General features: G+C 39.7%; 17 protein-coding genes and 3 long non-coding RNA genes across 34 annotated transcripts; 12 read left to right on the forward strand and 8 right to left on the reverse strand.

The window, feature by feature from the left end:
- Window positions 1-9732: 9732 nt before the first annotated feature.
- On the forward strand, window positions 9733-10619 carry LOC129768607 (ER membrane protein complex subunit 4). Its single transcript, XM_055770362.1, has 2 exons — window positions 9733-9919; window positions 9981-10619. The coding sequence occupies exons 1-2, from the start codon at window positions 9864-9866 to the stop codon at window positions 10432-10434; spliced, it is 510 nt and encodes a 169-aa protein (XP_055626337.1). The 5' UTR covers window positions 9733-9863; the 3' UTR covers window positions 10435-10619.
- LOC129768608 (uncharacterized) lies at window positions 10459-11219 on the reverse strand. The gene is made up of 3 exons (XM_055770363.1): window positions 11068-11219; window positions 10791-10844; window positions 10459-10729 (listed from the first exon to the last, which is right to left on the reverse strand). The coding sequence occupies exons 1-3, from the start codon at window positions 11080-11082 to the stop codon at window positions 10643-10645; spliced, it is 156 nt and encodes a 51-aa protein (XP_055626338.1). The 5' UTR covers window positions 11083-11219; the 3' UTR covers window positions 10459-10642.
- Window positions 11220-19616: 8397 nt separating this feature from the next.
- Window positions 19617-33945, forward strand: LOC129768167 (calcium channel flower). 5 transcript variants are annotated; one of them, XR_008741640.1, is made up of 6 exons: window positions 19617-19950; window positions 20116-20236; window positions 25824-26031; window positions 26095-26202; window positions 26424-27287; window positions 32261-32401. XR_008741640.1 is itself a non-coding variant. In XM_055769626.1 (6 exons), the coding sequence occupies exons 1-6, from the start codon at window positions 19948-19950 to the stop codon at window positions 32318-32320; spliced, it is 606 nt and encodes a 201-aa protein (XP_055625601.1). In that variant the 5' UTR covers window positions 19617-19947; the 3' UTR covers window positions 32321-32463. The 5 variants fall into 5 exon arrangements, 2 of the variants coding, with proteins under 2 accessions (XP_055625601.1, XP_055625600.1); XR_008741642.1 differs by having other exon boundaries at window positions 26424-26918; XR_008741641.1 differs by having other exon boundaries at window positions 26424-27291; window positions 32261-32399.
- On the reverse strand, window positions 24099-24737 carry LOC129768169 (uncharacterized). Its single transcript, XR_008741643.1, has 2 exons — window positions 24491-24737; window positions 24099-24428 (listed from the first exon to the last, which is right to left on the reverse strand). It is a non-coding gene; the product is annotated as an uncharacterized LOC129768169 (long non-coding RNA).
- A 19488-nt stretch (window positions 33946-53433) lies between the features above and the next one.
- Window positions 53434-69596, forward strand: LOC129770758 (uncharacterized). The gene is made up of 2 exons (XM_055773808.1): window positions 53434-56350; window positions 69425-69596. Exon 1 carries the CDS (start codon window positions 54054-54056, stop codon window positions 55182-55184), a length of 1131 nt encoding a protein of 376 aa, XP_055629783.1. The 5' UTR covers window positions 53434-54053; the 3' UTR covers window positions 55185-56350; window positions 69425-69596.
- LOC129770759 (ubiquitin-like-conjugating enzyme ATG3) lies at window positions 56787-58562 on the reverse strand. Its single transcript, XM_055773809.1, has 5 exons — window positions 58194-58562; window positions 57990-58125; window positions 57590-57930; window positions 57247-57524; window positions 56787-57188 (listed from the first exon to the last, which is right to left on the reverse strand). Exons 1-5 carry the CDS (start codon window positions 58263-58265, stop codon window positions 57029-57031), a joined length of 987 nt encoding a protein of 328 aa, XP_055629784.1. The 5' UTR covers window positions 58266-58562; the 3' UTR covers window positions 56787-57028.
- A 726-nt stretch (window positions 69597-70322) lies between the features above and the next one.
- LOC129771449 (transcription factor GAGA) lies at window positions 70323-102832 on the forward strand. 6 transcript variants are annotated; one of them, XM_055775086.1, is made up of 7 exons: window positions 70323-70451; window positions 73808-74203; window positions 79412-79717; window positions 93443-93818; window positions 93882-94034; window positions 94104-94396; window positions 94467-102832. In XM_055775086.1, the coding sequence occupies exons 2-7, from the start codon at window positions 74012-74014 to the stop codon at window positions 94617-94619; spliced, it is 1473 nt and encodes a 490-aa protein (XP_055631061.1). In that variant the 5' UTR covers window positions 70323-70451; window positions 73808-74011; the 3' UTR covers window positions 94620-102832. The 6 variants fall into 6 exon arrangements, with proteins under 6 accessions (XP_055631061.1, XP_055631064.1, XP_055631059.1 ...); XM_055775089.1 differs by lacking the exon at window positions 70323-70451 and adding an exon at window positions 70468-71184 and having other exon boundaries at window positions 79412-79696; XM_055775084.1 differs by lacking the exon at window positions 70323-70451 and adding an exon at window positions 70469-71237.
- A 42-nt stretch (window positions 102833-102874) lies between these two features.
- Window positions 102875-141732, reverse strand: LOC129771448 (uncharacterized). The gene is made up of 11 exons (XM_055775082.1): window positions 141203-141732; window positions 139914-140083; window positions 139111-139854; window positions 132448-134538; window positions 128388-128937; window positions 127922-128328; window positions 127696-127862; window positions 112967-113070; window positions 112240-112908; window positions 111990-112184; window positions 102875-103865 (listed from the first exon to the last, which is right to left on the reverse strand). The coding sequence occupies exons 1-11, from the start codon at window positions 141567-141569 to the stop codon at window positions 102955-102957; spliced, it is 6375 nt and encodes a 2124-aa protein (XP_055631057.1). The 5' UTR covers window positions 141570-141732; the 3' UTR covers window positions 102875-102954.
- Window positions 127384-141118, forward strand: LOC129771451 (RWD domain-containing protein 2A). 2 transcript variants are annotated; one of them, XM_055775091.1, is made up of 3 exons: window positions 127384-127574; window positions 127628-129306; window positions 140132-141118. In XM_055775091.1, the coding sequence occupies exon 3, from the start codon at window positions 140144-140146 to the stop codon at window positions 141062-141064; it is 921 nt and encodes a 306-aa protein (XP_055631066.1). In that variant the 5' UTR covers window positions 127384-127574; window positions 127628-129306; window positions 140132-140143; the 3' UTR covers window positions 141065-141118. The 2 variants fall into 2 exon arrangements, with proteins under 2 accessions (XP_055631066.1, XP_055631065.1); XM_055775090.1 differs by lacking the exon at window positions 127628-129306 and having other exon boundaries at window positions 127385-127574.
- A 9301-nt stretch (window positions 141733-151033) lies between the features above and the next one.
- Window positions 151034-152574, forward strand: LOC129770593 (uncharacterized). The gene is made up of 3 exons (XR_008742145.1): window positions 151034-151200; window positions 151272-151744; window positions 151826-152574. It is a non-coding gene; the product is annotated as an uncharacterized LOC129770593 (long non-coding RNA).
- Window positions 152524-156001, reverse strand: LOC129770592 (uncharacterized). 2 transcript variants are annotated; one of them, XM_055773527.1, is made up of 3 exons: window positions 155626-156001; window positions 155291-155571; window positions 152524-155229 (listed from the first exon to the last, which is right to left on the reverse strand). In XM_055773527.1, the coding sequence occupies exons 1-3, from the start codon at window positions 155785-155787 to the stop codon at window positions 154863-154865; spliced, it is 810 nt and encodes a 269-aa protein (XP_055629502.1). In that variant the 5' UTR covers window positions 155788-156001; the 3' UTR covers window positions 152524-154862. The 2 variants fall into 2 exon arrangements, with proteins under 2 accessions (XP_055629502.1, XP_055629501.1); XM_055773526.1 differs by having other exon boundaries at window positions 152528-153572; window positions 154023-155229; window positions 155291-156001.
- Window positions 156002-165650: 9649 nt separating this feature from the next.
- Window positions 165651-174848, forward strand: LOC129770610 (Bardet-Biedl syndrome 7 protein-like). The gene is made up of 4 exons (XM_055773557.1): window positions 165651-166675; window positions 166732-167586; window positions 167655-168141; window positions 168199-174848. Exons 1-4 carry the CDS (start codon window positions 166166-166168, stop codon window positions 168582-168584), a joined length of 2238 nt encoding a protein of 745 aa, XP_055629532.1. The 5' UTR covers window positions 165651-166165; the 3' UTR covers window positions 168585-174848.
- Window positions 174849-175018: 170 nt separating this feature from the next.
- Window positions 175019-177030, reverse strand: LOC129767929 (alkylated DNA repair protein alkB homolog 8). The gene is made up of 2 exons (XM_055769223.1): window positions 176786-177030; window positions 175019-176730 (listed from the first exon to the last, which is right to left on the reverse strand). Exons 1-2 carry the CDS (start codon window positions 176891-176893, stop codon window positions 175027-175029), a joined length of 1812 nt encoding a protein of 603 aa, XP_055625198.1. The 5' UTR covers window positions 176894-177030; the 3' UTR covers window positions 175019-175026.
- An 8206-nt stretch (window positions 177031-185236) lies between these two features.
- LOC129765658 (uncharacterized) lies at window positions 185237-190639 on the reverse strand. Its single transcript, XM_055766068.1, has 2 exons — window positions 190012-190639; window positions 185237-189114 (listed from the first exon to the last, which is right to left on the reverse strand). Exons 1-2 carry the CDS (start codon window positions 190637-190639, stop codon window positions 185237-185239), a joined length of 4506 nt encoding a protein of 1501 aa, XP_055622043.1.
- A 5449-nt stretch (window positions 190640-196088) lies between these two features.
- On the forward strand, window positions 196089-214714 carry LOC129767927 (putative helicase mov-10-B.1). 3 transcript variants are annotated; one of them, XM_055769219.1, is made up of 5 exons: window positions 196089-196185; window positions 211590-212304; window positions 212481-212772; window positions 212828-213129; window positions 213190-214714. In XM_055769219.1, exons 2-5 carry the CDS (start codon window positions 211661-211663, stop codon window positions 214637-214639), a joined length of 2688 nt encoding a protein of 895 aa, XP_055625194.1. In that variant the 5' UTR covers window positions 196089-196185; window positions 211590-211660; the 3' UTR covers window positions 214640-214714. The 3 variants fall into 3 exon arrangements, with proteins under 3 accessions (XP_055625194.1, XP_055625196.1, XP_055625195.1); XM_055769221.1 differs by having other exon boundaries at window positions 196101-196185; window positions 211941-212304; XM_055769220.1 differs by lacking the exon at window positions 196089-196185 and adding an exon at window positions 196418-196524.
- Window positions 214715-219726: 5012 nt separating this feature from the next.
- Window positions 219727-221724, forward strand: LOC129765659 (uncharacterized). The gene has a single exon (XM_055766069.1). The coding sequence runs from the start codon at window positions 219727-219729 to the stop codon at window positions 221722-221724; it is 1998 nt and encodes a 665-aa protein (XP_055622044.1).
- A 1962-nt stretch (window positions 221725-223686) lies between these two features.
- LOC129765660 (uncharacterized) lies at window positions 223687-228933 on the forward strand. Its single transcript, XM_055766070.1, has one exon. The coding sequence runs from the start codon at window positions 223687-223689 to the stop codon at window positions 228931-228933; it is 5247 nt and encodes a 1748-aa protein (XP_055622045.1).
- Window positions 228934-259255: 30322 nt separating this feature from the next.
- Window positions 259256-263681, forward strand: LOC129769186 (putative helicase MOV-10). Of its 2 annotated transcripts, none has more exons than XM_055771283.1 (6): window positions 259256-259400; window positions 260407-260989; window positions 261053-261181; window positions 261244-261732; window positions 261789-262824; window positions 262881-263681. In XM_055771283.1, exons 1-6 carry the CDS (start codon window positions 259379-259381, stop codon window positions 263244-263246), a joined length of 2625 nt encoding a protein of 874 aa, XP_055627258.1. In that variant the 5' UTR covers window positions 259256-259378; the 3' UTR covers window positions 263247-263681. The 2 variants fall into 2 exon arrangements, with proteins under 2 accessions (XP_055627258.1, XP_055627257.1); XM_055771282.1 differs by having other exon boundaries at window positions 260404-260989; window positions 262881-263680.
- A 6004-nt stretch (window positions 263682-269685) lies between these two features.
- Window positions 269686-271798, reverse strand: LOC129765661 (uncharacterized). Its single transcript, XM_055766072.1, has 3 exons — window positions 270483-271798; window positions 270031-270224; window positions 269686-269707 (listed from the first exon to the last, which is right to left on the reverse strand). Exons 1-3 carry the CDS (start codon window positions 271686-271688, stop codon window positions 269686-269688), a joined length of 1422 nt encoding a protein of 473 aa, XP_055622047.1. The 5' UTR covers window positions 271689-271798.
- A 3673-nt stretch (window positions 271799-275471) lies between these two features.
- Window positions 275472-277836, forward strand: LOC129769494 (uncharacterized). Its single transcript, XR_008741893.1, has 3 exons — window positions 275472-275673; window positions 275745-276854; window positions 276911-277836. It is a non-coding gene; the product is annotated as an uncharacterized LOC129769494 (long non-coding RNA).
- The last annotated feature ends 10522 nt before the right edge of the window (window positions 277837-288358 follow it).

Here is a 288358-nt window from a genome sequence, read left to right on the forward strand (position 1 = left end):
TGACAGAGTTACATAACTTTTTTTTTGTTTCGGACTCTGTTGCTTTAAACTGGCTCTACATTAAAAAGTACGCTACGGAAGACGATTCTGATGCTTTCATTTGAAAGATGAGAAAATTTAGTACAGGATATAGTAGTGGAACAACTAAATTAGTAAATTTTAATAACATTTTGGAAGTGAAACACTTAAAAGTTAATAATTTTTAATGTGTTATTATTAATTTTATCCTAAAAATTTATATTAAACTATATTGTTTCTATCAATTAAAATGAAGTTCTTTAACCGCTCCACAATTTGTTCTTTGACGCACAACTCCTATCTTTCTTAATTTGGCTGCAATATCGATATAAACAATTCCTGGTGAAAATTCAAGCAAAATCTTCAAAAATCACGATTTTTACCCCACTGTACATGTAATAGCCACTAAAACTTCACCTTAACGTTGGACGGTTACATTTCTTCATGAAATAAGTCATATTTGAAATATAAAAAAAAATTATTTTCCAAACTGAATATAATCGAGTCCAAAATTGTATATAATCGAATCACATATAATCGAGTTCGACCTGTACTGTATTCTATTAGTCAAATCATTTCATTTGATATTGATGGGATTGCAAAAAATACATAGTCGACCATTTTGTGGCGGCAACCTTTTCGAATTTATGTTGTTCATAGTGTAGTGTATTCTCCAAATCAAGCCATTCAGCCATTTTTTTTGCGGCGGCAAAATCGAATGTTTCAAGATCATGGAATACGCAGTTTTATAATGACAGTGGAATTAAATGTATGTTCCAAATTTCATATCAATCATTCAACAGGAACGGGGTCTATGTTCTATTAATGTGGGACAACTCAACAAACATTCAAACATACATAGAAACAGGTCAAGCTAAATGAAACCATTCAAAAAGTAATTAGTTGTTTGAGCACTACGGCCATCTTGAAATTGAATTTTTCATTATCTGCTATGTTCTACTAGTCGAGAACTTTCTTTTGATACATTTTTGGGCCTTTTTCATAAATAACTGTGTTCTACTAGGCAAGCCTTTTCATTCGATACCCATATTGATGGGGTTCTGAGAAAATATGTAATCCGCCATTTTGTAGTGGCCGCCATCTTGGATTTGCATTTTTCATAAATAACTGTAATATAACTGTAAAATAACTGTAAATACCCATATTGATGGGGGTTTGAGAAAATATGTAATCCGCCATTTTGTAGTGTCCGTCATGTTGGATTTGCATTTTTCATAAATAACTGCATTCTACTAGTCAAGCCCTTTCTTTTGATACCCATATTAGCTATTCAATATAGAATTCCTATACAAATTATTCAAAATTTCCGAAAATCAAAAATAAAATACTCCGGATAATCGAGTCTAAAATTCCGGATAATCGAGTCTCCGGATAATCGAATCTCCGGATAATCGAATCTCCGGATAATCGAGTCCGACTTGTATAACTATTGACTGTTGGCACCGTATGGATCTTATGATTGAAGAATTCCATGACTTTTAAGTCATCCTGTACTACAGAGGAGCTATCGCATGTCAAGTTTTTTAAAGCTTAACGCTCTCTCGGTAGCCATTCGGCCGTAGTTTTTGTGCGTTTCGAATCAAAGGAATTTCTAGTGTAATTTGGTTTATTTGACCTGATATTTACTGTTTAGAGTTTGGACGACTGTTCACTAGGGTGCCAATGAAAATGGTCATCTCTAATTTCAAAAAGTTACCCCATAAAAAATGTTCACCACCTCTAAAAACACCATATGCCAAATATCAGCTCAATCGGACTGAAGGGAGAGTGGCGCAAAGCGGTCAAAGTTTGAGTTTGAGTTTGAGCAAAAACAAGCTATAGTATGACTCGATACAATGAATACAACTAGAACTACGCGCTTACAACGACACCTCGCGGAAATACCGCAGGACTTTTTTGACAGCCTAATATACGTTAGGCGTGGTGCACATATTACGTAACGGTAAAAATCTGGACTTTGGACCACATTTTTATCACTAACAATTTCTATCACTTACGCACAGTAAGTAACGCAACCTGGATCGCCTCTCTCCCACCCCCTCCTTCACGCGTTACGTAATTTTTACACGACGCCTTAAGCTACAAAGCAACCCATAGACGTTCAATATTATTGTTCAATAATATTGAATATTTTGGTTTGTGTAATATAATACAGGAGTACCAGCAAGTTTCTTCGTTTTTTTTCAAAAATTAATGCTTTATTCTGCAAAAATGGTCAACAAATTTAATATTCAAAGTAGTGCCCATCGCTATACTTTTTCCTTTTTTATACTTTTTTTTTGGCAATTCACGGATCCTTTTGCGGAAATAATCGGCCGGTTTGTCGGCTAAACACGAATCGATCCATGTTTTTACTTCATCAAAATTGGAGAAGTGCTGGTCAACCAGGCCATGTTGCATCGATCGTAAAAGATAATAATCGGACGGAGCAATGTCTTGAGAATACGGCGGGTGGGATAGGACCTCCCATTTCAGTGTTTCCAAATATGTTTTGACCGGTTTCGCGACATGCGGCCGAGCATTGTCGTGCTGCAAAATAACTTGATCGTGTCTCTGCTAGTATTGTGGCCGTTTTTCCTTCAGTGCACGGCTCAAATGCATCAATTGTCGTCGGTCGGTAGAGGTTCCCTGTAATGATTTTAGCAGCTAATAGTACACCAAACCCAGCTGGCCCCACCAAATAGACAGCATAACCTTCTGGCCGTGAATATTCCGCGCGGCCGTCGATGTTGATGAATGGCCGGGGTATCCAAACGTTGCCCGACGTTTAGGATTGTCGTAATGGATCCACTTTTCATCGCCAGTAACGATTCGATGCAAAAAAAACCCTTTCTTTTATGCCGTTGGAGCAGTTGTTCGCACGTAAAAAACGGCGTTCGACATCTCGTGGCTTCAATTCATACGGCACCCAATGTTCTATCTTCATCTTCAACCTTTTTTTGGCTTCGTCTTCCAAGTTAAAATTACCACTTTCAAGCCGTGCAAACCACGTCTGACACGTTCGCTCAGGTGAAGCATGTTGCACCATAAAAATTCCACCAAAATGCGATGACTTTCCGCAGCTTTTTTGAAGTTATGAAGTAACACTCCCCGCAAAAACACTCTCGTTGGTACGAAATTAGACATATTCGAAGTGGAAAAAAATGTTGTAAAACCGAAGAAACTTACCGGTGAACGGCCCAAAGACGTTCAATATTATTCGCAATATTTTGGTTTGTGCTGGGGTTTGTACCAATATTGACTTTGATAATGCTCCTAGACGAACAATTATATTGCGCAAACCTAAATGAGGCGCAATAATATTGAACGTCTATGGGCCGCTTTAGTCCTTACCACATTAATAGGCCTGAATGCAATTTTATACTGTTGAAATTTGAATAAAATGTATTACTTGATGTTATTGAAATACTTTGAACTCGTAGTTCTCACCCTTACCTAACTATTTTTTTAATTTTCCTAGCACTTTCACTCGAACTTGACCAATAATATAAAATAATTATCAGATACTTTTCTGTTTCGCATTTGGATTCCAGTAAAGGGGCGTATACGAAACTTGTCAAAATATGGGCGATAAGTTGCTCTTCAACCAACACGCCGTGTTGCTAGCGGCATGTGTTGCTCTGTAAAGGCGACAGCGATATCGTATTGCGTCGATGTGCGAGATCAACAAAAATTAAATGAAAAAATCCATTGGCGATAATATTGCTTATTGCATGTTAACAGTTGCTAGTTGCTTATTGCTCCGGTGTGCGAGCCGTCTAATAGAACCGACACCAAATTCCATTAAACTGTTTTCGACACGTGACCGATTATTTGTTGAGAAAATATAAGGCTAGGCGCAAATTGAGAAGCGTATAGCGCTCGTGAGCCAACGCGAAACGACTAACACGACTCGTATGTGACACACACGTCGCATATTGAGACGCAGTTTTGATGTAAATAACTTGCATCATTACGTTTGTTTGTAATGTTCCTTTCACGCGATCCTGATAACATACAATTGTCCAGAAATGACATTTGCTTCTGAAATATCAATGGTTTCATAGTCTCATCGAATGCACAACTTTCCATACATTTCATCTGCCTTCGTCGTGCAGCACGATAGCGATCTCTCAGTTCAAGCCACATAATTCAAGTTTGTCTAACTGCAATAATATTACCATGAAACACAAAAAGAAACATTAATCATACGGAATAAATATTTACCATCATTCGAATTCGATTCCTTCGCAAATTCTTCCCAAATCCAATTGTAAGAAATCGAAAGAATTTGTTAGGCAAACGCAGGTCAGAGTCAAAACAAATCACGGTCAAGATTAGAATCACGTGTTTTTCCCTATTTCCATTCATTGCTTTTTATAGCTTCCAGAACAGTCAGCGCGAAGTTTAGAATTTAGCAAGGCGCGCGGGCGCACGCTGAACTCCAATCAAAACAATCCATAAACAGACGAGCGCGCGAGCGATCGTAAAACCAACGGCCGGTTGTGGCTGAAATAGAAACAAAAGAATCATTCATATCGATAGTCGTTCTGATTCTTGACCTAGTGACGCGTAGAATCTCGGCTATATGAAACTAGCCATACTCACTTTCTCCTTCACTCCCAGTGTTTGACTTAGGATTAGAAAATATCATATATCAGCACAAAATCTGTATAAAAACCCAACCAAACTTAAATAAAGTAAGTAGTCTTAGGCTGCCTTCTGCAGCCAGAAGTAATCCCAAGTGTTGTTCCTTGAATATCACAGTCTGAAATCAGCTAACGAGAGATCAGCAGCTATCCAGACTTCCAACGTTCGATGCAATAATGTTTACAATTAGCGCTCGGAGTTCGGTAAGATCTTGTTCTCGTTGATCCTCCCGCTTAGCAGATATTGACAAACTGTTCAAACTCCTGTTCGTCACGCGTTCCGTAGGGAATTAGTGCGAAGGCAGTTTAATCAACTTGTTGAGAGAATAACTTCGAAAGATTGATCGACTTAGTTCGTTACGCGTTCCGTAGGGAATCAGTGCGAAGGCTGTTGGTTCAGTTTATTGATAAAGAATACTTCGAATACACTTCCGTTCGTTACGCGTTCCGTAGGGAACAAGTGCGAAGGCGGTCTATTCCGTTTATTCTTGACCCAAGTTCATACAACACTCTACTTCAATGTCTGTAACGTGCAAGCCAGACTCATTACGGTTGATTCCTTCGGGCAACCGAGTTTGCTGCTTCGTTCGCACGTTTACACCAATACAGTCAAAGCTCTTTATAACGACAATCTTTATAGCGACAAATCTCCCTATAACGACATGTCCACAGGTCCCTTCAGAATCGCATGGAAACTCGTTTCTTTATTGCGACATATCTCCATAACGACCTTTCCCTATAACGACACATTATCGCTTATATTTACTAAAACATAACATTCTCTATTACGACTATTTTCAATTTCACTCCATACATCTGCCGTTCTACGCATAGTTGTCCCATGTTACTTTTTGAAGATTTTCACTTTTGTTTATAAAACGTTGTTTTTATGCATAATCTTACGGAAAACATAAAAAAACATATAGTTTATTTCCAACTTTTGGAAAAAACAACATCAAGTTCAATTGTCCCATGTTGATATTCTATTCATAACTGTCCCACCATGTATTTTTTGTAGATCCATATCGAATAAGTCGGTTCAAGTACAAGAATTTCATATCACACTTTCAGCAGGCCTAATGCACTCTTTTCTGGTTGGGAAGAACGAACTAATTCTCAAACAAATAAGAAAAAGTTTTACAGAACACGTGTACACCTTGTTAGCGAATGCCTAATAACAATGAGATTTATATTATTGTTGCAAATCACTCATTTCTTCATAAAACGATGTTTCTATCAATTTATTATGTACGAAAAACATAATCTTTCGAAAAAACACAAAAAAATCATTGTTTGTTCCCAGTATATCAAAAAACAACATCAAGCTCAATTGTCCCATGTTGATATTCTAGGCATAACATTCCCACCATGAATTTTTAAACCCGTAATCAAGCTTGATTGATTCAGTGAGGAGATCTCATCACATTTCATTGAACAATAGTATAGTGCTTATAAAAACCCCGGTGTATTGCTAAATTGAAATGCTTAAAGCTTTTGGTAGACAATTATGCGAGAAAACTTTGATTGCGTTTTTCTCAGTTGTTGATTTTGGAACATGGGACAACTATGCGTAGAACGGCAGTCATAGTGTGTGTCAACGTCAATGACTACGTAGATACGTAAATAGTCTACGTTGTGTATTATAAGGTTAAATCAACGGTGAACATCTGTTCACGCCCAACTGATTTAAATTTTCGGATACTTACAAAAACAGAAATTAAAACCTTAAATAATTTGGGAATGCTTATTGAAACAAATTCATCGAAGAATTGTTGTATAAGAATCCCGTTCTAGAGCGAAAGAATAAATTTGCCAAAATGAATGTATTGTTTGCGCAATTGTTATATGGATACAGCTTTTGATATCGAATTCAGGTAATAACTTGAAGTATCGTTTGTTTCACTTCGAAAACATTCATTGCCCAAAATGACTTGAAATACATGAAAATCTATAACGCTCAAAATAAATTGCACGAAAAACATTGTCTAATGAATTCAATGAGCCGCACAACGCGAATTCATTCATCATCAAAAATATAGACTAGAGTCGTGAAAAGGGTAAGAATAATGGCTTCAATGATGTTCAATTGATATATTTTGTCTGGCGATGAAATGAAAAATCAATCATTTATTAAATCAGAGCCTGGCGGTGCATTCAACAATAAAACTATAAGCCCATCCTCTCAGAATCAGCAATAGGTGCTTTCCAGATTATCTATGCTGGTTTATTACCAAAAAAAAAACAATTAACAATTTACTATTTTTGTTGCGGTGAAACATTCCGCCCAAAGACCCCTTGTACAGCCATAAAGTAAATCCGGCAGAATAGGTGGAGATAGATAACGTATGAGGAGAATTGTCAGTAGATAGCGATGAGATCAACAAATCAAAATATAGAATTGTTATCATTTGATGAAAAGCGTGAATTTGAATCATTTAAGGCGAATTAAATTGTATTTCCTGATTATTAGAACACTAAACTTACAGCTGATTTCAGACAAAAACAGCTAAAGTTTATATTGAATTTGGGAACCGTATGAGATGTATGATCTATGAATTAGACTAATTGTGAGTAGTTTATTGATATAACCTGAATTGTATTCTACATTGAAAATAAATATTTCAACTTTGAGCTATTTCCACCTAAAAAGAAACGAGAAGCTTCAAGGAACTTGAAAACAAGAGTTCAAACAACAATTTTTTTTTGTCTATCTAGAGAAAAATTTGTATCGGACGAATGAGTTGAATTCATTGTTTAATGTTTTCTTGTTTCAAGATGGTTAGCCACCAATTGCTTTTGTTTCTAATATAATTTGATTGTTTTGCGAGAGCTTGGGCGTTTTTCTCCTTATAGCGACATCTAAGCTCTCTATAACGACAATCTTTTATAGCGACAATTCTCTATAACGACGGTCCCTTGCGAAGTCGCTATAGAGAGCTTTCACTGTACTTCAATTTTAGCTCGCATCACTGGTATCATTAACTTACGCCTTCTCACCATTTCATTTTTTTCTCCATCGTCGATTTAGACGAACAGAACATAGAAATATAGAAATATAAGTCGACTTACTGAACATTATTCATGGTGAATTGCCAAAATACACTTGTTATGAAACGCACTGCCAATATTATTTGACGACATGTCTCACTCACAAATAGTTGCGCAATAATAATTCACCAACACATCCACCAATGCCGGCACGGCCAGCACGAGAAACTGTGGTTCAGCCACAGCGTAACGCGAGCCGTGTATCACGAGAGCTGAGCCATCTCACGTCATCTGGTCAATTTGCGCCGTTCCATCTGTTTTCGTTAAACACAGAAACAGGCGCTTTGTCGCGTCGAACTACACGCGCTGTACGCGTCTCAATTTGCACCTAGCCTAACAGTTTTTTTTTTCCGTTCCATATTTATTTATTTCGTTTTTCTACAATTTGTGTAATATTAATATTACATCACTCACATGTCTCTCATAGGAAACAGTCGTTACAATATAATGCAAATATTTTTAAACATATCTACAATTCTGCTCTGAATAAACTTCTATAATAGTAAGCTAGCGACTAATAATACTTAATCTACTAATCATTCTTATGTTACAATAATTTATCTTATGCAACATATATTTCCATCAACCTCTTCGAAAATACACAAAGAAGAAAAATCATCCTATTGAGAATTTTTGCACCTCAGTTTTTACATGTAATTTATCTACTTTGCCTTCTTTGTTTCTTGCAGTTACGTTTTTTCTCGACGGTGACCCATTTCCGTTGACCAGCGGTCGCCAATGTTTTGCTATCCTGCTTATTATCTGATGCGCTACGGTCGTCGTCGCTGCCTGATTCTGCTTTTGCACGCTTCAGGGACGTTTGCCGATCCGTCTCGACAATATTATCGTCTATGTGTTCATTCGGTTGTTGTGTTGATGGCATTCGGAAGTTGTGTTGATTACTTTAGCATTGTGATCGTTCTTAGCATCGGTTACGTCTATCTGCGTTGGTGCGACGGGGTGAATACGGGAGGTTGACGAGGTGGCCGCGATAGATAACATGGACGATTGAGATGGTGGTGGTGAGCCTGACCTTGACGACACTGTGCTGCTTTCAGCCATTGTACTGCTTCGATTCTTTTCAATAATCAATCGGTTTATCCGATTTTCTCAGTAACACACCAGTAGGTTGATTTTCGTCAGGTTTTACACTGTCTTTCGAAATGGCCACCAGTTTTGGACATTTAGATTTGACATGACCTTCATCTTTGCAGAAAAAACATTTATTCTTTAGTCCGTCGTAGAAAATACGGGCTCGAAAGTGACCAATGTAAATGTGTGCTGGAATTTTCTTCGACACCTCCATATGGACTCCTCTGATCCCCGTGTAGATACTGACTTTCATTTCATTGGGAAACTTTTCTCGAACATGTTGTCGAATTGTTCCATATTGCCCCAGTACGTACTGTATCTCACAATCGTCAATCTCCGGTGGAAGATTGAATACTCGCACGTACCTGACAATCCGCGAAGCCTGATCAATTGTAACGTGTACCGTAGTTTTGTCCTCATACTGAAAAACGTAGTATTCTTCCTTTTCGGCCATGAACTTAGTGAACGTAGTTTCATCGGCGAACTTGATGTAAAACTTGCCCCCATTTTCATCTTTGTAGATGCTGTGAATACTCGCTGCCAAAATTTGCAGATTTTCCATGGAAAATTTCAGTACTTCCATGTACGAAGGTGTCCGGTTTCCTAGTCCAAAAATTAATTTCACCGTATTCTTTCGCACGCTATTTGCCATTTTTGCTTTTCCTTGATAAGAAGATTCCGTTTGAAAACAAAAGAAAATCTATCACTATCGAAAACAATAGCCACATAGGGCTATTGTTTGAAGTCAATACCGATTGTTGGACACAATGTACAGATACGTCTATATCGCACGAGCTCAGGTCCGAGAATGCTGGTAATATGCAATCGTGCGTGTGTGTGAAATCAAACAGTTCAATAAGGCAGAACTAACACGCTCTCTGATAACGTTCAGTGTCACCCTGTTCGTAACGCAGTTCTGTCACATCGAATCAATATTATTTCATAAGTCAGAAGCAGGCAGTGAAGATTGTTCTATGATTTACCAAATTTGTTGAAAATATCTCTAGTTTTGCTTACAAGTTCAGCGAAATACACCACGAAGTAATACTTTAAATAATGACAACCAAAAGCCAGACGAAAAAGTTTAAATGGCAGCTAGATTTTGCCTACAGGTGAGCATTCTGTTGATAATCCGATGTTCACCAACTCAGCCTTTGCTTTACTTTCGAACAGATCCCGTGCAGAAATAGCTTCCCCTCCAGGATTCAACCCATCGGCCGGACAGCTGCACAGTGAAGTAGCCCGAGACAATGACCAAAGCCATCTGATACTGAAGAAATCCTGGGACATAGCCCTCGGCCCAATCAAACAGTTTCCAATGAATCTACTGATTATGTATATGTCCGGAAACTCAATCAGTATTTTTCCCATCATGATGGTGGTGATGATGTTCATCCGGCCAATTAAAGCAATGCTATCAACCGGAGCTACATTCAAAGTGATCGAAGGGGTTCAAGCAACGGGACAGAAGTTTGTGTACTTTTTGGGCAATTTAGTGAACATCGGATTGGCTCTGTACAAATGCCACAGCATGGGTCTTCTTCCGACGCACGCTTCGGATTGGTTGGCTTTCGTGGAACCACAAGCTCGGCTCGAATATTCCGGTGGTGGTATGTCGCTGTTGTAAAATCGAAATAAGCAGAGACCGTACTCTCATTTTTTAAAAAAAAATAATTTATTTCATGTCCCGAAGTAACAAATAACAATAGTAAAAACGAACAGTTTACGGTAAACAATGGGGTTGAACTGTTTGTTTATAGGACAAACAAAAGAAAAACTCCTGTCTTCATTAGAAAAAGTTTGTATTTCGAATTTGCTATTGATGAGGTTGTCCTTTAGGGCTTTTTGTGATCATCTAAAAAGTCCTTTATTGTATCCGAGGTTTTCTGCCATAGTTTCGTTGGCTCATCCACTCGAGGAACCTAGGAAGATATAACAGTAAATGTTTACATGTGATTATTCTAGCGCTCCGTTCATATTCACCTCGAAATTTTGTGTGACATATATGCCCACATAAATCCCGGCACCGAAGGTGAGCTGAAATCAATGATAAGATTACGAAATGAGAATCCCAAGATTTGTTGACATAAAATCAGATACGTAATCATGAGGATACAACTCTTGGTATAGGTTTTTTGGCATTCAACTTATGTAATGCATTTACTTTGTTTCTTTTCTTGTTTCGTTTGAAAGCAAGGCACAAATTACATCGGCTAAAATGGTATAAAAACTCCTAAAAACAAGAAAATTTCGCACTCACCAGAAATTTGATCATGTCTGAGATGCCTAAAGGATCCACTTTGACAGATTTGGAAATGCTGGAACGCTAGGAAAATAGGCCGCTTGCTGATTCTTTGTTATGGAACGATTTGTTCCTTTTTTGGTTGTTTTTTCCAAGGCGCTTATATCAATGTATAACAGGTGAAGCAACATCATCACTTCAATAAGAAGGGGATTACGGTTTGTGGAGCGGGGGTTGTTTGTTTTGTTATTGCTAGGATACGCCATTTTTGCATTTTCACATGCGAGAGTAGTGGAAATGAGGATGAAATTCTTCAAAACATCCCTTCTTTTTCACATAAATTCGCGAAAGCCGAACATAGTAGGCATCGTTCGAATAAGCGTCGCAGCAGTTTGTAGAGAGCCGCCTGTAGCGTTCTGATGCTGTTTGTAAGGGTGGGGTTAGACTAGGGATATATTCATGTGAAGAAATATGAGATTTATAGAAATCGCATCAATCGTTTACACTAGCGTGAACTTCTATAATGAATATATTCATATTTTCGGTGAATTTATTCACCTGAAGTAGAACTGCATCCAACTTTAGTGATTTCTCACCAGTGAGAAATTCACAAGCGTTTACATATGCTGAATTTATTCAAGTTATATATACCTCGAATAAGTGTATCATATTTATTCTCACCCGTTTACACCTATTTTCAGGTGAATAAATCCATCTATAGCTATAGATCTCCCTAGTGTAAACCCGCCATAAATAATACCGACAGCAATTCCAATATGGCTGAAAATGCATTTCATATGATTGTTTCACCTGGTATATATAGAGGCGCCTTGGTTTTTTCCTTCGAAACCGAAAGCGTTACGCCGGAGACCGAGATTTTGAGCGTTAATAGCTCCCGAACAACTGAACGAAATGGTATGATAAACACTTCATTCGAAAGATAAAATGTCTACGTGTTATATACTTGTTACTTTTTGATCCAAAAACTTGTTTCAATAGCCTTAAAATTGTTCTCGAAACAGGCTATTGAAATCACCAATCGGTATATAAGCGAGCGCCGCTTGGAAATCCACTCAGTTCTAATTGAACAGCGATTGGAGCATGTTGTCACTGTTGTGGTGAAGCTCTTCGTTTATCATGAAAGCGCGGATGAACGGTGTCACCAAGAGCCTTTTTGTGCACCTTAGGCCAGAAGGGAATCCATCAGGAGGAGAGTGATGCCACAAACGGTTCCCCGGGAAGACATCGCTACACACACATATACGCGCGGAATTCTTTCCGTTTGGATGCCATTCAGCATCGAGAAAGTTCCAGAAAGATCTAATCATTTCTGGAAAATAATCTGCCAGTTCCTCTGGGAATTTAAAAATACATTCATTTGAAAGAGTTTATTTTAATGTTTTCTAACCATGTAACACAGCGATCAAATTCATTTGATTTTGTAATTTTTCAACCAAGTGTAATTAGCAGGAAAGCTTCTGAAGATTATTCTTCCCCATCAGTAGGATATTTCCGTATCCAATATTGTATGCGTACGCAATCGATTACTGCTCAGTCGCCGAAAGTTTCGAGCTCAGAGAGTTCATTCCCCTCTAGTTTGCCTTCCAAATTGCCATCGTAAACAACACCTTCTCTCGATTCAATCACACACAAAAAGCATACTTAAGCGATATTCTGGTGGTGAGACGCATTCATTTTTCGTGAGGACATCGACAAGACAACACCGTTGCCTAACGTGCTGGAGGAAGTGGACGGCGAAGGATCGACACATACACGCGCAGAATTCTTTCCGTTTGGATGCCATTCAGCATCGAGAAAGTTCCGGAAAGATCTAATCATTGCTGGAAAATAATCTGCCAGTTCCTCTGGGAATTTAAAAATACATTCATGTGAAAGAGTTTATTTTAATGTGTTCTATCCATGTAACACTGTGACCAAATATTTTTCAATCAAGTGCTATTAACAGGTGGTTATCGAGTTAGTATTAACCACTGGTGGGCTTCCAGTATCGAGGAAAATGTGGAAATATCTAATCGTTGCTGGAAAATAATCTGCCAGTTCCCCTTGGAATTGAAAATTACATTCCAACGAAAGAGTTTATTTTAATGTTTTCTATCCATAAAATATCCATATAATACATTTGGTTTTGTGATTTGTCAATCAAGTGCAGTTAGCAGGAAAGCGTCTGAAGATTATTCTTCAGAACAAGGTTTTTCGTATCCTATATTGGATGCATAAAACCTTGTGCCTCCGACGTAACGCTCTTTTCGAAGTCCCCCAATATTCATTTATTCATTCATTCAGAATGGATTTTGATTCAACTTCAAACAAATGATCTCTAAATCAACGATAGTCCTACGTCACCCTTGCGGTTATACCATAGATATAACCCACTTCCTGTTTTTTGTATGGAACTCGAGTGTAATGTGCTGTTCGAGAGGCTGGTAAAGATGGTGAATTTTGTAGCTCACAAAGAAAATCATAAGCACCGGCGATGATAGACGTACAGTGTCGAGGTCTGGTGGCGATATCCGTTTAGGGAGGCAAATAATTCTCTATCAGATTAGGTCCGAAAATGCCACTGGAGTGGCCTTCATACGTTCCCGAAAATCCCAAATACACAGTTTCGTGGCAATAAAAATAACAACACTAACAAAATAAAAGATAACTGAGTGCCTGTGTAAAAAATTAAATTGCTATCTATTGAATTTCGGCTCCGGTGACGCTAATACGTAAGTACCGAAAATCCATTATTGTCATTGTCGCTTCACAAATTCGGAAAACATTGTTGGTTTTCTACATTGCGTAACAAACGAAAGAAACTTGACAGCTCGACTGAAATGACAGCTTGAGCCCGGTGTTTGCTGGGATAGAGATCCCAGGCCTTGATATTGTTTGGGGTTGGGCGATCTTGGATCGATATCTAGAATATTGATCTTTTCTTCTTCGATATCCGATCTTTTGTATCGATTTTTTGTACTCAAGAGAAACGCGAAAATCGATCTTTTCTTATTGACCTTCACGATCTTTTCAATCGTAGATTTTTTTCTAAATTTGTTTTTTAACCCTTCAACGGGCCGTGAGAACTAGGCATGTAAGCAATGCAAATTCCAATACAACGAAATCGTAGCATCCCTACTCACATTTCATCTTTCCTAGAATTAAGTGCGATTCACATACAACATACACGTCACGTTCACGTTCCGTCACGTCACGATACATCAATGATTCTACCATGCAATTCTCATGAAAACATTCATATACACCAGCAACGTAACGACCCGTCAGCATACGTTCAACGAAAACGATCGGCAGAATTTGTAGAAAAGAATAATTGACGGAGACAGACGGCTCGTTTGGTTTTTGTCTGGGCTTTGTGTCTCGGCTTTTGTTTTGATTTGGTTGTACAGTAATTTACATCTAAATCGACATTAAACTAATTGAACAGATCTGTGATACAACACGTTTAATTAGACATTTTTACCTCTAGTTGGGCATTTTTGTAAACATTGAGTTCGGGGCTCAAATTATGGCCCCACATTGAAAGTCGCCACCAGTCGCGAATATTCAATTACTGGTCAAAATAGACTCCAATGCGACACTGAGTGGTGCCTCAGCATATCGCATTATAAGTAACTTACTGTACTTTTTATGCCAACATATCTCTAACCTCCAAATTTCGGAGTGAAAATCATTCGCGACTAGTTGAGAGAATTATTCTATTTATTATTATTGTTGAATAAGGGTCGGACTACGGGGTTTAAGCATTTCAATAATTGAATTCAATGATTCTCATTGAATTTTTCAAAATTTAGAACTGTATCTAGGCATGCTGATTTGAAAGAGGGCATTGCAATTGAAAATTGTTGTAGGTGTCGACACCATGAATAAAATTAAATAAATCATTCGTTTGGCATTTGACATGACGGTGCTGGTGGAAGCATTGACTGCATGTGTGAATTGGTGGAGACGTTGACGGAACGTAGACGTTCTTCTCCGTAATCGCACATTACGTGCACTCAGGTAATTCATGCACATCCAAAATTACTGCTTAACAGACAATCTTCATTAGGCCATAAAACACAAGGTCGAAGCCTATCCGATAGCCTTTCCGTATTTACATAATTATACGCAAACAGCATGCGCATTATGTTCATGATCCAATCCATATTTTCGGCTTGGCCATAGATTTACTCACGCCGCGGAACACATTTGATATTTATGACCCACTTCCTACTTTCGACATGAGTATAACCTTGGTCACGCTGCAACACACATTTGTTTGTCAAACACATGGTTGACATTAACTTATTTTGAAAACATCGTTGGTGGCTTGAGTTTGGGAAATTGGAAACATTGAAACATACACTTAAATTAGTTGCTAAGCCAAGAGAGAATATTAAATCAGTCTTACGATAACCTAAACGCGGTACAGTCAGTTATGCCGAAAACGTCCCTAAGTTCCCACAAACATGACTACATGTTTAGACGCTAAAATACACAAAATATTTTTCAATCAAAAACATTAAAAAAATTGGTGGCATTATAGTTGCCACTGCCCGGTTAGCGCAAAATGTTGGCGACAATATAGATGCCACCTGCCCGGCTAGCGTAAAATGTTGGTGGCAATATAGATGCTACCTGGCCGGTTAGCGTAAAATGTTGGTGGCAATATAGCTGCCACCTGCCCGTAAAAGGGCTAGTGTTAGATGTTGGTGGCAATATAGCTGCCACCTGCCCGTAAAAGGGCTAGTGTTAGAGAAAATCGGGCATGTTACTAGACATCAGAACAAGTTACCACATAAGGTTAGAAGTGATAATTTATTGTTAAAGAAGAGAAAAAAATAAAATCGTTGGTGGCAATATAGATGACGGTACCCGTTAAAGGGTTAAGTGAACATTGAATTTAATCTCACAACAGCCGCCTGACAAATTGGATCCTTTTAAAGATTGTCAAATTAATGGTCGTAAAGAGGAAGAAGTTTTGTAAGTTTGGTCATTACAGTACAAGGGTCACAAATTATATTTACACCATCATTCACTAGGTTGACATTGAAAATTGTTACGAAATTGGATGGTGACATCAGGACCAGCCAAAGCGTTCTTTTCTATAACTGGCACTACTAACAAGATTTCGACTAAATGCTTGACGTATGGCACTGTTTGATTTTATGGGATTATTGTCAGCAAAGTTCTGGATGAATATCAATTGTAGAGTTTACAATAATAATTTTTAATTGTAAATTAAAAGAAAAATCGATCCAACAAGATCGATCTTTTTCTAAAGATCGCCCTATCCTAGTACTGTTAGAATGCAAAAAATTCCAATGTTCGTTAATTTTGATTGTTCGTTGTCAGAATACCATCACACACTGTCCTTATCGAATTCATTTTGAAGGCGATCTGACGTAGTGGTAACATTCATATCTCTCACGCTAGGAGTCACGAGATCAATTCTCACTCCCGACATTATTCCAAAAATTGAAGTAAAAGTGACGAACCAGCCAAAATGTGTTGAAAGTCACTATAATAGAGGAAAAAAAAAACCATTTTCTTCAGTAAATGATGTCATTATTTGAAAAAAGACGGAGTGATTCAAAATCAATCCTCTGCTTTTGTTTGTTTCGGAGTTAAAAACTAATGAAAATTAAGTATAAATAATTTCTTACAATAACTGAACATGAAATTTTAGGAAAAAAAACATGATGGTTGCATGCGGAGCGTTTATTGAGTAGTGGAAGCAAGGCGGAGCACAGTCTTGCAGCCTACGTAAGGGATGCATACGTTAGCACGGATGCGATACGGTCACCTAGTGGTCTGCGTAAGAGAAGTAAACGATAGTGTACATCAAGGCTGCATGCGATGCACTCATCGAATGTTGGAACACAAGGTGGAGCACAGTCTTGTCAGCCTGCATGAAGGGTGCATGCATAACGGTCACCGAATGGCCTGCGTAAGAGAGGTACACGATAGCGAGCATGAAGGCTGCATGTAATGTGCTAACCGAGTGATGGAGGCTAAGCGGAGCAACGCCAGTCTGCGTATGGAACTTGCTTTCGCAGATAATCCAAACCGCGAATCATCCGCTCACGGAAAATCAATGTTTTACTGTATATGATATATGGCAGTATAAACCCGTTATTTCAACAAGAATTGCATAAAATGGATTTATAAATAAGAAAAAAAAATATAGGAGGTTGCGTCCAAGACACGACCATTTTGTTGGCGTAGAACTACGGTGTTATTTTGTTCAAATCGTTTGTTAATAAATTCGGATATTTTTTTACACACCACATATCTCCGCTTCGAACTCTTCTCAACAGAAGCTCTTTCTGTTAATATTTCTGGTCTCGATTAGCTTAGCTGTCATCCTTGATGGAGATAGTTTTGCTACTGTCATGCGAAATCGAATGACACTCGAAATTCCACAAACAATCCGCCTGTTGTCAACGATTAAATAACTAAATAAATAATTAAATAAATAAATAACATTATTTTCTTGGTGAGCCGATGATAGCCTAGTTTGATGATACCCCACACAATTGTGTAGTTCAGAACCTTAATGCAATGGCGTCAGTTTGATGTAATGATTGTAATGCCAGAGACATCAGCGAGTAAGTAATTTGTTCGCGTCCAAAGATCGCAAAACAAGGACGAACAAGCGATGTTCATTGCTTCGTATCTAGAACGATACTGAAAGTTTTCCTCAGCGAAATCCACTGTTTATACTTCAGGCAAATATTCCCCTTCGTTATTCTACTTCTTCTTTTATTTGTTCACGTTGACTTTAAGTGATTCCCCTTCGTTGATCGCCAATAAGTTGCTGCTTATTAACGGCATGGGTAGGGAAGCTCGCAAACATATCTAAACTTTATGCACAGGTATTATTTGGTAGATATTTTTAATAAATTAGTTCAATATGCTTTCAAGCTTTCTACTTTGGTACCTATTTGATTGAAAACATAATAAAATCATCGAATAAAATGCTTTTCAAATGAAGCAAATCAGAATCAAACTTCGGACACTAAATCAAATTTCGGACAGATTGAATTCAAATTTCGGACACTTTATTTTGTAATTTTATGGACGAAAATTACATTACACTTGCTTACATTTTATAGTCAACACTTACCAAGCAATCACAGTAAACTGTTAACGATGATGAGAACTGATGAAACACGGTAGAAATTTAAATATTTATGAACGGGTAAATTCTACGTGCCCACGCAAAACAACCGTCAAACACAAACGATAATGAGTGGTGCTGTTGAATTTTTGCCTGCTATGTGATAATTCAAATGTTATTCTCAAATGGAGTGATAGTGAAACCAAGGAATCACTCTGAATAAGCAATTGTGATATTAAATTTATATTTATATCATCAGTGCATGGAGCATTTCAAGATATTAGAACAAAGTGTCCGAAATATGATTCAGAACGGTATAGCAGATAAAACGAATCCTACGGAATTTTCGATTCGTTTGGTATGTAAATCGTTGAAATCCGTTTGCAGCAAAAATAGTTATTCACGTTAACTTTATTTCATAAAAACGTGACATATTTTCTGATTTGGCACCCTTAATGAAAGACGTAGTTCTACGTCAAAAGTACTATACGAATAAAACAATACACAATGTCACAAGTCTAAAGAAACAACGTCAAAATTCTACTTCGAATCACTCCGTCATCCACAGCATTCTCCAGATTCCGTTCCCAGCGGGTCGTCAAAAAAAATAATTCAATGAAAAAGGCATTACCGAAACTATAAAGTCCCAACTAAAAGTACGAGACCAAAAAAGAAGCGGTCGCGTAAGACTATGAGATTATTCGCCTATTTATCACTTCCGTCATTATCTCAAAAAAAAATTAACTTGCAATAAAAAATTGGTGACCTGATGCGTGATTTTCACATAATTCTCTTCAAACGAAGTAGATTCAAAAGTAGTTTTAATAATTTTCAAATTAAGCTTGTTTTTCAACCCAATAAAGAAAGAGGCAGTTTGAAAATTTTCAAATCAACTCTTAGCTTTATCATATTGGCTGCTTGCTGCCTAGAGCGGAACTGGAAGAGAAATTATTATCATTGAAGGCTAGTTTAGTGAATTACCTGCTACTTTTTGAAATAAATACTTTTTTGTTTGTCGTTCTTCAGTTATCAACAGTGGCAAACAAAGTCAAACACAACTTTGGTCAAATAGTGTATGAATACCTTCAAAACAAGATCGACAACAAGATTTTGAAATGACATTTCTTATTTCGACAGGTTTTTCTTCAACTGTTTAGCTGATCAAAATCTTTGTAAATCGTCATATAAGGAATCTCTCATGCGTAACGCAGAATTGAATTGTGAATTCTTCTTCTTCTTCTTCTTTTTGGCTTTAAGAGGGTTTAAACTTTTCAGTTCATTCGCCTCTAGTATTGTGAATTCTTCTCCTAGCATGAGCTATCGTTAGTCCATGAATTCCAATATATGTGGCAACTCTGCCCGGACTTGTCAAACTACACTCTTTTTTTCTAACTCCATCTACCAACCTTATGGCAACAAAACATAAGTGCTCTCGTCGGTCGCAAGATCATCGCCAATATTCGCGGAACCGTGAGCGAGATAGCGTATACTGGTGCGGTTTGTATGTGCAGCAGCAGCTTTCATCGATTGCCGTGAAACACAACGGAGAAAACTGATTACTTGTCATCATCAGTGTCCACTTGAGGAGAAGTTACATTCGATTCCTCTCAGGGACTAAATGTAACGGATTAGGTGACTAAGTGAAAGTGTCAAGAAATTATCCGGTCGCTGGTCGAAGCTTGAATCCCATTGCTATCCCGTCGTCGTCTTCAAACTTCTCGCCAGCCTAACTACTATTTTCACCCTCTTTCATATCAGCGCAAGAAGGAAGAATGGTAAGAGCCGATCGATTTCTGCTTCCACTAGGCTTCACCAGTGAAAGGTGGTGATGGAAGGGGATTTGTGGTACAAAATTCTCGCTTTTTACACTTTTTTTTTGTACACAGAGCTGGCGAATGTGGATATTATATTGAATTTTTATCATTCTCTATTACATGTAGTCTTTCGCGGAGCGATTGGCCGGATTGATGGCTCGGCCCGGCCAGGATAATGTGCCCCGAGATGATGTACCATGGCATCTGAAATACGGCGGACGAGCCGTGGGAATAGTGGGAGGATTCTGTAAGTGTACAAAACATCCCTTGCCGAAGTCTGTGGGGTGGAGGAGAAATATGTATTAAGTAGCTGGTGTTTGAATCGAATATAGAACTCCGTTTTTTGTGTTCCTCGAAGTGCTAGGACACGCACATGTGTATATGTGGCAGTGCGATCGGTGGAATTGGGGGTATGGCAATGTAATGTGATTAGTAAAATTTTGGTGAGAGGAAGGTTGAGTGAAAAGATTATTCGGCGAATTATGTGATGTTTCGGTTCTCAATATGCTAGAGTTTGAGCAATAAGCCATGGAGTCCTACTACGGTTTATATGAAGGTTTAAAGCCCCGAAAAGGGCGGCGAAACGCAGTATATTAGGATTCATTATCGACCAGAGGCATAAACTGTTGCAATCGTCGTTTCAACCTAATACGAATGCGACCGCATCGATAATGGACAAATGGGGCGTATCGAATACTATCGATTTTCGGGTCAAATCTCCCTTGCCTTGATTTAAAACAAATCACGTGCTGTATGTAGTAGCCGATGTGTTTCTCATTTTCGTCCTTTTTGCTTCTCTTGAAGGGTCAATGCAGATAAAATAGGAATTATATAATGAGATCGTAAGCATGATTCGACCTGAACTGTTCGCAAGATATTTCAAATTTTGATGAACTTCCATGAAGGTCACAGTAAAGTCATGAAAAGTATAATGTTCCAAAAAATTCAGAATATAATATACAATTTCTTTCAGCTAGTACGCGAAGGAAGAAATTTGCGACAAACTTGTGACGTTTAGCTGTGTCTCGGGAAGCAGCAATTGATGTTGTCCTTTTCCCATTCTTTGCTGATAAGATAAGACTCGAACAAGCGCGCGAGAATAACTGAATGCGTTCCAATACAATGTGAGTCATCTTAATTAGAATGGTGAAGAGATGAACAGACAAATTATTTTAAAACAACGAGTCCGGAATTTCGCGAGGTTCAAAATGAGTTGTTACCTTTCGAACCATCTAAATGAAGTTAGCTTTCATTGAATTTTCTATTTAACATATCGATGTAATTAGTACTAATCCTAATTCAATCGCGTACTTTTAAACAGTAACATGATAACAATTAATGCTGCCAGCAGGGAGCATGCTTCACATTGCGCGTGACCTCGATTTGATGGACTCTACTGATTGATGTTTCCCTACTATATAGGCGTCGAATTTATACAGCTTTTAGCCTTTACATGGTAATGGAGGATCTTGAGGTTGGGCTTACAATAGAATATGATGAAGTAAATTTTCACAATAAGATGGGTTTTCCAAGTTTAAAATATCCGTTCCTTGTTTCGTGAGGTAAAATTGTGCACCTGAGAGAATTTGTAGTACAGCTTTACAAACATTTCATCATTCATCATAATGCACATTTTCTATTTGTTCTAAAAATAAAAAAAAACGAAATCCTATAAATATCTTGGATTCCGACCCCTCACCGGGATGCGCCACTTCGACATTAAGACGGAGCTGCGAGACAAGTTCTTGAGTTGAGTGAACTATGTCCCAAGGACTTTCCTTAGCGCGGGAAACAAGGTACGCGTGATCAACTGCTGACTTTCAGTTTTGGTGTAGTCAAGTGGAGCAAAACTGACCGAGAAGACCTTGAGAGAAAAGCATTCAAAGAGACCCGAATGCACCATCCTCAAACCGCACTGCAAAGAATGTCCGGACAGGGTAATGCCGACAAGAAACTGCAGGCGGTACGTCTGGCATCAAGACGTTGTGCCATCAACCCGGAGAAAACATAGAGCACATTATGGGAGGCTGTCCCGTTTTGGCAAACGCAGCCTACACCGAGCACCATAACAACGCATTATTCATCGACAACTGGCGCTCCAATGTGGTCTATTACAAGACAATGTATCCAACTACCGGTGCCTGGCTGCATCTGTCCTGGAAAATAACATGCTGTACTGGGATCGCACTGTTCTGACCGACCTCTCGATCCACCACAACCGCCCAGATATAATGATATACGACAAGAGCCACCGCAAAGTCACCATCATCGATGTCGCTATTCCGCTGAACCAAACTCTGAAGGAGATCTACCGTCGCAAAATTTGTAAGTATCGTCCATTGGCCGTGGAATTCAAGGAACTATGGGGGCTAAGAGAGGTTCCAAGAATTATTCCAGTCGTTCGCTCTGAAACTGGAACTGTCCCGAAGACTCTTCTGGAAGCGCTAAAGGTGTTGAACATGGAGAAGGAATTGGCTGGCATCCAAAAGTCAGTCATCCGTAGCACCTACGCTATTATCCGACAATTCCTCGATCAGGACAAAAAGCACGATCATGCAGATACGTGCATTCCGCAGAGCCTAGTCCCCCTTTGGCAATCAAAAGCTCAAGGGCAGGTGAATATTCTGGCTAGGTTCGCCTAGTTAAAAAGTGAGATAAGTCTGCAAAAAAAGCGTTTAAGTGGAATTCCAATGCTTCGGTCAGGGATGTGGGCAAAAAGTTGAATCTATCCTAGTCTTTCGTCCAGAGAGCAAATACAAAATACGGTAGGAAACTCAAGGGTCCGGAAACTGTACACACCGATGGTGACGAAACCTCATCTCATCATGATTTAGACTTACGTCGAGGCGGACTTCCGACAGCTCCCGGGGCTACTGTTCTTCACCGCCCAGCTCAAATTTGATGATCCGGAGTTTGCCAAGAAATACATGATTTGAGAAGCGATCTGCTCATGTGGCAAACGGAGTGCTCGGTTCGTGACTACCGGGACTGTAAACGGGCAGATCTATCTTAAGGAGTGTCTACAGAAGCGTCTGCTTTCTCTGTTTAATCAACACGAGAGTTCTATGATCGTCTGGCTGGATCTCGCTTCGTGCAAAGGATGTCCTGGAGTGGTACGAAGTAACGAAGTGATCTCGTTACTTGAGTATCCAAGGACATGAACCCTCCAACGCACCGGATCTAAGGCCCATCGAAAAATACTGGGCTATCATGAAGCAGGCACTACGGAGGCACCCCAAGGAGGTCAAATCTGAAGAACACATGAACAAAAAGTGGGCTTCCAAACCAATGAAGCTGCAGCCAGACGTTGAACAGAACTTTATGAGTGGAGTTAAGCTGTCTGAATGTTTGAAAAAGGGGAACGATTCTGAGAGAGCAGAGTCGGTGATAGATTATTAGCAAGTCAGATGATATTCCTCTGAATGGAATTTTGTCTTCCACTTCTTCCATGTTCATTCTCAGGGAGACAGTAAAACGAATGAGTGTGGGGAATAATGCAAAAACCAAATGTTCCACGTGACGGAGTGTCGATTGCATGTAATTGAATTCGGTTCATTTGTCATGAACTGCAGGGGCATTGGTGATTGAATTTGATGTTGTCTCAATATCTTGCGCTGTCAGTAAAATTAGTGTGAGATGAGTAAAAATATCGGAAATGTATAGACAAATAGTTAAATAAGAATCAGGAACACGTGTTTCTATTTAATAACATGGTGTGGAGAATTTCATTTAAATTTTCACATTTTAAAATAGGCTTCGTGTCTTCTAATCTGAGATTACATAAAGGAGAGCAATTTTAGATGAGCTGAGCTGTTTGTTTTTATGATATGATTTGTATTTATTCTGAGAACTTTGTTATCACGACGAACACAAATCGTGCCACATGAGTTCCATCGCAAAATGTAGTGTAATTATGAATTCAATTCTCGTTTAGATTGGAAAATAATTCAGTTAAAATATTCCAATGGATTCGTACTTTTCACTTAAGAGGGGACCCCTGTCTGGTTGGTCGAATAAAAACCCCATGCGGGGCAATATGACCACGTTGGTTGATCCAATTTTTCTAAGCATGTTTTTGCTAGGAAATAACGTAACAAGTTCATAAAAGGAAAATTTATTCTAACTATAACAATAACGTATATTTCATTGGATTTCATTCAGTTTGCATGTACAAAGAATAACAATGTGATCAAAGTGATTGGACTACAATTTTACGTTACTTAAAGCAGGAACAGAGAATATCTGTGCAGTCAGTGGCATTGATAGCATTGGTTCCATCCATCGCCGTCCATAGAGAAGCTGAATTGTGTCCCACAGTAGCAACATAGGGTGTCCTGTGGAAGATTCTATAATCGTTATGCCGTGCTCAGCACCCAGCCTTCTGCCTTTCATCTGCCTTTTCCCCGCATTGCTAGGATTTTGGAATTTTTAGTCTGCACCTGTTGAATGAAGATAATAATTTTTAGTTTACTTCTCTCTCCTATCGATAAAAGATAGTTACTGGATTCACTGGAATGTTGTATTTCTGCTGTACGTCCTCCAGTAAATCGTATAATTTCCCGACTGCAAAGCGATTGAATCCTTGTGCCCTGGCGGCGGATGTTTTTTTTTTAAATGTATTATAGTATTATAGGACTTTCAACTCATTTGGCTGGTTCGTCACTTTTGCTTCCATTTTTGGAAGAATGTCGGGAGTGAGAATTGAACTCGTGACCCTTAGCGTGAGAGGCATGGATGTTACCACTACGCCAGATCGCCTCCAAGTGAGAGTTGTGGATAGCGCTTTCCAAAACCAGCCAACTAATCTATGATGAAGTACCATTTCTTTCGGTCAAATCATACGCCAGCTTCCGGATTTCTTTCGTCGTAACACCGCAGAACCATTGTTCCTTAGAGAGAATATAATATACAAGCTCATTCTCTTGCTCCGTCGTAAAAAACATTACTAAATAATCCGAACAGCTGGAGCTGCAAAATGATTAACGTTTAAGGGTTTCTCGCGGAACACAATGGTCTAAGGCTGCATGTCGCACTGACGTGTCACTCTTCACTGCTACGATTGCCGCGTTTAAACTGGTCTGTGATCTCTCTTTAAGATCGGATGGTATAATTCCGTATGATTTCACATCTAGCTATTTACAAATTTTGACAGCTGTATTTACTGGTTATGTTGAAAAAATAACTTGTCATACTGCCCTAAGCAGGTATGACCATTCCGCCCCGTACATTTACGCTCAATAAAAAAGAGCTGATCTTTTACATGAAACGACAAAGCAGCGCAATAAACCAGTGGAAATGTTCAGATTTAATACCACTACGAATTGATATTAAGAGCAGAGTCATATATTTCAGTATGAAGCATACATAGTTTATTTTGTTGACCGCTTTTCTTATATGGATTTTGTGATAATCAGTCAGTGTGAGATTTCTTTCAATATCTTTTTGAAACAATTGAAGTTGAATACGGTTTTCACGGAGATACTTAATAAGAGTATTTCTAACAAAATTGTTGGAAAATAAGTGTTATTGGTTCAAAAACAAGTCCAAACGAAGGGTGGCCCATTTCGCCCCGCCTGTTCATATTGCTCCTATCTACCCTCTACATAATGAGTTCTGACAATGTGGTAGATGTAAATGCATTAGAGTTCCACCTAAGAGTTGGATTTTAATAATACAATATACTATGTAAATAGCTTTGACGAAACAATGAAATAAACCAAATTTTGAAAATAAAAAAATTGTTATACATCAGATCAAGCATAGTGAATCTCACATACGAAGAATAAGAATAGGCGGTATAAGACATTTACTCATTGTATTTTTCTTTTTTTCAGTTGCCGTTCTCTTCGGACTATACAACTGTCTTGGAATCCTGCTCGGTAGCATTAGCTGCCTAGTAGGTGGAATTCTCGAGATTCTGGCCGGTTTCGTGGTATTAGCAATAGAAGCGCCATGTTGCTTCATGTTTGTGGACTTCGTCCAACAAGTGGCAGAGAAGGCCGATGAACGGCCGTATTGGTATCGGGCTGCCTTCTATTGCGTGTAAGTATGACAAGAAACTGCCGTCCAAACAGAAGTCTTATGATGAACCGTTTCGTTCCACAGCATCGCGATTCCACCCGTGATTCTGTGCTTTGGATTGGGCAGTTTGTTTGGCTGTGGTCTCATCTTCTGCACAGGAATGATCTATGGAATGATGGCCCTCGGTAAAAAGTACGTACGAATGTTTACCTTCCATCCGCCTATCAAGCCGTTCTTCATGTGATACTCAAAACTCTACAAGCTTTGTGCCACAGACGACAGTTGCTGGCGCTGGCTGTCGTTTACTAACCTTTTTCTAATATTACGATTTTCACTTTCACCTCATGTCTAACACGTTGGTTTTTTGAAAAACTAACACCATTTTCGCTTCGGATCGACACAAATAAACGCAGGGGCACGCGCGAGGATATGGCAGCAATGGCCTCACCTAACGCAATGTCGCCAGTACAAGGCGTGCCGTCAACGGATCAACACTCGACTCTAATGGAGGATCCCGACGTATGGCGTCCAACATAAATCATTCGCTAAACTCTCTAACCCAAAACCAAAAACTAATCATTAGAAAGCATCGCATTGTTGCGTTATTGCTCGAATTTTTGAATCTCACTAAACATCTCACACTCAACAAACCGATAGTACCATCCACCTTTAGCGTATTCCTCGCCCCACTCGATTACAAAGTTAGCCCTCTCTCGTGAAAGTGGAACACCGCACTGTAGGAAACGAGAAATTGTTTTTCCGCGGGATAGCGCAGACTGTGAACAATCATAGTGTATTGAAAACATGTAGAAATGGACGATGGAAATCAACACACACCCCGACCGACCTTCCCAGAACCATCTCACTACAGCATTAGCCACATTGGATAAAAAAGTGAACGTTTAAAAGTAAGATACTATCAAAGCATTCAATATTGAAATTGGAAACGCAATTAACTGTACAATAGCAAAGTTGTTACGAAATCAAGACGATGAAGATAGTCTAGTAGACAAAAAAATAACATAACGACGAGTCGATTAAGTAGACTACAGTAATGAAGTAATAAGACAAACATAGCACAATTCGTTCGCAAGAGGAGATGTGACTCGGACATAAGCGACCAGCAACACAAACTTACACAAAAAAACACACACAACACACGAGAATGATGGTTTGAAACCACCAAAAATTAGCTATACAATTGGGGACAAAAACAGAAGAAAAAAAATATATAAGTCGAGTTTTGGTCAAACTACCTGTTTAGGAATAACGTACATGTAGGTGAATCGAGTTTTTGATCCTGTAGTGTATTTTTGCATTAGATTTTTGTAGTATTTTGTATAACTTTTTTTTTGCAATCATGAAAGTAATGCATTTTTCCTGTATATTTTCTATTTTCTTTGTATAGTTGATTAGAAAATCACAAGCAACCCATCCTTTTTTTGCAATATTTGTATGTGATTTATTTCTCATTGGGCCTGATTAGGAACGTCACTTCACGGTGAAAACGGAATGAAATGCATACAATTCATTTCGTTTTCACCGTGAAGTGACGTTCGTGATCAGGCCCATTTTCTTAACATTATGACTTTGTATGAAGAATCATTGAATGACGATTTCATTATACAGAGATACTTTCGCATTTTTCAAATCAATGAAAGAATATTAGAATCATCTCGCAGTTGCAGAAAACAATATGGCATTTTCTTGTTGAATGTATACAGATTAGGAGGGAGTCTTGCGCAACATCCTCCTAATCGATGCAGATAATGTGTATTTCTTGATTTCCTTCAAGCGACAACGTGATACAGTACATCTAGCATTAAGATTTAAATGAAGCTGGATTCACTTAGAACCGGAATCATAAAACCAGTTGTATCTCGGGATTGGTTGAAGGTACAAAAAATGTTTTGCAGATAATGTATTGTTCTTTTCAGAAAAAAAAATATTGGAAAAATTATTCCTTCACAGTTTTGATGAATTTTCGTACTTTTCTTCAGATACCCTTCATCAAAGTTTGGACTCTCCGTTGGTTAACCTCAACGGCCATTTTATTCCACGATCTCTTCATGTATGCAGCATCCCGAGACACTTTGGCACCCTTCTCCAATTTCCGCTTGATAATTGCCCAATATTCTTCGATTGGGCGGAGTTGAGGGCTATCGGGAGGATTGAGATCTTTTTCAATGTAAACGATCCCGTGTTAACGGTACCACTGAAGCACCTCTCTACTGAAGTGGCAACTTTCCAAATCTGGCATAAACCTCAACGGACCTTTGTGAGGCTAAATAAACTGAAGGAGATGTTTCTGAAGACGTTCTTCCCGTTTTTCGAAATCGTTTTCTTGTTTGTGACGAAAAGCTTAGTTTTCTGTCCACAGCAACAAATCCCTTGCCAAATCTTGAACTTCCAGGCAAATTTAGCATCGAAAACGAACCTCAATTAAAATAGGAAAATATTTTTTTTAAATTCAAAAATTATAATTTCATAAATCCTCTAGCCGCTAGGCCTGAGAGATGTCCAAAGCCCATCTTCACGTACGTTTCGTCCTCCATCAGCATGCAACCTTCGTACTTCGTCAAAGCCTTATTGTACAACCTTCAAGTGCGTCTTTTGGCCACCAGATTTAGTTTCTGTGTCCTGTTTGGTTGTTTACAAGCACGGAAACTACGATAACCTTGTCGCATATGAATTCTCCGGATAGTAAGGTAAATTATGTTGGTTTGTCTGATTTAGGGTGTTTTCATGCAACTAGTAATTACAAATCGATTTTTCTTCATGAAAATCACATATAATCAAGACAAGTTTGGTTTTGTTGAAAAGCCACTAGTTGCTAATAATACCATAAGGCGTCCAAATTACCCAAAATTTTATGTTTTCTAACGACTTTCCTCAAAGAGAAACTATGATCACGGATGGTCCACCTCTGATCATAGTTTGTTCGAAAAATGATATTTGTTTTTTTTAGAAATCACTATTTTTGAATGAAATTTCGAATTTCCAAATAAATGTTACATTTCTCATTGCTTCAGTTTACTGTCATCACATTAATCCATTCATAATTTAGGCTTTCTTACCTTTTCTTGTGCATTTTAAAAATGGCACTCAACACAGACAAACTTTATTTCCGCTACACACATGGGACAACATAAACAAACTACAGCGCGATTGTTATAGTAATCATGTGGATAAATCAGCATCACCGAATTTGATAAACGATAATCAGAATTGAGGTCATCGAGATGCATTAATTACATGATTTAGATATATAAATCTGATACAAGTGGTGTGCAAGCATGGTGTTCACAATATTTGTTATAAGTGTTATAATCCAGAAAATGACTGAATACGTACCGAATAATTTAATTAAAAGAAAGCTCAAATGAGGGTCGCATTGCCACCAATAGAAAGTGGATTTTATAATTCTTTCAAACATGTGAATCCGTAAAAATATCCTATAAAACTACTGTAAATCATGAAAAAGACTAGACTTTCATATTTTCGACTGGACAAACTAACATCATTTACCTTACTTTTATTGGAGTTGGTTTTTGGCGATATCGTAGTCCGAAAGACACGGGTTTGCTTAATTGTTCTTAATACCTTAAACCTCTAACCAAACCTACGACGCGTCCTCTGATCCACCCGGAAAACCTTTATACGTTCACGGGAACGTTTCCACACATCATACGTAGTCGATTTAGCCACTTTCAGCCATTTCGCGATACCTCACCAGGTCGGATTTTTAATGTGGATGTCCAAAATCAAATTTCTTCTCTCGTCTTCTATAGTGTACAACTTTCTCAAAACAATAGTTTAGAGGTAAACGTGACTGGTATGTTCTTTTATGCCTTTTTAACAGTTCGGCTGAAAAGATCATAAGGTTGACGTCTAGATGGCGCCTCTTGCAAAAATCTACTTGACTATCACAAAGCACCATCTTTCAATGGATACGTGTCAAAATTTGATAGCAATCGGTCGATTGGTTCGTGAGTTACAGCATTGAGGGTGAAGCAACTTTTGTTATTGTGAAAAAAAAAATTGAAAAAACCAATTTCGTGTATTGATGGCAAAATTGTATGAATTGGGATTCGAATTGCTTCCCCATCCACCGTTTTCTCATGATCTGGCCCCCAGCAAGTATTTTATGTTCGCAGACCTGAAGAAAATGCTCGCTGGCAAGATATTTAAGACCGATGATGAAGTGATTACCGAAACTGAGGCCTATTTTGACAAAAAATCGAAACACAGTAAAACTATTTTTTTGCAAAGTTAAATTTTGTTATTCAACATAACTGGCTTAGAGGGCGATACAGCGATTTTGTAACTTTTGGATACCATTTTTATAGTACTATTTCGATTTTTCGTCAAAATAGGCCTCTGTTTGGGTAATCACTTCATCATCGGTCTTAAATTTCTTGCCAGCGAGCATTTTCTTCAGGTCTGCGATTCGAAGTCCAATTCATGCAATTTTGCCATCAATACACGAAATTCTGTTTTTTTTTCACAATAACAAAAGTTTCACTCTCAATACTGTAACTCACGAACCAATCGACCGATTGCTGTCAAATTTTGACACGTATCCATTGAAAGATGGTGCTTTGTGATAGTCAAGTAGATTTTTACAAGAGGACCCATCTAGAAGTCAACCTTATAAACTTTTCAGCCGAACTGTTAATACCATTTCTATAGGAAAACTGTCCAAGTCTGTTCATTTAGTCCAGTGGTACTCAACCTTTTATTTCATTGGGGCCACAAACATGTGCTAGTCATGGTGTCGCGGGCCACAAAAAAATAAATAAAGAAGGGTGGTGTCCAAGACACGACCGCAATGTTAGCGTAGGAATACGAACTAATCGCATCCAACTCAATTACCAATTCCGATAGTAACTTAGGAAGGTATGAAATTTCATAATAAATTATTAATTAAATTTTTATGTAAGGAGTTGGCCTCAGCATACAGCGTTGGCTGATCGCTGGCCTTTTTTATGGCTAGAGGCGAATGAATTACGATAGTCTGAGAGTTTGAGAAAACCTCTGTGATTAAATACATCATCATCATCACACCAATAAATTCGAACACGTTTCTAAATTCACAGAAGCTCTTTTCCGAAAAAGTTTGGTGACCTTCAAAAGCACGGATGGGTTTGCAAGCTTTTGTAGAAACAGTTGAAAATGAATGCTTCATAATTCATTCTTGTTCACATAACGCTCTTGTTTTCGAAATTTTAATCTTAAATCCCAGTACAGATATAGAAATGATGTTATACAAAAATACAGAAGCCCTCTCCACCAGACCGCATGAAAATCGACTCGGTGGCTCCATCGAACAAAATTGCACCACTGTGTGCGGTATTTATCTTCCATTCTTCTATTTTTCCTCTGTATCGAGCAGAACAGGGTTGTGTGTGACATCAGGCATTGAGAAAGATTGGTGTCTGCTAGCTGTTTTCTAAAAATTACACCTGATTTCTGATTTGGTGACATTACTGAAAGACATAGTCCTACGCCAAAAAATAGGTAATTATTTTTTGTTGTGGTTACATGCACTAAATAATTTAAAATGAAGTAACGCCAGGTGGCCCAACCTTTATTCAGAGAGGCCACAAACACATGATAGTCATGGTGTCGCGGGCCGCAAAAAATAAGGTTGATGTCTAAAACACGACCACATGGTTAAACTAGGAATTATAAACGTCGAAAAAAACGGTATAATAATTCAACAATGAAAATATTTCGTGGCTCTGACAAGGGCAGATGAATGAATGCCTTTTCTTTATCTCAATGATATTAATTTTTACGTAAAGTGTCACAAACTTGCATACGCGGACGATTATAATTTGTTTTGCACAGTCAATAGTGACGATGATGCGATATTCCTTCAGCAACAACTCGATATTTTCTCTGAATGGTGCGAAACAAATAAAATGGTTTTGAATCCAGCAAATTGTATACTATACAATATTTGCCATACAGCTGGTGATTTGGTTTGGGGGCACTTTTTGCTTCTTACCCGGCCAGACCCTTTAAAAATAATCATTTTTAGGTTAGTAATTAAGTTATTTTCAAAGTATCTATAAGGGCACTCGTAATTTTTTTTAATTTTTTTTTTTCATTTTACCATGCATGAACATTGTTGTTTTCGGAGCATTAACATCAAGTATACATTCGTTTAGCATTAGCCCCTGTGGCAACGGACAGCAAACCCAGTTTGAGAACTAATTCCAACTCTCTCCCATCCCACAAATAGAGCGTCATTCGCGGAAATGCGAGCGGCGGCGGCAGCGGCAACAGCGGCCTCGTCCACTGAACAGGGTCGAAGTGGGGGCAGCGGTTTGGCCCCGTCTCAAGGTGGCAGCGCACCTAACAGCAAGCAGAGCACGACCCTGGTGAACAACGTGCAGCCGATCGCGTACAGCATGCCACCACCGTACGATAGTGTAGCCTAAGACGAAAGATTTCACCAGAATATCTAGGATATATGCCCAGAACAACGCTCCCCCCATCCGCGTCCTTCCTCCCAGCATAATTTTTAGTGCTCTAGCAAGTAACGAATATCAATATTTATATATATCTTCAAGTGTTGTCTCCTCCGTCGAGTAGGAGTTATCTGGCCAATTTTATTTTTTACTTTCGGTTTTTAAGATGATTATGCGATGTTTCGTCACAACTATTAAAGACACAAAGTTTACGGATGAAAAAAGTAAAATTACTTACTGATAGCCTAAATGGAGTGACTAGACTCACGGAGAAGAACAAAACATAAGTTTACTGTTGTGAAATATATCAAATTTAGTTAGCTGAACCGTATTTATTGCACTTGATTTTACAGTCGTCCGAGCGATAATGGAAGGCGTGTTGGGTTGGATAAACTTGAGCAAGTTCCAGCAATTCAAATACACCAACCGAATACGCCCGATTAATTGTTATTCGGAAATATCTTTGGGATATGCAAATGATAAAACGAATGTACCTTTGTTACGCTCGTAATCAAAGCGATGGAGAAGCAGTAGAGATTTATCCCGGCACTATTGCAATAAGTATCATCTACATTATATTGAAACCAAGACTGGAAACGAAAAAAAAGTCAAAGTAAACAAATTAACTTAAAACGGATCGCTTGTTTTAATGATTATATTTTTATGTTAATGTTTTCTACATTCCAAAGTTATCGTTATTATTCTTATTCTTCTTCTTTTCGAAATTGGAACTGATTATTTGGGATTTGTTTCCTTTCGTTTTGTCGTTCCGATTCGCTTTCAATTACATCAAAACCGAGATTCATTTCCAAACACGGGGGATATTACACATCATTAGCTAGAGTTGTTTATATAAAAAAAAAATGTTTGTCCATAGATGAAACGAAATTCGTTGAAGAATGAAAACGCCAAATAGAAGGTGTGCTCCAGTTATCTTTGATCATAGGCCAACAACAACCAAAAAAACAATATCAATTTGTCGACATTTGATGATTAGTCACAAATCAATCCAACCGAGTGGGATCTCGTTTTATCACCTACCATAGTCACCAACCAAACGAAACTCCAAGCCAACCAGTTAGTTAATGTTGTGTAACAGAAGCATGAACAAGAAAAGGTAAACCATGTTGCAAGACGAGAAACAATGGTAGTGGATAGGTTACAAGCGCACGATAGAACAAGTAATAAGTTGTTCCCCCATCTGGCTATCAGAACACGAATAATCGGAAGCAAATGAAAACAAAACGAACTCAAACTACAAGCAAATAAAAAATGAAAGTCTAAAGCAAAACAAATGTAAAAATAGAAGACGATTAAATCATTGCATTATATACATATGTGTGTGTAAAGTTCAATAAGTGAAGCAAACAAAAAAAACAAACATAGAGAATCATGGAAAAGCAAAGCAAACGGCAGAATAAATCATTATGTAAAGATATTATATTTACATAATATATTTATTATGTATATTATTTGAAGGATTAATAAACACGATAACCGGAACAGAGAGAGAGCGCTCGAGGAAAGAGTAACAAACTGCTTTTTACAAGTGGTACTACAGCAGATAGATATGCCAGAGACACACTATTGGCACCCGCCCTTATCTAACCAAGTATACAATATTCCGCACTCAGACAAATTCGGCAATGCTGTGTAACCCGACACGCCTTCAAGGCGTGTGAGTCCTATCTAACCGGGACTCTGCGCAGTCAAGCAGTTGGCTTAAGCGCCACTCCCGTAAGGGAGGCCAACCGCCGTGTTTTTGGTTGCCCGGCCAATGAGAATCGAACTCCCAGGGCGGGTTTTTCTTTCTTCCCCCAAAACCCGGTTTGTTTCTCAATTTGAGCTGCGATGTAAAGTGAACCCGAACACCGCTTGTCCAGAGGACAAGATTAAAGCCCGAGAGTTCGTGGGCCGATCCCCAGACCACAAATTTCAGCAATTTTTTCCTCACTGGACCAATTAGCGAAAATATTGTCCACAACGAAGCTCGCTTCGGAGCGTAGGAGTGGATGTTCAACTAACAACTAACAACAAAAATGAGTCTCTTTGCAGACTCAAGACCTTTACAACTACAAAAAAATTATAGGAGATGGTGTCCAAGATACGATCGCATTGTTGACGTAGAACTACGCTGTTATTTTATATAAGTCGCTTGTTTATACCTTCGGATATTATTCTATAATGCTGTGAAATTTTAGAAACAAATGCTTTAGTAGAATAATATCTGAGATGGTTTTATCATTGTAGAATCAGTTGACGATAATTGATTGATGATTCATTCTTGCTCTCGCAAAACAATACACTGATTGTATGTCGCAATGTCAATGCATTGAAAATTTACCTCGAACGCTATTTCGGTGGCCTTTTTCGCAATAGACATAGACGCGACTACAGTCGATTATATACATGCACCATTATTCCACATCTCTTAATTAAATCGATATATCTTTGGCACCGCATGGAAACAACAACAATAACAACACTTGCAAGAATCAAATATCATGCTACATGTTATTTAGTATTGCCTCAGTGGAATCGCACCTCTAAACATCGTTCGTACAACGTAAACCAAGTGCCAAACAAGCGTTCGCCATAACATACATACAAAGCCATTACATTGGTGGCTTGAAACTACTAGGAATATAAACACATCTTCTCATCATTTTGCGCTATTCTCAAAAGAAATGCTTCCGTTAATATTACTGACCTGGAAAAAAGTTGCATTACACCTCATGCTCGAGAGAAGCGCAGCCCTTAGTGGAGGAAGTTTTGCTACTGGTAAGCGAAACCTAATCACATACAAAATTCCAGACATTCCAGTAAGACATTCAAAATGCTTGGTTTTCCCCAAAAATTTTTTGGCACACAATCTTAACGCCTGCTTCGCCATAAAGTCAGTTTAATGCATTGATGCATTCTCAAAGACACCAACGAAGCCCTTATGATGACGGAAAACAAACAGTGTTAACTGCTTGGAAAAAGACTGAATTATGCAACACAGTTGATGAGTTTGTCAAGAGCGACCGCCTTAACCACCAGCAGGGGGAGCTTGATTTTGGCTGCTGCCTGGGTAATGGTGCTTACATTTCAACCGACGCGCCGAAATCGCCTACTTCGCTGTTGTTCGATACGGTGTCGCACTCGCGAAGACTCGGCTCAGGGCAAGCGTTTTTCACTGCACCAACATCGCGTGCATCATTAGATGACGCTTGCCTCGAAATTTTATTGCCCCTGGCAATGCGTTCATTTTTTGCAGGGCTCGAGCCTGCCTTCCTCTTCTTGCTCATCACACACTACGCGAGGCGTCAAATTTATGACGCGGAAAGAAGAAAAACACACGATACGAATAACGCGAAAAACGAGTAGCTAAAACCACACGACGATATCCAAGTTGGATTACCACTGGTGGGGTCCAATCTTAGATCGAAGCGCAGCGAAAGCAAAATGAACTGGATTGCCCAACAGTCCGATGCCGAATGAAAGTTTCCTTCAGCGAGATCCACTGTTTATACTCGAGGCAAGTATTCCCCTTCATTCTTCTACGTTTCCTTTGTTCACGAAGACTTTAAATCCTACGATTTCCCCTTCGTTGGTCGTCGATAAGTTGCTCGTTATTGACAGCTATGTTCGGGAAAGCACACAAATGGACAGAACAAATGTATGAGAAAATGGAAACGCTTAAAGTTTTCATGAATTTTCACCATTTGCAAACCAGGGGGTTCTAATGTATAGCAAATTGAACAAATCTTAGGGAATTTCCGATTCGTTTGGTATGTAAATCGCCAAAATCCGTTCGCGGCAAAAATAGTTATTAACGGTAACTTTATTTCATAAGAACGTGACCTGTTTTCTGATTTGGCACCCTTAATGAAAGACGTAGTTCTACGTCAAAAAAATCAGTTACCGGTACTTAAGCCACACCGCTAGCCAGTAAATAACTCAGACTATAAAATATTCAACTCAACATTTATTACAGGAAAACAGCGTGACGACAATAAACTAATTCAACTCATTTACACATAACAGAAAAATTTAATCTAACTCCAGACTCGAACATCAAATCATTGGATTTGCAGACATAGCAATTAGCTCACTACACTAAAGGCACATTCAAATAGATTTGATAATGGCGGTTGACTTTCTAGTCATACTGCTATGGCTTCTCCATTCACTTTTCAATGGCTATTGTGTGTGTACTTTTGTGTGGTGTTGCTTCTGTTCTTGCGCTCTATAGCGCACCTCTCATTTATTAGAGTGTTGTGTATTATTTCCCTACATGCGCATGTTAAATGGAAAATAAAAATGGGTACTCACTACCATGGATTTACATGATACGGCGGCGAAGAGCGATGAACATCCGCTGATGACGAGCCGCCGGGAGCGCGAGAATTTTGCTGGGGCCCTCGTGTTGACGGAGAGGGCCAATTCCAACGTAGCCGTGGGGTCAGAAGTGGTGCCACCTAGAAACAACACATAAAAAAGCGCACACACAAGCCATTTACCATAAAGCCACATTTTGCAAAAAAAATACCAATGCTTACCTCCAATTGAATTTGAACTTTACGCACTGGAGGGGTAATTTTTGAATTTAAAATTGAGCTAACTGCGCTCACTAAAAAAACAAAAGAAAAAAAAAACAAATGAGCTACACTAACTATGGCGTGGAAAAGTACCAACTACCTTTTGAACTACTCGCGATTTTACAAACGGAACTGCACACTGCTGCCTCTTCCACGGGCCAAGTTGAAATGGAAGAATATTTCTTCTAAGTCCTCAGATCAGCGCAATGATCAAAAGGACCGGAACTACGCAATTATTAACGATATTAATAATACGTAGTCTAAACTGACCAGACGTCCGTTACGTTACGTTACGCGGGACAGTCCCGCATTTCAACAAAATGTCCCGCGTAAGATTCCGTCCCGCGAAACGTCCCGCATTTGGCAAAAGAAACGAAAATGTCCCGCGATATCAATATATTTCAATATCACAATTTGATCATGTTGATTTTCTTAAATGGATGAACCTCAAAAAAAACTTTTATTTGGGAGACTGTTCAAGAGCGCTTCTAATGCATCCGAAGATTAATACGTTGAGCTGGTTTTATCGCACCGACATTGGGCTTTTTGTTTAGAGAGTGTCAACTGGAAGTCCCCTATTGATCCGCAGGGACCAACGTGAGTCAGACGAAAAGTTCAACTTTGGTCCCCTAGCTTGGTCAGGGTTTAATGTTTTAAATAAGTTGGAAGAACTAGTGTATACTCGACAGGAAGAGGTAGTGTTGCTTGATGAAGCATCGTAAATGAAGCGCTGGGCGGTCTTACGGATGTTGGCCGGAACTTGAACCATGGTCGATGAAAAGATGTATATCGGCGTGTTATTTTACCTTTTCGACGGCCACCAACTGTCTCTCTATTTTGACCATTCGTCTGAAAGTTTTCTATTGGTCGCAGCTGGGGAATGTTGGGAAGGTTGATGGTCTTCGCGACACTGTTTATCTCTAGCCGACCCATCCTCCAGTGATTTTTGGCATAATGGACTGATCCCAGGTTCGGCATAAAGAACACATCACCTTCCCAACTCCGGCAAGTACTTCGTACTATATATCACCCCGTTCACCATATGACTCGAGAGAAGAGCGGCTTGGACATTCCCTTCACGTCTGTCAGAGAAGGACCTTCTTCGAGAACTTGATGTGGATGATATATTCAACGTCATCGCTTACCTGGGGAACGTAAAGTACCCGGTCCCCTGCCATTCGTTGAATTCTAGCATCAAGTACGTCAGGTCTTTCATAATGAGTACGAAATGAAGTTTTTCACTTCTTTCGCCGGAAAGAAATTTTTCACCATCACCTCAAGCTACTCCTTCTGGGTGATTGCCTGCTGCTAAGATACGGCCGGTCTCGTCTGACGCTTCCGCATAAAAATATCCATTTTGGCCAGATTCTTCTCCACCGTTTGGCCGGTTGCTTCGATCTCCCGGCTTAAGGAGCGGCAAAGAGATGATATTGTAAATACCAGATCGGCTATATCTGGCGGACACAAAGTGCCTCAGGATGTCCAACTTCTTCGCTGTGGGATGGAGCTTACAGTATGGAAAAATGATCAAGTTGCTTGACAGTGCTGCTGCTGTGAATCAACAGCCTTGAATCATTTTTGTTGTAGACTTAATAAACGCAAGATTTAAGGAAAATTTGTTCCCATAAATTATCTTTCATCGCCATCCGAAATTAGTCCATTTTTTGAATGCATACATTAACATTAAAATCGATGAAAAATGAATTGGAATTTTCGAGCATTCCATTCGGTAATTTGAAGAAAATTGTAGAATTTGAATCGTGCTTGCCAAGCGTAAATGCTCTGATTGAGCGAGTGATTTTCGGGCGTAAACAAAATATAAACCACCGAATAATCACAACTGAGTGCCGATACTCAGAAAAATATAATACTGATCAGTTTAGACTCGTTAAACTATGGTTTATGTTCACATAACGTATATACATAACGTTTTGTTTTTTGTGTCCCGCGTTAGGCCTCTGACCATCTGGTCACTTTAACGTAGTCTTACCCTCAACCCCCTTGCTTACATCTGTCCTCTTTTCCAACATTTTCGGGCGATTATCTTTAATCTTCCGAGCGCAGCTTAAATCGAGTCGCTCGCCGGATTCCGAATTCAAATACCAAGAAAACCCGCCAAAAACTCTCCCGGTTAAGGAAACGTGAATTTCTTAGAAAAAAAACTCACACGAGTGTCTAAGACATTTTCTGATACGTGTCTTGGCTAAATTGAGCCGTCGAGTTACATCTGGCACTCAACTAGAGCTAGCAGTGAAATCGGAAAGGGGAAAAGCACTCGCTTTGCAGTTCATCCGAAACATACACATATGAAAAGACACTCAGATTCCACACACGGGAGTTGTGTTGAAACTGACGTTCATACTCATAGAAACGAGGGGCTCAACAATACTAAAATCAGTGCAGCGCTGCAGCTGTTGGAGCAAAGCTAGAAATGGTCGGTGTTAAGTCAGAGGGGACCAAGTCGCAAAATTAAAAATTTCGAGTTATTGATTGCATTAGGTTAAACATTTCGTAAGCTACATTCTCCATTTATCAGATTGGAGAAAATCACGCGTACAACGCGAATAATTTATCGAAATTGTTTTGAACGCTCAATGAAAACCCCTTACAAGCTCGTTTTTCTCGAAATCATAAAAATGTCACATGGTCCGGTCTGACTTTTAATTTTTTTTAATTACAAGAAGATTTTTGTTGGGGGTCTCCGTAGCCACATTGGTTGTGCGTTCGCTTAGTAAGCGATCGATCGTGAGTTCAAAACTCAGGGCCCTCATTGACCATCTTTGTGTTGTTACAGAATAGCTACGTCCACGCAACAATCATCAGCGATGGAGATCGATCCACGGTCGAAATAAGATCGATTCATCCATACAACTGCTCTGCTCTGCCAGACACATCGGGCTACTGTTCTATAAATAACTCAACAATGATCAATCAACTGTCTCCGCTGTCCGGTGGTCCAACTGGATAATGGAAGAACATAAAGAATACCCTTACGCCTAAATGGCTACTGTGTGAATGTACCATATGTAATGGTATAGAAGGAATACTGGCGAATGACAATTGTGTAATGTGCTAATTATAGATATGATAACCATGTGACATGTACACGATTAAAATTCGGCTCTGTTACAGCTAAAATGCTAATAAGCCTTAAATAAATATATGGGATAAAAAAAAAAGATTTTTGTTCCAACTCGCACGTTCACTTGTTGCCGATTACAATACGTTCACTGAAAATTATTCCACAAATAAATCATTTTCGTGGCATCGACGGACCGGAAAACACTTATATTCGCAACAACGGGGTCTATTCCGAGAGTCGCTTCACGACGTGACAGTCAATTTGCGCACGTGTTTGTATTCTGAGAATCGGCGTAAATGCCAGGTGCAATGAACTCTTTTCATTAACCATTGTACTTCCGAGTCACTCGACTCTTATAATTGGGTGAGAATTGTCGTATCCGTCACTCCGAAGGGAAAAATGTCACTTATACCGACTTGACTCTCAGAATAACCCCCAACATGTCGTAAAGTCATATAAATGCCATTGGATTTTTGGTACCACCTATAATCGAAAAATACTCGATGTATCCAAGCAACCCTTACCAAACAAAGTGTCATTCCATAAGGTTATTTAGTAAAAAAAACTCAATCGCTAGAAATAATAAACAAATGGAGTTGTAGAGAACTACTGCTATCGTGAAATAATTATAGTATCTGGCATCTGGTATCTCAAGCTATCTTTTAAACATGTGAAACCAAGACCAAGAAATGCCAAGATTTTTGGATGAAGGGGTGAGAAGATAGATAGGTACGTGAGCATCACATTCACTAATTGACCCTTTAGCGCTACGTTGACTTAATTATTTTTTTTCCGTAACTCCGTAAGTTCTGCTGCGGAGACAAATGTTTCAAAGCATGATTCCGCTTAAGATGCTACGGAAGTCTATGTACTGTTCAGCCATTTTTTTATCTTTTCATGGTTATTCATATTGCACAGTTCGATCGATTTTGTCTGCGAAAAAGTACAAAAATGTGCACTTGTCCAAGTAAACTCGGAGTGCAAATGCGAGATTGTTTCCAAAGATATCACACCATGATGAATCAAAAAATTTAAAATATATCATTCATTTGCAAGAAGAAAGTGCAAAATAAAATAAAAAATAAAAACATTCACAATCTTCTCATTCAAAATAAAATTTCTTCTTCTCACTCGTCATCGTGCAATAATTTGCCTGGGTTGCTGTCAGCCAGTGCACAATGGTCCAGGAAGTGCATTTAAGTGGAAATTAGCATCTAGAGCTCGACAGTTATTCTCTAGACAAAAACTGTCTTCGACAAAATTGTTACATATGATAAAGTGCTCATTTTAATGTTGTCAAAATAGGGCTACCAAAATTTTCGATGAAATAAAAAATCTACCTTTCTTATCTTTATAGATAGAGGTAAACTTAGTTCGACAATGTTGTAGCCTCAGTTATTTTAAGCAAATTTGTAGAACAAAGTTTTTTTCTATCTCTTGAAATAACTGATATAGCGCTTTTTTCTAAGTTGCGTTAGGGTCACCATAAAAAACGGTTTTTTGCTCGGTTTGCATTAGGGTCTATTGTCTAGAGAATAACTGTCGAGCTTTAGATGCTAATTTCCACTTAAATGCACCTCCTGGACCATTGTGAAGTGGTACAAGAACGTCCCGAGCGCTATGAGTTAAATCAAATATTACAAGTAATGGCAGTATACATTAGGGTGGCAATGGATGCATGGGAAAAATTTCATCATCGAATTTGAAAAACCGACCATGTACATTTTGTTTATTGGCCCAACAAAATTATCTGTGCAAAGTTTCAGCTCGATCGGACATGATTTAGGGGTGCCTCAAAGCGCTCAAAGTTTTGATTTTTTGATCCTCGAAAATCTAATTTCCAAAATTTTTTTTCGAGATGACACCAGATCTCGACGTTTCATGCATTTTCAAATCATTTGGCATTGAAAAAAAAATCGATTTTTCAAATTTCCTTTACTCCCCCTTTGAAAGATTTTCGAGGATCAAAAAATCAAAACTTTGAGCGCTTTGAGGCACCTCAAAATCATGTCCGACCGAGCTGAAAGTTTGCACAGATCATTTTTTTGGCCAATAAACAAAATGTACATGATCGATTATTGCAATTTGACATGACCATTTTCGCTGCCACCCTAGTATACATAAACTTTATATAAAAAAAAATCTATTCCACAGTTCAAGTTGATATCTAATTTTTTCGATTTTTTTTTGAGCTTCTAAACGGCTATTTTTCATGAAAAATAACTCATTTTTATCAAAAACGGCTACCATTTTTGCAATTTTTCGAATTTTAAAAAACGCTTTAGGTATTGTCCTAAAGTATCAATATATTCTTTGGGATTCGTTCTGCGACTCACCGTTGCTCCAGAACCGATACCGCCAGCTAGGTACAATTTTTCAGACAGCATCTACACATCCAGCTGTCAACAGCGTAATAATCATTATTCGTGCACGCAAAAAATGGGAATTACATCTTCGAATATACCTTAAACAATAACCAAAATACCCATACACTTCACTTTATTCCTAAGATCCGAAAAAAAATCACGAAAGTTAATTATTTTTCGACAGAGGTCCCCCCTTAAATTAATTATAAATCTGCCAGGTTTGAACTCTTCGGGCCTTGATTGAAGCAAAATTTAATCACCAGAACACGAAGTTCGACACCGTCATTGAAGCACTGTTGGTTTACAATGACACAAAGCTGCAAGATCATCCCCTGGTCTTATTGAAGTTGGACAGAGTGTATATGCTAAGTGTTAAGTCAGAGAAGACCTAGTCGCAAAATTGGAAATTTTCGAGTTATTGATTACATTATGTTAAGCATTTCGTAAGCTACATACCAAATTCATGATATTTGAAAAATCACGAGTGCAGCACCAATAACGTATCGAAATTGTTTTGAAAGCTCAGCAAAAACCCCTTATAACACCAAACTTGAAGCTCGTTTTTCTCGAAATCATAAGAATGTCACATGGTCCAGTCTGACTTAACACTGACCAATTGTGATCGCAAGCTGGCTTGTTGAGTTTACGAGTCGTGTGGGACGATATTCAACTCCAGATTTTTGCTAATCAAGCACAGCAAACAGTGTTTAACCTATTCGGGAAGATTTTTCAATAGTTGTATTTAATTTTGTCCGACACAAAGTCGAATTATAATATTAGAGGGGGGAAACTGATATTTTTTGATAGAGGATTATTTTCCAATGGTTTGCCTCGAGCACTCCTTTTCCCATTGAAATGAAAGCTTTGATATGTAGTACTTCAAGCTTCAAGCTTCAAGCTCGAAACAATGTGTACCTACGTTTCTACTAAGCTTCAGTTCAGTTTGAGTTTCGAAATTCATTCATAAATCTCATACAATATCATCATCAAAAATTGATGGAGAAAATGACGGCAATGACTCGATATCAGTAATCTGACTGCGACCTAGTATAGTTTTGGTAGGAATCAATGGGCCCTATTATAGAAATCGAGTCGATAAGATTTTTGCTCGTTAGCTCTATTTTACTTTTATAGATACCGAGCAAGTCTATAGCATCGACCGAATGATAGCTATCGGTGTCAGGATTTTCGAGTTGGTTGGTTTGCTTGTTGCATATCTTCAGAGAATTATTTTGTTTTAGTTTGCGTCCCTAATATTTTCCTTTGGGAAACATTTCAGAAGCGCTTAAATATATGCAGTTACAACACATGAAATTCGAGCTCGGTTAGAGATTGTATCGATTTACAAAATACGAAATTTTGCTAGATGTGATAGTGATTGCCTCGACCTCTCGAATCGATTTATATAATAGGGCACAACACATGGCAGTACAAAAGTCTTCGTAATTGATTTGTCTGAAAAACACATGAAAATTTCGACAAGACAAAATCCAATGAATTCTCTTGAAGATAGCAAATACTACACCTGAAGCGCTATGGTGGACCAACGCATCGTTCGTTACAGTGTCGTTGAACATGCACAATAGTTATTGAAGTTAGAAAAAAATAATGTTAGGTTGGGGTAAAAATAATCCATTATTTTTGTGTGAAATTCTGAAATGTGAAATGTGTGAAAATATGCTTCGGATTGTCCAATTTGGCTCCGTTTTGTTGTAAAATTCGTTGCCATTCTAAAAGTAGCTTCATAATGCCTCTTTCATAGAAGTCTAGGTCCTTATTGACGAAAAACTCTAGCAATGGATTTTTACAATTTTTTTTCTTGATTCCAATTTCTTATCACTTAGGAAGTTTTGCAACGTGATAAAAGGATGGTAATCGCTTGGTGCCGCACTGAGAGAAATAATTAGTAAATATAACGAATTTTTTGGTAAATACTACCAATCTATAGTCATTTTCGACCGTACTAATAAACACATATGTCAAACAGAACCATGATTCGGAAGCCCACTATCGGCTACATTTTCTCGCCGAAAATGCACGTATCAGAATTATATCCTTATTATACCTCCGTATTGCCTTATGGGAACAATGAAAATGGTTAATGCGCTCTTTTCTCACCAATTTTCAGATATGACAATATCCAAGCTTACTAATGTTATCGAGTAAAATATACGGGTTTGTTGACAATATGTACAAAAAATTTGTACATTCTACTAATTTTGCATTACCAAATGTATTTAGTAGTTTTCGACCGAGGATTTTTCTAAGGGCGGGTCCGGACTATATGGTGGATGCATAAAAACATTCCAATCAAGCTCCCGGAGCATTGTGGCCTTGCGTTATCCTGATGGAACAGAACACCTCTTCTGTTGGCCTGTGACGACAACACCCCTCGTCGCAGCAACGCCGTAATGAACTCGGGTGCGTACTGTCATGCGTGACAGAAAGAAACGTCAAACAGGCGGAACAATAGGGGCAAAAGAGCATTGTGGCTTATCATTGTGCTGACTTTCATTTTGGTTCTCCTCGATAACTTAGAGTTTCATTGTTTACCTCAAATTTACCTTAAATTATATCCTAAAATTACCTGTTTTGCTAAAATTATTAGATTGGGCACACTCAAAACGTGGACAGTTAGGATTCTTCCATTCCAAACCTATATGTACACTAAAATTCTTGAAGCATAAACCAACAGAAAAACTGAGTTTTTCTTGCTGTCGAGATTAGTGTTACAATAACTCCTCCCTCCAACAAAATCTTCAAGAATTTTACTACGGGGATCGAGATGGAAGGACAACAAAGATCCGCAGGAACAAGCTGCCAGTCTTGCACCCGGCCAGACAATCACAATGAGAAATGGGTCGCCTGCGACCAATGTAATCTATGGGAACATTACGGTTGCGCGGGGGTAGACGATTCTGTGAAGGACAGACCATACGTTTGTAAACGGTGCCGTTCCAAGCAAGCCGTAGCTGGAGCATCGTCTACTCAGAAACCAGACGAACCGCTTTCAAACACCAGATTTCTTCATTCAACAACGGTTAAATCCGGATCTAAAAATGCGAAGCAAGGATCTAATACAGCGCGATCGACTACTCCGAGTACGACTTCTAGTACACGGGCTCTTCGTTTGCAGAATGAGCTGAAACTGGCCGAATAAGAACAGATCCTGAAAGAGAAGGAACTGGCAGGGCAACAAGCAATGAAGAAGAAGGAAATGGATGAAGAACTACGTCGTCTGGAGGAAAGGAAAGCACTCATGGAAGAAGAAGCGAAGCTGCGTCAGAGGAAATTACAAGACGAGAAATCGTTTCAGGAGAAGCAGCAGATGGTTAAAAAGGAGTCTCTAGAAAAGAGATCAGATCATAATTCGACAGTTGAGCGAGTGTGGCAGTCGGAACAGATCGATTCTCGACTCCGAACAACGGGTTTCCAATTGGTTGGAACATTGTTCTCCTGAACCACGCGAAGATCAAAATCCTACTTCGATGGTTGTATCCGCAGGTGCAACGCCGTTAGTCAGTCAGAACCCACCAACGCCAAGCGATGGCCAACGTCAAACTGCAGTTCTTCAGAAACCCTCGAGCTACGTTCCTGCCTAAGCTATTCCCGCGATGACACACAGCATCCCGATGTATCAGCCATCTATGTCTGGCCAACTGAATTGGAATTCTAACCCAATCATTCCGAGCCAGGTATTTACCCATCACTGTGGGGATTCCAGACAGCAGTTCCAGAGCTTCGCGGTTCCAGCATACCAGCAATACGATCCGGCCTTTCAGCCAATTCCATGTGGCAGTCAAATGCAGCCACAATTGACGAGTAACCGGGAACCAGTAGCGCCCTCTGTAGACCCAAGCGAGCAACAACGTATGCAGAATACGAATGCGACGCAATACACTTACGGAGGACCGATTCCCAGCGTCGCTCCTGGTATTCCTCCGAACCAAACACGGAATGTACGGCAAAGACCAACTGGTTCATTCCCTACGGCACTAGATGCACACCAGGTGGCAGCAAGGCAGGTGATGGGGAAAGAATTGCCATCCTTTTCCGGCAATCCCGAGGATTGGCCAATCTTCATCTGCAGCTTCGAGCAATCGACTGCAGCCTGTGGCTATACTGACGCCGAAAACTTGATTCGATTACAAAGATGCTTGAAAGGGCATGCGCTTGAATCAGTGCGTAGTCGACTTCTGCTTCCTTCGAGCATTCCTCAAGTAGTAAACACATTGAGAACCTTGTACGGCAGACCCGAACTCCTGATCCGATCGCTACTTAAAAAGGTCCATCGAGCTCCAGCACCCCGACACGATCGTCTCGAAACGGTTATCGAATTTGGTCTAACCGTTCAAAATCTAGCCGATCACCTAAAGGCAGCAAACCAGTTTACGCACTTGGCCAATCCGGTGCTCATGCAGGAACTTGTCGAGAAGCTCCCCGGTTCTCTAAAAATGGAGTGGGAGGTCTACAAAAGTAGGCAGCCATACGCGACGCTGGCAACATTCAGCGACTTCATGTCTGGATTAATGACTGCAGCAAGCCAGGTATCCTTCGAACTACCATGTTCCAGCCGGGACTACAAGAAAGATCCACGAAAGCCCAAGGAGAAAGGTATATTACATGCCCATTCCGCGATGCCAGCTGCGTCGTCGTCTTCAAACGCATCGGCAAACCGATAGAAATCAGGTAAGCCATGCGCAACATGTGATCGAGAAGGGCATCGAGTATCCGACTGTCATCAGTTCAAATCGTTAAGCATCGATGAGCGGTGGAAAATTGTCCATCAAAAGAGTTTGTGTCGTACATGCTTGACTAGTCATGGTAAATGGCCATGTAAATCCTGGTTAGGGTGTGGGGTTGACGGTTGTCGCCTAAAACACCATACACTCCTCCACTCCCTTCAATCCCCTCCGAATGTCTCTGCCAGTAATCTCACTACGAGCTACAATCTTTGTCCCATGTTTCGGGTGCTCCCAGTAGTTTTGTATGCGGGGGCGCGTACGGAGGTTGTATTCGGTTTCATTGACGAAGAGTCGTCAATAACACTTCTAGAGGAAACAGTCGCCGATCGTCTGGGTATTTCCGGACCTGTAGAACCTTTAACCCTACAGTGGACGGGTAAGATAACGCGGAAAGAATCACACTCGCAGCCACTACAACTTGAAATTTCGGGAGAGGGTAATGCGAATCGTCTTAAGCTCAGTGAAGTTAGAACAGTTAGTTGTTTGGTATTGCCTTCCCAATCGATAAGGTATAGGGAACTCTGCGAACGATATCCACATTTGCGTGGACTCCCTGTGAAAGATTATGATTTGATCCGACCTAAGTTATTAATCGGATTGGACAATCTTCGTCTCTGTGTTCCCTTAAAGTTACGTGAAGGGGCACCAATGGATCCGATAGCTGCAAAGTGTAGATTGGGTTGGATCATCTACGGGTGTGTTTCCGGTACACCAGAACAGCAGGGTGTTGTTCATTTTCATGCGGCGCCATCTGCCGATCCGGACCAGCAGTTGAACAATCAACTTAGAGACTACTTCACACTAGAAGACGTCGGTGCAATTGGGCCGTGTGAACTTCTGGAGTCGAACGAAGAAATGCGTGCGAGAAAGATTTTGGAGGAAACAACACGTCGCACTGATCACGGTTTTGAAACTGGACTCTTGTGGCGCACCGATGATCCGGATTTCCCGGACAGCTACCCTATGGCAGTTCGACGTCTAATGTCTCTGGAAAAGAAGCTGGCAAGCAATCCTTCCTTGCAAGAGCGGGTCCGTGAGCAGATAATGGAATACGTACAGAAGGGCTACGCACACAAAGCAACCACATCAGCAACCGCAAACGTACGTGGTTCCTGCCATTGGGTGTCGTGGTTCATCCCAAAAAACCGAACAAAGTGAGGCTAGTTTGGGACGCTGCTGCGACAGTAAACGGGGTCTCCTTTAATTCAAGACTTCTCAAGGGACCCGACCTTCAAAACCTCTTCCAGCGGTCCTCAGCCGTTTTCGTCAGTTTCCGGTGGCCGTTTGCGGTGACATCAGGGAAATGTTTCACCAACTCCTAATTCGTATCCAGGATCGCATGGCACAATGCTTCCTCTGGCGAGACACTCCAGCGAATCCAATAGAAATCTACGTCATGGACGTTGCTACCTTTGGTGCGACCTGTTCACCCGCCTCCGCGCAGTACACCAAGATCATCAATGCACAGGAATTCGCTGAAGTATACCCGTGTGCTGCCACAGCAATCATGAAGAACCATTATGTGGACGATAGTTATTAGTTAGATAGTTACTTGACCGTTGAGGAAGCTGCTGAGGTCGTGAAGGAGGTTATTCATGTCCATTCGATGGGAGGCTTCGAGATTTGTCGCTTCCGTTCGAACTCGGCGGAACTTCTTCGAGAAATAGGGGAAACTTCTGCTGGAGAGCCAAAGCAACTAACCCTGGTGTGTGATTTTAGCCACCAAAAGTCCAGCCATTTCGGAGATGTTTTATCCTTTGTCCGCAGAGCACACGTCTTGCCTTTACCGCTGCCAGAATCCCGAGCGAGACGAGATCTCGTGCTGCGTAATTAGATTGGGCGATGCAGGGTTGGAGCAAACCTTATAGCCGGCGAAATATGAGCGGCAGGGCTGCATCGCATAGGCACGGTATGTATAAAAGGGACAACGCAACTCATTGCAAGTGAAATACATTGGATGTAATAGGAGGATCACATTCACGTCCCACACATCACCCCTCTTCCGAAAAAAAAACCGAAACTCAGGAATAAATAGTTCATTGTGTTGTCGAATACATGATCAAATATATACTTTAAACATGCTAGATTTTAAAATGCTTTATTTCCAACTACTGTTATGAAATTTTTCGAGAGTTCAGGTGTTCTCTTCGTTCGTTTTGGGCGTTCAACAACTATAGGCTGTGAAATTTCATACTGGGGTGGCTGTAGAGCAGTGTGATCGTTTCTTCTGCTTTCCTAATGTTCTGTCGGGATAGCTCCTTCGGAGTGCCTCCCATTGTATGCTTTATTTGTCTGCGACACATGTTTTTTCAAGAACTGACCGCTTTCATCGCTCAAAACCAGCATGCCATTCCGTTTTTCCATCGCGATATACTTATGATGGTCGAAACGTGATTCCCCTTTTGCACGAGTTTGACGTTCAACAACGACTGTCTCACCTAATTTAATACGATATTGACGAGCTCCCCACGCAGCAGAGTTATATGCATGAACTGTTGCGTTCAATTCCTCTCGGTAGCTTATTCCATTTGCAAACTGTGATCATGTCTTTTTTTTCACCGGCTTCATGCAGTTCTCTGGTGATTGCGCAAAAATGAAAGACTTCAACTATCCCTCCGCCTTTTTCGTCATACTGGTTCGCCAAACTCGCTCTCTCAAAATATTTTCAAACCCCATTACGTTTCTCACGTAGTAATCTAGATCAACCATCGTATATAATTACCAAATCTATTAATCTCAATCCGGTCGTCTCAATCCGCTATCATTCGTTCTAAGTATCGCGGTCGCATCTATTCGCTAATTGAATTAAAACGCAGCCGTCTCGACCCACTAAAAACACTCAAAGCGCGGTCGTCTCGATCCGCTACAAATGTTCAAAGCACAGTCGTCTCGTTCCGTTACAAATACGGAAGTCGTCTTGATTCGCTATAAGCGCGTTCGTCACGATCCGCTTTTAATAACACCAAGTGCGGTCGTCGCGATCCGCTTTTAATAACAACAAGCGCGATCGTCGCGATCCGCTTTTAATTACATCTAGTGCAGTCGTCACGATCCGCTTTTAATAATACCATGCGCGGTCGTCGCGATCCGCTTTCAATTACACCAAGCGCGGTCGTCACGATCCGCTTTTCATTACATCTAGCGCGGTCGTCGCGATCCGCTTTTAATAACACCAAGCGCGGTCGTCACGATCCGCTTTTAATTACATCTAGCGCGGTCGTCGCGATCCGCTTTGAATAACAGCTAGCGCGGTCGTCACGATCCGCTTTCAATAACACCAAGTGCGGTCGTCACGATCCGCTTTTAATTACACTTAGCGCGGTCGTCACGATCCGCTTTTAATGACACCAAGTGCGGTCGTCGCGATCCGCTTTTAATTACCACGATTCCGATCCCTTCCATCCACAATGTACATCACTACACATTTCAAACAAAAAATGTACATCACTACCCATTTAATAAAAAAAAATACATCACTACACATTTCAAACAAAAAATGTACATCACTACCCATTTTTAACAAAAAATGTACATCACTACACATTTTTTCTCATTTAACAAACAAACAACATGTGAGAAAAAAGACGGGTGGGTAATGTCGGGGACATAACCGGAGTGACGTAGGACTATACAAAGGGGACAGCTTTTGTTAAATATATATTTTGAAATATATTGTTTTATTTTCTTCTCCTACGTGAATACCTACATATCTACCTGAAAAATGGATTAGTTTACTGTTTACTCTTTATGAATATGTTGATGGTTCTGAAAAGAACCTTTGGTGTTGTGATTTTGTTATCACTCGATATTCCCATCTTGTTCGGTTAAACCTTCCTGTTTAGCTATTGCGTTTGCCACTCGCCACAGCTTTCACAGTTGGAAAATTTCTTCCCATCCAGCTTGTGACATGTTGTTCAGTAAATTACATTTGATGCAACGTGCCGGAGAAACACTTTGTCACTCACTAAAACTAATTGTTGCCTTGATGAGCGCCGAACCGAAGCTGCTCTGTTCTTGATGCGGGTTTTCTGATTGTCGTGAGCAGCTTTGCAAGCCAACTCGAGCACTCCGACGGCCGAAACTCTATAATCGCTGTTAGGTATACTGGTGCTCCGGCACCAATCCGTTCGGCATAGTTACCCTTGCGGAGCAATCAGTGAATGCGACCAACAGGGAACTGGAGATCTGCAAGGTTCGAGTGAGACTTTGCCTTTCCCTTAACTTGTCCTCCTTTGTTACGTCCACGATGTCGATGCCGTACAACCACACGGGTTTACGGTTTGAAAGAAAATAAGATATTTTTTTGGGGTCCGCGTGTTTTATACTCTAGCGGTACACACTCACAGGATAGAGACAAATCGGCAGACTCAGCCAGAGGGGCGAGTCCAACGAGACGAAGAATGAGCGTTAAAAGGGAGCGATGGCAAAAAAATACATTCATTACGATTTGTTCGCTCGTTGGATTCACATGCAGGCTAAAAAGGGTTCTTTTCAGGATCACAAAATTATCTTCAATCTAAAGAGTTTATTGTTTTGTTATCACTCGATATCCCCATCTTGTTCGGCTAAACCTTCCTGTTTAGCGATTTGTTGCCACTCGCCACAGCTTTCACAGTTGCAAAATTTCTTCCCATCCAGCTTTGTGACATGTTGTACAGTAAATTATATTTAATGCGACGTGCCGAAGCACCACTCAGTGTCGCATTGGAGGTGATTTTAACCTGTAATTGAACATTTGCGATGACAGTGGTACAGTGTCGACTTTCAATGTGGGGTCATAATTTGGATCTCTATGTTTACAAAAATGTCCAACTAAATAAGTCGCATTACATGTCCATCCAATTAGCTAAATGTCGAACTAATTGTAAATTACTGTACTTTCAATCTGGAAACAATTTAAGAATTGGTGAAAATTGAATAATCAGGAAAGTCCCCAACTATCAATAAGCTCAGAACAACTTTCAAATTCACATACTCATCAGATCCTGGCAAACAAATTATGAAAAAATCAATTTGTGTTTTATTATTATTTTGGATAATGTTTTAGAAAGCATTGAACTGTATTTCCTAAACTCTTTTTTGGAAGGTTTAATGGCCCTGAAAAGCGCCTTGTTTTATGGAATGGTTTCAATTTAGAAAACTTAGTACTCGTGGTTTTGAAAAAAACCATTTCGAACGCCCTCGATACCGCCTTGTTCTGGATTTGCCACCAAAGCAGTTTGTATAAAGAACAAACTTTTTTCTTCTGCTACCTGATGCCGTTTTGCGATTGCGTTTGCCACTCGCCACTCGCTGCAACTGCCTGTTGTCTTGATGTCCACCGAACCGAATGTGTTCTGTTCTGAATGCGGGTTTTCTTATCGTCGCGAGCAGCTTTGCCAGCTAACTCGATCACTTCGGCGGCCGAAACTATATAACGCCGGCTAGGTGGACTGGTACTAACGCGCTCGGCCTAGCTACCCTTGCGGGGAACTCCAGATCAACACGGTTCGAGCGGGATTTTGCCTTTCCCTTCACTTTTCCTCCTTTTTTGGTTTGTTGATGTGTTGTGATGCGAACCGATGTGGTGTACGGTTTGAATGAGAATGATCGTTACGGAAGGAAGGAAGGTATTGTATTATAGAGACTTTAAACTTTTGCAGTTCATTCGTCTCTAGCCTTGAGAAAGGCCCTTTGAAAACTCTACTCTACTCTATTACTCTACTCCAGCGCTACCACTCGATCCCTCGCCGTCCAGCTCGTCCAGCAACGATGTTGTCCAGTCGGTGTCCACACAAAGAATGATCGTTACGGCAGCGAAGCGGGGATTTTTAAGCTGACTGGCTGGCTCGAGAATTACGCATGTGTGAGACTGCGACCAATGTTTCGTTCATTTTTTTCTTTTTCCTTTCCAATCGTGCTTCATTCTATTTCACTGCTGCTCTGGTTGCCCGTTTTGGTCGGTACGATTTGAGGAGCACAAAATGGACCAATCAAAAATGGGCACATAGGGCATTTTAACAATGCTTGATATTTCACAATTATTCAATTATTTATCCCATGAAAAATGAAATGATATTCGTTATGATAGATGCGTAGATATATTTCCTATCAATTGATGCAAAAACCTTTGCGATCTATTGAGAAATGCTCGAGTTATAAGCGTTCCAAATCTTGCATTTTTTCCTACTTGTTCAGTGCCTAGATTTCCATTTCACACCCTATATCTTCCGGTTAGACGTAGTCCTACGTCAAAAAACACTCGTGTTCAACCATCTTTCCAGCTACCGGCGATATTACAACAATCACAATAACTAAGCCGGGATGACAGCCATGTTTTTTCTCACTTCCGCGTATTTGTTTTTCCGATTTTTTCTTGCGATTTCGCTCCACACCACGCTAAAATAATCGGCCAAACGGTTAATTACCCGCGACGAACACAAGTAGCCGTACTGCAAAAAATTCCAGCTCCTGGCAGGATCGCCAATGTGTGATTTTAGCCACCAAAAGTCCAGCCATTTCGGAGATGTTTTATCCTTTGTCCGCAGAGCACACGGCTTGCCTTTACCGCTGCCAGAATCCCGAGCGAGACGAGATCTCGTGCTGCGTAATTAGGTTGGGCGATGCAGGGTTGGAGCAAACCTTATAGCCGGCGAAATATGAGCGGCAGGGCTGCATCGCATAGGCACGGTATGTATAAAAGGGACAACGCAACTCATTGCAAGTGAAATACATTGGATGTAATAGGAGGATCACATTCACGTCCCACACACCTGGGAGGACTCGGTGTACCAGAATCCGTGCTTGGTATGAACTGGACCCCTTCAGATGACAGCTTCTCTTACAACTTCACGCTACGAGATGATCTGCGTGGAATTCTGAATGATGCTCACGTACCCACTAAACGAGAAGTCCTCAAAGTCGTAATGAGTCTTTTCGACCCACTCGGGCTTATTTCGCACTCCCTGGTCCACGGGAAAGTAATCATTCAAGGGACGTGGGCTGCAGGGACGGGTTGGGATGTACCAATTAGCGAGAGTCTTTTCCAAAAATGGCGACAATGGGTGGCCCTATTTCCAGAACTTGGTAAACTGAAGATTCCTCGTTGTTATTTCTCACCATTTCCGGCAAATTTCCACGATATGCATGTTCATTGCTTCGTGGATGCAAGTGATGTCGCCTACTCGTGTGCTGTATACTTCCGGCTAGTGCATAACGACAGCGTTCAGGTGGTACTTGTTGGAGCCAAGAGTAAAGTAGCGCCCTTGAAGACATTGTCTACTCCAAGGCTTGAGCTTAAAGCTGCCGTTCTGGGAGTACGCTTTCTGGCGGCTATTCTCGAATATCACACGTTATCTGTATCTCAGCGATTCTTCTGGAGCGACTCTACTACGGTGTTGGCATGGATCCGATCGGATCACCGAAGATTTCACAAGTTTGTGTCAGTGCGAGTTGGAGAAATACTAACCTTGAGTGATCCGCAAGAATGGAGATGGGTGAAGTCTAAGCTTAATGTGTCTGATGACGCCACAAAGTGGAAGAAAGGTCCAACTCTTGAATCGAACTGTCCTTGGTTCGAAGGACCAGACTTTCTACGCGACATCGAGGAATCATGGCCTAAACAATCAATCGTGACTACGACCCACGAAGAAGTTCGAAGCGTTCAGGTACACTGCAATCCCGAACCCCTCATCGATTATTCCAGGTTCAGCCACTGGTCAAAACTCCAACGGACGACAACGTATGTCATTCGCTTCATCGATGGATTATGTCGGAGTAATGTTGGACGGAGTCTGCAGAAGGGGATTCTTACTCAAGCCGAACTCTCGCGTGCAGAGATTGTGCTGTGGAAACTGGCACAGATGGAATCTTTTCCAGAAGAGAGAACCATACTCGAGAAAACAAAGGGCTTCCCGGAAGCAAAGCATTCTGTCGCCTAAAATCCAGTCCTAAATCCAGCTGTATCTACAAAACGTGGCCGTTTATGGACGGGCAAGGTATCCTGCGGATGCGAGGTCGCGCTTCAACAGCATGGTTCTTATCATTCGAAGCAAAATACCCTGTTTTACTTCCCAAGCAACACATGGTGACAATTTTGATCACGAATTGGTATCATCATTGGTATCAGAGTCGTTAACCCCCAACCACTTCCTGCTGAGCAGTTCAACGGGCAATAAAATCCATCCAACAGTCGACGTGGATGTTCATGCTACACTCCGTAGCAGTTGGAAGATGGCACAGCATATCGGCACCGTATTTTGGAACAGGTGGATAAAAGAATATCTTCCGGTCATAACACGTCGTTGCAAATGGTTCGACGAGGTCAAGGAGTTGCAGCCGGGTGATCTTGTGCTTGTCCTGAACGGTACAGGCCGTAACCAATGGATCAGAGGACGGATAGAGGAAACCATCAACGGCCGTGATGGAAGAGTCCGCCAGGCACTAGTGCGGACAGCTAACGGCGTCCTTTGGCGACCTGCAATCAAGCTGGCGGTGTTGGACGTCAGAGAGGTATGTGAACCTCTAGAAACTACCGGAGATCCAGAACATCACTAGGTTTAAGGGCGGGGGTATGTGACGACAACACCCCTCGTCGCAGCAACGCCGTAATGAACTCGGGTGCGTACTGTCATGCGTGACAGAAAGAAACGTCAAACAGGCGGAACAATAGGGGCAAAAGAGCATTGTGGCTTATCATTGTGCTGACTTTCATTTTGGTTCTCCTCGATAACTTAGAGTTTCATTGTTTACCTCAAATTTACCTTAAATTATATCCTAAAATTACCTGTTTTGCTAAAATTATTGGATTGGGCACACTCAAAACGTGGACAGTTAGGATTCTTCCATTCCAAACCTATATGTACACTAAAATTCTTGAAGCATAAACCAACAGAAAAACTGCGTTTTTCTTGCTGTCGAGATTAGTGTTACAATAACTCCTCCCCCCAACAGCCAATGTTGGACGTTTCTGGTCAATCGCTAGCTTCAAACTGTCCATCTGTTGACAGTAGAGATCTGAATTAAGTGTATTGCACTAAAAAAAAATTAAAAATAAATTTCAGAAAAAACAAAAATTTAGAAAAAAATAGAATAAAAAAATTAAATGGTACGTATTTTACTGTTACAGAATCAGCACCATAAACACCTTTCACAATTTCATCGGCCTGGCTTACATTTTCGCCTTTATAAATAAAAAAGTGTAAAATGTACCGAATTTTCTCTTTGTTGACTTCCATTAACACCCTGTAACTCACAACTGAATGAAACGAACAAAAAACAGCGAACAATTTTTTTAGCCTGAAATGTCACCTTTACAACGATCCTAAACTTGAAATTGTATGATCGATAATACGTGAGATATTGATCACTAAAGCCAGTTACCGAGAAAATGATGGATTATTTTTTCCCCAACCTTATATTTGTTGCTCTGAATTTTGAACAATCATATTTCACGAACAATTATAATTTGCACATATCAATATGGATACAGATCGCCATGGATCGCTTGCCTGTAGAACAGATTGAATGAAACCCAAATCAGCTACATCATTGCAGTACTAAAATATATTTCATTTGTAATTTAGTGAATTTTACATCGATCCAATTTAAACAAGAAATATACTGGTGTTCGAAACTCACGTGAAACTGCGTTCTGCTCGAAGCACACCTTTTTTATTGCTGCGACTTAAGCAACTACATGTCTTTCAACGTAAAGCTAGCTAGCAGAAGCTTTTTATCATAATAATATCATAGTGTCTAGCTTGTTCCTCATCGTAGCGATGATTTACTTGTTGGTGATGTTGAAATTTTGAGTAAAGTCGTACTCAATCGTTGGTATCACTGTCTGTACAAACTTGAGGAATATGATGAGATACATATGAACCCCCAGTTCACCGCCCCCTTCCTCAACAGTTTGGATAATCTTTTTCATTATGTCAGCGTGTCTGAAATGAAAGGCAAAGGTAGAAGAAATCTCAACCATCGAAAGAAGAGTGTACATACTTGCAAGGATGGACGGATGCCATGTTAGGACCCGGCAAATGCGGGTGGGTTTCCATTGTCACAGTCTTTTTGGCGTGATCCTGACTAACATCCTCGTACATCTGTTCCACGGTTAATGGCTTGCGATTCTCGTCGTAGCCTACAACCCACAATCGCGGGGTTTGGTAGTACTTATCGTACGTGATATGCAGATCATAGGTGCGAGTGTGGACCACTGAGTCACCTTCCGCTTCCGTTGCTTTCTTCTTGACGCTCTCGATCGGCACCGTTGCCAAAGACTGAATTCAACCACAAACTCGTGTTAATATCTTCGGGTTACAAGAAACCAACAGAGTTTACTTACCGGGTCAACTTGGTCCAGCAAGCCACTTTCCTCGAATTCGTCCATATCGATAGCTGCTTCTTCGTCATCCTCATCCCCCTCATCACCACCGTTTCCTTCTAGATTTTTCGGATCGTCCATATCAAGCGCAGCTTCATCATCCATCTTCGCTCCGTCCAATGTCATTTCGCAAATCTTATCCTCTAAACCTGATTCGTTAGCCCCATCCGGATTGAAGTGATGTGTTTCTACCCAACCACCATCCTGGTCATTTTCTTCGACCAGTGTTTCCTCCCCGACATATTCCATTTGCTTGCATCGTCGGTAGCATGGCACATTTCGTGTTATCAGAAACTGCTTGTCTGAAGAGAACACGTTATGTTAATTGTAAGAAAAAAGAAAATTGCCAAATTCACAATACTTTTCGGGAGATATGGTTTTATCCTAGCTTCATCTCCAACCGCCCAGGCCCAGGTAGGGCAATGGTGCGTCAGATGTTCACCCGCTGCTACAAACTCTTCCGGCGTAAGCACTCCCGTCTCCCGAAATTTGGATTCCTACAAAACCAAGGGCCAAAAAATCAATAACAGTGTGAATCATAACAATTTGAATCCGGAAAACTTACCTTCAACACCGGCGTCAAATATTCGGCCACACCGAGGGCTGTTCCTTTGACTGAATTGATCACGTTCTGCATAGTAGCAAGAATTTACGCCTGATTGAACAACAGTGAACAGCTTCTTTGTAAAACACTTAAGAAATCAGCAAGCATCCACGACATACAATGCACGAGAAGTGAACAACAGACGAGAAAATTAAAATTTCCTGATTTTTTCCTCTGCCCTCGCCGATTCGAGGCAAACGATGACAAACAACTACGGGTAGGAAGATTGACAAGACTCTGGAATCAAAGCGGTGACGGATGCAGAATATCTCCAATCGAGTTTCTATCAAATTGCGGGGATGCACGCACAGGCAAACAATACAGCTGATAAAATCATGTACACGATTAACTGAAATTAGTAATATGCACACGGAAAATTGCTTTTGATTTTTTTAAGCTCAAAATAAAATACAAATATAAATTCAATCGGTGACTGTCTAGTGCTGAAGAAACGACAAAAAAAATACTTTATTTATTATATGGCGATTAAAAATCGCCATTTCGGTTCATTTGATTGATTTATTATTTCTATTATTTATTATTTCTCAATTGAACAAACATTCACAACGATTCCTTTTTGCTTCATTGGGGTGCATTGTATGGTTTTCAATCTGTTAATACTACACTGAGAGAAATAATTAGTAAATATAACGAATTTTTTGGTAAATACTACCAATCTATAGTCATTTTCGACCGTACTAATAAATATATGTCAAGCAGAACCATGATTCGGAAGCCCAATATCGGCTACATTTTCTCGCCGAAAATGCACGTATCAGAATTATATCCTTATTATACCTCCGTATTGCCTTATGGGAACAATGAAAATGGTTAATACGCGCTTTTCTCACCAATTTTCAGATATGACAATATCCAAGCTTACTAATGTTATCGAGTAAAATATACTAATCTCTGGTAGGGATGCGGGTTTGTTGACAATATGTACAAAAAAATTGTACATTCTACCAATTTTGCATTTCCAAATGTATTTAGTAGTTTTCGACCGAGGATTTTTCTAAGGGTAAAATGAAATTGGTACTTACGTATTAACGCCACCGCATCGCAATTTAAATTATGAATTTATTTTGACGTAGGACTAATCGATCCAGCACACGAAATGAGGACAAAACTTTCGACATTGTGAGAACAAAAAAATGAATCCATTAGCACTTTTCAGAAAAGATCTCAAACCTTCCACAAAAGAGCTATTGGAAGTTATTACACTATGATGCATTTTAAAGTGATATCCGAATAATATAATAGGTGAACTGATTTTTGTTTGTTTAGGGAGAGCCTGTGTTAATTTAGAGGTGTTTATGAGCTAAATAGTGATTGGGGACTTTGTGATCAATCATTCAGCTTTTACGAATTCGTGCATGGCTTCCAAATTGAAAGTGATTTCAAAGTACAACACATTGCAAATCGGATGGAAACCCAGCAAACATTAAATTGAAAAAGTCTTATAGCCTTATTATAGCCTCATGAACCGCAATTTTTATATATGAGTATTTATGTTTGTAGAAATAATAATTGTTTGATTGACTTGTGTTGGGAGTGGAATATGTATGTTTGAAATGGCACAGATTGATGTTTGGTGAAAACTGCTCCGATGTGGGTTCGAACTCCGGTCGTCTGTATTATCATCCACCAGCAATCTCGTGCGACTATCTTAAATTTAATTCAACAGCGGTTAAAACTTTCAAGTGCATCAGCATTTCATTGACATTTCAATATGATGTAATATGTTCTTTATTAGGATCTAATATGATTTACTGTTTCATGATTTTCTTCAGCATGCAACACGATTTACTACAATACTTAATCGATTTAAATTATACGCTTATACAACACACTAACTGCATCAGCGTAATATACGCATATGCTGCGGATTAAATATATTTTACGACAATGTACATCATAAAATTGATGTTTATTATACCGAATTGCGACTTAATTTGATAATGGTATATAAAATCGAGTTTTTACATTTTATGCGATTTCAAATATACACGATATATATGTAGCATCACCATCGTCGCATCACCGGTACGACAAACAATCATCGACCGTGCGAACGAGTCATCATCATCTCACGCATTCGATCGGGGCCAACAATTAAACAAATAATCCTTTGTTGTGCCTTTTGCACCCAATTTCTAAACGGGATTGTTTTCCCTGACTTGACCGGTCAAATAACATTGACCGTACTCTGTATATATAGCGCGTAGATGGACTTTGAATAGATAGTTTTTTGTATACACTCGAAGTGAACACAGTCTTTTTATGGCCCTTGTGCCAAATATACTTTGATTGATATTATATGCGATTATGATTTATTCGGATTTCTTGTAAGACTTGGTACGTGCAACATTATACGATTTAATGTTTGCTGGGAAGTTTTCCAAAAAGCGAGAGCTGGTCCAGCAAACATTAAATCGCATAATAAGCGTATATATAACATCATATGCCCTAACATTTGGTTGGCATATAATGCGCCTAACTGGCATATGCATGCAAAAGTGGAGGCTATATACATACATGGCAAATGCTTACCGAATGTTGAATTAAATTGCGATCTAATGTGAATATATCCATGAATTGTCAAAGCACCAAATACGACTTTTGCCATACTCATATAGGATTTATTACAGACATAGAAAAAAACAAATGGCGCAAAATATTTTCGTGAAATGTTTATTATAGCTTCACGAATCGCCATTTTTATATATGAGTATTTATGTTTGTAGAAATAATAATTGTTTGATTGACTTGTGTTGGGAGTGGAATATGAATGTTTAAAATGGCACAGATTAATGTTTGGTGAAAACTGCTCCGATGTGGGTTCAAACTCCGGTCGTCTGGATTATCATCTACCAGCTATCTTGCGCGGCTATCTGAAATTTAATTCAATAGCAGTTAAAACTTTCTAGTGCATCAGCATTTCATTGACATTTCAATATGATGTAATATGTTCTTTATTAGGATCTAATATGATTTACTGTTTCATGATTTTCTTCAGCAAACAACACGATTTACTACAGTACTGAATCGATTTAAATTATACGCTTATACGACACACAAACTGCATCAGCGTAATATACGCATATGATGCGGATTAAATATATTTTACGACAATGTACATCATAAAATTGATGTTTATTATACCGAATTGCGACTTAATTTGATAATGGTATATAAAATCGAGTTTTTACATTTTATGCGATTTCAAATATACACGATATATACTTTGATTGATATTATATGCGATTATGATTTATTCGGATTTCTTGTAAGACTTGGCACGTGCAAAATTATACGATTTAATGTTTGCTGGGGTGTTCATGGCTATAGTTATCATCAACACAACCGATTTTGTTCTTTTTTTGTTTCCGTTTTACGAAAGATGCCGATCAGTATAGTTTGTGAATTATTTGTTTTGTTTTTGGGAGTATTAGAGATGTAATTTTGCTAATAGGTACAGAAAATCTACTCGAATATTCAATAAGTTATATAAATTTACAGCCCTTGTTGTAGTTCTACGTCTCTTCGGTTATGCCCCAGACATTACCTACGCATTTGTTGTTGTTCCTTTTATTTTTTGTATACACAGCATGTGTCTCACACGGTTGCACCAAAGCAACGCCAAACCTCATGTCTTGTTGAAAGCCCCGATTTTTTTTTGACGTAGGACTACGTCTTTCATTTCTATACCGGGGTGTAAAATCAAAGTTTCGAAAACGAAAGCGTTACGCCGGAGACCGAGATTTTGAGCGTTAATAGCTCCTAAACAACTGAACGAAATGGTATGATAAACACTTCATTCGAAAGATAAAATGTCTACGCGTTATATACTTGTTACTTTTTGATCCAAAAACTTGTTTCAATAGTCTTAAAATTGCTTTCAAAACAGGCTATTGAAATCACCAATCGGTATATAAGCGAGCGGCGCTCGGAAATCCACTCAGTTCTAATTGAACAGCGATTGGAGCATGTTGTCGCTGTTGCGGTGAAGCTCTTTATTTATCATGAAAGCGCGGATGAACGGTGTCACCAAGAGCCTGTTTGTGCACCCTAGGCCAGAAGGGAATCTATCAGGAGGAGAGTGATGCCACAAACGGTTCCCTGGGAAGACATCGCTACACACACATACACGCGCGGCTATTAACAGGTGGTTATCGAGTTGGCATTAACCACTGGTGGGCTTCCAGTATCGAGGAAAATGTGGAAATATCTAATTGTTACTGAAAATAATCTGCCAGTTCCTCTGGGAATTTTCAAAATATATTCATGTGAAAGAGTTTAATTGAATGTTTTCTATCCATGTAACACTGTGACCAAATACATTTGGTTTTGTGGTTTTTCAATCAATCGCAATTAACAGGATAGTTTCAGAAGATTATTCTTCCCCATCAGTAGGATATTTCCGTATCCAATATTGTATGCGCCCGCAATCGATTATTACTCAGTCGCCGAAAGTTCCGAGCTCAGAGAGTTCATTCCCCTCTAGTTTGCCTTCCAAATTGCCATCGTAAACCACACCTTCTCTCGATTCAATCACACACAAAAAGCATACTTAAGCGATATTCTGGTGGTGAGACACATTCATTTTTCGTGAGGACATCGACAAGACAACATCGTTGCCTAACGTGCTGGAGGAGGTGGACGGCAAAGGATCGACACATACACGCGCAGAACTCTTTCCGTTAGGATGCCATTCAGCATCGAGAAAGGTCCGGAAAGATCTAATCATTGCTGGAAAATAATCTGCCAGTTCCTTTGGGAATTTTCAAAATATATTCATGTGAAAGAGTTTAATTGAATGTTTTCTATCCATGTAACACTGTGACCAAATATGTTTCAATCAAGTGCTATTAACAGGTGGTTATCGAGTTGGTATTAACCACTGGTGGGCTTCCAGTATCGAGGAAAATGTGGAAATAACTAATCGTTACTGAAAATAATCTGCCAGTTCCTCTGGGAATTTTCAAAATATATTCATGTGAAAGAGTTTAATTGAATGTTTTCTATCCATGTAACACTGTGACCAAATACATTTGGTTTTGTGGTTTTTCAATCAATCGCAATTAACAGGATAGCTTCAGAAGATTATTCTTCCCCATCAGTAGGATATTTCCGTATCCAATATTGTATGCGCCCGCAATCGATTATTGCTCAGTCGCCGAAAGTTCCGAGCTCAGAGAGTTCATTCCCCTCTAGTTTGCCTTCCAAATTGCCATCGTAAACCACACCTTCTCTCGATTCAATCACACACAAAAAGCATACTTAAGCGATATTCTGGTGGTGAGACACATTCATTTTTCGTGAGGACATCGACAAGACAACATCGTTGCCTAACGTGCTGGAGGAGGTGGACGGCGAAGGATCGACACATACACGCGCAGAACTCTTTCCGTTAGGATGCCATTCAGCATCGAGAAAGTTCCGGAAAGATCTAATCAATGCTGGAAAATAATCTGCCAGTTCCTTTGGGAATTTTCAAAATATATTCATGTGAAAGAGTTTAATTGAATGTTTTCTATCCATGTAACACTGTGACCAAATATGTTTCAATCAAGTGCTATTAACAGGTGGTTATCGAGTTGGCATTAACCACTGGTGGGCTTCCAGTATCGAGGAAAATGTGGAAATAACTAATCGTTACTGAAAATAATCTGCCAGTTCCTCTGGGAATTTTCAAAATATATTCATGTGAAAGAGTTTAATTGAATGTTTTCTATCCATGTAACACTGTGACCAAATACATTTGGTTTTGTGGTTTTTCAATCAATCGCAATTAACAGGATAGCTTCAGAAGATTATTCTTCCCCATCAGTAGGATATTTCCGTATCCAATATTGTATGCGCCCGCAATCGATTATTGCTCAGTCGCCGAAAGTTCCGAGCTCAGAGAGTTCATTCCCCTCTAGTTTGCCTTCCAAATTGCCATCGTAAACCACACCTTCTCTCGATTCAATCACACACAAAAAGCATACTTAAGCGATATTCTGGTGGTGAGACACATTCATTTTTCGTGAGGACATCGACAAGACAACATCGTTGCCTAACGTGCTGGAGGAGGTGGACGGCGAAGGATCGACACATACACGCGCAGAACTCTTTCCGTTAGGATGCCATTCAGCATCGAGAAAGTTCCGGAAAGATCTAATCAATGCTGGAAAATAATCTGCCAGTTCCTTTGGGAATTTTCAAAATATATTCATGTGAAAGAGTTTAATTGAATGTTTTCTATCCATGTAACACTGTGACCAAATATGTTTCAATCAAGTGCTATTAACAGGTGGTTATCGAGTTGGCATTAACCACTGGTGGGCTTCCAGTATCGAGGAAAATGTGGAAATAACTAATCGTTACTGAAAATAATCTGCCAGTTCCTCTGGGAATTTTCAAAATATATTCATGTGAAAGAGTTTAATTGAATGTTTTCTATCCATGTAACACTGTGACCAAATACATTTGGTTTTGTGGTTTTTCAATCAATCGCAATTAACAGGATAGCTTCAGAAGATTATTCTTCCCCATCAGTAGGATATTTCCGTATCCAATATTGTATGCGCCCGCAATCGATTATTGCTCAGTCGCCGAAAGTTCCGAGCTCAGAGAGTTCATTCCCCTCTAGTTTGCCTTCCAAATTGCCATCGTAAACCACACCTTCTCTCGATTCAATCACACACAAAAAGCATACTTAAGCGATATTCTGGTGGTGAGACACATTCATTTTTCGTGAGGACATCGACAAGACAACATCGTTGCCTAACGTGCTGGAGGAGGTGGACGGCGAAGGATCGACACATACACGCGCAGAACTCTTTTCGTTAGGATGCCATTCAGCATCGAGAAAGTTCCGGAAAGATCTAATCATTGCTGGAAAATAATCTGCCAGTTCCTTTGGGAATTTTCAAAATATATTCATGTGAAAGAGTTTAATTGAATGTTTTCTATCCATGTAACACTGTGACCAAATATGTTTCAATCAAGTGCTATTAACAGGTGGTTATCGAGTTGGCATTAACCACTGGTGGGCTTCCAGTATCGAGGAAAATGTGGAAATAACTAATCGTTACTGAAAATAATCTGCCAGTTCCTTTGGGAATTTTCAAAATATATTCATGTGAAAGAGTTTAATTGAATGTTTTCTATCCATGTAACACTGTGACCAAATATGTTTCAATCAAGTGCTATTAACAGGTGGTTATCGAGTTGGCATTAACCACTGGTGGGCTTCCAGTATCGAGGAAAATGTGGAAATAACTAATCGTTACTGAAAATAATCTGCCAGTTCCTCTGGGAATTTTCAAAATATATTCATGTGAAAGAGTTTAATTGAATGTTTTCTATCCATGTAACACTGTGACCAAATACATTTGGTTTTGTGGTTTTTCAATCAATCGCAATCAACAGGATAGCTTCTGAAGATTATTCTTCCCCATCAGTAGGATATTTCCGTATCCAATATTGGATGCATAAAACCTTGTGCCTCCAACGTAACGCTCTCGTTTTCGAAGTTTTCCAAATATTCATTCATTCAGAATGAATTCAGATTCAACTTCATACAAATGATCTCTAAATCAACGATAGTCCTACGTCACCCTTGCGGTTATACCATAGATATAACCCACTTCCTGTTTTTCAATTTCGAAAGTGATGTGTTATTGAGTGCTCCCGAATTTCTTCTGAATTGTACTGTTCCAACGTATTCTAGAACAGAATGCATTCAAGGCGTGTTATTTCGTATAAGAAATTTCAACTGAGTACCACTAACAAAAATGACATATGTAGTTAAAACAACAGTTCAGCGGCGGCTGGTGAAGCAGTGGCTAGGCGGTAAAAGCCCCTCAGAAGGTTCTGATGCTGACGTCGAATCATCTGAAGGTACGGTTGAAGTTCGCCGGATGAGACGAAGGCTCCTCATCGGCTCGGACGGAAAAACCTTGGGTCCATCGCCCAATAGGGTGCGCTTACATGCCACAGTATACCACGAAGACATTCAAGCATGGAAAAGGGGACATTATGGTGAGCAGCAACTGTGGGATAGGATCCAAATTTGTTGATACGCCATCTCGGTCACCACGTGCCAAAAGCTGGTGATGCGAAACAAAGGTCACACGACCAAGTACTAACCCTAGAAGCTTTTTACGGTATGAATGTTCTTGTTTTTACTTTTTACCACGAATTTTAAAACCGGTCTTAATTTTTGTTGCGTCATTTTAGTTGTTAAGTATGTTTAAAACGCGTTTTTCAATGAATGACTATTGTTTTAGCTACATTTGTTGTTGGAGACTAACAGAACACCCTTTACGTCTGCAACTTGCGGTTAATGACCCACGCTGAACCTCATCAGCTGATCATGTACAAGAGGAGATTTGTAAACAAACCCGATGATAGTAATGGCGGGTTCACATTAGGGAGATCTATAGCTATAGATGGATTTATTCACGAGAAAATAGGTGTAAGCGGGTGAGAGTAAATATGATACACTTATTCGAGGTTTACATAACTTGAATAAATTCAGCATATGTAAACGCTTATGAATTTCTCACTGGTGAGAAATCACTAAAGTTGGATGCAGTTTTACTTCAGGTGAATAAATTCACCGAAAATATGAATATATTCACTATAGAAGTTCACGCTAGTGTAAACGGTTGATGCGATTTCTATAAATATCATCATATTTCTTCACATGAATATATCACTAGTCTAAACCCACCCTAACGGTACAGCTAACAGTTTTCGGTACGGAAATTACACCAGCGGAAGCGAGAACGCAATCACTATTGGGTGATTGCCGTTCAAATTGTTCTTTCCTTTGTGAGCCGACCGACGATCACAATGTAGGATAGAAACAAAACGGTGGTGAATTATTCACCACAGCAACCGAAGATCGGATATCGGAAAACATCGCACATGGGAAGGATCAATAACAACAACAGCGCGGAGCAAAATTGCAAATAGCGGAGCGATTGTAGTTCCAATCGGTCCACCAAAGGAACCATAACTTGGTCATAAAGCAGTTTGTCGGTCTGCCACGGAAATGTATTTATTTACTTCGGTCGAAATCAATGTTATTTGTTATGTACTGTGAAATATGAAACCTGTGAAATTATAATAGAAAATCTGTCGAGATTGCGCTTCAATTGACAAATTACCAGGGAAGTTCTTCCGTATCACAAAAACTCCAGAGCTACAATAACTACGCTAAGCTCTTTATTTGGGAGAATTAATAATTTCCTATATATATATAGATATGTAAATAGTAACGATAAGTTTGTATTAGGTTATGTATAAGTTCACGTTTCGAGTTCAATCTCACTTACGTTTAGTTTCCCTAGTTCGGATTCAGCGGGTGATACAGTTTCCTTAGTATAATGGCAAGAGCTATAACAATATTCAGTTATCGGCTATGTTCGAAGAAAATATATTGTTTTTCCTGGCTTACCAATTCAATTTAGCATTAGAAATAGATTACGTTCAATTAGGTTAAATTAGGTGTCTAAACTTTGAATATAATTATAGGATCTAGGAAGTAGTTATCAATTAGTTTTAAGTTATTACATATTAAATAGAAATTCACCTCGCTTTTTAAGAATCCTATTAATTAAGTAGCAAGTAAGAATATATAATAAATTAAGCAGCAAATATTTCTAGGAATTCACAATCGAATTATGTTTTCTTGAATCACTTTTCTCCTTTTTTTCTTTGTTTTGTTTTGTTTACTCACAACTAGTGACAGCCGGCAGCTCTGTCATTCCGGACCAGTGGCTGCGTCGATGACATTCTAAGAGGGCGCGTGCTGTCCAATAGGACAGTCAACAAAACCTGTAAATAGAAGAAGTGTAACCAAGAATAAAATCGTATAAATTCTGTAATATTGTGAACTCAACTGCACTGTTATGGATTTTGTGTGAAAGGAAAAGTTGGTTGTGCATTTTGTTGCACTAATGTTTTGTGCGTTGTTTGTTTGCCGTCGATATTTTATGTGGATGTATTTGTTGTGGCCGACGGCAAAATCCTTGGTGTTTTGTGTGGGGGAAAGGGAGTTTTTCCTTCGATGTTGGGGACCTGGAAACTGAGCTATCACGGATCTGGAATTTTGACGGCCAGGCTCCCCAACAGATGTTGTAAATTCCTTCGAAACTTGCAAATAAATTATTATAAATGGATTAAAGCACTGGATTGGATTATTGTTTCTCAAAGTTTTGTCACTTTATTTTTTTGCTTGAGCAGTGCTCTTAATGTTTTGTCCAACACTGTAGATCATCACTCGTCTAGTTTTATACAAAAATTTCTAAAAAGCAAAAATTTCGACCGTGGGCAGTATAAAAAACCTTGATCTGTTTTTCGACGAGAACCTAAAACAGTTTCGGAAGAATGAACTATGCAAGCCGCACGGAAGATGTCGGATACTCCTGATTTTTTTTCAAAAAGTCGACGCTACTCATTATATGCAAGATAAGAGCCGTGTGGTATCGTAAAGGAGTTCAGCTAGTCATTTAAAACGAATTTAAACATACATCTTGAATGCCCCGAATTTCCTTACTCAGACAATACTTTTCTATTTGTGATATCGATGAAACATACACCCAGAAAAGCCATTACGAAAACAAACTACCAAATCTTTAGTAATGCAAACATTGGTAGAATGCACATATTTTCTGTACATATTACTAACCGTATGTAAAATGAATGTCAGATGCAATACACATCACTACCAATGATTGGTACAATTTACTACACGTTGTTCGTAACTTTGACGATTGTTAATCTGGCAACCGCGAAAAAATGAAGTGTCATCATTTCTAATTTCACCGTACGGATAGCAACAACATGAAGGAATTAATGGAAGATTCATTACAGGAATCATATGAACATTCATTTTGTTACAATCACATATTGCTAGTAGTCAACGATGTACAGCAGTTTGGACGGCTGATGGGGATCATATGCAAGTATCGATCAAAATGTCGCTGTCGGTAGCTGGAATCAACTTTTGTGGTGCTGATGTTGAAGGATTCTTCAGCAATCCTTACTCATAACCTTTCTACCGCTGGTATCAAATAGCCGCCTTTTGACCGTTCCTTCGGTCCCAAAGTTAATCTTTATTTCCGAACAAATTAACACGGCGAGTCATACTACTGACATGATTCAGATGATAATATCGAACATTTTTTTCACAGAAAAATCAACGGAACTGTATGTTTATGCCATCCATAGCCAACCATAATCAGCAGAATGAGCGGAATGTGCGAAAAGCAAAGCGAAGCCTGCGAATCGACAACATGCAACATCAGCTACCGGACGGCATTATTTCATTTAATTTAATTTAGCTAGGGAACATAAGTTTTTATCGAGGCCTCTGTAATTCACTTTTTATTTTGATTTGTTGTGCAACGTAAAAACTTCACGACATTCACTAAGACGCGACGCGAGACAAGACAAACACTTATTGTTTTTACTAGTAATGTAATAGTAAAAACAATAAGTGTTTGTCTTGTCTCGCATCGCGTCTTAGTGAATGCCTCTGTAATTGGAACAGAAATAAATATTTTCAAGTATCTTTTGGCTCTTCAAGCTAACCACAAGTGTTTTAAAAAGCCAACCCGAAGTCCCAGAACTGTAACTTATGTTAAACCAACGTTGAACCGACGGCTTATACTGGGTTATACTGGCTTTGACATTTGTTTACCATTGTTATCGCGTAATATGGACATATAATTCGTATTGCAAAAATTTACTAATCATTGGTAATATTTACCAAAAAATTCGTTATATATACCAATGTTTCCTGAGAGTGTATATTTCCCAGTCCCATTTACTACTTATCTTGTTTTGGTGGTGACTCTTTTCCCACCACTTTACTTCTTTGAACATGCTGTGTTTCCGACGGGCCTCACTTTATTTTGGCCACCAAGCAAATGTATGTGCTTCTCTCGCTCCGGTGGAGAAACTCGCGCATTGAGCTCTCTCTCCTTCTCTCTTCCACATTCGACATTCTAGCCCATCGTTCTACGCACACTCTCTTCAAATGTTAACGACACTGAGCAAATAGCGTGCTCTCCCTCTTGCACTGAAATCGATTTTTTCTCGCAAGCGCTCTTTCGGCCATCGCACTGAAAAAGAAGTCGCAGCGCTTTCTCGAAGTATCGCTCACGAGCATAGGCCAATATCAGCGCAAGAGCAAAGCTGAGTTGAAAGATCATAGTGGTAACCAACTCCCGTGGACTCTTTTTATCCCTTGTTTCAATCAAACTGGAAGAGAAAATTTTTACCTTCAGCGCGAGCAAACGCGAGTCACAATACGAGTGTTGTTTGTTGGTGGTGCCCTCAGAGAAAAAAGTAGAAATCTGTCATCCTACGGGGAATTTCGCTTCCAATTCCCTTTTAAATCGGCTACATCCGGTGACAATACGGGCTACGTTTGCGGAATCCACCCCGGGGTGTCGTTTTCTAGCGGTTCTGTGAAGTTTCCCGTACGTTCCAGTGGATAGAAGTCGGGTGGAACTTTTTTTTCCTCGTTTGCTGCTGCTTGGTGGCTAGTAGCTGACGTTGTTGGAGAGACATTTTGGGAAAGTGTGGAAAAAGAAGCAGAATTAAGTGCAGAGTTGGAAGAGTTACGAAGAGCGAGTAGTTTCTGCAGGAATACTTCGCTCCCAGAGACCCCCGGAGCAGCGAAGGAAATCCTCCCGTAGGTGGAAAATCGGGCCTACTTCGAAATTCATGTTGAAATTGTGCGAGAAGATTGGTATCGAAAAAAAACTTTGGCAGTGAAGAAGAAAAAGCTTGAGTTTCATACTTTTTTCATCGCCCGAACGATAGTGAGAGGTGTGAGCGTCGTCATTCATCGTGGTCGTAGTGTGAGCGTAGAGCTATTGTCGAATGAGCAAATAAAACGCTCAAACGCGCAGTGTGGAAGTGGAGAGGAGGCGATCATTTTAAGGTGCAGTGCTGCCAGAGATCGGGGATGATTGGTTTTGTTTACAAGAGTTGAATGTAGGTCTTTCTCTCCTCTCCGGTGTAAACGCGTGTGTAGTCAAAGTAGCGAGTCCCGTAAGACAACTATTATGCAAATTATGTTGGCAGGTTATTCGTGAAATATTCGCGGGCTTTTGTACAGCTCAAAAAAAAGTTCGCAACTTCCGTTTCGAAATAAAAATTTAACGATTTTTTCACTGATTTTGTTTGTACACTTTCCTGTTTGAATTGCAATTCTTATAAGAGCGAGTCACAATACGAATGTTGTTTGTTTTCCTGTTAATAGCTGAATAATCATGACTGAACAATTTTTATAGAACAATCTGTTTATATTTAACAAATATTAACTTGCGGAGGGCTTACATTATGTTTGTTATATTAATTCAATTTTTGGTGCTTACGTCACCCATGTATATTTGGGCAGTTCAGTATTTTTTTGCCCAACAAGATTGTCTTCCGTTAATATTCCTTTCTTAGGTAGTTATGTTTTTATCTAAATTGTTTCAATGAATGATGAATCTAAAAATGGTTAAACACACAGGAACTAAATATTATGTATTATAATATTATGAAATATTATGTCCATAGTCCATTATTGCGTGAAATTAAAAACTTTATTTAAGATTTTTCGGATTACCTGATTTGGGACAAATACGCACCGTTTTGTTGCGTAATTTGATACCATTTTGAAGGTAGCCTTATAATGCCTCTCTCATAGGAGTCTCGATCCTTAATGGCAAATATACCGGTTTCGCAATCTTCTATTAATCCCAATTTCCTACCACTTATAGCACCAAACTTCAAACTCGTTTTTCTCGAAATCATAAAAACGTCACATGGTCAAGTCTGACTTAACACCGGAGTTTCTAGCGAGTTACTACAGATGTGTGTGGATTTGCGTTGACCTCTTCTGTTGATCAATTCTAGTCGTTTCTGGTCATCGCTAGCTTCAAACGATCCAGTTGTTGACGGTAGGGATCTGAAACTAATGTTGGGCCTCGCTGAACCGACTCATAAATCCTTTCAAGTCCCGCCAAATACACAGTAGAGCCTTTCTGGCCGTTAGTATTGGTTTGGCCATCATTTGGGCTGCTTCACTTACATCGAATCCAGTTTTACGCAAATGGTTTAAAACTGGCTTATTGTCGATCTTTAGTTCCTGGGCGATGCTACGACTACTAGCATGCCTGTCAACTTAGAATATTTCTGTGATTTTATCGACATTCAAAATAATGGATTTCCTTTTTCTCAACCTTATATATGCTTTTCGTATTTTGTGCCGAATATATATGAACTATACCACCGATACACGTTGATTAAAGTTTGATCTGCCAAAAAGTGTCAAATTTTCAGCTTCGGTCAAACAGTGTGTGAGCTCGTTTAGAACTATTCTACGCGATATCATTTGCATATTGCTCTCATGCTGTGCACGGTGTCGGATAATAATCTCGGAATCTTTCAGAAGGGAAGGAGGACAAACAGGTTTATAATAAAAATTAAATAAAAATTAAAAAAAGAAACACTAACTTTAAAGATACCTAATTTTTCAAAGTATCCAGTAGTAAATTTTCTAATCTTCAAATTGAAACAGTAAAATCGTTCTAAGTAGCGTACTAGAGAAGTTAACTCAAAGTTCAAAAGGATTTTTTCATCAAATATAAACCTTTATCGCCTCCTGAAAAGTTCCGGCTCAACTGCCTGACATTCCGTATAGTTTAAGTGCGTTGTTTAACAGCTTCACATTTTGCAAACCATCGTACTTTTTGAGTTAGAATGAACTTAAGACTTAGGGCTGTGCTCATGAGGAAATATTAATTGATAACACGTTTTTATACCTTTCGTTTATTTGAATTAGGTTGATTAGCATTTCCAAAGCCAAATTGAATAGTGTACAGATTTTTCCCACTGATACATATGGTAGTACACACTCGCCTTTTTAACTTGAGAGAATTTATTTTTTTCAGTGTTCAGTTGGACCACACAGGGGAACAGTTGATACGAGGTTTCTAACTTTGTGTTACAAATAGTCGAATGATCATTGCTACAAGCAGCAGAACGTTTGTGAACGCGGAGATGCTTGAACTGCGTCACTTGGTGATTGTTGCGTGGGTGTAGTTTTTCTGTAGCAATTATGGGCAAAATTCCAAAGATTCCATGTTTAGTAAATATAGTGGTTGAGATTGAAAATGCTAATTTATTCCACGTGGCGAATGATGCGAGATGATTCGATTCACTTGTGCTACTCTATTCTGTAAGACAAGTTCAGATAATGAGCTATCATAAGATATTCTCATGCTGTAAATCATTTTCGACCTATCAAGAAAGTCTCGTTTTTATTTGCATTGGCACATAAATCATATTAACAGTTAATCATAGTATAAATTCAAACTGGTAACGAAGAAGTTTCATGTTTAGGCAAAAGTTCGTTGATGCTGACGGAGGACAGTCCATTACTTTTATCATTTCTATAGCTATTGTAATTAAACCAATCACAGGAGTGGAAGTGTTTCTCAAACATTCATTATTGTTTCACCGATATCTGGCAACACTGACGGTCCCGTATATGTGTCTTTATTTTTTTTCGAAAGGTGGTGAACACGAAGCAAGTGAGTTGTGAAGCAAGCAAGTAAAGTAGGGGAAAAACGGAGCATATTTTAAGTATAGAGTGAAAAAGCCGAAGGCGGCGTGTGTGCAGCGTGGACTAATAATAATAAAAATAATATCACTACCAGCAGTGTTTAAGTAAAAAATAAAAAAAGTGTGGTATTGTGCAGTAAAAAAGAGCAACGAAAATGTCGCTTCCTATAAACTCATTATATTCGTTAACGTGGGGAGACTACGGAACCTCGTTGGTGTCCGCCGTCCAGTTGCTTCGGTGCCATGGAGATCTAGTAGATGTGACTTTGGCCGCCGGCGGACGGAGCTTCCCGGCTCACAAGATAGTGCTGTGTGCTGCTAGTCCATTTTTGCTCGATCTATTGAAGGTGAGACCGCGAAACCGCGTTTTCAGTTGTGTTTCTTCCTCTCCGTTGGGTGTTAGACAACGGAGGTTTGTTTCTTAGGGCCACTTACAGGTAGACAACGAAAGGTGGAAAGACACACTAAGGTTTGACCGACTGAGCTCGGGTCGATTGTGTGTATGTTTCGTGATTTTGACGATGAAATATGAAATGCACGGCGTTTGAAAAGTACGCGATGTCTAAAATGTCTAAATATAGTGAGCGTATGCAGGTTCTGAATAATACCGAGAATGATTGATAGAGTTTTTACTTTTCATTTGTATCGTAGCGTGTACTATTCAGATTCAAGTGTTCAGGTTTACTCAGAGATATGAGATTTCCACCTCGATTCTACATTTCGATCGACTTGATAAAATTCCATTCTGCATTCCGTTCGAGATATTTTTGCATTTCGCTCGATCTGCTTCTCTTTGAACATTAAATGGGCAAAATGTTCGAAATAGGGAATGCGAAATCATAACTCGAACGAAATGCAAATTCGGCAGAATGCGGAATCGGGGTATTCCTCACCCGATCTTTCTTTTTAAATGTTGTTACGCAAGTAATCGGTCCAACCTTACTAAACGTGAAACCTATACAGGTAGGACTCGAATATATGTGATTCGATTATATACAGTTTGATCTTTTTTTATATTTCAAATGACTTATTTCATGAAAAAAATGCAACCTTTGAACGTTAAGGTGGAATTTAAGTGGCTATTATATGTACAGTGGGGTAAAAATCGTGATTTTTGTAGATTTTGCTTGAATTTGCACCGGGAATTGTTTATATCGATATTGCAGCGAAATTCAAAAGATAGAAGTTGAGTGTCAAGGAACAAATTGGTTTGAGAACATTAATTTGATCGATAGAAACAATCAACTTCAATATGATTTTTTGGAATAAAATTAATAATCACACATTGAAAATTACTAGCTTTGAGATTTTCACTTCAAAAACAGTTATTAAAATCAACTAATTTAGGTGTTGCACTGCTATATTCTGTACTAAATTTTCTCATCCTTCAAATTGGTTGGCTTACGCAGCGTACTTTTTATTGTAGAGCCAGTTTTTGGCAACATATTTCGAAAGCAAAAAGGTCTATAACTCTGTCATTGTTGAAATTCGAACATATGCGTAGAAGGATTTTCATTATCAAATGAGGGGCTTAGAATGAAAGGGGTGTAAGTGATTTGATCGATTTCTCTACATCGACTCTCTCTTTGGGTCATAACTTAGCTGCAAATACATTCCCAGCTGTATTTACCAATGTGGAAAATAGGTCGGAACCACATCTATCGGATTCTATAGCAAACTTAAATTGAAAAGTTTTTGCAGTTGAGTTATTAACTAAATAAAAAGTTGATGAAGAGAAATTCATCAAGTCATTTACACTCCTTGCATTCTAAGCCCCTCAAATATAATCATCTATCACGTTCTGAGAGATTCTGGAAAAATAAAATTTTTTTCATGTAAGAAAGGTGTTTTCTGACTTTAAGGGGATGAATCAAAAATTTAATTCTTTTATAATTAAAAAAAAACGAAAAATATATGCATGAAAAACGAGTAATAAAAAAAATGTTCGACTCGATTATATACAGGATTCGATTATATATGTACAGTGAAAAGAAGCCGGAGACTGTAAATAATCGAGGGCCGAGGGTTCGGGTTCGATTCCCGTTCTAGCCGGGGGATTTTTCGACAAAGAAAATTCTTCCGGCTTGCACTGTGGTCACGCGTATTCTAGAGCTTGCCACTCCAGAGTGCATTCAAGGCGTGTTATTTGGCATACAAATCTCAACCATGTACTACTAATAAAAATGACGCAAGTAATGTTACGTTGAGAAGGCTAAAGTTCCACTGGAACGTTAGTGCCATCCAAGTAAGTATGTAATATAATCGAGTCCGCGCTGTAATACCATTGTGAACCAACAAACAAAATGATCAACTTTGTGTAGCTATTTGCAACTGAATCTCACTAATAAATGGATTGTAAATTGAATTTGAACAGCGTCTGGCGTCGGGGAATTTCGTCATTAATCAAAAAAAATTTGCAATTCTTTTTCGGATTACAGTATAATTCGATTAGAATTTCAATTATTGCGGTGATTGTAAAGATAATCACCCCGATTCTGTAGAAAAGACGAGTGCGTGTTGTTTTTAAATTCGAATATCTTTTTGTTCGAGCTATTTTGTTTTCGAACTTCTTACGAGCAAAACGATCGGAGTAGAGAATGGAAAATTTGCACTGAATCGAAATACATACTTCGAACAAAATGTAAATCCAAAAGCGGAATACCTCGAGGTGAAACTAAAAGCTTTCTATGTTTTTAAACTATTATTGAAAAACAAAACTCTAATTAAAAAACTTCACGTCAAATTCGAGCTTTTCATAAAAATACAGCTTCTAAGAATTTGGCAAAAGAGCGATGAGGGACTTCAGGACTGGCATTTCCAACCAACCATGAAACATCTCGGTAAAATATTATGGTTTGAGGATTTTTCTCGTGATTTGCTATTGAAGATTTAACCCAAATCAATGGTGTTTGTCGGCAAAAGGTTATATTGGTATATGCCAGTGTTTTTAGGAGATTGTAGGATTATTTTCATTTTTACGATTCCAGAGTAACCTAAGAAAGCAAACGTTAGAACTTTTCTACGGTAAGCCGAACCAGCGATTTGTTTCGTAATTCTGCGTGCATAGAAATTTCCAACAGATGGTATATTTTACATATTCAGGCGAACCTGAAATTACTGCGTTTTTTATTGGTGCGACTCAAATTGAAGTCAATTTAGAATTCAAATTCAAATAAAATCGAACAAACGAGGAATTATACGAAAAAGGATCGCACAAGGTCTACCTTTTTTAATTAATTTAATTTAATTAGCATAATTTGGTGATAGGATCTCTGATGCGTCGAGCGCGGCACCGGGATCATGAGCAACAAAAAAGTAATCCTGAATCCAAAAGTTTAAAATCTTGATTTGAGACTATTGACTCTTAACTCTAAAATCGACAAATTTTGTGTTTGGATTCCAAATTTGTCGATTTTAGAGTCAAATTCAACAAAATGGAAGACCGGATATCCGGCAAGCTTCAAGGCCAGAAGGCCGAATATCCGAGATTTTCGTGAATGTATTGAAATAATTCTGATACTGATCGAGTAATTTCAATAACCAAAGAACACCATTCAATTATTTTCATTAGAACTTCGAACTGTCTTCAGGGATGATAATCTGAGAGAGGGTACACTTACTTTGGTGGAAAAGCAAAACTATCATAGGAAGAAGACACTCACTGATTTAACGACACAACGCACAGCTCTTAATTAGGCTTTTGAATCCGTTTGAAGAAATAACAAAAATTACATGTTTCTCTTCTGTATATCCGCTATAATTTCGCATGTTGCTACATAAAAAAGTATTTGGACAAGGACGAGACTGCATGTAGAACACCGAACTCATCTTGTATAAGAGCACTTTTAAATGCTGGATTGGGATGTCATTTCAACTACTTAGGAGAAGATCCAACTTACCTAATTGCAACCTTTTTGGACCCGAAGTTCAAGTCTTACTATTTAGAAGTTCTTGAAACGGAAACAACATGGAGTAAAATCTTTTTGGAGTATTCACAATATTCTACTACGAATCTACTGAGAGTAACAGCTCATCGCCATCTTCAACACCTGTGAAACGTGCTAAAGTTTATCTTTCAGCTCCTCGCAGTAGTGTTTATAGCCAAAGCAAAGCGTAACCAGTTGTCACCATCAAATGCTGAAAATTTGTTATTTTTTAATTATCTATGAATGACATTAATGAGCTATTTTGTTATGATTTATCTTGTATTAATGAGACATTCGGTACCTGGCCGGATACCGGATATCCGTTCAATTTTTAATTTTTGTTTACCACGAGACTGTAATTGAATAAACCTTACCGCAAACCAAATATTCAATAGAAATAAAATATTTACTCCACAATTATTTGGTTGTGTGTCAGGTTCATACCATTATACATACTCACATTTTTTGGGTATTCGTCAATGCATATAGACGGTTCCCCACACTGAATGCAAATGTTCCAAACTATGTGATTTTTTCCAAATAAACCAACGCTCCTGGTGAAATCTAATTCATTCACAGCGCATATAATTGTTCATTCCAGCTGGTTGGACAGTGCAACATTAGTTAAACGGAATCATAAACACTCACTTTTACATCGTTCAAAGTAATTGCCAATGCAGTTGCGTTGAAAACAATCATTCGCAATACATTTTGATTAATGCAAGACGCACGGCATTCGTTTATCACGACTACGATTTAGCGCCAAGAAACAAAAACTCTATCACCTTTACCTGTTTTTTTTTTCTTGAGGTCATAGTGTCCGTATTTATATTTCCCATTTACTTAGGTTCCAATTGGCCCGAACGGCGGGTGTATGTTTGATGATATGTCATCTGTGTATGTATACACAAACGTCGTATATCTCCGAGCAGAGGAGCCAACACAGCATTCGGAACGAGCTGCGCAGCAACGCATAGACAAACGGTACTCAGCGTGTGGATAGTGCGAAGGAACTGAAAACTCAAAAATGATGCGAATAGAGTGAATGGCATAGTCTACTTTAATTTTATCACTTTTCCGGGAGCGCGCGTTAAGCGTTCGAACTCCGATATTTCGTGTGTGACGAGAATGCTCCTCGGCGCTCCGCTCGCTCATCTCTCCTGTGTTCTGGGATTGATGTGTTCAGGAGATGCATGCACCGTTGTTTTGGATCGCATATCATCACAATCGGTCAGAGAAAAAGAGCATTACTACTGAAATGCATGCCCACAGGGTTTCTCGAGCAAGACCAAGTGCGGAGAGTCGGGGAGAAGTGTGAGCATAAGATAAGTGCGAGCGTAAGAAGAGGCTGTCTGCTTTTGCTGCGCTCTGTATATTTTGATTTTGTTGCTGCTGGAATCACAAGGCTCTCGTGGTAGGGGTGGGTGGTATTATTGGGGGAGTAGAATGCACGGAAATCCTATTGCATTGCGTCGGATTTTGCTGAGAAGAGCGTGCGGAGCTTTATTTTGTGAAATCGCTGATGATGATGTGTTTTGGTTATTTTTTCATTCTCTGTTTTCATCTTTTTTCTCTCTTCAACACGCGCGCCTCTTCTCTTAACCTGGACCGAACGACGGGGATGAATAGAACACACCATGCAAGCACCCAGTCGTCATGCTGGCCGGTGTCAATGCAAACGATCTGGAAGCGCTGCTAGAGTTCGTCTACCGTGGAGAGGTTAGTGTGGACCACTCGCAGCTTCCCTCGCTTCTTCAGGCGGCACACTGTCTTAACATCCAGGGATTGGCACCTCAGACCGTGTCTCACAAGGATGACAATACGACGTACACCACATCGATCCAGCTACATCCGACGTTGGTACCGCAAAATCATGCAGTGAAAGCGGTCATCGACGTTGGAAACAATGTTTGCGTGAGTAACTCTGACTTCCAAGTGAGTAAAAAAAAACCTGAACAAATTATGGGGGCAGCCCTTTTTCCGTTACCCTATGTAGGCAAAGTTTGGGATGAACTGCTTGTTTTATTATTTTTTTTAAAGTTAATCTATTATTGCATTGAATTTACGGTTTTCAAAACGAAGCTTAACCTTTTCTCTACCAGCGTCGTCTATAGACGACATCAGGGTGCACATCGATCACACCAGCGCGATATGCATACTTTTCGGCGCAGTGCTCCGTTCAGCGGTAGCACACCGACGGAGCATACTGCCGTAGAGAAAGGGTCAAAGGTCGATTTTAAAATTGTCACGGATTCAAATCAATTGTTTTTAAACTAAACTGAAACATATGTCTTATATTAGTATATGAGCGTAAATTCAAGGTCGATTATTGTTAAAATTACGTTCACTTCGTAAATCAGAAGTAGTAGGTTGAATAATACATAAGACATTAATTTTCATTTTTTAAGTAAACAATTTAGGCTATAAACGGGTTTTAGTAACAGCCGATTTTGGGGATTTCAAAGTGGTTAGACATCTGAAATATCCAGATATACTACCTTGATCAAAAAGTTATCGGAATCACCGTGTTGCGCTCTCAGTCATCCGTTTTTATTTTTAATTTTTGTAGATTAACACATGTGTCATTGACATTCTATAAAATATGTCGGCGAAGATGCCAATACCATGATACCAATAAATTCTAATTACAACTGACATTTTATGTAGACGATGGAATGCCTTTTTTTCATTTGAACTAGAAGCACGCCATCCTACGAGAATATTCTTGAATTGACCCTTCTGATCATAGAAACCATTTGAAATTTTAAAACATTTTCGAAATGGTCTCATATTTTTTCGTATTCTTTTATAGAATTTGATAAGATTTTACAATAAAACTTTACAATAAAACAATATTTTTGGCGCTTGCATCACTTTGCGAGATTACGGCAGTAATGGGAAGACTCGTGTGTCTAATTCAAATGAAAAAATGTCATTCCATCGGCTACAAAAAATAGTTGCCATAGGACTTGACCATTTTCGTGTTTTTTTTTTTTGAAATTTCAAATGATTTCTATGATTAGATGGGTCAATTCCAATACTCCACCACCTCAGAATAATCTCGTAGAATGGCGTGCTTCTAATTCAAATGAAAAAATTTTCAATCCATCGGCTCCAAAAAATATTTGCCATAGAACTTGACCATTTTCGTAAATTTCTTGAAATTTCAAAGGAGGCGATCTGGCGTAGTGGTAACATTCATGCCTCTCATGCTAAAGATCGCGAGTTCGATTCTCGCTCCCGACAGTCTTCCAAAAATGGAAGGTAAAAGTGACGAACCAGCCTAAAGTATTGAAAATCACTATAATACAGACAAAAAAAAGTTGAAATTTCAAATGCTTCCTATGACCAAATGGATCGATTCCAAAACTCCACCACCTCAGAATATTCTCGTAGGATGGTGTGCTTCTAGTTCAAATGAAAAAAATTTCATTCCATCGGCTAGGAAAATGTCAGTTGTAATTAGAAACTATTGGTATGCTTTTGTGCGTGCCTCGATTTTACACAATTTGCAAAATTTGAAAAATCAATCGTGACTCGTGAACATTTAATTAAAAACGAAACAAATACAATTCAGCAACCATCTGCTCCCTGCGACTTTTTCCTATTCGAACGACTCAAAAAACCACACATCAAATTGCATCACGGAAAAAACGCTGTAGAAATTCGCCCAGTAAACCGATCCTTTTGAAAATTTTAGACAGTAAAATAAAAACTAGTAAACAACTTTTGGCATTTTCTTTTTATTCATACTTCGAGCCCAAGCCCGTATGCTCGCACCTTCCTCTTTACCCCGTCCATAAGGTTCTGTACAACGTCAGGTTGTAGTTTTTTTTTGAACAGAAATCCATTTTCTCTTGAAGTCCGCCTCCGATTTGACAACTTTTGGGTTCTTCCGGAGGGCCTGCTTCATAATCGCCCAATATTTCTCTATTGGGCGAAGCTCCGGCGCGTTGGGCGGGTTCATTTCCTTTGGCACGAAGGTGACCCCGTTGGCTTCGTATCACTCCAACACGTCCTTTGAATAGTGGCACGAAGCGAGATCCGGCCAGAAGATGGTCGGACCCTCGTGCTGCTTCAGCGCTTCTGTAGGCACTCCTTAAGGTAAACCTGCCCGTTTACCGTGCCGGTCATCACGAAGGGGGCGCTACGCTTTCCGCAAGAGCAGATCGCTTGCCACACCATGTACTTTTTGGCAAACTTGGATAGTTTCTGCTTGCGAATCTCCTCCGGAACGATGAATTTGTCCTCTGCGGAGAAGAACAACAGGCCCGGCAGCTGACGAAAGTCCGCTTTGACGTAGGTTTCGTCGTCCATTACCAGGCAATGCGACTTCGTCAGCATTTCGGTGTACAGCTTCCGGGCTCGCGTCTTCCCCACCATGTTTTGCCTTCCGTCGCGGTTAGGAGCCTTCTGAACCTTGTATGTACGCAGGCCCTCCCGCTGCTTGGTCCGCTGGACGAATGAACTTGACAAATTCAGCCTATTGGCGACATCCCGGACCGAACTTCTCGGATCACGTCTAAACTGCTTAACTACGCGCTTGTGATCTTTTTCACTGACGGAGCATCCATTATTGCCGTTTTTCACCTTCCGGTCGATGGTTAGGTTCTCGAAGTATCGTTTTAGTACTCTGCTGACCGTGGATTGGACGATTCCCAGCATCTTACCGATGTCCCGATGTGACAACTCCGGATTCTCGAAATGAGTGCACAGGATTAATTCACGACGCTCTCTTTCGTTCGACGACATTTTTCCAAATTTACGAAAAATTGACAGTGAAGCATGGCCAACGTGATCTATACACTCTTATCTGATTATAAGCGAAAGCTGAAGTTATAATTCCTAAAAATTAAATTTCTACAGCGTTTTTTCCGTGATGCAATTTGATGTGACACACCCTTTATTACAAGTGTTCTCGTAATTGGGATGTTGCTGTCTCCAATGCTCTGTACGTGTGCCCGACACGGGATACTTCCTATTGGGATGCAGCTGACCATTAATCAGCAACGCCCCCCTAGTATGTACCCCACATCTAGCGTGGTGCGTCTTCTCGACTCGAGGAATCCAGGATAGAATGGTCGCTAGCCGGTGCAATCATCAGCTCGTGTAGAGTTGTCATGAGCGGTACAACCTTTGGCTCTTGTTGAATCATCAGTGGACTGCACAACCTTTGGCCCGTGCATCTGTAAAGAGTGTGTGTATGTATTGCCGCGACTAAGTAAAAGTTTATCGATCGGATAGGAGGGATATGAAACGGGGACACAACGAAGGAAACATCATTAAACGTTGACATCGGCGTTTCTGAGGAACAGGTATAGATGAAGCAGAAGATCAGGATCACGGCTACCTAAGATATCCCGGACGGGGATATCCGATTGTCTGCCTTGTGCTCTCAGTGCTCTAGAGAGCTGAGAGCGAGCAGCATGGAACCGGATACACGACCAGACAACATGCTCGATTTCGTGGTAGCCATCGCCACAATCACAAAGATTGTTTGCTGCGAGCCCAATGCGATAGAGATGCGCGTTTAGGTTGTAGTGATTGGACATGAGCCGAGATATCACGCGAATGAAATCACGACCTACATTCAATCCCTTAAACCAAGCACTCGTCGAAACCTTAGGGATAATCGTGTGTAACCAACGACCGAACTCATCTTCACTCCACATGCGCTGCCAACTAACGAGTGTGTCCTGACGAGGAATGTGAAAAAAATCATTATAGGCAATTTGCCTTTCAAAAAGTGTGCCTTCTGAAGCGCCCACCTTAGCTAGCGAGTCCACTTTCTCATTCCCCGGAATCGAGCAATGAGAGGGAACCCATGCTAAGGTAATCTTGAATAATTTTTCGACCAAAACACTCAATAGATGTCTTATTCTTGTTAGGAAATAAGATGAGCGTTTATCAACTTTCATTGAGCGGATTGCCTCTATTGAGCTGAGACTGTCTGAAAAAATAAAATAATGGCCGATGGGCAGTGTTTCAATGATCCCTAGAGCATAGTATATCGCACCCATTTCTGCGACATACACGGAACACGGATCTTTGAGTTTGAAAGAGGCACTGGAATTTTCATTGAAGATGCCGAAGCCAGTGGACCCGTTTATGTATGAACCGTCAGTAAAGAACATTTTATCAGATCCAACTTTCCCATATTTTTCCGAAAATATCGACGGAATAACATTGGAGCGTAGGTGATCTGGTATTCCATGGATTTTTTGTCGCATGGACAGATCAAAAATGACAGAGGAATTGCAAAAGTATGGGAAGCAAACTTGGTTGGAGATGCCTGGTGAAGGGTGCACGTCGTGAGTAAGGTACTCATGGTATAAAGACATAAAACTTGACTGAGGAGTCAGTTGTAGTAGCTTTTCGAAGTTATCAATCACCAATGGATTCATGATCTTGCAACGGATAAGAAATCTGTAGGATAATTCTGTGAACCGAAGAGTAAGCGGGGGTACTCCTGCCAAAACTTCGAGACTCATCGTATGTGTCGAATGCAAACACCCCATGGCTATACGCAAGCAACGATATTGTATTCTTTCCAGCTTGAGAATATGAATCCTGGCAGCTGATCGGAAGCAAAAATTGCCATATTATAACACTTATAATATCGTTGTTTTGTACAACTGAATGAGGTCTCCTGGATGGGCATCCCACCATGTTCCGGTAATTGTTTGGAGAAAATTGATTCTTTGTTGGCATTTCTGTTTCAAATACGCAATGTGTCTCCCCCAGGTACACTTAAATAGAATCAAAATATACATCCAGGTATTTGAAAAACATAGAGTGTTGGATCGTTTTGCCGGATAGGTAAAGCTGGAATTGGGCGGGTTCGTACTTCCTAGAAAAAACGACCATTTCAGTCTTCTCCGTAGAGAATTCGATACCCAGCTTGAGGGCCCACGTGAACAGATTGTTCATGGTATCTTGCAACGACTTTTGCAGAGCGACGGGATTAGTATCCGTGATGGAAATAACTCCATCGTCTGCAAGTTGTCTCAGCGTGCAGTCTCTAGTTAGACAATCATCCATATCATTGACGTAAAAACTGTACAAGAGGGGGCACCTGTTGGAAGGGTAGGATTTCGGATTTCTCTTGAGCGAATCCACCTTTATTTAAATTTAACCGTTAACTACAAAATTACTTACATCTAGTTTAACCTGCAACAAATGCAACAAAATCTAGTTCCCTATTCAACAAATGATTGTAGATGTTCCTAGAACCTACCAATTCAATAATTTATAATCGATTTCATTTGCAAATTCAGTGCCACTTACGATTCCAATGAATATTTTACGAGAACTTATGACTTTTACAGTTGGGGAATAAAATAATAGAAACTAGATTGTATATTTTGGCTTCAATTTGATTTTTAAACGATGGCCGATAAGTACTTAGCTATTTCATCGGCAATGGTATTGTTGGGGTCAACTGTGGCAACAAGGGGCGTTGCGAGGGTACTCGTAACCGTCGTAACACAGCACCCGAGATGAGATAATGGAAAAATCGAAGATGGCGCTGATGGCCATACCGCAAATCGAATATAATAAATGTTTCGAAGATTGGATCAAGCGCTGGCATAAGTGCTTTGCAGTCGATGGAGAGTACTATGAAGGAGACAATATCGATATTGATGTACAGGCAAACCTTTTTTTTTTGTGCGGGGGATAGGGACCGCACAAAAAAGTCGCATAAAAAATCGTTCAAAACTTCACTAGCAGCTTTAAAAAATCGTGTTCGGTACATATTTTGAAAAAAACTTCTTTTGTGCGGTAGATAGGGACCGCATAAACAAAGTTTTCCCCAAGAAAATAACTGAAATCCACGCCATTCACCGTTCAACTTCCTTTTGTTTCCCTGCTTTGCGATGGAACAGTTTGCCTCTTCGGTTGCGCGTGGCCGTTTTGTGTTTTTAGTTGCATGTCGAAAAGTGTTGCTGTTAGAAATCATGTCATGCTAAAACTTAGAAAAACTTAGAGCATTTGATGAGAGGAGGGGAATGATGAGATCTGAGTTGAGTGATGACGCAGATCAGGCTTGCTCGTTTGCGCTCCGTTTTTTTCTTCTATAATGTCGGTGTTTTATTTGTTGTTTCGGTCTAAAATGCGTTAATCACATGGTTAAGTGTGCTTCTTGCCTCAGTCATTGGAATTGAGTGTAGTTTGCTCAAATTTCCTGAATAGTTTTCGAAATGCTGAAATCATAAAAAGATTTGTTCGGCGGAAAAATTTTGTTCCCGTGCTAAGTGCGGTTGTGAGTGTTGCTCGGTTGCTTTCGTATAAGGACTTGTTTCTCGTTCCATCGTGACTTATCTTTTATGTGTTTGTGCAAGAAACTAGGTTTTTGCACCTAATCGAGTCCGCATCTTCAAATTCAATAGCAGTAGTAATTAGAGATGGGCAAACCGTTCACGAACGGTACGAACGAACTAGTTCGCCGAAAAGAGTGAACGAACGGTCGTTCTTTTTCAAAGAACGGTAGTTCTCCCCACGAACTGATTCCGAAAGAACGGTTTGCGAGTGAACTATTTGAGAGTGAACTGATGGAAGGTGAACTGCATGTGAACGAACTGGTTCAGAACGAACTGTTTGCGAGTGAACTGTATGGGAAAGAACTGATTGAGAGTGAACTGTTTGGGAACGAACTGTTTGAGAACGAAGTGTTTGCGGGCGAACTGTTTGCGAACGAACTAGTGCAGCTGAACTGATTTGCGCTGAACGGAATGAACAAATATAACGAGAACGCTTATAAGGAAAATAAAACGATATTGTCATGATGAGCAAAATGCATCTAACGCAGGGTTTATTTTGTTAATGTATACTCAATTTTGTGTTAAAAATTAAATTAGATTTTCGTAGTTTTAAAAGCAAAAATATATATTTTCAATTACATGTATTCTTTCAATTCCGCCTAACATTCATATATTTCGTGATTAGCAGAAAAAAATCTGGGGGAAGCTGGGGCGATTCATGGATTAGGTAAACATAAAATTTTATAGTGAGGGCATGTTGAGAAAAAAGTTTTTTCGTGGCTTTCAATTCATTGATTGGCCTATTGCGTGTACGTGTTATTGTGATTGTTTGTATGATTGATTGTTAGTGAAAATCGCTGTTGATTTTTTTCCCTGAATGAACATTATGAAATATGTAATCTTACATGGAACCAGTGTGTTGTCCAAAAAGAGAATATGAAAAATTGCACATATTTTGTGCGGATCAAATTATTACATAAATACCATACGTACACTATCCAATCCAACGATATCAATTAATAGCTGTCTATTGATGTTGGGTTCCAGCCAACATTCTATGTTGTTCTTAATACCGCTGAACGAAAGAACGGTTCAAAAGAACTGATTCACGTAGATGAACGGTTAGTGAGTGAACCGTTCATCAAAGTGAACTGTTTTGCCCATATCTAGTAGTAATTAAAAGAAAATGGCTGCGTTCATATGCAAATCGCCAGAAAAAAGAAGTTGTGATTTTTGTGTGTTTGCTGTATCTTGTGTGGAAGTGAGAGGAAGATACATAGTGAGAATGACGCATTATTCTTGGGCTGTGACAGCTAAAAATACAGTAGCTTGTGGTGTAAGCAATGTTACCAGAACATATTTGTTTAGTTTTAATGAGAATGGCTAGCGATTGTGTTAAAAAGTGTTACTTTCTCGTTGGAAGATGATCACGAGACTGAATAGAACGTAGGAAATATCCAAAAATTTTAATGACAGATTAATCGATTCGTTGGCATTTTTGCTTCCGCTAAGGTAGCATAAGGATACCTTCGGCCGTGTGTTGCAATACAGAATAGGTCAAAGAATTTTACGTGTAACGAGTTATGAATTGTATCGCCGGTTCAGTTTATTCCAGTGGTGCTCTTTTCAGATTACCCAGGGACAACTTGCACTGTCGTGTGAACATACGATAGATGAGTGAGTTTTCGCGCGTCGTGTAATAAATCATATCGTCGGTTTATTTTTTCCCAGACCTATTGTAGTCTATCATAAAGTAATAGTTATATAGTGTAATAATGTGTCCCCGAGCGAAATTTATTTCGGTTTCTTCTTCCACTCTCTCTTTCACATGTATACGAATGTATTTGTGTTGAGTGCATGATGTAACCTGTTAGAGGGAGAAAGGACTGGCAGCTTTCCCGGAAAGAATATGAGAAAGAGAACAAGATGTGTCAGAAAAATCAAGATAAGTACTAATCATAAAAATTGAAATTATACGTTTAAAATCCCATATCATATGGCTTTGACATTGATATTAATCACATCACTTACCGCAGTGAATCCTGATTCTTACCTTTCCCCACTAACAACTATCCTTTCCATGATAATCGCTGGGGAACCACGCTATAGAGGCGACCCTTCTGGCCTTCGGGCGGCGATTATCATACTAACATTCCTTCCCTTCCCCTGGTGACTGTAAGGACGTGGCCGGCGTCGTTATTGACTATTTAAAGCTTTAATTTAATTGAGACGCAAATATGCTTTTTTCGCAATGAAATGCATATAAACCACCGAAAAAAACTAAATGGACGATAACTTCGTCAAATATGCTTCTTTTCATACACCGCACATGAAGAGAAAACCGCACAAAAAAAATCACACCAAAAAAATCGTAAAAAACAGGTTTTACTGTATAATCTTGTATTTTTCATTTCCTGAATAAATTCCGGGAACTTTTTAATCATGGTTACCACCATGATTCGGCGAATTTTAAAAAGATTAATTTTAACAATGATTTCCATATGGTTAAGATGTTTTTCACAATTGGGTTTCCCAAAAAGTGGCTCCCGTGGCCGAGTGTCACACTTAATATGCCGGGGGTTCGGGTTCGATTCTCGTTCTGGTCTGGGGTATTTCTCGTCAAAAAAAAATTTTCCCACCGAATTGCACTGTGGTCACGCGTATTCTAGAGCTTGTCACTTAGAATACATTTAAGGCGTGTTATTTGGCATAGAAATCTTAACTAAGTACAAACAAAAAATACGCAAGTAATACTACGTTGAGACGATGAAGTTCCTCTAGGAACGTTAGTGTCATTTAAGAAAAAGAAGAACAAGAAGTTTCCCAGAAAGAGCCATTGAATGTAAAATTATAATGAAATGCTAAAAAGGAGTGCGAATTAATTTCATTTGATGCCATTTATGATCTGAAAAAAAAATGTAATTCAAATAACCACTTCAATTGATTTGGTGTATATGCGCGTGCTCCAATTTACGATGCACTCGGTGCATCATTTATGCTTGGAATGCTAAAAATGGCATAATTTTTCTAGGAACTGGCATAACCCGGCGATCCTGATCAGTCGGAAGTAGACAGAAAGGCCAAAGAATGGATTCCCTTGGTGTTCGGGCTCGGGCAATATACAGTGGACTGTATTTGGGATGTATGGGATTCCATAGACCTTTTGTCGAATGTAGGTGTCCACACAGAATTACTACGGGTGGGGTTCGTGTGTGGATCTACAATCTTGGTCGGAAATGAATGACACTGTTCGGACTTGTTTTAATTATTTATTTAATTGTTGTTGCCTTGGAATAAAACTATTACGTCTGTACTAACTTGCTTATATAGCTGTCGCAACCTATTCGATATGCTACCATCGGTTAATGAGGAAAGCAATGTTGCCACGTTTGCGCTACAAATGTTACCGAGGAACCTTACTGCTAAAACCTTACAATGTACATTTTAATTCTTCCGTTTAGAACGGAACACTTGGTTCTGTAGTTAATCAACAGCAAAAACCAGGGGTGTTCTTAAAATTACGAAAAGCGCTACAATTGGAAGAAACTACAGTCGGAGAATATATTATTATATTTTCTCCCTTCTTCCGATGTATGAGTGAATTGTTGGTTATTGTATGGACTATTCATATGTTTTTTTCTGAATTTCAAAAAATAAATTTTTACTTTCAAAATAATTTTTGTTCAGTGTATTTTTTAAAATATTATTAGGAAATTCTTGAAACAAAATTTTAACAATTTCCTACATTTCATTCTGTGGCTATCTTTTTTAAGGTCTTATAATTTTCGAGTTATAATGAAATAAATTTAAAAAAAATTACCTATACAATACATTAAAAAAATATCAGAGAATGAAATGTACAGAATTCAAATGTTTTCATTAAAATTATCAAACGAAATGTTATAAAAAATTGACAATAAAAAAACTATTTCAAAAATTCAAATTTCTTCACCTCAAAAAAGTATTTTTTTAATTCTTAAAAAAATGCTCATACACTTACAAAAAAATCATCCATACATCGGAAACAGGGAACTTCTACAGGAAAAGAGTTTTGCCAAACAAATGAAACACAAATTTCTACATTACTCGGGAACTAATCAAGCAACTGAAACGAAATTTGGCATATGGAGGTTTTAGGGTGCAATTAATGTTTCTATGGTGGTTAGACTCTCCACCACCCTCTCTAAGGGGAGGGGGGGGGGGTCTGCCATACAAATGAAAGACAAATTTCATAATTCGAAAACTAATCAAGCAAATGGAGCCAAATTTGTCAATCGAATGTTTTAGGGGACACGAAACGTTTCCATGGTGAATAGACACTCCTCTCCTCTCTCTCAGGGGGAGACTGCCATGCAAATGAAAAAATTAAGCAAACTGAACCAAATTTGGCATGGTGAGGTTTTAGGGGGCAAGAAACATTTCTAAAGTGGTTCAACACTCCTCCCACCTTTTTGAGGGGGGTGTCTGTCATAGAAATGAAACACAAATTCTTGCATAACTCGAGAACTAATCAAGCAAATGGAAACAAATTAGGCATATGGAGGTTTTAGAGTACAATAAATGTTTATTTGGTGGTTAAACACTCCACACCCCTCTCTAAGGGGGGGGGGGGGGGGCTGCCATACAAATGAAACACAAATTACAGGGGGCACACACACGCAAACTTTTGCATAACTCGAGAACTAATCAAGCACAATTTGGGATGTAAGGTTTTTGGGTATGAGGAAAATTTCTATTATGTTATGACAACCCTCCCTCTTCTGGAATGGAAAGGGGGACCCATAAAAATATTACACATATAGGGTTGGGGAAAAAGAAATGTTGTATTTCTGATCGAAATTTGACGCTTATTTAACATACTTATAATTATCCAATTTAAGGGTGGGTTTAGACTAGGGATATATTCATGTGAAGAAATATGATGAGATTTATATAAATCGCATCAACCGTTTACACTAGCGTGAATTTCTATAATGAATATATTCATATCTTCGGTGAATTTATTCCCTTGAAGTAGAACTGCATCTAGCTTTAGTGATTTCTCACCAGTGAGAAATTCACAAGCGTTTACATATGCTGAATTTATTCAAGTTATATATACCTCGAATAAGTGTATCATATTTATTCTCACCCGTTTACACCTATTTTCACGTGAATAAATCCATCTATAGCTATAGATCTCCCTAATGTAAACCCGCCATAAGTCAAATATGCGCCGTTTTGTTCGCAAACTTGTTGCCATTCAGAAGGCAACTTCATTATCCCCCTTGTATACCCCCCATCCTTATTTGCAAAACACTCCACAGCCAGTTTTCGCAAGCCTCTTTTGAGGCCAAAATGGGTCGAGTTCGTTCCGTTTCAGCAGTGCATCGCAGGCGTTGATTCGGTCTAAAAGATTTTTTTGCGTCAACTCGTGAGGCATCTTCTGCAAATGGTTCCAAACGGTTTTATTGTGTATACCCAGCTCCTGGCCAATCGAGCGAGTGCTCATATGCCAGTCTACTTGGATGATTTCAACGATTTTATCGGTTTCCACGATGATTGGCCTACCAGTACGGGGTGTATCTTCGACAGCCACTACACCAGAACGAAATCGATCAAACCAACGCTGTGCTGTGCGAATTGTTACATTATCGGGTCCATAAACTACACGAATTTTTTCGACCGCCTTCGTTGCAGTTTTACCTCGCAGGTGAAAACGTAACGTAACGTAACGTAACGTAAAATATGGCGAATTTCTTGCTTGGTGGGAAGGGAAAATTCGGAAAATTAAATTCCCATATGTTTTACAATTACATAGTTACAAGTGCTGTTAGTCCATGTTTGCGCTAGCGAAATTGATCTTTGTTCGAAACTGGAAATGGATTTTAATGTGATTAAACGCGCTCCTATATTTTCTTCTATCTATACCAATAAAAAAGTATCGCCGAATGTGTTGATAAGAGCAGAACTCGAGGAAGGAATTGTCCGATTTAGGGCTGTCTTTATTCTATCATATTTTCTGTAAAAAAACATTTATTCCATGTAACGGAGAAACATGTTATTTGCAAGTGGTTGAAAAATCTTGAACGAGAATTGTGTCTGAAAATAATCTGATGTTATAATGATGAGTTTTGGTAAAAGTACAAAGATTTTATAGTAAAAGGTAAATTCAACTGGGTCGATTAGAAGATCAATCAATGAACAGTTCTGCGATTGGATCTATGAACTTGCTCATAGTAAGAAAACGTGAATGTTTGAAGGTATTGATAACAAAAAACAAATTTTGGGCGGGACGAAGTTTGCCGGGTCAACTAGTTGAATATAAAAACAAATATCGGGGCACGATTTGGAATGTAGTACTGATTCGATTATACTGGGCGGACTCGATTATATACAGTACTAGCTGACCCGGCAAACTCCGTCCCGCCCAAAATTGATTTCAAACATTCGCGTTTTCTTACTAAGCGAACGATCAGGATTCCAATCGATTGATCTACTAATTGACCCTTTACAATTTCCTTTTAATATAAATTTCCTAGTACTTCTACTAAAACTTATCATCATAAAATCAAATTCTTTTCAGACACAATTCTCACATGCAAATAACATTTTTCTCCGTTACATGGAATACATATTTCTTCTAAAAATTATAATAAATTGAAAACATCTCAAATTCTTCCATATACATTCCATATTGAATGCAAATTAATTACGATATGATATTTTGCTTGCCAATACAGATACACTTTGCCTACAGCTCAACCTATATATGTACCTCATTGCGGTAAACCCATGAAAAATTTGCAATTTTTGTCCATTTTTTAATGCAAACGTCACAGAGGAGGGAGGAATGTGGAACCACTGTTTCAAAAGAGAAATGAGAAAGGTTGGATTCACCTTCCAGTTGGTTTTACCACCATGATTTCCACACCTCACCTAAGCAGCAACAAAATAAAGCCATTTGAGCTATATTTCTGAGTTTTTTTTTTATGTTTCAATATAATGTACCATTCTGAAAGTTCGAAGTTCTACAGTATTGCCTGGCTGGGGAATGATTACAGTCTAACAAAGGAACGCAGAACGAGTGACTGAAGGCTTCACACTTTGGTTCTTCTATACATAATGTTTGTCCATCAAAGATGCCATTCTTTAAGATTTTCTCAAATTAGCGGGCAGTAGTAGCATCAGCCCATATTTGAATTTATTCTTTTTCTTTGTAAAATAAAGACCAACGCTTGCATTTGTAGTCAAATGAATTATCTAACTTCTAAGACAATAAATCATCAGTGAATACTCTTTCTTTTTTTCACAAACCTACATTCAAGTTCATCACCTTTCTCTTTGGGTAGCCTATCATTCCAACGGAATTGGCCTTCATAAACATTCATTTGAGTAATACTTTGATTGTCGTTTGCAGACGGAAGACCTCATCACGACCCTGACCCCAACCCAAACCGTCCAGGCCCAAGTAATTGAAACAATCACCCCCGATCAGATGAGTGACGAGGTCACCAAGGATGTTATCAGTCAGTTTTTGCCAACCCGCAAACGTAAACAACGCACGAAGAAAATCTCCCAATCAGGTGGACAGAATGCAACCGGCGTACAGACAACTGCAACCGTTTCGGCAAGTGGTGCAACTGCGGCTAAGGTTATGAAGGCGGACGAGGAAGGAACTATCCAGACCATCATCGTGAACAGCGCGGAAGAGGCAGCAAACGTTGTGAAGGACATCAAGAAGGAAGCAAGCGCGGACGGTGCCTCGGTTATCGACTCTAAGGACGGAATCATTAGTAAGTAGAGGTTTTATCGGCAATTTAACAAATATTTAAACGCATCGTATGTGTAAATTGCAGAAATCAAGAACAAATCCCAGTCAGAACAGCCAGCCACTTGTCCCATTTGTCAGGCTGTTATCCGTCAGTCCCGTAACTTGCGTCGTCACTTAGAGCTCAGGCATTTCAAGAAACCAGGCATGAAGAAGGAGCGCGTTAAGAAGAACAAGCAAGGTATCCTTGTTGCTGAAACTTCAAATGAAACCGACCAGGTAATTATCAAGCTTTCTAACATAATTGAAGGTAACGCAAACGGAGGACAGGCAAACACTAGCGGAACTGGCAACGGAACTGTCGCAACGACGGCCGATCAGCAACAGGCACAACAGGTCCAGCAACAGAACAACATTGAGACGGCAGGAACGATATCAGTGACAGTCTCCCAGGCACAGGCACAGCAACTCGAACAGGCAGCGGCAAACGGACAGCAACATGTAGTCACACAGCATGAAAACGCCGACGGAACGACTTCACTCTCGATTGCTCAGGTGCAAACACTGGATGGACATCAGCTAGCGATTGGAAATTTGAATCAGGTAAAGGATGATTTGCCTCCAACAAAAGATTTTCGATATTCTAAAACAAAGATTGCAAACACATTTTCAGGCTACCCTAATCCGAACCGGCGAATCGATTGAAGCAGGCATTATTGCGACGCACGAACCTACGCTACGCCCACATACCGAACTGTTCCGTGTTGGTAACACCGTTTACACGATAGAGGAACGTCGACCGGATCAAACAAATCGTTTGACTTAGAACGATGACGAGGACGTCGACAACGGAGGCGACGTGTATGAAATAGTTGAGGGTGTCGATTACGATTGCATCATCGATAGTGGCGTTGACGTAGAGATCGAAGAGGAAACAGGCGAGGGTATCGTGGTGGAAGAGGAGGAGGAGGTCGTGATAGATACTGGTGCGAGCGCCGGCGTTGAAGCCGGTGCAGTGATTATCGATGCCACAAACGATGATGAAGAAGATGATGATGATGATGACGGAAATACTGAACACCACCACCACCGGCAACAGCACCAGTTGCAGCAGCATCATCAGGTGGGAACACAAACGAGAGAAGCAACAGTGGTTGCTGTGACTACTACTGCCGGAGGTTCAGTAGTTGGTGCAGCGACCACCCGGAGCACGACCAATAGCAATCGTAACGCGATCACCATCAACAGAAGCAACAACAGCAGCAGCAGCCACAACCACCGAGGTAATACTACAGTCGAGGGTGATTTGGCGTCGTCCTACAAGCACTTCTTCATTCTATAATTCAATGATTCACGCTGATTGAATGGGTTGCTCTGAAGCCTAGCTCTGCACCAGAGTTGGGAAGACTATATTTTTCACACGTGTGTAAAGAATGTTTCATTTAAAGTGATGTCTTCAAACGGTACCCAATGGGAGAAGGTACGGTTTAGGTTTTTATTTGTTAAAGATCATTTAGGGAAAGTTTTGTTTGAAAGAGTAGGGCGCGATATGATTCAGTACCCTAAGAAGAAAATTTGAAGTCAAATTGAGTAACATATTTCACAACGGGTTGAAACACAATTGCGGAGAAATGCGTTTTAGTAAAATTTTAGCGAATCGGCAAGAATAAAGTTATTCAATTTCCCACGATTACATTTAGGGTTTTTCATAATTATCTTCAGTTTTTAAAACAAAACAAATAGATGAAGGATTCATATTTCGTAAACACATACATATAAATATATACATATATATTTTATCGCTTTGTACATAGCTGCATATTGAACAGAAAGTTACAATTATCGATATTGATAACAATAAATAGACCGTTTAAACTAGTGTCACATAGGATCATTCACGCAAAGAAACAGATCGGAGCGCAAAAGAGCAGGAATGAATAGGAAATTAGAAGAAAAAAAGGTCCTGTGACCATTCAGAAGCATGAGTGCATTACACATATGGGACCGCTGTATGTTGAGGCAAGCGATAATTATTGATGACGAAGAACAGGAATGCGAAAAATGGGAAAATATGGAAATAATTGCATTTATGGCGCAGTTTTTGTTGTGGTTGCTCCTCGAAAAATTCATTTTTTTTTTAAATTCACGGGTAACTCAAGGCCGTCATTCAGATATCATGATTTCATGATTTCAATTAATTTTTTCATAGAAAAAAAATCTTTGGCGATGAAACTTTTACTGTGAAATCTTAACTTAATTTTATAGTCTAATCGTCTAATCCTTTTTGAAAATAGTTCTACAGGCTGTTTAATGTTCAACATTCATATATACATCAACATGCACTTACACAGAGGGAACCCAAGAATTGACTCTACAGTTATTCGATCTTGTTAAAAAGAAAAAAGATAAGTATGATACTGGAAGGCCGGAATCGTTTTGTTTTAGGTTAAAGCGAAGAGATTCAGACCTACAATATTTCTCTATTCTGTTCCAATTCGACATTATTGAAAAGCCTTCTTGATAGATTGAGTCATTTAAGTCATTTCAGTACATAACATTTGACGAATTTCATGCCAACTCGACTGGCCGTTGGCACCATCTCACTGTTTCACTGCTAAAACGTTGTCGATGTAAACACATGAGTCTTTTAAGCAACTTTGAAATATTCCATAAAGTATTAGACTACTTTTGAAAAGGGCCAACATTTTTTTCTTGATTTTTTACAAAAAAATATAACTCGGAAACTATAATACCTACATAATTTTGATCAAAGGATGAAATGTAGAAAATCATTTGAATTCCACAAAAAATACCAATTTTTTTTTTGAAAAACTCGATTTTCGGTAATTTTACGTTTTTCAAAAAAAAAACACAAATTTTAACGGTTGTGACACCAGTAAATGAAGTCCGAATGAGCTAATATTTTGCATTAGGGTGTATTATCATGCAAATCAACATTTCGTAGCAAGTTCCGAATGAAAAATCGAGATAACTAATTTTATTGGCACCCTAAACCATACTTTTCGTTTCGTATTCCGAAAAAAAAACTAAGTACCAGAGTGTCGATTTTTGATGAAATATTTTTGTTTTCGAGATGAAAGTAGATCTCGACGTTTCGTGCAATTTTAAGACATTTGGCTTGAAATTTTGTTTTTCGAAAACTCCGATTTCCTTTAAAATTGAAAAATCACCCAAGAGGGGAGGATTTTCTGATTTTCAAAAAAACTCAAACTTTCACCGCTAGGCGCACTCTCCCTTAAGTCGAATTGAGCTGATATTTTGCACGGTTGTTTTTTCGAGGTGGTGAACATTTTTTATGGGTTAACTTTTTGAAAATCGAAATGACCATTTTCATTGGCACCCATTTTTCAATGAAGGCGCTATTTCTTCAATTATATTTCCTTCCGTTTCGGAGTGAAATAACGCAATAATATTAAATTGGTTGAAAATGATTTTTTGTGTTTAAGAATATGAAGTTCACGAATGATGAATTTGATGCCAACTCGACTAACCATTGGCAGCATCATCTCAGACTGTAGGGAAACGTTGTGGGTGTAAAGACATTTAACCAACTTTGCATACTCGAAATTTTCAAGTTAGAATCACACTATTTTTTGAGAAGGGCTAAAGTTTTTTTTTCTTGATTTTTTTTCAAAAATTTCTAATTTAGATTTATAACACCTACAAAATTCTGAACAAAGAATGAAATGTAGGGAATAGTTTAAATTTTCATGAAAAAAATACCAAAATGATTAAAAAAAACACTGAAAAAATAATATTTTGATAATTATAATTAATTTCAAACAATCACCAAAACGACATTTATACATCGAAAGACGGGCACTTTTACAGGAAAAAAGTTTTTCTAACAACTTTTCCATGTTGTCTTAGAAAAAGATACAACTAATTCTAATTTTGTTTAAAGTAAAGATAGCAATATAAAGTATTGGACAAAGTTTTAGATCTTATTGAGATATAAACTTTTGTCGAAGATGTTCAGCCCTATTCTGTATTCCGGCGGATTTATATTTCGTTCGAAACCGTTATTTCGTTCCAGTTATAATTTCGCATTCTATATTTCAAACGCTTTGCCCATTTAATGTTCGAAGAAAAACAGATCGAACGAAATGCAAAAAACACTCGAACGGAATACAGAATGGAATTTTCTCAAGCCGTTCGGAATATTTCGAATCGATCGAAAAACAGAATAGGGGTGGTTGTATAATTTCTGGAATATATAACCTATTTTCATTTTATGGGAAATGATATATTAGTAATTTTTTTTCCCAGTAACAGTGCCCTTCTTAATTTTTGTTCAGAATTTTAAATAAACACGTTTTTGAGAAAATAGAATTCTAATTGGCAAAATAATTTTGTTTCAATATATTTATTAATGACAACTTAAATAATTTCCTACATTTTATTCTTTAACCAACATTTTTTAATTCAAAAACTATAAGACCTACATCATAGTTTTTAAGTTGAAACTTTTCGGAAAAAAACGTTGAAAAAAAATCTTATCTAATAACTATAATAACTACTAAATTTGAATTAAAGAGAATAAATGGTTCAAATTGCATTGCAAAAATGCATTTTTTTTAAATTACACTGAAAAAAATATGAATAGCCCATACAATTACTAGCCATACATCGGAAGAAGAGCACTGCTATAGGGAAAAAGTTTTTCTAGCAGCTTTTTCATGTTTTGTTTGGAAAAATACAACATGTTATTTTTGAGAATTGGAAAAAATGAGATTTGCAAAAAAAACCATTATGAGAAAAATGTATTTTAATTTTTAAAATATATTTTTCTCAGAATTATTTAAAAAACGCTGCTATTTTTTACGAAAATCTAAACAATTTAATTCTTTGACCAAAACTTTGTAGGTATTGGTAGGTTCGGCACTCATTTGTGAACCAACGAAAACACCCTAAAATATATCGATTTTGCTGTCTCCAAGAACATGTCCATATGTAGCAACTTTCGTTTTAATCGACCGTCGGCACTTCTCGGATATCATCGACGTCAGAACCTATCGTGGCGCTAACATCGATTTAGATCACTACCTGGTGATGGTCAAACTGCGTTCTAAACTATCTCTCGTCAATAACTTAGGACATCAGCGCTCACTACGGTACCACCTACGACGATTGCGACGGCATCTCTTTCGCGGGGAAAAAAGCGCCGCTGGGCAGAAAAAGAGTGTGAGGAGATCGAACTGCTTCATAGTTCTCGAGAATCGCGGAAGTTCTTCAAGAAACTAATCGCCTTGCACAAAGGCTTTGTGCCGCAGGCCGAAATGTGCAGGAACAAGAAAGGAGGCATCGTGACGAACGAACGCGAGTTGATCGACAGGTGGAGGCAGCACTACGATAAACACCTGAACAGTGCGCAGACAGGAGACCAAGACGGCGTTGAGGATGACTTTACCAGTGCAGTGAACAACGACGTCGTACCACTCCCGACGAAGGGTGAAATTAAGGAGGCCATTAATCAGCTAAAGAACCACAAAGTAGCTGGTAAGGATGGCCTCGCAGCGGAGTTCTTCAAGGGAGGTCCGGGAAAACTTGTAGAATGTATGCACCGGTTGATATTCTGGACCTGGGACACAAAACAGCTACCGGAGGAGTGAAAGGACGGGGTAATCTGCCCTACATTTAAAAAAGGTGACAAGCTGGATCGTGGGAACTACCGTGCAATCACGATCCTGGAAGGTGCCTACAAAATTCTGTTTCATATCCTCTTACGCCGTCTATTATCATTCCGGATGCGTGTCCGGTTGCTCGACGACGGACCAGTTTTTTACACTGCGTCAGATCCTCCAAAAGTGCCGCGAGTACCAGGTCCTTATGCACCACATCTTCATTGACTTCAAGGCCGCATATGATACAATCAACTGACGATAGCTATGGAGAATCATGGACGAACATGGCTTTCCCCGAAAGCTTACCAGACTGATTCAGGCAACGATGAAAGGTGTGCGGATCTCAGGCGATCCGTCGGATTCGATTGAGACTCACAGGGGACTTCGACAAGGCGATGGATTCTACTGTCTGCTCTTCAACGTGGCGCTGAAAGGTGTTTTGCGGAGAGCGGATTTCAACATGCGAGGCATGATTTTCAACAAATCTAGTCAGTTTATCTGCTTCGCCGATTGGGCTTGGGATCAATGCGTCTAAGGCTATATACATGCCAGCAGGAAGGGCTGATCGTAACAGATTCCTTCTTAGTAGTAGCGTTGTGATCGAGGCGTTGTAGTAGCTCGAGGTGGTCGAGGAATCTGTCTACCGACAACAACAACAGCCGTAAAATTCGAAGACGCATAGTCAACGGAAGTTGTACCTACTATGGGCTCTACCAGTTTTCAGAAAACATACGCTGCGCTGTGCTACAGTTCAATTTTCATCAGCGCGCGTTCAAAACAAATACGTATTTTCTCTTGGTACGAAGAGCACCAAACTCAGGAACAAGTGGACGTTAAATAAAACACGGTGCAGAATTCAGATACTAAACATCGCTTCTCACTTGTGTGATGCCCGCCTCATTTTATACACACACAGACTCACACATAAAATTCTAGCCCCTTTTGTCTTCGATCGTTCTACAGCGCGCCTCCATACCAATGCGCTTGTGTGAAGAAAAATAACTCAACAGTGAAAGCGAAGCAGACAAACCAGATTCGAGTGCGGTTTAAAACTCGGTATATAAACCGGTGTAAGGATACGGTGCAGTAAAGATGTAATGAACCTTAAAACGAACGGTGTTGAGAACAAAACTTTTCAACTATGTCTCGGTGCGCGTTGATTCGACCGAGCGCATGTGTATACAAAGAGTACGAGTTCAACTGAGTGCAAAAAAAGTTATATGCAACGCGGTGCTGATTGCATTCCAAAGTCCGGGCTCCGCAAATCTCTAAGGTCAAAGAAACTCATATCCGGTACGGATTGTACCATCAGCAATTCTTTGATTCGATCGGTTGTCCTCTATGCGCCCGATGCATGAATTATGCTCGATGAGGACTCACGAGCACTTGGTGTTTTCGAACACCGAGTGCTCAGAACGGCGGTGTACAGGAAAATGGAGGAAGAGAATGAACCACAAACTGGTGCAACTCTACTGCGAACACAGCATCCAGAAAGTCGTCAAAGCTGGATGATTGCTATGGACATGGCATGGTGCAAGATGGTGTTTGCATCGAATCCGGTGGGAACAAAAAGAAGAGGGGAGCAGTGAATGAGATGGTTAGACCTCAGTCATTTAATTCTTATTTGAAGATTTAAAGTATGCGAAGTTGCTTAGATGATCAATGCTTTACACTCACAACGCGCCACTGTAATCTGAGATGGTGCTGCCAACTCCTAAGACGAGTTGGCATGGAATTCTTGGATTGCTTCTCATGTTCCGTCCTCAAGCAGTAGAGTGTTATATCACTGATAAATCAAAACCACTGGACTTCATTCAAATGAAATGATTTACTTACATCGAATCTTGGAAACAGGTTGAACATGCCTAATTCCACCATATGAAAACTCCACAGTCATGTTTTTTCACTTGTAACAATTCTTTCAGAAATAAATGCTTAGACGGTCGTTCACTGACATAAGGGTTTGCTTGAGATCATAACATTTTTTACTCGTAATTTGTAATCTTTAGTAGCATGATGATTTGTTACATCGGAAAGCTTCGTTAAAAAAAAATCAATTCCAATTGTTTAGTTACTGGAAATATTTTATTTCCATCACTAAATACATCAGCCGGGCATCCGCGTACATGAATGTGTTGAGTTAAGACGTGTAGAAAACACAAAACGCAAAAGAAGTTAAGTGATCTAAAATCATCGATGGACGTAGATTATGTGTGAATGACTCATATTATAGGATGTAAGCAAATTTACTGAGAAACCCATAAATGAAATACAAGAAAATAACCGTAACTATAGAATTTTAACATTTATAAGTGAAGGTAAAACGAAACAAAAAAATCAACAAATCAATGTAGCTGATAAGAGGATCTGTTTCTTTTTAACGAACTTATTCAAGCGAAGATCGAACCGAATGTATTTCTCTTACCCAGGCAGACAGAAAGCGCAAAGGCAGTGATGAATGTGTAAGGCTCTACTTTTTACAAAGAGCACCGTGTGATGAGTTTCATGTGGGGAAGTGTTTAGTGGAAGCGAATAGGAATACAACAAAACGTTTGGAACCCGAAATTTGAACAACAAAAGTACAACAAAACAAAAAAAGTGTAAAGAAAAATTTCATACATTAGACTATAATGAACCTGTTGGAGCAAGACGAATGAAGAAAAACAAACACTTAAATTGTAATAATTGTTTATAGCGAGATAAGTTCTGTCATTGTGGCATGTAAAATTGTGTGTGCGTGTTGAGTAGTAGGACCCCATAGTTTTCTCCTTCGTTCTCATTCTTGACTCGAAACAAGAATGTGCATTTATGGCGCGAACCCATCAAACACGAGCGAATATCTGCAGCATCGTCAAACAAAAACTTGTATTGAATATTTTCAGCAGGAACCGATTGCCGGTTACTACGGTGTGAATAATGAAAAGAAGAATTAGCCAATTAGTGGAGATAAATCCAATCCATCTACATCGTACCAACAACTTCACACCATTGTTAAGACGTACTCAAACTGAATTAAAAGTTCATATATTAGATTTTATAAGTCACTCAAATTCTGAATTTGATCTAATCGTAGCAAAATGAGTATCGCAGATTTAAAGAAGCACTCTCCTCCCCAAACCCTGGCCCTGAGCATCCCACGATTCAATTCGTATCCTAGACATGAAGTAGAATACTAAAGATAAAGATTCCACGAGTCAAAAACGAAATATATACAATCGATAAAACAATAGGATACCCAAAAGGAAAAGGATTGGCGGGCCGAGAGAAGCAACAGAAACATCTTCCGTTCACAATGGTAACAAGAAGTTTCGAAACACGGGAGATAATGTAAAAGAAACAAAACAAGTATAAATGTGTGTACATACAGAGATAAATAAAGTGAAAATCATGTAAATGTGGTGGGGCGATCACTCAAATAGAATGAATCAGAACGGCCTACTTTCAAATATTGTATATTATCGTACAAAAAAAGGTAACTGCTTCAATTTAACGTTTAACAGAAAACTCATGCATCCTTCACTTTATCACAGCTTCGATGAAAACAATTTCCTTGTTGGGAGCAACGAGTGCCACCAATTCACGCTGACCGCCATTCAGCTTCAGAACACTTAGTCGATTAACGCCCGGATCTAAACGGAGCACATTACTGGTGAGATACTCGCGAAAGCCGGACACTCCCTCGTATCGATATACCACGAACGGATGGAATGGGTTCGCGTTCAACGTGTACAGCATCATCTCGACGACCGATGGAATGACGGAAAATTGAATCTGCTTCGGTACCTTCGTCAGTATCGTCTGGAACGGGACAAAGGTGCTGTTGCGATGGAGCGGTCGCGCGTCGCGCCAAATTTCGATCGAACCATGGTGGACCTGATCCGCTAGATCGTGCACCGAGTTGACGGCAATGAAAAGTTGGTGCTCGAATTTGGCCACACTAATGGAGCTGGGATGGAGCACTTCGATGCGCTGGTAGAGCGTGAGTTTGTAATCGGGATTCGGACGCCACACTTGCAGTCGATCGTCTCGGCTGAGCAGTATCAGCCGGCCGTCCAGGTGAACAGCCTGCTGGACAGCTGCTGTTTTCAGCGCTTGCTGGAAATTCATGTAGTACAGAAGATTTTCCAGATGCAGACAGTAGATGTTCATTCCATCGACCGTTGACGAGTACAGACCGACGCAGTCCAGATCGATAAGCTTGAAGGAAATGATATTGTGCGATACGGTGCTGTTGAAGTCGTAGATGGTGACGAATTTTGGAGTCTTTCTGGGGACCAGCAAATCGGGTGGTTCCAGATCCAGGATGGACTGGCGATAATAGTGGTGCACTGGGTCGAAGAATTCCACGAACAGATGCTGGACGTGATTCAGGGTAATCCGCTTTGCGTCCGTCACAATCAGCGATGGTGAGAAAATTGGTGGAAACCCTGGGGGAAATATGAATATCGGTAAGGTGTGAAAAATAACTTTATTCTGTTGACAAAATATACTAATGATGGATAATTTACAGGCAAAACACGTAGAATGAATTGCTCAAATCTATTAATCGTTCATTTTGTCGCATGTTTCGCAAAGAGATGAAGAAAACGATTAGATCTAGAATTTCTAAAGTTTAACCCTTTCATTACGGCAGTGTGCTCCGCCAAAGTGCTACCCCTGTACGGAGCACTGCGCCGAAAAGTATGCACATAGCGCTGGTGTGATCGAAGAGCAGTATGAACATCATGTCGTCTAAAGACGACGCTCGTACACACAGCTCATCGCGCGGATGTCGTCTATAGGCGACACTCGTAACGAAAGGGTTAAAACCACACAGAAAAATACGGCGCCCAAAACACGCCGCATTGAGACATTTTCTGACGCACACAATTGCAGATATGGGTCAGTACAGATTTCCCGCTCCCATGGGTCGAATGATGACAGAACATATGAACGATCAGCAATTTCGGTTAACTTATTGAGTATGAAAATTAATTACTCAATCGCCGTTTTTCCGACAGATAAATTACGGTGTTGTTGATGCAATAGTGCCATTAACTGGAGAAACAAACCGTGTTCAAGCAGAAGGTTGCAGCGAACTTCTCGAAGCAGATATTCTCTTTGCTTGCGTTTCGACTCAGTTCGGACTCGAAGCGATGATAGATTGACTTGATTCGAGAGTTCAAGAAATAGTTCCGAACAGCAGAGTGGAGTCGGTACAACTATTCTGGATAGTTTCGGGACTTCGGGGCTCACATTCCATCATTCAAGTGCAATCATAATTGATCATCACCTCTGTTCTGTATTTCGATCGATTCGAAATATTTCGAACGATTTGACAAAACTCCATTCTGTATTCGGTTCGAGCTGTTTTTGCATTTCTTTCGATCTTTTTCTCTTGGAACATTGGATGGGAAAACGTTCGAAATAGGGAATGCGAAATTATAACTCGAACGAAATCATTTATTTCGTGAACATTATGTGCTAGTCAATGGCAACACGCTAACGCTCGATCGGACCTAATTAAAGGATGGTCTCGTATGTTTCAAACTAATTTAGAGACGAATGAACTCTCTGAGTTTAAAGTCTCTTTAATTCAATACCGTTACCGTTCAAACTAATCAGGCTATCGGAGGACCACAAGTTTCTCGCAAGCAAACCACCGCTTCCGACGGCAGGTCAAAGGCCGGCTCGGATTGCGTTACCTCGGCGACTTGAGACCGCCTCGGTTCTTTATTCTCGTTAGATGAGGACTTCGCCCTCATTACAATGACTTCATTATAAATTTCATTACGAAAAAAATCTATCTATATATATAAAAATGGAGTGATGTCTGTCTGTCTGATTCTTATAGACTCGGAAACTACTGAACCGATCGACATGAAAATTGGTATGTAGGGGTTTTTGGGGCCGGGGAAGGTTTTCGTGATATTTTGAGACCCCTCCCCCCTCTCTAAGGGGGGGGGGGGCTGCCATACAAATGAAACACAAATTTCTGCATTACTCGGAAATTAACCAAGCAAACGAAACCAAAGTTGGCATGTGAAAGTTTTAGGGTGCAATAAATGTTTCTATGATGGTTAGACAGTCCTTCCCCCACTCAAAGGGGGGGCTGCCATACAAATGAAACACAAATTTCTGCATTACTCGAGAATTAATCAAGCAAATGAAACCAAATTTGGCATGTGGAGGTTTTAGGATGCAATAAATGTTTCTATGGTGTTAAGATACTCCTTCCCCCTCTCTTAGAGGGGGCTGCCGTACAAATGAAACACAAATTTTTGCATTACCCGAGAATTAATCAAGTAAATGGGCGGGACGAAGTTTGCCGGGTTAGCTAGTAATCTATAAATAAAAATGTAAGGCAAAATCTGTTGGTAAGCGGAAAACCCGAAGAAGGGATGGTCCGATTTTATCCTTCTTTATTTTGTTGTATTCATCTCTTCCCGTAGATCAATATATTGGAGAGAAAAATCGGAAAATTTTCGGAAAACTTTGAAGGAAGGTCGGACAATTCGGAAAATTGAATTTCCACATGTTCGAAAATTACATCATAATAAGCGTTGTTAGTCCATTCGATGTTTGCGCTATCGAAATTGTTCTTTGTTCGTAAGTGGAAATGGATTTTCAGGCGAAATAACGCATATTCATATCATATATCTATATAAATAAAAATGTAAGGCAAAATCTGGTGGTAGGCGGAAAACCCGAAAAGGGATGGTCCGATTTTAGCCTCCTGTATTTTGTTGTATTCGTTTCTTCCCGTAGATCAATATAGTGGTGAGAAAAACCAGAAAATTTTCGGAAAATTATGAAGGAAGGTCGGAAAATTCGGAAAATTGAATTCCCACATGTTCGAAAATTATATCATAATAAGCGTTGTTAGTCAATTTGATATTTGCGCTATCTAAGTTCGTAAGTGGAAATGGGTTTTCAGGCGAAATAACGCATTTCCATATCTTATATCTATAAAAAAAAATGGAAGGCCAAATTTGTCCGATTTGAGCTGTCTTTATTTTGTAATATTCACTGTATCAAACATGTATTCCATGCAACGGAGAAACATGTTATTTCGAAATGCTTGAAGAATCTTGAACGAGAATTGTGTCTGAAAATAATTTTATATTATAAGGACGAATTTTTGTAGAAGTACTATACAATTTACAGTAAAAGAAAATTGTAAAGGGTCGAAGGGTAATCAATCAATAAAGAGTTCAGTGATTGGACTCACTAACGTTCACTTAGTAAGAAAACGTGGATGTTTTAAAGTATTCAAATAAAAAAATCTATTTTGGGCGGGACGAAGTACGCCGGGTCAACTAGTCTCTATATATATATATATATATAAAAATGTTCTCTTCGTTTGTGTGCGCGTTAAAAACTCGAAAAGTACGGAACCGATAAATGGACCTGAAAAGTTGGACGAATTGGTATGAAAATATGGAGAAATTTACGTTAGTGATACTAAATCATATGATCATAACGCGAAATCCAACAGTCACATGATTGGTGTTGTTTTCTATTATAAGGAGAGATGTCCATCGTGAATATCATTTCATAATCAAGAGGTATAAAACACAGTACCTGGGATGGATTCCGAATGAAACCATTACGACGTTTGAGCCGTGCACTGAAGGAAAAACGGCCACAATACGAGCAAAGACACGATAAAGTTATTTTGCAGCATGCTCGGCCCCATGTCGCAAAACCGGTCGAAACATACTTGGAAACGCTGAAATGGGAAGTCCTATCCCACCCGCCGTATTCTCCAGACATTGCTCCGTCCGATTACTACCTTTTTCGATCGATGCAACATGGCCTGGTTGACCAGCACTTCTCCAATTTTGATGAAGTCAAAAATTGGATCGATTCGTGGTTAGCCGACAAACCGGCCGATTATTTCCGCAAAGGGATTCGTGAATTGCCAGAAAGATGGACAACAGTTGTGACTAGCGATGGGCAATACTTTGAATATTAAATTTGTAATCATTTTTGCAGAATGAAGCATTAATTTCTGAAAAAAAACGAAGAAATTTACCGGTACTCCTATTATTTTAATTTTACTATTGATCTGATTGTTTTAATATCTACTTGAAGATTCAAATGCAGAAATTTGGGTAATTTTTAACTTTAAAAAACACAATTGCTTCTCTTTGTTCATCGCTGTGCAGTGTACAGAAAATAGTAATTATATGAGCAGCGTTTCAATGGTTTCTTATATTCATCTATTAGGGAACACTAAGTAATAAGACACTAGCGTAACAAGTATGTTTGACCTCTACAAAGAATGTGATTCAAATGTAGATTTAGCTTATAGCACATAATACTGGCAATTGTTGATTTTCGAACAATGTATGAAAGCTGTTATGCGGACAAACAGTGATTTTTCGGAAAGGTTTTTTCAAAATTGCTCAAATGCTTTCGAGCTAGAAATGTATGTTTGCATGTTGAGCAAACGTATTACATTGCGTAGAATGCATAACGGCGAAAAAGTCGATTTGGACCCATTCCATGAGGTTATGCACCAGAGAACCAAATTTCAAATCTAGTTTTAGGAGAAAATTGAAAACGTTATTTAAACAAACCTTAGTTTTTATCATAAATTTTTAGTAACAAATTTCATTTTTATTCACCAACCTTTGAGAGAGGCGAGTTTAAAAAACTACATAATTATATTTAAAATATTTTAGGTTTTCACTATTTTCATGTTTCTTGAAATATCTCACATGCTTAACCAAACTTCAATGTCTATATACCATTGAATGGGTGATTAACCCTTTCACGACCACGGGGACGCCGATGTCCCAAGCAAAAATCATGGATTAATTAAATATTCACGTAACCATTGTAAATTATTTTTTTATTTTAATATTTCGGAATGTACCTTTTTATTATTTTTACTGGCAATACATAATAGCGACCATAGGGACATATTTGTGCCATAAATTTAACAAAAAAAAAGGTAAAAGTTTTTTGAATTTTTAGTATAAATTATGTTTTTAGGGTGCCTATTGATTCATAACATATAGCTAAATTGATTTAATAAGGTACCGTAACCTTATGGTCCTGAAAGGGTTAAATGCTTGTTTGAAGAGCCGTGAGTAGACCTACGTTTCATTATGTAATTTATGAGAAACAAGCATTTCAAAAACAGGTATTTTGATGCGTTGTCACGTCACAAAAGAAGAGCATTTTTTTAGTTTATCAGATGAACATAGTTTCAAACATTTTTATACTTGAGTTTCTCTAAGCAAACAATGAAGGTCAACTACCCACCAAATTTGGTTGAGATCGGTCCACAAATAGAGGAGTATCAACTGTCTCCAGAAGTTGTTGTCACGTCATGAAAAGTATACGATCCAATCCAGTGTGATGCAACAACATTATGATTCACTACAAATACTTTTTTGCGTTTTCATCAATAAAGCACACAAAATTAAACGATGTTATAGTAAAATTAAGAAAATTTCCAACAAGAATCATTTGTTGGAGAATATTTTATAGTTAGATTGGCTTGTTGCCAGTCAAATACTTTTGTGACGTGCAACACCTGATTTTTTGCTATTTCGGACTAATGATTAATTTAATTTAATTAATTACAGTTCCGTTTCGAAACATACAAATGATCTTTCTCCTATGTTTTATCAACAATACATGAACGTAGATTCCACAATATAAGATATAATCTTATCTCAACTTCCGGTTTGTTGATGGTAGTATAAGCAAATATTATAAGAGTTTTCAGTCTGTGCTATAATGCTGAAGACGAAGTAAAAAAAAAATCTATATATATATAAAAATGGAGTGATGTCTGTCTGTCTGTCTGATTCTTATAGACTCGGAAACTACTGAACCGATCGACATGAAAATTGGTATGTAGGGGTTTTTGGGGCCGGGGAGGGTTTTCGTGATATTTTAAGACCCCTCCCCCCTCTAAGGGGGGGCTGCCATACAAATGAAACACAAATTTCTGCATTACTCGAGAATTAATCAAGCAAATGAAACCAAATTTGGCATGTGGAGGTTTAGGATGCAATAAATGTTTCTATGGTGATAAGATACTCCTTCCCCCTCTCTTAGAGGGGGCTGCCATACAAATGAAACACAATTTTTTGCATTACTCGGAAATTAATCAATCAAACGAAACCAAAGATGACATGTGAAAGTTTTAGGGTGCAATAAATGTTTCTATGATGGTTAGACAGTCCTTTCCCCACTCAAAGGGGGGGCTGCCATACAAATGAAACACAAATTTCTGCATTACTCGAGAATTAATCAAGCAAATGAAACCAAATTTGGCATGTGGAGGTTTAGGATGCAATAAATGTTTCTATGGTGATAAGATACTCCTTCCCCCTCTCTTAGAGGGGGCTGCCATACAAATGAAACACAATTTTTTGCATTACTCGGAAATTAATCAATCAAACGAAACCAAAGTTGGCATGTGAAAGTTTTAGGGTGCAATAAATTTTTCTATGATGGTTAGACAATCCTTCCCCCACTCAAATGGGGGCTGCCATACAAATGAAACACAAATTTCTGCATTACTCGATTTCATTTCATTAATCAAGCAAATGAAACCAAATTTGGCATGTGGAGGTTTTAGGATGCAATAAATGTTTCTATGGTGTTAAGATACTCCTTCCCCCTCTCTTAGAGGGGGCTGCCGTACAAATGAAACACAAATTTTTGCATTACCCGGGAATTAATCAAGCAAATTAAACCAAATTAGGCATATGGAAACTTTAGGGTGCAATGAATGTTTCTATGGTGGTTAGATACCCCTCCCCCCTCTCTTAGGGGTGGCTGCCATACAAATAAAACAAAAATTTCTGCATTACTCGAGAATTAATCAAGTAAATGGGCGGGACGAAGTTTGCCGGGTTAGCTAGTAAAAAATAAAAATGCTAAAAAAAATATGGAAAACCCATACGATATGGGCTTGCAAGCGGAAGTCGAATATCGTATTCCGATGCCATTTTGGAATCGAGGATGCTGACTTCCGGTTTGTTAAAAATGGATACGAAAAACCGGGAATGGCGTGAAATCCCACAGTATGATCGTGAATGGTAATGTGAGAATATATTCATGGGTGCGCGAAAAGGAATAAAACAAGGATAATGTTTGATAGTGAGAGATAATATTAAAGTAAGAGGGAGATATTGTTTGAGTGTAAAGAACTTAGCCTTAGAGCGACGTGTGTGGAATTATACAAAGAAAGTGCACATACAAATGCACACGCAAACATCAACGATCAACGATTAAAGTCAACGTCAAAGTCAAAGTCGTCTTCAACACGCAAACATAAACGCCCTTGCATTTGCGCGGATGCATACAAAGAACTTATCAAAAGTTTCTGATAGCAAAATCAAATGCGTCCACCCTGTAGTGAGCGCCACTCGGTGAACCAGGATTGTGCTAGCCATTGATGGCAAGTAACGTGTAAACGTGTTAAACAATCACGATATAAAAACTGGAAGTCGGTTTACGACCACCCCGACTTTTCCCAAATAACGGCATACCGTGTATTACAGGTAACAGGTAGATTCAATTTGTATAGCTTATGTTGATGAACTTACCATAAACAATTAAAATTGACTTGTTTCGCAATGTTTCACAATCTAAAAGAACATAGAACTTATTTTGCACACAGGTCGAATATATTTCTTCTCTGTGTTCTTAAAGGAATGAAAACGTAAAATGGCATAAAAACGCTAGAATGAAGAGAGCCAGAAAAAGTCACCATATTATCAAATTGTCAGCGTTATGGCACCTTTAATTTGACACTATTGAAAATTCAGTAGGAAGCGCCGTTCATGAGATACAAAGAAGGGTAGGTTCAGGACCACCGGTTGCGTTAGGACCACCTTCCCCTATAGAATGGGCTTTTGGAAGGGGAAGGGCAGATCTCAGACGAAAGTAAAGAGTATTCAGAGTAATGAAAAAAACATAAAAAATAGTACATCGCTCGCTACAATACGGTGAAATTCTTATTTAATACAATTTATTGGTAGTGTGACGTGACAACGCTTCGTGGAAACTGTTTATTAGTACAGAGCGCGTTGTCACGTCACAAAATGCATGCCGCCAAATTCATGTTCTTGCAAGTTTTTTGAAAAACTGAGTATACAGTAATCTACGTTTATCTTTCATTGACAAATCATAGAACAAAGTGTATTTGTATGTTTTGAAACGGAACTGAAAATACAACATTAATGTTCAAAAGTCGTAACCCGCAAAAAGACAGGTGTTGTCACGTCACAAAAGTATTGGGCTGGCAACAAACGAATTCAACTGCAAAATATTCTCCAACTGAAGATTCTTGTAGGAAATTTTTTGAATTTCACTTTAAAATCGTTTACCATTTGGAAATCGTGTGATTTATACATGAAAACGAGTAAAAATCTGTTTTTAGTGAGTCAAATCGTCACGTCACGCTGGAATGGGTCTTTTTGTTCATTTTGTCGCTTACGTCACCTAGACAAACATGGGCACTAATGATAGTGATTGTATCGACTTCTCGACTCGATTTAGATAATAGGGCCCAATATATGTGTTACTACTTGACTCACCTTTTGCAATACGGAACCGTTGTTCCTTTTTGCTCCATCGATAAAACTCCACAGCCGTACGAGTTCCATCGTCCACATGTACGACGAGCAGCTCGATGGCCACCGGCGAAAGCGGTAACGTAATGACACTCACCCTTCGGAAGTGCCCGGTTAACTTCTTTATCGATTGATACTGACCCAGAAATGGTGTTTTAACTGAAAATCATAATAGAATTAAAAAGTGATATACTAATTCAGCACAAACACACACCATTAAGATTTTCCACCACTGACTCTCCCACGGTGTGTAAGCTGCGTAATTTGGATTGATACTCTTCCAACTGGTCATCGTACTCAACTTCTTTCAAAAGTTGAGTGAAATTTACTCCAAATATGGTATTATCTCCACTGTCTATGTTTTCTGCATCCAGAGGCTGTGTTAAAGTTACTGGAGTATCGATTATAAGCGTAGCCTGATCTCTACGGGCTAAGTTTTCCACAAACTGGTTGAAGTCCTTCCCATTGATGGTCTCCACCTCAAGATTCTCGATCGACGATGGATAGATTAGATTCCTTTCTGGAAATTTCGTTCGCAAATATAGATCGCCATCGATAGTTTGCGGAATCGATTTGAGTAGCAAATGCTGTTCGTTGAAAGTGATGTTATTGACTGGTCCCAGCGATTCGATGTCACCCAAAACGGTGGCCGACTCCAGGTAGGTCACGCCTTCGATTGTATGATGACGATCCAGTCGGACAGCATTGGCGAACCACTCGCCGAAGTCGACGCCCTGGATGATGCAGGGATCCGGACAGTTGAGTCGGCGCACCCGCAGATTATCGATTCGTTTGGCTCCCGTAAATGTTGCTTCGGTTGCATCGCTTCTTAGGAAGTCACGTCTAACGTCCAGACCGTTCAGGGTGGTTACGTTTAGATTACCTTGTGAAATATGGCGTAGTTAGATCGTTCACTGGTGTAGAAACGGATAAATAGTTACCGTAAACTTCTACATCATGAAATATCCATTTTCCTGTGATGGTTTGCTCAACGTCTTTTTTCAGAACGTATTTGTCGAATTCCACGATGTTGATGCCTTCGGACCTGAAAGGAATGGTAATAGAAACTATAATCTATATGCGCATAGAAATTTCATGGGCCCTTAATCGAGCATACGCACGCGCGTCCTAAATTGAGACAAGAGAAAATTAAATATTTATCTTGTTAGGGTCGGACAACACTGAACATAACTTTATTATAAAGATAAGGGTTGGGGCTTCAAGAGTTCGGGTTGAGCGACGGTGCCGATTGGACGTGCTCGTTCGCGCTCCGTGTTTTTCCTTTGAGTGTCGCTGTTGTTTCGATGAAAATTTTAGGCGTTTCAATAAAAGATGCACTAGTGTTATATAAAAGTGCGCTTTTTTCATCGCTACATTGAAATCCTGTTGAATTTGTTCAGATTTCCTGGATATTTGCGGAAAATGCCGTGCAAAAGTGCAGTGCAGTGTGCGGCGGAGAGTATTAAAGGGTGTGTCACATCAAATTGCATCACGGAAAAAACGCTGTAGAAATTTAATTTTTAGGAATTATATCTTCAGCTTTTGCTTTAAAATCAGATAAGAGTGTATAGATCACGTTGGCCATGCTTCACTGTCAATTTTTCGTAAATTTGGAAAAATGTCGTCGAACGAAAAAGAGCGTCGTGAATTAATCCTGTGCACTCATTTCGAGAATCCGGAGTTGTCACATCGGGACATCGGTAAGATGCTGGGAATCGTCCAATCCACGGTCAGCAGAGTACTAAAACGATACTTCGAGAACCTAACCATCGACCGGAAGGTGAAGAGTTCGGTCCGGGATGTCGCCAATAAACTGAATTTTTCAAGTTCATTCGTCCAGCGGACCAAGCAGCGGGAGGGCCTGTGTACATACAAGGTTCAGAAGGCTCCTAACCGCGACGAAAGGCAAAACATGGTGGGGAAGACGCGAGCCCGGAAGCTGTACACCGAAATACTGACGAAGCCGCATTGCCTGGTAATGGACGACGAAACCTACGTCAAAGCGGACTTTCGTCAGCTGCCGGGCCTGTTGTTCTTCTCCGCAGAGGACAAATTCAGCGTTCCGGAGGAAATTCGCATACAGAAACTATCCATGTTTGCCAAAAAGTACATGGTGTGGCAAGCGATCTGCTCTTGCGGAAAGCGGAGCGCCCCCTTCGTGATGACCGGCACGGTTAACGGGCAGGTTTACCTTAAGGAGTGCCTACAGAAGCGCTTTCTACCACTATTAAAGCAGTACGAGGGCCCGACCATCTTCTGGCCGGATCTCGCTTCGTGCCACTATTCAAAGGACGTGTTGGAGTGATACGAAGCCAACGGAGTCACCTTCGTGCCAATGGAAATGAACCCGCCCAACGCGCCGGAGCTTCGCCCAATAGAGAAATATTGGGCGATTATGAAGCAGGCCCTCCGGAAGAACCCAAAAGTTGTCAAATCGGAGGCGGACTTCAAGAGAAAATGGATTTCTGTTCAAAAAAACTACAACCTGACGTTGTACAGAACCTTATGGACGGGGTAAAGAGGAAGGTACGAGCATACGGGCTTGGGCTCGAAGTATAAAAAATGGAAAATGCCAAAAGTTGTTTAATAGTTTTTATTTTACTGTCTAAAATTTTCAAAAGGATCGGTCTACTGGGCGAATTTCTACAGCGTTTTTTCCGTGATGCAATTTGATGTGACACACCCTTTAGTTTCTCGTTTGGTTTCGTGTTACAACATGTTTCTCATTTTTCTGCGTAATTGCCGTGTGTGTGTTTTTGTATATGCATTGAAATTTAGTCTTCGCAGTGTCAATATCAAATCGTGTTCTAAGTGAAGATATCACGATTATGAAAGAATGGGAAAGAGCTCAGATCGGTTCTCATGGTGAAAGTGTCCCAAAAAAGTGTGCAAATCCGTCCATGCGGAAAGGTGATTCGTTGATCAGCGCACTTTCAAGAACGACACAAGTGCTGTACAAGTGAATTCTCACATATAGAATTTCTGTGGCAGTAGTGTAAAGTTTACTGCCAAGAAGTTTTCCATCCTTTTCTTTCTCACTTCAAGCGACAACAGTGTATGCGTGCCATGTCGGACGTCTGTTTGGCATGTGTGGTACTAGTGTGTGCGTATTTGCATCGTGATAAACTTGGCTGTGTAGTAACATCAAACAACGTCCAGTATCTGCCTATGTGTGTTGGTGACACCACTTGTAGTCTTGTCGGCTCGTCGCTATTTGCGTATTTGCAAATAAAACATCATCGCACAAAAGTTTTTATACAGGGACGTGTGATTCTAGCGGTTTTGTGCGCGTTTACGTTGCTCTGTTTGTGTGGTTGGGTCCTTATTACTGTGGAAAGCTCTTTTTGTGTACTTTCTTCTATATCCCTACCTTATAGAGCGCGATTAACAAAAAAGTATATCGCCGATCCAATCTATTTTAGAAGAGTTTTCTTGGTTGCCTTTATAGATTAGCATTTAAAATACTTTGCCAATTCGATATATATGGAAGGAGCTTTCTCGGTTGCCTTCTAAGATTGCCCAAAGGTTACCTCCGTGTGATGCAATGAAGATGAATTACGTGCGACTAGGCACAAAGAACATTATCAGTCCAATATATCGCAGAGGAGACCTTTTCAGGCCACCCTATAACATCTTTATTCTCTACGAAACGCATTTGATTTTCGAGTTTTCGTTTCGCCGAGTAGTTGTTTCCGCGCTTACAAAACCGAATCACTAACTGGAGTTCCGGTTCTATTGCAGAGGAGACCGTTTCAGGCCATCCTTTAGGATATTCAGCCGCTGCGAAATTCATTTGAGTTCTGAGTGTTCGTTTCGTCGAACAGAGGAGACCTTTTCTGGTCACCCTTCAATATCTTCAGCAGCTACGAATTATATTTGATTTTCGAGTTTGCGTTTCGTCAAGTAGTTGTTTCTGCGCATAGAGAATCAAATCACTTACCGGAGCTACGATCCTATTGCAGAGGAGACCTTTTCAGGTCCCCCTTTCATATATTATGTCGATACGAAATGCGTTTGATTTCCAAGTTTTCTTTTCGTCGAGTGGTCGATAGTTCCGTTCACATCACTTACCTCAGTGAATCCTGATTCTTACCTCCCCCACTAACAACAATCCCTTCCATGATATTCGCTAGGGAACCACGCTATAGAGGCGACCCTTCTGGCCTTCTGGGCGGCGAATATCATACTAACATTCCTTCCTTCCCCCTGGTGACTGTAAGGACGTGGCCGGCGTCGTTATTGACCGTTTAAAGCTCGAATCATCAGAAATTGCACAACGAGAATGATTTGCTAGTCCCAAGCGTCATTCTGAGTGTTCTTTGTGCAATTTGGTTGTTTCAGGTCAATCACGGAGAGCAACTACGAATTGTGCAGTCTACCCAAGCTCAAGCTCAAGCTCAAGATAAGGGTTGGGGCTTCAAGTATTAGTGCGTATTGAATTCTCAAAGTCAAAATAACATTTTTCCCATCACTCCAAAAATGGAAAATTTCGTTCCAATAAAGACGTTTTTGCGGAGAATTCTTTTGCATCACTGCAAGCAAAAGAAGACGGCAGCTGAGACACATCGGATTCTTGTGGAAAGTTACGGCAAGCATGCTCTGTCGGAACCAATATGCAGAGCTTGTTTTCGCCGATTCAAAATTGGTAATTTTGGTCTCGAAGATGAGGAGCGCCCCGGTGCACCAAAATATTCGAGGATGAGGAATTGGGGAAGTTACTCAACGAAGATCCATGCCAGACACAAGAAGAACTTGCAGAAATGTTGGTAGTTACACAACAAGCAATTTCACTTCGTTTAAAGCAACTCGAAATGATACAAATACAAGTCAATTGGGTCCCATATGGATTGAAGCCGAGAGACATTGAGAGGCGCTTTTTCACCTGCGAACAACTGCTTCAGTGACAGAAAAGAAAAGAAAAGATTTCCTGCACCGAATCGTGATTGGTGACGAAAAGTGGATACGTAAGCGTAAGCGTAAAAAGCTTAGGTTAAGCCTGGCCAGCCATCAACATCAACCGCAACACCGAAAATATTCACAGTTCCAAGCTTATTCTGTGTATCTGGTGGGATCAGCTCGGAGTCATTTATTATGAGCTACTCAGACCAAATGAAACCATCACAGAAGAACGTTACCGACAAAAATGATGCGTTTGAGCCGAGCCCTGAAAGACATACTCGATAAGGTGATTCGGCAACATGACACTTGGCCCCATGTTGCAATTGTTGTCAAAAACTACCTGGAGAACATCAAATGGGAAATCTTACCCCACGCGCCGTATTCACCAGACATCGCTCCCTCCGATTACCATTTGTTCCGGTCGATGACACATGATCTGGCTGAGCAGCGATTGTTCTCCTTTGATGATACCAAAAAATAGGTCGATGACTGGATTGCCTCAAAAGGCCAGTTCTTCTTTCAGCGTGGAATCCGTATGCGACAGTACTTTGAATAATATGTGACTCCTCTTCTTTTCGAATGAAACGTTGAAATTTAAAAAAAACGCTGGTAACTTATTTGTACTCCCAATAAAATCATTTTTTTGTGAAAATTTCCTTTTTCTTTTAAGTAAAATCGCTTGCACATATCGTTGAGACTACATTGGTGAATTGGTGAGTCTCGGGAGTTCTATTCGGGTAACAACTGCCAAAATTAATACGAGAAAAGTGGAAGGTAAAAAACAAAGTCGAAGAGACGCAGATTCAGATTCAGATTGACGAGATCGGCTAGAGATAGGCTTAGGTTTGCTCAGCGGTCTGGTCTCGAAAACGATTAACAGACCGTTGTCGGGTATCCAGTGAAGCGCGATTTCCTTTGTAAATTCGAGGCTGGTACTGACATAGGTATTAGTCCCGTGTAAATTCATGGCTAATGCTGATATAGGCATTGAATTCAATTCCCGATCGGTCAAGTGTCAAGTGGAGAGAGTATCACTACCACGTAAAGAAGGGGGACTTGGAATCATCGACATATCTGCACTGTGTGTTGCCCAGGTACGACAACTGTGCGAGTACTTCGCAGAATGTGCCAACCAAAACGCGCTACACCGGACTGTCTGCGCCGCTGACAGGATACAGCGCTCTGCACTTGGCGCAATCAGATTACCAACTCAACTGCAATCTGCAGACAGTGGAGGAGAAAATTGCAGCTTGGCCGTATCTAATCTGTGGCTAACGCGTGGTGAACTCTCTTCAGTAGGCAGCCTACACCGAGCGCCAAAACAAATGGCCCGCATTATCCATCGACAACTGGCAACAACGTACCAAACTACCGGTACCTGCCTGCACCTGTCCTGGAAAATGACCGTTTTAGACAATTGGTTATTGGCCGTGGAACTCAAGTAACTGTGGCGGCTAAGGGAGATCCCAAAAATTGTTCCTAGTTCCTAGAACCTAGTTCCCCTTTGGCATTCAGAAGCCCGGGGACAGATGAGTATTCTGGCTATGTTCGCCTAGTTGAGAAGTTGCGATAAGTCTGCAAAAAAGTCGGAAGATTGAGAAACAATTGCAAATATAAAGAATTAAGGGAAGAGAAAATGGAACAAAAAAAATTGTTGCTGGGACGCACACTGAAAATCGATATCGAGGACATGGATTTTATGCGACAGGTATTCCGAAGATACCTGAATCATGTAGAGCAGGAACTTATCGATCTGCATCTGGTAATCAACAACTTCCGACATACAAGGACCCTTAAAAATACATTGAACATTTTTCCAACTTGGGCCATTTGTCTAGAAGTTGAGTTCTCCACTCAATTTGTTATCTCTTCGGTTCCTCATCCGGTGCAAGATTATGAACCCATTAGTGATCGGAAGTTTTGAGCAGCTGATCGAATTAAATTTTCACTTTGGATTCATGAGCTCATCTCCATGTAGGTTGATCCTTCTTTTGTTTATTCTCAACCGTGTTTGTATTCCTGACTACATCAATTCCTCTGTACATTTTGATCTATCCATGAAGGAGAATATCCATGGAATTCAGATTATCATCGATCGGGGATCGTTCCAATGATCTTCGAAACAAAGTATGAGCGTATCAATTGTGATAATATGTACTTTAACGCGGTCCTCTATAAACGAGTCCACAGGACTAGGAGTGTTCAACGAGTTCTTTAGCATCTCTCACAGTTTTCAGTTGCCTTGCTCAGTGTATATTGCTGAATTGGCGGCGAAACACTGGACAGCGTCGCCTCACAACCTGTTGAACACTATTGACGAATTTACGTTAGACTTACAACCAGATGGCGCAGCGAGTAAAATGATGATGTTTGATTTTTATGGTATAAAATTCGTTTAATTTTGTTAGAAAAATCCGAATTTGCCTTCATCATACATCATACATCATACATCATTGTAAAATCATCATTTTGCAATGTGGTATGTATATTATGGAATGGCTTGGTATAAGTGTTGTAAGTTTAATTTTTTTTCGACTAGGTAAACGATGAGTAGCGTGTGTTGCGCTAAAAATACTGCAAATCCTTCTCGTATCGGCTTCTACATAATCAATGATATCAGCCAACTTAATATGATATCGATTTCATCGCCATTATTCACAGTATTCATGACCTATTTGCATTATCAAGCTTAAAATTTTCGAAGATTACCTATGACATTTGAAACCAAACTATGAAACCATCGTAAATATAGAAACCTCTAACTTTCTTACCATATACTGATGACATTTAATGATTGAAATGAATCTAAAAAGAAATAAAATGAATAATCACGACCGAATCTTGCTTTCAAGTGCGTAGAATGAACATCATCAATTTTGTGTTTCTGAGCTCTTATGTAGGTGTCGCATGAGCTGATTCAGCTTCGCGTAAATTCGTCAATTACATTGTAATGGATAGTCTTAGCTCTGTTGAGGCTATTGGTTCAGTGAGTCCGGACAAGTACCTACTCGCCGTAATTCTTCGAGAAGAGGCTGTTATGCCATCACCTTTGTCTGGGTCCCTTCACATTGCTCAATTCCGGGTATTGAGGGGACTGATTCATTAGCAATGGTGGGGCGATTCAAGGCGATATTTATCAACGTCAAATCGCCTTCTATGAATTTTATTCTTTAGTCCGTAAAAAACCATCGCTAACTGGCAGCGCAAATGAATTGGGTCGGTAGCTCCACTCAATTATCTCTAAGGTTATCCGCAAACCGTCGTTTGTGCCCATGATTATCACGACATCGAGCACGTTGTTTGGCCATGCGAGATGTATCTTGTCACCAGATCGAATTTAGAAAACTACCTTCTGGCCCGAGGAAGGCAACCCAATGTGCCGGTGAGAGATGTTTTGGCTCGGTTAGACCAAAACGATCCTGATTACATGTCCCAAATATATGTTTTCTTTAATGCTATCGATCTCGTGCGTGATTGTCCCTATATCCTTATACCCTCTTTTCCTTCTTCTGCGAGTAATTTGTCGCATTGCTATAAACAGTAGAATAAGTTGAAATGTAAATACACAATAGATAAACGAATTGATTTAGGAACTGATTATGATCATCAACATTGTTACAATACTTATATCCCATCCTTTCCTGAAAAAAATATGTCACCCTTCTAAACTCGAGCCGACCACGAGTAATCGGGTTTCTATTTTAATAACCATAGATTTAAGGGGGTAGTACAATATGAACATCATAAAAAGTATGTTGTTTCAACGAGAAAATAAATTACTATGATCAATCTGATATCATAGTTTGATTGGGTATATATCATTTAACAAACAAAAAATATAGTGGTGTCAGTTTAACTGACCCCTGAATTGCCGCAACCGGTTTGTTGAACCCTTGCAGCCAAAACCTTGTAAACTGGTGGGAGTTCTACAAGTTTTTCTAGTGGACCGATTTGAACCAATGATTTTTTTACGTAATCTTGGATATATTTCCTGTCATCGTACGTAGGATTTTTTTTTCTTCAAAATATTGATTTTTAACGAAATAGCGACAGTTTTTGTAAAAAAAATGCGTTTTTGCCCCAAAAATCGAGATGAGTTTTCGTCACCAAAATTTTATTTTTCAAAATTATATAAAACATTTAGAAGAGAATCTGGAAAAACCTATTTCATCAAAATCGGATGAATGACAAAACTAGACTTTCCGAGATCTCGCACACCACGCAAAAGAGACAGTGTGCTTTGCATTATCCAGTCTCGCATCTCACAAAGTCATTGGGAGCTGTCTGCAACTAATGAGCGAGCCAGAAGGCAGCCGAGCGAGGAGACTTCCTGTGCGCGCCTAAAAAGACGAGTATCATTTTTTTCTTCCTCACAACCAGGGATGGTAAAAAATCACATTCAACGATCAATGAATAAGTATATCCCTCTAGTCGGATATTTTTAAATCACCCCTAGCAGGCGATGCTCTTTTATTCTTCATATGTACACAGAGAGAATACTTGGAACGGTGAGCTACCAAGATCTCAAAAAAGCAATATGAAAGCGGAATCCCCACTGCTTGCACTCTAGAAGCATTACTTCTACTACTCAAGTTTTATCGTGAGTGCAAGCCACACACGGTTAATCCCATTCCATAGAGTGGATGATGAGTTCTTGATCGGAAAGTGTAATAAGAGACGATCAACTGAAATCTTACGACACTCGTCGAGGGATTTTTAATTCTCTATTGCATTGTCCGCAGTGAGTGGCTGACTCAGTCTCGTGTCGATTTTATTTTGCTGTCGTCTCCCGCCCAATAAACAGCAGACGGGTAATGGATGCAATTGATTAATTTTATTACCAGCAGATTTGGGCGAATCTCATCCCGCCCAAAATCGTTTTTTAGATACCAATAATTCTGAACATTCACAGTTCTCTCCAAATAATTTTTCCAATAGTAATTCAATTAGTGACTTCACGAAACACCTTTCGAATTCGATTGAATTTCAAACCCTTTTTTATTTTGTAGATAAAACGGATCACATATTTGATTAATTCAAATCTGTGTGGTTACGTTCTTCGTTGCGAATAAATGTAATGAATTAGTATGGACGTATTTTATTCATATATCGTGGACTTCCGACATATCTGGCAGTAGATTTATCGCACGACTAATGTTTTTTTATATCCCTTCAAACTTGTTGCATCTCTCAAGGGTACATACTGCTTTGACCGCAGATTTGCATGGTTAAATCTGGTTAATTTCAGGTATTCAGTCTTCATTTTGTCGAATGAATACTGTTGGAACAATAGGTATCGCAGCAAATGATTATCAACATCCTACCTTATCATCAAACGGTATGCGAAGAATTTCAGTGAACTGACGGCATTGGAATATATGCTTTGTGAGGACCACACAATTATTATCAGAGCTGATAAACACCCGACTGGAAGTCATGAACATCAATTCAATGTGCCCAAGATAAATTTATCCTTTGAAGGTCATTAACCTTTCTAAAGATGATCAGATGGAATATATTGCAATGTCGTCTGGAATAACCTGTCCAACACCTTATGATCGTAATATTGTTTTTGCTATTATTCTGATGTTTCATAACACGGCACTCTATTGATTATTCGCCGAAAATGAATAAAATATATCCTTGAAGTTAGCCTACGGTTTTAGTAGCAGTGCAATATGGTGAGCCAGTCTCAGAATAGGAAACCATTTAAAAATAAACCTTTTTTTTTGAATGAATCAATAGTAAAACAAAACGTCAAAAAATTTCTCAGCTTTGTGATAGCAGAGAATCATTATCCATTTGTTATCCAAAATTTTTATGAGCAAATATTTACGTGCTTACACAAAAAAAAACACATGTTGACATATTTGTGCTAATTTATGTTTTTTTGATTAATTCAAGGTAATCAAGGTCTTTTCTAGCCACCAGTTTACTCAGGCCCGAAAAAAGAGGTCTGTATTTGGGCTGGCGGAAAAATATATCTCGCAAGACCACGTGTTCGATGTCGTAATAGCCTTGGCCAATAACGCATTTACGCTAACTAAATAAAAATAAAATTAGTGATTTGAGGGGGATTATTGTTGCTAGTCTCTTGTAGATTAATTTAAACACCATCTGAGAAATCCTCTGTGAAACATTAAACATTAAAGTCGTCCTATCTGCTGTAGCGCATTTTTTTATTTTACCCAGTTTCATCAAAGTAAACGCACTCGGAAAGGAAAATTGAACGCCCGGACGAGAGAGCGAGAATCGTAAAGCGTACGTCATAGAGACACTCATTCCCATGGAGCATATTCTTGTTAGGAGTTGTAAACAAAACGAGGACGGAGAGTCACTCAATTATTCGAAATAGTTTTAGTCTAGCAATGCTTTGGTCAACTCAGAGTTACCAAGAGAAAATCATTTGGTTATGCTGGGTGAGGATTAATAGTTAGTCGCAGTTTGCACAGATTGCGATCTGTGCAGTTTGCGATTAATCGTAAATCACATTATGCTCCCTTGTTTTCCATCCTTGCTCACAACTCTTCCATGTGCACGCGACGATGCCGGGCTTTAGAACGCGAGCTCGGGATTGGCCCTTTCTCTCCTCTTACGAAAAATTTAGTGATGCGTTCAGGAATGCCTTGTCGATGCACATCTGTTGTGTACACGAAGAGATGCTTGTGCATTAGTGCTCGCGAGGCTTTCTCGTGTAACTGCCTCAAAGTGACATTTGGTCAGGTCTTCTGAGATCTCGCACAGCACGTAGAAGAGACAATGTGGTTTGCCCTATTCAGCATCGTATCTCACACAATCATTGTGAGCTGTGTGCAACGAATGAATGAATTGATTGGATGACTTTAGCTGCGATATTTATGTAAAACAGTTATTCATCACTAATTGTTCTACGTGCCATATTACGAAGATTAAAATTTTCATTTCATTTATTCATTGACATATACTTGCAGAGTATATGTCTTCTCCTTTTAAAATTCTGCAATCGGATTCAATACAACCACATCTTAAATTTTGGGTTAGAATTGATATATAACTATTTTCTTTCAAATTTCTAATTTCTTCCTTCTAGCCAATCTATAGACTCTCGATTGAACCATCCGCGTGAACGAATGATTTCAATTTCAATGTGTTAAGCAATTTCAGAGTTTTACGCTGAAACGCCGCGCCGTGATGCGCGCTTGAATCTGGATTGCTGTCTCTGTTGAAATATTTTTCTTCACACAAGCGTATACGGTTCAAATGGGGGCGCGTTGTTGTTTCTATGCTTTGCTTAGAACCTGAGACCTTAGAACGAACGAAGACAAAGCTGGCGCTAGAATTTTATGTGTATGTGTGTGTATGTATATAGAATGAGACGCGCATCACACAAGTGATCATCATCTTGCGTGGACACCGACTGAACAACATCGTTGCTGGACGAGCTGGACGGCGAAAGATCGAGTGCCTTTCTCAAGGCAAGAGGATGGAGGTGGTAGCGCTGGAGTAGAGTAGAGTTTTCAAAAGGCCTTTCTCAAGGCTAGAGACGAATGAACTGCAAAAGTTTAAAGTCTCTATAATACAATACCTTACCTTACCTTACACAAGTGAGAAGAAATGTTTAGTATCTGAGTTCTGCGCCGGGTACATTTTGCGCTGTCGTGCTTATGAATTTTGTGCGCTTCGCACCAAGAGAGAATACGAGTGTTCTTTGAGCGCGCGCTGTTGAAAATTAAACTCAAGCGTAGCGCTGCGTTTGTTTTCTGAAGACTGGAGACATTCGATGTTAGTTCCAAGCCGTAAGTGAAGTGAGGAAGTAAGAGAGATTTAAATAATCTAATTTTAACTGTAGCGGACAACATACTAGCTGTAAGTCTCATGTGGCGTAGACCACCAGAAGCACAACATCCCCCGACAGCACCAAATGTGACTTTGAGGCAGGTACACGAGAAAGTCTCGCGAGCACTAATGCGCGAGCTTGTCTTACATGCATACAACACATGTGCATCGCTTATGCTGAGGTGCAACGAGGTATTCTTGAGCGATAGAGACGAAAACGAAAGACGAAAGAGAAAAGAAGAAGCCGAATCCAGGCTCGCGTGCTAAAGCCCGCTCTCAACACTTGCACATGGAAAGATTGTGAGGAACAGAAAATCGATACACGTCTCTCGAAACTGAAGCGCGCTCACAGGAAGTCTGGAGAAAACACTGCAAACAACTAAACAAATTATAACTGAGTGCCCGTGCGCAAAATAAAATTGCTATCTATTGTATCCCGGCTCCGGTGGCGTTAATACGTAAATACCCTATCGTATTTCGCAGTAGGCAAGCTTGAATTATTCACTAAATATAGATTAGTTTCTCGAATTTCTTTTTTGACGTAGAACTACGTCTTTCATTAAGGGTGCCAAATCAGAAAACAGATCACGTTTTATGAAATAAAATTAACGTTAATAACTATTTTTGCCGCGAACAGATTTTGGCGATTTACATACCAAACGAATATTTGTTTAATATGCTATACATTAGAATCCCCTGGTTGGTAAATGGTTAAAATTCATGAAAACTCTAAGCGTTTCCATTTTCCCATACACTTGTTCTGTCCATTTGTGTGCTTTCCCGAACAGAGCTGTCAATAACGAGCAACTTATCGACGACCAACGAAGGGGAAATCGTAGGATTTGAAGTCTCCGTGAACAAAGGAAAAGTAGAAGAATGAAGGGGAATACTTGCCTAGAGTATAAACAGTGGATCTCGCTGAGGCAAACTTTCATTCGGCATCGGACTGTTGAGTAATCCAGTTCACTTTGCTTTCGCTGCGCTTCGATCTAAAATTGGACCCCACCAGTGGTAATCCAACTTGGATATCGTCGTTTGCTTTTTCTGTTCGTTATTTGTTATTCGAATCGTGTGTTTTTCTTCCCGCGTCATAAATTGGAAGCTTCGCGTAGTGTGTGATGAGCAAGAAGAAGAGGAAGGCAGTCTCGAGCCCTGCAAACCAGCCCAATCATCTAATGATGCACGCGATGTTGGTGCAGTGAAAAGCGCTCGCACTGAACCGAGCCTTCGCGAGTGTGACACCGCATCGAACAGCGAAGTAGGCGATTTCGGCGCGTCGGTCGAAAATGTAAACGCCGTTACCCAGGCAGCAACCAAAGTCAACCTCCGCCCGCTGGGAGTGAAGGCGGTCGCTCTTGACAAACTCATCAGCGAATTCGCATCAATGTTACAGCAGAGTACAAGCTGTGTGGCATAATTCAGTCTTTTTCCAAGCAGTTAACATTGTTTCTTTTTCGTCATCATAAGGGCTTCTTTGGTTCCTTTGAGAATGCATCAATGCATTAAACTGACGTTATGGCGAAGCAGACGTTAAGGCTGTGCTCCAAAAAAAATTTGAGGATTACCAAGTAATGTCTTACTGGAATGTTATAAGTTATTTAGGTTCGCGTGCCAGTCGCAAAACTGCCTTCAACTAGGATTGCATTTGCGCTAATATTGATCATAATGAAACATTGCTACTGTTTTCGAGGTTGTTGATATTAACAAAAAGGGTTTATTTCGCTTGATTAGTCACCAACAAAGTAAATTTTGTATGTGATTAGGTTTCGCTTGCTAGTAGTAAAACTTCCTCCACTAAGGGTTGCAGCTTCGCTTCTCTCGAGCAAGAGAAAGTAATGCAACTTTTTTTTGAGGCCAGTAATATTAACAGAAGCGATGAGAAGTGTTTATATTCCTAGTAGTTTCAAGCCACCAATGTATGGCTCTGTATGCATGCTATAGCAAACGCTTGTTTGGCGCTTGGTTTACGTTGTACGAACGATGCCTAGAGGTGCGATTCCTTTGAGGCAATACTAAATAACATGTAGCATGATACTTGCAACTTGCAAGTGTTGTCATGTTTCCATGCGGCGCCAAAGATATATTGATGTATTTATGAGATGTGGAATAATGGTGCTGGTGTAACATGTATATAATCGACTGTTGCCGAGTCTATGTCAATTGCGAAAAAGGCCACTGGAATAGCGTTCGAGGTAAATTTTCAATGTATTGACATGAAATAAATTGCGACATACGATCAGCTAGTGTATTGTTATACGAGGGCAAGAATGAATCATCAATCAATTAACGTCAACTGATTCTACAATAAAAAAACTATTTCAGAGCGTTCTACGTCAATAATGCGGTCGTATCTTGGACACTACCTGCTATATTTTTTTTGTCGAATTTCTGGTTTTTTACTATTATTAAAAATATTTACATATAACAAAAAACACAAATTTTAAACAGAATCTATGTGCAGTTTCATAACTTTTTGGATTATTCAGATTAGAATATGGAACAATATCCTCGTAGACAACAGGGGAGCGGTATAGACCGTGTTCACAATTGTTCGCGATTGTCTACGTGGTATGTGGACGGTCCCTTTGAAGTTTGCAAGGTTCATGGCACGTTTATAGCAACATAGAAAAATATAGCAAATACATAAAGCCGTGCGCGTGAGTGATTGACAGTTCTACATTGTTTTGTTTTGATATCAATTGTTGGGAGTTCATATTATCGCAAATACACAATTGAATCACTGTACAAGGGTACAAGTATACTACCCCATTGTAATGGTTTGCAAACAGGCCGTTTTGAGTAGAACCACACTCCCTTGGACGCACCTGAAACAACGTAAGCATCACACATATTTTTCCCACTATCAATGGACGGTCTGTGTGTTTTAGTTATACAGCGATTGTCTGACGAATGATGAATGAATGTGAATGTCGGATTGTATAGTAGGAATACTTACTCCTCAGAGGCTCGTAGTAGTCCGTGCAATGAAAGATTTCCAAAGCTTGCCACCTCCCTGAACTCGACTGGTCCATTGATGATTAAAGGTGTAGCAATTTCTTGTGGCACGGATACGCTCATATAGTTAACGCAGATTTCGTTCAAGTCTAAATTATTCACACGTCCCTACATGAAGCAGATTATTCTGTTGTAAAATATATTCTATGTGTTAAATGCTTTCTCACCTTCACATAAACGTTTCCAGCGAAGTGAACCTGATCGAAGCGATACACACCCGTCAACACCTCGTCCCGATTAGTAAGCCAAACATCACGATGTAATTTCGCTAGGTCGTGACCGTTCAGCCGAATCACGTCCGGTTGCTGGTAGAAGTGTACGTTACCATGAACTTCCAGATTCACGGGACGTTCGTAGCCACTGCTGCTCACAAACTCGCGTAGTTTTGCATAATTCATCCCATTCAAACTGTTCCCGATGTCGATTCCATTGCTCACTGAGAGACTTCCCTCGAGGCGAACTTCCTGAAGGTACTGTCGCTCTCGGGAGTCAGTCAGCAGTACATCAGTGCTCAAGTTTAAGCCGGAAACGAGACCGTACACCGTTACCGGTTGGTACGACACCAAGCCTTGGTCTGGGAAGTCGAGCAATTTTGTAGACATTTTATTGAATCAAAGCGTATGTATTACTTACGAAACACTGCGTTTTCCACGTGCTCTTCACGATTCAGAAAGTACACATCCTCCACTAATTCTTCCAGTTTAACTCCGTTGAAATACCCGTTCAAATATACCTGATCTGCGATAACATTTTCAAATATTTGTGGCGCGGTGAATGTCTGGTTATACTCTGTCAGAAGCCATGAGCTTCCGAATTCGTCTTTGCGTACTCCGTTGATAGATCCATTGAAGAACGCATTCCGAACAGTGATCGGATGCTTTAGAATCAGTGTATCTTCCACAAAAATGTCCTTCTCAACCGGGTCTCTGATTTTCTTCAGCCCTATCAGATCCACACCGTTTAGTGTTGCTTGATCGTGTAGGATCAACTTCCCGACGGTAACATTATAGAAGTTTTTGGGTCCACTCACGACCACCGTTTCTTCGCTGGGGTAATCTTTTCGCAAAGTGTCCGCTAACATCTGCTCGAGATCATACGAGTAAATGGTGGATCCGTTGTGCAGTTCCAAATCTACCACATTCAGGTTGCCACGGATCGTTAACTTGCACTTCTCTAGTCGTACCTTTTAGAGTGAGGACTTTTATCAGTATATAAGTAATAAACACACCCCTAAAGACAATAGCAAATGCAACTAGGCAGAGAGAGAGAGAGAGTCAGTCCGAGCCAATCCTTTGTACAACTAAGAAGCAAATAAATGTTATCCAGAATAAAAGAGTAAACGGATCGTTCTTGTTATTACTGGGCCGGATTCTCGAATACATTACATTGGCGACGAGCCTGGAAGCTTCAGCAGCGCATTACAGCGTGCGGATGTGGCGGTAATCGTGAGAAATCGAATTTATGGCAACAAACGAGACGACACACCGTTCAAAAGGCGTCAAAAGGCAGTCCGAACGTGGAGGGCAGCAATATTGCGGCCCCAACGGAAATTGTAAGTTTTCTCTATTTCGACGCGGAGATAGAGGAGTGGGAACTCTACAAGGAGCGAATCGAACAGTATTTTTGTTGCGAACTAAGTGAGTGGCGACAGGCGGTGCTGATTAATCACTTGTGTTACAAGACGTAGAAACTGCTGAGGGATCTTTGTACACCGGATTAGCCGAAAGACAAATCGTACGCAGATTCGTGTAAATTACTTTCAACACATTTCACTCCACCGGTTGTTCTACACAAAGAAAGAAGGGCATTTTTTCGAGCGATACGACACAATTTTGGTTACGAAGCGGTGAATGAATGGGCGGTTCGAGTGAAGAACATGGCAGCAGATTGCAAATTTGGATAACACCTTCAACATAACCTAGTCAACAAATTCATAAATGGACAGGACCGGAAGGCGTTCGATCGAGTGTGTGAGCAAAATGAAGAGCTGAAGCTGGAAAAAAGCACTAGAGTTAGTTTTTTTATTGAACGCATTCGGAGTGCGTTTCGCTGCATTCAACATCAACTCAATAAGCTTTTCAAGCAGTACGCTAATATTTTTGCACCTGAATTAGGCTGCTACAAAAACGAAACAATTAGGCTCCAATTAGAAGAAGATGTAGCACTAGTGTTTAAGAAACCGCGACAGGTACCATACAAATTTCAAGAAAAAGTGGCCTTGGAACATGACAACATGGAGAAAGCTGGAGTGATCATGAAATGCGATAGTTGTGATTGGGGGACGCCTCTCGTGCCAGTAGTGAAGGCTGATGGATAAAATTAGACTGTTTGGTGATTATAAAGTAACTGTAAATAGCTACATTAAGGATGTCAATCATCCCCTGCCAACGAAAATTTTCGTAAGACTCAATGGGGGAAACAAATTCTCCCAACTTGATTTATCTAAGGCGTAGAATCAGTTCAAACTTGATGACGAGTCTAGGAAAATGTGTGCCAATTCTACACTACAGGGAGTTTATTTGATGTTGAACAACTTGAACACTGATGTTGCCATTCGGTGTCAAGCCTGCGTCTGGTATTGTGCAAAGGGAAATTAACAAGTTGTTGTGTGGTGTGAAGGGCGTCTCGATTTTTTTGGATGATGTCATTGTGACTGGCGCTACAGATGAGGAGCATTTTGGTCGGAAGCAACAGGTGTTCGATATGTTGAGCAGGGCGAGTTTGAAGCTCAATAAGGAGAAGTGCGATTTCTTTAAGAATCAAGTGACTTTCTTAGGGCATGCTATTTCGAAAAATGGTTTGAGCAAAACAGACGAAAGGATTAAAGCGATTACAGATGCTCCAGAACCCAAACCGCTGATGGAGGTGAGAGCATTTGCGGGGCTTGTGAATTATTATGCGCGATTTATTGCTAGTTTAGCGGACATTAAGAGTTCTATGTATAAGTTATTTTGCAAAAGTGCAAAATTTGATTGGGATGAGACGTGTAGCATGGTCTCCAAGAAGATTGAAGAAGAAATTTGCAAGGGATGTAACCTAAGCTCATTTCAATTCGAAGGCAGAGTTGTTTCTTACTTGTTATGCATCCAATACCGGTGTTTATGCGGTGCTAAGTCAAAAAGAAAGTGGTAGAGAACGACCCGTAGTCTTCGCATCGAGAGTTCTTCACCCATCAGAGGTCAATTATAGTGTAATTGATAGAGAGGCGTTAGCGGTTATATATGGTGTGAACAAATTTTTTCTCTACTTAATCGGTAATAGATTTCAAATCAAAACGGACCAAAAGCCCCTCCTCAGTATTTTCAGCCCAAGGAAAGGTATTCCTCCAATAGCAGCAAGAAGAATGCAGCGTTGGGCGCATTTTTTGTCGGGGTTTAATTACGATATCGGATACGTCAAGTCACAGTTGAATAGAGCTGATTTTACTTCGCGTTTTCCGGAGGAATTTTGGAGAATTCGGAAAGAGGAAGACTAATATTTGAACTTCATCAACAATGATGAAGGAGGAATGGTGAATGTATGGAAAGTCGTGGAAGAATCTCAGAGGATGATCAGTTAAGGCTGGTTATTAAAGTTTTGAGGGGATGTGAAAATATCAGTGTCTTGGAGTTTACCCCATATCAAAGTTTTGTCGAGGAATTGTCCTTGGAAGATGGAGTAATTATGAGGGGATATCGAGTGGTGGTTCCACCGGCATTGAGATGTAATGTTCTCAAGAAATTCCATGGATCACATTTGGGGATCGTTGAGAGTAAAAGTGTCACTAGAGGTGGTGATGTTTTAGGCCTCCATAAAACAGATGCGGATATAGAAATTGCTGCTAGTAAAAATTTGGGATTAAAGCAGGATATTCAGAAACAGAATTATTCAGGTAACAGAGACGATAGTTTTGCAGTGGGGAATAAAGTTGTCGTTCGTGATTATATTAACCCCAACAAGGAAGCTTGGGTTTCAGCAGATATCATAGATGTGTGAGGCAAGCGTTACTATTAAGTGCGATTGAATCAGTCTGGTCGACTAATTAAGCGTCATTTAGACCAAATTAAACGTGATTCACGTCAGGAAGTTGAACCACTCAACGATAATGAACGGATAGAAGGGAAGATTAAAACTAAGCATGACTTGCCTCCATCGAAAGACCTTTTCGTACCGGTAAACAGCCTCTAGTAGAAGAACAACACATAGAAGCAGATCAGAACTTTTTTGAGGATGAAAATTATCAAAGCTTTAATGAGGTCGATGACAGTTCAACAGCGTCAACTACGTCCACTATCAATGCCGCAATCGCCTAATCATTCTGCACCATTGAACATTTCTGATGATAGGGATGAAGGACTAGTAGTGGCGGGGTTCGAAAGAGGATGTTGGAGACTGAGAGATAAGGATGGAAGAGTTATAAAAATAACTCTACTTTTATTATTCTAAATTATTTCAGATTTTTTTTGTTAAACTTTCATTTATATTCAAGAATATTTAAAAGCTTAGTGCGGGGGTGTAAAGTGAGGATTTCTATCAGTGTACAAGTGAAAAACGCACCCCTAAAGACAATAACAAATGTAACTAGTCAGAGAGAGAGAGTCAGTCTAAGCCAATCCTTTGTACAACCAAGAAGCAAATAAATGTTATCCATAATAAAAGAGTAAACGGATCGTTCTCGTTATTGTTGGGCCGGATTCTCGAATACATTACATACCTTTGATTTGATCCACTGCTTGGTGTTGCTGGTCAGCAGCGTGCTGAGAGGACGATCCTCAAAAAATGTCTGCTTGGCATTCACGCCGGAAGCAATTATTTCTTTAAAGTGAATTTTCCCTTCAATAACCTGATTGCCGGTTCGTTTGAGTGTGGTCCGGTTGAGTTCTTTCAGGTCAACTTTGTTGATTACAACGGCATCGATGTGTCCGTCGAGCACGGTTAAATCGCCTGTGAATGTTTTTCTTCCGGTGATATATTGTATCTTCCCGGTGTTAGTCGGGATCAGTTCACTCGCATCCATATCATTCAACGATTTGGTGAATGCATGCTGGACTATCAGGGGTTGTTGGAATGTAAAGTTCTGGTCGGATGATGCTGCATTGAGCGGGAGACCATGGAGATAAAGATCGGCGTAATTATACGTACGACTTGCTCCGTAAATGTTTGTGGCATTCAAAATTTCTGTGACTGTAACATCTCCGGTGATTTCAAAATCACCTTCCAGAAAGATGTCCTGTGTGATCGTTGTAATTGGGTTCATTTTACTCAGACTGCTGCTGTTGATTCTACCCTGCAACTGGATTGGTTCCAGCAATTCTACGTTATCGAATGTTTTAGTTCCTGTCATATGTTGTGGTTCTTTGGAATTCAGCATCAGGATTTGCAGCTCACCGTCAACGACTGGGATGTGATTGAGACGTTCGGTCACTTGAAGGGTTTCCATATGCACCGGATTGATGAACTGTACATCCTGCTTCACGGTGAAATCCGGTTTTTCTCCTGTCGGCTCAGTTAGCACCATCAAGTTGAGATCTATTCCCGACAGTCGATTATTTGGGGTTATCAGATTAGATGCAACAATGCTGTCAAAGTGGAAGTCTCCTGTGATCACCTGGTCGCCAACCACTTTAAGTGCATTGCGATCGATGTAGTTTATATCAACCTCATTCAGAAGCCCCGTTAGCTCCAAGTCATGCACCCGAATTTCCTTGAATCTCATCGGATAGTCTGGATCGTCTGCGCTCCGTGCACGCGCTGCGGTAATCGCATCTGCTTTATCAATGTAAGATTTGATTGTTCCTATATCCGTTGAGTTTATCATTTTCGTGGTTAAATTGTTTACTTTCAGTTGATCGACAAGCAGGGTTCTTCCCGTGAAAACTTGATCAACGTCATGGATCAAAACATTGTCAGGGGTGAAGCGGACTCCATCGATAAGGTTTCGCACGTACAGATCTCCCTTTACTTCCACTTCCTTTACGTGCAAATCTACGCCCTCCAAAACACTGAGATCATCCGTTGTGTGCAACAATGTTTCAGCAGCGTAACCATTCAAGAATTTTACATCCAGTTTTCCGTCTACTATCAAACGATCAAGTGTGATAGCCTCAGGTTCATCTGTTTCACTTGCAGCCCTAGCCTGCTGGACCTCATCGTTAATTTTTGTCGCGTCCAGACTCCTTACCAGACCTTCTGACGCAATCACTTGTGGAACTTTTATATCGCCTTTCAATTCAAGACTTTCATCCAGCCTTACGCTGTCATCGATGATGCCTTGCATTTTTTTCACTTTTCTCTTCATGCTCTCCAGCTGATCTCGGACACCGTTCAGATAATCAAATGATCGCTGATCGAATACAAATTTGTCTGTGCGTAAAACGGAGGCCCGCAGGCTCTCCACATTCGATCGCCTCAGCTCCGCATCTTTGTCAATCTTCACCACTTCGTCACCAACTTTCGGCAGGGCGACAAGCTGATTGTATATCTGCTCCAAGTTGATCAGCTTCAGCTGATCCGTCGTTTCCCCGCACCAGGTGATAAACTCGTTGTAGACGTCCTTTAGGCCACTTTCGATACCGTACAGAGGCGAGAATATGTTGGCCGTCGGGCCGTACAGGTTCTTGTTCGCGATCACGATTAGATTGGCGTTGATTATGTGCCGATATGTGCGCATATTCGACACTCCCGCTGCGAAGGCCTGTCTTGTGTAATCAATGCGCGAGGGAGTGAACTTCCAGCCGTCGTATTCGTAGATTTGCAGGGGCTTCCCGCGGCACAAAATGAGCAACAGGAACTCGCCATTCTCGCGCTGTAGAAAGGGGTAAAGGGATGAGATTTAGTTTGGATTTTTTTTGTTAACATAGTGTTGGGAAGAAAAAAGGGAACAGCATTACACAAAATACTTTTTGATGATTTTTTGGAAAACACACAGCAATTTGTATGCAAATTGCAGTGAACGTATTACTCAAAAATGATGTAAACATGCCATTGTTTGTATTCATTTTCAAATTTAAATTACCCCAATTCATTTTTGTTTCAAATATAAGTGATTCAGCTTAGGAAACAAAAAAGTAAACAGTATAAGCATTGTAAATGAAGCGGTGTTCCTGGATAATATATCTCAATATTTAGTATGTTCTCCATGATTCTGATTCATTTTCCATTTTCCTATGTCCTCCATGATTCTCCGTCCATGAATTGTTAGTATTTCTCCGCGAATTCAATGGAATTTTTTCATCCAGTATTGTCCATATATGCTCATTGAGTTTGAGGACTAGGGAGTGGGATGGCCACTCAAGCGTTTTAATATTTTTTGACTGGAAATAGCGCTTCGTAACCTTCGATGTGTGCTTGGGGCCATTGTCCTGTTGGAAAATATAGCCTTTCATATTCATTTTCCTGAGTGACGGCTTTAAGTTTTCATCCAAGACATTGATGAAGGATTCACCAGTTATCTTTCCATCGATCTTGACAAGATTGCCTACTCCATTCCAGAAAAAAACAGTCTCACAAAATAATGCAAGATAATTCACAAATAATGAGGTGGCACGAATAATTCCGGGAAGGGCGTAAGATTCGTGCAAAACTGATGCCCAGGCTTTTTACACACGCTCGAAAACGCCATCGTGGAACTTCAAAGGCTTGAAAGTTTCACGGTTAGAAAGTTTGGTGCGGGTGATTCAAATTTCCTAGAAAATGTTATAAGTTAAGTTGAGACATGGATCTTTCATTACAATCCAAAGAAAAAGTGACAGAGTGTGAAATCGGCCTACAAGTCCATGGTCATTGTCTCCTTTGCGCCTAAGGGAATCGTGTGCCACGAGTTTGTACCTTCTAGCCAGATCTTCAATGCTCAATATACGAAAACAATGCTCCACAGACTGTATCACAAGGTCGCCCTCATCCGACCAGAAATTTTGAAGTCACGAAATCTGCATTACGTGGACATCTACCTAAATGGGAGAAGTGTTATTACTGTGCCTCACTCGCTATACAGCCCAACGTGGACGTTTTTGTTTCTTTGACTAAGAATAGACTTCAAGGAAAAACTTTTGGATACCTTAGGCGTCGTGCACAAATTACGTAACGCTAAAAATCCGGATTTTGGACCCCCTCCCCCCTACGTAACGCAATTTCCTATCTCTAATACACAGAAAGTAACGCAACCTCGACCCCCCTCACCCCCTTATCGCGTTACGTAATTTGTGCACGACGCTTTAGACACCTTTCAAGCGACGTAAAATATCTCACTGAACAGCATCCCTGTCGATGAGTTACTTGGAAATCACACTGGCAGGAGTGTATCGATTCTGGAGGGCGCTACTTCGAAGAGTATTAAGTTTAAGTCAATAAATTTTGTAAAAACATAAAGTTTCATCTGTGGTTCTCATGGCCTAGTGGTTAGCGTTTCGCTTGCCAAGATGGGGGCCTCAGGTTCGATTCCCGTTCGGGTAGGAAATTCCATTGTCATAGATCATTTTTTTGGTTTGGCCTGATTCAGGGGAACTGTCTATTGTGTGGTGGGATGAGCAATGGGAAACAAGTCCTCTGAGCGATTTGACGCCGTCATAAGCGTCAGTGTTGGTGGTATTCGGGATGTAAAACAGCAGTATCACGATGGTCCTCCAGCGAGATAGTGGGGTTAGTCGTAGGCCTTGCAAGCCGCTAAAACACCAAGCAACGAACAATACACTAAAAGATTTGAACAAAACTAATCGACAGACCCAGGCGACGAAAACGGATTAGCGATTGGAAATTCGGGACGTGGATCTCTCGATCTCTCAATATCATCGGAAGTAGGCGTGTGCTTTCCAAACTATTGAAGAACCGCAATTTTGACATCGTAGCGCTGTAGGAAATGTGTTGGAGAGAATCTACAGTACGTACGTTTCGCGATGGTCATACCATCTACCAGAGCTGCGGCAATACGAATGAGCTAGGTACAGCTTTCATTGTGATGGGAATGCGCAGAAGCCTGTGATTGGTTGGTGGCCAATCAACCCAACAATGTGTAGATTGAGGATTAAGCGTCGATTCTTCAACATCAACATCATTAATGTGCACAGCCTGAAACGCGTATACGAACGCTGCCCAAAACTTCACATCAAGATCATCATCGGAGATTTCTATGCTCAGATCGGACTTCGATGAACACCTGAATGGCGTACAGGTAGAGGTTCGAGATAACGATGGAAGCGATTACGTAGGTGCAGTAAATAATGAAGATGAACCACCCCCAACAATAGGTGAAGTAAAGAATACCATTAAATAGCTTACAAACAACAATATTGCGCTAGATGGTGTTATGAGACGAGCGACGCTCAACACGATTTTTAACAGACCCAGTCAATTCATCTGGTTAGCTGATTATGTAGACATTGTCGGCAGAACATCTGGGACGGTAGCAAAACATTACATCAGACGTAAGCACGAAGCAGAGAGTTTGACTGAGCATCAATGCGTCTAAAACCAAATACACGCTAGCTTCCGGATCCGAGCACGACAGGGTCCGATTAGGTAGTAGTGTAGTGATCGACTGCAATGAGGTAGTGAACCACTTTCTCTACCTTGGCTCAATGTTAACATCTGACGATGATACCTAAGGTGACGATGATGATAAGGTGAAAGAGACTTAGAAATCGTGCGAAATGTTCCATGTACAAAACGCTCATGAGGCCTCTACGGGCGCAAAATGTGGACAATATTCGAAAAGTACCTGCGAGCACTCGTCGTTCAAAGACGACGTGTGTTAAGAACCATCTTCGACAGTTTGCAGGAGGACGGCGTCTGCAGGCGAAGGATGAACTACGAGTTCACGCAGCTCACCGGTGAACCCAGTATCCAGAAAGTGATTAAAGCTGGAAGGATACACTGGGCAGGATGTGTTGCAAGAATGCCGGAGAACTATCCTACAAAAACGGTGTTCATCGGGAATCGGACCAGTGTGAAACGAAGAGGTGCGCAGTGAGCAAGATGACCACGGGATGCCCGCGGAATTGGAGAGAGATAGCCACGAACCGAGTGACTTGGAGAAACATTGTGAATCAGGCAATGTTGTAAAGACGTTAAGCTGAAGTGACCAGATGATCCGAGGTCTAACGCGGGATACCCAAAATAAAAATTTATGTATTCACGTTATGTGAACATAAGCCATAATTTAACGAGTCTCATTATTCATGAAATTCTTAACATGTGTCCTTGCAATTAAACCCGATCTGTATTATTTCTTTCAACATATCGGCACATAGTTGTAATTTTTCGGTGGTACATGTTTTGTTTACGCTTGAAAAAAAACTCAGTCAAAGCATTTAAGCCTTAAAAATGCATTTAAAAAATGGACTGATTTCGGATGGCGATGGGAAAAAAACTAGAAAAAATAATTCAATGGAACAATTTTTTCTTGAATTTTATGTTTATTAAGCTTTCAACAAAATGATTTCTGCATTGCTCGAGAATTAATCAAACAAATGGAACCAAATTTTGCGTGTGGAGGTTTTAGGGTACAATAAATGAGTCTATGGTGGTTAGATACTCCTCCCCTTCTCTTGATGGGGCTGCCGTACAAATGAAACACAAATTTCTGCATAACGAAGATTGCCGGGTCAGCTAGTTGAATATATAGATTCTCCTAACAATACAAGATAATCTTCCAATTCAAAGATAGGAAAAAGTACTTCGGGGGGTCTTCGTAGCCACTTGGTTGCGCGTTCGCTTACTAAGCGATCAATCGTGAGTTCAAACTCAGGGTTCTCAATTGACCATCTTTGTGTTGTCATAGAATAACTACGTCCACGTAATAATCATCAGTGATCGGAGATCGATCCACGGTGGAACGAAGATCGATTCATCCATACAACTGCTCTGTTCTGCAAGAGACATCGGGCTGTAGTGCTATAAATAATACAACAATGATCATGTCAATTGTTTCCGCTGTCCGGTCTGTTGAACAATTGAAGAACAGAAAGAACATCTTTACGCTTGAATGGCTACTACTGTGTAATTTACCATAATATAATGGAAAAGAAAAAATACTCTTACGCCTTATCCTGGCTATCACGTCTGTGTAATCAGCATATTGAGTTTCAACAGAAGATAATTCATCCGACACTGGGAAAAAGTTAATTCCTCCATTCGTGAATAAATTTTGATAATTTGTGGCACTGGTTACAGCTAAAATACTAATGAGCCTAAATAAAAAACAAATGGGATAAAAAAGTACTTCGATTCTAAGTGAGTAGAAAAGGATTGTTGAGGTCACGCGGAGTTTTTTTTCATAATCATCAACGTGATCCAAACATAATCTAAAGAAGACAACTGATTGGATATGGAGTATTGAAATCGGTTGAATGCGAATAAAATAATGAAAAAAAAGTAGACCTACCAGTACCGGCAGAAATTTCTTAACCTTGTGCAGTTCAAACTTCTGGAACGGCACAAAGTATCCCTGGTAGAACTTGTACACTATCGAGTGCTGATCGTAGTCCAGTCCCTTCATGCTTTTCCTGCCAGCGCGGGAGTTGCCGGTGACGAGAAAGTGCTCCCGAAGCTCGTCCCGCTCCAGGAAGAAGTACGCGATATTGGACACCGAGTATATGTAAATTTTCTGGTGAAAATCGAACTTCTGCCGTTCGTAGTCGAACCGAAAGATGTCCGAAAAGGTATCCTCGTCGACTGCTTCGTCGTTCATCTGATTGGCGATCGCAATGTACAGCGTTTGTTCGATCGTGAAAGGTTCGATGTGGATCGAGTTGTAGCAGGGAAGATCATCGAAGACGTCAAAGTGATACCCAGACCAACGGTACAGCGGACATACGTTGGCCACGCTTTCGTTCAAATTAGTATACGTGTGTGTTAGATAAATCTGGTTCCCATGAATCCACATGTGGACAGTGTTCTGATTGGATTGGCTAAATTTCTGCACAATTTCGGTGTGACCATCTTCCATTATTCGGAAAACAGGTGAGCCCGCGTCCATTATACGATGCGTTTGTGGCGAGTCCTGGTTTTCTGCGTTATCGTAGTAGTTAACTACGGCTACGAATCCGAACATTGCGTGCGAAATGCAGTCGATATTGCGAGCCAGGATATCGGTGTGTTCCATGTACTTTCTGAAGCTACCTTTTTGCTGAGAAAAAAATGGAATCATAGTGAATTTTGCAGCCATAATTTGCACATCGTACTCACTCTTCTGTAGAACGAAACAACTGTCTGATTGACCTGGCTATCTTTCAGCTTGCGTATGTTCAACGAGGCGGCGAACACTGTTTGCCCTACTTTAAGCAAACAAATGTCGATCGGGAAATTAACGGGCACATGACCCCGTTCGCGAAAGCCTCTCAGATAGAAATGTTCCGCTGTAAAGATTGGACAAAAAAGTTACATAATATATTTCCATGTTTTAGGTACGCAATTCCATGGAAGACGAAAATCTGCAGGTGAATCTTCTGAAGGAGTGTCTACGCAAGCAGTTGGACGAATTTCACATGCTTCTGTCGATCTTTTGCAATCCAGGCGAACTGCACGTCGACGATTACAGTTTTGTGGATAACATTAACTCGTACATTGAAGGTGAAACGGCGCGATTGAATGCAAAATTAGACTACCAATTGAATCTACCTCTGCTGGAGGGGGAAAAAGTGCAAATTCGTATCGAGCTACCTCATTTCTACCCGGGCATAGAAATACCAATTTTTGTTGTTCGATCTGCATGCTTTCCCCGGGATCAGGAACGAATGATAACCGAACGAATTGAGCGGTTCATCGAGCGAGAAGTGTTGGATCCCAGCGAAGCCTATGTGTATCAGGTAATTTCATGGATTCAAGATAACTTTGAAGAGCTGATCAGATTCGAGGAGAATGTTAAACCATCCGATCACGAACATAACGGATCCAACAAATCTGACGATTCGGCTACTTTCGAGAGATTATGGATATACTCGCACCATTTGAAGAGTAAAACAAAACGTCAGACGATCCTGAAAACCGCAAAAGACCTGGAGTTAACGGGCTTCTCGAGACCCGGCAAACCAGCGATTATCTGCGTCGAGGGCCATCAAAAGGATACGCAAGAATTCTGGCGCACTATTCGGCCCCTGAAGTGGCAAAAGATACAAGTCAGATTAGCTGAAACTGAAATGGTGGACACGCCGATTAGTTTCGATGACAATCGTAGATTTGTTGGCTTCCGAGAAGAGCTACTAACAGAATTGAGCAATGAGAACGAAGAGGAAGTGCCTATGAGTATGAGTTTATTCATGAAGTTTTTGGACAGGCATGACAGTGGGTATATTCGGAAAGAGCTCTTCGGTTTTGAACAAGTGGATGGTGTTCTATGAGAAAAGAGCGCGCTTTTGTTTTTGTTTGTTTGAAAATACAATTTTTGAATTCTATTATTTCACATGTGTCCTCATATAATATCAGAGAAATGCCCTGTAAAAAGGCGAATAATAATAGGGCTACGATTATTTGCTCACCTTCGATCGAACTATCACGGGTACTTCTGGTCTTCCTACGTTGAGTTTTACTGTGTCCATTGCCGCCGTGGTCAACAAAACCACGTCGCTTCCGAATTCCATCAGCACCAACCGAAACACGTCGAAATGCTTCAATACGTTGTTCTATTTCTTGCTTGAGCTCGGGCGAGAGTTCTGCATCTTTGCCATTTTCGGCATAAATGTCCTCCATAAGGTTCATGCCGAAAATCTTCCGCATGAGGGAGAAATCGGTTTCGTCGATGGCGTCATCATTTGTCGTCGATGCACACCGTACCGGACAAGTACTTAGTTTGATGGTTGTTAGTAATATTATCACTAATAGACTGTTCAGAATTATCAACATCATTTTGATTTCATCGTTAGCCTTGTAATGGAAGCAGAAAAAATGGTCGAGTATTTGTTCAATCAATATGGTGATCCTGGAAAAGCCGGGAACGGGGAAAGCGACTTGATATTGTGGAGCTGTATACGACACTGTTTGAAGTATGTTCTGACTTGACTTGACCTGAGAAAACAATAGACGAGGGAAACAATTGAGGTCTGGAACGATGTGGTCATCTACGTTTGCCATAAATTCCTCAGTTTTATGGTATGTGGTAGCTAACGTAACGTCTCATAATGTACGTGAATGTATAACATTTAATATTGTATTGTATAATATACACAGACGTTATGAATACCCGTAATTGTTCCCGTGACCAATTGGTTAGCGACACACACTAACACGCCGGAGATTGGGGTTCGATTACCGATCTGGCCGGGAAATTTTTCGTCAAGAACATTTCTTCAGACTTGCATTCGTTGTAAACTACAACGACGTCGATCCACTCTTAATCTGATATACATAATTGTCTGGTATCTAGTGAAGCGGAAATTCCTTTGTAACATGCCTTGGGATATTTACAGAACCAGGAGTATTGGTATCGGCTTCTGTTAGCACTGCTTGAGCTTGGGTAGACTGTACACTTCGTAGTTGCTCTCCGTGTTTGACCTGAACCAGCGAAATTACCAAAGAACATATTGAATGACGTCTGGGAGTAGAAATCCATTCTTAATGTGCAAGTTTCGGTTATTCGAATTTTAAATAGCCTATAACGACACCGGCCTTACAGTCACCAGGGGAAGCGAAGAAATGTTATGGCGGGTTTACATTAGGGAGATCTATAGCTACAGATGGATTTATTCACGTGAAAATAGGTGTAAACGGGTGAGAATAAATATGATACACTTACTCGAGGTATATATAACTTGAATAAATTCAGCATATATAAACGCTTGTGAATTTCTCACTTGTGAGAAATCACTAAAGTTGGATGCAGTTCTACTTCAGGTGAATAAATTCACCGAAAATATGAATATATTCATTATAGAAGTTCACGCTAGTGTAAACGGTTGATGCGATTTCTATAAATCTAATCATGTTTCTTCACATGAATATATCACTAGGCTAAATCCACCCTTAGAACACTGAGAACATTTGACGTACGTCTTTCATTAAGGGTGCCAAATCAGAAAACAGCTCACGTTTTTATGAAATACACTTTGTCCAACTTCCATAAGTCCACCCTGATCCTATTTCGTTGTAACACAAACAATTATAATTTCAACAAGATACATTCACACATTGAACGGATTTCTTAATATTTTTCCATGTTTCCGAAATCGCGACCTTGAGCTTTTCAATCGTGGTGTCCCCTTTTCCCTCAGTGTAGATTCTGCGTACAAGGATCCCCCTAAGATTTTCAACAGGATTCACAGCCTGCTGATGATGAATAGACAAAAAAATTATGTTTGCTTAGTTTCCTTGCTGGTAGGAATAACAGCTGGAATGTGATTTTTTGTGACGATATCCACGCAAAAACGGTAGAAGAGAGGATTCCAGAACATGTATGTAATCCTTGAATGATGTGGAAGCTATTTTGAGCTTTCAGGTTGCGGAGAATCCCGCCCAAACATTGCATGAGCCAAACCTTATTTATGAAAATTGAAATAAATCGTTTCATATTTCAAGTCATTTTTAACACAACTGCTACCATATACAATTTTACACTTACACTTGTGCTAAATTTTTTACAATACACATTCGGTCATTGACATGAAATTTCACGAAGTAACCAACTTTAAAGTTCCAAATTGAAATTTTATTATTACTTGCAATATAAAAATGCCCCCGACTTGCATATATTTGAAACGCCGATTTCCCCCGAGTACCTTGGTTTTGATATCTCTGTTAGGGAACACATTTCGGTAGGAACAAAAGTTTCCCCTACCTTCATGTATTTGCAATGCCGATTTCCCCCAGGCAGCTTGGTTTTGATGTTTCTTTTAGGGAACACATTTCGGTAGGAACAAAAGTTCCCCCTACTTTCATGTATTTGCAATACCGGTTTCCCCCAGGCAGCTTGGTTTGGATGTCTTTGTTAGGGATCCACCGCATGTGTCGTTAATCCAACCAATCAGAAGCGGGTATTTCCGTTAGGATTGAGATTTGAGGGGTTGAGATTTTTCAATTGTACGATAGTTAGTTTGATGACATATATTGTTTTCTTCAATATAAAAAAAAGACGGGTGGGTAATGTCGGGGACATAACCGGAGTGACGTAGGACTATACAAAGGGGACAGCTTTTGTTAAATATATATTTTAAATATATTGTTTTATTTTCTTTTCCTACGTGAATACCTACCTTTCTACCTGAAAAATGGATTAGTTTACTGTTTACTCTTTATGAATATGTTGATGGTTCTGAAAAGAACCTTTGGTGTTGTGTTTTTGTTATCACTTGATATTCACATCTTGTTCGGTTAAACCTTCCTGTTTAGCTATTGCGTTTGCCACTCGCTACAGCTTTCACAGTTGGAAAATTTCTTCCCATCCAGCTTGTGACATGTTGTTCAGTAAATTACATTTAATGCGACGTGCCGGAGAAACACTTTGCCACTCACTGAAACTAATTGTTGCCTTGATGAGCGCCGAACCGAAGCTGCTCTGTTCTTGATGCGGGTTTTCTGATTGTCGTGAGCAGCTTTGCAAGCCAACTCGAGCACTCCGACGGCCGAAACTCTATAATCGCTGTTAGGTATACTGGTGCTCCGGCACCAATCCGTTCGGCCTAGTTACCCTTGCGGAGCAAACAGTGAATGCGACCAACAGGGAACTGGAGACCTGCACGGTTCGAGTGAGACTTTGCCTTTCCCTCAACTTGTCCTCCTTTGTTACGTCCACGATGCCGATGCCGTACAACCACACGGGTTTACGGTTTGAAAGAAAATAAGATATTTTTTTGGGGTCCGCGTGTTTTATACTCTAGCGGTACACACTCACAGGATAGAGACAAATCGGCAGACTCAGCCAGAGGGGCGAGTCCAACGAGACGAACGAATGAGCGTTAAAAGGGAGTGATGACAAAAAAATACATTCATTACGATTTGTTCGCTCGTTGGATTCACATGCAGGCTAAAAAGGGTCCTTTTCAGGATCACAAAATTATCTTCAATCTAAAGAGTTTTTTGTTTTGTTATCACTCGATATCCCCATCTTGTTCGGCTAAACCTTTATGTTTAGCGATTGCATTTGCCACTCGCCACAGCTTTCACAGTTGGAAAATTTCTTCCCATCCAGCTTGTGACATATTTTACAGTAAATTACATTCAATGGCACGTCGCATTACCACCACTCAGTATCGGATTGGAGGTAATTTTAACCTGTAATTGAACATTTGCGATGACAGTGGTACAGTGTCGACTTTCAATGTGGGGTAATAATTTGGACCCCGAACTCTATGTTTACAAAAATGTCCGACTAAATATGTCGCATTACAGGTCCGTCCAATTAGCTAAATGTCGAGATAAGTGTAAATTACTGTACTTTCAATCTAGAAGCAATTTAAGAATTGGTGAAAATCAATAAGCTCAGAACAACTGCCAAATTCACATACTCATCAGATCCTGGCAAACAAATGATGAAAAAATCAATTTGTGTTTTATTATTATTTTGGATAATGTTTTAGAAAGCATTGAACTGTATTTCCTAAACTCTTTTTTGGAAGGTTTAATGGCCCTGAAAAGCGCCTTGTTTTATGGAATGGTTCCAATTTAGAAAACTCAGTACTCGTGGTTTTGAAAAAAAACAGGAAGTGGGTTATATCTATGGTATAACCGCAAGGGTGACGTAGGACTATCGTTGATTTAGAGATCATTTGTTTGAAGTTGAATATGAATTCATTCTGAATGAATGAATATTTAGAGAACTTCGAAAACGAGAGCGTTACGTTGGAGCCACAAGGTTTTATGCATCCAATAATGGATACGGAAATATCCTACTGATGGGGAAGAATAATCTTCAGAAGCTATCCTGTTAATTGCGATTGATTGAAAAATCACAAAACCAAATGTATTTGGTCACAGTGTTTCATGGATAGAAAACATTAAAATAAACTCTTTCACATGAATGTAATTTTAAATTCCCAGAGGAACTGGCAGATTATTTTCAGTAACGATTAGATATTTCCACATTTTCCTCGATACTGGAAGCCCACCAGTGGTTAATGCTAACTCGATAACCATCTGTTAATAGCACTTGATTGAAACATATTTGGTCACAGTGTTACATGGATAGAAAACATTCAATTAAACTCTTTCACATGAATATATTTTGAAAATTCCCAAAGGAACTGGCAGATTATTTTCAGTAACGATTAGATATTTCCACATTTTCCTCGATACTGGAAGCCCACCAGTGGTTAATGCCAACTCGATAACCACATGTTAATAGCACTTGATTGAAACATATTTGGTCACAGTGTAACATGGATAGAAAACATTCAATTAAACTCTTTCACATGAATATATTTTGAAAATTCCCAGAGGAACTGGCAGATTATTTTCCAGCAATGATTAGATCTTTCCGGAACTTTCCCGATGCTGAATGGCATCCTAACGGAAAGAGTTCTGCGCGTGTATGTGTCGATCCTTTGCCGTCCACCTCCTCCAGCACGTTAGGCAACGATGTTGTCTTGTCGATGTCCTCACGAAAAATGAATGTGTCTCACCACCAGAATATCGCTTAAGTATGCTTTTTGTGTGTGATTGAATCGAGAGAAGGTGTGGTTTACGATGGCAATTTGGAAGGCAAACTAGAGGGGAATGAACTCTCTGAGCTCGGAACTTTCGGCGACTGAGCAATAATCGATTGCGGGCGCATACAATATTGGATACGGAAATATCCTACTGATGGGGAAGAATAATCTTCTGAAGCTATCCTGTTAATTGCGATTGATTGAAAAACCACAAAACCAAATGTATTTGGTCACAGTGTTACATGGATAGAAAACATTCAATTAAACTCTTTCACATGAATATATTTTGAAAATTCCCAAAGGAACTGGCAGATTATTTTCAGTAACGATTAGATATTTCCACATTTTCCTCGATACTGGAAGCCCACCAGTGGTTAATGCCAACTCGATAACCACCTGTTAATAGCACTTGATTGAAACATATTTGGTCACAGTGTAGCATGGATAGAAAACATTCAATTAAACTCTTTCACATGAATATATTTTGAAAATTCCCAGAGGAACTGGCAGATTATTTTCCAGCAATGATTAGAACTCTTCCGGAACTTTCCCGATGCTGAATGGCATCCTAACGGAAAGCGTTCTGCGCGTGTATGAGTCGATCCTTCGCCGTCCACCTCCTCCAGCACGTTAGGCAACGATGTTGTCTTGTCGATGTTCTCACGAAAAATGAATGTGTCTCACCACCAGAATATCGCTTAAGTATGCTTTTTGTGTGTGATTGAATCGAGAGAAGGTGTGGTTTACGATGGCAATTTGGAAGGCAAACTAGAGGGGAATGAACTCTCTGAGCTCGGAACTTTCGGCGACTGAGCAATAATCGATTGCGGGCGCATACAATATTGGATACGGAAATATCCTACTGATGGGGAAGAATAATCTTCTGAAGCTATCCTGTTAATTGCGATTGATTGAAAAACCACAAAACCAAATGTATTTGGTCACAGTGTTACATGGATAGAAAACATTCAATTAAACTCTTTCACATGAATATATTTTGAAAATTCCCAAAGGAACTGGCAGATTATTTTCAGTAACGATTAGATATTTCCACATTTTCCTCGATACTGGAAGCCCACCAGTGGTTAATGCCAACTCGATAACCACCTGTTAATAGCACTTGATTGAAACATATTTGGTCACAGTGTAACATGGATAGAAAACATTCAATTAAACTCTTTCACATGAATATATTTTGAAAATTCCCAGAGGAACTGGCAGATTATTTTCCAGCAACGATTAGAACTCTTCCGGAACTTTCCCGATGCTGAATGGCATCCTAACGGAAAGCGTTCTGCGCGTGTATGTGTCGATCCTTCGCCGTCCACCTCCTCCAGCACGTTAGGCAACGATGTTGTCTTGTCGATGTTCTCACGAAAAATGAATGTGTCTCACCACCAGAATATCGCTTAAGTATGCTTTTTGTGTGTGATTGAATCGAGAGAAGGTGTGGTTTACGATGGCAATTTGGAAGGCAAACTAGAGGGGAATGAACTCTCTGAGCTCGGAACTTTCGGCGACTGAGCAATAATCGATTGCGGGCGCATACAATATTGGATACGGAAATATCCTACTGATGGGGAAGAATAATCTTCTGAAGCTATCCTGTTAATTGCGATTGATTGAAAAACCACAAAACCAAATGTATTTGGTCACAGTGTTACATGGATAGAAAACATTCAATTAAACACTTTCACATGAATATATTTTGAAAATTCCCAGAGGAACTGGCAGATTATTTTCCAGCAATGATTAGAACTCTTCCGGAACTTTCCCGATGCTGAATGGCATCCTAACGGAAAGCGTTCTGCGCGTGTATGTGTCGATCCTTCGCCGTCCACCTCCTCCAGCTCGTTAGGCAACGATGTTGTCTTGTCGATGTTCTCACGAAAAATGAATGTGTCTCACCACCAGAATATCGCTTAAGTATGCTTTTTGTGTGTGATTGAATCGAGAGAAGGTGTGGTTTACGATGGCAATTTGGAAGGCAAACTAGAGGGGAATGAACTCTCTGAGCTTGGAACTTTCGGCGACTGAGCAATAATCGATTGCGGGCGCATACAATATTGGATACGGAAATATCCTACTGATGGGGAAGAATAATCTTCTGAAGCTATCCTGTTAATTGCGATTGATTGAAAAACCACAAAACCAAATGTATTTGGTCACAGTGTTACATGGATAGAAAACATTCAATTAAACTCTTTCACATGAATATATTTTGAAAATTCCCAAAGGAACTGGCAGATTATTTTCAGTAACGATTAGATATTTCCACATTTTCCTCGATACTGGAAGCCCACCAGTGGTTAATGCCAACTCGATAACCACCTGTTAATAGCACTTGATTGAAACATATTTGGTCACAGTGTAACATGGATAGAAAACATTCAATTAAACTCTTTCACATGAATATATTTTGAAAATTCCCAAAGGAACTGCCAGATTATTTTCCAGTAATGATTAGATCTTTCCGGAACTTTCCCGATGCTGAATGGCATCCTAACGGAAAGCGTTCTGCGCGTGTATGTGTCGATCCTTCGCCGTCCACCTCCTCCAGCACGTTAGGCAACGATGTTGTCTTGTCGATGTTCTCACGAAAAATGAATGTGTCTCACCACCAGAATATCGCTTAAGTATGCTTTTTGTGTGTGATTGAATCGAGAGAAGGTGTGGTTTACGATGGCAATTTGGAAGGCAAACTAGAGGGGAATGAACTCTCTGAGCTTGGAACTTTCGGCGACTGAGCAATAATCGATTGCGGGCGCATACAATATTGGATACGGAAATATCCTACTGATGGGGAAGAATAATCTTCTGAAGCTATCCTGTTAATTGCGATTGATTGAAAAACCACAAAACCAAATGTATTTGGTCACAGTGTTACATGGATAGAAAACATTCAATTAAACTCTTTCACATGAATATATTTTGAAAATTCCCAAAGGAACTGGCAGATTATTTTCAGTAACGATTAGATATTTCCACATTTTCCTCGAAACTGGAAGCCCACCAGTGGTTAATGCCAACTCGATAACCACCTGTTAATAGCCGCGCGTGTATGTGTGTGTAGCGATGTCTTCCCAGGGAACCGTTTGTGGCATCACTCTCCTCCTGATAGATTCCCTTCTGGCCTAGGGTGCACAAACAGGCTCTTGGTGACACCGTTCATCCGCGCTTTCATGAAAAATAAAGAGCTTCACCGCAACAGCGACAACATGCTCCAATCGCTGTTCAATTAGAACTGAGTGGATTTCCGAGCGCCGCTCGCTTATATACCGATTGGTGATTTCAATAGCCTGTTTTGAAAGCAATTTTAAGACTATTGAAACAAGTTTTTGGATCAAAAAGTAATAAGTATATAACGCGTAGACATTTTATCTTTCGAATGAAGTGTTTATCATACCATTTCGTTCAGTTGTTTAGGAGCTATTAACGCTCAAAATCTCGGTCTCCGGCGTAACGCTTTCGTTTTCGAAACTTTGATTTTACACCCCGGTATAGAAATGAAAGACGTAGTCCTACGTCAAAAACCATTTCGAACGCCCTCGATGCCGCCTTGTTCTGGATTGCCACCAAAGCAGTTTGTATAAAGAACAAACTTTTTTCTTCTGCTACCTGATGCCGTTTTGCGATTGCGTTTGCCACTCGCTGCAACTGTTGTCTTGATGTCCACCGAACCGAATGTGTTCTGTTCCGAATGCGGGTTTTCTTATCGTCGCGAGCAGCTTTGCCAGCTAACTCGATCACTTCGGCGGCCGAAACTATATAACGCCGGCTAGGTGGACTGGTGCACTGGTACTAACGCGCTCGGCCTAGCTACCCTTGCGGGGTACTCCAGATCAACACGGTTCGAGCGGGATTTTGCCTTTCCCTTCACTTTTCCTCCTTTACCATGTCCAGACATGGCTGCTTGGGTTGGTTTGTTGATGTGTTGTGATGCGAACCGATGTGGTGAACAGTTTGAATGAGAATGATCGTTACGGCAGCGGAGCGGGGATTTTTAAGCTGACTGGCTGGCTCGAGAATTACGCATGTGTGAGACTGCGACCAATGTTTCGTTCATTTTTTTTTCTTTTTCCTTTCCAATCGTGCTTCATTCTATTTCCCTGCTGCTCTGGTTGCCCGTTTTGGTCGGTACGATTTGAGAAGCACAAAATGGACCAATCAAAAATGGGCACATAGTGCATTTTGACAATGCTTGATATTTCACAATTATTCAATTATTTATCTCAAGAAAAATGAAATGTTATACGTTATGATAGATGCGTAGATATATTTCCTATCAATTGATGCAAAAACCTTTGCGATCTATTGAGAAAGGCTCGAGTTATAAGCGTTCCAAATCTTGCATTTTTTCCTACTTGTTCAGTGCCTAGATTTCCATTTCACCCCCTATATCTTCCGGTTAGACGTAGTCCTACGTCAAAATTGTTATGAAGTACCGAAATGGATTGACGCAAAAATTTCATCAATCCATCATGAATGGGGACTTTTGTTCGCACCGAAATGTGTTCCCTAACACAGACTTCAAATCCATGGAGCGTGAGGAAATTGGCATTGCAAATACATGCAAGTCGGGGGCATTTTTATTCCGACTGAAATGTATTTCCCCAACACAGACTTCAGAACCAAGGTGTCTGAGGAAATTGGCATTGCAAATTCATGCAGGTCAGGGGTATTTTTGTTCCGACTGAAATGTGTTTACCTTAGAGTGCCTATAAGAAGAGTGACGCCAATGTCAAAATTGGAACAGCGTTGAGCTGTCAGCGTCATTCCAAACGAACAAATGATCTGTCAAATTCAGCCTGAGAAGAAAAATAAATTGCGAGTATTGTGCTCATTGTGATTTTAAAATAGCAAAATGTTTGTAACTGTTTGTATCCCTTTGCTCGACTACAGTAAGTAGATTCATTATAATTCCAATGTTTTTATGATCGCCAATTATTTTATTGATAATTCCATGGAATAGCGCGAACTAGCGCTTGCCCGAGCAGCTGCGGAAAACTTCTCCAGAAGGGATGAAAGGTAGTTTTGCAAACTACTGCCGAAAAGAGTTTGTCCTGCTGCTAGTCTATTTTGCTCGGAAGCCAGCGAATAAACTACTGCTACTGGGATATGCTGGTGTCTGGTTCCGCTATCCGGGAGTGATTTTATCTGATGCTGGTTCCTTTCGAAGTAAAATCAATATCGAATTGTGAAGACAACTATGGAATAGTCGGAACAGTATCCCAGTGCGTGTGAGGCTGCTAAATCTAAGCAACAATAATGAAATCTGGAATACCTACAAAATAGAGATGGACGAGACCGGGCACCGGAAAGCAAAAGCTTCAGGAAGTGTTTCGGCGTAGTGATGTTGCTGCTGCACCTGGAACTGGGAATCTACATACTGAGTCAGGAAAAATACTTCATTGTGGATTATTCAAACACCAATCTCCAACATCGGTAAGTTCATTCTTCATATTTTTTTTTCCTCAAGAGTTAACAGTGTTTTCTTTGTTTCATTCATCCATATGCGTGATTTAGTTTTCGCATAAAAAGGAATGAAATCCTGCAGGCACCTACCCATGTCGCTAATTCTATATCTTGGGAACTGGACGATTTTTTTATGGAGTGAAACAGATGTAAATGTAGATTGTACTGCGAGAATACACATGCATTGTTGCATATTTTATACTACGAGACTATTGACCACAGTAGCTGCCCAAAAGACATTCTTTCCGTATGATATGTCCCTTGACCTGTGGAAAGCGATCTGCGGTTGATATTTGAGGAAAGGTGGATTGCGATATCCGGTTTGTCGTGTTGCCGAACAATTCCATTCTAGCTCTGATAGTTTTATTTAGGTGTCGTCTATGGGCATTCTGCAGTATAGAATACAATTAGGTACAATACAATATTATGACCAGAATCATGATAAGGGCTGTCCATATACCACGTAGACAGATATAGAGAGACATGAGGTAAGCAAAATAATGTAAACGGTTCATATAAATTTTCCAAAATTTATATGGGTATTTTTTTCACGGAGGTGTAGGGAGGTTGTCGAAATCCTTCGAAAAGATACCAAGGTGTATGGACAGCCCCAAAAATGGAGGTTAAGTGCATTAATTGATGGCCAAGCTTTTGTATTCCTTTAAAAGTATTAAATACATCCTATTACATACTTTAATACATTTCATATTAGAGTAAATGATGTATTTTGACCAATCTGCATGTGTTTAAAAAAATAAAAAAGAATCTGTTCGTTATCCATAAATTAAACTTTCGGTTTTACAGGAATGGCAAAAATGAAATGAATGAACAAGAGTTGGATTATACTATACTATTTATTGTTTTCTGGAACATCTAACCTGTCGATCAATAGAGTTACATTGCCATCGATCTACTATCGTACTTATTCTTATGAATTTTCTATGGCTGATGAATTTTCAACCGGAAATACAAGAACCGCCTTATTAGTTTCTTTTTTAAATCATGACATTCATTGAAATGTGTAGCTGGAATGTTTGCGAGTTGCGCTTTAATTACATCAAACACGGTATCGTTTTCCATATTTTTCAACTCGCTTCTGAATACAATTTCCAGTTTCAAAAAAAAAAGATAAAGGTTGGTTCATTCACGTATACCAATGCTTGACCTGTGAAATCTTTAGTAATGGTTAGTTTTGTGTAATCCGAGATAAATGGTTCAGTGGCTAAGCATTTTTCAACACTATGTTAACAAACTGCGCCATGCTTTGCCACTTTATAAACGACCATTCCAGCAAGGTGATAGACCACATTCTTCTCATTGTCGTTAATTTCCTTCAATGCTGCCTGCGTGTCTATCTTAGTCAGTTCGTTTATATCAGGTACTTTCCGCTCCTCAATGGCTTTTTTCTCCTTCAATTGCTTCACGTTAGAGGGAAAGTTCAAAAGCCAATCTGTGTCGTCTGTCTCATAAGATGACCCGGAAACCACTGTCAAATACTGTGAAATGGTTAATGATTTTAGGAAGCATTTGAATTGCAAGGCGGTAGGTTTCTTCTGTCGTATTCGAATTAGAGAAAAGATATTCTCGACACAATCTTGAGTGAATCTCGCTGTAAATAGGAAGCTGTACCCTTTCACGTTCAAGAACATGTCTTGCAACCTGAGTATGGCATTCGTTGCTAGAATTATGGATGCCTGCCATGGTTTCCAATACCGTTTATGTCCTACCTCCACAGCGTAAATGAATTTTTTGAAAAAAATATAGAACTGCAGCGTCTCCTTATACTTTTGCGAATTTTCTAAAATATAAATAAAAAAAAATGAGTTAATCTAAAACATACGAAGAGTCTAAGAAAATGTAATTTCGTCCTCAGATATAGTTTATAGATATAGCCTTGGAAACTAGTAAAAATTAGTATGCAGAGGTTTTTGGGACAGGGAAGATTCTTGTGATGGTTTGTGACCGGGGAGAACTAATCCAGCAAATTGAACCAAATCTGGTATGTGGGGGTTTTAGAAGGCAAGAAATTTTTCTATGCTGGTACCAGACTCCCAAATGAAACAAATTTCTGCATAACTCTAGAACTAATCAAGCAAATTGAACCAAATTTGGCATGTGGGGGTTTTAGGAGGCAGGAAATTCTTCTATGGTGGTTTCGAAACAAATTACGTATTTTGTGGATGACCCCTAGCCAAATTATTCTCTATATTAACTGAATCATTAAGAGTACTACAGAATCTTTGCTCACCTTTGCTCAAAGCCATTTTCATCGATCTATTTTTCGAGAGTTGAAACCATTGTGATAGTGTTTCTATGAAATATGCGGTTGGTAGAACTTCAGGTCGGTTTGCAGCATGGCTGTAGAATCGAAGTGCGGCCGAAACATTACGGTTTACAATTTTTTCAGAATTGATGACCTTCATCACATCAAAGTTGTTCCTTTTCTTTTCGAATTCTACATCCTCCGGTTTTAGATTATGGGCGACTTTAAGCAAGTTTTGCTGTTCGTAGTGTACGAGATCGTGAAGGTGTTGAATATTGACTTCATTCGAACAGAACCCATTAGATGCCACCACATCCGGTGGTAGCCACAGCACTTCATTTTTAATCCATCCTTGAACAGCCGACTTGAAAACGTGGACTACGTCTGGAATGATTTCCAGTTTCCTCGACGAAACTGTTGGGTGCTCGATAGCCTCACTATTGAGCACTACATGTTTGTGGAATTTCAAACCCAGAGCGTTCCACAACTTTTTATTCTTTGGACCGCAGTCTGAGGTGAGAAAATGCACCTTACATCCAAATGACTCCACTTCCTGAATAATTTTGTAGATGATCTCGTTCAGATCATTATCCGGGATACTGTTGCCCGTGAAGTGATAACCGACGGTTTGCTTCCACCTGGCTCTTACTCCCACCAAAACAAACACAAGCGCATGAGTTGCCAGTCCAGATTGACCAGGGATGGTTATGTCACCATAGAACTGACTGGTAGACACACAAAAGCTCTTCGCTTCTTCGATGGACATCTCATCAAAAATGAGCCCACAGTCGAGATCTTCTGGAGGCATTGTACTGACTTTCAGCTTCAAAAGCTCCAATACATCGTCCAAAATTCCTGGGTTGAAAGACAAATCTTCCACCTTTCGTTGCAACGTGCGTTCGGATGGAAGAGGATATTTACTCCGCTGGTGCTCGTAACCCTTCGTTCTGCACACGAATTTTTCTTAAGGCTTTCTGTCACAGTCTCATTACTCCACTGCCCTGGTCGTTTTTTCTGGTACAAAAGCATGTCGACTTGATCGGAGTTAAATGTCCTTTTGAGAGCGTTTAGAGCCAGATCAGTAGTTTTCGCTTGTTGTGTAATCAAGTGCTCCTTTTGGTTGACAACTTTTTCGAGACCATGGCAGCGCTTCTTTAATTCGACTACTTCCTGGTTTACATTGTTCAAGTAACTGAAATGTTTTATTTACGAATCATAAGTCCAAATGAAACCCATTATGTACAAACTTTTACCTCTCATATTTCCTCTTTGTGCCAGCACAAACAGCTTGGTGTTCGTCATACGGGGAGCAGTTTACTGGAATCATATTTTCGAAGGACACCTCTGTGTTAACTGCCGAACCAGGTTCCTCAATGGTACTGCTCGCATTCGATACGTCCGCGGTCAGGTCATCTTCTCCGAGAGTAAAGTCGGCGATCTGTGGAACGCAATCGTACACTGGGACTGCCGTACGTCGCCGCATAATTTTTCCTTGGCCGGAAGCAAAATATACATCCTCCTGCAGAAAGTGAAACTGTTTTTCGCAAATATTTAGTTAGCTTCTTATGCTTCAACGATTTTTACTTACGCTGCACACTCGACAACTAGCTGTAATTTCGAAATGATCTGGGAATCCACAGAACTTTTTCCATGCAACTTGCAGGTCTTCATCCGCTGGAAATCGAAAGAACCCGATGTTCTTGAATCCCGGTGTTGTTTTATTTGTGCAATATTTAGCAAAACACTTCATTGTTTCGAACAAATTCTTATGCTTTCTCACTAAAACTAAACGCAATAAACCACTAAAGCGACAATCAAAGTACAACAAAAAGTAAACAAAAGCATCATTTCGCAAGAGCCACTTGAAGGCTTAAACTGAACCAGTGCTACCAGCTGTAAATTTCATTGTTGCCAAAGACATTTATTTTGTTCGGGATAGAATGTCGTCACTCTCCTTATAGGCACTCTAGTTTACCTAATAAAGACTTCTAAACCAAGGTGTCTAGGGTGGAGGTGGGCAAAACAAATCACTTTAATGAACCGTTCAGTGACCAACCGTTCACTTAAATGAACTAGTTCTTTTGAGCAGTTCACTTACTCTTTTGTACAGTGGCGGGATATGTCAAAGGAAGTATAAAAAGTGTGGGATGTAATGTAGGACTGTTCATTCATAAAATGCCGTTTTAATCATTATTCGTCCGATATTTGTTAGAAATAACTTAGCGCAATAGAAAATCAAACTTTGATTTTGAAATTTTGGTGTTGTTTGAGTCGTTACTTATTATTTTCAGCATAAACTAGCATTGTGCTGCTTTACTTACGATGTATTGCAATAAATGCTATAGCAAAACTGTACCCAAACCGAGAACGTCCATCTCAAAATTATCGAGCACAATATGATATAATATAAAACCCATTTCATATTAGCGACGCGAATTTTACTGTTTAGCAAGACTGTTTAAATCTTTCCGCTTTCAACTATATTTTCTAAGTGAGGTAGATTTGCATATCAACTTTCTGAAATATTTACCCTGAACTCCAAGATATGAAATTTGATACATAATTTAACAATCTAATTTAAAACCATCGTAACTTGAATTGTTGCGTTTTTGACGTAGAACTACGTCTTTCATTAAGGGTGCCAAATCAGAAAACAGGCCACGTTTTTATGAAATAAAGTTAACGTTAATAACTATTTTTGCCGCGAACGGATTTTGGCGATTTACATACTAAACGAATCGGAAATTCCCTAAGATTTGTTTAATATGCTATACATTAGAATCCCTTGGTTTGTAAATGGTTAAAATTCATGGAAACTTTAAGCGTTTCTATTTTCCCATACATTTGTTCTGTCCATTTGTGTGCTTTCCCGAACAGAGCTGTCTATAACGAGCAACTTATCGACGAGCAACGAAGGGGAAAATCGTAGGATATAAAGTCACCGTGAACAAAGGAAAAGAAGAAGAATGAAGGGGAATACTTGCCTAGAGTATAAACATTGGATCTCTTTGAGGCAAACTTTCATTCGGCATCGGACTGTTGAGCAATCCAGTTCACTTTGCTTTCGCTGCGCTTCGATCTAAGATTGGACCCCACCAGTGGTAATTCAACTTGGATATCGTCGTGTGGTTTTTCCAGTTCGTGTTTCGCGTTATTCGTATCGTGTGTTTTTCTTTCCGCGTCATAATTTGGACGTTTCGTATAGTGTGTGATGAGCAATAAGAAGAGGAAGGTTGGCTCGAGCCCTGCAAAAAACGAACGCATTGCCGGGGGCAATAAAATCTCGAGGCAAGCGTCATCTAATGATGCACGCGATGTTGGTGCAGTGAAAAGCGCTCGCACTGAACCGAGCCTTCGCATCGAAGAACAGCGAAGTAGGCGACTTCGGCGCGTCGGTCGAAAATGTAAACGCCGTTATCCAGGCAGCAACCAGCTCCCCCCGCTGGTGATGAACGCGGTTGCTCTTGACAAACTCATCAGCGAATTCGCATCGACGGGTGTTACAGCAAAGTACAAGCTGTGTGGCATAATTCAGTCTTTTTCCAAGCAGTGAACATTGTTTGTTTTCCGTCATAAGGGCTTCGATGGTGCTTTTGACATTGCATGAATGTATTAAATTGACGTTATGGCGAAGCAGGCGTTAAGTTTGTGCGCCAAAAAATCATTTGGGGATACCAACCTCTTTAATGTAGTACTGGAATGTTATAAGTTATTTGGGTTCGCAAAGTCGCAAAACTGCCTTCAACTAGGATTGCATTTGCACTAGTCTTGATCATAATGCAGCAATGCTACTGTTTTCGAGGTTGTTGATATTAAAAGAAGAGTTTATTTCGCTTGTTTAATCACCAAAAAAATGAATGTCGTTCAGGAAGTTTGTATGTGATTAGGTTTCGCTTGCCAGTAGCAAAACTTCCTCCACTAAGGGTGACAGCTGCGCTTAGCTCGAGTATGAGAAAGTAATGCAACTTTTTTCGAGGCCAGTAATATAAACAGAAGTGTTTCTTTTGAGAATAGCGCAAAATGATGAGAAGTGTTTATATTCCTAGTAGTTTCAAGTTTCCTAGTGCATGCTATGGCTAACGCTTGTTTGGCGCTTGGTTTACGTTGTACGAACGATGCCTGGAGGTGCAATTCCACTGAGGCAATACTAAATAACATGTAACATGATATTTGATACTTGCAAGTGTTGTTATTGTTGTTGTTTCCTCGCGGTGCCAAAGATATATTGATATAATCGACTGTAACCGAGTCTATGTCAATTGCGAAAAAGGCCACCGGAATAGCGTTCGAGGTAAATTTTCAATGCGTTTACATGAAATAAATTGCGACATACGATCAGCTAGTGTATTGATCTGCGAAGGAAAGAATGAATCATCAGTCAATTATCGTCAACTGATTCTACAATGAAAAAAACAGTTCAGAGATTGTTCTACTAAGCAGTTGTTTCTAAAATTTCACAGAATTATAGAATAATATCCGAAGGTTTAAACAAGGGATTTTTATATTATAACAGCGTAGTTCTACGTCAACAATGCGGTCGTATCTTGAACACAACCTCCTATAATTTTTTTATGTGACAATACCTACATATTATTTTTGTTGTTTCATGGGGCTATCGTTTGTTTCCATTCGTTAATTTGATAATTATTTACCTTGCAGCACCATTCATCTATCACTCGCTCGTTTTCTTTCCTTTTATGTATTATCAGTTCATCGTTCACCGTACACATTTCGTTCTGAACTGGGTATACAGTTCAAATGAACAGTTGCCCAGCAAAAAAGAACGGCAGTTCACTCTTTTTGGTGAACTAGTTCTTTTGACCAGTTCATGAACGGTTTGCGGTTATATCATACATATAACCCACCCATTTTTTACCAAAACTTGACGAATTGTCACCAGAGTAACATTTAAATTGAAATATTGCTTTATTTTCATAAGCGATTTTGAGGAATTCGAAGCTGTTTTAGCTATTTCTCGCTTATCCCTGGAAGAGAGCTTCGATTTACGTGGAGCTCTCTTCTTCTTACCGTATCCTTGAGGATTCGCCAAATAATTGAGCTATACTTGATGGGATCGTCCATTCCGACGAGCAATTCCTCTAATACCAACATTTTCTTGGTGAAATTTTCCAGATTTATGGATCAAAACAACTAAAAAAATGAAAAATGTAACTGGTCTTATAGAAACTTGACACTTGAAAAATACAGAATCATTCGTTTACTCTCAGCGCTTGCAAACACACATATGAAAACCATGCAATGTAAGGTAGTCACCAATACATACACACTAGAATATAAATTGAGCATTGTTTGTTTACAATGACACAAAGCAATAAGATCATATATAAGACCTGGTCTTATAGAAGTTGGACATCGTGTAAAAGTTTTTGCTGCTTACGGATTTTGAGGACCTGCATACCAATCGAATCGCAAATTCGTTAAGATTTGTTTGATATGCTGTACATTACGATCCCAAAGTCTGTAAATGGTTTAAATTGGTGAAGCATTTCCATTTTCCCATACATTTGTTCTGTCCGTTCGTGTGCTTTCTGAGTTCAGTCTCTTCCTATATCCAAAACAGCGAACATCGCTTATTCCACTGGATTTGTGTCATCTTCGTTTCCCCTCGAGCTGTGGACGCGAACGAATATTTTACTTGATGTGCATTTTTATTGCAGATACATCGAGCCGAGCCATGGTAAAGCATGCGTAATCATAATGTTTTTCGTCACATTATGTAGGAAAAAATCATGTTGGGCCATCATCGCCGGCTCACAAGGAAAATGATTTTTCGCCGGAATGCTATGGTGATTTAGTTTCGCATTCCAGTCGCAAAAACGTCTCCGCCTAGGATGACATCTACGCAATACAACTGCAACTGCGCCTCACCAAGCAGTCGTCTCTTCTCGTGATCAATAACATTAACAAAGGCTTTATTTCGAGAAGAGCACAAAATGATGGCAAATGTGTGTATATCTAGTCGCTTCAAGCCACCAGTGTTTGGCTTTCTCTGCGTTCAATTTGTTCATATCCCGTACGTATGATTAACGCCCCTTCGCTACTTTTAGTTGCCATTTGTATTTGCTCCCGTGCGCAGCGGCCCCGATCCGATGCAACAATCTCCTAGCTTTGCTAACGGTTTTGACCGAGAATTCGAGAAACGTTTTCACATGAACGGTAATTCTCGCGATGTTTCATTTTTGTCGATGCATTAGTGCGTTACCGTGTACGTTCTCTGTGAAAGGATCGCTGCTTCTAGAACTGCTTCTACAAAGCCACAAAAGCCATTAACCCTTCTCAGGCTCACCGAAACTTTCTACTTAAGAGTTATTTATGAAATTTCGTTGCATTTATATATAATATCCGAAATGATCAACCAGCAAATTAAATAAAACGAATGAGTAGTCCTACGTCTTAAGCGATTGATGCGCACGCGGAAGAAAAATTGCATAATTTCGAGAGAATCGCGTAAAAAAAAGATTGCCCCATGATCGGCGCTTGCTCGTCACAACCACATTCGCACACATCCTCGCAGGATTTCTCTTCCAGGCGACAGTAGGCAGTGTCAAATCGCGTAATTTTTCGTGGCCTTCGCGATTATCATGGAAAGTATAGCTGTTGGTGGGGTGGGGTAAGGATCAGGATTCACTGAGGTAAGTGATGAGATTTGTAAACACAAACAATCGATCATTCGATGAAACGAAAATCCGAAAATCTGATGTGTCACAATACGCGACAGAGATTATTAACCTTTGAAGTAAAATATGTACAATGAATAATCTGTACAACTTCTATAAGACCAGTTGATGATCTTGCTGCTTTGTGTCATTGTAAACAACCAATGCTTCAATTTATATTCTAGTGTGTAGGTATTGGTGTCCAGTATACACTGCATGATTTTATATGTGTGTGTGCAAGCGCTGAGCGTAAACGAATGTTTTCGTATTTTCAACGGTCAAGTTTCTATAAGACCAGCTACATTTTCCGTTGTTTTAGTTGTTTTGATCAATTAAATCTGGCAAATGCCGAAAGGAAAAGTCTTCACGGAAAATGAAGAAAGACAAATCGAAAGACATTTCACCAAGAAAATGTTGGTATCAGAGAAATTTCTCGTCGGATTGGACGATCCCATCAAGTAGTGCTCAATTATTTGGCGAATCCTCAAGGATACGGTAAGAAGGAGAGAGTTCCACGTAAGTCGAAGCTCTCTGACCGGGATAAGCGAGAAATAGTTAGAACAGGTTCGAATACCTCAAAATCGCATGGGCAAATAAAACAATATTTCAATTACTCAACAGCTCGGGTGACGATTCGTCAAATTTTGGTAAAAAATCCTTGTACGCAGAATCTACACTGAGGGAAAACGGTACACCACGATTGAAGGGCTCAAGGTCGCAGTTTCGGAAAAATGGAAAAATTCGAGAAATTCGTTCAGCAGAATTTGGTAAATAGTATTCCAACACGTTATTCATCGCGTGTACGCTTTATAGAACTCCTGTCACGACGGCGGAGAGTTATGTTTTGGAAACCTGAGAAGGTAACCGAGAAAACTCCTCTAGTACCAATGTGATCGATGATATATTCCGTTATTCAACGTGCGTAGATTTTATTCAACCCCAATCGCGGTGACCGAGTGTTATCTTTAGAAAACTTGGGAGGCGATCGAGAAAACTCCTCTAGAAACATTCGTTCCGGAGATATGCTCCGTTAAGCTTCGCGCGTACGCTTTATAGAGCGCCAATCGCGACGGTCTCTAATTGAACCTCCCGATCATTCATCCAGCGGTACAGGTCACGCCACTCCTTGTCTTAGAGGTTTATCCATTTCTTTCACCACGTAATAGCCATGGATAACAGCTATAACAACCATCCTCCGTAGGGGATTTTAACCCTCTGCTCTAGTTCTCAATAGTTTCAGGTTCTTTTCCATACATGCTACTATAGAGATCCGTCATCTGCAGGCGAAGTTTGGTATCGGTTCGGGTTAGCTTAGCTACCAGAACTCAAACACGATCGGGCATTTGATACAGTGGGAGCTACCTTGTGAGTTGATGTGTAATGCTGATCGGCGCAGACAAAAGTCATCGTCACAGCAATCAAAACCACAGTAACGACGAGTAACGATATCTTCAACGTCGTCTAGCACAACATCTAAAGCTTTCAACACAAACGACTTCATCATGCGATGGAGAAAAAGTGACGACATCTCAGACGACTGAAAAAAACCTTCCAACAAAATTGCAGTCACGCCGCATCAATGCTACGAGGATGCATGGGAAAGAATTTTGATAACGAAAAGACATTAGAAATCGTCGTTCTTTGCATGCCATATGACGAAAAGTGATATAGAATTTACGTTTCCAACTTTGACCATTTTCCATTGTTGGATTTGAAAAGAAGTGACCTATGTGGAATTTTCTACTTAAACACATTTATTGACGATCGAAATGAGATAAAAAATTATTAATGTTATGGAAAATCTCTATCGTCATGGCTCTTATGCAAGACTTTCATTTTCCGTTCTCCTTGGTTTGACGAGAATGATTATTCTCAGCTATGATTAGTAATCGTCGTTACTTGCAACCGCATGACTATAGTCATCATTTGTGTCCAACACGGCGATTACTCTGGCATGTTGTTTCGCCTAAGGGGATTACGAAAACTTATTTTCTATTCTCCTTCGTTTGACGAGAATGGCTACTGTTAGCTATGCTTCTAGTGCTTCAATCGTGTTTCTTTATCGGCATGTACAAGAGATTTGACATATTACCATAAAATAGTCCAACGGCATCCAATCGTTCGATCTAGGGAGATAATTCAAGAAACCGTGTTCGTGCTACTTGGAGATAACCTGAGGGGTAAAATATGGTCAGATGCAAACCCACATTCGCTTCAAGAAACACAATTGCATTCGCAAAAAAATACTGCAAAGTGATTAGGGTGGATTCCTTCGTTGATGAGAACGACCATGTTACCGCCAATGGACAGCGCTATCGCGACATGTTGGAAAACTATTTTTGGTCAGAACTGGAAGATCTTAACATCAATGATATGTGGTTTCAACAAGACGGTGCAACATGCCACGCTGCGCACGATACAACGGATTTGAAAAGAAAGTTTGGTGGTCATGTTATTTCGAAAACTGTGTTTTATTAAAAAAAATTGTAAGAAGTTGTATTTAGGACACGACCGCATATTTTCGACGTAGAACTACGCAATTATATTATGCAATCCACTTGTTTACCACTTCGAATATTATTTTAAAATACATCGAAATTTTTGTAATAGATTATGTTCTTCATTACAAGTAAATTTGATGACCGTCCTTTTACATTTGATATGATGCCTGGGACAACCAAATTATGTGAACGGAAGAATTGTTTGGCGATCATTGTATTTTACATTTCCCTCTGAAATTATTGCACATCTCATGTTTAACGTAGTTCTCGAATCACGAAAGTTCATTTACCTCTAGTATCTGAAATGACGATTTTCCCTGGCTTCTCAGTTTAAAAGTACGTTTTAGAGAAACATATTCCGGTCTGCACAACGACAAGCGAGTACAAAAGTGCTCAACACCAAAAATACCCCCGACTTGCATGTATTCGCAAAGCAGATTCCCACAGGCACATTAATTTTGAAGTCCGTGTTAGGGAAACACAGCTCGGTGGAAGCAAAAATACTCCCGAATTGCATGTATATTTGCAAAGCGGATTTCCACAGGTACATCGATTTTTAAGTCTGTGTTGGAGAAACCGTAACTCGGGCCAATCAAAACTTGGCAGTTAGGGCATTTAGATAACGCTTGACATTTTACAGTTATTCAATTGTTCATCTCTTGAAAAATAACAGTTTATTAATTGTGATAGACGCGTAGAAATATTTCCTATCATTTGATGCATTGATGATTCATGAATTTAAACCGTTTAGAAATTAGCGAATTGTAATGTATAGCATATCAAACAAATCTTAGAGAACTTCCGATCCGATTGGTATGCAAATCATGAGAATTCGTTCACAGTGAAAATAGTTATTAAAGTTAACTTTATTTCATAAGAACGTGACCTGTTGTCTGATTTGGCACCTACGTCAAAATGGAAAGACCCTCATGAAAGACCTGTAAGACCTGTAAGCTACTACATGAACTGAAAAGTCACGGAATTTTTCAACAGATGGCGCCACTAAAAATGAACAAGATTCATTGCGAGAGGTTCTTCTGTCATTAGCTCATATGTGAAGCTTGTTTTTTGATGTGAAAAATTTCTGAACAATCAATCAATGCAGTGATTGACGAAATGTTATTTCACTTCTGCTACTTCGAGCACAACAGTTTATCGGTGGTTTAGTGAAAATGGGCCGTACAAGCACCGCAGTTGCAAATTGTTCTGGAAGGCCAAAAGAGGCTACGAATCCAGAAATCGTAAAACAAGTACATCGACTCGTTGTGAACGATCGTAAAGTGAAGTTACGCGAGTGAGTTGAGGCCGTAGGCATTTCAAAAGAACGAGTGGGATACATTTTGCACAACATTTTGGACATTAAAAAGCTATCCGCGCGATGGGTACCGCGTTTGCTGGCCGTCGACCAAAAACAGCGGCGCGTTGATGATTCAACAGCCGGTTTGGCGTTGTTGAAGCGTAATCGAGTGGAGTTCTTTCGACGTTTTGTGACAATGGATGAAACGTGGATCCATTATCACACTCCTGAGTCCAATAGGCAGTCTGAAGAGTAGCTGACATGCCACGAAAGCTGACCAAAGCGGCCAAAAGACCAACGATCGACCGGGAAGGCTTTAGTCTCCATTGTTCTGGATGCGTATGGCATAATTGTGCCCCTGTGGTCGAATGGCTAGTGTCACACCTAACATGCCGAGGTTGCACGTTAGTTTCCCGTTCTGGTCGGGGGAATTTTTCGTCAAGGAAATTTCCTCAGACTTGCACTGTGGTCACGCGTAGTCTAGAGCTTGCCACTTAGAATGCATTCAAGGCGTGTTATTTGGCATGGAAATCTCAACTAAGTACTAATAAGAAAAATGACGCGAGTAATACTACGTTGAGGCGGCGAAGTTCCTCTAGGAACGTTAGTGCCATTAAGAAGAAGCATAATCTTCATCAAAAATCTGCAGAAGGGAAAAACAAGTATACGCAGCGTTATTGGACAAACAGAACGACGAAATAAAGAAAAAACGGCACTATATGGCGAAGAAAAAAGTTCTGTACCATCACAACACCGTCGCATACTTCTTTAAAAGCGATGGCCAAGTTGGACTAATTCGGATTCTGATTGATTGCTCACCCACCATATTCTCAAGACTTGGCCCCCAGTGACTACTATATGTTCCCAAACCTCAAGATGTGGCTCCAGGGAAAGAGATTCACATCGAATGAAGAAGTCATCACAGAAACTGACGCTTATTTCGAAGACTTAGACGCTTCGTACTACAGAAAGGGAATTGAAATGTTGGAAACTCGTTATTCCAAGTGGATTGCCCTCGAAGGAAGCTATGTTGAGAAATAAATACAGCTTTGCCCAAAAATTTTTGTTTTCATTAAAATTTCATTGTATACAGGGTACCTGATTTGAAATTGCCTTTTCATGCTCTCCATAGATATCCTCCGTCGTCAAATACTGAAATATGTGAAGGATTAAAGGAATCCAAGCACACGGAGTCATGAAATACGTCGTCAGTTCATTGAAAAGAGGCGACCACCTTCTTAGACTGACTATAGATATTTTCCAAATGGAAAACTATATGAAGAAAGAGAGAAATGACTGCTAAGAAATTGAGCAATTCAGCTGTAACAGAGCCGAATTTATTTGTGTACATTTTTATTTTACGATAATTTTGTTGTATATTACACAGCAGCCATTTAGGCGTAAGAGTATTCTTATCTAGTTGAATTTTGAATTGGTAGAATTGACCATTCTCGGTGTTTGCGTTTAATTAGCCTCCAATGAAACCTGTTGCTTGTCCCTAAATAAATAAGTTTACCGGATTGAACGCATGCGCATATTCCCCTAATTCCGAGGGAATCCGTTACCTTGGAATCGCTTCATTGGCCAACAAACACTTTTTGCGCGACGTAGTGAGCAAAAAGTTTTTCGATCGACTTCAAATCTAATCCGGGAATGGAATTGGAACTGACTCGCGTTGAGTACACCACCGTTGGGTTAACGGCTCCCAACTGCCTCCAGTTGCTGCCATCGAGCGCGCCATCCTCTGGTGCGGGTGGCGGCTCTTCGGGAAAATCTACAACGAAACAACAGAAGGTGGTCGTCGGTGATCAGGATGGTGTTCTGCAGGTGTTTTCTATGAAGAAAGACGAGCTGCAGGTTCACTTCAAGACGTTGCCACACGACAAAATAGCTTCGGTCAAGCTCGGCGGACACGTTGGCTCGACGGCGGATAAAATTTTCACCGCCGCCGAGAATAAGGTTCGCGGGTTCAACAAGAAGGGTAAAATGTTCCTGTCATTCGAAACGAACCTAACGGAGAACATCCGTTCGATGTTTGTGAGTGGCAGTGACCTGCTGGTGTGTGGTAACCACGTGTATAATCACTACAAGGACTGCAAGGAGGTGGGATCGTATCTATGCGGCGATGCGATAGTTGACGTGTCTGGGTTGTGTCCCAATAATGTGATTAGGTAAGGGGACAGAAATGAGGATGATAATAATTTCTGTTTTTCTTCCAGACTAGTCGTCTCATCACCGTATTAGCGTGTTCCGGGCGAGTGCTGCGTATTTTGGAACACTCTCGCGTTCGTCAAACACTCGAGCTAGACAGCGTTCCTACGGTGTTGCATGTTCCTAAGGGTCTTGGCGATAAAATCCTGTGTGGATTCGCGAACGGCAAAGTGGTTATGTTCCACATCAATTTGCAAGTTAGTGAAGTCAAAAGAGAAACATTGATCGAAGATGCGGAAAATCTTAGCGCCGTTACTTGTCTTGGAACATATGACCTGTCGGGGGATGGGAAAGATGAATTGATCGTTGGAAGACGAGATGGAACGCTACAGGTTTTCACGATGCACACGGACGAATACGAATTTGACATGGAGTGTACGCAGATCTATCGGGAGAACTTCAACGAAAGCATTTCGAGTGTTCAGGGTGGCTGTGTTGGAGGGAGTAATTACTCGGAGATAGTGGTTTGCACATATTCGGGTCGGGTTTTTGGCCTGACAACTCAGTGCATAAGCAAAAGTCTGAGTGATACAGGAAAGCGGGATTCTGTTGGAATGGCACCGGAAGCATCATCCAAACTTCACAAGTTGAGGGCGGAAATCTACGAGTTGGAACAAGCGATCACTCGGGAACGCGAACGCTATCAATTATCGACACAGGCTCTATCCACCGGACTGTCCGCGATTCCAATGTTACCGGTAAACGACTCAATGCTACTGTGCCTGGATGATGCAACGTATTCGCTGACCATTGAAATTCCCACCCCCATTGAGCATGTACTGTTGCAGTGTGATGCACCAATCAATCTGATTGATGTTGAGAAAAATTCGGCGGTAGTCAGCTTCAGCGAATGCGATAAAATGGTAATAATAATTTTAGGCATAGTTTTCTCCGAAGCAAATAACATCATTTGATTTATCGTGAATTCCAGAGTGGCAACAGCTTATTGGCAAGCTACCGTTGTCAGGCAAACACCAACCGGGTTGATCTGAAATTCCGCACTGTTGAGGGCCAGAACGGAACATTGCAGATGTACATAACGCCAAATCTGCAGCCAAAATGTTGTCAACTCAAGAGATATCCGATAAAGGCTCTCTCGTTGCACATGATTGTACAAAATCTCCCACCAGATGCCGAATGTAGACCAATGAATGCTCTCACGCTGAAAGGAACCTTCAGCCAAGCTGAGATGCACAATTGGATGATTAATTGTATACCGGAAATACCGGAGAAGATTTACGGTACTGATAGAATTCGATTGATGTTTCGACATGTGTTTATTGGCAGCGTATTGATATGTGAGTACGGAAAGGCTGAGGCGGACTTCCGCAGCGATAACATTTCCACGATCTCGATACTCAAAGATTTCATCACGAAGGAGGCAACCAAGAAACGCATAAAACTAGAAATCTCAACGAGTGAGTCACTAAATATGGTTCTGATACAACAAAACCCTTTCTCTAATTTTATTTCAGATATAAATGAACAAACAATACCAGGCTTGATCAAACTAATCGAGCCGAAAATTGTTCACTACAATAAACTCACCAAAGACTACCAGATTCTACAGGCACTGATTGATCTGGACATTCGCAATGACGAAGAGTTTGGTACATTGTCGAAAGAGTATCAGCAGCTGCTCAAAGATCAACGACTAATAGAGGGTGAATTTATGAAACAGCCTACGATACTGAACCGTATCTACGGTATACTAACCGATTTGTACATCGACAAGTTCAAATTCAAGGGAGTCAATGTGAAGACGAAACTTCCTCAACTTATTGATTTGTTGGAAAACTACAATTATAACGAATTGGTTCAATTCTACAGTGTCGCAAAGGCTGTTGACGATGAAGTATGAATTATGACTAAATTCATTCATTCAAAATAATCCAAATGAATTACTCGCTAAACGCTACGTCTCATGAGTAATTTCATCAAGAAACAAATCCTTTACAGGCACCATCAAAACTGATTCAAAGAATATTTCTTCATGAGAGCACACAAACTGTACAATGAACAGCAATTCTTAAACGGGATTATGTGGGTACCCATAACAGAAATCATCAATAGAGACACTTAAGGCGATGTAACACTTCGCAGATCTAAATTATCAGATATGATAACGCTTGCATTAAAAGAATTGGAAATTTTCGGATTACGATAAAAAAAATACAGAAGATAATTCAAATTTCCCATGAACATAATTTAACCATGTAAAAAAATATTTCGACGCTTTCTCGGGCGGTCTTCCAGCAATTGGCCGAAAAGTTCGCCATTACTATCGAAAACATACTTGTTGGCATGTTTGGAGAGTTCTTCCTATGTTTTCATCACGAAATTGTTCCCTTTTCGCTGATGGTTAGCACCTTTTTTGGGAATTTGGTGTAGAAGACGTATTCCATTCGTATTCGTCGGAACTTATCCCATTGATGGAGGACGTAAATTAGCTATTTCCCAGCTAGTCGTTTCCATCCACAGTTAAATATGTCTCGTCGTCCATGGCGACCGTGACGTTCCGCTTAGCCGGAAAAATTTCATTCTCCATCGCTTTCAGCCTTTGTTTCTGGGTCACAGCTTGGTATTCCGACACGGTCGGTCTTGACTTTCGTTACCGCATGATGTCCATCTCAGCTAGATATTTTTTTACTGTCTGACTCGTTGTTCCAACCTACCGGCCCAAAGCCTGGAACGATGTAGCCATCTTTCCATCCGTCTTCTGCTTCAGCTTCAGCTGCAGTTTACGATCGCGTAGCACCGTCGGATGATCGGAAACAGACTTCCGTTCAATGCTCTCATTTTTCTCTAGACGTGTAAGGATATCATACATACCAGAACGGGCGTATCCGGCGGAATCAAAGTACCTGAAGTCTAACGTAACTAGTTGCTTTGTCTCAAATGAAGAATCGCTATCCGATCATGAACACATAATGTTCAATTATAATTCTGATGGTCTTTTGATTGAACAACTCAGAGATACAAGAAAAACAAATTGGGATACCTATCATTCCAAAACTCAGGACAATATTTTGATATCAGTGAAAAGTATTTCTTCCACTGAACAGCTAAACATTGTTTCATCGCAATTTGAAACCAATATTAACCAATATTATTTGAAGAAAACTGTTCACTGAAGCGGAAAACTTCAAGAAAGGATGCATCTTGGTGGAACAACAAATGTGAAAAGCTTAGAAAACTGTGTAGGAAACTTTACATCAAAGCAAAAATTACTTCCGATTGGACAGATTACAGAAACTGTCTAACAAAATCTAACAAAGAAATCAGTGAATCCAAGAGAAGGGATTGAAAGTTCACCTGTGAGCAGGTAGAAAGTGTATCTGTTGCAACAAGATTTCATCAAGCCCTTTCAAAGGATCATACCAATGGACTTGATAGTCTGAAAAAAGAAATCGGGCAATTTACAACCGATTTTCAGGAAGCATTCAGTACAACACAGTTTCACTTCTGTCCTTCAACACAGCTCAATTCTGTCCAATCAGAGACGAGATTTGAGCAAAAGAAATCGCCAGAGCTATCTTTACGAAGTCAAGAGTTGAATGAGAAGAGGATTCCTTAAAGCCCTTTAACCATTTGCACTTGGTTGTCCCCTTTCATGAGACATTAAAGTTTATTAGTGATTACGGGAAATCGAGCTATTTCAGCGCAACTTTTTGAGACACGCATGTTCGTTTGAATTTTCTTTTTGAAATGGAAGTTTAAGAAGTTTAATCAAAATATAGTAAAATTACTAAGATATACAGAAGGAATGTCAGCGGATCGCGGTCGCGCTGGTAGCCAGCGTCTAGAATCGTGCTGAGTGAAAAGGGTTAAATCTCCAGGAACGGATGGGATTTTATTTCAAACTCAAAAAGCTCCTGCCACGGTAGTTTGTTACGTCACGTTTGTCGCCCTTCTTATCTACAGGAAACATAAAGGAATGCTTCCATATTTCGGGACAAATTCCTTGATCCAACGATGCAGTGAAGCTGTGGACCTGTGTACCTTAACAGATTTATGATTACCTGACACTGCAATAAGCACTTCTCCTTAGCTAGCGAGTCCGCTTTCTCATTCCCCGGAATCGAGCAATGAGAGGGAACCCATGCTAAGGTAATCTTGAATAATTTTTCGACCAAAACACTCAATAGATGTCTTATTCTAACAAGAATAAGACATCTATTGAGTGCGCTTCAGAAGGCACACTTTTTGAAAGGCAAATTGCCTATAATGAATTTTTTCACATTCCTCGTCAGGACACACTCGTTAGTTGGCAGCGCATGTGGAGTGAAGATGAGTTCGGTCGTTGGTTACACACGATTATCACTAAGGTCTCGACGAGTGCATGGTTCAAGGGATTGAATGTAGGTCGTGATTTCATTCGCGTGATATCTCGGCTTATGTCCAATCACTACAACCTAAACGCGCATCTCTATCGCATTGGGCTCGCAGCAAACAATCTTTGTGATAGTGGCGATGGCTACCACGACATCGAGCATGTTGTCTGGTCGTGTATCCGGTTCCATGCTGCTCGCTCTCAGCTCTCTAGAGCACTGAGAGCAAAAGGCAGACAATCGGATATCCCCGTCCGGGATATCTTAGGTAGCCGGGATCCTGATCTTCTGCTTCATCTATACCTGTTCCTCAGAAACGCCGATGTCAACGTTTAATGATGTTTCCTTCGTTGTGTCCCCGTTTCATATCCCTCCTATCCGATCGATAAACTTTTACTTAGTCGCGGCAATACATACACACACTCTTTACAGATGCACGGGCCGAAGGTTGTGCAGTCCACTGATCATTCAACAAGAGCCAAAGGTTGTACCGCTCATGACAACTCTACACGAGCTGATGATTGCGCCGGCTAGTGACCATTCTATCCTGGATTCCTCGAGTCGAGAAAGACGCACCACGCTAGATATGGGGTACAGACTAGGGAGCGTTGCTGATTAATGGTCAGCTGCATCCCAATAGGAAGTAGCCCGTGTCGGGCACACGTATAGAGCATCGAAGACTGCAACATACCAATTATGAGAACACTTGTAATACTAACCTCGAGCCAACCGCGAGTAATCAGTTACATATTACTAACATAGTTGTAAGACAAAAATTGTCAAAATATTGGACTCCCGGCCCCGTCAGGCTAACGCCACATGTGCCTTAATAAAAAATATATTTTGGAAAAAAAAGCACTTCTCCTAATGTAGTTTTGTGGCTATTTCTTGGACTACGGTCGCCACGAAATACGTTGAAGTCGGTTCCAAAAAGGTGTAGCGAGTTGACGTTGTCGATTTTCAGACCGCGTACATTTTGGTAGTGCTGAGTGTAGGCTTCCAAACATTAAATTTGTCGCTTAGCCACAACCGATTCCTAACGCATGTTTTAATAACGACATCCGGTGTTAATGGGAAAAATTCGCTCAACATGAGCAAGCCAGTCCAGCGATTGTGTTTTCCGTAATGGTTTTGCCTCTCAATTTCGGGGTTCTACTGTATTTGGAAATATTGCCGGCTTCTGGTCGTCAGTGATACTTTTGAGGGGTTTATATTATGCAGTTTGTAAGAAAAACATCGACTTTAAATTTCGAGAGCTCCCTACTTTCGTTTCAATTGTTCAATTGTAGTTAACTTTATGATTATCACCCTTATTCTTGTATTCGAACGAATACAAAACGTTCGAAAGTATCACCCTCATTCTTGTTTTCGAACGAAAAGAAATCGTTCGAAAGAATGTACCGTTTGTATTCTTGTTTTCGTATGAATCAAATCCATTCATTCGAACTTTCGAAAATTGAACAATTCGAACGAATCGGCCATTCTAGTTTTCGTACGAATGTGTTTTTTCACGTGGTTTCTAAACGTCACTTTTTTCTTGCGAATTCCGTTCGATTGTTAAATCAGTACATATTGATGTTTTTCGGATAATTTGAGCTTAAGTCGTACTGATTCTGCTGTTCAATCTATTATAGAAGGAATTGAGTCATTGAGGATTATGAATATGATTCATGAACATTATTATAATTCATTTCTTTGTATACTTTTTATTATTGTTTTTGCTGTTTTGCAGTCCAGTTAGTAAAATTTAATAATTGGGTTGAATTTCCGGCAAAATTAACGAACGATCACTGTATGGGCGACAATTTCACCATTGCTTTGATAAAATCTTGCATGAAATTTTATTGATGCATGAAATCTTGCATCTGATGTTTATGTTCGATAAAGATCTTGTTCGGACGGATTCGTACGAAAACAAGAAAGTATTTTTCGAAATTGTTCGAATCAAGTCTTTCGAACGAAAGTCAGATACGGCCGTAAACAAGAATAAGGGTGAATAAGTAACAAACGTCACTCACCTTTTATTTTTCGAAAATGATTATCATACTACTTTGTTCAACCGGCCAACATTTTTTTATAATTCTTTATTATAGAGACTTTCAGCCTCCTGGGCTGTAAGAAAAAATGCCTCTCAGGCACCACGAGATGTAGACAACATATTTCACAAAACAAACAAAAATAACAAATATAAATTTAACATGACAAAAAATTTTAACATATAAGACAATGGGCCTGATTTTCGAATACACTCCACGACGGAAACGGAATGAACGTATACGCGATGACAACCGTACGGTGTCGACATCTGGATACGAGATTAGTTTCCCACTAAACTGATCATTATACTATCAAATTATCTTCAGATGAAATTTTTGTATCAGATTATTATATCACATGAAGAAAACAAAGTTTTCCACTCACATTGAATACCAGTTTGATACGAAGAAGTTAATTTTCATTATTGATTTTTTATTTGAAAAGTGCTCATTCTGCCTGAAAACTCATTATTATCTACGACACTTCACTAACTCGTAAAACGTAGTCCAATGGCGTGCCGATTATTTCGTTTCCACCGTGAAGTGTATTCGAGAATCAGGCCCAATGATTCTTTGTTATTTTTGTTGATGGTTTACTAATTACTTCTGGTCGGAGGGCAAAGGTGTTCGTTGATCCTGGCCCCGGGCCAATGGAGGGAAACCCGCGCCGTTCGAAGATGCCAACTGCTCTTGTTCCCCTAATCGCGAGGGGGAAGGAACGAGGATCTTCGTTTTGGATACGTTTTTTGTGGTTCAAATTTTCAATCGGCATCTTTCGGAAGCCGTTTTGTCGGAGATCTTCTTTGGTCTAAGGGTGGTTTAAGATGGCGGTGGAGGTGGTTTGATATCGGATCAATTCCATATGGATCATCGAAGCTGGTATAGTTATGCTCTCAGTAACCGAACGAGAAGGGAAAGGACGGAGAAAAAACTGTACGATGTTACCGGGGCGATCGACTTCTTGGGAACCGGACTAGGAGGCCTGTTCTTCGGCGATGACTATAATGGCTGGCAGAGTTTTGATGACGCAGTTGCACGGTGACTGAATTCCCGCGTAGTCCATCGGGGAAGCGTATTAACGCGGCCAAGAAGTATTACCGCTCAAATCCAGGCGTAACGCTCTCGTTTTCAAAACTTCAGTACAGTACAGTACTTCAAACTAAGCTCCCGACATTGAGAAAGTACAAACCTCGCTTTTCATTATTGTTACACATACAATTTGTTTAAAATTAATTGACGCCAACCGCGGTCCAACTAGAAGAGCCTGCCGGGCCGCTGGTCGGGTATAGCTGCTCTAGACAGTCATCTGGTTTACGGTCTTACACTAATAAACGCGTCACTGAACGTAATATTCTGCTCCGGTCGTTGTATTCGTTGAATGGCACAAATTCTAAACTTTGAAGAATCAGATGACTGTCTATAAACAGAGCATTTACCTTGCAATTGAGTATGCGGTTCCTGTCTACACGGGGTACACCAGGATACACAGACTGAGCTCCAACGCGTTCAGAATAAATTTCCGAAGATAATTCTGAATCTGCGCCCCCTGGGCGAGAACAACGGAGGTTCACGAAAGAGTGAAATTTTACAAATATATTCAGAAAATTGGAGAGAAGTACCGAGTATTTGATTGTCCGAAATTTGTACAATATTTTCATAGGTTTAGGCTAAGTAGGTAGTTAATTTTAATGATTTTAAAAATAAATTGAAATGTTCAACATTCAAAATTCAAATAAAAATCGTATCTAATAAAACGTGCATGTCATAATGCTTTTTCTCTATCTTGAATAAGGATGGAAAGCACAAGCCTTTCACTTAACTTTTACGAACTTTGTATAGAACAAAAATAAAAATGAATCAATATATCTTTATGTAAAAAACTGATTCAAGGAATATTTCGGATGCAGAGATCAAAAAGAAGATTTAGATTCTTATTTCAAGCAATTTTCTTAAAAACAACGCACCAATTGCCTTGATCGTAGTAACTATCCTCAACCAATATCTCACCGATTTTGCCACACATTTCTTGGAGTTCGTGTTCATTGAACACGTGATAATAACGTAAGAAAGTTACCTTTGGACCTGCTTCGCTGCACTCCACGTTTCGTAATTTCCATGGAACCAGCAAATCCTGGTGTTGGAACTGTGTTCTATTGGTGTGGATTGGGAGAATGGTTTCACCATCCATCTCCGTGGTGTCTTTTTCTATCTTATTCCCCTTTCGCGGTTTGTTGTTTTGTTTGTTCTGCCGAAGGTAGCTGGATTTTTTCTCGTCCGCTTCCTGATTTTTCGCCCATACGTACACAAGTGCACGCCCACCTGGCCGAAGAACGCGAGCCATTTCTGCGACCGCTTGCATGCGACGCGTTTCCGTAGCAAGATGATGAATGACGGCGATACTGATGCAAGCATCTACGGACGCCGACCGAAACGGGAGGGCAAGACAATCGCACTGCACCACGCTGAAGCCACGATCCGTGCACACCTTGAGCAAGCCATCGCTACGGTCACAACCGAGATTGACAATGCTAGAGTTCAAACCGAGGTATTTGCCGTTACCACACCCTACATCCAAGAGTATGCATCCTGGTTCGAGAGATTTCAGAAAAGCTTCCACCCTGGGCCATGGCGAGTGTCTTGTTTTATTAAAATGTTTCGCTATATGGTTGTAGACATTGTGAACGTTCTCCAGTTCAACTTGTGCCGCATTTTCCTTTAAGAGGTCCTTTCGATGTTCTGTGTCCCGCTGGTGCGTATCGCAAAGTGAACTGAATTGACAGTGACATGGTCCATCTTGTAGTTTGCGGAAGGTGAATGACACACGTATTTTCCTTTTCCGGATTGTCAAACTATTGTTGCAACGAACGGTGTCCATTTTGCGGGGAGTTATTCCATGAGTCCAACCATATCTGCTTTCCCCAGTCATTATCAAAAGCGATCTGCGAGGTAAGTCTACATTCAAATGATTTCCTTTAACATCGCGAAAATCCATTATAACATCGCTCCCTAATGACAAAGATATTATTGGGTCCTTAAAAACACTGTGCGTGTCAACATGTGGTGGAATTCCCTGACCAGGCTCGTAATAATTTACCGTCAATTGATCTGGAACATGCCAATCCAGTGTTGGATACATATGTCTTAACTTTTCCCACATTGATTCACAGATTGAAGGTATCTTCCTGTCCAAAGGTTTGTTTCGGTCAACGTTATTAGTTCCGTAGAGGAACTCATATCCGTAATGTTTCACACGTCGGTGCTTGAGGTTGCTGCCAATCTCCATGTCTTCTTCCCAATCAACCAGATCCTGTAATGCAGATTCCAGTTTTTCGTTCACGAAATCCGGGACCAGAATCAATCCAGGCGGTGTTCGTCCACCGAACGTATTATTCCCTTTCTCGGGCAGAGAAATGCAGTAGGACATTAGCAGCACGCATCCATCTTGGCCAAGAGGAGCAACTCCGTTCATACGCTCACAGACTGTCCGCGCAATCTCAGCTGATTCGAATCGCAAATAACAATATGACTTTCCAGGGGGAAAGAATACATTTTCCAAAGAGTGTGCATGGCGTAGCACTTCCTCTAGGAGGACCTCTTGTTGGAGCCCCGTAGAGAGACCTGCGTTGCAAATCACGACATTCTGTTGGACGCAAACCTCATAAGACAAATAATTAAATGCTGTTTGCATGACATACCTCAGTGGGCACTTCGCTGAACTGCAGTTTCGTTTCTTTTGCGATCAGCACTTGACAACGTTTGATTTTCCTCTGAATTTTCCTCTCGGCATTTTTGGAGATGTTCATTGTATAGCGTTAATGCTGTTTAGACGATTAATGAAAAACCAATCGAACAAGGATATTCGGCACGGGTATGCATAATGCGTTTGTAAACAAAACACGTTTGCGAAAAAAAAAGTTCCTAGCAAATATTGACGTTTCATGTGTGATAATGACACACGTTAAAAGAAAATCGTTGAAATATTGGTAAAACAATAAAAGAGTATCTCAAAATGGAAAGATGTGAGGGGCAGTCCACATACCACATGGACACAAGAAGCACGCTTCTAAGCGGACCTTACACGGTCAATATTATTGACAATATGATGACATTTGAGAGCATAGTGACAGCTGAACACAGCCGACGACGCAGAAATCCGGATTTTCTGATTTTCGATCATCAATATCGTGACATTTCATATAAATCCATAATGCTGACGTTTTATCTCACGTACTTCGAGACTGAGTTGCCAGATTTGCAAGCGTGTCTGCAAATTCAAAGACATTTTATTTTTGTTAGTCTTTTTTGCGATTGCAATTGAATTTTATAAACTTCAGAAATTCTAGGAAGCATAAATGAAAGCATTTGGTTTGGAAAACTTATACTTTTAATAGCAAAATACGGTACTTTTCGCAATACAAATCGAAACCTCAAAGTAAACTGACAATGTGATGTTGAGAGAGTGGATGAAACGTAACGTAACATTTTTTTTGCGCTAGTAATCGGGGCAGCCACTTTATTCTAAGTTGTGTGTAATATTCCGCTATGAAATTTGGAGAATGAGAAGATCTGGAAAAATCACAGGCGGAAAAAACATGCGTTAATTCAATGTGTAGGAGAATATGATCTATAAATTATATATGAGGTGTTCAAAAGGAAAAGAGGGTTAAGTGACTTGATCGATTTTCCCACCATCAACATTTTCTTTCGTGAATAGCTCAGCTGCAAAAACGTTCCAATTCGAGTTTGCTACAGAACCGATAATTGAGGATCTGACTTATCGTTCACATATATTTGCACCTATGTTATGACCGAAAGTGAGAGTCGATGAAGAGAAACTCGAACATGTCCCTAACACTCTTTTCCTTCTCAGCTCCTCATATAATCTTATTCATAGAATAGGAATATTTGCTTGCAGACAATGTAACTCGCATATATTTTCACAAACTAAAAAACCGGCATCTCTGAAACAGAAAGGAACAGCCTGTATTTGTGAAGCGAGTATTATGATGTATATAAAATGTTATGATGTTATGAAAATTACTTTTGTTATGATGTTATGAAAATTACTTTTTTCTACAAGTGGTGAGAAAATCTTATACAAAAATTGTGTCTGAAATTGATTTTGTATTATAATAATAAGTTTTTGCAAGAATATCGGAAAATTTAGAGGAAATAGGTCAAGTTAGGGTGAGGACTTCTTGCTTCAAGTAATTAAATAACGCTAAGTAGGAATTTTCATTCAAATCTGAGCAATTTAATATTGCTTTAGAGCCTCCGAAACTGATGGAGAATAGTTTGGATCCCAAACTTGAATGTCGCTGGTCATCGCGGATACTTTCGTACTCCCAGGTTGATGGCCATATTGACCGTGTAAGGTGGCAAAATATTGAAGACACTTATTGTCAATAATTTCGATCGTGTAAGGTGCCCATTAGACTCCGTGGACAAGCGTGGACGTTGACTATACCCCACCCCTTGTTGTCCACGTGACATTCGATTTTTCTTCCTACTTAAAAATTACCAATTAAATAATTCGATAGCGCCCATTTTCTATTTTAGGTTTGTTTTTTTTATATTGTAACTAGCTGGCCCGGCAAACATTGTTCTGTCATTTAAATTATTTCTAGAGAATATTTTGGGTGTTAAATAACACATAACTAATGTATTTGAGGAGTGTTTGAATGTTTTAACGATCTACAACATTATTCGAATGAGATAGATAAAAAGAACGAATGAAACGATTTCACAGCCATATTACCAGTTTCTTTTTTCACGGACTTGCAAATGTATGAATTGCTCTTTGCTCAGCTGAGGCGAATATGGTACTACTCAACTATTTTCAATTTCAATATCTGCGTTATTGATATTTGTGAATGACATTATCAGTATTTATTCGTTCTCGCGTAACTTTTGAAAAGGTCCAATGTAACATTTTCGCCAACTCGAGAAAAACGTAGTTGAAGACCCGAACAATATTTCGCGAATTGTCTTAAAAGCTATCAATGTTTATCACTGTTTTCACCACTAGCTGTCAAGAATAACTTCGTAAAACCAATCGTAACTATTGTTCCGTGATTTGAGATTAAGGTTGAAGCCTCGGAGCGAAAAATGTTACATTGGACGTTTTGACTGCCCGCGTTTGCACATTGGACATATTACGTTGCACTATAAAAATTTGAAACTAACTAATAATCAACAATCCAAATATCAGCATTTCGTTCTAAAGACTGATTATTATTGTTATCACTCGTTGAATTGCACTGAAATCGATAACAACACCTGTAAGAAACAAATTCCAAAACGACCGAAGTACGACTGCGAGTTGTTTTGACTGCTTTGTTACTTCGGACGTTTCGGCCGTCGGAGGAAAGTGGCGTCCGAAGTAACAGCCGGGTGCTTAAAATTCGAATCTGTACATTGGATATTTTTTGTATCGGCGATAAAAAGATGAAGAAGATAGATACGTGAACGATTGTTTTTGTAATACATTCAATGATTGAAAACTAATAGCGTGCAACCATTATCTCGATTTGTTTACATTTGTTACATAGGACTGTGGGATATAAAGCAGGCATGAGAAAATATACATCTATATGCTATGTTTTAATTATCGATTCATTTAATTTGCACTAAAATCAACCCAGTTCTGGTGCACTTTACATAACAGTGTCGGAAAACGCAAATGAATATGGCATCACTTCAAGAGAATGAGAGGCCAGAGAGAGAATTGAAAGGTAGATATTGGGATTCTCCAATTAAGATGTTGGATAATGCATTGTATCGAGTTCATTCTGTGTACGATTTCTGGAGCGAGAGGTGTCTCCCGAGCTAAAAGAAAAATACACCAAGATGGCCTCTAAGTATTGCGAACCTGGTCACGACAAGGACCTTTTCAAAAGTTACGCGAGCGTTGATGTTTTATATATTCGCCTACGCTTGCGATCGAGTCGTTGGTGAAATCTCTAAGAAAACGCTTTCTACATATTCCATCTACCATGCAAGGCGATAAAGGTTTCGAATCACCACATGGATCATACACCATTATTGTGGTAACAGTATCGAACAGTTATTCATATTCCGGAATCCGATTGGTTTGAAATTTGATCGAATTTCTCGATCACTCGATGTCGTTTAAATACATAGAAGACATAGTCCTACTTAACTTTTTTGTCTATAAATTTCCTTGCATTTCCACCAAAACTTTATACATAGCATAAACTCATAGTCAGACACAATTTTCTTTCAAGATTTATCCCCCGATTGCAGAGAATGTGTTGCACTTTCACATCGAACACATTTCTGATATGTAGAATTAACTTTCATTAAAAAAAAATGGTTCAAAAGCGTGTTTATTCCTCCCGAATATCCATTTTGCATTTTTGCTTCACAGAAATGGAACACTGAGCTCAATGTTGTCTATGTCGAATTGCGTCGCAAGGTTGACACATTTGCACAACACGAATGGACTTGAGTCGACCGGATTTCCGAATGCAAAATTGCAATCTGTTCGGATATTTTTGACTCAGACGCTGTTACGGCGTTGCTCGTGATAGCGTTTCCCAGGTGAATGTATTCTTCCTAAAGCCACTTATGTTGATTAGGTCGTAGGAATCGCAGTCGTTCGCTCTCTACCTTCGCGTACATGTCACATCGATTTGAAAAAAGGGCCAAACAGGATTTTATAATGGCTGCAAATATCGCAGCAAGTTCTAATGTTTGCAAGCAAATTTTGAGCCTAGTGTATTCCCTAAACATCCGTGAACGTTTCATATTGGTACGTTCAGCCGTTTTTTCTAGCCGATTTTTCAAAATTTTGAGTAAATTAGAGGAGTTAAATGCAAATGTACAAAATCCTACGCATCTCTCAGAATGAACGATTCGTAACTTTCGTCTTTGTGAGTTCGTGGGTGAAGAGTGCCTGTATGTGTGGAAATGCGTATGAATATGTGTGAATATCATCACTCCTTAAAATATTTGTACCTACAAACTACTTAAACCTTAAAACTTTGCTTTTCTTGGATTTTTCACCATTGGGATTATCTTTCCTGAATGAGAAGACGTTTCTCCTTCCAGTTCAGTAATAGAATCAGGCAGTATAAGCTGCAATAGATCGCACCCCTCAGTAGCTGCCGCTAATTCTGATCCTGTCAGCATATGTATGGAATTAAATCATGGAAGAATCATATTGTCTTTGTCTACTGCAACACATCCAACACAGTCCAATGATTAAAATTATCCAGATTAATTTCAGCGACCTTCATATGTCATGGAATCTTGATATCTCTAGCAAACGCTCGCTTTCAAACGCAATATTATTGCCAAACCACAACTGTGTGCTCGAAGGAGATCTGGTGCCAACAAACGAGAAACCTCATAATTCCAAAAACCCAGGTAATCTGGGTTTCAGAGCCCAGTGACTTCAAACATGTGGAGCCACAAAATGTTCAAAAAGTCGTCAGCAGGTTTTCTGGTAAACCGAAGTTTCCTCGTGAAGATTCTACGAAAAACAAGAAACTTAACAATCTGAATGTTCCTGGCCCAAGCGGTACAAACTGAACGGCTATAGTAATGCTTCGAAATTCGGACGCTTAAGCGCTTACGCAGATAACTTCAACCACTAAAAAATATTGACATATCATAGCATGAAAAATAAGCGTTCCTATAGAATTAGAAGGCCTTCATCTAAGTTATGAATCACAGAATTCCACAAAATCATGTTATATTCGTTCATAATTTGAAATTTCTTCCATCGTGTCGTGATTTTAATTCCGGACACTTTTTTAATCATGCTTTGAAATCCGGACACTTTTGCTTTTGAATCAGGACACTTGTTTTCTTTGCAATTCTTTGAGAGAAATTATTTATTTATTCTTGTAGAACTTATTAACGGGTGCGTCCTAAGTAGCGGGACTAAATGGACACACGTTTGGTGCAATTTTTTTTATTAATTCAATTATTTATTGTATTTTTACAAGATGACCATGACGAAATCCTATCAATATGGGTATCAAATGAAAGGGCTTCACTAGTAGAATACAATTATCGATGAAAAATGTAAATCCAAGATGGCGGCCGCTACAAAATGGCGAATTACATATTCCCTCAGAACCCCGTCAATATGGGTACCAAATGAAAGGGCTTGGCTAGTAGAACACAGTTATTGATGGAAATTGTAAATAAAAGATGGCGACCGCTACTAAATAGTGGATTACATATTTTCTCCAACCCCATCAACGTGGGTATCAAACGAAAGGGCTTGGCTAGTAGAACATAGTTATTGATGGAAAATGTTAATACAAGATGGCAGCCGCTACAAAATGGTGGATTACAAATTTTCTCTAAACCGCATCAATATGGGTATCAAATAAAAAGGATTGACTAGTAGACAGTTATTCACGAAAAATGGAAATCCAAAATGGCCGCCGCTACAAGATGGCGTCATATTTTTTTCAAAACTTCATCAATATGGGTATCAAATGAAAGGGCTTGACTAGTAGAATAGAGTTATTGAAGAAAAATATAAATCCATGTGGTGGCCACTACAGAATGGCGGATTACATATTTTCTCAAAAACCCATCAATATGAGTATCAAATGAAAGAGATCGACTAGTAGAACACGGTTATTTACGCAAAAATGCAAATCCAAAATTTTAAAGAAATTGTTAAACGGTTTAATTGTAGAGAAATAATGATACAGATAATGTACTAAGAACTAAAAAAATAAATAAGTAAAAACACTTTTTAAGTTCAACGGTTTCATTGTGATCAAACATAATAATGATACAGATGGTGTACTAAAAGCTAGAAAATAATAAGGCAAGTAACAGTTAGTAGTTACCACATCCCTTTCTTCATTAATCTAGAGCATTGATGAGACTTAAATAAAATCGAGGGACATGTAATGAAACATCTAACTGTAGAAAATGGAAATCTGACGTGGCTCATTTTGAATTTATGTTCAAATAGTCAACCCGTCCATTTGATACACATATTGATGCAGTTTTGAAAAAAAAATATTTTTTTCAAAACATTTTGTGGTGGCGGCCATTTTGGATTTGCATTTTTCATGAACAACTGTGTTCTTCTAGTCAATCTCTTTCGTTTGATACCCATATTGATGGGGTTCTGAGAAAATATGTTGTCCACCATTTTGTAGCGACCGCCGTCTTGGATTTACATTTTTCATCAATAATTGTATTCTACAAGCCAAGCCCTTTCAATTGATACTCATATTGATGGAGTTTTGAGAAAATATGTAATCCACCATTTTGTAGCGGCCGCCATCTTTTCATCAATAATTGTATTCTACTTATCAAGACCTTTCATTTGATATACATATTGATAAGGTTTGGAAAAAAATGTATATGGCGCCATTTTGTGCTGGCGGCCATTTTGGATTTGAATTTTTCATAAATAACTGTGTTCTACTAGTCAAGCCATTTCGTTTGATACCCATATTGATGGGGTTTAGAGAAAATATGAAATCTGCCATTTTGTAGCGTCCGCCATTTTGGATTTTCAAGATCATGAAATACGCACCTTTATAATGACTGCAAAGATAAAGATGTGTTCCAAATTTCAGATCAATTGGTCAACAGCGCTACAGACAAAGTTACAAAGTTACCCACGTACATACAAACGGGTCATATAATCGACCCCGTGCTGTATACCGAAGAGTTTTGGGGTTTCCCGAGTCGAAAATCTTTGCTCCACACTCCATACTCCATACTAAGTCTTCTAACATACCCTTATGCAACCGTCCGGATTTAAAAGCATTTTCTGAATGTGCTGTTTATTCCGGACATGGATTTGTAAAATTTACATTGATTTTTGATTTTTTACATTTTTTGTTAACAGCTAGGTACTATGTTTGACACTAAACTGAATTGACACAATAGTAACTGTTTGAACATGCACTTCTATTTTCCGGTTTCAATCAGAAAACGCGACTTGTGAATTTGTCACTAACGGTTTATTTTAAACAGTTGATTTTATTCCAAGAGGTGACTACTTCGTTCGAGATTTTATTTTCAACTGACTTAAGTCTATCTATCGCAATAGATATTTCAGATATCTATAGTTCTCTATTGCTTATCTTCGGCCCTATCGACGATCGTGAAAGCGATCGATCGTTTATGGGCTGATCTTTCGTATCCTAGCTGCTAACGATTGTAGTAATTGCACGGTGGGCTCATGCCATGCGAATATCAGAAATTCATTTCCTAAGTTGCTATAAAACTTTGGGCTAATGCTTAAACATACCGGCCGCCTTGAAATGCAATTTGCTTTCAACCTTACACACATATGAGCTATAACTGTAATTTCCTATCCGGATGATACAATATAAATTAATATGAAAAATCATGAAATGCTTCTTCATGAAGCATAGTAAACATTGCTTCGTGCAGTATTCAGCGTCTCCATTATGATGGGTTCCCATATGGATGAATGTAGTAAATATCTTCGCCTGACTGGTGATGTCCTCTCGATGTATGGACTCATGGACTGTAGATGGAGGTTCTGCCATTCACGATGTGAGAGCCACAGCATGGTGGCTCCATTGATGCTATAAGTAAAATGAGAGGCGATTTTTTACTAAGAATTGACAATTGGTAAACGACTTCCCTGATCTGCGGAGGCGGTCCGCCTCCGCAAGCGCGTTTCGCGCTTCCGATGACCGATCGACTGATGATGAATATGTTGTGGAAATTGATGTGATCTCTTCTCTGGAGATCCCGACGTAGAATCCTCATGTCCGCTCTTGTAGATCTGATTCTGGATTATGCTGCGCGAGTTCAATTTTTGTGTCCTGCCAATTGAGTAGAAGAGTGATTGATTGCGAGAACAGAAACGATGTCAGGATACATAACTTCGCGTGGAGGTAACTTTACCCCCACTGTTTACTTGACGCCCTATGAATTTAATGAACAGGAACTTAGATGAGCTGGGGTTGATTTTCCAGAAAAATATGCCCGTGATTCGCTGAGATGACCGGCAGCCATGCCTGGCTGGAGATTTGCTATGGAGGACATACATTTTTTTGAATTTTTATGGAATAATTTATTAACGAAAGACTTAACTGGAATGCGGAGACCCACTGGAACGTAGGTCTCCGCAGCGCTATAAGCGCATGATGAAGGAAAAATTATTCCTCAGTTGATGGTGACTCGTTGTCTGCTATCGGCAAAATGCAGACTTTGGAGATGGCTCGCACGTAAACTCCGTCCTTTGTGCGTACCTTAACCACTCTGATGTTACCATCTTCGCCGGTGTGTATATCGATAATTCGTCCTAAACTCCATTTGAGAGGGGGTAAATTCTCATCTCGCAGCAGAACCATCGTGCCAACGAATAGATTTTTCCGCTGTTTCGTCCATTTCGTACGATTTTGTAAATTTGATAGATATTGTGTCGACCATCGTCTCCACAATTGTTGGAGATAGTTCTGGACACGTTGCCACTTGGAGAGTCTCGATTCCTGTATTTCTTGTAAAGATGGTTCAGGAATCGCCATTAGAGGTCGATTTATAAGGAAGTGTCCTGGTGTAAGGACGGTTAAATCGTTCGGATCGTTGCTGAGAGGTGTAATTGGCCTCGAGTTAAGGCAAGCTTCGATTTGAGCTACTAAGGTGGCCAATTCATCTGAATGAAGTATGACATTGCCCAATGTTCTCTTCATGTGACTCTTCATCGATTTGACTGCTGCCTCCCAGAGACCGCCAAAATTGGGAGACCTTGCCGGAATAAATTTGAAATTTATATTTTCAGTAGCTGCTTCCTTCGATATCGATTCTCTTTGGTTATTGAATAACCTTCTCAATTCGTCCAATTCACGCCGAGCTCCGACGAAATTTCGGCCATTGTCACAAATGATAATTTCTGGACGACCACGGCGTGCGACAAATCGTTTTAACGCTGCGATGAATGACTGAGTTGTGAGGTCTGCGACTATTTCCAGGTGGATAGCCTTGACCACTAGACAAATGAACACTGCGATGAAACATTTGATTGGTTTACCTTTTCGATACGGATACTGGACGTTGAACGGTCCGCAATAATCCACTCCCACTCTCGTGAAGGGTGGTGCTGGTGTGACGCGTTCAACTGGTAAGTCACCCATTATTTGTTCGTGACTTTTTGGACGTGTTCTGAAGCATTTGAGACATCTGTGTATCACTTTGCGTGTTACATTTCTTGCTCCAATAGGCCAGAATCTCTCGCGCATACTGGAGATCATCAGTTGTTGGCCAGCATGAAGAAGGGTTTCGTGATAATGAGTTGCAATCAGCGTGGTGAGTGGATGACGGTTGTCCAGAATTAATGGGTGTTTGCGTCCAACGGAAATCTGAGCATAATTCAGCCGGCCGCCGACGAGAAGTAGTCCGTTCACGAGACGAGGATTCAATGATCTTATTCGAGATGGAAACGTTGTTGAATTTTTAGTTTTTAACTCAGTCAACTCTAGATGAAAGCTTTCCTCTTGTGCCAATGCAACCAATCGTAATAGAGCACTTTCTCGCTCTTCGTATGTCAGAAATCCTAATTTGCGGTTCTGACAGTTTCTGCAGTTGTAGATAAATCTCCTTACAAGAGCTACGATCCGCACTAGATCCGATAATTTAGATTTCAAAGTGAAAATGAAACTGGTTTTTATTTCTTGAGCAGGAGCTGAAACAGTGGCTCGTTGCTCCACTGTCGCTTGATTTAATTCTTCGATTGAGTATTTGACCGATTTCGGCCATTCTTCTTTCTCTAAATGAAGCCACTGTGGCCCATGCCACCATGTTTGATGGTTCAATAATTGATCAGGTGTCATTCCACGTGACAATGCGTCTGCAGGGTTTTCGGCTCCAGCCACATGATTCCAGATCCCCTTCCTGGTTATGTGCTGGATTTCTGAGACCCTGTTCGCCACAAATATATTCCAGCGTGATGGCACAGATGATAGCCAACATTTGACTATCATAGAATCCGTCCAAAAATAAGGTTGTATTGACAGTTTTATACTTTCAGCCGCCTTTTCGAAGAGATGACTGCATACAAGCGCCGATGATAATTCCAACCGTGGGATAGAAATTTTCCTTTTCTTTTTCTCGAGATTGTCAATTGGAGCAACCCGAGATTTCGCTGTGAGAAGCGACACAGAAATGGTTCCGTTAAATGATATGCAACGTAGATATAAGCAGGCTCCGTAAGCCTTCTCGGAAGCATCACAGAACCCATGCATTTCTACGGTGATTATGTCGTTATCGAATGCAACCCATCGAGGAATTTCTAGGTGCGATAAGCCAGCCAGATTGCTTCTAAACTTCAACCACCAATTTTGATGCTCTTCGGCCAGCGATACATCCCAGGAACACTTTGTTTTCCAAAGTTCCTGGAGAAAAACTTTGGCCTGAACTGTGACAGGTCCAACTAATCCTAATGGATCGAAGAGCTTTGCGAAATCGGACAGAATGATTCTCTTGGTGATTTCAGATGATGAGTGCCACTGGGGCACAGTGAATTTAAACATGTCAGTGTTGGGTGACCAGATTAATCCGAGTGTTTTGATGTCGCCTGATGGCTGTAGCTCTAAAGTCGATTGATTACTTCTAAGGTGAATGGGTATCTGTTCCAGGATCTCACAGGAATTAGTACTCCACTTACGCAGAGTGAAACCGGCAGCGCTGAGTAGCAGAATAAGTTCTCTGCATAATTTCGATGCTTCATCGATGCTTCCAACACTTTTTAGCAAGTCGTCGACATAGAATCCGTTGAGGATTGTTTCTGCTGCGATTGGATATGTTGGTTTATTGTCTTCTGCGAGTTTCTTCAGACAACGAGTAGCGAGATACGGTGCAGGCGAGGTTCCATACGTAACCGTCGTTAGTTCGAAGGTGCGGATGGGTTCAGAAGGATCATCTCTCCACAAAATGCGTTGAAGATGATAATCGGCTGGGTCCACATTTATCATCCTGTACATTTTCTCTATGTCAGCTATGATTGCATATTTGTGGAGACGGAATCGTAAAATTATCGAGTACAGGTCGTCCTGTACCACAGGGCCTACCATTAATGCAGCATTAAGCGAAATACCACTGGACGATGGACATGACGCATCAAACACGACACGCAACTTGGTTGATGTACTATCGGGCTTAAGTACCGCATGATGAGGCATATAGTAAGGTGTTTGCATGGATTTCTCCTCGTCAATAGGTAATACCTCGCGCATGTGGTTCAGGTTTCGATACTCATTAATGAAATTAGAGTACATTTGTTTGACATTTACATTTGCGTTGAGTCTTTTCTCCAACGCTGAAAATCTACGCAAAGCTATCGATCTCGATTCGCCGAGACGATCGATTAAGTATGGTTTCTTGGGTAAATGCACTATAAATTTTCCCGAACAATCTTTCTTTGTGGTTCGTTCGAAATGTTTTTCGCATGCGGTTTCTTCCAACGAAAAAGTACTAGTGGTACGACATAATTCTAACTCGAAGAATCGCATTAATTGATCTTCGACAGATTCGGAAGAATGTGAGACGATCGATGAATAACAGCATGCTTCGTCTGGAATTGTTCCCGAGACAATCCAGCCCAACTGTGTGTTCTGTAACGTTGGACCAGATTCGGTCAATTTGATTTGCTGACTTTCTAGGATAATGTCTAAATAAATTTCTGCTCCTATTATAAGATCCACCGCACGAGACTCGTGGAAAGTTGTATCAGCTAAGACGACTTCATTAGGAATTTTCCAGCTGTTTATGTTAATACTTTGTACGGGAAGGTTAACAGTGACACGTGGTAGCACGTGGAATTTCAATCGCGTCGTGTACTCTGTGACACAAGAATTCATTTCAGCTAGTACTGCTTGAGTTGAAGCTGTGCATGAACCTCCAATTCCGACAACAGGTAAATGTTCACGAGATCTCTTAAACTTGAGCTTCTGGGAAAAGCTTTCCGACATGTAGCATCGCTGCGAGCCAGAGTCCAGCAACGCACGAGCGAGCATCGAATTTCCGTACTGATCCGTGATGCCTACAACGGCAGTGGAGAGCAACACTGTACGTGAAGTGTATTCTGTATTCATTGCGGGTGCAGTGTGGTAACTTGTACTGGGGGTGTCTGTGGCGAATTTGTGTGATTGAGCTTTGCTTGCATTTGTTGTTGGATTATCGTGTGATTCTGTGTTGTGTCTCGTTATTTGCTGAATGTGTGTTGAGCGATCAATTGGCGTTGAAAATGTTTGATTTCGCGGTGGTTGCGGGTTTTGTCCTTGGTATTTCTTAAAAGACAATTGTCCTGACTGTGGCTTAGCTTGTGAACCCACAGTGGGTGATGAACTCGAATGAAGTAGCGTGTGATGGCGTTGACCACAATGGTGACATGATCCCCGCGTGCAGAATCTGGCTATATGTGCAGGTGACAAACAATTAATACATAGCGAATTTCTTTTTACTGCATCTAGTCGGTCTGGAACATTCATTTTAGAAAATTTGGAACATTTGAATACAGAATGAACAGGCTCTGAACAAAAAGAGCATTTATTTGATTGAACACTAGCGTGACTGATAGTAGGACGATATAACTTTCGATTGTCGGACTGTATTGCCTTTGTTGGCGTGATAGATTGCAACATTGAACAGTGTGATTTCAGAAATTTCATTATCTCTTTATATTTCGGAACTTCTTTACAACTATAATGAGACTCCCAGTGTCTCAATGTGGTTGGGTGTAAACGTTTACATAGCATGTACTGTAGTAAGGTACTCCATCCTTCCGTCTCCTCACCAATTTTGTTTAACATTTGCAAATTTGTTTCAAAACCACTAACTAATTTGTTTAGTGATTCGAAATTCTCCTGACGTAACGGCTCCAATGCGAATAAGGAATCTAAATGCGTCATAACCAATAATTTCTTGTTCTCATACACACTCTCCAAAGCATTCCACGCGATAATATAATTGTTGGAACAGATCTCAATCGATGCGATTTCCTGCAGAGCGTCTCCGGTGAGCGATGTTCGCAGGTATGTGAACTTATCCATATCTGATAATCTAACATCATTATGGATTAAGTTCTTATATGTATCACGGAAAGTAACCCAGTCCGACATCCGTCCACTAAACGAAGGCAGTCTGAGGTCTGGAAGTTTCACTCGGGACTGTGAATCAACCGTGGATTGTCTCGAACCATTTGGCATTGGGTGATTCCTGTTTGCTGTTGTGAGATAGCTCAGAATAGTTTGCTTCAAATCGTACACAGAGTTTTCAAAATCTTTGATGATGGTGGCGTTGATCGTATCCCTTTGTCGAATTCGTTCCTCTTCAGTCGCTTTGGTTTCTGTAAGTTCCATGTCATCCGCATCGTCGGCTAAGATCTCCATTTGCATTCGAATATTGATGAATTTCTCCAATAATTCGTCCAGTTTGGCTAACCTCAGTTCCAAGGATTGTTTGTCCGTTCCTTCCTCATAGGACTGTACGAAATCAGCCACATTTTCCAGCGAGATACGTAACACACGCTCTTGCTTGGACAATAGCCTTAGATTTTCCGAAGGCATTGTTGAAGACACTTTGTTTCACTTGAACAATACTTGTATTGTTGTAGACCCAATATATCTTTATCTTCTACAATGGCGTTATTGACTGACCGCGCGCAAATTGACGGGACAATGAGATCAATTTATAATGATTTTCAATAGAACAAAGCAACCACGCTAACCGACCAGCAAAATTGACAATATCAACCGAAATTTTTAATATTTAGTCAAGGCTCAACTCAGCTTTTAAATATTGGAACACAATAAGTTTCTCATGGAAGCAAATATCGTTTATTTTATTTCTTCAATTCGCTCAATCACATGCAACGCGTCGGTCTCACATGCATCAAAGATCCGCGCCACAGACTCACCTGCTTTATACCCAGTACTTATCTTAATCATGCAATCTCCAGTCCTATTCCAGCAACAGCAGCAACAGCAGTTTGTTCGAACAGCGACAGCGCTCTAAATTCCTGATCAATGTGTCCTATAGGTCTTCCTCGTAGATAAAATTCAGCAAACTACGTGTGGATAAGCTATCAGCGATGGCGATGTGGCCTTCAGCCAGTGCCACAATATTTCTTCTAACACGATGTCACTTCCGCGTTTCCCGACGATCCGGTTCTATCGGACCAAAATGTTTGAACATGCACTTCTATTTTCCGGTTTCAATCAGAAAACGCGACTTGTGAATTTGTCACTAACGGTTTATTTTAAACAGTTGATTTTATTCCAAGAGGTGACTACTTCGTTCGAGATTTTATTTTCAACTGACTTAAGTCTATCTATCGCAATAGATATTTCAGATATCTATAGTTCTCTATTGCTTATCTTCGGCCCTATCGACGATCGTGAAAGCGATCGATCGTTTATGGGCTGATCTTTCGTATCCTAGCTGCTAACGATTGTAGTAATTGCACGGTGGGCTCATGCCATGCGAATATCAGAAATTCATTTCCTAAGTTGCTATAAAACTTTGGGCTAATGCTTAAACAGTAACTATCAGTCACATTAATTCAACATGCAAAAAATGTCATGATTTGGGCATGATATTGAATGTAATGAAAAAGTGTCCGGATAAAAAAGCGTCCGGATTCAGAAGCATCACTGTATTGCAAAAGGGTAGGAACTTCAACTACGTCAAGTAAAAAAGGTGAGTTTCTTCAAGCCCCCCATCACGCCAGATCCAAAATGGACATGGACACTGGAACAAGCAAAAAACCTAAAACTGAAGCAGCGTCGAGCGTGTTATCCAGGAGGATCTAGTTCCGTGGATCTAGTTCTTATCCAAGAGCCTTGGGTTCACAAAGTAAGAATACTAGGTATTCAAACAGATTCATGTAAGTTGTTCTACGAAGGCAAGAATGACTCCCCAAGAGCTGCTGTCTTAGTAAATGCAAACATTAAATGCTTTCCTATTACAGAGTTCATTCAAAGGGATATCGTTGCAATCAGAGTGGAAGTACCAACCGCCAAAGGAAGATCCGACATCGTAATTGCGTCGGCTTACTTTCCTGGCGACGTTCCTGAGGTTCCCCCACGAGAGGTAGCCGCGTTTGTTATCTACTACAGGGAAATCAACAAGGACTTCATCATCGAATGTGAAGCCAACGCTCATCACACTATGTGGGCAAGTACCGACATTAACAATCGAGGTGAGTGTCTTGTAGAATTTCTCTCGTCAAACAACATAGATATCGCTAACAAAGGAAATGAACCAAGATTCATAAACGCAATCAGACAAGAGGTCTTAGACCTAACGCTGTGTAGTCCGGTTATTTCAGGAAAAAAAACAATAACTGTCGTCTTTGTCTGATCATAGACATTTTATTTTTGAAGGGATGGTGGAATGACGGTTCAGAGAGGACATCGAGATCCCAAAAAAACCAACTGGGATCGGTATACCCTTGAACTCGAGTAAAAAACTCTAAACTCAAAAAAATTACTAAAGACTTACTGAAGAAGACTCACATGCAAATCCTGGCGGCACAAAATGCTCTCGAAAGCGCCTCACAGGACCTACAAGTTTAAAGGATATCGCAAACATAGTTGCTGGGTTAGCCTTCACGAGGGCCAGAGTAGTAAACGCGGTGAGATCCTTTCTACCTTACAAATCTACAGGTTCAGATGGGATTTTTCCAGCTCTGATTCAAAATGGAGAATCAAAACTAATCCCACCTCTAATCGAGATTTTTAAGGCATGTCTGATACTAGAGCACATTCGTTCGATATGGAGACTTGTTAAAGTAGTTTCCATTCCAAAAGCGGGGAAACGTGACAAATCACACCCAAAGGCATTCAGATCAATTAGTTTATCATAAATACTGCTGAAAACTATGGAAAAAGCATTATATGAATACATAAAGTCTGTATTCATGTCTAAATGCCCATTATCTAAATACCAGTTTGCCCACAAATCAGGCAAATCCCCAGTAACAGCGCTACTCACACTTGTAACAAAAATTGAACAATCTCTCTCGTTAAAAGAAACCGCACTATGCGCGTTTCTCGACATCGAAGGTGCCTTTGATAATGAGCTTGAGCTTGAGCTTGGGTAGACTGTAAACTTCGTAGTTGCCATCGAAGGTGCCTTTGAAAATGCTTCTTATTTATCAATGGCACAAGCTTTGAGAAAAAGACACTTCGACAACTGTATAGTCGAATGGATCCAGGGCATGCTCACACATAGACCAATCACCTCGGTGCTGGGCGGGTCGTCAACATATGAGGGGCTTAGAATGGAAGGGGTGTAAGTGATTTGATCGATTTCTTTACATCGACTCTCTCTTTTTGTCATAACTTAGCTGCAAATATATTCCCAGCTGTATTTGACAATTTGGAAGATAGGTCAGAACCTCATCTATCGGATTGTATAGCAAACTTAAATTGGAACGTTTTTGCAGTTGAGTTATTAACTAAATAAAAAGTAATGAAGAGAAATCGATCAAGTCACTTACACCCCTTGCATTCTAAGTATGAGGGGCTGATTGCAACGAAAGGTTGCCCACAAGGGGCGTGCTATCACCTCTCCTTTGGTAACTTGTATTTGATGACCTTCTGATAAGTTTAGAGGTAAAAGGATTCGAAGTTGTGGGCTTTGCCGATGATCTAGTCATAATGGTACGTGGCAAGTTCGACGACGTGATATCGAGCAGAATGGCCTTAAACTTTACGCAATATTGGTGTATTTATCACAGAAGGTCTGAGCATAAATTCCTCAAAAACAACAATTATTCCTTTCACCAAAAAGAAAAAAACAGCATCTGCAGTCTTTACATCTTGGGGGAGCGGAAATAAAAAACAGCGCTTCAGTAAAATATGTAGATGTTATTCTAGATGCTAAACTAAACTGGAACGCGCACTTAGATTCAATAATCAGCAAGGCCAACTTAGCCTTACGGGCATGCTCTAAAATGATATGAAGAACATGGGGCCTTAAACCAAAAATGGTTATGTGGGTCTATACTGCAATTGTGCGGCCTATGATAACCTATGCCTCACTTGTATGGTAGCTGGAGTGTGCCGGAGTGTATGGTGTCCCGGAATGTATGGTCCCAGAACAAAAATCTATGTGGCTATGGGAAACTGGTCAACAGTTTTTCAGGCAGAAATAGTTGCAATAATAGAATGTTTAAATATCTGCCTCAAAAGGAAATATAGACATGCTAACATCTGCATATTCTCAGACAGTCAAGCGGCACTTAAAGCTCTAAATGCTTCTAAATGCTTTTCAAAATTGTCCGGGAATGCATTTCCTTTTTACGGTAATTAAGTCAAATAAGTTCGGTACAACTGTACTGGATTCCTGGCCATTACGGCATAGAGGGCAACGAGCGAACAGATGAACTTGCCAGGAACGGCTCAAATTCACCATTCACTGGTCCAGAACCATTCTGTGAATTTTCTGACTGTGTGTTGAAAAGTGAGCTGAATAAATGGGAAGGCCGGGAAGTGACAGCCAATTGAATGGATGCAAAACTTAAACAGGCGAGAAAATTTATTACGCGGAGTATTAAAATTACTCAACAACTGCTGAGCCTTAATGAGAAAGACTTCAGCACATTCACTGGTCTTGAAACAGGGCACTGTCCGAGTAAATACCATCTTAAAAACATAGGTTTAGCACAAGATGATATTTGTCGCTTTTGTAATGCCGAAAGCGAAACCTCGGAAGATTTGCTCTGTAACTGTGGAGCTCTAATTAGACGCAGACTTCAACACCTTGATAAAGCTATTCTGGAGCCCAAGGAAATTTGGTCTGCGTCGCCGATCAGGATTATAAATTTTATCAAACATATTGTTGTAATAAAAATGCACGCGGTTATATACCAAACAAATTAAAACTTTATTAAAATATGAGACTATGTGCAATCTATAAACGTGACCTTTCCCGATGACGCGCCACACACCAGAGAAAGAGTTGAGCGACGTCTCCGCTTATCGAGCACGGTCGACATCGGCCGATCTGACAGCTGTCAAATGGCGAGCCTCCGACTCGATGTACGTTGCTCGTCAGGGTTGTCCTCCCAACAAATATTATTAGTGATTGGCACCAATCTCGATAGAGCTTTTAGTCTACTCCTTCATCAATAAGCAGTAGATAAGCTTGAAGTGTAGTATAAATAATGGACGCAGTGGTTCACACACAACATGGGAAAAAATTAGAGGATAAGGGAGCGTCGATGATAAGGCACAGAAAAAGTTAGTTAACTGTTGTACAAACGTGCAATTTCATAATTTTCATTCGTATATACAGAGCGGAAGTGCAACGCTCGGAAAACGATCAACATGTATATGGGTAAACGTATAATATTCAATGCGTTCATACAGAATGAAATTCAACATTGCATGCATACATATTATAGTGGCGTGTTGAGCAACGTTCCAGTAATCATTTTCAACATTATTCTCTTTATTGTATTAAGAGAAAATTTTTATTTCTACTCATATTCGCGCCATTCCTTCCAACCAACTGTAAATAGTTCGCTTTTGTATAACTTCTATCAATTAAACTAATTGGGGCTTCATGTTCAGCCATCATTACGTGTCTATCCTGTTTCCGATCGTACACGTATTTTCCAAACAAATGCTTTTCATCAAAGCTTCAATCCAATACGCCAGGGGATCCCCATATACTGAAGACATTGGAAGCTTCCGTGAACTCATCATTGAGAACGATGTTTTATTAAGATCCAAATGTTTGGATAATTCCCAAATCGCCGCACTTATTACGAAAGTGGAAATAACTTCGCTTGGATAAGTTGATCGATAATCACACAAATCCTTAGTTTTGTTTTCACGGTCGTACATTTTGCTTGCTTTATCACAAAGTAAATCTTTCGTCGAATTGATAGGCAATGCTGAAACCAGCATCATCTCTGGCCGCTTGAAAACGCAAGCAAAGTAATTCACGCCGATGTCAGCAGAAAACATATCTGGCAGAAAGCTATTCCCATTTATTCAGTCCTCAGTTGGAACAGTTCGGTGGGTAGTCTCATATGAGACATTCCGGTTCCCAAATAGTATGGGTGTGATTGAGTGATTTTTTTGAAGAACATTATACGTTTGTAAGTAGATTTAATGATTAAATTGGATATAAATGGTTCAATCAAAAGGATCTGTTTACTGCTCAAGGATTAACGATTATCAATGATACTGTTCATGAACGTTTATTTCTATACGATAATTTAGTGAAACAGCGTTGTCGCTCGTTACCTAGATCTATCCCTGTATATTGGCAGGTGGTTGTATGTTTGTTGTTGACTATTTGAAGTGCAAACCTATCAGTAGACCGGTTGAACTGCATCAGTGCACTGTTTCGTGTTTAGTGCTCTCGGCACGTACCTAATTGTTTAATGTGAAATTAGTGTTAGAAATTGTGATAATTAGAATACACAGAATATAATGTAAGACAATTTCTTCAAGCCAAACATTCCGTAATATTTCAAAAATTTCAACCATATTCAAAATTAAACAAATAATACATTTTTGTATATTAGAAATATTATTCGAGTGCAATTCAAACGTGTTGTGTTTGATATATACAGGTTGAGTCATAACGATGCATATGCCGTTGTGTTGCTCATCACTGTAGACCTTTTTCATTATTTTTTTATTCACAACGATTATCATAACTTCAACTAGTTTTGATTTAGGCTGGATCAATGTAATGTTAAAAAACTTATTCGCTATTTTGTAATATCAAATTGAGAAGTTCTACTGAATTTTTCTAACTTGGCAGCGATATGCCTGATATGGGACAAGTACAGAGATTTTTTCTTCCATTTGTTATCGTCAAGTATAATGAAAATAAACTCTTATGGCTTCTCAGGTTCTCGAATTTCATTTCCTGTAAAAATGTACTTGCTAAAAGCTAAGCTAAAGCGGCCCATAGACGTTCAATATTTTTGCGCGATTCGTTTAGGGGCAATATTGAAGCCCCTAGACGAGCAATTATATTGCACAAACCAGAATATTGCGCAATAATATTGAACGTCTATGGGCCAAAGACGATATTGTTTCCTTGAAAGAAAATCCTAATTCTCGAATAAGTGTGACCATTCACGTTGTTTTACCAATAGCGACCTCAACATCACCTTTTAAGAGCACTCGATGAGCCTAAACCACTTTTTTTTTCTTATTTTAGAGCAGAAAAAGAGGCTTCTACAGTACTTGTTCGCTAACTGGGCTGGAATCGTCCAGTTAAACTGAGGGGAGCTTCAATGAATTGTTTGATTGTCACTGAAAAAAACTCCTGCGCTTATGAACGCTCTGATTTGACTAAAAAGGTAGTCACCTGTACGGTGTAATGTTTCTAAGGCGGCGGTTACATTGCTTGCAGCTTTATACGCTGACCGCTCGAATCGTATGCAATCGTGAGAAGTGAAGACTTACATAGGATTTTATTGGTTTGGTTACATTACTTCCCCTCGCTTCGTTCGAAATTTTCTGCTTCGAGTGAAAAAATAGTTAATATAATAATGAAGGTCCCACCTAATTCCCCTACATAGGTTTGAGTTAGTCGATTATCTAACTGATAATTTATTTGAAAAACATGACCAGTGTGGCAAAAAAAATAAACTGATTGAATCTACAGATATGAAATCTCCTCTTTGTGATATTAGACATTCACTCAGCTTTATCGATTCACAAGTTTCTTTGAAATGCTTGTAAGAAGTAAGCAGTAAATATTTCTGTTTTATCTAATAACAATAACACAAAGACGCGTTTGTTGTCCCGTAATGCCATCCCATAGCATCTTCTGAGTTCACTGAAACATGACTGCCAAATTTGTCAGACAAACTGTTCTGATCTCCAGATTAATCAAACATTTCAGCCGTTGGATGAATTTCAGGTTGACGCCTTTCCGTTCATTTTGACGGTTGTCGCTTGATCCTTCAGAAATCACTCTCTCGATCTTCAACCAAACCTCAATCATAGTTGTTCTCATTTGTATCCACTATAAGAGAAAACTCCACTATCTTTCAATCGCTATCACAATTTAGATTTATCATGGCTGCAATTACGCGCGTGCTCAATCTAATGTAGACTACATACAATTTTTTTTTCAATTTCTAAAAACATGTGAAACATCCATCATTATCATTGAGACGAAGATGGCAGTTCTTTCTTGTATATTAGTTGAAATCAACTTTGTCAATTACAATTTCAACATACATATTACATTTTTGACATGTGAAATGCACTGCCGTTTAAAATCAGCTGTTGCAGTTGCTCTTTTAATGTGCGTAAAGGGTGTGTCACATCAAATTGCATCACGGAAAAAACGCTGTAGAAATTCGCCCAGTAGACCGATCCTTTTGAAAATTTTAGACAGTAAAATAAAAACTATTAAACAACTTTTGGTATTTTCTTTTTATTCATACTTCGAGCCCAAGCCCGTATGCTCGCACCTTCCTCTTTACCCCGTCCATAAGGTTCTGTACAACGTCAGGTCGTAGTTTTTTTTTGAACAGAAATCCATTTTCTCTTGAAGTCCGCCTCCGATTTGACAACTTTTGGGTTCTTCCGGAGGGCCTGCTTCATAATCGCCCAATATTTCTCTATTGGGCGAAGCTCCGGCGCGTTGGGCGGGTTCATTTCCTTTGGCACGAAGGTGACCCCGTTGGCTTCGTACCATTCAAACACGTCCTTTGAATAGTGGCACGAAGCGAGATCCGGCCAGAAGATGGTCGGGCTCTCGTGCTGCTTCAATAGTGGTAGTAAGAGCTTCTGTAGGCACTCCTTAAGGTAAACCTGCCCGTTTACCGTACCGGTCATCACGAAGGGGGCGCTCCGCTTTCCGCAAGAGCAGATCGCTTGCCACACCATGTACTTTTTGGCAAACTTGGATAGTTTCTGCTTGCGAATCTCCTCCGGAACGCTGAATTTGTCCTCTGCGGAGAAGAACAACAGGCCCGGCAGCTGACGAAAGTCCGCTTTGACGTAGGTTTCGTCGTCCATTACCAGGCAATGCGGCTTCGTCAGCATTTCGGTGTACAGCTTCCGGGCTTCTTCGTCGCGGTTAGGAGCCTTCTGAACCTTGTATGTACGCAGGCCCTCCCGCTGCTTGGTCCGCTGGACGAATGAACTTGACAAATTCAGCTTATTGGCGACATCCCGGACCGAACTTCTCGGATCACGTCTAAACTGCTTAACTACGCGCTTGTGATCTTTTTCACTGACGGAGCATCCATTTTTGCCGTTCTTCACCTTCCGGTCGATGGTTGGGTTCTCGAAGTATCGTTTTAGTACTCTGCTGACCGTGGATTGGACGATTCCCAGCATCTTACCGATGTCCCGATGTGACAACTCCGGATTCTCGAAATGAGTGCACAGGATTGATTCACGACGCTCTTTTTCGTTCGACGTCATTTTTCCAAATTTACGAAAAATTGACAGTGAAGCATGGCCAACGTGATCTATACACTCTTATCTGATTATTAGCGAAAGCTGAAGATATAATTCCTAAAAATTAAATTTCTACAGCGTTTTTTTCGTGATGCAATTTGATGTGACACACCCTTTAGGCATCGAATTGAAATAAGTAACACCCTAAAAAAATGGAGTTTTGTGCAACTCTACTTAAAAAGTTTGGCGTTCGTACTTCATCAACATTTCTAGTATTATATTGGTGAATATCACTTCCTCTTTCAATTCGATCACACAAATATCGAGGCAGCAATCCATTTATGAATTTAGAGACGAACACCATGGATAAATACACCATCCTTTGCTTCACAGATAGTCATTGAAGAGTGTCTAGCATGAGAGCTGAGAAAGTGAATCTGCTACAATGCAAAATCAAATGCATTTCTTTATTTTGTGAACGTTGTAACATCAACATTTGTGTTTCACTAGCAGGGTAAAGAATGAATGAACATTAGCCCATGTGTCATCTGTACAAAACGCTCGGTGCTGTAATATCTCGAAGAAAATACCATGTACTTGGTTTTTCCAACTTTAGTTAACTGCTTATAGTTCAACCAGGTATTATATATAGTATTCCCGTTTAAGTGCAATTCTGCTGATTCCAACAGAACTATGAACAGAACTGTATTGTCAGCAAATGAATTTATATCACAAAAACGTAAGACTCGTTTCATGTCATTTATGTACATTATGAACAAAATACGCCCTAACACGCTTCCTTGTGGAACACCAAATGTACTAGCTATTGGTTCAGTAACAGTGTTACCAAAAACAATCATCTGCATTCGATTACGCAAATAACATTCAAACCATTTAAATGCCGAAACTTCTAAACCAAAGCGCCGCAGAGTCTGTAACAACAATGGCCTGGAAATAGTTTCTAATGCGCGCTTCAGATCCAAGAACACTTCAATTACCGCTTCTTTATTCTCGATATATTCCTTCCATTCAGCTAACACCAGCTTCAGAGCGGTTTCACAGGAATGTGATTCCCGATATCCCGATTGCTCTGGTGCCAGCAAGGAGTTATTATTCATATAATTCACCAGCTGTCTTTTAACAACTAATTCTAGCATTTTTTTCAGTTGTGTGCAAAAAAATTGATAGGACGAAACTTTTCGGATTTAATCGTCCCAGCAATTTTTTTTCTCTACTACAGTGACTTTCAACATTTTTGGCTGGTTCGCCACGGTTACTTCCATATTAGAAGAATGTCGGGAGTGAGAATGGAACTCATGACCCTCAGCGTGAGAGGTATGGATGTTACCACTACGCCAGATCGCCTCCTCCAGACAGCAGTTTTCTGAATTGGAACCACCAACGATTCCTTCAAAACTTGGGGCACGTGCCCAATTCTCAATGCATCATCTATCATCTATCAATGACATGAAAACAATCATGAACAACTTTAGCTTTGACGTCAAAATTGACGAAAAAATCCAGTTTACATCTACTGGCCGTCGGCTGTACTAACCTGACGATTCACTAAACAAATCAATACTTTAATTAATGAGTGAAACACTGTAAACGAAATATGAGCTAAACTTATTCTCTGATGTTACAACTGAGATTCCGAAAGTTATGGATCGCGGACAACTGTTTGCTATTATTCCTGTTCTGAATAATCTTACTCTGGATATGATGCGTTCTGACTTTTTTCAAGGATATCGAAAAATCATTACGAGCAACTCTATAAGTTATACGAAACTTTTGTAACATCTATCCCTCGTACGGTTTATTCGCACTAAGTCAAGATAATACCAAAGTTTGTGTTTTCAGGCCGACCAATTTCTGTTTAACAATGTTTTTAATACTTGTTCGCAGAGAATTAGTAAGAAAAGATGCCCTGGTTTCGAAATCACCCGATACCGGATGAGAATCTTAGCTCCTAGTGACAAGCTCACACAATGCTTCCTTCGAATAATGTCTTCAGCACTTAATCAAAACTCTATCATTTAATTCACAATCATTATTATTGAAACTGATAAATATCGTTTCGTGATCTGTTGTTTTCAGTTCATCAACGGTAGATGATTGAACCGTGTCAAAATTTGTATACAAGTGGTCAATGAATGTTCTTCTGTACTGGGTAATTCGTGTGGCTTCACAAACAGTTTGTTTTAATCCTAAATAATCCATTAGTCACTTTATGTTTTGTTCATCAAACAGATTAATATTGAAATTACCAGCTATGATAATAATTGCAATGAAATTTACATTAAAGTTTCTTTTTGTCAGTTATCGTACAATCAAGTTTTCGTATGTACTCCGAAGCATTGTCACCGTACCCTAATTGCATTTTATCAGTCTTGAACATCGTGAAATTGTACATACAAAAAATTTCCACTAGAATTTCACGCAATTTCATCAAGCGTTTTTGTCATGCGAAAATAATGTGAATTTTTCTAACGTCTCAAATTATATTCGAATGCCGCTCACATTTTTGACAGCAGAACTTTAATTCAAATATTAGGTGTACCGGTAAGTTTCTTCGGTTTTACAACAGATGGCATAACATGATTATTATTCCAGTGAATCAAATTTCCAGACATTTGTTGGAAAGCTACTGTCTTTGCGCGTCTTTTGCAGTATATGTCAAAAAGTTGAGGCGTAAACAACATAGTTTTTGTCACTTCGAATATGTCGAAATTCCTACCAACGAGAGTGTTTTTGCGGGGAGTGTTACTTCATTATTTCAATATGAAAAAAAGCTGTGGAAAGTCTAGCATTTTGATGGAAGTTCATGGCGACCATGCTCCAACTGAACGAACGTATCAGACGTGATTTGCACGGTTTAAAAGTGGTAATTTTGAATTTGAAAGACGAAGAACGTTGCGGACCGCCAAAAAAGTTTTGAAAATAAAGTATTGGAGGCTTAGCTCGATCTAGGTCCGTCACAAATGCGACAAGAACTTGCAGATATACTTGGAGTAGCTCAGTAAACCATATCCGATCGTTCAAAAGTAGTGGGAATGATCCGAAAGATAGGACATTGGGTTCCCTATGAATTGAAGCCACGAGACGTCGAACACCGTTTTTTCACGTGCTAACAACTGCTTGAACGGCATAAAACAAAGAGTTTTTGCATCGAATCGTTACTGGCGATGAAAAGTGGGTCAATTACGACAATCCTAAACGTCGAGCAACGTATGGATACTCGGCCATGCACCAACATCGAAGACCGTGCGGAACATTCGCGGCTGAAACTGAATGAAACGATTACGGGGGACCTCTATCGACGACAATTGATGCGTTTGAGCCGTGCACTGAAGAAAAAACGGCCACAATTCGAGCACAGACACGATAAAGCTATTTTGCAGCAAGACAATGCTCAGCCACATGTTGCGAAACCGGTCGAAACATACTTGGAAACGCTGAATTGGGAGTTCCTATCCCACTCGCCGTATTCTCCAGCCATTGCTCCGTCCGATTACATTGTTCGATCGATGCAACATGGCCTGGTTGACCAGCACTTCTCCAATTTTGTTGAAGTCGAAAATTGGACCGATTCGTGGTTGGCCGACAAACCGGCCGATAATTTCCGCAAAGGGATCCGTGAATTGCCAGAAAGGTGGGAAAAAGTTGTGACGGCAATAGTTTGAATATTAAATTTGTAACCATTTTTGCAAACTTATCGCCCATAATTTGGCAAGTTTCGTTCATCAAGCAGATTGTTTGCATAATGTCAGGATTGTGTCATATTTACCCGAAACCCGCTCACCCGAAAGGCATTCACCCGAATTCCACTCGCCGAATGTAAGAAATACCCGAATGCGACATCTACCCGAATGTAACATCTACCCGAACCGACACTTTACCCGAATGCAACAATTACCCGAATGTTACAGTTACCCGAATGTAACATTTACCCGAATGAGACAGTCACGCGAATGTAACAATTACCCGAATGTAACATCTATCCGAATGTGACACTTACCCGAAAAAAGGATATATTCGAATAATACGCAATTTTTTTTATTAAGAAGCATTTGAGTATTTATTTCTGATGAGTGTTATATAAAGATGACATTTATCTTGTACGTTCATTTCCTCAAGCCTCAAGCCGCCGCAAGCAAACCTGTGTTTTAAACATATGAGACGATCCTCTAGTTAGCATACCTTTATCTGGTGCATCACGTTTGTAACCAGGCAATCAAAATGATATACATAATTAGCCTGGAAAACGTAATGCACCAGGTAAACGTATGCCGTCCTGACTAAAGGATCGTCTCCTATGGTTGAAACAAACCGGGCAATCGGTGGAACACAGGTTTGCTTGCGAGAGGTCGCCGCTTCCGACGGCGGATCGGCGGCCGACTCGGATTGCATCACCTCGCCGGCTTGGTGCCGCCCCGGTTCCTTATCCCCGTGAAATGGGGCCTACGCCCCCTTACATTGACCTCAGAATAAATTTCATCACGAAATAATAAGTTCATGATAAAAACTGCGCTGCGGTGGTAAATACCATTTTTTCTTATAAGTTCTTTTCACATTTTCATGGCTGTTGGAAAGCTATCATCCACCCAGCACTACATCACTGGTATACTATTCTACTATGCTAAAGAGTCACATCGCAATTGAAATATCCCGAGAACGAAGAGTCTTCACAATTGGTAGCGACTGTAAGTGCCTTGTATGTATGTGAATAGCTTAGTTTTGTTCTTTTTGTTTTGTTGTGGAAAAAAGGCAGAAGCAATAGAGAGGCAGATGAGAAGGAAAAGATTGTCCAGTCAGTCCAGTTGAATTGTCATCCATGTTATTGTAGAGTTTTTGTTATATTAGAATAAAATGTAAATATTTGTTAGAAATTAAACGTAGTTTGTGCCGCAGTATCGAAATTGTTCATCATTCGAATTGTGCGTTATACCCGCATACCCAACAATCACACGAGTGTTCGTCCACCCATCACCCATTGGAATACAGTCTGCGCAAAAGGAGTTTCGGTGGAGTTGAACAATGGCATCTATGCTTTATATTTTTTATGTTTTTATGTTTTATGTGTCGGGTAAACGTTACGGGGTACGGGGTATTTGCTGCATTCGGGTAAATGTCCATTCGGATATTTGTTACATTCGGGTGAACGTGCTTCGGGTAAACGTGTTTCGGGTGAGTGGATTCGGGTGAATGGGACACAACCAATGTCAGGCGTTTTTATTTTGTTATATATATATTTTTTTGTTATACATATTTTGTTGTACTTCGCATACCAACTCAATGCGAAGTACAACAAAATATGTTGTCTGTTGTATATTGCGTTTTGCTGCTTGCTAGTTGCTTATTGCTCCGGCGTGCAAACCGCCTAACTGTAGCATTTTTTCAGATTATCGACAAGAGTGAGTTAAAAGGAAATGTGGTTTGCGATCTTGGGATCGGATCTTGGTATACTTGTAAAACGAGAACTTAACGCAAACGAGCGTGAAACAATTCCCTGCAGAACATTTTGTAAATTCATGACGAAATGACTGAACAACTTTGAGATGTAGGATGTATACCCAAAAAAAAACCCGGGTAATGTTGAAAAAATCAAAGAATAAATAACAAATCGCTACTATGGCATTGTGCCCCAATAACATAACGCTAAAAAAATTGGAATCTGGACCCCCCGGGACCCTCTCTCTCCCTAACGTAACGCAAGACATACTTATAAAGCATTACAAGTAACATAACCTCGACCTGTGACTACTTCATTTTTTGAACATCATCATTTCTTTATTCATTGAACAGCATCATATATTATTCGTAGATATTCAAATTCAACATACAACAAACATCTTAAAGCAATCCTACGTCAACTATTCAGTCATGGTTCGAAAACAACCCTTCAATTTTCTTGTTTTTTTCAAAAAAAAAAACAAAACAGAAAATAGCAATGAAATGAAATTCGAACGCAATTAAATTATTTTCTCGATTATTTTTCCAAAAATAATTAGAAATATCCGCGTGGACAAAAGAGGAGCGGTATAAGAAATATCCACGCTTGTCCACGGAGGGGAAGGGAGTGTCTGAAATCGTGCTTTTTTTGTCCACGTGGTATGTGGACAGCCCCTATGGCGTCTATTATTGACCAGTTAACGCACGCCCGGTTGAAGAGCAGTCTAGTTAAAGATTTCCCAGTTAGCGAACTACTACTGTATTTCCATTAAGTTATGTGGACAGCTTTTCATGTACCATGAACTCTACGTTTACCACAATTAATAGTTAAAAACGCCTATCAACCAGTTTGTACGCAAAAATATTTGTTACCGTAAACCGGGAGCAAATTGATCACAATTTTCAGAAAAACGTGAATATTTCCTAAAGTCTTTGTTAGGTGTTTATCCAATTATGTTTGAAATCAGTACTGGTACTAAGGCCACAAAACATTATGGAAAGTTTTGTTCAAAAAAATCTTTAAGCGTTGATTTGGAAAATTTTTAGCGTAATGTAGCTTCGGGGTGAAATTGATCAATCTATGTTTCTCAGGATTTGGTGATAATATATGAGGATATAATATAAGGCTTAATATGTTTAGCGTCTATAAATATTGTTTTGATGCATTGAAAATATGTTTCTTTGCAATAGTTGAAAATGGAAACGAAAATGCTATTCAGAAAAATATTATTATTGTTTTATTCAATTTAACTGCACATTTTTTATTTGTCTAAAAAACCCATTCCGCTTTTATCTAGAGTTTCCGACCTTCAACATAAAATACTCCTAGCAGAAAACTGCCAGCATAAAACCAATGTGTATGTGTGATAGATGAAAATATTCTAAAGTCGTTCTAGTGAACATTAGAAATAATGCCTGAATAATTTGAGAAGAAAATCCGTGGCGGGATTAAGAAAATTAGAGAAAGAAAATATCTTAAGGCGGGATTGGGTTGTAGAGGGTTAATAAATGATTCGTTGAGAGCCATTGACAAAATTAACCCTCAGATGATTATTAAACATGTCAGATTAAATAAGTTTAAAATTAAAATGCATAATTATTGGGAGACGGCAATTTCGATGTCGGTAAAATAGGCGCAACCTTTTTTTCCTGCGGTGTGACCTGTCAAACTATGCTTTTTTTGTTCTTCACTTATATTGTTAACCTATAGAAATAAACATCTAGCTTTTTCATTACTCGTAATATTATAGATTTTACGATTTATTTTGTCCCCGAAAAACCCGAAACCGATCAGGTTATGGGCCCAGTGGACGCGGTGAAATAATCGAGTAAAGTTTCGGTAACGCGGAAATAGTTAATCGTGAGAAATGGAGCAGGAGAAAGAGCTACTTAGAGTGCAGCTGTTCGATGGCACCAATTACCCCTCCTGGAAGTATCGGATGCTAATAACTCTGGAAGAACATGAACTCAAAGAGTGTATTGAGCAGGATATTGGAGATCGGGCGGATTTGGTGATCGACGAAGAAGACACTCCTAAGCAAAAACAAGCTAAAGAGAAAGAAATTGAAAAACTTCACAGGAGGCAGCGAAAGTGTAAGTCTTTGATAGTTTCTCGTATTTGCGACAGCCAAATTGAATATGTGCAGGGACATGAAACTCCGAAAGCGATTTGGGAAGCACTTTCTCGCGTCTTTGAGCGGAAGAGTGTAGCAAAACGGATGCACTTGAGCCGTCAGTTGAAAGAGTTGAAATATGAAGGTGGATCTCTGCAGCAGCATTTCCTCCGGTACGAATCACTAGTACGACAGTTGCGGGCGATTGGCGCCGTCATGGAGGAGGTAGACGTTGTGTGTGGATTATTGCTGAGCATGGGAGACGAGTATTCAACTGTGGTGACGACGTTGGAAACACTTCCAGCGGAGAATTTGACGCTGGAGTTTTCCAAATGCCGACTATTGGACGAGGAAATTAAAAGGAAGGGTACGAATTCCGGTTCCTCTGTAAAAACAGAATCAATGGCGTTTGGCGGAAGTGCAAGGTTCGGTCCGAAAAATACAAACAAGAAGGTAAAGTGTTTTACGTGTCACAAAGTAGGACATAAAGCTTCGGAGTGTCCAGAGAAGAAAAAGAAGGACGGTGATAAGAAGCAACACTCGAAACCTTCAGCGAACTTGCTAGAAGGCAACAGTAGTGGTATTTGTTTTTCTGCTGTTGGTATTAGTGCGGCTGAGAACAAAGTGCGATGGATCATAGATTCCGGTGCTACGGAGCATATTGCGAACGATAAAAAGCTTTTTGTAGAGTTACGAAAAATGCAACAGCCAATGGAAATCGCTGTGGTGAAAAGTGGAGAAAGCGTTTTGGCTGAGTACTATGGAACAGTGATAGTGAATTCGGTTATCAATAACAACACGATTAAATGCACTGTGAAAAATGTGCTGTACATTCCGGAAGCGAGATGCAATTTATTCTCTGTGCGAAAAGTTGAAAGTGCGGGAATGACGGTTATTTTTGAGGATGCGAAAGTTAAAGTGCTTCGCGGATCGGAAGTGGTCGCGGTTGGTAAACGCGGTAATTTGCTATATGAGCTGGAGTTCTACTCGGTCGGTAGTGCGAATAACGCGTGTTCGATGTACTCATGTGGACAAATTCGAAAGAATGATGAGTTGTGGCACCAACGATTCGGCCATTTGAGTCAGAAGAATTTGACAGTCCTCGCGCATGGTGAAATGGTAACCGGATTGGAAATAGTGTCGCGGGGAAAAGAGCATAATGATGTGCTGTGTGAATCTTGTGTGAAAGCAAAACAAACGCGGAAACCTTTTGACAAAAGCTTCATCGGTAGACGTTCGACGCGAGTGTTAGAGCTCATACATTCGGATGTGTGTGGGCCGATTACTCCGGTTAGCCATCAAGGAGCGAAATATTTCGTCAGTTTCATTGATGATTGGAGTCGATTTGTCAAAGTGTATCCCATTTCCTCGAAAGACGAAGTACTCTTGTGTTTCAAAGAATACGTAAAGGTGGCTGAAACACAGTTCGAGAGACGCGTATCGCGAGTTCGTTGTGACAATGGCGGCGAGTATCGCGGAATCGGTTTCGATAAGTTCTGTCGCGAAAACGGTATCCAAGTAGAATATACTGTGCCGTACACGCCAGAACAAAATGGAATCAGCGAGCGTATGAACCGTACGCTGATAGAAAAGGCTCGGTCGATGCTGATAGGTTCTGGAATCAGTAAGGAATTTTGGAGTGAAGCCATTCTTACGGCTGCGTATTTGACTAATCGAAGTCCAGCTAGTGCGATAGGAGAAAAGACGCCAGCGGAGCTGTGGAACGGAAGGAAACCAGATGTGTCTGGTTTGAAAGTGTTCGGATGTCCAGCGTTCTGTCATATTCCTAAAGAACAGAGGAAAAAGCTAGATGAAAAGTCCTGGAAAGGAATTTTCGTAGGCTATGGCATTGGCGGCTATCGTGTATATGATCCTAAGAAGAAAAGGATTGCAGTGGTTCGAGATGTTGTGTTCGAGGAAAGGAACGCTTGTGTTGTAGCTGATGAATCCAAGCACAGTGTGAAGCATGATGCTATTAGATTAGCTGATCCGACGATAGAGAATAATGATGATTCGGAGTCGGAGAGCGAGGTGGATCCTAGCGAAGTATTTTCTACCTGTGATGAAATTATGCATGACGACAGCGCAAATGGCCAGTCTGAAGATGAATTACCTGATCCAGAGTCATCTCAGTCGGAGATGAATGAATCTCGTACGAATCGAATGCGAAAACCTCCAGTGTGGCAGCAAGACTACGTCATGGATTTTGCTGGCTTCGCTTTAAGTGCTGTTGGCTTTGTAGAAGATCTACCGACCACATTAAATGATGCACGAAAGCGTGAGGACTGGAAACACTGGGAGAAAGCAGTTCAAGAAGAAATGGATTCGTTGATCCGCAATCGAACATGGACATTGACGAGACTCCCTGAGAACAGGAAAGCAGTATCATGTAAATGGATATTCAAGCTTAAACCGGGAGTGAAGGGTGAGCGGCGCTACAAAGCGCGACTGGTGGCTCGTGGATTCACTCAACGCCATGGATTTGACTTTACTGAAACGTATGCGCCAGTAGCGCGGCTTGATACACTGCGAACACTTTTGGCAGTGGCAAACCAGCAAAGATTAGTAGTCCATCAACTAGATGTGAAAACTGCCTTCCTCAATGGTAGGTTAGATGAGGAAATTTTTATGCTCCAGCCTGAGGGGTTTCAGCAGGAGCAGGGCTTGGTTTGCAAGTTAAATCGTTCGATATATGGTCTCAAGCAAGCCTCACGTGCGTGGAATGCGCGTCTTCATGAGTTTCTAGTGAGCCTAGGATTTGTACGAAGTGAAAATGACGCATGCCTCTACTGTCGTGGTAGCGGATCCGAGAGAGTATTCATTGTGGTTTATGTGGATGACTTACTCGTCGTTAGTAAGGATTCAAAACTGGTTCGCGAAGTGAAAATAAAGCTATCGAAGGAGTTTGAGATGTCCGATATGGGACCTGTGAATAGTTTCCTTGGATTGCGTATTGAACGTGACATAAGTGAAAGGGTCTTGAGAATCAGTCAACGAGGTTATCTAGAGAGTTTATTAACGAGGTTTGGAATGGAAAACTGCAAGGCTGTGGCTACACCTATGGAGTGTCATCTCAAACTAAAGAAGGGTGAAGAAGCTGAACGTACTGATAAGCCATACCGGGAGCTGATTGGGTGTTTAATGTACGTGACACTCACATCAAGACCGGATTTGTCAGCGGCAGTCAATTACATGAGTCAGTTCCAGAGCTGCCCAACCGAAGATCACTGGGTTCATGCGAAGAGAATCCTAAGATATATAAAAGGTAGCTTGGACTTGGTGTTAGAGTTCCGAGGTGATGATGAACGTGCGACGGCATTTGCGTACAGTGATGCAGATTGGGCAAACGATGTAAATGACCGGCGGTCTATCACTGGTTATACATTTAAGGTTTTCGGCTGTACTGTTTCGTGGCTGACTAGGAAGCAGCAAGGAGTGGCCTTATCCTCAACGGAGGCTGAGTATGTTGCGTTATGTACAGCTGCTTGTCAAGGCGTCTGGTTAATTCGTATTCTGAAAGACCTGGGAATAGACATCATTGGACCACTGGTGTATTATGAAGATAACCAGTCCTGCATTGCGATAGCTAAAGAGCCTCGCGATAGCAAGCGGATGAAGCATGTGGATGTTAAGTACTGTTTTATTCGAGAACTCATTCAGTCTAAGGCCATCAGGATCGAATATGTGCCTTCAGAGAAACAGCAAGCGGATATCTTGACGAAGGGATTACCATCACCAGCATTTCGAAGATTGCGTGGAGACCTTGGATTACAGGAACATCGTAATTGAGCAGGGGTATTGGGAGACGGCAATTTCGATGTCGGTAAAATAGGCGCAACCTTTTTTTCCTGCGGTGTGACCTGTCAAACTATGCTTTTTTTGTTCTTCACTTATATTGTTAACCTATAGAAATAAACATCTAGCTTTTTCATTACTCGTAATATTATAGATTTTACGATTTATTTTGTCCCCGAAAAACCCGAAACCGATCAATAATAACTCTGAACATTTATGTTTGTATTCATTAATACGTTTGATCAGTTTCACTCCGATGATCAATTTTCCCCTGGATGACGGTACCATTGATATGGGTAGCAAATTGTTTTCTGTAGAGATAGATTAATCTCTTAAATTATTATCGAACTTACTATCACCGTTATAAAAACAAAACAAAATTGTTGAAAAAACAGGCAATAGAAATGTGTTGCACCTCCGGAAACCCGTACCTCCCACGCTAAAGGTCACTTGTTCAGTTTTCATTCCCGACATTCTACCTTCGGACAGGAAGTGAAGCCGGACCAGCCAAAGTGTTAGAAGTCACTAAATACAGGAAAAGAAAACTCAGGATGTTGTTTGGCTCAGCGAAAACTCTTAAATTATTGTCTACGAAATGTAACGTGTTATTTAGAGTTATTTTTTTACATAGGCTGGTATGCATCGCTCAATGGTTCGGGGAAACGATACTCAAGTCATTATTTGAAAGAAAAATACGCAACTAGGCAAACGTGTGCCTGTATTGATCTTTTTTCCAACTTCTATTTTTTTAATTCATACAGTTATTAAGTATTAACCTTCGGAAATAAAAACAGACGTGCCAGCAGAGACAAATAGAAACATAAAAGACAGTATGACATTGAAAAATAGTCTACCGCCTTCCGGTTGCGCTCAAATTCAAACAATCGTCCAGAAAACCGAAGATGGCGGAAAAAAACATGGCAAGAAAAACCCGAAAGCCACAAGCAAGAAATCCTCCAAGAATTGTGGAAGCGCGAAACCAAATGATGCGCACAAACAATATCAAAATAGTGTAAAATTACCGACGAAAAAGATAGTTTCTAAGAGGAACTGTGGATCTACTTGTCAATGGATCATTCAAAGGACCTCCACTTTGGTAATCACAATTTCAGAATCATCAGTTACGCAAAAGTCCATTGAGAAATCGGTGTTTGCGCTAAAATTAGTTCAGCTGCCTAGGTCGGAGCCAACCTTTCTGCTCATGGTAAAAAATCAATCTGCTGTGGTCGTTTTGTTACGATCCACAGTTTTGACGAAATCGGACAAGAAATTCCTGGCTATTTTCCCTGAAGGTGAAGTGATCCGAATGCGTCCCGATTACAGTTGGGAAGAGGAATTTACACTCAACAATCCGTTTCCGGACGCCAAATACGTCGAATTGAATATTACTGCCCAGGCCCTGATTCCGGATGGAAGCAAATTGGTTGAAGTACTCGAGAGATACCGCTTCAAACGGAATAGTGAAAAACCTAAGAGGTAATTATTCGAAAAAATCGACTTGTTTGTGTAGCCTAGCTTATTTCTGGTCAAAGATAGACGTCATTGTGTATCTTATTTTAATTGTCTACTCAGTAATTTTGAACAAGAACAATCTAGATGCACATTAAATCACTATCAAACTTACCGAACTTATTCTCATGAATCATTCGCAGAACTCAACTTAATCTACAAGAACTCCCAATGTTTGAAATTCCGAAGATATTCGCGTGCTTGTACAGAACTAATTTCAAGAATGCAGGCGCTTATGGACAGCAAGAAGTTGAACTTCTAGCCAGAGTGAATGAGTCAAAAGAACTTTTCCTTCGATCCAGCGAAACGTATAGAAGGCAGTTAACCCTTCTTAATCAAATAGAGGACGAGCATCTGAGACAACAATTTTTCAGCTACAGTATTAACAATCCCGAATTAGTGGATAAAAAATTCGGTCGTATGTACAGCCTATCAGTAAGAGCTTGCGATCGCGATTAATGCTATGAATAATCTATTTTCTGCTTTATAGCTGGGCCAATTCAAAGAGCAACCCTTAATGCTCAAAGAGGAAACAGAAGTTCTTGTTATGGTCGAGTCTGTAACCGGACAAAAAGTAATCAGAGGTATCATAGACCGCATGGACCATAAAAATATTGTCATCATCATGAGGAAGAAAATATCTGCCGAGGATGTTGTAAGAATACAATTTTGTGCCAATAGAACGGCGTTGCGATTAGAGTATCGTGCACTAGAATTGCTGGATGAATCTGTTATTCAGAAGCTATTCTTCCCTGAGACCTCTGAAGCAAGTAATTACGAACAGTTTACAGAGTAAGTAAAAAATAAAACCGTATTGCGTTAAACTTGATTGATTTTAATACATTTTGGTAGATTTGAATGGTTTCTTAAGCGAATGTCCTCTAACGAAGAACAAATGAAAGCTGTAAAAAACATTGTTAACCGTACCTCGTATCCTGCGCCTTACCTATTGTTCGGACCACCAGGGACTGGAAAAACCGCTACACTGACAGAAGCTGTTTGTCAGCTTCATAAGTTACGACCGAAATCTAATATCCTGATCGCGACAGCATCGAACTTTGCTGCCAACGAGATAGTCAACAGACTTTTGCCGTTAATTCCTACTGAAGACATATTTCGCTTCTTCGCTAAGTCTAGCGAGCGCAAGATAAACGAAATCGACGTGGATGTCAGGGGTGCGTCCAATCTTATCCGTGGATCATACAGTAAACCATGCTACGAAGACATTTATATGTCTAGGGTAGTAGTCTGTACGATGACCACGGCTGGTCGACTAGCACAGGCAAATATATCAGACAAGCACTTCGACTATATTTTCATCGACGAATGTGGTGGCGCAAAGGAGGTATCGGTGCTTGTAGCCATCGCTGGTATCGGAGCGAATGAGAAGAATATCAACGCACTTATTGTACTCGCGGGCGATCCTCATCAACTTGGTCCAGTCATTACGTTTGATTTTCTCAAAAATACCAGTCAAAGTATTTCCATGTTAGAACGTATGATGAATCATGAGTTTTACCGGAAGGATTGTTTCGGAAGGTATAACTCTCTGATTATTACCCAGCTACGCGATAATTACCGTTCTCACGAAGCGTTATTGCGATTTTCAAATTCTATGTTCTACGATAATCAACTAAGAGCAAAAGCTCCCGAAGAGGTGGCGAAATGGGCTCTTGGTTGGTACCGTCTCCCAAACCGTTCATTTCCAATAATATTTCACCCGGTCGATGGCCAAATCATGAAGGATTCAAGCTCCACTAGCATTTATAACGTGGAAGAAGCAAACCTAATAATTCACTACATAAAGGATATACTTAAAGAAGGCTTGAAGGGAAAACGTGTTAAGCAGAGTGATATTGGAATAATATCACCGTATGCTCGCCAAGTTAATTACTTGAGGAAACTATGCGATGAACACAACTGGAGTGAGATCGAGATAGGATCTACTGAGCAGTATCAGGGTCGGGAGAAACTTATCATGCTGATATCGACTGTCAGATCGCGATGCCACAGCGTTGGTTTTCTAGCAAATGTCAAACGACTGAATGTGGCCCTCACCAGAGCACGAGCGCTTCTGATCGTCGTCGGAAACCCAGTAACATTGGAGCGCAACAAACAGTGGAAAGGATTCATCGCGTATTGTAGAGACAATGGAGCGATTTTTAAGCCGGCTAGCAGGCCGAAAAAAGGGAAAGTATATGTCGTGCAACCTCAGATTTCAGTGAATAAGAATACACCACAGAGGTCGAACACGATGAAGCAGGCAAACAGCGTTTTCTGGGATTGGGATGTACATCAATGAAATCATAGTTGCAATGTATTGCTGAGAATGGAGCACCAAATCAAAAATGATAATAAACTTTAAATGCTTAGTTTAAAGCGGACCTTACACGGTCAAATTTATTGACAATATGATGACATTTGAGAGCATAATGACAGCTGAACATGGCCGACAACGCAGAAATCCGGATTTTCTGATTTTCGGGCATCAATATCGTGACATTTCATGTGGATGCATGATGATGACGTTTTACCTCACGGACTTTCAGACTGAGTTGCCAGATTTGCAAGCGGACATTTAATGTTTGTTAGTCTTTTTTGCGATTGCAATTAAAATTCATAAACTTCTGAAATTGTAGGAATCATAAATGAAAGCTTTTGGTTTGGAAAACTGATACAGTAATTTACATTTAATGCGACATGCCGAGGAACCACTCAGTGTCGCATTGGAGGCGATTTGACCTGTAATTGGACATTGAAGATGAGAGTGGTACAGCGTCGACGTCTGGCGGCGAATTTCAATGTGGGGCCATAATTTGGGCCCGAACTCGATGTTTACAAAAATGTCTAACTAAACGTGTCGCATAAAGGTCTGCCCAATACCTAAAATAGCAAAATACAGTACTTTTCGCGATACAAATCGAAACCTCAAAGTAAACTGACAATGTGATGGTGAGAGAGTGAATGTCATTTTTTGCGCTAGCGAGCGGGGTCTAAGTTGTGTGTTTCTTCACACTCCGCTATAAAATTTGGAGAATGAGAAGATCTGGGAAAATCACAGGTGAAAAAAAATCACGTGTTAATTGAAGTTACAGTAGAATCCCGATTATCCACGAATAGTCGGGATGATGTTTAAACATAGAAACTATATTTTATCAATACAGAAATAGATACAGATACAAATAATCGAGGTACAGATACAGATACAGATAATCAGGGTTCTACTGTCATAGTCTTATTTATCGAATAAAAACATTTGCTTGCAGATAATATATTTTATATTTTCGCAATCTAAAATAATCTGGCATCCCTGAAACTGAAAGGATCAGTCTGTATTTGTGAAGCGAGTATTATGATGTGTTTTTGAGAAGGAAAAACGTGTTTTAAAGTGTAAATTATTAATGAAAATTAACTTTTCCAAATCAAATTAGTATTCTATGTGAATGCAAATCACTTTTTTTTTCTGCAGGTGGTGAGAAAATCCCATACAAAAATTGTATCTGAAACTGACGTTATATAATAATAATAAATTATAGAATATCTGAAAATTCATAGAAAATAGGTTAAGTTAGAGTTAGGACTACGCGCTTCAACTAATTAAATAATACCAAGTAGATATTTTCATTCAAATTTTACCAATTGAAAATTGCCTTTTAGCCTTCTAATCTGATGGAGAATAGTTTGGATCCCAAACACGAATGTCGCCACTAGCCATCGCGGATATTTTCGTTGTCTCGGGTTGAGGGCGATATTGACCGTGTAAGGTGGCAAAATATTGATTGAGGTTAGATCGGATGTCGAAAGCCTAGCTGTCACGATATTGAAGACACTTATTGTCAATCAGTTTGATCGTGTAAGGTGCCCAATATAGATGCATGATGTTGACGTTTTACCTCACGGACTTCCAGACTGAGTTGCCAGATATGCAAGCGCACATTTAATTTTTGTTAGTCTTTTTTGCGATTGCAATTAAAATTTATAAACTACTGAAATTGTAGGTATCATAAATGGAAGCTTTTGGTTTGGAAAACCGATACTTTGAATAGCAAAATACGGTACTTTTCACGATACAAATCAAAACTTCAAAGTAAACTGACAATGTGATGGTGAGAGAGTGGATGAAACTTAACAACGTTTTAGGAATTTTTTAACGTTGAACTCGGTCATTCTTTGCGCTAGTGAGCGGGTTGTGTGTTTCTTCACACTCCGCTATAAAATTTGGAGAATGAGAAGATCTGGGGAAATCACAGATGAAAAAACATCATGTGTTAATTCAAGCTACAGTAGAATCCCGATTATCCGCGGAATAGTCGGGCAAACTCACCGCGATTAACGAATATCGCGATGACCCATTAAAGGACAAAAAAATGCAAACACGAAAAGAGATGTTTCAACATAAAAACTATGTTCTATCAATACAAAAATCAATCAACTATCCATCTATAAGGTCGTGTACACCAGTGGCTAAATAATGTAAAAGCCATGACCACAACAAAAGAGCATGGGCCTACCACTCACTAACAAATTCCGGAAAGGCCTATTGATTTACTATGGAACTCGCAGTCACGAATAATCCGCAGGGCGGATCACCCGCTCGATGATAATCGGGGTTCTACTGTCATAGTCTCATTTATGGAATATAAACATTTGCTTGCAGATAAAATAACTTGCATATATTTTCGCAAACTAAAATAATCTGGCATCTCTGAAACTGAAAGGAACAGTCTGTATTTGTGAAACGAGTATTATGATGTATTTTTGAGAAGAAAAACCGAATTCTAAAGTGTAAATTATGAATGAAAATTAACTTTTACGAATCAAATTAGTATTCTATGTGAATGCAAATCACTTTTTTTTCTGCAAGTGGTGAGAAAATCCCATACAAAAAATATTTCTGAAATTGACGTTATTTTATAATAATACTGTTTAGTAGGAATATCTGAAAATTCAGAGGAAGTAGGTTAAGTTAAGGTTAGGACTACGCGCTTCAACTTATTAAATATTACCAAGTAGATATTTTCATTCAAATTTTACCAATTGAAAATTGCCTTTTAGCCTTCTAATCTGATAGAGAATAGTTTGGATCCCAAACTCGAATGTCGCCACTAGCCATCGCGGATATTTTCGTTGTCTCGGGTTGAGGGCGATATTGACCGTGTAAGGTGGAAAAATATTGATTGAGGTTAGATCAGATGTTGAAAGCCTAGCTGTCACGATATTGAAGACACTTATTGTCAATCCGGTTGATCGTGTAAGGTGCCCATAATACATTATAAGGCGTCGTGCTCGAATTACGTAACGCTTAAAATCCGGATTATGGACCCTCTCCCCCCTACGTAAAGCAATTTCCTATCTCTAATACACAGAAAATAACGCATCCTCGAACCCCATCCACACGCCCCCCCCCCCCCCTTGTCGCGTTACGTAATTTGTGTACGACGCCTAATGTTCCTTCTATTTAGACGTCCCTTCGTGAAACGTAACCAACGAACAGATTGTAGTGCGATTCACATACAACATCCACGTCACGTTCACGTCCTGTGACGTCACGTTACGTCAGTTATTCTACCATGCAATTAATATGAAAACATTCACATACACCGGCAACGTAACGACCCGTCAGCATACGTTCAACGAGAACGACTGGTAGGATTTGTAGAAAAGAATAATTGACGGAGAGGAACGGTTCCTTTAGTTTTTGTCTGGGCTTTGTGTTTCGGCTTTTGTTTTGATTTTGGTTGTACAGTAATTTACATCTAATTCCACATTCAGCTAATTGAACAGACCTGTGATGCAACACGTTTAATTGGACATTTTTACCTCTACTTGAACATTTTGTAAACATTGAGTTCGGGGCCCAAATTATGGCCCCACATTGAAAGTCGCCACCAGCCGCGAATGTCCAATTACTAATCAAAATCGCCTCCAATGCGACACTAAGTGGTGCCTCGGCATGTCGCATTATAAGTAACTTCTTCTTCTTCTTGGATGGCTCTAACGTTCCAGTGGAACTTTTGCCCTCTCTACGTAGCATTACTTGCGTCATTTTTATTAGTAATACTTGTTTGAGATTTCTATGCCGAATAATGTGCGATTCACATAGCACGTTACGGAGAAGAACGTCTACGTTCCGTCAACGTCTCCACCAATTCACACATGCAGTCAATGCTTCCACCAGCACCGTCCCGTCAAATGCCAAACGAATGATTTATTTAATTTTATTCATGGTGTCGCCACCTACAACAATTTTAAATTGCAATGCCCTCTTTCAAATCAGCATGCCTAGAATCAGTTCTAAATTTTGAAAAAATTAAATGAGAATCATTGAATTCAATTATTTAAATGCTTAAACCCCGTAGTCCGACCCTTATGCAACAATAATAATAAATAGAATAATTCTTTCAACTAGTCGCGAATGATTTTCACTCCGAAATTTGGAGCTAAGAGATATGTTGGCATAAAAAGTACAGTAAGTTACTTATAAAGCGATATGCTGAGGCACCACTCAGTGTCGCATTGGAGTCGGTTTTGACCAGTAATTGGACATTTGCGACTGGTGGCGACTTTCAATGTAGGGTCATAATTTGGGCCCCAAACTCAATGTTCACAAAAATGTCCAACTAGAGGTAAAAATGTCTAATTAAACGTGTTGCATCACAGATCTGTTCAATTAGCTTAATGTCGATGTAGATGTAAATTACTGTACAACCAAATCAAAACAAAAGCCGAGACACAAAGCCCAGACAAAAACCAAACGAGCCGTCCGTCTCCGTCAATTATTCTTTTCTACAAACCCTGCCGGTCGTTTTCGTTGAACGTATGCTGACGGGTCGTTACGTTGCTGGTGTATGTGAATGTTTTCATGAGAATTGCATTGTAGAATCATTGACGTATCGTGACGTGACGGGACGTGAACGTGACGTGTATGTTGTATGTGAATCGCACTTAACACGCCTCAAATGTACTCTGGAGTGGCAAGCTCTAGAATACGCGTGACCACAGTGCAAGCCGGAAAAATTTTCTTTGACGAAAAATCCCCCGGCCAGAACGGGAATCGAACCCGAACCCCCGGCATGATAGTGTGGGACGCTAACCACTCGGCCGCGGGAGCACAATTATATGTAACTTACTGTACTTTTTATGCCAACATATCTCTTAGTTCCAAATTTCGGAGTGAAAATCATTCGCGACTAGCTGAGAGAAATAGAATATATATTATTATTGTTGAATAAGGGTCGGACTACGGGGTTCAAGCATTTAAATTCAATGATTTTCATTGAATTTTTCAAAATTTAGGACAGATTCTAGGTATGTTGGTTCGAAAGAGGGTGTTGGATGAGAAATACAATCCATCGTTCCGGGAGCACTGCAAATTGTACTAAATCTAAAATGCGCACACATTTTGAGCGACGGCTGGACAGAGAACCGAATATCAAGCAGCAGTATTCCGCTTTCATGCGAGAGTATGAGGAGCTCGGCCATATGAAAGCTATCGCGGCCGACGAAAACGAAGATCCAAATTCCGCTTACTACATACCACATCACTGTGTAGTGAAGCCCAGCAGTACGACGACCAAGTTAAGGGTCGTGTTTGATGGATCTACAGCGACGTCCACTGGAGTGGCGATTAACGATGCACTGATGTCTGGACCGACCGTCCAGAATGATCTGACTTCCATTCTTCTGAATTTTCGGAGCTTTAAGCACGTGTTTGCGGTGGACATCCCGAAAATGTTCCGCCAAGTTCGAGTTCTGCCTCCGGATACTGCGTACCAACGAATAATATGGCGTTATGATCGAAGCAAACCACTAGCAGTGTACGAACTGCAGACGGTGACGTATGGGTTGGCGCCATCTCCATTTCAAGCGACGATGGCACTCCGTCAGGTATCAGAGGATTACAAGGAAGAGTTTCCTCGAGCAGCGAAGGTGATCGAAAGGAGCACCTACATGGACGACATTGTTGCGGGTGCACATAATCTTCCGGAAGCATGTGTACTCCAGCAGGAAATTGATGGTTTGTTGTCGATAGCTTGCTTCGGTGCCCACAAGTGGTGCTCGAACAGTTCGAAAATACTAGACCAGATCGACGACGAACTACGTGGTACGGACTTCAAGGTTGGTGACGAAAACTCGAAGGTCATCACCAAGACGCTGGGAATCGTCTGGAACCCTCCCGACGATTGGTTTTCGTTCTCCGTCACGCCAGGTGACCCCGAAGCTACAACGAAAAGAGAGATATTAAGTGAAGTAGCGAAGATTTACGACTTGCTGGGCTTAGTTGGTCCAGTTGTTACTACGGCGAAGCTGATTCTCCGGGAAGTGAGCCTTCTCTCGATGGAATGGGACGAACCGGTCCCACAGGACATCGTACTCAAGTGGCGTAGATTCCGTGATGAGTTGACTTGCTTGAACCAACTTCGAGTACCACGATGGATTTCTTCGGCGAATGCGATGGTCGTGGAACTCCATGGCTTTTCAGACGCCTCGGACGTAGCGTTTGGAGCGTGCCTCTATTCTAGAGTCATCCACAAGGATGGCACCGTGACGATGCATCTGATCTGCAGCAAATCACGTATCCTTCCGAAGAAAACTAATAAGGGCAAGCCGATCACGACTCCCCGTGCCGAACTGCTCGCTGCTCTGCTATTGTCAAGACTGACAGAGAAAACGATTGCTGCGATTGACATCGAATTCGAGTCTGTGAATCTTTGGACGGATTCACAGATTGTGCTCTGCTGGATAGGTAAACCAGCTAGTAATGCTGAGATTCAGCGCATCACCAATTCCTACAAGTGGAGATACATACCGACGCAGGAGAACCCAGCAGATATTATTTCGCGCGGCATACTTCCTCGAAAAATCCTGCAGAATCCGATGTGGTGGGGTGGCCCACCCATGCTGAAGAAGGCGATGATTGAAGACGTGCAACCTGAACCGATTGATGACGAAAACTTGCCAGAAATGAGAGCTGTGATCTCGCTAGTTGCGACTATTCCAGTGAAGCAATTGACAGTTTTAACAAACGATTATGACAAGACGATAAAGGCAATGGCTTACTTCGTTCGCTTTGCGAAGTTCATCATCAGCAAGAGACAGACAGTGTTGAAAGGTCCACTCACCATCCCGGAATTGAGAACTGCATTGGTGGTAACAGTGTGGTGCGTACAGAAGGAAGCGTTTCAACCAGAATTACGAGCGATTGCGGAAGGCGGCCAATCCAAGCACCGCCTGTGCGGTTTAAAACCATTCATCGATCCACGGGATGGACTTTTACGAGTGGGAGGCAGAATCAAAAATGCTCTCACTTCTTACGACAGCCGACATCAGATGTTGCTGCCAGCTGGACACCCGTTCACGGCAGCACTAGTCGGAATTTGCACCTGACGAACCTGCACATTGGACAGAAAGGTTTACTCGCGATAGTCCGCCAACGTTTTTGGCCGTTGCGAGTGAAATCTACAATTCGCAAAATTAATCGATCCTGTATTACTTGCTTCAGAGCGAATCCACAGAAGACATCTCAGCTGATGGGCGATTTGCCGTCGTACCGAATCCAGCCTGCGCCGACGTTCGCATACACCGGTGTGGACTTCGCAGGCCCGTTTATGGTGAAATCGTTGACTACAGCAAAGAAACCTCTAGTAACAAAGGCTTACGTCAGCTTATTCATCTGTATGCTGACGCGGGCGATCCACGTGGAGCTAGTAAATGATCTGTCTACAGTTGCCTTCTTGGCTGCCTTGCGGCGATTTTCCAGTCGTCGAGGACTACCAAAGAAGATTTTATCCGACAACGCTACCAACTTTGTTGGGGCTCAGAACGAGTTAAAGGAGTTGTGTTACGGACCCAATTTAGATAGCAAGGCCGGCCAATAAACAAAATAATGTTATTGAAGTGCAAACGAGCGCATAGAAAATTTATAGCCCAATGAATCACCAGATACGGCCATGTGATTCATCCCTTTCTTATTTTTCTTTTCCTTTTGTATAGCTTCAGACAAGCGGTGCATGACGCACCAGAAAGTAGGGACAAATAAAATCTGTGACCCGCACGATCCTCTGAATAGATCGTATTACTCATAGTGTAGCGCAGGCATACAAGATAGGAAATCACGTGTTCATTTGAGACCGTGAGCAGGCAGCATAGACAGATAAGGCGCCTGGAATACACAAAGACAACAAGGCACCAGGCGAAAGATTATTGCTGGTAATAAGCCTGGCCTCGCCCATTATCGAATATACGAAGGGCTATAAACAAAAATAACATTTTAAGCCGACGATGAGTAATAAACTTTCTAAATTGTACCCCTCTAGCGAGAGCGACAAAGGTCCGCAGAGATAAGCGGGTAGTAATAACATGTAGGGAAATAGCAGGCAGACAATCGATATGGGCTCGGTTGTCTGAGAAGGAAAGAGAGATCTCTTCTCTCCTTTATAGTTTTAACGCCTAGGAATGAATTCTTGGGTATATATACTGGGGATTCTGGCCTAGGAAAACAGTTCAATTTCACAGTTCAAATCAAACAGTTCAAATCAAACAGTTCAAATCAGAAGTCTAATTCGTTAGTTCAAAATCAAAGTTCGTAGTTCAAAGTTCAATTCGTGATCCGAAAATCCACCCAAGCGTTGGCAACCAGGCGCCACGCTATAAAAGGTATAACCAAAAGGAACAAATCCCAATCCGAAAAGCAGACCATTTGCTTCGCTTCACCGGACCGCACTGGAGCCGGAAGAGGTTGAAGTTTTGTGGCTGCCCTAGCCGGGATTTGTTCACGCAAAGGGGCTTAGCCCATAAGAGACCAACCAAGTCCAGGGAAATAGATCCCTGGCTTTAATAAATTTAAACCGTGATTCTCAGGCCTCAATTGCCGACATCTAGGGAAATAAGTTCCCTAGATTAATCACGAAGCGCTCGAGAGAGGACGAGCGAAAAGTCTTGCCTTCATAGCAAGCATCTAGGGAACTCCAGTTCCTTAGATTATAATTTGGTGGCTCCAGAGAGGAGATTTAAAACTCACACCTTCGCCAAGAAAAGAACCACGATCCCTCGCGCAAGAGGAGTAAATCGGGAGGCTCAGAATCACGCCTTTTTGAAAAGACTAAGAAGTCAAGAATTGAAATTTGAACTCTCGCGCCAGAGAGTGAAATTGAACTCACGTGTATTCAAACGGGAATCACGTTGTAAGAGGAGATAAGACTTGGAACTCAAGCACTCATAGAAATTGATTTGAACACACGTGCATTCAAAAGGGAATCACGTTTATAAGAAAGAGATAAGACTTGAAAATTTAAGCACTCAAAAAAGATCTGAATTGAACTCACGTGTATTCAAATCACGTTAATTAAAATGGCTACATACGCATATAAAGCCAACCCTAATGGGCACTGCCGTCTGTGTACGGACAAAGACAAGAAAGAGGACATGGTCGCATGCGATGAATGCGATCGGTGGTTCCACATTTCATGTGTGGGACTCACATACCTACCCAAGAAAGATGAAAGGTGGGTATGCCCTAAGTGCATGAGCACAGAAAGGGAAATGATGGAACTGAAAGTCAAAGTCAGACAATCAGTTTCCGGAGACAGCTTGCAAGAAATTTTGCAAGAGAACAGAGCAGCAATGGAGGCTCTGGTAAAGTCCATGAGGACAACGAGATTCGAAGCTGAACCAGGTACAAGTTCAGCACACAATAATGACAGCATCGAAGGTCAAAATCAGGAGGCAGAGCCAGAATGGACTGTCTACCTAAAGCGACAAGCACTCATGAGCTTGCCAAAATATGGAGGTGCGGCCAGAGAATGGCCGAAATTTAAAAAGGCCTTTGATGAGACCACAAAACAAGGTCAATTTAACAGGCTTGAAAATTTGAATCGCCTGCAAACAGTGCTGTACGGGAACGCAGAGAGGAGCGTCCGACAGTTAATGATGGATCCAAATAATATGGACCAAATAATTGATAGACTAGAAGATAATTTCGGAAGACCCGAACTAGTCTATAAAGAACTACTAGCCGAACTCACCAATATCAAAAGGGAGAGTCGGAATTTGATTACCGAGATATCCGAAGCACTGGATAATCTCGTCTGTAATGTTTCTCTTATGGATAGAGAAGAATTCCTGATTGACCACCGATTGGTGGAAGAGATCATAAGGAAAATGCCCTACGGTCTACAGGTGAAGTGGACTGAAGAAATGTACGACGGGGCAAAGACTTTAGCTGATCTCAATGAGTGGCTGAAGCCTCATTCGAGAACCAATAGACTGCTGAATGGCACCAGCAGGCCGCAGCCGCGAGAAACAAGCAGACCGCAGCCGCGAGAAATTAACAGATCGCAGCCGCGAGACACGAGGCCTGAGCGTCGATTTAACGTAAATACGCATCAGGAAAATAGATCGACAATAATAAAACGCAATTGTGAAGCATGTCGGGGAAACCACAAACTCCTCGAATGCACCAGATTTAAGGCTATGAAGCCTGAAAAGCGAAATGAATTAGCCTTTAAGGCAAAGGTATGCTTGAGCTGTCTCGCATTTACAAACCATATGATGCGAGACTGCAAAAGAGCAAAACAATGTGGAATTAATGGATGTAAGTTCAAACATCATCCATTAATTCATAAATCTCATGAGAGAGAATCAAGTGATTCAAATCAGTCGGAAGGACAGCATAGTCCAGATACACAAGCAGATGGTGAGATACACAATCACCAACAACTAACAAAATCCAACGTATTCTACCAAATAGTTCCTGTGACGTTGAAAAATAATGACAAAATCATCAACACGTTCGCTTTCTTGGATGCGGGGTCATCACTCTCTCTAATAGACGAGGAGATTGCGAACAAGTTAGGGCTCAACGGAAGAATTGATCCGTTAATGCTAAAGTGGACGCAGAACGTCACGAGAAACGAACAAAACAGCCGTAGAGTTCAGGTACGAATCAACGGCAACAATGAAAAAGAATACGTCATGAAAGGAGTGAGAACGATAAAGAATCTCCAACTCCCAGAGCAAAGCTTCAACAAGGAGGTGATGGAGAAAAGGTATCCATACCTCAAGAATCTGCCGTTGAGCAGTTACAGCAGTATACGCCCGACGATATTAATTGGACTGAGTCACAGTCACTTGTTAATTCCATTCGAAAGGCGAATGAGAAAACCGAACGAGCCCACAGCGCTACGAACCAAACTTGGATGGTTCATGTTCGGCAACATATCGTCCAATGTGCAAGGCGGACACATCATGGTCATTCAGCAAGAAGATGAAATGAACAAGGCTTTGCAGAAATATTTCTCCACCGAAGACTTCGGCGTTAAGGTAGTCAAGAATCTACCAAAATCAGCTGAAGAAGAAAAGGCTGAACAAATTCTAAGAAGTACTATGAAATACAAGGATGGTAGATACGAAGTTGGACTTCTATGGAAAGATGAGGAAACGAAATTTCCAAATAGCTACAACAATGCAGCAAAGAGGCTGACAACGAGTGAGAGAACGTTAAAAAAAGACCCAGAGTTGAAAAAATGGGCAATAGAAACATTTGCGGATTACGAGAAGAAAGGCTACATCCGCAAACTGTCAGAGGAAGAAATTATGAAGCCGATATCAAGAGTGTATTATCTTCCACACTTTATTGTGCACAACAAAAATAAGTTGCCACCTAAACCAAGGTTGGTTTTCGATGCGGCGGCAAAGACACAAGGTGTATCGTTCAACACGGAACTGTTATCAGGGCCGGATGCTACTACGTCATTTTTCGGTGTTTTAGTAAGATTCCGAGAAGGAGCAATTGCTGTATGTGGAGACATCAAAGAGATGTTCCACCAAGTACGAATCCGAGCTGAAGATCAACACGCTCAGAGATTCTTATGGAGAGATTGTGATAGCAGTAAGAAACCTGATGTATACGTAATGCAGGTGATGACATTCGGATCAACCTGTTCACCGTCATGTGCACAAGCGGTTAAAAACCACAACGCAGAAAAATTCAGAAAATATTGTCCAGTGGCGACTGAAGCAATCATCAAGCAACACTACGTCGACGATTATTTGGATAGTTTCGAAGAGCTTGATAAGGCAGCAGAGATAGTACTACATGTTATGAAAATTCACGATCACGCGGGTTTCCACATCAGAAACTTTGTGTCAAACAGCAGAGAACTTCTGCAAAGTTTACCCTCGGAACGTGTACAAATTTCCGGAATCAAAATGTTCGAAGAAAAGGATTCAATGACAGAAAAGGTACTTGGTGTATATTGGAACACCACGTCTGACACACTCGGCTATCAAATCAAATTAGACAAGCTAGGAAGTGATGTTACACAAATGCTACGTTTACCAACAAAGAGAGAGGTACTAGCTTTCGTGATGAGTGTCTACGATCCACTTGGACTCATCTCAAATATAACTGTGCATGGAAGAATCCTCATGCAAAGGCTGCACATAGAGAATATAGATTGGGATGACGAAATTCCCGAGAAGTTGCAGTCAGACTGGCAACACTGGTTAGAAATTATTGAATCTGCTGATAGCGTAACGATACCAAGATACATCCTCGAAGAAAGAACAGGTGAAGTAGAACTACACACCTTTGTAGATGCTTCTGAGAAAGCATTTTGTGCATGTGTGTACGTAAGAAGTATATCTGGAAACACACCACACGTAAGACTTCTATCAGCAAAGTCTAGAGTAGCACCAGTCAAACCATTGAGCATACCACGCCTAGAGCTACAAGCGGCCGTGTTAGGAAGCCGATTAACCAAAACGATAATAGATGAAACGAGGTTGAAAATCGTCAGCAAAACATTTTGGAGTGATTCACAGACCGTATTGTCATGGATCAAGAGTCCAAAACGAAGAAGCGTATTTGTGATGCATCGAGTAGGTGAAATCCTGGAAGATAACAGGAAAAATGAATGGCGATGGGTGCCAACAGATGAAAATCCAGCCGATGAAGGCACAAAGGAAAAGCTAGGAAAATCACAATGGTTTGAGGGACCTGATTTCCTAAAGCTCTCAGAATCGTCATGGCCTTCCATTGAAGAGAAGGAAACAGACGAAGAGTTGAGAGAAACAGTGCTAGTTCACGAAGAACTAAGCAAACTTAGTTTCATCGATAAGTACAAGGAATACTCAGATTGGTGGAAATTGGTGAAGAACCTTTGTGTATTAAACAGGACAAAGGAAAGATTACGTCGTGGATATATTCCAGACATTGAGTACAAGGACTACCAAAGAGCTGAGAACGTGCTCTATAGAAAGATGCAATGGGAAGCATTTCCAACAGAGATGGAAACTTTATTCAATGGCGGAACAATATCGTCAGGACCATTGGTCAGTTACGCACCCTTCCTAGACGAGGCAGGGGTAATGAGAAGTGGAGGACGTTTGAAGAAAGCCATGTCAGTACCATGGACTACAAGAACGCCAATATTGCTCCCACAAAAGCATCCATATACATATTTGATCGTGAAAGCAACACACGAAAGATATTTCCACCACGGCGAAAACACCGTCATAGCAGCATTACGGCAGAAGTATTGGATACTGCATATAAGAACAGTATTAGCAAACGTCAAGAAGAATTGCAATAGGTGCAAAATACGACGTGCAACTCCGGTAGAGCCGATGATGGCAGATTTACCACATTTCCGCACAGAAGCGCATATACCTCCATTTACAAACTGCGGAGTAGATTACTTCGGACCTTTCGAAGTAGCGGTAAAGAGATCGCTCGAGAAGAGATGGGGCGTCATATTCACCTGTCTCTCAACAAGAGCAGTACATATTGAGATGGCAGAAAATCTCAGTACTGATGCGTTCATGGTCGTGTTAAGGAACTTCCAGAACCGAAGAGGAAAGGTCACCAGTATCTACAGCGACAACGGAACGAACTTCGTTGGAGCAGAGCGAGAGTTAAAGTCGCTAGTCAATGAAATCAACGAGAAGATGGGCAAAAATGAAGCAGCAAAAATGGAAATCCAGTGGAGATTCAACCCACCTTCAGCACCACATTTTGGAGGCGCTTGGGAGAGATTAATAAGAAACGTCAAAGTAGCACTAGCAGAGATCCTGAAAGTTTGGGGTAGGAGCAAGCCATCAGCAGCAACGTTGCAAGCTGCATTCATCCAAGCGGAATTTTTAGTCAACTCTCGACCGTTGACACACATACCAGTCTCCTGCATCGACGATGAAGTGTTGACGCCATTCCACGCGTTAATAGGAAGAGCAGGAGAGTATGCCCCACCGTATGCACCAACGACCAGTCAGTATGACACAGCGCAATGGAGACGCATTCAACATTATTCCAAGTTGTTTTGGAACCGATGGAAGAAGGAGTACTTACCAACTCTGTTAAAGCGTAATAAAAATACGCAGAAAGTAGAACCGATCAAAGTCAACGACATCGTCTTAATCACGGACGACGACGCACCACCAGGAAAATGGCTTAAAGGACGAGTCATCGAAACGTTTGTGGCGAGCGACGGGCAAGTTCGCCAAGCAAAGATCCAAACCGCGAAAGGTGTCCTGAAACGACCGGCAGTTAAAATTGCAGTACTGGACATTATCAAGGGAAATGATCCAGCCATCAACTAATCAGGAAGAAGACGTCAGTGCTCGCTACCAGAGCACCAATATCCGAAAGATGCAGCCAACTGATGTAAGCTCGCGTCAGAGCTAAGATGTATGATCCATGGACCAAGCATTGAAGAGGACATCCTTTGGAACCAGGCAACGTGCCGAAGAATTGAAATTTAAAAGTGTTTTTAAACTCTGTTAGAATATAAGGATGAATGTAAAATAAATGATGCTCCGAAAACATGTAAACAAATAGAGATATAAGTAACACAGGTAGCATAGGGTCCGTTCAGGAATTTTATAAATCGAACAAGTAGATTTATCAGGGCCGGAATGTTACGGACCCAATTTAGATAGCAAGGCCGGCCAATAAACAAAATAATGTTATTGAAGTGCAAACGAGCGCATAGAAAATTTATAGCCCAATGAATCACCAGATACGGCCATGTGATTCATCCCTTTCTTATTTTTCTTTTCCTTTTGTATAGCTTCAGACAAGCGGTGCATGACGCACCAGAAAGTAGGGACAAATAAAATCTGTGACCCGCACGATCCTCTGAATAGATCGTATTACTCATAGTGTAGCGCAGGCATACAAGATAGGAAATCACGTGTTCATTTGAGACCGTGAGCAGGCAGCATAGACAGATAAGGCGCCTGGAATACACAAAGACAACAAGGCACCAGGCGAAAGATTATTGCTGGTAATAAGCCTGGCCTCGCCCATTATCGAATATACGAAGGGCTATAAACAAAAATAACATTTTAAGCCGACGATGAGTAATAAACTTTCTAAATTGTACCCCTCTAGCGAGAGCGACAAAGGTCCGCAGAGATAAGCGGGTAGTAATAACATGTAGGGAAATAGCAGGCAGACAATCGATATGGGCTCGGTTGTCTGAGAAGGAAAGAGAGATCTCTTCTCTCCTTTATAGTTTTAACGCCTAGGAATGAATTCTTGGGTATATATACTGGGGATTCTGGCCTAGGAAAACAGTTCAATTTCACAGTTCAAATCAAACAGTTCAAATCAAACAGTTCAAATCAGAAGTCTAATTCGTTAGTTCAAAATCAAAGTTCGTAGTTCAAAGTTCAATTCGTGATCCGAAAATCCACCCAAGCGTTGGCAACCAGGCGCCACGCTATAAAAGGTATAACCAAAAGGAACAAATCCCAATCCGAAAAGCAGACCATTTGCTTCGCTTCACCGGACCGCACTGGAGCCGGAAGAGGTTGAAGTTTTGTGGCTGCCCTAGCCGGGATTTGTTCACGCAAAGGGGCTTAGCCCATAAGAGACCAACCAAGTCCAGGGAAATAGATCCCTGGCTTTAATAAATTTAAACCGTGATTCTCAGGCCTCAATTGCCGACATCTAGGGAAATAAGTTCCCTAGATTAATCACGAAGCGCTCGAGAGAGGACGAGCGAAAAGTCTTGCCTTCATAGCAAGCATCTAGGGAACTCCAGTTCCTTAGATTATAAGTTGGGACGTCTGTTCGAGGACCAGCAACAAACCAAGAAGATCACCGAATATTGCAGAAATGAAGGAATTGAATGGTCTTTTATACCGCCCCGAAGCCCCCACTTCGGCGGTATTTGGGAGGCCGGAGTGAAGCAGGTGAAGCACCATCTGACACGAATCGTTGGAGGACGTCAACTGTCATACGAAGAGCTTTACACAGTGCTGACTCAAATCGAAGCTGTTCTAAATTCGCGACCGTTGGTGCCGTGTTCTGATGATCCGAGTGATCTTACCGCGATCACCCCTGCTTATTTCCTGATAGGCCGGGAGATGAAGGCTGTGGCCGAACCGTCTTACCGTCTTATCTGAAACAGTCAACGTTGTCGCTATTACCGAGGTGTGTATGCTCCCCCTGGATGGCGAAAGAGATTGAAACCAGTTGTTCCAACGCCGGGAGGATGTTGGATGAGAAATACAACCCATCGTTCCGGGAGCACTGCAAATTGTACTAAATCTAAAATGCGCACACACACTATTGTATCTTCTTGAATAAAATCAGTTACATAGTCGAGTTAGCCAGAATCGGACGTCTTTCATTTCGGTTCTCGCTTACAGTCCTTTAAAAAATACAGTCCACTCAAGATTGAAGGAACAGAGGGTATTGCAATTTAAAATTGTTGTAGGTGGCGACACCATGAATAACATTAAATAAATCATTCGTTTGACATTTGACGTGACGGGCTGGTGGAAGCCAAGACGGGTCTATGGGTGCTCATACACTGTTTGACCGAAGCCAAATATTTGACTCTTTTTGACAGATGAAATTTGGTCAACGTGTACTGATCAAATATATTCTACACAAAACACGACAAGCAAATATTCAATTATTGGATGCCTAAAATATTTTTTCAGTCTGTTCTTCGAACCTGTCGGTACATGGTTAGGTTACCTTGGATATTTCAGTTGATTTTTGACGTAGGACTACGTCTTTCATTTCTATACCGGGGTGTAAAATTGAAGTTTCGAAAACGAAAGCGTTACGCCGGAGACCGAGATTTTGAGCGTTAATAGCTCTTAAACAACTGAACGAAATGGTATGACAAACACTTCATTCGAAAGATAAAATGTCTACGCGTCATATACTTGTTACTTTTTCATCCAAAAACTTGTTTCAATAGTCTTAAAATTGCTTTCAAAAACAGGCTATTGAAATCACCAATCGGTATATAAGCGAGCGCCGCTCGTAAATCCACTCAGTTATGATTGAATAGCGATTGGAGCATGTTGTCGCTGTTGTTGTGAATCTAATTTCGTTTATCATGAAAGCGCTGATGAACGGTGTCACCAAGAGCCTGTTTGTGCACCTAAGGCCAGAAGGGAATCCATCAGGAGGAGAGTGATGCCACGGTTCCGCTTGAAACATCGGAGCAGCCGCCACACACACACACATACACGCGCGGAACCCTCGTTGCTATCATCGTTGCTGAAAAATAATCTACCAGTTCCCCTGGGAATTGAAAAAAACATTCATGCGAAAGAGTTCATTTTAATGTTTTCTATCCATACAACACTTCAACCAAATACATTTGGTTTTGTGATTTTTCAATCAATCTCAATTAACAGGAAAGCTTCTCAATATTATTTTTCCCCATCAGTAGAAAAGTTTCGTATCCAATATTGGATGCATAACATGAAAAACGGAAAATGTTTCACATCGCGAAAATCATGTAATTTTCGAGCGATTATTTGCTTCCTACTCATATAATGCTGCGACCAAATACATTTCGTTTTGGATTTTTCAATCAAGTGGGATCAAAGGAAGACCACGGCTTTCGGCAATTTATTAGAGGTGCAATGAATCTTAAGGAATTCCCGCTCTACGCGCACTGGCAAACGATGTTTACTCAACAATTTCTCAAACGAGAAATGGGTGTTGTGAGAAAGGATTAGCGAACGCAATAACGACAAACGGGAGAAAGAGATGTTTGGAGGTTGAAGGAAATTAGCAGAAAACATCTTCGTTTTATCTTTCGAAAAATGTGATTCATACCACTTCGTTTTGCCAGAAAGAGATTGTTGATGCTCAAAGGAGGAATCGAGTCCTCCGAGGAAATTAACCAGCGCAAATTAGAGAACACTATCGATTGCGGCATTCGTACACAAATAATTTTATAATGCAGTTTCATCAAAATGATTTCTTCGATATGGGGATATATTCACTACATCATGTCATATATTTCATATTCTTCATTATGAAATCCATATCCATGGCACCTATCGGTATCGAATTATCATCGACATGATTTTCGCTAAATGCTCCTTTCAGCTCGGCCTGTAAAAAACTTTTCCGAACTCTAAACCATCAAATTTGGAGCCCTGAAAAGGACCGTTGATTATATGCTAAGCTAATTTAGCACGCTCTCCTCGGGTACGATGGGCCAGCTGGATGTCCTTGGGCATGATGTGACGCGTTTTGCATGGATAGCACACAAATTGGTATCTTCGAATAGGCCTCCTGTAGCTTCATAACCGCGGAACTTTGGAAACGCAAGTTGGTTTTGAAGACCTGAGTAATTCCACGAATCAAATGCTGCAAAGGTAGCTTGCGGATCAGCAATTCGGTCGACTTCTGATAGCGACGAATTTCACGCAAAGTTCCCGGTCGATAGCTTATTCGCGCTTCCTTCAAGTGCAGTTAGCAAGATTATTCTTCAGAACAAGGTTTTTTGTATCCAATATTGGATGCATAAAACCTTGAGCTTCCAACGTAACGTTCTCGTTTTCGAAGTCCCCCAAATATTCATTTATTCATTCATTCAGAATGCATTTAGATTCAACTTCAAACAAATGATCTCTAAATCAACGATAGTCCTACGTCACCCTTGCGGTTATACCATAGATATAACCCACTTCCTGTTTTTTTCCATGTTCGGTGTTTGATATTGTTTACTACTGTTTAAAATTGAAGAGTGGCAAACAAAATAATGTTTGTACAAATATCAAATCAAACCTTATCTGTCAAAAAATATCATATATTTGACCTCCGGGCAAACAGTGTACGGCCACCTTATGGTACTAGGTGAGGCCGTTTCGTCACTAAGTTGGTTAGGGGAGCGGTATATGAAAACAGTACGGAAGAAAGCAGAAGGGGAATTATTTGCTTGTAGCGCGAATGAGACAGACTGATTACGAGCGAGCTTCGGTACTAGCGTATTGTGTTTTGTTTACAAACAAAACATAGTAGACTTCCAAGATGGCTGAAGAGTGGTTTTAGCAAGACGGGTCTATGGTACTAGGTGAGGCCGTTTCGTCACTAAGTTGGTTAAGGGAGCGGTATATGAAAACAGCGCGGAAGAAAGTAGAAGGGGAATTATTTCCTCGTAGCGTGAAAGAGACAGACTGATCACCAGCGAGCTTCGGCAATAGCGTATTGTGTTTTGTTTACGAACAAAACACAGTAGACTTCCAAAATGGCTGAAGAGTGGTTTTAGCAAGTCGGCCCACCTTAGTATATACTTCTAGGCGCCTTGGGTTTTAGCATGTTGGCCCACCTTAGGATATACTTCTAGGCGCCTTGGTTTTCTTGGTTTTAGCAAGTTGGCCCACCTTAGTATATACCAAGGAGCGTAGGCGTAATTTTTTGGTAAATACTACCAATCTATAGTCATTTTCGACCGTACTAATAAACACATATGTCAAACAGAACCATGATTCGGAAGCCCAATATCGGCTACATTTTCTCGCCGAAAATGCACGTATCAAAATTATATCCTTATTATACCTCCGTATTGCCTTATGGGAACAATGAAAATGGTTAATACGCGCTTTTTTCACCAATTTTCATATATGACAATATCCAAGCTTACTAATGTTATCGAGTAAAATATACTAATCTCTGATAGGGATGCGGGTTTGTTGACAATATGTACAAAAAATTTGTACATTCTACCAATTTTGCATTACCAAATGTATTTAGTAGTTTTCGACCGAGGATTTTTCTAAGGGTAGGCGTTCTTCTCCGTAACGTTCTATGTGAATCGCACATATAACAAACACCGCAACAATCTACATTAATGTAAATTTATTAACCAATGCAAGGGAGACACTAGAGATGTGCCATCCGCTCATGAGCTGTTCATTCGAATCGCTTCATCGTAGTGAGCGGATTCGGATCGGCTCGCAATCAAAACAACGCAGCTCATCAGCTCATTACGGAGCTGGAGAGCTGATGAGCTGTTGAGCTGTTGAGCTGATGAGCTGCTGAGCTGTTGAGCTGATGAGCTGCTAAGCTGTTGAGCTGATGAGCTGCTGAGCTGTTGAGCTGATGAGCTGCATAGCTGTGGAGCGCAAAAGCAGCAGAGAGTGTGAATTTTGAGACGCGGAAGAATTTTTCGTCTCCCGCGCTTTATGATATGACGTCAGTTTGTTTTCGTGTGTCCCTCTTCGTTCTTTAGCTTTGGCAGAGATGCCAGAGAGGAAAAAGGTTTTTGTTTTGAAGATATTCAATCGATCCATTAAATTTTTCTTACATCGCCAAACAAAATAATAAAAATTATTATATGCTTGTAAATGGAATTACTATATTATATTGTTATTAAAACATGAATTTTAAAACACATAAATTTATTTCCGCGTGCTGAATCAAAACAATTCAGAAAACTATCCGCCATAAATGCTGGTGATTGATAATGGTCCTTTTGTTACCTTAAGCCGGGTTCAGACGGTGCGAGTAAGCATACGAGTCGGTCTAGTCAGTTACTGCAGTACAGCTACTCACACCGTGTGAACACATCATGCCAGTTAGTGTCATGTGTGATTCGGCGTGCGAGCTACTTCAAATTTTTTTGAATTTACTCGCACTCGCATCCCTCAAAACGTCAAAAACAGAATTTAGCGCTCGAATCAGGGAGGCCAAATCTTTACATTGTCTTTACATGTCCCTATTTTTAAGATATTTGAAAATATGCGAAGATTATTATAGACTTGAAAATTATTGAAAAAACAAATAAAACCCTCATAGTTTCTAAGCGGAATCGTTGTTATTAAACGGTTTTATTTAGCTTGCCCTGTAATCTGTTTGTATGTTTGTAACATGTCCCACATTAGTAGAAATTTGACCCCCTTCTTGTTGACCGATTGATCTGAAATTTGGAACACACCTTTATCTCTGTAGTCATTACAAAACTGCGTATTTCATTATCTTGTAAATCCAAGATAGAGGCCGCTACAAAATGGCGGATCCCTTTCTTCCTCAAAACCTCATCAATGTGGGTTTTCCAAAACCCCATCAATATGGGTATCAAATGAAAGGGCTTGACTAGCAGAATACAGTTATTTAAGAAAAATGCAAATCCAAGATGGCTGCCACTACTAAATGGCGGACTACATAGTTTCCCAAAACTTCATTAATATGGGTGTTGGGGGGAAGCAAACTACGCCACTGATGACTTGATCTGAACCTGCGCATCCGGACGGTGCCACTCCATGACGCACCCAGACAATCATTGACAGCTAGCTGTCATCACTGTCATTCTGAAAACTTCTCTCGTACCACACATTCTTTGCTAATCACAAAAAAGGAGTAGAGATAGAACCCAAAATAAAGTTGAATTCCCAAATTGTTAAATAATTGAATCATCCTGTCGTGCTTTGAATTTAAAACGAGGAGATCAAATGTAGGTAAAACCTAATAATGTAAAGTTCTTGTTTAATTATTGTTTCTCTTAATAAATACAGCTTTGAGCTCGCTATACATTGATAAAAACGCGTGCTGAATAGAACCTCCGAAACCCCCGTAACAATGGGTATCAAATGAAAGGGATTGACTAGCAGAACACGGTTATTTGTGAAAAATGCAAATCCATCAAAATTCTACCAAATGGCGGACTACATATTATGTCAAAACACCATTAATATGGGTATCAAATGAAAGGGCTTGAATAGTAGATCACAGTAGATCATGAAAAATTAAAATCCAAGATGGCCGCAATCACAAAATAGCAATATACTTTATTAAACGGTTTTATTTAGCTTGAACTGTTCGTATGTATGTATGTATGTCTGTAGGATTGTCCCACAGTAATAGAAATTTGACCAATAGGAACTGACCGGATAGGAACTGCTGTCATTTTAAAACTGCTTATCTTGAAAAATCCAATTTGGCCTCCGCTCAAAATCGCTGATTCCATATCATCTCAAAAAAAAGGTTGATTGAGATATGTGTATCAAACCAACGAACTTGACTTGGAGAACACACTATGTATTTTCTGCAATCTACTCAATATCGGTATCAAATGAAATTTTTTGACTGATAGAATACAGTACAATGCCTTTATTGTAGAGAAATATTCTAATGAAACAGATAATGTACTAAAAACTAGAAAATAAAATGAGTAAACAAAAACTTTTTAAATTATAAAATCCATTCATTTTCATTATCCACAATTAGTGATTTCATCATATGTCCCACTATTTTATTTTAGTCTTATCAATGCCCTAGACTAATGAAGGAGAGGTGTGATAACTACTAACTGCAACTTGCCTAATTATTTTCTCTAGCTTTTAGTACATTATTATGTTTAATCACAAATAAACCGTTTAACTTAAAAAGTTTTTTTACTCATTTTATTTTGTTTTGCACGCTGGTGGGGCACGTTTTCTTTTTGAGATAGTTTTCTTGGGATTCTAAATATAAAATCATTATCGGGCACAATTTTCATTCGAAATTCACTCACAACTTCCAAAAAAAGTATTGTTCTAAAAACAGAATACATATTCCATTTAAAAAAGTAGATTTTTATTCATTATTTTAGTTTTTGAGGCGTATTTATTCCTCCTGCAAATCTACTATCATTTTCATTTCACAAATTGGTACACGAAGCTGCTGTCAAGGCGAAATAATTCAAAATTTGAAAAATCTTTTAGACTGCCATTTGTAGCACTACATACTTTCGGAATTATTTTAGCTATGGATGCTTTCGAGATTCTAAAAAAATATCGACAATAATCTGAACGATATTCCAGAAGAAAGGTACAACATTTCTAGTTTCACTTATGTAGGTATAGCATCCCTCATGAGTGTATCTTGCGTTGTATTTGTGGAGCAATTAAATCCAACAGTTTTTTCACTTTTTCAGGTGTTATTCTCAACACTGCTCTGTACTCTCGGGGATCATCATCGTAGAGTTACTTCAATATTGTATTTGTTGCTCCTTTTTTTTGCATCCAATTCCTGGACCGAATCCTTTTTTCTTTCTGCTTTTTCCGGATAGTACCTTCAGTTCAAAGAAATTCAGCACAAAGTATTTTTAAACACGGCCAGTGTGTGTTTAGCGATAAAATTGTGTAATGATAAATTCAACTGAAAATCTAAGACGAAAACTGCCAATAAAGAAGTCGATTTCGGATCAATCATCTGACAAATTCGGATCTGATTGCTGTTTCTGACGATTTGATGGACATTTGAAAAACCGCCTGGCATCTCTGGAAAACCTGTGCCGTAGTATCTAGTTTCTTGCCAGCAGCTCACATTGTGTGAACGGACAAGGCGAGTCAACCATTTGTCAAGCGAGTTCACCGGGTCAGTAGCTGCTCATTGTGAAGCCAGCTACTAGCAACGTATAAATGGGCCTTTAAGCCGGGTTCAGACGGTGCGAGTAAGCATACGAGTCGGTCTAGTCAGTTACTGCAGTGCAGCTACTCACACCGTGTGAACACATCATGCCAGTTATTGTCATGTGTGATCCGGCGTGCGAGCTACTTCAAAGTTTTTTGAATTTACTCGCACTTGCATGCTTCACAACGTCAAAAACAGAATTTAGCGTTCGAATCAGTGATGCCAAATGTAATGAAATGTCTCTATTTTTAAGATATTTGAAAATATGTGAAGATATTTATAGACTTGAAAATTATTGGAAAAACAAATAAAACCCTCATAGTTTCTAAACGAAATAATTGTTATTTCGTTTTGCACGCTGGCGGGGCACGCTTTCTTTTTGAGATAGTTTTCTTGAGAATCTCTAATATAGAATCATTATCAGATCACAACTTACAAAAAAAAGTATTTGAAAAATTTCTCTATTGAAAGAAAAATTTTAACGCTTTCGCGTGAGTTCTGTTACAATACTAAAAAATTTATTCAAAAGTTTCACAATATATACATGGTTCCTTAAACTAAGATTGACGAGGAACATCTCCTCTCTCTCTCTCTTGAAAACCGATAACATATCGGTTTCGTTTAGATCATCTACCTTCCTTGTCCCTTCTTCTAGCGTATGGTAACGTGCAGTCTGAGACGGCTGCACTACCCTAAGAAAATACCTTAAGTTTATAGCACCTCGTCGGTGCGCCTATCTTATTCTTGGATTTCCCCTTTCCATCCTTCGCTCTAAATAACATCCTTTTATTTTATTACACCCTGCTGGTGTATCTGGCTGAGCGCAGCTAGGGATGGAAAAGGGTAATAAAAATGCATCCTAAATGATGCATGCATTAAATTGTTTACCGGACGCTATTTAAATATTCGTCCATTCTGAATTTATGACCGGCAATAATTTCGAACTACAAGCGTTTTCTAGCCTAACAAAACACTTGAGCTCTTACATCTTTTAATTGCCTTACATTGGTCCTTTCTAAACGTTTCTATACCTCGCTTGGAGGTCTTTTCTAAATATAATCTCAAATATTGCTTATCTTATGGATCTGTAACTCGATCCGCGATAAGCCTCAGCTGTCCGTAACATTCCGGACTCCGTAAATCTACTACATAGATTTACTCAATTATAGACAACTATCACGGTTTAAAATAATAGGAATATTTCTTGATTCTTCCTGAACTCTATTTAGCCGTATCATGTCTAATAACGAAGGCGGATCATCATTTCTTCTATTATTTTGTCTATTACTTCTTCTCTTTAATTTTATGTATACGTAAATTCCTACTATTATAATCATTGAAATAACAGTTATGGTACCTCCAAATGTATATACGTGTTTCTTTTTTATAAAATCGTCTTCAGGTATTACTGTATCCTTTATATCTACCTTTTCATATGGATTTCTACTCGAGATAGTTGTATTCAAATTTTCATTTATGTTTGGTTTTTCTAGTACATATGGTAGTTTCTGAATAGGTTTAAAAAATATTCTAGCTTCCCCGTTATGTCCAGATATTTGGGCATAACGAATAGTTTTTTCTGTTAGGATCTTACAATCTGGGAACAGTTCTATGATCGCGTTCTTATAAGGCGGTGACATGGCTACATTATTACAATGGATTATTATCTTGCTAGGGTCGCTCGTTGTGTACAATATAGAGTTGATCTTATTCAATTTTGTTAACATGGTGTATGGTTCTTCCATCATCTTTGTTGAGCATTTTTGTTTTATCGTTTCATGAAGTAATGCTCCAGCTATGCAATCTGGAACTCTGGTTAATTCTGGCTGATTTACCACATAATGACTTTCATTAAGCTTTATTAAATTTCCATCTGGGTAAAAAAATTCATGTTTATTATTAATTGCTATTACATGGTGATCTATTTTTATAACACTTCCATTTTCAGGAATAGGGATTACATTGAATACTTCGAAGTTTTCCTTATTAATAATTACATTTTCCATTATTATATTTACTGTTCCATTTTCAATTTTAATGTTGTATTTAACTGCAAGTGGGTCTCTAAGGATTGAGTATCCTTCTGGTAATTGCTTCTTTATATTTTGAATTGCCTTTTGCATTTCATTTTCGGCTAAAGGGTGAGTCTTAATTATCCTGTATTTTCGAGTTATGCCATCAATCAATTGCAAAGCTAACGTTGTGGTCTCAAAACATTTTCTTGCGAATATATTAGTTCTTTCTTCGGAATACTTTCCCTTCAAAGATAACATTCCTTCATTTAGTCTACGAATTCTTACGCTTAATTCATCTCCCATATTTTTGCTTCTTTGATTCAATAGTCTCATGGTTTGTGAGATATCATGAAGTTTTTGCTCTTCGTGAATACGCAAAGACTGTACTTCGTCTTCCACATCATTACTCCCAAATAACAGGTCTTTCAAAAACCCAAGTATTCCACGACTCCTTTTTGATCGTGATAAAAAATTTATTTCTTGTTTTGCATTGTTACATTGTCGTTCTATCGACATTACAAGTTCTGTCAAAGCGCTGTCTTGAGTTACATTCCCCATGAACTTCAAGGTTCTTTCTAAGTTCGAATGAATAGAGTCTAGCATAGAAATATCGTCGTTAGGAATTAAGTTGGATACAATATTTGTCCTCCAAATTCCTCGCTTTACTATACATGACCCAACATGATCAAACATTAAACCCCCTTCCTCAATAGGCTGGATGTTGACGGCATTTGTCAAATTTACCAGTACTAGAATTGCCATTGCGGTTACGATAGCCTTTTGTATCGTGCCGGTATATGGTCTTATTTTACCTATGACTTTCTTTTTTGTTTGTGGCTTCGGTTTCAATTTTGACGCCAGCTCTTTTACATGCTCGATGTTAACCGTTTTTCTTACTCCCCATTCTTGAGGATTTCGCGGTCCCTTAATTTCCTCTTTACTCCCTGGGGCACTTTTAATTACTCCAACAAAGTTAAGAGGTGGTGAGGAAATAGTGGTATCTTTTGAGCTCTCGATTTCATTGTTCTTACTTACATCTAATACTGCTAATTTTACAGCTGGTCTAGTAATTTCACCTTTAATTGTTTCCACGGTAGCGGATCTAACTTGCCCATCCATATTAGTTGTTGTTCTTATCACCTTGCCCTTATGCCATTTACCTTTCTTTTCTTCATCGGCAAAAACCACGATATCCCCTACCTTTATAGGTTTAGTCTTCTCCAACCATTTATTTCTTTTAGTTAGGGTTGGGAGGTATTCTTTTATCCACCGATTCCAATATCCCTTAACAATTGATTGCGCTCTTTTCCAGTGTTGACGAGTTGCTTCTGCTTTGGAAACGTCGTCGATCGTAATGACAGCTTCACCAGCGCAACCTAACAGAAAGTGATTAGGAGTTAAAACCTCATCGTCTTCTGTATCTAAAGGAATATGCGTTAACGGGCGATTGTTAATGAGGAATTCAACTTCGGTTAGTATGGTTCTAAGTTCATACTCTGGTATGGTTTCTTGTTTTTGAGGTAAAAGGCTTTTAACTTCTCTCACCATTCTTTCCCATACTCCACCGAAATGCGGTGAAGCGGGAGGATTAAAATGCCATTTGACTCCGTCGTCTGATAGCCTTCTAAGAATTTTCTCAAATTCGTTTCTTGCTCCAATGAAATTAGTTCCATTGTCGCTGAACAACTCTTGCACTTTACCTCTACGATATTGTAAATTTCGGAAACATATAATAAAAGAGTCTGAGCTCATATCTTGTGCTAATTCGAGATGTACTGCTCTTGTTGTCATACAAGTAAACAAACATCCCCAACGTTTTTCAGTGCGTCTTCCAATAGACACGCCATAAGGGCCGAAATAATCTGTGCCTGTATACGTGAATGGCTTACAATATGGTGTAGTTCTAGAACGTGGTAGGGCTGCCATCATTGGAGGAATTGGCTCCGCAGACATATTTTTACAAAATTGGCACTTCCTTCTAACTGTCTTAATAGCAACTCTGATGTTTGTTATCCAGAATTTTTGTCGCACTGCCGCTATGGCAGTCTCCAGGTTTTTATGTCGATATTTTTCGTGATAATGACGTAATATCAAAGTGCTCACATAATGCTTGTAGGACAGAATGATAGGTGTTCTGGCTGAAGTTGGTAAACAGTTAGCGTTCTCAATCCGTCCCTTTGATCTCATTATTCCATCCGTGCAAATTTCCGGGCTAAGTGCTCGAATTTCACTTCCCTTATGAATTTTCATTTTATTTTGTAAGAGTTCCATTTCTTTGGGATATGACTCCCATTGAGCCTTATATATTAAAACGAGCTCAGCATAATCCAGGTCCTCCTTGTCAATATTTTTATTGAAGCTTTGGTTCCTGCATTTTGATTTCAGCCAATCGATATATTTGAATGCAATTGCAACAGAACGCTTCAATCTCACAAAATCCGAACACCAATTTATGTGAATGCTTTTCAGACCACTAAACTCTTTCGATTGAATAGTGTGCAGTGGTCTTAATTCTTCGTCAGTGTCGCTTCTCTGAACTTCATTTGGCCAGTTTTCTTCATTATCATATAAGAACTGTGGGCCTGTAAACCAGATTGAATTACTATTTGATAATTTCGTAGCTTCATCCGCTGGATTATTCCTACTATTCACCCATTTCCACTGGTTTACGTATGTGGTTTCTAATATTTCTCCTATCCGTAAGGCAACAAACTGTTTGTACTTGCGTGGTTCTGAACGAATCCATGCTAATACAGTTTTGGAATCTGACCAAAATACTACTCTATCTATTGATAGACGTAGCTCGTTTTTTACTGTCTTAGCCAATCTGCTTCCTAATACAGCGGCTTGTAATTCGAGTCGTGGTATGGAAAGCATTTTAGTTGGTGCGACTCTTGCCTTGGCAGCCACGATATTGACATCAATGTGTGACTCATATACACTCCTTAAGTATACTGCTGCTGCATAAGCATTCTCAGATGCATCAACGAAGACATGTAGTTCTCGTTCTTTTGGGTGAGAAGAATTGGCATATGAACGTGGTATTCTTATTGCTCTTGCTTCTTCCAGTTTTGTGTGCCAGTTCTCCCATTTTTTCTTTAGTGCTGGGTTTAATTGTTCATCCCATGTTATTCCACTTTTCCAGAGCTCCTGCATTAGAATTCGAGATTGAATTGTTATATGTGATAATAAACCAAGTGGATCGTAAACACTCATGCTTTGTGAAAGCAGTTTTCGTTTCGTAAACTCCTGTGTAACAGGAATATCCACCTTGTAGCGAATAAAATCCTTTTTTGTATCCCAATACACTCCGAGTACTTTTTCATATGATTCCTCAAATTTTCCTAATAAGTCTTCTTTAACTTCCGTTCTATTTTCTTCCGGGATTTGTCCCAATAGCTCATTACTGTTGGATATAAAATTTCTGATATTGAAGTGCCCATATTTGTGAATGGTAATAACTTCGTTCACAATTTTTGAGGCATTTTCTAAATCGTCGAAACTATCTAGGTAGTCATCCACGTAATGGTTGTTTTGAATGGCCTCTACTGCCTGAAGATGACTTTCTCTGAATTTCTCAGCATTTGTGTTTTTAACAAACTGTGCGCATGCGGGCGAGCAGGTAGCTCCAAAGGTCATCACTTGCATCACATACACGTCGGGATCTTCGTCAAAGTTTTCCCTAAATAAAAACCTTTGGGCATTTTGATCTTCCTTTCTTATTTTAACTTGATGAAACATTTCTTTGATGTCTCCAGTTATCGCAAATTTTCCTTCTCTAAATCGTATTAACACTCCAAATAGCGACGTCGTTGCATCCGGGCCTTGTAATAAATTCGTGTTTAGGGACTCTCCCTTAACCTTAGCAGCGGCATCAAAAACAAGCCGTGGCTTTATGGGCTGTTTATTTAGGTTCACAACTGTAAAGTGCGGTAAGTAAAATATTTTTGGATCACGTTGCTGCTGTTCTGTGGGAGTGAGTTTTCTAGCGTATCCCTTGGTTTCATATTCCTTTATTTTCTCAACATACCATTTACGTAGACATTGATTTTTACGCATTTTTGATTCTTGACCACGTAGTCTGTTCATGGCTGATTGATAGCTATGCGGAAATTGTACATCCTCCTGTTTCCAAAGCAGCCCAATTTCATAACTTCCTTCTTCATATTTCAAAGTGGAATTCATGATATCAATCGATCTTTTTTCATCGTTAGACATCAAGGTTTTTACAGGTACTTTTATCCCGAAATCTTCTAGGCTAAAATAATTTTCCATCATTTTATTGAAATAATCTGATGAATCAATTTCGTCGTTCATCAGCACGTGTCCTTTCAATTTTTTATGTTCGTTAGTTTGCCCGAACAAAACCCATCCGAGTTTAGTGTTCTGTGCGACTGGTTCATTAAATTTACCTGATCGCGTCTCCCTACCGCTTATCAAAAACGAATGCGGTAAACCTAACAGTATTTTTGGCATAGCATTTTCATATCCTTCGAGAGTTATATCTTCTAAGTGATTGTATTCTCGTCGTAATTCATGAATATTCATTGACTGTGAGGGAAGAGATAATTCCGACACAGTCCTCAAATTATGTATGTTATAACGTTGATTATTGCATCCTTGTATACTTAGGGAAATTTCTTCACTATCTAGTTCTTGCTGAGTTTCGCCATTAGTCCAAACCAGCGTTAAGGGGTTGTTACGCCCTTGTGTTCCAAGTTTATTTTTAATATCAGCGTGAATCAAACTTACTGATGACCCAGGGTCTAAAAATGCGAAAGTTTTAATTTCCTTTTTTCCGCAGCCCAATGTAACTGGAAGGATTTGATACAGTATTTTGTTCTCTTTATTTACATGACAATTAACGCTTTCTGTATTATTAAGGTTAGCATCTCTCTGAGTTGCTCTATGCAGTAATGCGTGGTGTCTAAGTTTGCATCCATCGATTCCACAAGGCTTTGCGATCCTGCAATCTTTTGCCATGTGGTTTGTATAATTACAACATGCTAAACATAGCCTGTGTTTAAAAATAAAATCACTCCTTTGTTGAACGTTCATATTTTTAAAAATTGAACATTCTGATGTCTTATGCTCGTTTCGGCATGCGAAACACTTTGGTAGGCGCTTCGGCCTATATTTTTGTTCCTTTACAGCATGTGTATTCAAATATCCGCTCTTATGAGGTTTTTCTTTCCTCTCCGACTGTAGCATCGTGGCCAACTCTTCTTGAGGTTTTAACCAATTATAAAGGTCCTCTAGCGTCGGTATAAATGGATCAATTATATCTCTTGTTTTCTTTGTATCAGCTACAAACTTGATCCATTGATGATGCAAGTCGTTTGGAAGTTTTAAAACTAAATCACGAATCAATCTAGGATCATTGAGATATTCATCGTGTTTTAGTATTTTTATATTTGTCACGAAACAATCAAGCGATGTTACAAAATCAATCATTGTTTGGGGTGATCCAAAATGTGGATTCCTCGCATTTAGCATTTCCTTCAATAAATTCGAATAAATGGTTTCGGGATTTCCGAACCGTAGATTTAGTTTTTCCATTATTTTTGGAACATTAGCTTTATCGATTAAAAGAGCGCTCACTAATTTCAGCGCGTCTCCTTTGAGATATTTCTGTAAACGATTTATATTTTCTAAATCGGAAAAGTTTCCTTGAAGGGTAGTTTCTTCGAACGTTATTTTAAATCTAGGCCATATCTTATATGACCCATCAAAATAGGGGAGGTCTAAGAGAGATTGCCGGTGTAACAGTCTATTTGAATCAGGGGTTTCTTCTCTACCCTCGTTCTTAATTTTAAGAGTTTCTACTAGAGCCCGCATAGATTCTCTATGGATATTCATCATCTCTTCTATTGGTGTTGGTTGTGTTTTTTGAAGTCTTAACAATTCGTTCTCTATGGTCTTGCATTTGGGGCATATCCATCTTTCTGTTTGTTTAGGTTTTTTATTTAGGCCTGCGCATGTCAAATGGAACCATCGGTCACATTCATCGCACGCGACTAAATCGTCCCTAGAATCAGGCTCATTGCACAAGCGGCAATTGCCATTCTTATTCCTAATGAATTGATAAGACATGACTAAACTAAAATGGAAAAATCACACCTTTTTTGTTGATCCGGTCCTATCTCCGTCTTTCCGTGTTGGTGCTTGGGCGATTCTCTCCTTGTCCTGGGAGGCCTTCTGGCTCGGATGTTGTTGTCACCTCTGGTGGTGCTACTGCTGGTGCTGCTGCGTCTACTGCTGCTTAAGGTTTTTGCTGGTTAATTCACTTATATTTGTCTCCGTTTGAAAGGAACACTTTTGGCATCCACTGCCGGTTTCTTAATCAATTCACAATGTTTATTTCGGTTGAAAGAAACACTTTTGGCATCCACTGCCGATTGAAGAGTTCGCAAATTATCTTTGAAAAAGACTTTTTATTCGCGATTAACACTGTTGGCATCCACTGCCGATAAATTTTCGCGAATTATCACTTCTCGCATCCACTGCTGAGAAGAGTTCGCGAGTTAACTTTGAAAAAGACTTTTTATTCGCGATTAACACTGTTGGCATCCACTGCCGATAAATTTTCGCGAATTATCACTTCTCGCATCCACTGCCGAGAAGAGTTTCACTTTTGGCATCCACTGCTATTTGAAGAGTTCGCGAATTAACTTTGAAAAAGACTTTTTATTCGCGATTAACACTGTTGGCATCCACTGCCGATGAATAGTTCGCGAATTAACTTTGAAAAAGACTTTTTATTCGCGATTAACACTGTTGGCATCCACTGCCGATAAATTTTCGCGAATTATCACTTCTCGCATCCACTGTCGAGAAGAGTTCGCGAGTTTCACTTTTTTCCACTTTGGAAATCTTCACTGCTCCTCTCTGGAGCCACCATGAAAAATTTCTCTATTGAAAGAAAAATTTTAACGCTTTCGCGTGAGTTCTGTTACAATACTAAAAAATTTATTCAAAAGTTTCACAATATATACATGGTTCCTTAAACTAAGATTGACGAGGAACATCTCCTCTCTCTCTCTCTTGAAAACCGATAACATATCGGTTTCGTTTAGATCATCTACCTTCCTTGTCCCTTCTTCTAGCGTATGGTAACGTGCAGTCTGAGACGGCTGCACTACCCTAAGAAAATACCTTAAGTTTATAGCACCTCGTCGGTGCGCCTATCTTATTCTTGGATTTCCCCTTTCCATCCTTCGCTCTAAATAACATCCTTTTATTTTATTACACCCTGCTGGTGTATCTGGCTGAGCGCAGCTAGGGATGGAAAAGGGTAATAAAAATGCATCCTAAATGATGCATGCATTAAATTGTTTACCGGACGCTATTTAAATATTCGTCCATTCTGAATTTATGACCGGCAATAATTTCGAACTACAAGCGTTTTCTAGCCTAACAAAACACTTGAGCTCTTACATCTTTTAATTGCCTTACATTGGTCCTTTCTAAACGTTTCTATACCTCGCTTGGAGGTCTTTTCTAAATATAATCTCAAATATTGCTTATCTTATGGATCTGTAACTCGATCCGCGATAAGCCTCAGCTGTCCGTAACAGTATTGTTCTAAGAAACAGAATACATATTCGATTTAAAAAAGTACATTTTCATTCATTATTAAAATTTTTGAAGCGTATTTATTGCACCTGCAAATCGACTATCATTTTCATTTCACAAAATAAATAAAATTAAAAAAAAAAATCTTTTAGACTACCATTTATAACATCACATCCTTTCGGAATTATCTGAGCTATGGATGTTTTCGAGATTCTAAAAAATATCGACAACAATCCCAACGATATTCCAAAACAAAGGCACATCAATGTCATTTCTAATTTAACTCTTGCAGGTACAGCATCCCTCATGACTGTATCTTGGCGTTGTATTCGTGGAGCAATTAAATCCGACAGTTTTTTCACTTGTTCAGGTGTTATTATCAACACTGCTCTGTAATCTCGGGGATCCTCATCGTAGAGTTCCTTCAATATTGTATTTGTTGCTCCTTTTCTTTGCATCTAATTCCTGGCCCGAATCCTTTTCTCTTTCTGCTTTTTCGGATAGTACCTTCAGTTCAAAGAAATTCAGCACAAAGTATGTATTTTTAAACACGATCAGCGTTTGTTTTGCTATAAAATTGTGTGATGATACATTCAACTGAAAACCTAAGATGAAAACTGCCAATAAAGAAGTCGATTTTGGACCAATCATTTGACAAATTCGGACCTGATTGCTGTTTCTGACTATTTGATGGACATTTGAAAAGTCGCCTGGCATCCCTGGTAAACCCGTGCCGTAGTATCTAGTTTCTCGCCAGCAGCTCACACTGTGTGAACGGACAAGGCGAGTCAACCAATTGTCAAGCGAGTTCAACGGGTCAGTAGCTGCTCATTCTCAAGTCAGCTACTAGCAACGTATAAATGGGCCTTTAGTCATGGCGAAGAATTGTTTCTCGTTGCGCCTATTAATGGATTTATTTTTATATCCTTGGATGCAAAAAAAAATATCTCGGTAGTTTTATCAAAAAACGTTGTCTCAGCCAATATTTCTGAAGGCATTTTATTTTGCTACTGCTGGTTCTTCTGTTGTTTAAGTTCAGCATATCCTAAGCATCTTCTATGTTGGATTTCAGCATTCAATATTTGTTGTATATTATATTATTAGAATCCATATTAAATTTAATTTGTGTACAATTACAAATTAAATTCGTTTATTTTTTTGATTTCCGTCTATTAAGAAAATAAACACTATAAAATGTCCCATGGTAGTTATGCAGTTGTGTGGACAGCCGCAAAATTCAATTGAGCTGAAGAGCTGTTCCGAATGAGCAGCTCACTTGTATGAGCTGGACGGCTCTGAGCCGCTCACCATGATGAGCTGATTTGCCCATCTCTAGGAGACACAGGCTGCTGCTGTGAAAATTAGGAGACTTTGACATGTGCAAAATTTGTCAACACGTAACGGAGTTGTCTTCATCAAACCCAAAGGCTCTGAAGAATCTACACAGTTGAACAAATTGGTTCGTGCGAAACAAACACTATTAGCGAATTCGTTTTTGTTCAGTTTCAACCTAACTGCTGTCAAAACGTTTTTTTATTCACTCGGTTTCAACCTACTTTCGCACTAGGTTCAACCCGAAAGCTGTTGGATTTGCACTGAGATGTTTTACCTGTTTTATTATTGGAATCGTAATCCAATTCGGATTCTGATTTCGTAGAGTATATTCGCGTAGACGGCATAAAGATTCGTTTGCTTTCATTGGGAGGCGAAAATAATTATGTTTTTTCAGATGGAATGAAATGCTTTCAAAATAAAAATTATAAATGAGAACTTACTTTTACGTGTCGAATATGCATTTCATGTGATGAAATAAGAGGTTATTTTTGCGAAATTACAAAAACTTATTAAACGAAAACTGTGTCTGATGATGATTTTATGTGACAATTTTATGACAGTTGTCACACGCTTCTCGTACAGACCAAACTTTATCGTTGCTAGGAAACCAAACAAGTACTAAAGGGACTATGAAACTTGGTGCAAAATGTGCAATAATAAAGAAATAAAATAAACCATACTTAAACAAATGATACAAAACAGCCATGACGTGTTTGCACTTCCCTTTGCCAGCTTTACAGGAACACGAAAACAACAATTTGGAGAAGGAGATTTTCGTACGAATTTTTATTGTATGGGGTTCCGAGCTTGGAGATGATGACTGGAGGCAGGACGAGAAAATACTGAAGCCTTCATCGTGAACTTCTTCAACACCAACTATTAAAAGATGTCCAGCTTGGAATACTCTTTCGCCTTCAACGACTAAACGGCTTCCACCCGCAGCGTAATCGAACACATCCGCAAACTCCACAGCCACGTAGCAGGTTTCATTTTCTCCGACTGATGGCTCCTGATAATGCATGAAACAAGGTCACAGAAAAACACTTATAAGTTAAATTCAGCTTAAGCTAAGGCAAAGTTTTTTTCACTGCATAAGGAAAACTCATTTTCCAACCGTTTGGAAGATAAATTTTGCACACAATTATTAATTTTTATTAAAATTTAGTATCCTGAAAGTTTGTTTACTTTTTCACAAGTAAAGACAGTGTCCTTTGGATGCGGTAAGAAAACGTTTTCCCCTGCAGTAAATTTATGTGATTTAACTAAATTAGCATCCTAGAGAATAGTTCTTTCGATACATACTCACCATTACGAAAATTTCTGCAAAAAACGTTAAAAACGTTGCGTTTAAAAATCACATTCTTTTTGCAATTCTTTGTTGACATTCGCTTCACGCACACAAGCTGTCAAATTCAGCTTCGTAGTCGCGAATGAAGAGGGACATCGAACTACAATACTGCAGGGTTACTTTTCTTCGCTCCAAATTTCTCTGCTGAGAGCAATCGCGATTTCACTGACAGAATTATGGCTATACTTGATAATGTGAATAAGGTATCACGATTAAATTCGACGTTCTTTCAATCATTCAAAAAGTTTCTACAATGTTTTTTGTTTGTTTCAATATAGAATATCCTTAAATACAAACATAATCCAACACCGCTTCGATTTCACTCGAACTACTTTTCTCGAGCCATTTTACCTAAATCAGCTTGAATATGAGAGATAGTGATGCGAAGTCAAATGACTCTCAGTGATTTTGTCCCCTGACTTCGATTTTAATTCTTTCATAACTTTCATGACATTGCTCAGAAATAATAAAATGAACATGTTTTATTAGTTCTGGAAATCGCGCTTCTAGAACAAATCTGAAGTTGAAATCCAAGACATTATGGTTTTCAAATTTGTCACGCAGCTCTAAATCACACTGCGTTTCAATGAGTTTCATCTGCATGTTTTCAGCGGCATGTACATCATCCAAACTGAATGAGGTAGAGAAAATTGGAGAATTATCTCATGTGCTTTGAAAACCCAAAATCTGCGAGAAAAATTAGCATTAAGCGATTAGCGATTCACATACAAAATCTACGTCACGTTCACGTTCCGTCACGTCACGTTGCGTCAATTGTTCTTCCATGCAATTCCTATTGAAGCATTCACATAACCAGCAACGGCAAGCCGAAGTTGCCGTTGCCGGTGTATGTGAATGTTTGCATAAGAACTGCTTGGAAGAATAATTGACGCAACGTGACGGTACGGAACGTGAACGTGACGTGGATGTTGTATGTGAATCGCACTTTAATCGACTGGAGTGCATCAACATTTTTCCTAGTTGTCGACACATGAGAAATTCCCAATGTCAGAAAATGGGTAAAATGAAAATTTCCCATTTGTTGTTTAAACTTGAGTTTGTTTTCGAGCGAAAAAAGAAAAAAAGAGAACTAACGATGATCCAATGCATGCGTGTTGTTTGATGATTTGAACGATATCCTTCAAGACACCCTCGAAACCTACATTCATAGCCAAAACCAATGTCAAATTTCATGGTATGGGTACGTTCGTAATTCTCCGGATCATTTGACATTTACTCAAAACCGAGTAATTGACAACGTATAAACCCGGTTTTACTGCCATTATTAGCACAAATTTATGCGAGTGTGAGCAGAACAGAATAAAAAACGTGAAAACGTCTTTTGAGTACTAACGAGAACAAGCGTCAGAAGGTTAAATTAGCACGGAAAAAACGGAAAAGAAAAGAGAAAAAGTACAGTTGGATGCACCCGATTAACAATAATCACTCACAAAGTTATTGAAAGAATTTTGAACTATATTCTTAATTTCGCTCATAAGGTTTCGACGTAAAACTATGTCTTTCAGGAAGGGTGCCAAATCAGAAAACAGTTCACGTTTTTATGAAATAAAGTTAACGTTAATAACTATTTTCACTGTGAACGAATTCTCATGATTTGCATACCAATCGAGTCGGAAATTCTCTAAGATTTGTTTGATATGCTATACATTACAATTCGCCAATCTCTAAACGGTTTAAATTCATGAAAACTAGAAGAACGTCCTTTTCCTATACATTTGTTCTGCCGATTTGTGTGCTAACCCTACCCGTATTTCGAATGCTTATAACTCGAAAATTTCTTAACAGATCGGAAAGATGTTCGCATCAATTGATAGGAAATATTTCTACGCATCTATCACAATTAATAAAATGTTATTTTTCATGAGATGAACAATTGAATAACTGTAAAATGTCAAGCATTTTTAAACACCCTTTTAAACACTGCCAAGTTTTGATTGGCCCGATTTACAGTTTACCCCAACACAGACCTCAAAATCGATGTACCTGTGGAAATCCGCTCTGCAAATATACATGCAAGTAGGGAGCATTTTTGTTCCCACCGAGCTGTGTTTTCCTAACACGGACTTCAAAATCAGTGTGCCTGGGGGAATCCGCTTTGTCAATACATGCAAGTCGGGGGTATTTTTTGGTGTTGAGTACTTTTGTACTCGCTTGTCGTTGTGCAGACCGGAATATGTTTCCCTAAAATGTACTTTTAAACTGAGAAGCCTGAGAAAATCGTCATTTCAGAGACTAGAGGTAAATGAACTTTCGCGGTTCGAGAACTAAGTAAACATGAAATGTGCAATATTTTCAGAGGGAAATGTAAAATACAATGATCGTTTGACAATTCTTTTGTTCACATATTATGGTAGTCCTAGGCACCATATTAAACGTAAAAGGACGTTCATCAAATTTGTTTGTAACGAAGAACATAATATATTACAAAAATTTCGATGCAGTCTAAAATAATATTCGAAGTGGTAAACAAGTGGACTGTATAATATAATTGCGTAGTTCTTCTTCGAAAATATGCGGTCGTGTCCTAGATACAACCCCTTACAATTTTTTTTTTCAAATCAGGCTGCGGGCCGCATGAACAACGTTGGAGGGCCGCAGGATGACCACCACTGACCTAGAGGTATAAGAGCTACAGATAAAACGGTTATTCGGATATTGATGTTCTTTGTTTATTTGAATTCGTAGTACTTACTCTTACTCGACTACTATTAAAATTGTTTTAATATATCTACAAAAAATTCATCATTGTAAAAAAAATCCTTACCAGCAAAAAATCTGTTCAATATTCTTTGCAGAAATTTGTATATTCTATTAGGAAATATTCATTCTATACGAAAAATTTTCATTTCAATTCATAGTTCATTATTTTTATGTAAAAATGCATTTATTACTCCCTCAAATGTGAACCTTTATTTGATTCATGCATGCATGCAGTTTTTCTCAATTTCGTATTTGCAAATAAAAAGCCGAATATCCGGTCATCCAGACTAAACTACTATCCGTTTCAGCAGTAATAAGATCTTTTTATCGGAAATATTGGCCCTCATTATGTGAATTGAATCGAATGGTCAATTCGATCCCAAAAAATCATAAAAACACAAGAAAGAATCGTGAACATTGTGAGTTTTGAAAATTATAAATATTTTATTGATAATAGCTAGAAATTATAAGAAAGTTAGAAAGTATAATTAGTATATTACCAAGGTAAGGATATTCTAGTTAAGCTAATTTATATTTAAACAACTAACCAAGAATTGAAATTCTAGGTACAAATTTATCCCGCATAGTTACCGGAATTTACAATTGAACTGTTTTGAATTGTAAGTAGAATTGGAAAAGAAACGAAAGCTAAACTAAAAGCTCAACAAGTATTTACGATTACAGCGCAGATTACAATTTCACGAGTTACCGTGAGAACAGAAGTTAACATTGAAGCCTACACTGAATTGTAAGATGTTAAAAATGTATATTGATTATATATAACTAAAAGAATAAATATTTCAGCTTTAGCAATCGCTCAAACAAAGTGTTCGCTTATTTTTACGAACAAGCAAACTTTGTTAAATTAGAATTACATAATGGGACCCAATATTTAGATTTCAAAAATCTCTAATTTCTCATTCATCATTGTTGATCTATTCATGACTATATTTCTTGAAATAAATCTGCACAATTCATTCACATGGGGGTCTTCGTAGCCTAATTTGGTGCGTGTTCGCTAATAACCGAACGATTGGGAGCTCATAACTCAGGGCCCTCCACTGACCGTTTTTATGTGTTATTCTAGCTACTACGTTCGCGCAACAATCATCACTTAACAGTAATCCCACTCCCTTACCGCTCACTTTACGGTCTACTGCATCGGTAATTAGTACTGATAAAAGCACAACAATAAAATACTCATAAACAGTCCCGCTGTGTATGGTCCGACTGTGAAAATTCGAACAATAGGAATATTCTCACGCCGAATAGGAAAACTCTTACGCCAAAAATGTGTAATATACAACAAAATTATCGTTAGATAAAAATGTACACGAATAAATTCGACTCTGTTACCTCCCCTTCTAAGGGGGGCTGCCATACAAATGAAATAGAAATTTGTTACTCTAGAATTAATCAAGCAAATAAAACCAAATTAAGCATATGGAGGTTTTAGGGTGCAATGAATGTTTCTATAGTGGTTAGACACTCCACCCCCTCTCTACGGGGGGCTGCCATACAAATGGAACACAAATTTCTGCATTGCTCGAGAATTAATCATGCAAATGAAACCAAATTTGGCCTGTGGAGGTTATAAAGTGCAATAAATGATTTTACGGTGGTTAGACACTCCACCCCCCTCCTTAAGGGGGAGCTGCCATACAAACGAAACACAAATCTCTGCATTACTCGAGAGTTAATCAAGCAAGTAAAACCAAATTAGGAGGTTTTAGAGGTCACGATCTATAAACTTTTACTTAGTCGCGGCAATACATTCACACACATTCTTTACAGATACACGAGCTGATGATTGCACAGCCCACTGATCGTCCACCATGAGCTGAGGATTGTACCGCTCATGACAACTCTACACGAGCTGATGATTGCGCCGGCTAGAGACCATTCTATCCAGGATTACTCGAGTCAAGAAGACGCACCATGCTAGATATGGGGTACATACCTGGGGGGTGTTGCTGATTAATGGTCAGCTGCATCCCAATAGGAAGTATGCCGTGTCGGGCACACGTACAGAGCATTGGAGACTGCAACATTCCAATTATGAGAACACTAATATAACCTAACCTCGAGCCAACCGCGAGTAATCGGTTACATATTACTAACATAGTTGTAAGGCAAACATTGTCGAAATATTGAACTCCCTTCCCCGTTAGGCTGACGTCATATGAGCCTTAATAAAAATATATATTTTGGATAAAAAAAATGGAGGTCTTAGGGGGCACGAAACGTTTCTATGGTGAACCGACAATTCTCCTCCCTCTCTAACAGGGGCTGCCATACAAATGAAACACAAATTTCTGCAAACCTCGAAAACTAATCAAGCAAATGGAGTCGAATTTGGCATGTGAAGGTTCTAGGGGATGTTGTTTCCCTGTTGGGTGTGAACCACTGCGTCCATTATTTTGAACTATTGTGGTATACCCCTTTTTTATACTACACTTCATGCTTATCTACTACTTATTGATGAAGGAGTAGACTGAAAGCTATATCGAGATAGGTGCCAATCAGGAATAATCTGTTGATAAAATTGAGAATCCGGGTCGGCGACGCAGACCATATTTCCTTGGGTGAATATCTTTATCAAGGTGTTGAAGTCCGCGTCTAGTTAGAGCTCCGCAGTTACAGAGCAAATGTTCCGAGGTTTCGCTTTCGGCATTACAAAAGCGACAAACATCATCTTGTGCTAAACCTATGTTTTTAAGATGGTATTTACTCGGGCAGTGTCCTGTCACAAGACCAGTGAATGTGCTGAGGTCTTTCTTACTAAGGCTTAGCAGCTGTTGAGTAATTTTAAAACTCGGTGTAATAAATTTTCTCGCCTGTTTAAGTTTTGCAGCCATCCAATTGTGCTCCCTTGGCCGAGTGGTTAGCGTCATAACTAACATGCCGGGTGTTCGGGTTCGATTCCCGTTCTGGTCGGGGGAATTTTTCGTCAAAGAAATTTCCTCCGACTTGCACTGTGATCACGCGTATTCTAGAACTTGCCACTCAGAATGCATTCAAGGCGTGTTATTTGGCATAGAAATCTCAACTAAGTACTAATAAAAATGACGCAAGTAATACCACGTCGAGACGGCGAAGTTCATCTAGGAACGTTAGTGCCATTGAAGAAGAAGAAGAAGAAGAAGCCATCCAATTGGCTGTCACTTCCCGGTCTTCCCATTTATTCAGCTCACTTTTCAACACACAGTCAAAAAGTCCACATAATGGTTCTGGACCAGTGTATGGTGAGTTTGAGCCGTTCCTGGCAAGTTCATCTGCTCGTTTGTTGCCCTCTATACCGCAATGGCCAGGAATCCAGTACAATTGTACCGAACTTATCTGACTGACTGACGTAAAAGGGAAATGCACTCCCAGACAATTTTTGAAGAGCATTCAAAAGCATTTAGAGCTTTAAGTGCCGCTTGACTGTCTGAGAATATGCAGATGTTAGCATGTCTATATTTTCTTTTGAGGCAGACATTTAAACATTCTATTATTGCAGTTATTTCTGCCTGAAAAACTGTTGGCCACACTCCTCCCTCCTCTACCATACCATACAAATGAAACACAAATTTCTGCATAACTCGAAAACTAATCAAGCAAATGGAGCCGAATTTGGCATGTGAAGGTTTTTGAATATGAGAAATGTTTTTATGATGGTATGACACCCCTTCCTCCTCTGAAATGGAGAGGGGGTCCCGTAAAAATAATACACATATTTCAAACAAACATATTCCAACCAAACATGACAATTGAATTCTTTTTAATGTGATAAAACGCACTCCTATATCTTCTTCTATCTATATAAATAGAAATGGATCACCGAATTTGTTGATGAGAGCAAAACTCGAGAAATAAATTGTCCGATTTAGGGCTGTCTTTATTCATATTTTCATATTTCATATTTTTATATCATATTTTCTGTGTCAAACATTTACTCCATGTGACGGACGAACATGTTATTTGCAAGTGGTTGAAAAATCTTGAACGAGAATTGTGTCTGAAAATAATCTGATATTATAACGACGAGTTTTGGTTAAAGTACTAGGAATTTTATAGTAAGAGGTAATTTTAAAGGGTAGATTAGAAAATCAATCAATGAACTGTTCTGCGATTGGACCTATGAACGTGCGCTTAGTAAAAAAACGTGAATGTGACAACGAAAAATATATTTTGAGCGGGACGAAGTTCGCCGGGTCAGCTAGTTCACTATAAAAAGACAAAAAATTGGAAATATTTTTTAAATATCTCGAGAATGGCTGCATTTAGAAAGAAGAAAGTTCAGGATTCATAATTTGTGCCTAAAAATGATTGTTAACATACAAAAATTCGATGTTTCGAGAATTCATAAAGATTCGATGTTCCACAAAGTTTTTTAAAAATAGTTTCACTATTATGGACTCATTTTTTAAATTCTTAAAAATATATAAATTTAAAAAAAAATTAAATTAAATTGATAAAGAGCTTTTTTGTGTTAAATCACATCAGGATTCATAATTTGTAGCGAAAAATGATTGTCAACATACAAAAATTCAAAGTTCCATAAAATCATAAAAAATCGATGCTGCACAAAGTTCGTCAAAAATAGTCTTTCCATCTTGGACTATTTTTTCAAATTTTCTACATGACTTCTATTTTATATTAAAAAAAAAAAATAGAAATATAAATTTAAAAAAAAATTAAATTGAAAAAGACAAAAAAAAGTTTCTTCAAATATATCGAGAATGGCTGCATTTAGAAGAAGATTGATAAAGAGCTTTTTTACTTTAAATCACATCAGGATTCATAATTTGTGGCTAAAAATGATTGTTAATATACAGAAATTTCGAAAATTCATAAAAATTTTATGTTCCACAAAGTTTGTCAAAAATAATTTTACCATCTTGAACCTATTTTTTAAATGTTCTACATGACTTCTATTTTATATGAATTTTTTTTTAAAAATTAAAAAAAAATTGTATTTTAGATATTGCAAAGTTTTTTTTTGTAAATAAGAAAAAGTACTAATTTTTTTTCTTAGTGTATATTTTTTCACGTTTTAAAATCAATACTCTATAACTCTTTCTAAGACACTATTTCGATACAACTCATAGTTTTTGAGGTATAAATTATCAAAGATTTCCCATACTAAAATCGATACGCCCTTTTCGAAAGTTACACTTGAGTAAAAAATCCCAAATGCTGTGGAAAACTCTTATTTCCTCCCACCCAAACGGAAAACAAACTTTCGTTCGAATAAAAAATACAAGTTTTTGAAATCTGCTTTTTAGTTCGATTTCATTTGGAATTGCACATTTGCTTTATTATGTCTCGAACTGTACAAAAGTTTGTATGCTTTGCCACCACACAGCCCACACAGTCAAGATAGTCACTATCTCCCGCACAAAAGGTTTGCCTATACTACAAGAGTTTAACCCTTTGCGGTCGGAATTATTTTCTCTTGGAAAAGATCCCCTTATCTTTCCTCGCTAATAATATTTTGTTTATACCGTGTATCATTACCTGTTGTTCATAGAAACTCCGTATACATTCGTGAAAAGGTTCACTAGACGTTTAAATTCATTTAGAAAAAATGAAAACTATTACAACGTTGAATATAGTATTTAGTATGATTCCTTGCTGAGGTGGCTGAGAGCAGACAAACAACTGCAAAAGGGTTAAATTATAATCAGCTAATATGATAATCAACAGATGTCGCATTTTCTGATTGCTGACGGAATTCCCTAATATTCCCTGGTTTTCCCTGACATCGTGTGAATTCTCTGATATTTACTGATTTCCAAGGTAGACGCCCTGCTCCTTTTAAGCGATAAAACTGTGAAAGCGCAAATAGAACCAATCAAAACGTGGGATTCAGTGCAGCCAAAAGTCAAACCAAACGCATATTTCATTGCACAGACCCGTATTCGTATTGAATGAGCAACTGGGAGAGCATATATTGCTTGTGCCAATCGACCAATCAGAATGCAGAATTTCCGTTTAGATAATGCTTCAAATTTTTAAATTGTTCGTTAATTAGTAACTTTGAGGGGAAAATTCCCAAAAAAAAGTAATTCCCATATGTTCTACAATGACATCGTTGCTAGTCCAACTGAATTTCACATCCCGATCCGGTCGAAACCGGATAATGTGAAAGAAGCCTTACGTTGTTGTTTCGACGTGAATATTGCCATAAAATTGCATACAAGAACAATAGACGTTACGTTATGAGTACGAATGGGCTTTCATTCAGCAAAGCTCGCCATTGGAACTTCTGAGTTCCATTGTGTCGTGACCACTTCTGCCAGTAATCGTTGTACTGTAGAGAAATGCGCAAGCGTTAAGTTCTTAAACTACATGTAAATTTTGTTGTTATTTCTTGCATTTTCATAATATAAGCTTTTCAAATTCAGAATGTGCGACAGCAAGGATTCCAGTGAGTACCGAAATTTTCTTACCGTTCACATTTATCGAACATATCATCAGATTTGTTCGTTCTATTGTGTATAATGGAACAATGAACTGAGACGATTCAATAGGAACTTTTTCAATATGTTCACATAATGTGACATGCCAACGTGACAATTTCGACAAGGAACAATAACAACAAAACCGAACGAAGTCATAAAATTTTGAACATCATTTCTATATAGTGCAATACAGAGAGTATTGAACAAGTATCCAAGTATCACTTTGAAGTGAGGTGGAAAGAAACTTAGATTTGACAACAACAAATTACAAAATCAGAATCTAATGTAGATTTAGACTGAGCTATGTTTTATATCCAACATGCAACGAAAGCTAGGTTCAGTATTCCCTTGCAAGCCTAAGTGAGAATTGTTTTCAAATATGTGCAGCTCAATACTAATAGTAGCATAGTAGCATTATTGTTATTTTTCATTGCAGCTGGATTGCGAAAGGTAGAATTGATATGTTAGAAATCAAAGAATATGTGTCACACAACTTCTATTGCTGCATACGCTTGTTGGCTAGTTTCCATCTATTTCTATTCAGAAAAAAAAATTACTAAACCTAAGTATAAAAACATGTTCACAATATATTTATTACTTGGTGGTATTTTCATAATGGTATGAAGCTGTAGGTTGGCAACGCTTTTTGTTATGTACATCAGTTTGACAGCTTTAATCTGTATGTGTATGTGGCCATTTCATTATTAAAAGACTGACATCTGAACAACAAATTGTTCAAATTTTCATGAAAATCATGATTCAGTTGGAGAAACTTATCGCGCTTTTAGTCCAATTTACGGTTGTCCATCAGAGTAATTATTTGAACATTCACACAACTATAACAATATGTTTCACCCCAATTTACAGATCAATACCTCTAAAAAGCACCCTGTATAACACCTTCAATCATAAAACTCATCCATTCAATTTGAACTATAACTTTAAAATGTTTCATCTATTCGAATTTAGCAGCGTTGTATGAATCCAAGCAGTCACCGCTATACAATGCCAGCTTGGAGTGCATTGATCCGTTCGATTCGTCATTTGACGAAGCCAAATTCTTCGACCAATCCATGGTGAACGGCAAAACTAGTTCTATCACGAAATGTATCCGCAAGGCGGAACAGAAGGCATTCGTGAGAAACCATCTGAAGCGCTACATATGTAAACGCGACCGAACGTTAGTGCGTTCAGATAGTTGTAGCAAACACACTGCTAACCATGGCTATCATCGAATATCTCGCCACGTGCTACGACCCAGTTTGATGATCTGGGCGAACATGACTCGTTTTTTTATCCGAGTAGTCAATGACTCCGAAGCGATACTGATCTTGCGGTCCGTGTATCTCTTGGGCGCCGACAAAAGCCTGGAGTCAGCTTTTAACGGAGTTTTGCGCATGAAACCTGGCTACGCGTTCGATATCGACTGTACGGTAGAGAACTACGCTCAAAGTGCCCCGTATTCAATAGTACTGATGGCAACGGCTGTTGGAAGTTCGATCGAAATAGTCGAACTGTATCACACGAAATGGTTAAGAAACTCTAGGATCGTAGGGTGAGTTCCACTGGTAGAACCAGCCATGTAAGGTTTGTTTGATCTTGCATCTTGATTTCACAGAACACCTCTCAATTTGGATATACTGCGTTGTCAGGTAGTTCTTGACTCTCTTAAGGAACTGTATAGAAATCATTTCATGGATTGCGCTTACTATGCTCAAGATGATCGTAAATGCTTGAATAAACTTCGGTAAGTTTCCTGTGTATGCAAAATTACTGGTTATAAAACATATGTGTTGAACTTCATTACAGTGCGTTTAACAAAGAAGGGCTAACTCCTACGAACTATATAGAACAGTTGCGTCTACTAAATATGATCGAAGATTACGATATGCAGTCAATACTAGCAACATATACGATAAAGGGAGTTACCCTTGTACCCGCAGAGAAAGATTACCATTACTTGATAAGTTTATGTCAATTTATCGTACCACCAACACTACTCGAGAAAGATAATTGCGTCAGAGTTTCGGTCGATCGTTTTTCCAATAATCGCGGCATATATGTGGAGCATATCAACGGATTAGTAGAATCGATCAGTGAAAATGCGATTACTATCACTATGCGAGAGAGGGTCCGCTTCCAAATGCCGTGCTCTGTCGAGTTTTTCCTAAACCGGACCCGGTATAAGCTGGAGTATAATGCACTTGATCTACTACGTTCGGTGGACTTGACAAAATTTTTGTTCCCAAAGACCACTTCCAGAAACCCCGGAGAGCAAATAATCGCTTCTGTACCGAAGTGAGTATTGTTATTTAGATAATACTCCCTTCTAACTGGTTTTCAAATTCCCCTAGGTTCAATTGGTTTCAGACTTTTATCGGAACAAACCGAGAGCAAATGAGAGCTGTCCGGAATATAGTACACAGGACCTCTTTTCCGGCACCCTACATTGTTGTCGGACCCCCAGGCACTGGGAAGACGGCCACCATCGTGGAGGCTGTACTACAAATCTGGAAGACCCAACCTCAAGCACACATTTTGCTTACTGCACCCTCCAACATTACGTGTGATGAGCTTACCGAGCGATTGAGAGTATTTGTTCCTGAACGAGATTTGTTTCGGTTTTATTCACGCTCACAGGAACATAAACTTGACAGTGTGGATGTTAATATTTTGGCGCTTTCTAACCTTGCGACGGGCGTTCATGAAATTCCATCGTACCAGCACGTTTATGGCAGCCGTATTGTCGTCAGTACCATGAACAATTGTGGTCGCTTTGCACAAGCCTCCATCTGTCCCACGGTATTTGACTATATATTTATTGATGAGTGTAATAGCGCGAAGGAAATTTCCGTCCTGGTACCAATTGCTGGAATCGGGACGACCTATTCAGCAATCAATGCAAGCGTGATACTTTCGGGTGATCCAAAACAGCTTGGTCCTATAATTCACTGTGCATATCTCAAGCAAACTGTTCACCGGAAATCCATGCTAGAGCGTTTGATGGGTCTTGATATATACAGGCGAGATCCTAGCACTGGTCAGTATAATGCAAATGTTATCACTAATCTGATAGACAGCTATCGATCGCATGGCAGCCTAATACATCATTCCAACGATTGTTTCTACGGAAGTGAACTAAGGCCCCGGATAATGTCATCCTCCACCGAGTGGGTGCTGCATTGGAACTACTTGCCTAATCCAAAATTCCCCATAATTTTCCACTCTATCTCCGGACTAACTCGGTTCGACAAGCGGTTGTACAGTTCGTACAACAAAGAAGAAGCGCAGACGGTGGTTTTGTACGTCAAGAAGATGTTGTCAGATGGAATCAACGGACGATCAATCTCCGAGGAAGATATCGGTGTCGTGACCCCTTATACAAAACAGGTGAGGATCATAATCGACGATACCTAACGTATGAAGCTCACTTCCTCGTATTCCAGGCGTCCTATTTGCGAAAAAGCTTCCTCAATAATGACTGGCAGAACATTGAGGTGGGATCGGTCGAGCAGTATCAAGGTCGCGAGAAACCGATAATGATTCTATCGACGGTACGCTCCAATGACACAAAGGTGGGATTTTTGTCAAACTGCAAGCGACTCAATGTTGCCATTACCCGTGCGCGTGCCCTAATGATTATCATTGGCAATCCGGCTGCCTTGCAATGTGACCCTCATTGGTACCGCCTACTGCGGTACATTAAGGATAACAAAGGTTTAAGGGGAGGAAACTTTGCGCTTGAGAGAATGGTGGTAGATTTTTCGAAAACCCCAGCCGGTTTTGCGATGGAGGAGGATGAATTTGCATAAAAGTCAAAATGTTATTTACATTAAAGTCCTGCTATTGTATTATATTAGTGTTAGTATTCAATTTTAGTTTTAATGCAACTGTACATAAATGTAGATTTTTATATGTTTAAAAACTGACAGGAATTGAATACCTATTTCCTATTTCATTGTTTATATTTAAGTTTTACAAAACAAATCACGTTTTTATGGAATAAAGTTAAAGTTAATAACTATTTTTGTCGCGAACGGATTTTGGCGATTTATATACTAAATGAATCGGAAATTCCGTAAGATTTGTTTAATATGCTATACATTAGATTCCCCTGGTTTGTAGATGGTTAAAATTCATGAAAACTTTAAGCGTTTCCATTTTCCCATACATTTGTTCTGTCCATTTGTGTGCTTTCCCGAACAGAGCTTTCAATAACGAGCAACTTATCGACGACCAACGGAGGGGAAATCGTAGGATTCAAAGTCTCCGTGAACAAAGGAAAAGGTAGAAGAATGAAGGGGAATACTTGCCTAGAGTATAAACAGTGGATCTCGCTGAGGCAAACTTTCATTTTCAAACTCATCAGGCATCGGACTGTTGAGCAATCCAGTTCACTTTGCTTTCGCTGCGCTTCGATCTAAGATTGGACCCCACCAGTGGCCAACTTGGATATCGTCGTTTGGTTTTTCTGTTCGTTTTTTGCGTTATTCGTATCGTGTGTTTTTGTTCCCGCGACATAAATTGGACGCTTTGATAGTGTGTGATGAGCAAGAAGAAGAGGAAGACAGGCTCGAGCCCTGCAAAAAACGAACGCATTGCCAGGGGCAATAAAATTTTGAGGCAAGCATCATCTAATGCTGCACGCGATGTTGGTGCAGTGAAAAGCGCTCGCACTGAACCGAGCCTTCACGAGTGTGGTACCGCATCGAACAACAGCGAAGTAGGCGATTTCGGCGCGTCGGTCGATAATGTAAACGCCATTACCCAGGCAGTAACCAAAAACAAGCTCCCCCCGCTGGTGGTGAAGGCGGTCGCTCTTGACAAACTCATCAGCGAATTCGCATCGATGGGTGTTACAGCAGAGAACAAGCTGTGTGGTATAATTCAGTATTTTTCCAAGCTGTTAACATTGTTTGTTTTCCGTCATCATAAGGGCTTCGTTTGTGCCTTTGAGAATGCATCAATGCATTAAACTGACGTTATGGCGAAGCAGGCCGTAAGGTTGAGCGCCAAATCTTGAATGTCTTACTGGAATGTTATAAGTTATTTGGGTTCGCGTGCCAATCGCAAAACTGATCATAATGAAGCATTGCTACTGTTTTCGAGGTTGTTATTAGCAAAAAGAGTTTATTTCGCTTGTTTAGTCACCAAGAAAGTAAATGTCGTTCTGGTATTTTGTATGTGATTAGGTTTCGCTTGCCAGTAGCAAAACCTCCTCCACTAAGGGTGACAGCTGCGCTTCCCTCGAGCATGAGAAAGTAATGCAACTTTTTTCGAGGCCAGTAATATTAACAAAAGCGTTTCTTTTGAGAATAGCGCAAAATGATGAGAAGTGTTTATATTCCTAGTAGTTTCAAGCCACCAATGTATGGCGACTTATATAAAATAACAGTGTAGTTCTACGTCAACATTGCGGTCGTATCTTAGACACAACCTCCTATATTTTTTTTCAGAAAACATAGGGCTCTATTATAGAAATCGAATCGAAAAAAAATTTGCGAACGAGTGAAAGCTATTAGCGCAGATAATAGAATTTCTCGAGTTGTTTAATTTGCTTCTCGTCCCTGATACTTTCCTTTGGAAAACGTTTCGAAAACGCTTAAATATATGCAATTTTCAAAACATGAAGTTTGAGCTCGGTAAGAGATTATCTCGATTCACAAAATACGAAATTTTGCTCGGTGTGATAGTGAATCAACTTCTCGATTCGATTTTTATATTAAGGCCCATAGAATCAATGAAACACCATTTAGTCAGAGGATCTTCTCATCAGTTCAGAAACGATCTTTGGTCATAGCAATTCTGCAGAACTTCGCACATAGAAAAGTGCGATCTATTATCAACTGCAAAAATCTGGCAAATCATAAATTGTAATCTAATTTTGCGTGGAAAACGAGCAGTACATGAAAAGCAGACGGCATCGACTTTCTTATGATGGGAGCTCGCTTGAGATTTGCCAAGGTAGAAATATTCCCAATCCTTACGATCCAAACACTGCGAAAGGGGCTCCACACTACAACCGCAGTTTCCAATGTGGACCGAACTAAACTGAAATACGACGATCTTAAACTGTATGGGTCACGGAATTAGGCGGATATACGGAAAATGAACCCTAGGTTTCGATTGGTGGCTGCACCAGTTCCCAAAAATGTCTAGATCGTTTGCAACATACTGCAGATGCATGCTCTGGAAATTTCTAATTTTTTGTGGCCTTCATGTTGAGAAGCTAACTGTTCTTGATTTTTTAATTAGAATCATTAAACTTTTATTCCATGTTTGAAAAAAAACGATACTCATATAAAAGATCGATTCTTTTGTACCGATTTAATCAATGAATCGATCCCTACGCCGTTTAGAAAATCGATTCGTCAAGATCGATCTTTTTATAAAGATCGCCCAATCCTATCACAGATACTCCTACTGATACCTTAGAAGTTCCTGAAATTCTTTATATTTCTGGCACATGCACATATCGCGAAGAGGACGAAAGGGCCCACTGTTGCGGCTATGTGACATATTACTGTTATGTCCACTGAAACAAATACGGTAAAATAGTTAAGGAGGGGCTAATCGGATTCAGATGTTTCACAGTAAAAAAAAGGTGTGTGTTGGACCAAGGTCGTAACTCGAGTCCGACTCATTTCAATATTTTATTGCATGAAACCTTTCTCCAAGGGAGACACTTATATTTATAGCAAGGTTTGCGTCTCTTTCTGATCTGATTCTATAATCAGAACTGTCATTTGACAGTACATCACAATTCTTCCCCTAATGGAAAGTTCTATTTAATATTTTATAATCGTAACTACTAATATTTCTATTTCTTATTTTTCAGATATTTTTCAATAGTGAAACCCTTCTGACAAATCATGAATTCAATAAATCATTCGAAATTTCAACTATAAAACTGTAACTTAATAATATAAACTGTTTAACCATAAACGAAATCGTTGTCGACCTTCGTCGTTCGTTTTCTTTTCGAGCGCCTTGTTCCAGAAGGAGAATTAGGCAAAATATCAGAATATTTCCTCTTACGGATCCTTGTGGGCGGCTCTACTACTGACTCCGCTGATGTTCTGCGATGATCATCACTATTGCCAACCGGCAATCTGTCTGTACGGTTCGGAAGGGACAGCGTTACAGTAGATTTTGACGATGTTTTATCAGTAGTGAACCTCAGCTGATTTCGATGAGCCATTAGGCGAACGTTTCCAGTTTCCGTTTCCACCTGAAAAATATTTTTAGAAAAACGTTTTATAAAAACTGCTTTCGTCCAACGAGCATTGTTATATGGGTTGTTATTTTTGTACCAAACTATATCACCTGTCATCAGATTGTCAAAAGTATCATGTGCTTGATTACTAGCACTCAAGGCGTCATTTAACGTTTTAGGGTCATCAGATGGCTGTGATGTTAGTTGTCTGCTGGCACGTTTTTTTGGGTTAAGTAAATCCAATAATGTTTTAGGGACGTAGGAGAAAACTTTCTCTGAAGGAAACGTACCATCACTAGTCAAGCAATTATTTCTATAATTTAGCAAAAATAAATTTATTTGATCCTCCAAGTCCAATGCCAACATCTCTGGTTCCAGTAAGAACTTCTTTAGAACTTCTTTAACAGTTCGGACTAATCTCTCTGCCTGACCGTTACTGGAAGGATTATACGGCGGGCTCTTAAGCACTTCAATACCTTGTCTTGTCAGAAAATCTACAAACGCAAAAGAATTGAATGGGGGACCACCGTCCGAGACTAAAACATCAGGCAATCCAAAACGAGCAAAAAATGCTACCATCTTTTTCAACACTTTACTACAATCAGTGCCTTTTTTCATCCAATCTATTTCCACCCACTTTGAGAAACTATCCACTGTTAAAAGAAAAGTGTGATGATTAAAATGAAAAAAATATATGTGTATCCTACTAAAAGGCCTGATTGTTGGAGTCCAATGTGAAATAGTTTTCGGTTTACTGACAATTGCCATACTGGTGCAAATATCACACCCTGATACAAATCTTTCAATATGCTTGTTGATTCCAGTCCAATATACTGTACGCCTAGCTAATTGTTTCATTTTTACTATACCTGAATGGTTCGCATGTAAAAGTTTCAAAACGTTGTTTTGTAATTCGTGTGGTATTACAACTCTATCTTGGAAAAGTAAACAGTCATCTACGATTTCCAAGTCCTGATGATTTGAGAAAACATCGGAGAATCGTTTTTCAAGTCTTATCGGCCAACCATTATTCATGAAACATATGATTTTTTGTAGAAATTCATCACTTTTTGTCACCTTAGCAACCAACTTGAAATTAATAGGGAATTCTTTACTAAAGTTTATGCTTCTGATATGCTCTATATCATATTCACTGGGAACCAATTGTGGTAGAGGAAATCTCGAGCAAAAATCTGCGTTGCCCATTTTAGCAGACGGTCTGTATTGAATGTTGAAGTCATAAATGGACAGTTCTAAAATGTATCGCTGAAGCCTCGTCACAAAAATAGAATGTTTACCATCTTTACCAAAAATGCCCACTAAAGGTTTGTGGTCAGTGTAAACAGTAAATTCTTGGCCATACAAATATTTATGGAATTTTTTTATTGTACAAACTAAAGCCGGGTTCAGACGGTGCGAGCAAGCATACGAGTCGGTCTAGTCAGTTACTGCAGTGCAGCTACTCACACCGTGTGAACACATCATGCCAGTTATTGTCATGTGTGATCCGGCGTGCGAGCTACTTCAAAGTTTTTTGAATTTACTCGCACTCGCATGCTTCAAAACGTCAAAAACAGAATTTAGCGTTCGAATCAGGGATGCCAAATGTAAAGAAATGTCTCTATTTTTAAGATATTTGAAAATATGCGAAGATATTTATAGACTTGAAAATTATTGGAAAAACAAATAAAACCCTCATAGTTTCTTAACGAAATCATTGTTATTCTGTTTTGCACGCTGGCGGGGCACGCTTTCTTTTTGAGATAGTTTTCTGGAGAATGTCTAATATAGAATCATTATCAGGCACAATTTTCATTCAAAATTCACTCACAACTTGCGAAAAAAAGTAAGGTTCTAAGAAACAGAATACATATTCGATTTAAAAAAGTACATTTTCATTCATTATTTTAATTTTTGACGCGTGTGAATAAAATTTTAAAAAGTCTTCTAGACTATCATTTAAAGCATCACATACTTCCGGAATTATCTTAGCTATGGATGCTTTCGAGATTCTAAAAAATATCGACAACAATCTGAACAATATTCCAGAAGAAAGGCATATCAATGTCATTTATATTATCACTCTTGCAGGTACAGCATCCTTCATGAGTGTATCTTGGCGTTGTATTTGTGGAGCAATTAAATTCAACAGTTTTTCCACTTGTTCAGGTGTTATTCTCAACACTGCTCTGTAATCTCTATAAAATTGTGTAATGATACATTCAACTGAAAACCTAAGATGAAAACTACCAATAAAGAAGTCGATTTCGGACCAATCATTTGACAAATTCGGACCTGATTGCTGTTTCTGACTATTTGATGGACATTTGAAAAATCGCCTGGCATCCCAGGTAAACCCGTGCCGTAGTATCTAGTTTCTCGCCAGCAGCTCACACTATGTGAACGGACAAGGCGAGTCAACCAATTGTCAAGCGAGTCCACCGGGTCAGTAGCTGCTCATTGTCAAGTCAGCTACTAGCAACGTATAAATGGGCCTTAAGGCAAGTGCTTCTAAATGAAGAATTGGATATTTTTTTTGAGCATCATTTAATGAAAAAGATGTGAAACAAATCGGTTTTTCTACGCCATCAACAACGTGTGCAATTACACCACCAAGCCCATATCCTGAAGCATCTGATACAATTACAATTGATTTTTTTGGATCGTAAAATTCTAAAAACTGGGTGGCCAATAAAGATGCCTTGCTGTCTTCAAAAGCTCTGGTACAATTGGCATCCCAAACAAACTTGACTCCATTTTTCAGTAAATTGTATAAATAATACAGTTTCGTTGACAAATGTGGGATGAATTTATTGTAATAATTTATAAGTCCGAGATATGATTTCAATTCTGTTACATTCTTGGGCACCTTTGCCTGCTGTATTGTCAGCACCTTGCTTGGACAAGGCAGAAGTCCATCTTTGCCTATAATGTGACCCAAATAATTCATACTGGATACAAAGAATTTGCATTTTTCACTGTTCACTTTAATATTTGCATCATTCAATCGTTCTAACACCAGGTACAACTTTTCTTTACATTGTTCCTTGTCCCTTCCTGCAATGAGAACATCATCTAAATAACAATGCACATTTTCAATACCTTCGAGCACTTTATCCATAACTTGCTGAAATATGGATGCGCTCGAAGAAGCTCCTTGCGGTAAGCGGTTGTATGTATACAATCCCTTGATAGTGTTAATAGTCATAAAACGTCTGGATCGCTCAGATAAGGACAATTGAGTATATGCTCCTTCTAAATCTAGAGCACAAAAAACTTGGCATCCAGCCAAACTAGCAAACAAGTCCTGTGCTACAGGAAGAGGGTACGAATTCGGTACGAGAACTTTGTTGATAGATACCCTACAATCTATCACTAACCTTATTTCGCTATTTTTTTTAATCACAATTACTACCGGAGAAGCCCACTCGCTGGTCTTAACAGGTGTAATCACTTTTTCCTTTTCTAATCTATCCAAGTAATTTATAACTTTTTCCTTCAATCTGTACGGTACATCATACGCTTTTTTGAATACAGGAACGTCAGACTTCAGCTCCAACTCGGCCTCGAAGCCCTTTATTGGAATGGAAAAATCCTTAACGAAAACATTATAATATTTTTGTTTCACAATGTCAATTTCAGTAGTAACATTTTTTTCAACCATATTGTTGATCGTCAGAGAGTTTGTGAAAAAATGTCTCCAATCAACGAAAAACACATCCAACCATGTTCTGCCGAATAAGGGAATAAAATCATGATCACTATTAAGCACCAATAATTGCAATTTTGCTTCAATTCCATTGTATTTAACCAGCATTTGTGCTTCACCTACAATTTTTAGTTTTTGCCCATTAACTACCATTAGTTGTTTAGTACATTTACTTAAGGGTTCATTGAAAATCGAAAAATATTGATTTTTACCAATAACCGATACGGATGACCCACAGTCAACTTCCATCTTAAGAATTTTACCCTCAACAATTAATTCAATTAGACATGGATCGCTTATTTTGTTAATGGAAGAAACCATCATGCATAGTAAATCACCTGTATCTTCATTATCGCTGTCTGAGTCCTCCGTCCGCATACGGCTTAGTAAATCTGAGATGCTGTGATCGTCACTTGGTCCCGACTGATACTGGCTCACCAGATTAACTGCTCCTCGCCTCATGTTTTTCAATTTGAAGCACTTGCGCTTCACGTGTCCCTTCATCCCGCAAAAGTGGCAAATCACGTCCGCATAGCTCAGCTTCTGTCTCCACTCACCAGGTCGAAATTTTTCCGTTTCTCTCCAGCTTTGTCCTCTTGATCTAACAGTGTGGTCGAGTTTCTGGTCATATGGCTTGTAACCCAATCGTTCCTTAAGAGGTACCCGAGGCGAATTTAAATGTTCCCTTTCGTTGTTTGCATTAACTGCGTTACAAACTGCCATCAATTTATTCATAGCTGATCCTATCTTTGGGGAAGCTTGTTGCATTGAAACTATCTGACCATATTGGTCTTCGTTATTACTATTCAAATTTTTTGCATTTTTACCGGCTAGCTCCCAGGTTGCAATAATTTTTTCTGCTATGGCAAGAGTAAGGTTTTCCTCATTTAATAATCTTCCTCGGAGGGATTTTTCACGCACCCCCGCCAAAATACGATCTCTAATAGCGAGATCTTTGAAATCGCCAAAAGAGCAGAACTCTGCCTGTAGCTTGACCGACAGAACAAAGTCTTCAACTGATTCATCCGGTTGTTGCATGCGATTGTTGAATTTTAATCTTTGGATCAGGTCAGATTCAGTTTTATCTAACCTGGTCCGTAACCTGGCGATCATATCATCGTAGGACACCGTAACCAAATTTCTAGTTGGGAAGAGTAACTTTAACTCGTGGAATATTACCGGACCACTGAGGGTTACAAAATATGCTCTTTTAGCCTCATCGACAACATCGTTCAAGGTGAAATAAAATTCTAATCTTTCGACCCATTCGCCAAAAGGCATACCCTTACGATAGGGTTCAATAGTGGCTGTTACATTCACATTAGCCATATCAAAAGGCAAAGCAATTAAAAGGTACTAGTTCACCGTAAAAGCTGATTAAATTTCAGTTAGCACACAAGTGAAACGAGAATAGTGAAAATCGACTCACCCGAAATGTTCGCTGCTCACCAATCGGATCATCAACTACGAAAAATGTGAGCTTATCACCACAGCAGTTTGTTTTTTTCTGAAGACCTCACCGCCAAACTTCCTTGACCTGCTTGCTATCGTCCACAGATCGGATCACTAGCTCCAGAATATCGCTTCGTCAAAACGGATGGAACTGACTGTTTGTCACTGGGTCTCTTTTAACTCACCTATTGTACGACGTACCTTTTAACTACATAAATTAGAAGAAAAACTCTCTTATTCTTAAAACCGACAATAGTTAAAACAATTAGCTTTGTTTGTTGAATTGTTAAAAAAGTTCCTTTGTTTATGGACACCCCTTTGTTGCTTACATGAAAAGGCCTTTCAGTTTTAGACGTCAAAATGGATGCACTTACCAATACATTTATGCTTCCGCGGACAATAGCACTACAATTGCAATGTCGTTACCAAAATGGAATTGCCGCTGAACTCCGCAAAATGAAGCTCACTCTTACGTAAAATGGAGTTTCGCCAGCGTTCATATACTTACAGTCGGAACAATGGACTTTACCGGGCGGCTTAGCAGGTATGGATGCTCTGATGTTGCCAACGTAGATTAGTTTTTGGGATGACCTCTTAAACAATTACCGAAATCTTTCCTCTACGCGGCTCGGTTCCTGGTATCTTCACAGTGACAGAATTAATTCTGATGATGGTTACTGGTAGCAAAAAATAGAGGATTGACGCAAGTTCAGCACTACTGACACTACGTTCCACACGCGAAAAAAAAATTTATCCAGTCGTCGCCAAACTGTTATGTCCACTGAAACAAATACGGTAAAATAGTTAAGGAGGGGCTAATCGGATTCAGATGTTTCACAGTAAAAAAAAGGTGTGTGTTGGACCAAGGTCGTAACTCGAGTCCGACTCATTTCAATATTTTATTGCATGAAACCTTTCTCCAAGGGAGACACTTATATTTATAGCAAGGTTTGCGTCTCTTTCTGATCTGATTCTATAATCAGAACTGTCATTTGACAGTACATCACAATTACCAGTGTTTGGTGTTAGCTGAATCAAGGCGCCTAGAAGTATATCCTAAGGTGAGGCCATTTCGTCACTAAGTTGGTTAGGGGAGCGGTATATGAAAACAGTACGGAAGAAAGCAGAAGGGGAAAATTTTTGCTTGAAGCGTGAAAGAGACAGACTGATCACGAGCGAGATTCGATACTAGCGTATTGTGTTTTGTTTACAAACAAAACACAGTAGACTTCCAAGATAGCTGAAAAGGGGTTTTAGCAAGTTGGCCCACCTTAGAATATACTTCTAGGCGCCTTGAGCTGAATATGTATCATTCGCTTTGCGTAGTCCGTATGATCCTGCTGTTTCATGATGCATGAAGAGGTTCGATATGTATATGTTAGAGGCAAAGACGAAAATAAACTTTCTGCACCGAAAGCGTATATGATGGTTTTGCTTGCGTGCTGGTGTATCATGAAGTCCGAACCGATGCAGAGTTGTCTCGTTCTATTTTGTGTCGTGATTTGTAGCACGTAACAACAAAAGAATGCCGCTGGGGGAAATGATTTCTGTATGTTCATACTTGAACGAACGAAGCGATTTTTTCAGTGAATGGATCAATTAGCCAACACTGCATATTGCATTTGCCGGTTTATAGTCGGGACAGCATTCGCTGCTCCCTCCAACTTCTTGTATTCGATCAAGTAGGTGACGAGCCATCGGTTCGCCATCCTCTCCAGAGTCTCGACGTACACGAGGTCAAGGATGTTGGTCGGTTGGCCGGTTGGCCAGTAATATAGGGTTGGGGAAAAAGAAATGTATTTCTGGTCGAAATTTGACGCTTTATTTAACATACTTAAAATTATCCTATTTAAGTCAAATATGCGCCGTTTTGTTCGCAAAACTTGTTGCGATTTAGAAGGCAACTTCATTATCTCCCCCTTATAAAACCCCCTCCTTATTTGCAAAAAACTCAGGCAGCCAGTTTTCGCAAACCTCTTTTGAGGCCAACTTAGTATCACCAAGAGCGTTTTGCATGAATCGGAAGAGATGATAATCACTTGGAGTCAGGTCCGAACTATACGGTGGGTGCAATAGGACATCCCATCCGAGCTCCCGTAGCTTCTGGCGGGTCATCAAAGATGTGTGAGGCCGAGCGTTTTCCTGGTGGAAAACAACACCATTCCTATTGATCATTACTGGCCGCTTCTGGTCAATCGCCTGCTTCAAACGGTCGAGCTGTTCACAGTAGAGAATCGATTTGAGGGTCTGGCGATAGTTGAGCAGCAAAATCATCAGCAGTCATCATCTTCTTCTAAAATGGGTCGAGTTCGTTCCGTTTCAGCATCCATCGCAGGCGTTGATTCGGTCTAAAAGATTTGTTTGCGTCAACTCGTGTGGCACCCATACATCCAGCTTTTTGACGTGGGACTACGTCTAACCGGAGTATATGGGGGGTAAAATGAAAACCTAAACACAGAACATACAGGAAAAAATTGAAGATTCCGAATGCTTATAACTCGAACATTTCTTACTGGATCGGAAAGATGTTTACATCAATTGATAGGGAATATTTCTACACTTCTATCGCAATTAATAAATTTTATTTTTCATTAGATAAACAACTGTAAAATGTTAAGCGTTATCTAAACGCCCTAACTGCTTCATTTTGATTGGCCCGATCTACGGTTTCACTAAGGGTGCTTATACACTGTTTGACCGAAGCCAAATATTTGACTCTTTTTGACAGATAAAATTTGGTCAACGTGTACTGATCAAATATATTCTACACAAAACACGACAAGCAAATAATCAATTATTGGATGCCTAAAATATTTTTTCAGTCTGTTCTTCGAACCTGTCGATACATGGTTAGGTTACCTTGAATATTTCAGTTGATTTTTTCCATGTTCGGTGTTTGGTATTGTTTACTACTGTTGAAAATTGAAGAGTGGCAAACAAAATAGTGTTTGTACAAATATCAAATCAAACCTTATCTGTCAAAAAATATCAAATATTTGACCTCCGGGCAAACAGTGTACGGCCACCTTAACACAGCCATCAAAACCAAGCAGCCTTGGGAAAATCGGTATTGTAATTACATTAAAGTATGGGGACTTTTGTTCTCACCGAAATGTGTTCCCTAACACGGACTTCAAAACCAAGCAGCGTAGGAGAGATCGGCATTGCAAATATATGAAAGTCAGAGGTATTTTAGTTTCAACTGAAATGTGTTTCCCTAACACAAACTTCAAATGCATGGAGCTTAGGGCAGTTGGCATTGCAAATACATGCAAAACGGGGGTATTTTTGTTCCGACTGAAATGTGTTTTCATGGAGCGTGGGGAAATCGGATTTGCAATTGCATGAAAGAAAAACGTACACCTGAGAGATGCAAACTTCAGAAGGAAACGTAAAATAAAATAATCGTTTGATGGTTCTTCCGTTCACATATTTTGTCCTAGTCATCATACTGTAACCGGTAGTTCCAAAATAGAGCGTGTGACTCTGTCACACTTTTTTATAGGACACTTGAAGGACGACCAAAATCTAACTCTCCGCACGATGTTCAGTTTCCCGCACCTTCTAGTCTCTCACTTCATCACTCACTCTCGGCGTATGACAGTTGCCGTTCACCCGAGAATAGAGATGGGCAAATCAGTTCACTTCGGTGAACGGTTCAGGAACGAACCGTTCTTCTAAGTGAACCCGTTCTTTTGAACCGTTCTTTCGCTCTTTTTTTTCGCCAGATTGAAATGTTAATATTGGTATGAAAAACAACTAAAAGTTGTGCAGTATTTTTTCTTATTTGTGCAATTAAGTACATAAATATGTGCAGCTTTTCATATTTGCTGTTAAAAATAGTAGGCCTATTATGTACAGGGTATGACTGTTTGTGTTTGATTGTGGATTTGACGTCATTTGAAATTCATTCATTTTATTTCCTTGTTTCAGGTTTTCCAAGATTCAAACGAGCCGATACCGATCGAGAGCAACAATTCCGACTGATTGCTCTGATATCTGCCAGTAATTTCCCCCTTTATATACGCTCGGCCAAACGTGGTGGTACAGCTACGAGCTGCCCGTCAGGTGGAAAACTCACCAGTACTGGTAATGGTTTACATACAATTCATCGCGGCCCATACTTCTATGGATTCGGAGCCGAATATGCTGGAACACGAGATAGATATGTCACACTTGATTGTGACACAGGGGTGCAAACGCACAACTGTCTGTTCGTTATGTTCAACAACTTTCTCATCAAGTTGAATGAATTCAAAATAACGCAGGCGCGGAGTACTAGGATTTCCTGCTGGTGCAATTTGCAGACGAGAGCCAGTGCCACATCCACCTCAACACAATACAAGCCTTCGTGATACTGTTGACGCATTCTAGCTATACTCCGGTAGCGTCGCAAATTTTGGACTATTTGTTTTCGGAGGGAGGACAACCGAAGCTGTTGGCACTGTTGGATCCAGCGGTAATCGATCAGTTCGATGCAGTAAACAACACAATGCACAAAAACTATCTGGCGCAGCTGGTAGAAATTCTACAAACCAGAGGTGCCAAAAATAGACACATCTCGATTCAGGCATTAGAGCTAGAAAATCGACCCATCCGATAATGAACCTAACTGTAATGGAGCAGTTCCAAATCGATCTCGACGATGAAACCTGAACCAGAACTGTCTCCGAGCACAGTAGGTCTGGTTCAAGTCGAAATAAATCGAAGAAGTTGTTGGGATTGTTCTGACGTATCCTGCTATCAGCCAACCGCACATGGCTAAATATCACAAGCTAATTCAGCGGTTGACAAATGCGGAAAAGTCAAAATCACAGGAAATCACCACGAATAAGGTGCTGAATTATCTCGGAAGGCTGATTAAAAGCTCCCAGGGACAATACCTGATCATACAATGGATATAAAATCAGCAGATGTATTGCTTGTTCCGCTTACTACTAGATATTGCACCAGAAAAGTTTGAAAACATAAGTTTTTTCCACCATGTTTAGACGAAATTATCAAATATATGAAAATCCGACATCAAACACAGTGTTGTTACAGGTATTTTTTCCGAATTTTGGTTCGCTGCGTATGATTATACAAAAACTTATTTTCAGATTCTCGTGGGAAAACGCCAACAGCTTTTCAAGGTTGCTCAGAAGGAAACGCTCGAGGATCAAAGTCAGTCACAGACTATTGCAAATGTTGACCACCATCAAAGCTTCCGAAGTTGAACGCAAGGGCAAACAACAGCTCCGCCAGACAAGCCGGGATGAGATGTATAACGTTATCTCCACCTTTCTCAAAGGAGGTAAACTATTCGCTCTGAAAAATCCCGAACTGCAGTTTAACAAACGGTCTGCTGGTGGACTGGTTAGCTAGTGCCGATTCCGAACTGATTCACGTGAACAAGGAGATCCAGATGGATTTGCTATTCAATCGAGCGTTGCCCCAATTTCGACCTTATCTTCTCTCGCTGATGAGTCATCAGACCACCTGGTCCACTCTTCACCAGACGGTGATCATGCTGATGGAAGGTTTCTAACCAAACTGTGATCCTTCTTCGGTTTTGGACTTTGTTGAAACGATGACAAGAAATCCGAACTTTTGACAGGGAAGTGATTAGTCGGTTCCCAAGCATCAGCAAATAGAGATTGTAACGTTCAACGAACGACAAATTTAAACCTTCGTCGATTACGTATTGGCGGAAGATATTTTTACTACGAATATGTGCCTAATTGGAAGAAGAGTCCTACAATTTTTCGTCGAATTAAAAACAAATGAATTTATACCGTATCTAGCAATATTATAAGTTGTATATTTCAAAAATGCACAGTTAATTAAGTTAATTAATTAACGTTCCTCTCAATATGCTACACTTTTGACTTGAATGAGGATAAGTTGTAGGCGCGACATCATTAAACAACAACAACGATAATAACAGATGAATGTAAAGAACATATATTTATTTATAAAATAATATTAGACTAAAAAGTATTAATAATTATGGTTAATAAAAATTATTTTTGATATTTTGTTTGTAGTCAGTCTACTCCGTTTTTCAATGCAAATATTCCCTGTTTTCGAAAAAATTCTTTCACATGGAACAGACGTTGCCGTTATACATAATCTTTTCCTCGTTAGTGCGTACAAATTGGGATATGTATACTTTCTCTCTTCCCACCATATCAATGGATCATTAGTTCTCGTTAAAAGCGGTTCGGCTAGGTATTTATCCAGCTCTATAATTGAAGCTGCCAAAGGGTCCTGCTTTGCTTGAAGCCTGCTGACTGCATTGTCAAAATCTTCCCATAACATGGAATTGCCAGTAGTTAAACATTCTCCCGCATTCTCTGTACTCGATGCTGTGACGCTTCGACTTCGACGCTTCCACTGCTTCACGCTTCGAATTTTTCTTGTTATTGCTTGATACGTCGATCTGAATAGGCCATCATCCTCGAATCCTTGCCATCGCGGGTCAAGAATTACCGACTGTAACAAGAGCTCGTTCGACTCCCAAGCAACAAAACGTTTGGCCAACTCATTCATGAGTTCATCACACTTTTTTTTGTACAGCAATGGGAAGATTTGGAGTAGCCGCATATTGATGACCTTTCTTTTTCAATATTTTAGAAAGTAGCGCACTCTTCGACAGAGAAACATTTTTTTCGCTTGAAATTTCCACAGTTACCTGATTGAATACTTTCAGCAGCTTAACACTTTGCTCAATAATTTCCCAATCGTCGCCTTCTAATGAGAGTCTAGAATCTAGTAAGGCCAATGTAGATATGAGAGCTTCCTTGTTTGTAAGCACACGCTCCAGCATATCGTACGTTGAATTCCAACGCGTAGGAACATCTTGCTTCAATTTTAAGCCTTTTTTGTTCAATCTATTTTGCATATCGTGCAACTTTGAGAGGGCGTATGAGCTCTTTTTAAAATAGTGCACAATGTTTTTCGCTTTTTCAACCAGTTCCTTTATGGATTTTGAGATCGACGCTTGAACAACCAGGTTGAGTGTATGTGCGAAGCAAGGAAGATGCCTTAGTTTTAAAAATGATGATGCTGATTTCATATTGGCAGCGTTGTCTGTTACCATCGCAGTTATTTTGTTTCGTATGTCATATTTTGCCAAAACAGTGTTGATCCACGAAGCTATGTTCTCACCGGTATGTCTGTCCTCGAACTCAGAGCATTCCAATAAATAAGATTGGATACCTGCACTTTTTCCGAAGAAGTGTGCAGTCACAGCGTAAAATCCAATATTATTTAGGTTTGTCCATCCATCGCAGGTTAGACAAACGGCGGGGGCTTCATCCAAATCCTGTTTGACCTTGACTACCAACTCTTCCTAAACAGTAGTAAGCAAACTGTTGGAGAGAGTTTTCCTGCTCGGCAGCACATATGATGGACACAGAAGATGAATGAATTTTATGAACTCTTCATCTTCTACTATCGAAAATGGATGGTATTCACGACAAATCAACTTTAGAAGTTGGATATCAATCATGCGCTGTTTATCCAAAGGTATCGGTCTTCTCACCTCAATATATCTTGATATCGATGTTTGAGGGTTAGATTGAATCGGAACAGATATCGGGATAGTAGAATCTACTGGTGACACATTTTCATTGGTCGATATCATAGTTGATGAAGAGGTTCCTGGTCTACTTGTATCACAATTTTCGGATGCTGCTTTCGAAGCTCGCTGGTCAACTCTCTCGATGGTAACGAACGGGTGTTTAGTTCTCAAATGCCGCTTCAAGTTCGCGCTCGATCCTGCAGACATTGCCAGTACAGCTTGACAATATCTGCATTTTCCTTTGGTGCCTTGTTTTTCAAAGTGATACCAAATATCACTATTGATTCTTCCGGACATCTTTGAAGACGACTGGCAAAAACAAAATGTGAGTCATTTTTTATTAAAACAATTTGTCATATTACCATTTAGGAATTAGATTTTGCGTAATAAATATATAATATGTATACCACCTCAGAAAAGAAACGTTGCGTGTTATTACTGAAAAAGAAATATATATATATATATATATATATATATATATATATATATATATATATATATATATATATATATATATATATATATATATATATATATATATATATATATATATATATATATATATATATATATATATATATATATATATATATATATAAATTAAGTTACATGAGGATATCGAAGAGATTTAAAAAGAAAGGAAAGACCGGTTTCACAGAGAGCACAAGTTAGACTGATTTTATTATTGTCAATTTTACATCATGAAGCCTAGCCAATTACCTAAAGCCCTTACGCTGCACATTCTATCCTGTCCGTTGTCGCGTCAGGTACAGAGTCCGAATCGGTGTTTTACGTTGGTGTCCTAAATTGTTGTTTCGCTTGCGTTTGCGAATTGATGCTACCGATAAACTGTTCCACAGTGATCGGTTCTGTTGCTGTGGGGAAAATGATGTTGCTTGCGTTAACCTGCGTTAACTACTCCCTCGTCAAGTTTGGATCGTCCCGATACAATTGTGTTGGGATGATGGTTGTCTGCTGAACTGATGTTTGGTTTTTCTTCATTGGGTGTCCTTTTCTTCTGGTACCAATGGTAAACTATGACGATCAAGCCTATAATGAAGCATATAGATGATAGGCCCAAACTTGTTGATGTTTGGATGAAATATCGGGTTTTAATTATCTCCAGTTGTTCTCGGTTTTGGAAATGTAATTTCTTTAATGTGTGAAAGTCCAGGTTCTGCTCGAATTCGTTTTGTTCAATTTTCACGCCATCCAGAGGCACTATTGTTGGGATAATTCTCGATGGAAACGTAATGGAGCTAAAAGTTTTGTTGTTCAGTGAGATTGTACAGTTCTCGAAAAACAACAGCATCGTTCCTGTTAAAACTCTGTTGTTATGTAGACAGTCGCTTGATAGTGTGACTGTTGTGATTATGATGATGATATGGTTGTCTGTCAATCGTTTTATGTTGGTTGTATTCCGATAGTTCGTAAAGGTGCATTTTCCTGGGGAGCCTCGTATGATTTTGGAGAAGCATCTGTCGTCTGAGGTATCGTCTAATTTATCTTCTTCGCAAATGGAATTTTCGCCGATACTTTGGCAACTGCCTTTGATGAAATAGGTGGAGTTTCCGTAGATTGCTGCTTTATGCCAAGGGAGTTTGATGATTTGACCGTTGATTGGAAGTGGTTCTAGGAGAAGACTGGTGAATGGATGTGGTAAAATCTGCGGGACGCCGATGATGAAGTAGAGGATGGATTCCTTGAAGAGGGCTCTGATGTCTAGGTAATCGTATGCTTGGTCTGGATGTAGAATGGTAATATTTTGTTCTTCTAACTTATCTGAGATAAACTTTAGTTCTTCTGCTTCTAGAAAATTCTTAGAAATGATATTTATTTTTGCAAGTTGTATAACTTCGAAAATTGAGTCTAGGTGTTCTTGTTTTAGGTCGACATGATAAGAAATTTTAAATGCCTGTCGGATTGCTGTGAAATTTTGATTGACAAGTTTGTTGGTGATTAGAGATTGTCTGGCTGATATAATTTGTTGCTTGATTATTCTTTGTTGTTCATTAACGGAATCTATTAATTTGTTTATACGTTTTCCTAGATGTTTGTTGATAGTTACTTGAATATTATTTTGTCTTATAAGTTCTTGGTTGCCTCGTTTTAAGTCATTTATATCGTTATCTATTTGGATTCGATCTTCTTCATCTAAATTGCCTGTAATCGCCTTTATGGCTGAGCCTAGAAAATTGAATGCTCCTCTCTTGTTTCTTCTATTTGGTAACAATTTCATATACGTGTTTTGGGCTTTCTTAAATTTGGACTGTAATGTGATATAAACGTCGCTGAAGTCTGTGAATATTTTAAGTCCGTCGATAGTGATAGCGATGTTGTTTAGTAATGGTCTATAGTCTTCCAAGTCTATTGTGTGATATATCCTGTGACGTCCAGTCTTAATTAGTACGTTTCCGGTCTGTAACGTCACTAGTCCTGGGTTTCTGGTCAGGTCATGTATTTGTATCGTTCTCGATGATGAGGTCGTGATGAACGTCAGCGTAATTAGTTTTAGAAGTTGGCTCCGCAACATCTATAATTTAGAAAAATAATTTGTATGGTTTCATTTTCGCCGAATATTTTCTTTGTGTATTTCTCTGCCAGAGTGGTCCAGAAACGTTCTACCTTTATCTTGGACAACTTTGACTGGGCAATACATTTCTTTTCCTTTGTTCCTTATTCCTTGTCTTCTATTATATACGGTTTCTTCCTCTCGAAGAACCGGTGGGTGTTCTCTCTTCTTATTATGGTAACCCAAATTTTTATTTTTAGTTTTATCTGATTGTACAATAATTTCATTGTAGAATTTGTTTCTGTTTTCTAAAATCTTTTCCATATCAAGAGGCCTTTCCTCTCCATCCCTTATTCCGTAGAATATTTCCCGGGGTTTGGTTTTTGTGGTAGAGTGGACTGTGTTGTTGTATATGGTGCAAGCTATTCTAAAAACTTCTTTTTCGTTTATGTCGGGATAATTAGGCTTAGTACAACGATAGATTTCGCCCAAAGTTGAGTGAAACCTCTCCACTGTACCATTACTTGAACTATGGTTTGGAGGAGTGAAATGGATGTCTATTTTTAAGTTTTCCAGAAGAGTTTTAATTTCGATGGATTTCATTGAAGGTTCGTTGTCAGTAACGATCAAATTTGGGGTACCATAAATGGAAAAGTATTTAGTTAATCCTTTACGTACATCTTGAATGTTCCTAGATTTGATGGGAATCAATGTAGCGTATCTCGAGAATTTATCTAAAAAGGAAAGGAATATATTAGGTTGTTTTAAGAATATATCTAGATGTATTAAATCTAAAGGCTTTTTTTTGGGTCCGGAGTGGGTCCGAGCATGATTTTGTATGGATGCCTCTCGTATTTATTTTTATTACAAATGCGACAGAGCCTTACAAACTGTCGTATTTTTCTTTTCATTGCTGGGAAATAGTACCTGTTTGCTATTTGTCTATTATTTTCCCATACCCCTCTATGTCCATTTTCGTGGGTTTGTTCTATAACAATATTTTGTTCCTCGGCCGTTTTCAGATCTATGAGAATTTTTTGAGAAAAATAAATTTTGAAAGGTTTGCCTCTACTGAAGTAGTTTCTATAGACGATTTGAATCGTCTGTATCAACTTTTCCGGGCAAAGGATGCAGTTTGATCTTTTGGGATCAATATAATCTTTAAACATTTTAATTAGGTATGGAACTCCAAATATCAATTTCGTAATTTTTCGTCGGAAAACTCGTGGAAATATTTCTTCATAGGTTTCTTCTTCGTTGGGTCCGATTTTTAGAACAATCTGATTACAGAACTCGTTTAATGGTTTTTCTGTGCCTGGGATAAAGTCAGAATCGTCGGTATCAGCAGAGTGGGCCGTGGCTCCGTCTGACGAAGTGTCGCTTTCAGATGTGGAAGAAGAGTTTTCTTCCGCTTCATTGAGGTTGATTTCCTCTCGTACTCTGGAAAGACTATCGGCTACGATGTTCTGCTTTCCAGGTCTGTATTTAATCTCGTAATCAAATTCTTCTAAATAGAGGCGCCAATGAATGAGTCTGCTATTTGAGTTTTTAAGGTTTAAGCTATATGTGAGAGGTTTATGATCGGTGTATAGAGTAAATTTTCTTCCGTAAAGATCAGGACGGAAGTATTTACATGCCCACACGATCGCCAAAAGTTCTTTCTCGATTGCGGAATAGTTTTCTTCTGACTTATTCAGCGTTCGAGAAGCAAAGGCAATTGGTTTGTCACTGCCAATTTGCCCCTGTGACAAAACGGCTCCAACTGCGAAATTGGAGGCGTCTGTTGTCAAAATAAATGGTTTGTCGAAATTCGGGTACTGTAATATATCACTCGATGTAAGAATATTTCGACATCGCTCAAAGGCATCTACGAAATCCTTAGTGTGAGTGATAGCTTCTCCTTTTCTCAACGTTTTTGTAAGTGGTTTGGCTATTTTCGCAAAGTCTCGAATAAACTTGCGGTAATAGCCTAAAATTCCTAAGAATCCTCTTAGTTCTTTTTCATTCTTCGGAAGTGGCCATTTTCTGATGATTTCCATTTTTTCGGGATTTGGCTTTACTCCTTCACGAGTTACGATGTGGCCTAGAAAGGCTACTTCTTTGTGAAGAAACTCGCTTTTATCGAGTTGCACCTTCATATTGAATTTTCTAAGACTATCAAAAATTTTCTTTAGGTTGTCAAGGTGTTCCTTTAGGCTGGTAGAGAACACGATGATATCGTCCATGTACACAAGACATCGGACACCAATGTGCTCTCTCAAAACGTTATCCATCACGCGTTGAAACGTTGATGGAGCATTTTTCAAACCGAATGGCATTCTTAAAAACTCGTAGTGTCCGTTTTCGACACTAAACGCAGTTTTTTCGATGTCACTCTTATCCACTTCGATCTGGTGAAATCCAGATGCCAAATCAAGTGTTGAAAAATAAATGCAATGGCCAAGCTTATCAAGAATGTCGTTTATAATAGGAATGGGATAACGATCATCGATCGTTTTCTCATTCAGCTTACGATAATCAATGACAAGTCGCCATTTCTTCTGGCCGGATGCGTCCATCTTTTTTGGGACTATCCAGACTGGTGGAGTCCAAGGGCTACTTGAAGGTCTTATAATGCCTTGATCAAGCATTTTCGAAATCTGTCGCTGAACTTCCTCTCTATGGCAGAAAGGGTAGCGATAAGATTTCGTGTGAATCGGTATATCGTCTTTTGTGGAAATTTTATGTCTAATCGCGTTGGTGAAGGTCAGTTGTTCGCCTTCTACATAAAATATACTCTCATAATCTGCAATCACTTTCATTAGGTTAGATTTTTCTTCTTTGTTCAGATGATCAACTCTCAATTGATCGAAAATGGGTGTCCTGCCAAATTGAGTTACATAATCTTGGTTCGGTTCCTCTAAGGAAAAATTGTTAAGTTCAACATCTAGAGGACGTTTTATTAATACTTTTGAAGGGTTTTTTGATATGTTTGATACAGTGAAAAAAGCATGGCTATCTTTTGAATTGTAGATACCAGAGTGTATGATAATGTCCTTAGAGAGAAAAATGTCATCTTCCAAATAAAATTCTCCATTATTGATGATAGTTGGTAAATTCACAATTTTTGTCTCATTGGAATTTATTTATTTATTTTATTTATTTAAATGTTTCACATGACGTAAGACAAAGTCTTTTTTCTGTCAATAACGATTTTTACAAAGCATTTACATAAGTTCTAGCAAACATTATTATTTTTAAAGGTTTATTAACCTAATCTCTGTTGAAATAATCTAGTGCAGCCTTTTTGTACAATGTTTCCGACTGTATTCGTTTAAGTTCCATGGGTTGCGCGTTCCAATAAACCACTCCTCTCACAAAAAATGACTCACCATATAAAGCAGAACGATGTGATGGGACCGCGAAGTTGAGCGAGCGACGTCCTTGGAGCAGCCTCAGCTTTCGGACAAGATTGAAGGGTTCATTACGGTGAATAATTCTCCACAGTTGCAGACATGTCCTCATTTCATAGAAACGACGGAAAGGACATCCGAGTAGATTCCTCTGAAGGTTCCGAACAGACGTGAAACGATTCAAATTGTATACGTAACGGCAACAATCATTTAAGGCAACTTCCAATTTTGACATCATAGCCATACTCATGCTAAGGTGGATGACATCACCAAGAATAAAGTGTGACAATATTAGCGACTTAAAAAGCAGGAGTTTCGTATGCTGAGGGAGATCTGACGTGGTTGCACGCAATGTACGTAGGCCAGCATACACTTTACCACATTGGGTGGATACTGCTTTGTCCCAGCTGAGATTCCTTTGAAAAATAATGCCCAGATTGTTCACGTGTTCTACAAACTGGATGTAATTCCCTTCGACGACAAGCGATGGATGATCTGAATCCATATACTGGTTAGTACCGAATAAAATCGCTTTGGTTTTTGTATGATTTATGCGTAACGAATTCCTTGAAGCCCAATTTACTACTCGTTGAAGATCATCGTTTAACCGCGCCACTGCAGTTGAAACGTCAGGATGAGAAAAGTACAGTTGCACATCATCTGCGAACATTTGGACTCGACAGTATCTCAATATTCCGGGTAGGTCATCAATGTATGTAGAGAACAACAAAGGTCCAAGCACTGATCCTTGCGGAACCCCAGAGGTAACGGAAACTGCAGCGGAAGAGATATGGTTACAATATACAATTTGCGTTCTCCCGGCCAAATACGACTTCATGAGGCCAACAGCAGATGATGAGAAATGGAAGCGCTCATGTAGCTTATGCAAGAGTCGACAATGAGATATTGTGTCGAAAGCTTTGCTGAAATCAATCAGCAGTAAAGCCACCTTATCCTTTCTGTCAATCAGTCCAGCAATATCGTCATAAACACGAAGCAACGCAGTTTTTACACCATGACCACGCCGGAAACCCGCTTGGTCATCATTTAGTAGATTCATCGATGTAAAATAGGTACTGATTTGTTGCTTCAGTACCTTCTCCAAAACCTTAGACAAAACACTCAACAAGCTGATAGGGCGGAGGTTTTCGACAGAGTTTAGATGTTTCTTCTTTCTCAGAGGGATTATTTTGGCGCACTTCCAAGCCTCCGGGAATGTCAATGTCTTAATGATCATGTTGTAGAGGTGCACAATGTGATCGATGATGAGTGGAAGAATTATTTTAAGAAATTTGGTGGGAATCTCGTCGGTTCCAACAGCATTTGACTTGACTTCACAAAACGCATTCAACACTTCGTGCGCTGCAATTTGTTGGAAAGAGAATCCACCGACAGGTTGTGGTCTTCGGGTTTCGTAACTGTCAGCATTGTCGATAGTGAATTGACCGGCAAAATGATGATTTATCATGTTTGGATCGAAAGAACAATCTTCTTGATCTTGCACCTTCCCAATACCAAGACCTCTCACCATCTTCCACAGGTTCATTGTTGAGCCAGCAACCACAATATTTCGATTGATGTGCTCCGATTTGACACGTCGAACAAGAGCATTTGTCCTATTTCTTAGCTGCGTATATATTTGCTTTTTTCCATCCTTATATTCCATGGGAGCAGTCCTCCAGTCACTATAAGCCATGTCTCTCTCTACGATTGCCTTACGTATAGCATCATTAAACCAAGTATTGTAATGCTGGCGATGTCGGACAGTCCGTAGTGGGATACACGAGTCATGGACGGACATAATACTACTGTTGAAGTATTCAGTAAGTTGATTGACGTCGTTAATATTGCGGAAGATGTCCCAAGAAATTCCATTGATGCTATCTCGCAGTAAATTTGGGTCGAAATTTACATAGTCTCGGTAGGTTTCCACGGAATGTTGATCAATAGCACACGTGTTGATGTTACACGAGCAGAAAATGAGATCGTGTTTAGACAGGCCAGGCACGGACACTTGTTGAAAGGTGGTTACTACATCTGGTCGGTTAGTGACAAGCAAGTCCAGTTGAGAGCAACCATCATCATAGAAATGAGTTGGCTCGGTGCCTAATACAGTCATGGTATACGTTGTGAATATTTCTTCTAGGCGTTCTTTTCTGGTACTTCTTCGTAACCAATCAGTGTTAAGATCTCCGGTAAGCACGCAATGCTCATAAGTTGATAATAAGGTTGCCAATTCACACTGCATAAAAGTTGAAACATCATTGTCCGGCGGGTTGTAGATCGCGGCGACCAACATTACAGCACCGCTTATTTTAAGCTCCACAGCCAGGCATTCCGTTTTGCATATCGACGAAGCAGTCAGATTCGTAGAATAAACCGTTTTGGAAAGGATATTTTCACGAATATAGATGGCAATTCCACCACCCCTTTTGTACGCCCGATCGTTCCGTACGAGACGGTAACCAGGTATAGAAACGGCTTGGTCAGGAATGGAATTATTTAGCCATGTTTCCGAGAAGCAAGCGACGGAAACCTTGGAGTCATACAACATTAGTTTGACTTCTTCAAACTTACAGAATCGTCGTGCACAAAGACTTTGAACGTTGGCATGGCATATGTTGAATTTGTTTGCCTTGAGTATGGTGTTCATAACAACTCTGGGAATCGTGTGTAGTGAGAGTGTGTGATTACTTAAGGATGACATCAGGTAACGTGAGGGAAACAATGTACATGGATAGGCTGCATTCTAATGATAGTCTCCATACTTTACATATAGTTCCAGTATACAAACAAATTTCTTTAGTGCAAATTACATACAATCTCCACTTTAACAAACAATAACAAGTATACATGTAGCTCTAGTTAATTCAAATTTGCATTAATTGATCGATAGATGAAACTGACAGGTACGGACTATCAGCATTTTTCTTCACTTGTACAATTCCTAGTTTCGTCGAGACTGCGACCAGTTTATTTTCTCGACGCAACTTCAATGCAGCACGCTTTATTGTCCTCGCATTCACAGTTAAATTCTCGTTAATATAGATGCGACGATCCGATGAAATTCCGATGTGCC

This window comes from Toxorhynchites rutilus, chromosome 2 (genome assembly GCF_029784135.1).
Source record: "Toxorhynchites rutilus septentrionalis strain SRP chromosome 2, ASM2978413v1, whole genome shotgun sequence".
Classification (NCBI taxonomy): Eukaryota; Metazoa; Arthropoda; class Insecta; order Diptera; family Culicidae; genus Toxorhynchites; species Toxorhynchites rutilus.

What these genes read in the sequence shown, in the direction of transcription:
- LOC129767929 (XM_055769223.1), bottom strand. Translation starts at nt 176,893, where the DNA reads ATGAACATCTCCAAAAATGCCGAGAGGAAAATTCAGAGGAAAATCAAA. An exon ending in TCAGCGAAGTGCCCACTGAG is followed by an intron (nt 176,731 to 176,785) that starts GTATGTCATGCA and finishes TGCGTCCAACAG; the next exon opens with AATGTCGTGATTTGCAACGC.
- LOC129768167 (XM_055769625.1), top strand. An exon ending in GGGAATAGTGGGAGGATTCT is followed by an intron (nt 20,237 to 25,823) that starts GTAAGTGTACAA and finishes TCTTTTTTTCAG; the next exon opens with TTGCCGTTCTCTTCGGACTA. An exon ending in CGGGCTGCCTTCTATTGCGT is followed by an intron (nt 26,032 to 26,094) that starts GTAAGTATGACA and finishes TTCGTTCCACAG; the next exon opens with CATCGCGATTCCACCCGTGA.
- LOC129765659 (XM_055766069.1), top strand. Translation starts at nt 219,727, where the DNA reads ATGCGCACACATTTTGAGCGACGGCTGGACAGAGAACCGAATATCAAG.
- LOC129771451 (XM_055775091.1), top strand. Translation starts at nt 140,144, where the DNA reads ATGGAAGACGAAAATCTGCAGGTGAATCTTCTGAAGGAGTGTCTACGC.
- LOC129770610 (XM_055773557.1), top strand. Translation starts at nt 166,166, where the DNA reads ATGGAATTGGAACTGACTCGCGTTGAGTACACCACCGTTGGGTTAACG. An exon ending in CTGGGTTGTGTCCCAATAAT is followed by an intron (nt 166,676 to 166,731) that starts GTGATTAGGTAA and finishes TTTTTCTTCCAG; the next exon opens with ACTAGTCGTCTCATCACCGT. An exon ending in AAAACTAGAAATCTCAACGA is followed by an intron (nt 168,142 to 168,198) that starts GTGAGTCACTAA and finishes ATTTTATTTCAG; the next exon opens with ATATAAATGAACAAACAATA.
- LOC129767927 (XM_055769219.1), top strand. Translation starts at nt 211,661, where the DNA reads ATGACATTGAAAAATAGTCTACCGCCTTCCGGTTGCGCTCAAATTCAA. An exon ending in AATAGTGAAAAACCTAAGAG is followed by an intron (nt 212,305 to 212,480) that starts GTAATTATTCGA and finishes AATCATTCGCAG; the next exon opens with AACTCAACTTAATCTACAAG. An exon ending in AATTACGAACAGTTTACAGA is followed by an intron (nt 213,130 to 213,189) that starts GTAAGTAAAAAA and finishes ACATTTTGGTAG; the next exon opens with ATTTGAATGGTTTCTTAAGC.
- LOC129770759 (XM_055773809.1), bottom strand. Translation starts at nt 58,265, where the DNA reads ATGCAGAACGTGATCAATTCAGTCAAAGGAACAGCCCTCGGTGTGGCC. An exon ending in AAAACCATATCTCCCGAAAA is followed by an intron (nt 57,931 to 57,989) that starts GTATTGTGAATT and finishes TGTTCTCTTCAG; the next exon opens with ACAAGCAGTTTCTGATAACA. An exon ending in TGCTGGACCAAGTTGACCCG is followed by an intron (nt 57,525 to 57,589) that starts GTAAGTAAACTC and finishes GGTTGAATTCAG; the next exon opens with TCTTTGGCAACGGTGCCGAT.
- LOC129770592 (XM_055773526.1), bottom strand. Translation starts at nt 154,845, where the DNA reads ATGCCTCCAGAAGATCTCGACTGTGGGCTCATTTTTGATGAGATGTCC. An exon ending in GAAAATGGCTTTGAGCAAAG is followed by an intron (nt 153,573 to 154,022) that starts GTGAGCAAAGAT and finishes TTTATATTTTAG; the next exon opens with AAAATTCGCAAAAGTATAAG.
- LOC129765658 (XM_055766068.1), bottom strand. Translation starts at nt 190,639, where the DNA reads ATGCCTTCGGAAAATCTAAGGCTATTGTCCAAGCAAGAGCGTGTGTTA. An exon ending in CGCGTGGAATGCTTTGGAGA is followed by an intron (nt 189,115 to 190,011) that starts GTGTGTATGAGA and finishes CTGCCGTTGTAG; the next exon opens with GCATCACGGATCAGTACGGA.
- LOC129768607 (XM_055770362.1), top strand. Translation starts at nt 9,864, where the DNA reads ATGACAACCAAAAGCCAGACGAAAAAGTTTAAATGGCAGCTAGATTTT. An exon ending in CAGCTAGATTTTGCCTACAG is followed by an intron (nt 9,920 to 9,980) that starts GTGAGCATTCTG and finishes ACTTTCGAACAG; the next exon opens with ATCCCGTGCAGAAATAGCTT.
- LOC129765660 (XM_055766070.1), top strand. Translation starts at nt 223,687, where the DNA reads ATGGCTACATACGCATATAAAGCCAACCCTAATGGGCACTGCCGTCTG.
- LOC129769186 (XM_055771282.1), top strand. Translation starts at nt 259,379, where the DNA reads ATGTGCGACAGCAAGGATTCCA. An exon ending in GTGCGACAGCAAGGATTCCA is followed by an intron (nt 259,401 to 260,403) that starts GTGAGTACCGAA and finishes ATTCGAATTTAG; the next exon opens with CAGCGTTGTATGAATCCAAG. An exon ending in TGACCCCTTATACAAAACAG is followed by an intron (nt 262,825 to 262,880) that starts GTGAGGATCATA and finishes CTCGTATTCCAG; the next exon opens with GCGTCCTATTTGCGAAAAAG.
- LOC129765661 (XM_055766072.1), bottom strand. Translation starts at nt 271,688, where the DNA reads ATGGCTAATGTGAATGTAACAGCCACTATTGAACCCTATCGTAAGGGT. An exon ending in ATGGGCAAAAACTAAAAATT is followed by an intron (nt 270,225 to 270,482) that starts GTAGGTGAAGCA and finishes ATTCCAATAAAG; the next exon opens with GGCTTCGAGGCCGAGTTGGA. An exon ending in AAAAAAAATAGCGAAATAAG is followed by an intron (nt 269,708 to 270,030) that starts GTTAGTGATAGA and finishes TTCTCATTGCAG; the next exon opens with GAAGGGACAAGGAACAATGT.
- LOC129771448 (XM_055775082.1), bottom strand. Translation starts at nt 141,569, where the DNA reads ATGATGTTGATAATTCTGAACAGTCTATTAGTGATAATATTACTAACA. An exon ending in TCATGATGTAGAAGTTTACG is followed by an intron (nt 112,909 to 112,966) that starts GTAACTATTTAT and finishes ATATTTCACAAG; the next exon opens with GTAATCTAAACGTAACCACC. An exon ending in AGTGGTGGAAAATCTTAATG is followed by an intron (nt 112,185 to 112,239) that starts GTGTGTGTTTGT and finishes TATGATTTTCAG; the next exon opens with TTAAAACACCATTTCTGGGT.
- LOC129768608 (XM_055770363.1), bottom strand. An exon ending in ATGTCACACAAAATTTCGAG is followed by an intron (nt 10,730 to 10,790) that starts GTGAATATGAAC and finishes ATATCTTCCTAG; the next exon opens with GTTCCTCGAGTGGATGAGCC.
- LOC129770758 (XM_055773808.1), top strand. Translation starts at nt 54,054, where the DNA reads ATGAACTGGACCCCTTCAGATGACAGCTTCTCTTACAACTTCACGCTA.
- LOC129771449 (XM_055775086.1), top strand. Translation starts at nt 74,012, where the DNA reads ATGTCGCTTCCTATAAACTCATTATATTCGTTAACGTGGGGAGACTAC. An exon ending in TGAGTAACTCTGACTTCCAA is followed by an intron (nt 79,718 to 93,442) that starts GTGAGTAAAAAA and finishes TGTCGTTTGCAG; the next exon opens with ACGGAAGACCTCATCACGAC. An exon ending in CGTTAAGAAGAACAAGCAAG is followed by an intron (nt 94,035 to 94,103) that starts GTATCCTTGTTG and finishes ACATAATTGAAG; the next exon opens with GTAACGCAAACGGAGGACAG.